Here is a 288,358-nt window from a genome sequence, read left to right on the forward strand (position 1 = left end):
TAGATTCCTGAATAAAACACAGGGTTTCAAAATGACCAGGCCAGACCCTAGATATCCCCAAAGACATCACCCAGGGATAATTACAACCTACAGTGTGGGCAAATTATGCCTTCAATGGCTACAAACTTCCACACTGCCTGAAATTAAGCAACACCTAACTTTACTTACTGATGGTGCTGACTTGCGTGATTTCATACTGGGACCACGCAAACAGCGTCAAAAGCGTTTCATAGCAGCCTCTGTATATGCAGCATACAATGAGGCCTGGAAGGTTACTCAAATTGAAACAGCAGAAAGAATACGGGAAATTGACCGTATTAATTTGGAAAAATCTCTTTCTGTAGTGGACAATGGGTTAATGACTCTGTCCTCCAGAATTTTTTCATTGGACAGCATTGTGTCTTCAGCAATCGATATATTATCGCAAGACTTACTGTTATTACAACATGGTCAGTCACAACTGCGTTCCATTGTACAGCTTGGCTGGACGTTACAAAATCTGCGTTCAGGCTATGTGCCTTGGCGTTTAATCAACACATCGTCACTATTCCAAATCTTTAATCTTACTGATAGACAAATCGGTATGGCGCAAAAGGGTGCTGATTATACAATCTTGAGCATTGAAAAACTAGAAAGATTACCGTTGACAATGTCAGAACGACCTGTCAGTGAATGGATAATCCACGGAATCATAAATATTCCAATCTCAACCTTCAGGTTTCAATACTGCCAGAAATATATACAGGCTGGCATGTACGAGAAATTGGGAAAGGGGTACCTTAAAACAACTTGGAACCTGCCCTATTCACATGCATGTGTCAGTAATAAAGGACAGAAAGTGTTTCTTAGTGGCAACAATTGTGCTATGTCACTAAGCGGCACGCTTCTGTGTAACGGTATTAGTTTGCACGGAGCCTGTGAAGGGAATTCATACAACCTTTCATGTCACCAGCAAGGCGCACCTGCAACTGAAATAGAACCATTCTTTCAAAGACTCTATAATGGGAGTTACATTCTTATTGTAGACCGCAGATGTTGCAGTCTTATGCCCGGGACTCCTTATCTAGTAACTACAACAGCGAAGGTCAAGTGCTGTGGACGTTCTTTGTTCCCCAGCTCCTTTCCAGACAGGGAGGCAAGGGCATGGCCCAGTTTGAAAATTACTTCTATTCGAATAGACACTTTAAGCAGAATGAAAACAGTGCTTCTTCAGACGCCTACAAGGCTCACGTCATCAAAAGAAACGTATGATCTACAAGTCGCAAGGACGACTGCAGAGATACATACATTATTATCAACTAATTCCCCCGTACATTTCGCGGAAATCCTGAGCGAAATCTTAAATATTTCTGATACCACTGGGGTCTCAAAGGTATTTAAGACAGTATTTTCGATGGCATTAACACCATTCAAAGCCATACTGGGTATTTTTCCAGATTTCGTCCATTCGATTTTTGGCGGACTTCCCCTGATCCTGGGACTAATTGCAGGAATCCTATTCCTAGTCCTTATTTTTCGTTATGGCAACCCATGTCACAGATCAAACTCTCGCGACAATGGAAGATACGATCCTAGCCATTGGATACCGGGACCGGATATCAAAAATCCTGGGACTCTCCCGGCTTAGAGACCTAAACATGACTTGGTTTCTATCATTTCGACCAATGTGGCAAAGGTGTGTTTTACCTGTACTAAGGTGTCTGCTATGCGGAGAAGAATGCGTGTTAGACACCTGTCTGACGCTACAATCGGATGCGCCGGTGGATGCAGATACACTGTTGGTTCCTACCAAGGTTCACGCTTTGTGCTGCCCTCAAAGGCTGCCAATCCTGATGACGGCATTCCTGGAATCTTCACCACTACGATTGAAGGGTAGTGAAGTTCAAGATGAAAGCAGCATCGAACAGGTACGACCTTCTGTCAGCAATGCGAATCAGAATGTCAATGGAGACAATCATGCGCACGAATGCATGGTTACCCCTATATCCGACTTAGTGGAACTTTCCCATGAAGCTGTTGACAGTTTTTTCGAAAGCCTGAATGATATGATGTGCTCTCCGGAACAGAAATAGAGACTTTTGAGTAAACTCGCACACGGCGTTCCCTGAATTCGGCCTTCAACTTTAAAAATAAAGTCACATGAACAATTTCACTCCAGTTCACGGACAGCAATTTTTTTCAGCAAGCCCCTTAAAATATTTTTCTACATATTTTTTACCGGGACACTGATCTTCTGCTTAAAGTAAGAAACTATTCCTAGAGAACTAAGATTTCTATTTTTAGATACTTTATATAGACTTTAGCTGCCCGCTGGTATGTTCACAAATATTTTATTATGTGATGAAATGGTCTCGAACTTCCTTTCTGTATAGCCATATTAAGAGCCATTTCATGTGTATTTCTCATATACCAATAAGCAATAATGCATAAAAATGCGTGTTTACTTTTGCATTTAATTCATAGCTTAAGTGCATACAATATATATGACTGCAATTTTTCAGTATATTTGAAAATTTCAAAGTACATTTATGTATTTTGGGGTGGTAAGGTATACACTATACTCTATAGTATGTTGTACTATGTTATACTATGCATAGATTAGTAGATATGACCATAGTTAGCGTGGAGTGGGTGTCGTGTATTTCTATAGGTTCTGAATCGATCCCCCTATTCCTGACCCTATTCTGGTTAAACTAACTAGCTGGTTAACTAACAGTCAGCCCATGAGGCAAGAACAGCCCCCATGATGCAGATACCGTTATCTGACGCAGTCACACTACGGCACAGGAACGTGTTATCTGATTAGGTCATAACGCTTGAGATCTAATTAGACAAGCGACATTCCTCCAGCCCCTGATAAGGCATACGACGTTCTCATAACAAATCAAACCTATGACAACCTGGAAAATCCGTGCGGCCATTGTTTTGATTTCACAGAGAACTTTAGTAAAGAATGTGCTAACGAGCAAGTCGTATGACATCTTTATTGACGTACCTATGTCCATCCTTACGTCAATCCCGGCACCTTTAAGGTATAAATATTGCCGACCTTGCCCTATGCAAACACACGCGTGGTGACAAGACGGAGCAGCCATACTTGCCGAAGCCGAGAGCAGAAGCAGACCCCGCTGGCAGCAGCCCCGCCTTCCTGACGCGCTGAGAGACGCGCTGCTATCTCAAGCCGAGAGACCCAGCACCGGCGTTTCTGGGCAGCCCTCGCAGGCAGCCTGGAATATCGAGAGCAGAGAAAGAGATACCATTCCTCATTCATCCTAAATTCCAGGTACAGAACTGAATAACCCCTCATAGAGAATTCTTTAGTTATTCACTTGGCAAAAACAAACTTAACTTAAACTGTAACTTTCTATTCCCGCCCACGCATTAGACTTAGGTCAGGTACACGGGGTAGGCGTATTTAGAAACACCAGTTGAGTACGTTTAGTCAAATGTATATGTGTATGTAAATATATTTTAATCATTTTAAACATCATATGGCTCAGAAACCATATCAATGTTTTTACAGTATTATTTTATACTATTGCTTTTAATGTATGCACTTTACTTAACTATAAGTATTGCAATAATATCGATCCATTTCTCTTGTACGAGAAAAGAGACTGATCAATAAATAACATCTTTTATTGAACACGCCCGTCTCTTCCATTTCTCTACATACTGATGAGACTAAGAATGCACGTACTGACTGAGTAAAATAATTGCCTTGTGCTCACACGACTCTTGAGATTGACTCTTGATTAGGGGAGAGAAAAGTTGTCATGTTCTATGGTTGTCAGAAACTAAATCCCTTCTTGTCTAATCAGGGGAGTTAATCCCTTCCTTGAACATTCGAGAAAGTTTCTAGCGAACTCTGAGCTTAGCTGGCAAACCCAAAAATTAAGTCTAGTATCGACAGTAGTAGACCTAGTTAACGTCTGGCCTAGGCCTTTACTGCTGTAGGTACTATTCCAATGCGCAGAGCCTATTGGGAAAATAGGAGCTACACTACAACCGTGTGCCTCATGGGAACAGTCCAGCCCGAACTGCCAAGCCATGCCTTCCCTGGACCGGAAACAAGCTTCCGAGGACCGGTTTCTGGCATTACAGCCGTCTTCAGCCCGGCTTGCTTGAATCCAGTGGCAAAGTGAGCAAGGGACTCACGTCTGAGCATACCCTGCGACACTTATGGCGGCCAAAGCGGTACAAAAGGGGGTGGTGATGGACGGAGCATCTGAAAAATCAAACACTCACACCCAGTCAAAAGATCTGGGTTTGATCCATCATCGTTCTTTAGCCCACTCTGCCACCCCAGTTCAGACATGGCTATATGCAAATCGGTCTGACCCTGTGCCTCATGGGAACAGTCCAGCCCCAACTGCCAAGCCATGCCTTCCCTGGACCGGAAACAAGCTTCCGAGGACCTGTTCTTGGCATTACAGCCGTCTTCAGCCCGGCTTGCTTGAATCCAGTGGCAAAGTGAGCAAGGGACTCACGTCTGAGCATACCCTGCCACACTTATGGCGGCCAAAGTGGTACAAAAGGGGGTGGTGATGGACGGAGCAACTGAACCAATCAAACACTCACACCCAGTCAAAAGATCTGGGTTTGATCCATCACCGTTCTTTAGCCCACTCTGCCACCCCAGGTCAGACAAGGCTATATGCAAATCAGTCTGACCCTGTGCCTCATGGGAACAGTCCAGCCCGAACTGCCAAGCCATGCCTTCCCTGGACCGCAAACAAACTTCCGAGGTCCAGTTTCTGGCATTACAGCCGTCTTCAGCCCGGCTTGCTTGAATCCAGTGGCAAAGTGAGCAAGGGACTCACATCTGAGCATACCCTGCCACACTTATGGCGGCCAAAGCGGTACAAAAGGGGGTGGTCATGGACGGAGCATCTGAACCAATCAAACACTCACATCCAGTCAAAAGATCTGGGTTTGATCCATCACCGTTCTTTAGCCGACCCTGCCACCCCAGTTTAGACATGGCTATATGCAAATCAGTCTGACCCTGTGCCTCATGGGAACAGTCCAACCCGAACTGCCAAGCCATGCCTTCCCTGGACCGGAAACAAGCTTCCGAGGACCGGTTTCTGCCATTACAGCTCTCTTCAGCCCGGCTTGCTTGAATCCAGTGGCAAAGTGAGCAAGGGATTCACGTCTTAGCATACCCTGCCACACTTATGGCGGCCAAAGCGGTACAAAAGGGGGTGGTGATGGACGGAGCATCTGAACCAATCAAACACTCACATCCAGTCAAAAGATCTGGGTTTGATCCATCACCGTTCTTTAGCCCACCCTGCCACCCCAGTTCAGACATGGCTATATGCAAATCAGTCTGACCCTGTGCCTCATGGGAACAGTCCAACCCGAACTGCCAAGCCATGCCTTCCCTGGACCGGAAACAAGCTTCCGAGGACCGGTTTCTGCCATTACAGCCGTCTTCAGCCCGGCTTGCTTGAATCCAGTGGCAAAGGGAGCAAGGGATTCACGTCTGAGCATACCCTGTCACACTTATGGCGGCCAAAGCGGTACAAAAGGGGGTGGTGATGGACGGAGCATCTGAACCAATCAAACACTCACACCCAGTCAAAAGATCTGGGTTTGATCCATCACCGTTCTTTAGCCCACTATGTCACCCCAGTTCAGACATGGCTATATGCAAATCAGTCTGACCCTGTGCCTCATGGGAACAGTGCAGCCCGAACTGCCAAGCCATGCCTTCCCTGGACCGGAAACAAGCTTCCGAGAACCGGTTTCTGGCATTACAGCCATCTTCAGCCCGGCTTGCTTGAATCCAGTGGCAAAGTGAGCAAGGGACTCACGTCTGACCATACCCTGCCACACTTATGGCGGCCAAAGCGGTACACAAGGGGGTGGTGATGGACGGAGCATCTGAACCAATCAAACACTCACACCCAGTCAAAAGATCTGGGTTTGATCCATCACCGTTCTTTAGCCCACTCTGCCACCCCAGTTCAGACATGGCTATATGCAAATCAGTCTGACCCTGTGCCTCATGGGAACAGTCCAGCCCAAACTGGCAGAAACTTTGCATTTATTTACAAACTGCAGGCTTTTAATTCATAAACTATTTTTTCTTAGTGACATTCTGGGCTAAGTGCATCAAATACAAGCTCATTATATCTTTATTTCAAGTTCACGATAAATGAACCCATATTAGCACTTATCTAAATATAAAAGGCACCAGTGACAAAAGGTGAATGAGCAAGTCACATTAAAGGCGATTGAATAAGTAATCTGACCAAGAGGGTGTTAATCAATGAGTGGAACGAAGAACAGTTTGTGGTGCTGTTGAGGTAGCTGTGGAGGAGTAGAGATTTGAGATCACATTTGAATGAGGGGAAGGAGGAGTTACAGCAGAGATCTTTAGGTAGCGAGTTCGAGCTATTCGGAGCATTACCTGAGAAGGAGCAAGACTGAGATGATTTCTTCTAGCAGTTTGGAGGAATGAGAAGAGAATCGGAGCTTCTCAGTGTTTGGGCTCTTCCAGCTCTTGGGGTATTGGTGTCTAACTATTGTTTTTTTTTTATGAAGCAATTTGTGGGTGATGCAAGCTGTCTTGAAAAAGCATTGTCCTTCGATGGGAAGCCATTTAAGACTACTGAGGGTATGAGAGATGTGGTCAAATTCTTTGGTACCTGTGAGGAGTCTGGCCGCGGCGTTAAGAGCTGCTTCATTGGGTGTCAGGTGGCATTTATGGGTTACAGTAAAGACAGAATTGATGTAATCGAGATTTGAGATGACAAACGATTACACTACCGTCTTATGATCCTATTGGGGGATAAACGGATTTACTTTTTTGAGGTATCTGAGTGTGCATAGCGCTCCTTTGGCAGACTTGTTGATATGCTCCACCATGGACTTGTTTATGTCCAAGGTGATGCTGAGTGACTTAACAGAGCTAGAGAGAGATAAGGTACAATTAAGAGCATCCAGACCCTTGATCCATTCTAGGATGGGCAAAGGATTTGTTCTGGGGGAGAAGGGAAGCAGTTCTGTCTTCATGGGTTCATTTAAGATAGTTGGTTTGGAGCCTTGATTGTATAGTAATAGGTGTGTTGATCAGTTGTCTAAAGTCACTGGGTGAATTGGTTTTGCTGTAGAGTTGTATGTCATTGGCATGTAGGTGGTATTTGACCCCTGCTGGGTTCAAGATGCCGTTGAGGGGTTCAATGAAGAGATTAAATAGGGCTGGGGAGAGGATAAAGCCTTGGGGTTTGCCCTGCGCCACAGGAGTTGAGTTAGAGACAGCTGTGGATTTTTATTTGCTGTCGGCAATGTTGCAGATAGGACATAAACCATTTCAGGACTGTGTAGAGCTGTGGATTTACTGTATTGAATGCCACAGATAAGTCAAATTGGAACAGGAGGCAGGCATCACCTTCATCCAGGCTACTGTGAATGCCGTATGAAATATTGAGCATAGTGGTTTTGGTGCTACAACCTTTCCTGATCCTGATTGGAAAGTGTTGTGGAGGTTGAATTTCTCAATGTGTTGGTTTAGTTGAAGGAGGACACATTTCCCCAGCGTTTCGGCTAGGAAGGGGTAGTTTCATGATGGGACTGAGGTTGTTAAAATCATTGGGATCCATTCCTGGTTTATTGGGGATAGGGGTGTCTTGACCTAGTTGGAATGAGTCGGGGACACAACCTGAGGAGAGAGGTGAATTACTATTTTTGGTCCAGAGCATGGAGATGATATGGTTGAGGTTCTATACTAAGCTGGAGGGCAGTGGGTCAGAAAAGTGGGCTGTAGGCTTTAAGTGTGCTATTATTTTGAAGACTTCATTTTCAGTCATAGGTTTGAAGTCTGACCACTTAACATTGTTTTTGAGCTGATGGTGATCCTGATTAAATACAGGTGTTGTTGGGATGTGTTGGTTGTTGGTTGAGCCCAGGAAGGGGGTTAGAGTGACGACAGAGGAGTCAATGACACAGTTGGACAGGGATGACAGACTGATATCATGGATAAGAGTCTGCAGAATGTTTGAAACTTTGTCAGTGAGGAAGTTAGCGATGTTTTCGCAGTGTTCAATGGTGACTGCTGTACCTGGGTTTGAGGTAGTAGTCGCTTTATTATGTTGAAGAGCTCCCTGGGTCTGCTCTTCGCGCAATCCAGTTGGTTGTGAAAGAAGGTGGCTTTTCTCTGAAGATGTATTTCTTGTATGCCAGCCGTTTAGATCTTAAGAGTGAGAGGTGAGCCAAAGAGAGGTTTTGTCTCCAGAATCTTTCCATTTGTCTTAATTGTCTGCTTGCTATGTTGATGTTAGAGTTGAACCAGGATCTAGAATGAATTTTCCTGTATCGCTTAAGCTTACTTAAGTGGTTTGATTTTAAAGACTCTCCTGGATTTACCAAACCTTGTGAATCTGGGAATGCGTCAGAATCCATGGGTGTTGTGTGGGAACAACCACAGCAACAGCCTTGGAAAGCCCTTTTCACCCAGAGTAAAATGTGAAAAGGTGCCATATTTACAAGGCCATTATAAGCCATGCATGGGGGCTTTGCTGGCCTTGTAAATATGGCTCAGCATTGTGTGCCACTGAAGGATAAAAAAAAGTGATGCTCCTATGGCGCAGGAGTCTTGTAGATATGCCCCTACTGTAGTCTCTCTTTGAAGTCAGAATGTTCTTGAAAATGTTTGTACAACATATTCATAGAAAGCTAATGGACACATTTTAGCATAGAATACCTTACACTTAACAGTAATTTATCATTAATCTCAAATAAGTTAAACATTTTAATAATGAAATTCACCAATTTTGTCTTTTCCACGTGCATTATGGAGCACACAGATTGGTCGTCTAAGTTTCACTCCATCCTTCATAAGTTAAATATTGGATATATTTGGTAAACAAAATTAAATTGTTTAAAACCTTATATGTTTAGCTTTCAACCTAGCTCAGCTATCCCTGGGAGAGTGTTTATACATTTAAAAATAGCAAAATAAAAGCAACATTCTGTCAAAATGATGGTGTTTTATAGTTTTACATCTTTGTGCAAAAAATCCAGCACATTTTTACTGATGAGTTGTGGACTCTGACACCACCGTCACCAAGACACCAGGTAATGGATTGATATGAATGGTTTGTAGCATCATTATCTTGACTGTTAGTGTTTTGTTTTCATATTCAGCAGTAAAAGGCAATTGAGAAGCTGATATTGACCAAATCATGATCTCAAAGTAGAAAGACTTCTCGGGTTCTGTAAGACACACATGAAAAAAGAATACCTGCTTCTTATTTAATAAAATTCTTGTTTTGGCTTTGTGTTTACACATTTACTCCTACATTCATGAAAAATGTACTTGTAAGAGCACTGGTGCTGACACCACAATATCCTGGTAATGTCATCAAAGAGTTTTCCTTATTAGACATATGGACCTATGTTGGCTGGCATGAAGCTATTGAAAGGGAGAAGATATCCCAAATACATTTTTAACTTGTGAAGCCAATATGACTCTACCATAAGGACTAGGAATTGCCAAATATGGTTAAAACAATTTTATTTTGGATTACCAATCAATCCAGTATATAAACAAACCAATTATAAGTTCAATAAGTATAGCAATACAGCAGATAAGCTGAAATATCACAGTAAGTTGAGCCGTAGTAAAATGAGGTACAGAATTGTGATAGGCACACAATAAAAAAAAAGTTAAAAGCAAACAGGTGTTCCATAAAGATTCTTCTCTATCACTTCTAAAACATAGGTCAAATATAGGATTATTTATCAAGGCTCTCTGTTTAGGAAGCATTGAAGGTGTCAGCATGATCAGACTTCAGTAGAAGTTTTTGGAAAAGAATACGTTTTTTGCATAAAGCTTCACACTGGCAAGAATAAGGTAAGCAGAGAGGTCTGACATCTCGAAGTCTAAAGGGAATCTGCCTTCTCTAACTGTGATGATGGATTAAACCCAGATCAGTTGACTGGGGGTGAGTGCTTGCAATGTTCAACACTCCGTCCATCATCCCCTTTCGTTTTGCTTCTCTAACTGTGAGAACACCAATTAAAGTAACAGGAGATTCAGAAACATCCAAGCTCCTTTCACACCACCAGGAACCAACCAAAGTGTTACTTGTGGGCATCAGCAGTTTCCCTTCAGTTTCCCATGGCATCAAAACTTGGAATGTAGTTCTCAGCCATGAACATCTCTCTGTCCTGGTACATGATGACCATAAGTCCTATTTCTACCATTATTTCTCCACGTTCACTGCCAAGTTCTTCCCTCCAGGCCTCACCATCAGCAGTCTAATACAAACAATAATCCTTTCTCTTCCTAACGAGAATCATGATAATGCACCTGTAAAGAAAGAAACAATATGCTGGCAAGGCAAAATGCATTTATATTGAGGCCTGTAGTCAGGCTAAGTTAATTTAGTAGTTAACATGAACTTCGAATACATGGATATACATACAAATTTGTAACTTCAAGAATAAGTGAAAAACATGAGTAAAAGAGTAAATGTTTACATGTTTCAGTTAAACATTAGTATACATGTTTACCAAAATCTTATCCCTGCAAGAATTACATTTCATTAATGCATTTACATGATTCACACACGTTAATGAAGTTAAGACACACAGTGAATATAATGTCAGGTATGAGTATATAATTGCATAATTGTGACATATAAGGGTAGAGCCTAAATTGTACTGCTCTTAATCTCATTTAAAAATGGATTTTATGAAAATGGCAACGTCTTAATCAATCAGTAGGCAGAGAGTAGAATTTGGGAACTGCATTTCTTCAAAATAATATGAATTCAGATTCTTTATAAATGCCTTTACTTTGTTTTTTGATTTACACTAATCTGATTCATTTATTGGTATTTGCCTTGTATAATGTGTTATACAGTCATTTGGACTTATTGTTCTCTTGAAAAATTCCATGAAAGAGGAATATTCTGCTGCAATGGCTCAGGATCACACACGTTTGGTAAAAAGATTCTACCTGCAAACTCTAAGTCATTTTAGGGTATGTTTCATTGTCAAGAATTAAAGACGGGTTTTTACATTTGAAGCTTCATTAAAATCTGATCGTAATAATGTCATGCGATCTCTACTCTGATGATTGATGGGCAATAAAAACACTTAAATCAATTACAGTAACTAGGGCGCTCATATGGATTCCTTCTCCAGCACTCCTAGTTGGCTCATAAGAGTAGTAATAAGGTTGACAGTAACAGTGCACTCTCGGTGGTTACTCCTCTATAACTTGTGGTTGTACGTTTGAAGAGTATTTACCATGGCTTACTGTATCCAGTGCATGCTTGTGGATTGCTCCGCTTTCACTTCTGGATGGACACACAAAAGGCATTTACTATTCCTACCTGTAACAATTTTAGTCTTTTGGGTATCTCTTTCTCTTTGATGGATATAATGTAATACTTTCTCTAACAACCTTAACCAATGCTTTCCTACAGGTCACTATGCTATCCCTCCTGGGGGTAGTCTATAAAGCCTTCACCGCTCTGCGTAAAAGTATACATTTCCTCGATGCGACTAATCATCAGCGATTATGGCTGAATGTGAACCACAGGAGCTGGTGTTTTGGCCATAGCCTCCTTGGAATATGTTCTTGTATTTTTCAACCTACATTTGCAGGTTGTTTAGGTTTAATTGTTTTGTGAGTCTGCATGCCTGATCATAAACTTAGGGCTCTATTATCAGTGTATGCATGGGGCATGACCCAATATTTTGTAACCGTGACTGTCTGAAACAAATGGTTATCTGTTCCTCATTGGATGATTGTAATGAGCATTTCTCCTGCTGCTTGCAAGCAGAGCATGTTTGTGTGCGGCTTTTCTAATGCTCGAACACTCCCAAGAACCAGATCAAAAGTGGTGTACAAGAAAATAAGGTAAGATTCCAAGAGCCATCTGTATGAAGCAAATTCACATTCGCAAACGCCGAAATTCGCAGAATTTCGGCGTTTACGAATGCGAATTTGCCAAATGGTATGTATAAAGGAAAATCTGGTGCAAAACAAGCAATCGCAAAATTAGCGATTCCTTATTTTGCAATTGCATTTAGGGAATCGCAAATTTTGCTATTCCTTAAATGCAATGTATGAAGTAAAAAAAATGCAAATTGTCCTTAAGGAATCGCAAATTACCACCAACTTCAAGTTGGTGGTAATTTGCGAATTCCTTGAAAAATGCACATTTTTGCATTTTTCAAAGTGCCATGTGATGCACATACATGCCCTTAGGGCATGTATGTGCGCCACATGTGCACCCATGCCTATTTCAGGGGTGCAACAGGGTGTCCTTTGGACACCCCTGCACCCTTGAAATTATTCTCAATTTGCGATTCTCAAATTGCGAATCGCAAATTGAGAATAGCTTCCCATTCATTCCTATGGGCCTCCTGGCCCATAGAAATGAATGGGAAAGTATTCCTTAATTGTGATTCGCAATTTGCTCATCGCAATTAAGGAATACTAAGAATTCGCAAAAAAATTGCGCATTTGTACATACATCCCAATTTGCGATTCTGAAATAGCGATTTCTAAAAAATCGCTATTTCAGAATCGCAAATCAGGTTGATGATACATATGGCCCCAAATGTCTAATCTCTTTGTAAAAAAATATTTATATACCTGTCTGTATCTTCATATATAATGTTGTCTAACAAGACAACTTTAATGTCATTATTAATCTTGTGGTAAATAAATTAGTTTTTTTAGATCTGGTCAGAATCAACCCTGGAAACCCCTGCAGTCCGCTAAGATCCCATCTCTGTGTGGTCATGAGTTTTGGGATGGCCTCTACAAGGGTCAAAATACCAGAAGAGTATTTGAAGAAGAAAAAAAAGTGGAAAAAAAACGATACGATAAAAAAATACATTACTTATGCAGAAATTCATGCTGTGAAAAAGAATATATATATTTTTTAGTTTTATGTAGCGCGAACTAGACCCAAAGGTATCAGAGTGCTTTACATGTGCACCAGTTGCGTTACAGATGGATACATTCATTATTTTGTTAGGCACGGGGAAAGAAGGTGATTTGCCCAGAATCACAGGGTGTTGAGTGCCCCTGCTGAGACTCAAACCCATTTCCCTATCTCTGAGGTCACCCACTCTAGCTGTTAGGCCACATCTTCTTCACATCTTCTCCACATCATTATGATTTGACATAGGAGAATTATTTATAAACATTCCGAATCGAAAGGAATATTTTAGATAATTTGTGGTGAAACCTATTAAATGGCTAACTGTTAGTTCACGGTATTTATGGACTGAATTATGTTTTCATCATCTCCCATTGAAACCCCTATAAAAACGTAAACCATAGAAGGTCGATTCATTTTGAACTGATAATTAAATGTGGAGAGCTCAGTTGAAGACAATGGTATAGATTAGGATCAATAATAGATTTAGGAATGCTGCCAGTCACATCCGGTTGGTAAAAGTTAACTGGAAGTAGAGCGGCCTATAATTTTGATATGCAAAGACTGCTATACTTAACATAAGCACTGTGGGCCTGATTGTGAGATTGGTGGATGGGTTACTCCATCACACACGTGGCAGATATCCCTTCCGCAGTATCACAGGTTCCATAGGATATAATGGAGTAACCCATCCACCAAACTCGTAATCACGCCTTCTATCTCTTTTTGTCCATACTTATGTATAGTGGCTTTAACTACATAGTGAATTCCAATTAATTTTCGCATAAGTGGATACGTAAATTCTAAATGTCAGTTAAAATGAGATATATATAAGATAAATGGTGCTCTCCTGGCTTTAATATACTATTTATTACCATTTCAGAGAGTGGCTAGGGCCAATGGCTCACTGAATATGATCACTCACAGGGACCACAATGTCCTTTGCCTCCTTCAACAATGGTTGGAAATTGTATATTAAATTCTATGCCTCTGCACATGTGATTTATGGTATTGTGTCTTTTCATACACATTTTCTTTAAAAAATCATTTAACCAATACCAAGATGCAATGGATTAAATTTGTGCTGTGAAGTAAAATAACAGAAAATAACAGAGGCCTCATGACTATTAGCTGATTTCTTTCTGTTTAAAGTCATTTTAACATGCAATGAGTGAAACACTAAGCACTTTAATCACCATGTTAGTTTTACTGCACTTTGGTCAAAGCATGCAAGGTAGGCATTACTCTACAGTAAACAATGTCTGGATATGCACTGATTAGAACACTGTTTTACATGTAATTGGACCACATTTATCTTCACTGGCATGACAAATAACGGCATATTTAGATACATTAGTGATACGTTTTTTCTAAGGCCCTATGGATTCAGTTATTGTTTTCTACTGTTACTATTTCATGCTATCTATTTTATAGTTTGTGTTTGTCTGCAGGTGATTTACTAGAAACTCAGAATAAGGTATTTATTAGACATAATATATTAACGATTTGACTTTTGTTCTCCAAATGTAATCCAGAATATGGGTTATGACATGATGACAAATCAATGATTTTAAAATTCACAAATAATGGATTCGGTGTCGCTGCATGATGCATCGTTCCATTTGCCATTGGAAAGCAAGTGCACACAGTCCTCCAATCCTTTGTCATTATTAGGTTCACCGTGATGCCATTTTGTGTATGTGATCTGTCCTCCACCTGAGTACTGGAATGTGCCTTCTTTCTGCAAGTCATCCATCCCAAGGAATATCCGTTTATTAGTGTTGACAAGGATTTCATGAAGTGCTTGATTCTCTGCCTCATTTCTTGGCGTGGCAAGAATACCTCCTGCTTTCCAACATATCGCCTTTCCATTCTCATAATTGGCTCGATGGTCACTTGACACAAATGTTTTGCTACCCACTGTTTTCGTACCAGACTGGAAAGCTGAAACTGCAAAGGGGAATATACAGGTAAATACAGTTCTTCTAAGAAACAGATTGCATGGCCATCACCCTTCCTGTCCCGTTTAGTTTTCCTTTCACACCCCGATTCAGTTCTCAGTGTAGAGAAATCCAATGATTATACTCATGATTAAACACACCTATGTGACAAAGGAATAATTGAGACTCAATGACATGGGGAATGAGATAATCCCACAGCAGCCTGTGAGTGACAACTTCCGGGTCATCAACCTTGCTGCTATCACCACTGGCTGAGCCAGATTGGCATGGTCCTTGATGCCCTCTATCACCTGTTCCAGTAGTCAAACAACAGTCACAATTGTTTTGAAATGGGCCTCTCACGCCTTGTACGTCGGTGTCAATTCACCTGCCCCACCATTGATAGCTACACCCTTGGTTTTGTCAATTTCTGCATCTAAACTGATTTAGACTTGTATGCCTGTGAGCTCAAAAAATGAGTTCCCTTTACATGGACTTCCCATCTGTTACTGATGGCAAACAAGATAATTTGTTAGAATGTACAAGAGAGCTGTGTGAATCAGGGAATTCGGTTTGGGAGGTGCTGTCCCTTGAATTGAATTAAGTGATGTAAGTGTCATTTGCTACATGTCATGTTAATGTCTGAAAATATGAGTGGGGTGTGTAATCAGGGGTGGAACCCAGGCCTCTGCAGTCCCTGTGCCACAGGGGATCCCCATCCCTTCAGGGGGCCCTAACCCTTTAAAGGGCCTTCATCCATACAAGGCCAATGATTAACTGTGAGACATGGGAGACTCGGGGGCCACTCTTCACAATATGAGGGGGCTCCATCATTTTGCATTAGCCATTTCATGCATTTTGCACCACAAGAAAAATAACTTGAGAATAGACAGAACTAAAACAAAGGTTAGTTATTACTTTGTTTGGAAAATCTATAAGACAAGATGGCATCTAGGTGCTACCAAGATGCAGGTAGAAAAAACGTATAGTTATTTCAGAGTGTGGTCTGACAGTATGAAATGAGCTGGAGCCAAAGGCGAGTGAGTTGAGATATAGAGGAATAACAATATGCCAGAAGTTTCCTAATTATCCTGCTAATGGAAAGTATGGCCCCAGTGCATCATACCTAGGTCACAAAGCAGTCACTGTTTATGTGCAGTGAGAGGTATGTAACCCTCCAATAATATTTCCTCTTCAATTGTTGTACTAATCTATCTTGGCGCTAATAGACTACTCAATAAGAGTCGCTGAGTTCTGCTCCATAAATATGAACGAGGTAGGATTCTCTTTGCTAACCCTAATGAAGGGGTTGTAGATGGATGATTGCCTGCAACTGCAGCAGACACCAACCATGCTTTCGTATTTATAGGGTGAAGAGGATTATCTAGACTCAATCAATCATGGACACATAGGAGCCCTAGAAATAGAAAATGAATGGGAAACTGTAAACTTTCTTTACCTAGATTTCAAACACAATGTAAAAGGACGTTTAAAAACACCTCACACAAAAAGGATACTGCCTCCCTGAAAGCTAAAAGACCTGCTTAACGTGTGCCGGCATCAGGGCCAGACTGGGAATTCAAAGCAGCATTCGCAATTTTCTTTTACCAGCCCCTATGGAGGTACTGCCTTGGCCCAGGAGGCTGGAAGAGGAGATTGGGGGGCAGCTGACCAAAGGGCGATCTGCCCCCGCACAGATTAGGAGGGTGGTGCAGTCCAACAACTCCCATTTTGCGTTGGTCTATATAATAGCCCAAAGATATCCCAACACCTATATAGGAGTACAATTTTGTCTACCAGCCACCATTTTAGGTTCAGGTGACCTGGTGGCTGGTAACCCTTATCAGTGGTTGTTTCTTTGTAGGTCTTTAGGCTTTCTGGCTAATGTGCATGGAAATCCTCTTACCGTGCCTAGCAGGAAGATTCTGGTGGCAGAGGCGACGCGTCTCCTGAAGGAAGCTGGCATGATGGATCTGGTGGTTGGGGAGGCTCCACCCTACCCAGCTTGCGTACCTTGCCGGGATCTATGGGGGTGGCAGCGGCAGTGCTCGCGTGTGCGCCACCACAGGCTGGGTGGGCATTGAGGGCTGTGCCCCATTAGGTGAGTTTTCATGGCCGCTCGGTCCTCAGGAGAGCGGCCGGATTGATGGCGGTGTCTGGGCCTGCAGTGCCTCGCCCTTCTGCTAGGTCAGGGTCAGAGTGGGGGAGGAAGGGGAGGTTTGCAGATGGTTTACCTGATCCTGTTGGGCTGGTGGACGGCCGGTGGGTAGAGAAGACGGAGGACACGGCCAGACCCAGGAGGGCACGGAAGAGGGAGGCGGACTGTCAAGCATGAGGTGCGTAGACAGGGCCAAGGGTATGAGCAAGGGGAATAAGTGGGTTACATCTAAGGAGCCCCCACCTTCCCCAGATATGAAAAGGTGAAGGACACGAGAAGACGTGTGGCCAAAGTGGCCCCATTGGAAACAAGCATTGATGACGGGAGAGAGGAGGAGGGTGGGGCCGGGTGGGGGGAGGTGCCTGAGGGTGCGGGCCAGTTGGGGGGGAAGGGAGTACACAAGATGCTGGTGTAGAGGCCATGACATGGAGCTGGATTGGGAGAGGTTGGGGCAGGAGGGGGAGTGCCAGCCTAGATTCAGCTGGCCTGGACATTTGTGGCCACTGGGAGGGGGTACAGGTAGGGATGGGGGGTTTTGGTGTCCTGCCTAGATGGCTATTTAGGCATGGTTGTGTCCCTGAAAGTGGGGAGTCCAGGTCAGGCAAAGGAGGGGGAGAAGACCCCACGGGTGTGAGATGGGGGCCAGGAGGGGCCCAGCTTCTGCCTTAGTGGTGGCTATGTCAGATTGAAGTGATGAGGGCAAGGACCTGGGGGAAGAGGACCTGGGGAGCGAGGATTTGGGGAACAAGGATTTTGGCATGTTCAAGGGAGGCTGGTCTCTTGGGTGAGGGTTAGGGTCGGGATTCCCTCTGGCGGTATTCATGGGGAGAATACATCCTGGGTCTCAGGGAGCAGAGAGGAGCAGGTTTCAGTGTGCCAGCACATCAGTCCTATATTCTTTATTTCAGGAGTTGGCCTTGGCTGGCTTAAAAAGAACAATTAATTTAGGAAAATTATTGATATGAGGGTTGCCGGAAGGGTCAACCACTGGCAATTAATACAGTTCAGCTGTGAATGTACATCCTGAAAGACAATTACTCAGACAATACAAAGTATGTATACAAACTACACCCACAAGTCTTTTAATTAAGAAAATTAATTATTCAAAGTTGAGTACATACATGAATCAACAAGTAAAGATATTACCACACGAAAGTAATGAAAGGTTGCTCAAAGAAAAGGGGAAGGTTGTCCTCGTGCTAGAGAAAGAAGGAGTGAGATCAGAAGGTTTAAAGTTACACACTGTTCCTTATTTCAGAAAGATGCTGGTCTATGAAGAAACCAGTATTATAAAGCCAGTCCACGACATTTATTCAGCATATATTTGCAATATTAGTGAGTGCATAAATCAAACATCCGATTGTGAGGGACAACTGGTGGTACAGGCCCTTGCTGAGAGGGATGCGTTCACGTTTTGACTCGTCTTATGGTTAGAGTGCGACTTGTAACCTCCGCTTGCGGATCTTCTGGTAATGAATGGGAGTGTTTGGGTTACCCGTTGGGTGGGGTTATGTTGAATAATGATGTAGACAGTTTGGAAGAGGAAAAGCTCCAGGAAGAGGCGCTGGAAGATAGTGCGGGTAGGGCCTTCTAACAAGTTGTTTAGTGTATTGCAGGTGCCTAAGGCTGACACAGGAGGACAAGTAGGGAAGGGCTGGCAAGGCAGATGGCATCAGCACTGGCACTGACCTTGGTGCCAGGTAAGGCCATGTGCATGGGTCAAAGAAAGCAAAAGGCTGCGCTGCAGCAAATACGTGACTGATGTGGAAGTGGGCACGGATAAGTCGGCGGGTAATGGGTGCACGGGGGAGCTCCTGCAAAACGGAAGACTTGGGGGTGGCTGCAGGGGGCGAAGAAAGAAGGATGGGCCGACCAGTAAGTAGTTGAAGTTTGAGAAATTACAGTATAGGGGGTTGACAAAACCGTTGGGTGCCAATTTGATGTTGGTTACAAAGGAGCACATTTGGAAAGGAGAGTACATAGAAATGTTAAAACTCCTGCATAGAGAAGTGAGGTCGAAGGAAGGTTCAAAGGAGGAAGAATATGAATTGGCCAAGCGACCAAAACTTCCCCTTACGATAGAGAATTGGATGGTGGCGTTCTATATGCCAGCATATATTGCGGGAAATATCCACTTCACTGTGTGGCTCTGTTTAAGTACATAGACGTGATTCGGCAAGCCCACAACATGGGGGGAGGTGGGCATGCTTGGCCTCTGTACGGAGTGGAGTTTTGAGCGCATTTAGCATGGGACCCGGAAGTCAGGGGCAGTGAATTGATTCTGGTTTGTGGTAGCACTCTATAGGGGCTGTAAAGGGGGGAAAGACTATATTCAATTCAAGTGGTCTGCCTTGTATATCGTTTCTTTCAAGGGCATCCCACCCAGGGAGAGGTGGGTGGAACCTTAAAATCCTTGCCACGGACAGGAGGGTCTTGTTGGGATTTCAACAAAGGGGGTTGTGCACACTGCAGTATTGCAAATTCCGCCTCAAACATTCAAGATCTTCTGCTAGACACCCCCTGGGCAACTGCTATGGGGCAGGGGGTGTGTACAACAGCAAGGGCGGAAGTCAGTGGCAGCATTATGGGGGGGACATGGAGGACATCAGTAGCCAGCTACGGGCCCAAGAGGGGGCAGAGGGGTGCAAGGACCTGGTGCAAAGGGCTCATACTCCGATTAACCTCAAGAGGTTGGAGTACTGGTTGGGATTTTACGGGCGAACAGAGGAAACAGAGTTACTGTAGACGGTGTTTTGTTGGGGATTCAGGCTGGGATATGAGGGTTGAGGATTCGTCAAAGGGCAGATCATTTGCGTTCGGCTGTGGAGCACAAGCAGGGGGTGATTGACATGTTGGAAAAGGAGGTTCGGGAAGGCAGAATGGCGAGTCCCTTTAGTGATTGGCCTACGGAGAACCTTATTATGTCTCCAATTGGTGTTGTTCCCAAGAAGGAGGAAGGGCAATTTAGTTTGATCCAGCAATTTTCGTGGCTGGCGGGTCAGTCAGTAAATGACTTTATCGCGGAGGAGGGGACATCAGTGTCCTATTCTTCAGTGGATGAGGTCATGTCAGTGGTAGTGGAAGCAGGCCCAGGTGCATTTATGGCAAAATGCAACATGAAGTCAGCTTTTTGGCTACTTCTAGTACAACCAAAGGGTTTTCAGCTACTGGGTATGTATTTTGAAGGCTAATGGTACGTGGATATAGTGCTGTAGATGGCCTGCTTCATATCCTGTGCATAGTTTGAGTGCTTTAGCACATTTTTGCAATGGGTATTCTAATGGCAGATAGCCCATCAGCTGGTGACGCATCACTTGGATGCTTTCCTTTTGGTGGGGATACCCATTTCAGAGGACTGCTAGAGGTTGCGGGCTAGCTTCCAGGAGCCCATGGGTGACCTGAGGGTGCTGTCGGCACCGGAAAGGACAGTGGGCCAAGACAAGGTGCTGTTGTTCTTGGGCATCAAAATTGATTCTTTGCAAATAGAAGCCAGACTACCAGAGGATAAAAGGGAAATGAAGATGTCTTTAATAAGATGCATGCTGAGGAGGGAGATGGCCAAAGTGAAGGAAGTTCAGGTTCTGCTGAGTCATCTCCATTTCGCGTGCTGAGTCCTAGAGGCAAGAAGCTCTTTTTGTAGGAGACTGGGGAGGCCTTTGTCAGGGAATGCTCTTCTTCACATCATATATGTATTGCAGTGGGAGTTAAAAAGGATATGAGGATGTGGTGAATGTTCTTTTGTGATTTCAATGGGATTTCTTTCGCGAGACGGGGGATTTTGAGTGGGACGTGCAAATTTTCTCTGATACGGACGGGGGCCTGGGTTTTGGAATGTATTGACAGTGTAGATGGTACGCCGAGCAGTGGCTGGCGGCATGGGCTCACCGAGGGAGGTTCATCACCTTCCTGGAACTATTCCCTTTGCTGATAGCAGTGACTCTTTTGGGTGTATATTTGGCATTCAGACAGGCGTTATTCCGGGTGGACAACATGGCGGTGGTACAAGTAGTAACCAGACAGTCAACCAGGGACATGCAGGTGCTGAAACTGTTGCGGTCGTTCATGCTGTGTTGTTTGTGCCATGACATAACTTTCAGAGCACACCACGTTCCAGGGGTTGACGCGGACATTGCAGTTGCTTTGTCTCATTCACAGTGGGGGAGATTTGTTGGGTTAGCCAGAGAAGTAGACAGAGACCCGACACCCATGCTGGAGAAGTTTTAGTCCGTCGCAACGCCGGATGGTGCAACTGGTGGTAGAGTCCTTAGCAGACTCAACGTGCAGGGCATACTTTCAGGCTTGGATAGAGCTTTTGGTGTTGGGTGTGGCACAGGGCATCGGGATGGGTGAGCTGCAAAGACTTGGTAGTGCAATACATTTTAGGGTTGATCGACAAAGGTTTGTCTCAGGTGACTATTGCTGGGAAATTTGCTGGTTTAGCCTTCATGGCAAAATTGTTGTAGGGTTACCCTGCATCAGTAGGGGAGTTGGGCGGCCGGATTTTGGAGGGATGGGCAAGGGAACAGGGCCAGGGGCAGAGGGTTAGAAAATATCTGTCATAGAATTTGTTGCTGAGGGTGCTTGACCAATTGCCAGGAGTTTCTTCAGATCCGGGGGAGGTATGTCTGTTTTTTACAGTAATGGTCTGGATGTTTATTTATTGAGTTTTATATGGCACTGGCTAGACCCGGAGGCATCAGAGCGCTTTACATAAGGACCAACATAGCGAGTTACAATGTACAGTAATTTAAACATTTTTCACAGCAATTTACAAAGAAAAGACAAGTAATAAGAGGCAGAATATGGAAAAGGGGGAAAAGAATAGCAGTCAGGGAAAAGCTGGGAGGAGAGAAAGGCAGCTGAGGGGGTATGGGGTAAGGGCGCTCAGCAAAAGAGAAAAACATTTGCGGGTCATCAGAAGGAGTCAGGAGGGCAGAAGGAAGGGAGGGACAGGGGTCATACAAGATGGCGGGTCCGGATCATGGAAACCAATGGAGACCAGCTTCATGAAGAAATGGAGGGATGTAAATAAGTCACAAGAGTCAGGGTTATAGGTACGAGTCATAGGTACGATAAATTAAACAATTAGTTGCAAAAACATAACAGTGAGTGGGAAAGTCATGGGGGGAGGAAGAGGGGGACTAGAGTATTAGTGTGAGGGAGGGTGAGGAGACCAGGAAGAAGGAGAACAATGATAGAGGATCAACAGGGGAAGACTGGAGGGAAGGGGGAAAGTATGGGGTCCTGCAAGATGGCGGGTCAGAGTCAAGGGTATCAACTGAGTCCAACAGCAAAACGGCGGGATGTCCAAAACCCAAAATTCCATAAGGAAGAACCAGAGTGCAGTATTTAAGTACCAAGAGTAAAAGGAGGAGGCAGGAACGAAACCAAATGTGGACGGCAGGCTGTAGAAGGCTGGTAGAGGCTCTGGACCACAGGGGCACCGATGATGAAAAGACCCCAGGACGTAGCTCCCGCACCCCCTACCTGGAAGGCACACACCAGAGCAGACAGCCAGTATGGTGTAGGTAGCGGCAGCAAAGCAGCAGCGGGGGCTGGGCAAGTGAGCCGTTCTTAGAATGATTGAATTGCAGGCGGGAAATTCGGGTCCAACAGCGCCGCGGCACCCACCCTCAATTACATTTCATCGCTGCAGATGATCTGGCGTCAGGGCAGTCAGCTGGCTCGGCGGGCAATGGGACGTTCGGGAAGAGAGGAATCAGGCCTCTGATCAATCCGCCGCCATCTAGCGTTTTCCGATTGAAAAGGAGCTGCATCAAGGTAGGCCCAATTTAAAGCGTTCCGTGGCGAGTCGTTCCGAAGGAGGCAGTAGAGTTTGAAAGCAGGAGCAGCTGAGCAAGGAGTGCCATATCCCGATGTCCGGCTGGGTAGGTGACGGCCGCGGGAGAAACCCGGGTCAGACTCCTCTATTGCCAAACCAAGTGGCTCCACTGGGAATCGGCACATGTCGTCAAAGTGTTCGCAGTCAAGATCCAGGCAGAATTGCAGGGAAAAAAGGGGGATTTAAGCCAAAACGGCAATCGAGTCGTTCCGAATGAGGCAGTAGAGGGAGAAAGCAGGAGCAGCTGGACGAGGAGTGCCATGCTCCGAAGTCCGGCTGGGTAGGTGACGGCCGTGGGAGAAACCCGGGTCAGACTCCTCTATAGCCAAACCAAGTGGCTCCACCGGGCATTGGCACATGTCGTCATAGTGTCCGCAGTCAAGATCCAGGCAGAATTGCGGGGAAAAAAGGGGGATTTAAGCCATACGGCAATCCCTGTCAGGGAGCCCCCGGCCAAGGCGGGGGCTCTTGGGGGCAGGGGTAGGAGATGGCTTTTCTGAGAGGTAGTGATTGAAGAACCAGGGAGATGGGAGGTACTGATTCGGCAATCCTATACTGACCAGAGGGCCCAAGGGAAGCGGGTTGTTTTGAGTGACTTGGTGCTTCGGTGCGCTGCCCGGTGCCATGGAGCAAGTGGTGGGTGGAAGGTTCCGGCAGGGATAGGGGGTGGTTTTCCTACATATGCAAGGTGGAAGGGTGACAGCATATCAGCTACTGGCAATGCTTCGGGCTGCACTGAGAATGTTTGGGGTACGGGATGCTGAGTATGGAAGCATTTTTTCCGAATTATGGCGGCATCAGAAGCAGCATCCCGGGGTAGGTCACAAGAAGATATGCGCTTGAGACGTTGGACGGAGGCAGTAGTGATCTGGATAGTTGGCCATTCGTTCGTTAAATAGGCAGCGATCCAAGTAGGACAGAAGGGGGTGGGAGCCAATTTGGATTTTGATGAACTCTTATTTCAGGTTACATGGAAAGGGAAAGGGGATATGTTATGTAAAGATATGTTACACACATTAAACTGGATGATGTTAGGGTCTCAGTGCCCGGATGTTTTGATCAGACAATGCCTTGGTCAGTGAAAAAGCAGTAGTCTTGACGAGAACCTTGAAGAGGGATCTGATAGAAATTAAGGCACAGTGGTCCAGTGTGTTTGTGTTATGGATGGAATTCATTCTGCTGCGTTCCTAGAGAGGGGCTTCCAAACCGGCAGTGATAGACAGGGCAAGGAAGAAACTGAACATGAGATGGTGCATTTCTTTAGAGAAATCGGGTTCGGCAGGATTTGTCACTTGGACACTAAGGGGCATATTTACAATAGAACTGGCAGAGCGTGGCGTTAGCCTCCTTGGCTCAAAGCCGCGCTCCACCACATCTGAAACGCAGGGCTGCACCATATTTACAACAATCGGATGCAGCCCTATTTTTCCCCCTGTGAAGGCGCTAAATGTAGCTGCCTAGCAACAATACAGACACCCTTGCACCATAATGCAACGGTGTCTGCCTTACAGGGGAAGATTGTTTATGTGCGGGAAAGTGTGCAAATAAGCGATCTTTAAATGGTGTTTTGTAACTTCCATACGTGCTGCTTAATGCAGCACACATAGAAGTTGCAAAACGTAATTTTTTTATTGATTGTTTATGTGCAGATAGGGACACCTTCCCGCACATAAACAATCAATGCCATTTTTCTGTTTCCATGTGTGCTCCACTTCGGAGCATACATGGAAACAGCAAAAACGAGGCTAAATTAAACATTCCTCCTCTATGCACCAGGGTAAGACCAGTTTTCCCTGGTCTTAATTCTGGCACTGCCCCATATTTATGCCACCCTTGTAAATATGGGTCAGCATCAACATGGATATGTTATTTTCCTGTAATCCTAGTTCTCTTCCAGGGGTATCCTCATCAAAGTCATAAGCATTGAATATTCCCGCCACGTGCGGGGACCCCGGAAATAATATAAAAATATGTATGTAAATCATATATAAATAGCTCCACATATATGTATGCACATATATCATTTTTTCTCACACCAATGCAGCCCCAAAACTGAGGCTAAACAATGTAAATACTCATACATGCACTGAATTAGCAATGAAATAAAAAAACATTAGGTCAAATAGCCCTTGAACTCTGTGTTTTAAGGAGCAAAACACTCAAAAATTGCTAATAAATAGACATTGTTAGCCCATAGGCTGCATTGTAAAGCAATAGCCTAGAAAATTAAACCATTTTCAACAAATAAAACTGGCACCGTGCCTTTAAGGCAGCCATGACCCCTGGCTTCCCATCATGCCTCAGGGGTGACAGTTAGGTCAGTTGTTCACTGCATAACCCTGAAGACAGGGCTCTCCAAGAAACTAGGAACACATTGATCACATCTCATTTGCCTGGGGAGGAGGGTGGGGTGCTTATGACTTTGATGAGGATATCCCTGGAAGAGAAATAGGATTACAGGTAAGTAATGTATCCTTCTCTTCCAGGGGATCCTCATCAATAGTCATAAGCACTGAATAGAATAGCAAGCCCAACCAACCACCTGCAGGCAAATGAGCAGAAAACATGACCCAAACAAGATAATTGGAACAGCCGCACTCAGCTGTTAAACAGATTCCGCAAGGAGGCCTGGCCTCCTTGCGTTTCTGCAGTAGTGTCTGAATCTAGACAGTAATGCCTGGTAAATATATGGACGGACCTCCAGGTCGCTGCCTTACAAATCTCAGACATAGGCACATTATTAAGAAAAGCCGTAGTAGCCGCTTTCCCTCTGGTGGAATGCGCCTTGGGAGAAAACCCTAGGGTCTTCTGTGCCAACTGATAAGCAAGCTTAATACAAGAAACTATCCATCTTGAGATAGAACGTTTTGAGGCTGCATAACCTGGTCTGATCGATCCATAGTTGACAAATAACTGATCAGACTTACGTATAGTTTTGGACTTATCAAGATAACATTTCAGAACTCTTTTCAGGTCCAAAGAATGCAATGCCCTCTCAGCTGGTGTGGATGGATTGGGAAAGAAGGTGGGCAAAGAGATGGTCTGGTGTACATGAAAATCTGATATCACCTTAGGAAGAAAAGAAAGGATGTGTTCTCAACACTACCCTATTCAGATGGAACACCGTGTAAGGCAGAGAGCTTGAATTTCGCTTACCCTGCGAGCTGACTTGATCGCTACCAAGAAAGCAGCCTTCCACGAAATATGCTGCAAAGGTGCTTTATGAATGGGTTCAAAAGGTGGACCCATCAATTTTGATAGCACCAGGTTCTACTCCCAGGGGGGTGACGGAGGTCGTACTGGGGGACAAACCTTTTTCAGCCCCTGTAGAAAATCATTCACAGCCTGTAACTGGAAAAAAGAAGGTTGGGAAGGTGAACGCCTATAAGCTGTTATAGCACCCAAATGCACCTTAATAGAATTAAACTTCAACCCTGCTTTCGCCAGATACAATAAATAAGGTAGAATAACCTCTTCCTGACCCCTGACAGGGTGACAATTGTTCTGCATACACCACATATAGAAGCGTTTCCACTTGCATGCATGTCTCGTGGAAGGACATCTTGCCTCTTTTAAGATGGACATGCAGTCTTGCGGTAGTCCTAGGTGGCCGTATTGTATGACCTCAGGAGCCATGCTGCCAAGTTCAGTGATGGAAGGTTGGGATGATGAATCCTCCCATTAATCTTGGATAACAGGTCCGGCCTGCATGGCAGCTTCCTGTGTGGGATCACTTACAGATGGAGAAGGTCTGTGTACCACCATTGTCTCGGCCAATCGGGTGCAATGAGGATCATCGTTGTGCACGAGTTCGTCAGCTTGCTCACCACCTTCGGGATCAGCGTAAGCGGTGGAAAGGCGTACACAAATTCCCCTGACCATTCTATCAAAAGGGCATTCCCTTTCGATCCTGGGCGATAGAATCTTGAGGCAAAGTCTCGGCATTTGGTGTTTTTGTCGTCTGCAAAGAGGTCTATGGTGGGACGACCACAATACTGGAAGATGTCTTTGACTACCTCGTCGTTGAGAACCCAGTCTTCTCTGTCTTCGAAATCCCGGCTTAGAGCTTCCGCCATCACATTCTGTTCTCCTGGAAGGTGAACTGCTGTGACTGACAGATTGCGAGCCAGAAGCCAATGCCAGATGTTTTGGGCCTCCAGCGAAAGAGTCTGTGAGCGTGTTCCTCCCTGCTTGTTCAGGTAGTACATTGTGGTGGTGTTGTCCATCTGTACTAACACTGACGAGTCCTGAATCGAGGGAAGGAAAGCTTTGAGAGCAAGGTGGACTGCCCTCAACTCCAACATCTTGATATGGTAAGTACGCTCTTTGGGGGACCACAGCCCTTGCATCTGGAGATGACCCATGTGTGCTCCCCATCCTTGCAAGGAGGCATCTGTGATTAACGTCTGGGCAAGAGGAGGTTGATGGAACAGAATTCCGACCTGCATATTTTTCTTTTTCGTCCACCAAGAAATGGATGCTCGTGCTGCGTCTGACAGTGTGATTTTGTCGTCCCAGCATGCTGACTGCTGGTCCCACTTGTCCTCCAGATCCTGCTGAAGAGAACGCATTCGCAGTCTGGCATTCGGGACCAGGAAAATGCAGGATGCCATCGACTCAAGCAGGGAGGCAATCTTTTGCACCTTTAGGTCCTTGCTGAGAAGCACCAGTTGACACTTCTGAGCTATGGAACACTGTCTCTCCTCTGAAGGAAACACTTTTCCTACTTCGGAGTCTAGCAGAGCTCCTAGGAAATGTATCTTCTGCGTAGGCTGTGAGATTGACTTGTTGAAGTTCACATGCAGCCCCAACCGGTGACAGAGGTGGATGCAGCTCTGAAATTGATTTCTTACCCTGTCTGGGGAAGGACCTTTCAACAGCCAGTCGTCCAGGTATAGATACACGAAGACACCCCTGCCGCATAGAGCGGCCGCTACCACTGTGACACACTTCGTGAACACTCGGGTGCTGACTTCAACCCGAACGGGAGGACTTTGAACTGGTAGTGAGAGGTCCCCACCCAGAACCAAAGGAATCTTTTGTGATTGTGAGCTATTGGTACATGAAAGTATGCGTCTTGTAGGTCCAGCGAACACATCCAATCTCCTCTCCTGAGATGTGGATATATTTGATGAAGCGCCAACATGCGAAACCTTTCTTTTTTGACGTATAGATTGAGTGTTCTCAAGCCCAGAATGGATCTGTATTCTGCCTTCTGGCCCTTTTTGCTTACTAAAAAATACCGAGAGTACACTCCTTTCCCCCTTTGGGAGATTGGCACCCTCTCGATGGCCGACTTCTCGAGGAGGATTGCCACTTCTTTTTTCAGATGGTTCAGCTGATGACTTGATGTTGGCATTGGAGGAACGGGTGGAGGCAGATGTTGGAAACGAAGACAGTATCCTTTCTGAAGTGTAGCTTTCACCCAGTGATCTTTTGTAATGGTATGCCACTCTTCCATATGATGCGCGATGCTTCCCCCCACTGGAGTGGTTAACGGCGCTGGGGGAAGGAAGAGCTCATTGCTTCGATTGGGCTTTGTTGGAATTGTTGCCCTGGCGCTGATTTCCACCACCTCTGGAATTATGCCTGCCTCTAAATTGAGACTTCTGCTGCCCCTGTTGGTCCTGATCCTTCTGCCACTGAGGGGTTTGAACCCTCTTCTTGGAATAGCCTTTATTCTAGGTGCGAAACCTCTTTCGAAACTCTTTCTTCTTTTCGAGCCCCACGGCTTTAAGAGTGTCTAACTCTGCTTTCATCCACTGCATCTCTTCACCAGTACTTGCCCCAAACAGCAATTTTCCTGAAAAAGGCAAATTCAAGATCTGGGACTGAGCTTCTGGTTTCAATGCCGTTAGACGTAACCAGGAAGACCTTCTTGCGCACACTCGTGAGCATAGCCATACGCTGAGAGGGTTGCTCCATCCGCTGCAGCGCTGATGATTTGGTTGGAGACTTGGCTGCCCTCGAAGAGATTCTCCTCAAAGTCCTTTCGATCCTCTTGCGGAAGTTTCTCGATGAGCCGTTGCAGAGAATCCCACAGGGACCTATCATAGCGGCCCAGAAGCGCTTCCACGTTGGACACTTTCAGGAGTGAGGCTGAGGTGTTGCAGACTCTTCTTCCCCATGAATCCTGGGATCTGCTCTCCTTATCAGGAGGTACTGTGGAGGATGAAGCTACAGCATGGGATTTTCTCACAGCTGCGATGATGACCGAGTCTGATGGCGGATCGGCCCTGAGGAAGAGTGGATCCTCCTCTGGCGAGCGGTACTTCTTAAGGATCCTCGCTGGGGCAGCTTTTATTGTCGCTGGTGTGAGGAAGATCTCCATAACCGGTTCTATAATCAACGGAACCTAGGGCAGCAGAGGTTTGGGCCCAGACCTGTGATGCAAAGTCTCGAAAATGACTGAGGTTTTGGTCTGGTGAGTTGTCATGGGAACTCCCAGCTTAAGAGCCCCTCTGCCCAAAATGTCTTGGAAGGTAAAGATATCATCCACTGGAAACATTCTCGATGGAGGACTGTCAGTCAAGGTCGGAGAATAATCCCTATGAGACCGAGTAGGGGAAGAGGAAGAAGTCGGAGATCTACATTCCATTCTTCAGCTTCTAGACTTTGACCTCCTTCTGCTGGAGGGCATCGGATTGCGCAATCGTTCTCTGGGCCTGGACACTGGCCTGTCTTGATCTGCTGCCAGCCTGGCCTCTGTCTCCTTATATGGCGCCCAGTGATGAAGAGGCCTGTACCATCTTGGTGACAACCTTACAGAGGGTGACTTCTTAGTATCTCTCCTCACAGGCGGACTTGTTGGCGGAAGTGATCTCCTTCGTTCATGTGGTGAATGGGCAGGAGAATGTCTGGACCTTTCACTGTCCGAGGAATATATCACTACCTCTGGTGACCTTTTCCGGTGAAAAGAGCGAGAGCCTGAAGAGGATGATGAAAGGCTCACTGGAGGATAAATGTCTCTGGAAGGGCCCCTAAAGGGGGATCTTGAGCGACCCTGTGATGCCTGATCTGCCCTCTTCCTTTTAGCCGGAAGGCTCCTGCTCCCATGAGAGTGCTCACTAGAACTGGAGGGTTTCTCTGAGGTCCTCTCTCCTTCTGCCGCCGACACCAACTGTGGGGATCCCTGCAGCGACGGCGGTCTGTGAACTGACGACGGAGATGGTAGACTCAACGTCGTAGTTTTCTGGGTCGACGTGGAACTGGGCAGTACCGGCCTCACCACCGTTAATGGGAGCTGCTCCGAGGTTAGTTGAACCTTCCCTTGCGGAGATCTATGGCTCGACGTCAAACGCCTTTGGGATTTTGATGGAGAAACTTGCCTCGACGTCAGACTTCGGTGTTGAGAAGTCGACGGCATTTGACTTGACACAGAGAGTCGATGCTTCGACGTTGACGGAGGATGCTTCGACATCGAGTGCCGGTGGTGGGGCGTCGACGGAGACTGCCTCGACGTCGAGCGCCGATGATGAGGCGACGACGGAGCGCCGGTGGTGCGACGCTGACGGAGTGTGCCTTGACGTCGAATGCTGTTGACTAGGCGTTGACGGAGGAAGCCTCGCTGTTGAAAGCCTGTGATGTGGCGTTGACGACGGCTGTCTAGACATTGAGCTCCTATGCGTCAACGGAGACCTCTCCCTCGACGCCGAACGTCGCCCGGTTGAAGCCGGCGGAGGTACCTTGGATCTCGACACTGAAGTCTTCGTCGTTGAAGGAAGATGACTCACCCTCGACATAGTCTTCGTCGACGCTGGACGCTTCGACTCCGATCCCGATGCTGAAGGTGAACAAGGCAGGACTTCTCTTGACTTCGATCGCGTCCTTCAATTTTTCTGCCTCTTAGGAGACCTACCTCTTTCAGAGGCCATAAATCCTTATCCTCTCTCTGTCCTTGAGGGTTCTCCTAGAAAGACTCTTGCAATGTTCACAAGAGTCTGCAGAATGTGTCTCAGGGAGACAGAGGATGCACACAGGATGTGTATCTGTCCTTGCCTTCTTCTTCCCACAGAAAGGGCAGGTGTCAAAAAGAGAAGGCATTTTGACAAAAATATTCCTTTTTTGAAGGTCAAAAAAAGCCAGCATTAACACTCTAAGCCTAAAAGACTTCATGTGAAAGTAAAAATTGAGGTAAATCACAAAGTATTTTTGAAAGAAAGTCAAAAAAGGTAGGAGCAGTTAAACCAGGGTTCTGACTGAAGGAGCCGGAAGGACCACCTGACCTAACTGTCACCCCTGAGGCATGATGGGAAGCCAGGGGTCATGGCTGCCTTAACACCTTAACGGCGGCCGCGATTTTACGGAAGTGCGTCACTACCGCAAAACGGGCGGGTTGCGTCAGCCATTGGCTGACAGCAGCATTGGGGAGGTAGTGCTGCCGTTGACCAATGGCCGACGTCAGTACGGAAGGGGTTAAAGGCATGGTGCCAGTTTTATTTGTTGAAAATTGTTTCATTTTCTATGCTATTGCTTTATAATGCAGCCTATGGGCTAACAATGTCTATTTGTTAGCAATTTTAAGAATTTGTGAGTGTTTTGCTCATTAAAACACAGAGTTCAAGGTCTATTTGACCGAATGTGTTTTTTATTTCATTGCTAATTCAGTGCATGTATGAGTATTTACATTGTTTAGCCTCAGTTTTGGGGCTGCATTGGTGTGAGAAAAAATGATATATGTGCATACATATATGTGAAGCTATTTATATATGATTTACATACGCACGTGGGCGAGAATATTCAGTGCTTATGACTATTGATGAGGATCCCCTGGAAGAGAACAATGGGTGTTGCAGTGGAACGCCCACCGCGACACCCATTGCCCTCACCTTTCACGCTGTGTCTTATTCACAAGGCAGCGTTAAGCCATGTTAAGTGGCTTAACGCTGCCTTGTAAATAAGGTGAAGCCCATATCGCCACCACAAAGTCATGAAAAGTGACGCTGTGGGGGTGATAGGGGTTTGTCAATATGGCCCTTAAGTTTGAGGCTGAGGGGTTTTTAAGAGGGAACGGGGTTTATCTGTCTTGCATAGGCATGGGTTTGTACATACTGGAGATCAGGGAGGTGTCAGGGATGTTTTTGACCTCTAAATGCTAGAGGCCGGACCACACGAAGGAACGGATACCTAGTGGGGCAGAAAATAGGGGTTTGTTTCCCAACCCCCCCTTATCTGGGTGTCGGGGAGCATGAAAAGTTTGACAGGAGTTTGCAGAAGTTGCTTGGCATTGCCAGTTGAGTATCGATGTGCAAGGGGGGTAGGCAGGTAATTAAAGGTTCACTTAGGACAGTTGGTTACTTACAGGTTCATATAGATACGCATAGCATGTAGGGGGAATTCAATTTGGAAACGTTGAAATGCAATACAGTTAAGGAGTTATTTGCAGGGTGGGCATGTTTGGGTGGGATCGCAGGGGTAGGTATAGGATACGTGCTAGTTCTCTGGATGTGTAGCAAGGTTTTAGTTTTGTGAGGTGGTTGGCCAGGATATTTTGTGATGTGCACCTGTATCAATAAAGCAGCCTTTTTCACACACAAAGTGGTCAGTGTTTGCCTGTACCCCTCCCTCCCAAATGCTTACTTGCTGCTTTTGTTACTTGGCAGCCAATATTTCAGCACCGGTGCACAACCGGCCCCTAGTAACAAAACCAGTCCCTGCTGCTGCAAAACTACACCCCACCCTTCCAGCCTCCCAGGAAGCGCCAGATGCCCGGTATGGTTAGTTCGGCCCTGAACTGCGTGTTAGTTTTATCTTCCGCATCTCTCGGTTGTATATGAAATTAGTTCTATCAAAAAGCGTACACTTTTCTTACTTTTACATTTATCCCAAATAAGATGAGGGAGATGCTTCTGAGCTGTGCTTTGAGTCGAACTCGGTATGAGGATTGTACGCTTGTTATCCCCCTGCAAGCCACTTTATGAATTTAGAGTGAAGCTGTTGTGAATGCTGTTTCATAAGCAAGGTCTTTGGTTAATGGAGGGAGCAGTGGAATAATGCCTTAGTGGAAGAAATTGCTAGATACACACCTGCTCAGTCAAATTCATAAAGAAATTGTGAAGAATCTTATGTGTGTCTGCTGACATACATTTGTCAGCTATTGACACTAGGTTAAATAATGTTTTTATTTTCTCGTTGGAGGGCCAGTAAACAACAGGTAATTTAATACACAGAATGTATTAAAGAGTGTGAAGATGAATTGTAGAATTAGGTTTAAGAGTTGAAAAGTCAGCCATGAGGTTCACACAGCAGTTCTGATCCATCTGTGCAAAGTCGACCACAGGGAACCTCTGATGTTCAAAATTTAATTATTTCATGGCAGCGTCATACCGCCATTTTTTCATGAAAGAAACCCCTAATCATTGACCCCTGAAAATAAGTCATTTATTTATTTAATACGCTTGCATACATTGCAGACAGAGGCTACAGATTACTTTACAATTAAGAAGAAATAAAGTGAAAACAAGAGGAAGGAAAGGAACTGTACTGTAAAATAGAAAGTCGAGAAAGAGACATCCATTGTGTAAATGAGAGGTGAGGAAGATGGTAGAGGTAGAATAATTGAGACATCATTACAGGCTTAAATATAAGTTTTAACAATAAGGCATTTATTTTTTGTGTGAAAAGGCAGACAATCATTCAATCTGATATCTTCAGACAGTTTGTTACAGAATGTAGGTGCATTTCAGGAACAGTCTTGTTCAGTGCTTTGTTTTTCCATACTTTTAGGATCTTCAGTGTCTGTCGTGATTTGTTTCTGGCTATTTTTTCTCCTCTCCTGAGCAACAGTCTGTCTTTTAAGTAGGTGGGATGGTCTAGGGGAAGAGATTTATAGGTTAAGAAATATATTTTAAATTGCATTCTGGCATCCAGAAGTGAGCCAGTAGAGTGCTCTCAGGTTAGGGGGTTCTTATGGCCAAAATTCTCTGACACTCTCACAAGCTATGCAGAAGTGTGTATGATAGCTCTGAGTGGTGCAATGAAGTTTTGGGTGGGCATATGAGAAAGGCATTAAACCTGCTTGCCCTGGCAGAAGAGCTGAGTGTGAAAATCATGACATATGCTGATGACACACAGCTACTATTTACTTGGAAAGGCTCCGAATTGAGCACAGAGGTGCCTATCAGCCGTGTTTACTTTGCTGGCCCGGGCCCAACTCAAGTGCAACAAAGAGAAATCGGAGATATTGTTGTATGGCCAATTTCCTCCGCTTTTTAGAGAAGCCTTGTGGCCGCCGGACTTTCCATGCCCACGGTCGGAGGGTAGCCCGGCAAAGAACTTAGGGGTATGGTTCAGTGAAGATCTTCGGTTCTTCTGAACATATCAAAAAACGTACTGGTGCCTGTTTTGGCACACTTAAGACTTTGAGAAAGTTTTTACTATGCTACCGCAACCAGCAAAGGAAATGGTGGCCCGGGCACTTATCCTTTCCAGGCTCGACCATGCTAACGCTTTATTTATTGGCTTCCCTAGCTAACTGATGAATAAACTTCAACTGATTCAAAATGCAGTGGCCAGACTTCTATTTAACATCTCTAAGAGATCTAGTGCAAGGCTACACCTGCGTGACCTACACTGGCTTCCAGTGGCTCAGCGGGTGCAGTTCAAGGCCCTGACCGTGGCCCATAGAGCCCTGCACGACCTGGGACCATCCTATATCAAAAAGTGTGTGGCCTTTTATAATCCTGGCCACTCGCTGCACTCTGCTTCTCTTCGATTGCTGTTTACCCCCCAGTTCCGTCGCTCTAGGATGGACGGCCAGTCGTGGTCGGTAAAGGTGGACACTTTACGGAACAGCCTTCCAGATATACTGTGGCATACACAGAATCTCCACATCTTCAAGAAATTACTCAAAACTCATCTTTTTAATCAATCGATTTAATTAATTTGGCTCTCTTGGTCTCAGTCTGTCCGCTACAAATCATATATAACATAACATAACATAACCTATCAAGTTGTGAGAGGACCAGCAATTGTTTGATGGTACTGAAATCTTCATGAGGAAAGGATAGTTTCAATTTCATTAGAAGATGGAGCTGGAATTGAGAGTTTGTCCAGTTTTGAAACATGCAAATTCATGGTGATGTTCTGATCAATAGTGTACCCCAGAGACTTTGCTCGGGTGACCAGCGATGGATTGGAGATTATGTCTTCTCAGGTTAGAAGCCAAGTCTGAACAGGTGGAGTGAGTGTAGAGTAAAGTTGGCTTTGTCTCATTAGTACATTTTTATTATATGTGTATGTAGTATTAGGACCAAGGGACTAAATGTATAAGTTCAAAAGAAGGAGAGACAGAATCAAACTTGAGGTACCTGGCAGCAGAGCTGGTAAATTTGGGATCTCAAATTGTCCATTTTCAGAAACTTGCAGTATGACTTGAAGGAGAACTGAAACAATTTAAAAACTACACTATTCACTCTCAATCTGGTGGAGCAAATGTCCAGAAGTGTGTCATGGTCAATAGTATAATATGCTGCTAAGTCTAATAGTACCAGAAAACAAGAATCTCTACATTATAACAACCTTAAGATATCATTAAGGACTTGGATAGTGGCTCCTTACTGCAAGCCATGACTTCAGGAGAATGATGATTATCAAATGGTAAACATCAAATGAACAGGGGCAAATAGGTTAGTGAATTGAAAGGCACACAACGTGTATTGAAGTAAGCAGCTCTGAAGCAGAATTAAAATCGTATTTGCTACCTTTTCTATATAAATAATTCTTGTTTCCTGATCTTTGTCATTAATACCGTGAGGTGCAGAAAAAGAAGTCTGGTGGGTAGTAAGTTTAGGTTTCGTGTCTTGCATTCTCTCTGAGTAGGCAGTACTAGTCCAGGTCCAAGCGTGAATGTATGTAATAATCTCACTGTTGCAGGATTTGATTATTTCTAAAATTGGTGGTGGAATTTCCTTTTTGTTAACTTACCTAAAGAAACCCATTGACCCCGGATGTCTTCAGGTTTCTTGTGCAGGGTTTCATTAAATCAGCTGTCCAAAGAGGTTAATCATAGCCAGCCTTAGCTTTGTTTCTTAAAGTGCATGATAGTTTAATTCACAGCAAAATCGCTCTTCTCCTCACAATAGGATATAGAATATTATGGTGATGAAAAGGACTGAAACTTTTGTCCATACCCTGGACACGTTGACATAATGTTTGCTCCCTGCAGTCCTTTAGAGACAACATACAAGCAGAATAATCCATACTATGGAATGAGAAATGCTACAAAACACCTTATAGAGGTTTGACAAGCAAAACACACTAATATGAACCTATTAGTAAATATATCTATCAAATAAGATGCATAGTCGCACTTTGACTATTAAGACATCTTTAATCGTCTAAATAGAGCAAGACTCATACTGCACTCTAAATAGAACGAAACTATCAACAACTGTCTGTTCTGCCAAAACAATAGCGAGCGTCATACAAAAGAACATACAAAATTGATAACGCATCACTGCGAAACACAATGTTTACGGTCCCCAAGACAACGCCAATAGACCAATAGGAAAGTGGCGAGGATGTAAGCACCGCCCCACAGTAAGATCCTCAAAAGTAACCCGGAAAAAACACGAACCACTTCCGGTTCGGTACGAGCAGAGCAGCGCGCACACAAGCAAGCTGAGGACGAGGCGCAATAGCCCGCTCCAAAATCTCTACCGACTGAAGGAAGTGTGCAAAAATAATGCGCGAGGTACCATAAGACCTCCAAGACATAGGAACAGGTCAATAACCTCTTTCCTTTCACTTCTTGACACTATATTTAACAATTTTTTGCACGTTACTTCACGGTCCTGATGAATGCCCTAGAACACAGGCTATTGAGGCAGAAACATGTCGACCAATTTTTAACTTCCTGTCACCAGTTTTTATTTTTATTATTCGATACTCAAAGTGCAACTACAACTCATTATCCAGTTAACAAGATGCACTATAATTGAGCTTACCAGACCCGAAACCAGACCTAATAAAAATTTTGACTCCCTGGTTTTCGGTTTTTTAACGAATTCTTTATTTCTGGCTCACTACTGCACCAACCTTGGGTAACAACCTCCTGGTGGAGGCTGCATAACCTAATAGACCTAATGATTATGCACACACGTGAATTATAAGCGGAGAATCAAGATATACCGCTTAAGACACCACCACACCCATCACGTGCCTGAGGGTCTTAATATTGGGACTTCAACCCCCCCCCATCCTGTATACCTAAGGTTGATCAGGACAGGTGATCCTTTCTCCTGTGATTAGACTATATCTTTTGGAAAGTGAATGGATCAATATTCCATCTCCCCTACTTCTGATTAGAAGGTCCTTTAGAGATACTCATAAAGCCTAGAGTCTTACAAGGTACATGGATCAGTAGCCTAGAGCTTATCCAATGTTCATGGCTGAAGAAAGTACAGATAAGGATGACTGAAAAACATATTGAAAATACGAGATAGATATCCAAAAAGAAAAGCGTACTGTTGCTTCTTCTCCAGAGCAGTTCGTACCTGCAAAATAGAAGCTGCCTTGTGAGAAACTTTCCCCTGCTCTTTCTCCTACATGACACTACCCCTACAGTTCAATCCAGTGTACTAGTCCTTTTTAACTCCACCTCTCATGCCACACCCCCACAGTTCTAGCCCTATGAGATTCCAATCCTTCGCCCCACCCCAGTGCTGTAGCACCATTAAACCTTTCTTCCCCTTCCCTGGGTTACACTGAGACCCTCCACATCATGAATTATGCCTGCTCAATTGATAATACCTCTGCAGATATGGATTAGTTGGGGGATTAAAAAAAGTCAATGTATTGCTAAGTCCTGTGTTCTGAGCTGCCAGGGGTCTGGAATATCCTGAAAGAATGTTTCCAATAGTACTTGGTGGGAATATTCGGCTAGTTTGTACCGGAGGATGTAGTCTAACTGCAGAATGGGTATGAAACTCAGTACATTACTGAGAACTTTGACTTAATTCTCAAACAGAGCAGTGGAGCTAAGATTGACCACTACATTGTTATTGATTGTGTTGGGTTGGCCCTTGCCCCGCATTACCATGTGTGGTCTTCTATCCACTCTACCCTGGTGTTGTCTTTTTGTTTTTCTCTGCTTCATTCTTTGCCCCATCCTAAAAAATGTCTTGGTGCCAGAAAAGGAAACAGGGTGGAAATTGCTGGGAATGATTTGGCCGGATTCCATTAGGGTAACTTAGTTGTGGTATCATGGGTGGTACAAATGTATTATATTTGCCCCTCCTCAACTTCATCGCTACTGCTGCTCCTGATATTTGATATGAATGACTAATTCTGAGATGTTGGTCAACTCTTCCCACTTTGTCTTTGATCCTGGGGAGGTCTTGTATTAGTAGTGTTCATCATTTGTGTTGGGAAAGGTGGTTTTGTTGCTAAACTTATGGATACCCTTATGTAGTTTGTCAATTTTGGACTGTGTCAAAAACTCCATATGTTGTCCCATATGTTTATTAATTTATCCCAATTTTATTAAAAATAATAAAGAGGAAAACATGATCCAGTCCTTATTTAGGGCAATGTGTCTTAACATATGGAGTTAGAAACAAGCGGGGTGCTTAGCCTACATTTCACAGTGTTCCACTCGCTCAATGATATCATCACACAGCATGCACCATTCTCAGAACAAAGAACAAGAGATGCTTAGTAGTGTCCTCATATGAAGGACTCATTAACATTGGAGGAGGTCACAACAGCATAAAGGTAATCCTTAGAGAAACGCATTTAATGAAGCTAAGTGTACGGGGCACCCCGAGCAAGGACGTGGGGGACAGAAAAATGTAGGTTCTAATTGACCATATATTTTACTAAACACTCATTCTCATATATGTTCATTTGTTTAAAGTGTGACTACAATGGTTTCCCTATGAACCCTTCTGTAGGGCCCTCAATAATTTAACTTAGGGTAAGATATTCTTTAAATACATTTGAGTGTATACAGCATGTTTTTGGTCTTCTGCATGGATTTGCAGTGCTTTGCAGTTTGTGCTTATCACATATGCTGCAACGCAGTTACACAAATAGTCTTCATTAGCATGGAAAGGAAACAAGCTACCATCTGTGCTTTTGAAATTGTATCATTTTTTTCGTTCCTGTTGTGTATTCAATTTTGCATATTGTTCTATTTTAATTATCATTTTTATTTTTAGTTTTACACAATTCACCGGGTCATCATAAATCGCAGACTCAGCGAACAAGTGTGGATGCATGCTGATGGATGAATGAACACTACTATAAAATGGAGATGGGAACATTATAATAGAGGTCCTAAGAAAGCCTGGGTTCCCGAGTGGGGCCATTCTAAAGGCTTAAACATGTCGACCTATTCGGATTCAGGGATAATGGTCAGTCCCGTGCATCACCATTGTTGTGCACAATCCCTTAAGCTCATCCTTAACAAAGGAAATACTTTTATTTAAGGTGTATGGATTTTCAAGTGTCTAGCTCCTGGTTCCAAAGATATCTGCCACCAAAATTACTCCCTATAGCCACAGGAGCCAAATCACCACTAGAATGTTCTCTGGTGAATGTTGTATGGTCAATGATGAAGCATGAAACCCAAGGGGGAGTGTGAGGCAACACCTGTCATTTTTTGTGTGAATTCGGTTGGTCCTTCACATATTGTGAGACATGACACAGAGAATTCTGTACAGTGGGCAATTCCCTATGAGTGCGTTCTTACTTTCTTTCAAGTTCGCTCCTCTTCGCCTTTGTTTTTGTTGTGCTTAAATAGGGTAGAAGCATATGTTGGAAAGTGTTGGACTTTAGAGATGTTAGATTTACTACTCTCACTCCAATCTGAGCAACAATAGGGAAATGCTGGAGTTTGGAGGGGTGTGATTTACTATTCCTGCTCCAATTTGAACAAAAATAGCCAAAGTGTTGAACTTTAGAGAGGGGTATAATTTACAATTCCCATTCGAACACAAGCAAAAGCAGGGAAGCTGTTGGACTTTACGGTAAATACAGTTAGTGTTCCTTTTCCAATGTAAGCAACAGTAAGGACGGTGTTGGATTTTTCAAGGGTTAGATATACCATTCCCAATCCAAACTGAACAAAAAAAACATTTAAGCACTCAACAAAGTAAAAATATTTCCTCATATTTAAAATAAAAAAATATATTCATTATAGGTGAAAACAATTAAATTAAAAGGAAGAAAATAAAAATTTCACATTTCAAAATTAATTTAAAATATATAGAAGAAATTACAAATATTTAGACCCACCCTACAACCCCCAAAACAATAAACCAATACAAACAATTTAAAAATAAAAATTAAACATTATTGATATTAGACTAATTATAAAAACAATAAAAAAATAATAAACACAAAATAAATATAACACATTTTTATATTTACATAAACTGATCAATTAATTAACACTTAGATAAAACAACAAATAACTGAATTACCAAGTATTCAAGTAAATAATTTGCAGTTAATTATCAATTAATAATTTAATTAACACATACATTAACAAACAATAAAAAAACAATAATTTGCTTTCAAAATAACTTCCCACCCTACTGAACTAAACCCGCAGCAACCCACTACTGAATTAAACATGACTAATTAAATGAAAAAAAAGATTTAACATAAAAAATTACAAACTACACTAGGAAACATATAATAATACTAATACCTGATAATCATATAATAAGTAATATATATAAAAATTAATAAAACATGATATTTCATACAACTCTGTTACAGAAAATTATATTAAACTCAATGTTATTTAGAAATCAATATTATATACCTAAAGCAATATTCTTGTCTTCTGTATTCTATCCTATATTATTTTTGAGGTGATAATCTTTTTTATACTATATTCTTGTTTCACAATATATTTTCTCCAGTAATTTAGCAGAATACCATAGTGGAAGAATACTGATGCTGGCATATGGCACTCTAACATTTTTGGCAGATGCATCATTATCATAATCTTTAGCAATAACATAGGAGGAACTGAAGAGCAAAGACTCTTTGATGAGTCGTGAATTAGCTTTAGCACCCAGATGTTTATTAAACTTGCTCCATAAAGCAGCACGCCTTGGAGGTACCTCGAGTGGTCTACAGCAAACAAGTCATGAGTGTTTGTAGTCAAATTCACACAAAATACATGGAGGGGAGGGTCTGGTTATAGTGCCATGCAAAGCACTGCTCAGAAGTTGCATTATGTCATTGAAATACTTAGCACTGCATTCTGTGATCCATTCTGGGATGGATTGCCCAGGAAAACATGCGTACAAACTGTAGGGAGATACAGACAGTAAACATTATAGAGATAGTTGTGAATTCGGTCTAGTGACCATTTTGCTGGATGCAACTAGTCAGTGTGCAGCAACCCCAACAGAAAGAACCATAACAGTGTCTGTAGTAATATGAAATAATCTTCCAGCAATTAGGATGCGAATGAACACTGCTCGGTTGCACTCCTATTCTTTACAATGGGAGAATGCATTCCGACTGGAATGCATGTTCTCATTGTAAAGAGCTGTGCTGAGGTTCATCCCAGCACCCCGTGGCAGGCACATCAAGATGCCTGCCATGGGGTGCAGGGAGCAACAGGGGAGCACCATAGTTGCCACCTCGGCTGCCATCCGGAGGCCTTGCACCCGTGGGGGCCTTGCTGGGAGCCCCCAAAGTCGACTTCCCATAGCCTTTCTGTGACGGAAAGGCCGGCACAGAAAGGCTGTCTGAATCCGACATTGTAATCCCTCGGGCGGAAAGAGCCGCCCTTGGGATTACAGCAGGCTTTTCGAATGGCAGACAGGCTCTCCGAGCCCATCGTAAGCCATTCAGAAATCCTGTTTGGATTAAGTTCCCACCGACTCCATCAAAAATGGGTTGGTCGGAAATTAATCCAAACAGGATATATTACGATGCCATAGGAATGGCTCCAACCGAGGGTCGGAGCCATTTCCCACTGCATCGTAATCATCTAGTGCCACAGATCTCTAGTGCCACAGCTCTTCTATCTTTTCTGCACTGAGATCTTCACCCTGGTGGAGGAAGTATCCTCACAGTTAATTTTAGGAGGTAGTTTATTGTGTTTTTTTATTTCAGTAGACCATGGGTTAATAATATTTTCCTAAATGTATTTTACATTTTAATTTAACATTAAATTAATTATATTTATGTATTTCTTTTTAAATAAGGAAGTTTAGCAAATTGCCCTGAATTTCTTTGAGTCTCCACCCCCTCATTTGAGTAGGTGGAAATGCCTATTTTTACATTTAGGCGTGGATCTACACTTGGAAATGGTGTACGCAAAATTAAAGTTGCGATGTACACTTAGGTATAAGATTCGATCTACACCTGAGTTGATCTGGAATGCCAATTTATATTTATGAATTGGGCCCTACATTAGAAAGTACAGTCCTGTAGTTGTAATTATCCTATCAATCCTTTTATCACATAATCGTAATTCGTGAATTTAAAATGTGTCTAAAATTCAGAAGTATGGAACATTGACAACATACTCTGTAAAAAACAATAAATGTATAACCGTAGGACCCCATTCACAAAAATAAGTTTGCATTTTTAATACATTTTAAACTTTCAATATTTTTAGATTTTTAAACATAGTACAAAATTGTATTAATTCATTTTAGCTGTGAGCATATTATTAAGTAAAAGAATCAATTTGGCATAAATTTCACTTAATTTGTAACTTAAAAATGTATTCTTCTTTTTACTATTTTAGGAATAATTTATTTATTTTAGTTTATTGCCTATGGGGTGTTAGTGTTATAGACTGTCTCTATATTTTTCGGTTAGATTGAGATGCAGTACTAGTGGCTGGCCGTGTCTACTGCTTGACTGCTCCAAGACAGTGATGTATTACATTTAAGTCTCTTTTGTCACTGTTAGGGCTGAAGTAGAATTAGAAGTATATTTTGTCACCTGTAATTGTCTTAGTCTTATGTGGGTGTGCTTTTTGTGTTAGCATGTTCCTCCCTAAACCCCAACTTAAATTTACCTTAAGCACACCCATTTTGTAGTAATGATTTCCCATTTTCCCAGCACTCTGCCTTGTCACTCCCATATTTACTAGTAAAATCTATTCTCATGTGTGGAAAGATCATCGTCACCGAGGTGGAGATCCCCTTAATGAAAAGACAGGAGCTGCAGAGTGGAGAGTTATGGCCTTGGGTTTGTAAACTGCATTTTGTAGAACATGAGGTATTTGTTACTGAATTACTACTTTACACAATCTAAAATGCATTTTGCGAATAGGGCCCGAGGTTCAAAGCAAGGTGAATAGTTGGCTGAGAGAAAAAAACAAGTTTACTTATACAGCTTTTAAAGATATGTAGCCACAATGTATTGATGTATATATATACATCATTTATGTCCAATTTATGTGTGTTTTAGGTGGATGTAAAGCTTTGTGTAAACAAAAGGAAAACAATACCAAGTACAAACATGATTGCAGCGTACATTTTACCTTTCCTTAGTCTGTCAGTGGCTGCCTGCAGAGATCTCACTTGTGCATCCAGGTCAGTTAACTGTTGCTTAAGATGGTCCAGTTCTGTGGCGAGAAAGACAGATTTAAGACTATCGGATTACCTTTGCGATCACTTCATAACAACTACCACGGAGTGGTTGAGTGTGATTGTCGCACTCGACGGCAGGTATTCCAAAACCACTTCAATGTACTGTTTGTATGGTAATTTCAATCATGGAATATGTTCAGAGTAGCATCTCGTGAGCTCTCTACATCAAAGATGGCATAGTTATACTTTATGTCGTTAAATGCATAATAATATAATGAAGCCAGTGCTTTGCGCTGGGGGCTGGAAGTGGCTATCATCGTTGCCTATTTTTATCATCAGACTTTCACCCAGAGCAGAAGAGAGAGGCAGAAAAATAGAACGAAGGAGGAAGTTAAAGAAAATCAATGACAGAAAGAGAAGGTAGATGGGAAAGAAAAGCTGCAAAAGTAAGATGAAGAGACGGGTGGTGGAAGGAAGAGGCACAAGGTGGAATCAAACTAGTGAGCCTTGATATTCGGCAACCCCACCATTTGGCAGCACCTGTGTGGGACTCCTAATAAAGATTTAGGGTGAGCATTTTTTTCTTTTAAAAATGAATCACTGATGTGAAACTTTGTCAGGAAAGGCCTTAATTGATAAAAAAAAGTGAATCAATCATGTTCTCTTGTAAAGACAGCTAACTAACTGTCAGCCTATGGTGAGCGCTCACTCACACATACAGGTTTTAAAGGAGCTGTCATCTAACTGAGCTCACTCACATGATCTCCTTACATTCCATAATGGAAACCCAACTTATAAAGTGAGATTACTGACTAGATTGGCTTCTAAATGTAGCAGAATCAGGAGGCTGAATCGTAAATTCGGTTATTACCTTTCAATCCTTGTTCCTCATCCCAATTCCTACTTTACTAGGTGGTCCCACACTCAAAACAGACCCTCTCACAAGCTTTTTCATTTAAAAAGTGTATTAGGCCTCTTTCTATTTCAGTCAATCAACACATTTAAAAACCCCTTCTCCGAAACTCCCACAGAGTAGCACACTGATTCTTCACTCACTAAGAAAGGCTTCTCCTGAAGCATTAAACTGAGTGATTGTTAAATGTTTATTACTCATTTTAATGGGACATCTGTGCTAGTGCAGAAGCAGCAAGTGTTTTTTTCTTTTTTGGGCTGAGTAGGGTTGGGCCTTCCTAGGTTTGCCACATGGATGCTAGTTTAAGATGGCAGACCTTGTTACAGCACTGTATGGTGGTTGGTATACACTTGAAACTAGGCAAGCACACAGATCCTTAGCCCGAATCCTCATTTGTGAGATCCAAATTAGTTCCTAACAAATATACGTAAACAACCACTGCGGTCCTGTGGTAATACAAAGCCGCTATGGAGTCTTCAAAACACTATAATAATCATATTGGCAAATTGTCTCCCCAACCTTATTTGTTATTTCATCTAAAACCTCTGATTAAGAATAAATTCATGTTATTGAGGCTCGGGAGATATCCTACTAAAGACGGAATTCCAAAATGGGAGAACAAATGGCCGTCGAGTATTTGTAGGCTATGTGGGCTGTGTGATGAAACCTTACAGCACATTGTAACTCTATGTCCAAACTTGGTAGAAGAGCGGAAGATTGTTTTGAAGCCTATTTTTAAGGAATTGGGAGTTAGAACCTGTAGGACTGCAATTATTGTATGTCTAAGAGGTGTTAAGATTCATATTATTCACCAATTTGTTAAGTTTATCTTTATAGCTGAAAAGAATTTCCGTAAAAAGACATTTTAAGTAAATGATATATCCGTTATGAAAGTTAACTAAAAAATGGTAATGATATAATGATCTTAAATGTTTTTAGAGAGTATGTGGGCAGTTTTAATATGTTTTAAATTTATTATGTATTGAATATGTGTAATTTGTGCTGCTTGCACAAGTCATTTTAATTTATGTTGTAGTTTACCCCCTGAAATGCTGTTTTTTAAATGTAATTTCATAATGGCCGGATGGCACTTTATGTATATAGTTTTTAAGTCTAAATCCTATTTGATGATCTTAGATTGTTAGCACAAGGCACTTTAATTACTGTTGGTGCGTTGTATATTATGTAGCATTATTAACTCATAGTTATTTGTAACTTTTTGCTGCTAGCATAAGGCACTTTAGTTTTGGTGTTGAAATCACAATGCATTTTATCTTCTGCTGCTAACTGTTATTGGTAAATTGTTAAAATTGTTAATATTTGCTGCTAGCATAAGGCACTTTAGTTTTGGTGCTGTAAGCACAATGCACTTTATCTTCTGCTGCTAACGGTTATTGTCAAATTGTCAAATTACTGTTGATCTATTTATGTTAGGGCTTGGCTGCGGATCTCACTTTGGTTATAAAAATTCACTGTATCTGTATATGTATATGTTTAATCAGATTTTGCTCTGGATATGTACTTTTTTCTTTTTTTTCTTCTCGTTTGTAATGATTTTAATTAATCAACAAATAAACTTTTCCATATATACTATAATAATCAAAGACTTTCTAATAAAGAGGTGGTGGAGGTTATTACTTTGTCCAGAAGTGATTTGGAGGCCCTTATTAAGGATGCAGTGAATTCTGGTTTAAATGAACTCCAGAGAAGCGGCAGAAAGTGAATTAGGTCATTGATGTGGACCCGGTGGAAGGTTCTAAAGGAAAAGATTTCCAGAGGCAATCATTTCTAAACCTTCAGTTTAAGCCCCAGCAAGAAGTAGATAGGTTGTTTTCTTAATACACTTCAGGAAATACAAATGATCTCCCTCTACATGACATCATAAGATAATTTATTGTTAACAATGTATATAACCTAATTCACAGATTTGTTTCTTCAAAATGATATCCATTAAGGTGCTCTGATTATCGGTTTCTTCAAAGTGAGCTCAATATTATCAAGAATAGAGTCCTCCGCCTCCACATCTTTGACTTCAGAAGTGTCGCAGGGTTTCTGTTCTCACACAGAACTGTGCACAGAGGAGTGGAACCTCGGCGAATTAGGGTGACCCAAAACACACCTTAGCACTCAACTCACCCCTTACCGAGCTAGCTACAGTGTCTCATTGGACATATCAAACTCCCAATGTTTAGACCAACCAGAACATGAACTTACAGTACCTCAGGGTACGTGGAACTCATGAACACTCTTTCGTTATATTGTCATTACAAACCAGAACATGGAGTAAAGAAGACACATGTGCATTTGAAATGTTTATTTACTAATGCCGTCTTCTCAGGCGCAGTATCTTAGATAATACAAGTATACTTATTATCAGTAGCAAAATTACCAGCATAGTTACTAAGACATAAAAAGCGAATGGTGACAGCATGTTAACATACTGTAATGAATAAGAGTTAACAACACTTATATCTCACCCTCCCTAACCCATATATTATATTATTAGCTAAGAAGGTCTCTTTGGGTTGTTTTAGGGCGGGCCCATACCTTAGTGTCCTAGCATGAAGGAATCACATCAGCATACACCAGCTCTCTCTGCATGTGCACCGCATCAAGTGTGTTCTATGTGCCTCATGCAAAGCAATATCAATCCCGCCTGAAGCCAGAGTTGGCAAAGGCTGCACTTGTGTTATGACTATGAAGGCGTGGAGATCAAACCTCATAACAATTCCATATCGTGTTGTTCCTGAAACTTCAGCACTCTTCGTGCAGACATAGTTTATTAAGCAAAGCTGATATCAGAGCAATAACATATTATTCTCACATAAACCACGGCAAACTACTAGGTTGAAAGCTAAGTCAACAATTAAGTGTCGTGTGCAGAAGTTGCAAGAATGAAAAATGGCGTTTAAACCTCAAATGTACCTATGCTAACTTAACACGATATAAGGATATTCAGGAGCTACATGACACCCCCCCTTGATCCTAGAACGGACTAAATATGATAACAGAAGTGCCATTACATGAGAGCAGAACCCAACAGTAAACGAGCATGATCCCAAACTAAACATTAAAAATAAATGCTAAAAAATAGCCCAAAAATATAACGTGGCTCAAGCCAATAGGCAAGGAAATAATAAAAAATGTGACAAATAAGTCAATAAAATCAATGAAATGCTATTGATCAGCACGTCAATCCAAGACAGTGTCTATGACAAAACTGTATATGCAAAGTAAGTAGCCACAGCCTCCAATAGGAAATCATTGTCCTCATCCGAAAACAGATCAGCCATCCAATTCAAAAGTTGAAAAGAACATACGTGTTCTCCCATCACCGGATCCTCTATAACCATCAGAGGACAGCTCGGTGGGTTTTCAAGAAAACTTAGTTCCAAGAAATTCCGTGCTGCCGACGATATATCCCAGGGACCAATTAGTCCATGTGCCACTGCTAAGGCCATAATCCTCTCGTCAGAACAAACCAACTCGTGAGCAATGATAGGACTCATCAGCTGATTAAAATCGACGTCAGGAGAAACCGGTCCGCAGAGACACAAATCAATGGCCCAATGGAAATCACAGGTCAGGCAGTGAAATACAGGCTGGACACAGGTGAAATAGGAGAATCGAAAAGATAATCCATATGCCGTGCTCAATGTCGCCAACGGCAGTGTGCCATAATATTCAAGCATGCGGTTGCGAAACTGCGTCAGTAGCTGTTGCGCTGGGTCTTGCACAGGAAGGACATCCATATTTAAAAAGACAGAAAACCACTAGAGCGCCAGCTGCTAATGCAAGTAAAAATGGGAACCCTCCAAACAAGGATGAAAAAATAGAATGGAAGAAAGCAGGGATGACTCCAAAAATCTTTTCAAAGGAAGTCACGAGACCACTGCTAACAACTTTAAAAAAATGTGCTAGGCCTTTTGTGGAGGATGCGTTAAAGATAGTTCGAACCATCGCTCCGAAATGCAAAGGCAAATCAGTATTCAAAAGTGCCTGAACTTCTGTACGGGTGTTTGCAATGTGAAGCACGAAAGTTTCACGGGCCGAGCTCAAGGCCACCTCTTTCTGGGACAAAAGAGCCCTTATTCTTGCCATGCCGCTGAATTCTGCTCCCAAGGTTGGTATCTGTGGCCAGATGGAATACTCCCTATGTTCACGTGTGGGAGGATAAAGCACATTTCTGCAGCAAATAACCCGCTCACTTACTGTTACGATGAAAGCTATACCTTTAATTAACCCACAACAGTCCTCATTATTGAGCATTAAATAACTACCATTCTCTAATAATTTAAACGTGGGGATGATAGCAGGAACAGGCGTGCCTTGCAAAACGCAAGCCATATTCGGTCGGTCCCTGTTGCATGAACCGTGTAACTGTATGTGTCTACACATCAAAGAATGATCTGGCGTCTCAGTACACTCCTCCCCAGTCAGATAAACTTCCTGGTCATCCTTAAAACATCTGTATGTGTATGGAAGCAACCAGACTTCATGGAGGAAACCGCTACCTAAAGGCTCATAACGACCTATGGGTACATATTTCATACAATTTGAAAATTTATATAAAGCAAAAGGCAGCGTTATCAAACCATGGATAAGCCACGTTGCAGCAGTGGCTTCTGCCACAGAAAAAGGTAAAGATTCCAACCTTTCAATATGTAACATAGAAAAGGAAGCATCACGCATTGAAAGCAAGCGTTGTTTGTCAGTCTAATTAAACGGTGCAAATAAAGAAGACACGTTCATGTACCCCCAGGGAACTTTACCCATTTTTAGAGTTTGAAGGGTCCATGCAAACTGCATGATTGATCGTAATTGATTCTGACCATGGTATAATACTGACACTTCATCATGCACAATATCGACAACTGACGACACAATATTATCCAATGTGTAAATTCTAGAGGAAAGCACATTAATGCTATTGTCAACAACTGCAAGCACTTTCTCAAGATTCGCTTGATCAATAGCCCTAAGGCGTGTAGCAGCCTCTATTTGTGAAAGTTTCCAAATTTCATTGTAAACCTCATATAACCACCTTTTCGACCTGCCACTAGCCGGGCCTTTAATGAAATCATTCAAGTCCACGTCTGCATTTAGTTTAGATAGCTGATTCTTAACCGCAGGTAAAGTTGAATGTTTCAGCCAAGTTTGACACAATTTGCCTACAGAATAAGAGGTGACAGTATGACCCAAGTTAAACCGGGGATCAGATCTAACAGTTGTGAAACCGTCAGTTAAATTAAAAAATCTATGTTGGCAAGAATCAGCACTACGGTGCCAAAGCAGCCAACCCTTAGGATTCATACTGGAAATGTTAAAGGAGGAATTAAGAAGTAGAGTCTGTAATTCTCTAATGGACAACTGAGTAAAATTACTCCAACCATCATATTCCTCCAACTCCGGGATAGAAGGAGCGTTTAAGTTTTTAGAAGTAGCCAATCCAAAGCATGTGGTCTGGGAAATCGTTTCATTTAGAAACAACATATGATTCGGGATGAGACATGCACGGTGCAAAGCCTCAGTGCCTTGTACCTGCCAGGCCCTTGAACCCCAAACTGATTTAAGGTCTATTGTATCCTTCCATAACTCATAGCCTCCAGTAACTAATTGATCAAGGAAGGCCTTCGAATACAACAATTTAGTATCGGTAAGTCTAACCTTGGACATTGGCATTTTTTGAAACTTAAAATAAAAGGACTCGGGATTGGACTGATTAAAGTCAGTGAAGTAAGTATACTTTTTCAGAAATGTTTCAGAACTCCCCTGATGAGGCGCTGGGCAATGTTCCCACTGAGTAAAGTTAACAGTATCCCTTCTGGATGATGTTTTGTGTAAGAAGTGATTGCCATAATGTTGGTAACAGAATAATTCACCATAATTAGCAGATTCTAAATATAAATCCTCAGCATCAAATGCCGCATAGTACTGCAAATCAGAAAATAAACTTTCTACAGCATTGACATCACAGTCATCAGAACGAATGTTTTGTTTCACTACATCCCCCATATTCACTCTAAGTACATTAGGGACATTAACGACTTCCGTTGGGCCATGAATCTGAAACCAAACTGCATCCCACACGATTCCATCAAGGACAGGCCACGCTGTGATGTTAACCAAAGTCAAGTCTCTTTTAAATCTGTGTGTAGAATGGGACGAGGAAAGCGGGGCCAAAGTTCCATTCAGATGAGTAATGCAAGTTCTCTCCTCGACATAGTGTCCATTCATGATTCGAAAAAAATAAAACACAAAACCAATTGACATAAAAAGGTAAACTGAAAAAAGGACCAGCCAAATGTATGTCCAAGGGGGTATCAAAAAATGTTTTTTAAACAGGCTAGGATAAACTGCAAAACGAGAGGGTTTCTTTGAGGCAAGGGAAACAGAGTCAAAAGAAAATCTGGATTCCGTGGCTAAACGTGCTTGCAGGTCAGGTATGGACAAATCAGTGGGGTAGGTATAGTCTATCTCATCAATGTTAGTTCCGGGTAAATTATTTAATAAAGGACTGGAAAGAGCAGGTAATTCGATGGCCACTTCAGGTTCAATATTAGAAGCAGTGGGCTTAACTGAATTTCTCACAATGGAAGGACAGGAAACAGCCGGTGTCATGCTAAGAAGAATCGGCCACTCTGTGTATCTTGACATTGTCAATTGAAATAAACCTGTTTTCCTTACGACCAGGAAGTGGTGGTAAAATGACTGTTCTTGTGCCCTTCACCCCAAGGACAGGAACCGGAGCTCGATAGGAAGGACCAAATTCTTTCTTGTTATCGATCTTCTCTCGAACCAGTTCTCCAACTTGGGGTAGCCAGCCGACTACCGGGATCTGCAACGCATCATCCGATGTGGAGGGCAAATGTTCCTTCGCAAGACTGTCTCTGGTCTTTTGTAGATTCTGTAAAACATTGCAATGTTCATCTGCGTCAAAGGAAGTGGCGCGAACCACACAGTCTAGACCGTCAAGGTCAGGGACGTACATCTTGATGCCAAAGAGCATTTCGTATGGGGTCCGCCCACCCAGAGACCTTCTAGGGAGATTATTAAGAGCACGCTGCACGCCATAGAGGTGAGCCAGCCAGTTTCTGCCAGTGCCTATAACTCGGGCTGTCAAAGATTGCTTTAAATCACGGTTCATTCGCTCAACTACACTGTTACCCTCAGGTCTGTAGGGAGACGAAAACTTGACTTGGACCCCCAACGAAGTCATGGCATCCTTATACGCCTTAGAGGCGAAAGCCGGACCCTGATCCGAATGGAAGGTACCACAGGCAAAAATCCCTATAAAGACACGCAAATCTCTAATGACAGTCCGTGAATCAGCGCTGCGATGTGGCCATACCCACACAAAGCGTGTGCATGAGTCAACTGCTACTAAGATGTACTTATACGCAGTATCAGATGAAAAAGGACCGCCGTGATCCAAATAAACACAACCTAGCGGTTTATTAGAAATGTACAACTGAGTCTGTGGCGGACGCGTAGCAGTCGAAGGTTTAATCTGCTGGCATATGTCACAAAGAAGGACATAATCACGCGTCTGTTTGTATAGTCCCCGCCACCAGAAACGTTGTTGTAATTGAGTTACAGTGGCCGAGACGCCCGCATGCGCAGACGCCACACCTTCATGTGCCGCTGTAATCAAGTCTGCTCTGCGATCCGAGTTGGGAATCAGCCGTTCCCCAACGTCAGGAATTGTCACAAAAGGAACCTTTTCGGGACTTAAGTGGTATTTGTACTTAGAAGGGAATCCCGCAGGATGTTTACTTCCCTTCTCAGAGGCAGCAACTGCCGCCAAGATGTCGCTATCAATCTTGGTTTTGGATCTAGTAACCGCTGCAACCAAGTATGTAGATACTGCTGATTTCGCCGCTTCATCAGCAAGCGAATAGCCAACAGCGTGAACTCCCACGCGCTGATGACCGAGAGTATGAATCACATAAACGAGTGGCAACATAGCCTTAAGCTCTGCCACTCGAACCCAGATCATTTCATGTTTTATTGTGCTACCCTTGGAATCACGAAACTCATTCTGAATCCAAAAGAACAAGTTTTCATTGTAAGACTGGACACAGTAGTAAGAATCACTCACAACGAGTGTAGTAACACTTGGATCTGCGTACTCCAATGCTAGTAAAAGAGCACGAAGCTCTGCCAATTGTGCGGTGCAGTCTCCCAGGGGCAAGGTGTGCACCTCACTGGAAATAAACTCATCGTTCAACATAGCACCGACCACAATGGCGCATGCGGAAACGTAGGCATGTTTAGAGCCATGCGCAACCTGCGCCGAACCGTCAGTGTAAATGATGCAATGGAAGTCCTCCAAAGGCCGCATAGACAGAGGAGCAGGATGAACGAATTCATACTGCAAGAACTCCTGCGACCGTAATGAGGCGTCAAAAATAAACGTGACATCAGTGGACGTCAAGGACGCAGCCCATTGAATTCACCGAGGGTGCAAAGCTTTTGAATTTGGTACACTGGCTTTCGTGACTGCCTCCAAATGAGGACAGGGTGTTACCACCAGCATGCGTTTCCCCTGTGACAGTACTCATTCCTTAAGAATCGCCATCTGTACAGCAGTTAAAACCTTTTCCACAGTGGGAAATCGCAATTCAGCCGAAGTGTACAAGTGTGACTTGTAAGCAATAGGTACTGTGTCTCCTTCATTAAAAGTGAGGTACGTGAAACCCACTGTCCCAGGAATTATTCTTATTACCAGGTTGGTGTGGTTATCACGAGTCAGTAAATATTTAGAAGCGAGTAGATCAGCCTGCAAGGATTGCAAAATGGCTGAATGCTCAGGCAGCCAGCATGATTTTGAGAAAGTAGGTTGTATTAATGCATACAACGGCTTGATTCGCTGGGCATATTCCGGAATGTATGTCCTTCCGAAATTCAAAAAGCCCAGTAAAGATTGTAATTTTTTCAGTGTTGTAGGAGCGCGCAATTGTGCGCACTTCTCTAAGAAGTGAGGAGCCAAACCTCTACCTTCATTGTTGAGCTCATAGCCCAAAAACAACACTGTGTGTTCAGCAATGTGCGATTTTGCAAAGTTAAATTTGTAACCCATGTCAGCGAAGTTACAAATAACAGAATTTACACGACACAGATGCTCCCAAATATCGTCGTCTGTGAGATATATGTCATCCACATACGAAAAAGCATCAGGGTCGAGTGCCTCCAGAATAGAGACAATGCGAGCGGTAAATATACCAGGACTATTCTTATAGCCCATTGGAAGACGCCGGAATTGTTTTTGGACTCCAGCGCTCGTAAAACTGGTCCATTGGGAGCTAAAGCTGTCCAATCTGTGGGCATAAAAACCGTTGGATATGTCAAGCGTTGTCTTGAAACGCTTACGCACGAGACTATCCACAAGGGCAGAGCCGTGAGTATTCTGTACTGCACAGTTACGGCAATGCGAGTTTAAATGCCAGTAATCCAAAACCAAACGATATGATCCGTCAGGTTTGTTCACAGTAAAAAGGGGATTATTCATCGGTGACACACACGTTTCAATAACTCCCTGATATTCCAATTGTTCAAGGATTTCTGCGACGGAAGATTTTGCTTCACGCCGAATTGGATATTGAGGTTGAGGCTGCGGCTGAGACCGCAACGGAATTTCGTGGCAAGGCGACAATTTATCCCAACCACATTGGTTACGGTACAGAGCCGGCGCGAGAGCCCGAGCCCACTCTTCTGCAAAATGCTGCGCATGCTCTTTCGAGACAGTGTTCGCGAAACTGGGGAGGATCACCTCCTCCCCTCGCAGCGCCGCGAGCACAAAAGGTGGGGGCCAGTCAGCCTCCGAAAGCAAAATATCATATGTAGAAGACAGATTTTCCCAAAATACACCTTTAACGGTACGCTGTATGTCACCTTCTATTAACAGGACAATTTCATAAAGTCTTTCAGGGGGAGCAAGTCTCGTATCCGCTGTTTCTATCACAACATAGACATCAGTCGCTGTCACCCTCAGTAGTGGACGCAGCGCCTCTCTGACTATGGTTATCTCCGCCGCGCTGTCCAGCAAGGTCAGAGCCCACGTCAGATTCCGAAGCCGCGTTCTCACTATCTGTGGCATATCGATGCGCTGTTAAGGCTGCGACTTTCTTTTTCGCAAACTGCGGTCTCTTCGGCGTAGAATCCTCCTGCTTCCATGCGCCTTCTGTCTGGCGGGGCTGGCCACGTCCTTGTTGGCCACCACGTCCCCGTCCGCCTCCTCCTCCACCGGTCTTCGGGGCCGATGAGTCCTGAAAGGAACGAGGAGAGCGTTGATCAGAAACCTGAAATCGATCAGGTGATTTAATCATCGCGCGATCGCGCAAATCATAAACTTTCTCAGCCGGCGCAGGGACCTGTGACGCAGGATATGATTCCTGAGTTTGCTGCTGATGCTTCCCCTGTTTCTGTTTCTGAGGCCAATTCTGTTTTTTGGACTTTGGTTGCACATCTGCCGCAGCAGATTGCACTTGTGGTTGTTTCTTCTCCTTAACCGCGAAGTACTTCAAACCCTTACTTGTGCGACCGATAGTTTTATAAGTGGCCACTACAATCTTCGCCAACTGGCGGCGCTTTTCGGCATCGGGTAATGCTGCCAGTGCATTAAAAACCTGGAAGTTCACAGCATCTCCCTTGATGTTGGAGAGTATGAGATCACTTACAATCTCAAAAGAACCACACAGGCGCATACCCAATTCAACTGCTGCCTCTGGACCGTGATCATCCTGAACACGTTGTATGATCGTAGGCAGTACAGCCATAGATGGGGTGCCGAAACACCTCGCATAAACAGCCGCAAAAGTCTTACCCCAACTTTCACAGTCAACGAGCTCGGGAGTGATATCCTTAGGTAAAGTAATCGTCAACATTCTATGTTTATCAGCAGGAGTAGAATTGGGAAACACGGCTTCCAGTTGGTCAAATTTCTCGGCCAGCCAAAAAGGAAAATCATCTTTATTATCAGGGCGTTGACCAAAAACCGAATTTACCATAACTGGATTGAGCCGTAAACCACCACGTTCCGTTTGAACGGCCGGACCCCCCGGGGGACCACCCAGGAGATGACGACCTATGTATTGAACCAATGCACGAATCACGGAAATGGAGACTACATGTAGCCTGCGAATTTCTGCAAGGGTACAAGCCCCGTGATTCAGGTGCGGGGTAAAACCACCCAACGCAGGCCAGTTTGTACCTGGAATTGAGAGTGGACCTAACCTCGCAGCGGACAAAGAGTGGGGGAGGGCGCCATCAAACCAAACGCGATGCTGCCAATGATCAATAGGTATTTCCAGTGCCCTGTACGGTGTATACTCAGCCGGTACAGGGGAGGCCGTGTAGGAGTGGAACAAACCAGAAGTTGCGTCCACAGCCGGAAACGTAACCCAAGAGTAAAACAATTCAAAAGGGAACGCCGGATCAGCACACACCACTAAAATCACAGCCATCCCATCCACCGGGACTTGGTACGTCTGTAGATGTGTGCGCACCGCTACTCGACTATGTTGCGCAATTGCCACCGCCGCCGCCATGATAACACTGGAATTACGGAAAAACAAAGAATACTTTGTAGCACAACTGGGTAGTAATTCAAAGAAACCGTTTTAGAAAGAATCAAGCTTGAAAAAGACCTATTACCATAAATAGGTAGGTTTCACCGACACCCCGTTTTCCGGAAACGGATGTGAAGGGGTTAAGGTTCGAACGATATACTACTCGAGTGTCATGATATAAGACCACCGAAACCGTTGGGCGCCATGTCGCAGGGTTTCTGTTCTCACACAGAACTGTGCACAGAGGAGTGGAACCTCGGCGAATTAGGGTGACCCAAAACACACCTTAGTACCCAACTCACCCCTTACCGAGCTAGCTACAGTGTCTCATTGGACATATCAAACTCCCAATGTTTAGACCAACCAGAACATGAACTTACAGTACCTCAGGGTACGTGGAACTCATGAACACTCTTTCGTTATATTGTCATTACAAACCAGAACATGGAGTAAAGAAGACACATGTGCATTTGAAATGTTTATTTACTAATGCCGTCTTCTCAGGCGCAGTATCTTAGATAATACAAGTATACTTATTATCAGTAGCAAAATTACCAGCATAGTTACTAAGACATAAAAAGCGAATGGTGACAGCATGTTAACATACTGTAATGAATAAGAGTTAACAACACTTATATCTCACCCTCCCTAACACATATATTATATTATTAGCTAAGAAGGTCTCTTTGGGTTGTTTTAGGGCGGGCCCATACCTTAGTGTCCTAGCATGAAGGAATCACATCAGCATACACCAGCTCTCTCTGCATGTGCACCGCATCAAGTGTGTTCTATGTGCCTCATGCAAAGCAATATCAATCCCGCCTGAAGCCAGAGTTGGCAAAGGCTGCACTTGTGTTATGACTATGAAGGCGTGGAGATCAGACCTCATAACAATTCCATATCGTGTTGTTCCTGAAACTTCAGCACTCTTCGTGCAGACATAGTTTATTAAGCAAAGCTGATATCAGAGCAATAACATATTATTCTCACATAAACCACGGCAAACTACTAGGTTGAAAGCTAAGTCAACAATTAAGTGTCGGGTGCAGAAGTTGCAAGAATGAAAAATGGCGTTTAAACCTCAAATGTACCTATGCTAACTTAACACGATATAAGGATATTCAGGAGCTACATGACAGAAGTAGCATCAATTCCTGATGCTGCAGATAGGAGAGCAAGAGCATCCTTTAAAAGACAGTATGCTTAAGCAAATTTATCATTAAGAAAGACCTATGCAGCTTATGCCTAAAGGAGGTAAACATTTCTTTTTAATTAAATGCTTCACACAAATATCAACAGTAACATGCAGATGAACTGAAAGTGTATTTTTCCATGTTTAAACTGATCATAGCCTGTATTTTAAAATGATTCATGTTAGTTGTCACTTTGATTTGTGAAATGTGAGCATTTATTTATATGCACAAAATAATATATATTAAAAAAGATAACACTTACCTCGCCGCTGGCCGCGTCTCTCCTCCTCTTCTCTGGAACCAGGAAGCACCCACGCTCCCCATAGCTATTCACAACGCTGCAATGCTGTGTTGTGATTGGGGACCTAGGCATGCTCCCCAATAGGCTGTGTAATGCACCCTGATGGGGGACATGCAAAGTGCACATGACTGTTTGGCCGGGCCAGGATGGCGGGCCAAACAGCCATGGCCACTTGTAGTTTGAAAACCACTCCTCCCCCTGTGCCTCCAGCCCCCCCTGCCATGCCCTAACCCAACTTCACATCTGCGAAAAATACAATGATAATAACTACATTATTATCATTCTATTTTTCCTGCTCAAAGAGCAGTGGGACGACATTCCCCCACCTTAGCAGAGGAGCCGCCCCAGGCCATACAGGAGAACTTAACAAGCTGGAATGAAGACTACGGGGTACCCTTACCAGTGCAACGGGTCCTTCATGCAGTTTGTGTGCACAGGCATGTATCCCCCAAAAGAGGTCTCAGGTGCAGGGATGAACATCGTGAGAGGAGACCCCCACACACAGCTTCTGCACAGCAGCCCATCTCCCACAACAAGGTGACCTCTGAAGGCTTCTCACCGACACTGAGACAGGAGATTCCTCAAAATGCACCAAGGTGCCTTGAATGGGTCTGCCCTCCTGCACTAAAGATAACTGCAGGAACCATCTCAGAGTGCACCGAAGCATCATGCACGAGTGTCTTGTTCACACTAAGGTCCCCTGGTGCAACCCTAGGAAGGTTAACTCCCTGCAGGAGGTTCCTCGGTATGAGGAACATGCCTTCTGGACCTAGTTCCTCAGCCATGGAAGGTGCCCTGGTTCATCTCTGCCTGAAAAAATCTTGCACCGGAGCTGATGTTGCACCGTGTGCACATCTCTCGTGCATGCTGCTATTGCCAGAATCCTTTCTTCAGCCCCATTTGTAGAATTTTTTAAAAGTTGGTGTAGCACCACTAGGCAAGTAGGAGCCTGGCACTGCCAGGTTTGATATTCCATGCCCTTCTATGCCCATGTTACTGTACCTGATTCATACAAGGTCCTCTGTGGGTTCTTGCTTTCAGTACATAGATCCATACGGACAGTAAGCGCTGAAGGTATCTTAGGCCCTTAAAGAACCCTTTATCGGTGATATTACCACATTGAATAAAGAGCACTATTGAGATTCTTCTAGCTGTGAAGAATTGAAACACATGTATAACTAATACAGGGCCATATTATCAAGAACCATGATAACATTATCGCCGCTTTAGCGGCTTAGCAGCAGAAAACTGCTGCTAAAGTGGCAATAAGGGACTTGATAGTATGCCCTTGTGAATTCCCATTGAAGCCCAGGTTCACACCAGAACATGGGCTTCTATGGGAATTCACAAGGGCATATTATCAAGCCCTTTATCGCCGCTTTAGCAACAGTTTCCTGCTGCTAAAGCGGCGATAATGTTATCGCGGTTCTTGATAATATGGGCAACAACATCCTCTTATCCTGCGCTGCATCTAGGCGCCTTTGATAGCAGTGTTTACAGAGACTTATAAACAACAGCATTATTCACAATGATCCGGTCTTTTTCAGTGCCTTCCAGCACAGCTTTTGCTGCTTCGTAAAAGCATTCCCCAGCGAGGCCCCATCCAAAAAAAAAGGGAAAATAGTTTATTTGGAAAGAACTGAGTTAACATGCTAGGTTTTGAAGCATGTTATTTCTTGAAATTGGTGAGCCCTATTTGATCACGCTGCATTGACACATTGTAAAAATACAATTATAGACGTGTTTTCTTTTATTATGGTTAGCTACCTGAAACATGTATAATGTTACTGGTGTTCTGCATGTGTATTTGAGCAGACATAATGGAGAAGGCCCCTATCAAAAAACACCATACAGACCCCCAAAGGGGAGGGCATCAATGTCAGTATTGCTGAAATAAAGACTCCCTTTGTGAAACCCACCACCCACATTTATCTGTTTCATTTATCATAAAAGAGTACAGTTGTATCTAGTGAGATCTGTTTTCAGTCCTGATGGCAGCTGTGGTGAGTATGTGTGGGTAAACAACCTTTACAACGCAACTTTTACATCGCAGAGCCTTTACAACGCAACCATTACAACGCAAACTATTACAACGCATTGCTCTGGGGGCGCTCTAGGATAGGGAATAGGTTAATTTACTATCCAATAACCTTCCCTAGTGTCCACGGGGACTGGAGTTGGAATAGTAAATTAAACTATTCACTATCCAGCACCCCAAAGCACTATGCGTTGTAATGGACTGCGTTGTAATACTTGCGTTGTAAAGGCATGCGATGTAAAAGTATGCGTTGTAATGTATTACATCCGTATGTGTGCACTGCAGCGGGCTGTCAGCACCTGTGGAACCCACCTACTCTGCATCTTCATAAGGGTGTTCTTTTCCTAACAATAGCATGGAAGGTGGAGCGATGTCTCTAAAAGATGGGCGGCGAGTGCCTGAGGATTCATGCTCTCTTTCTAGGCATCAGACGAGTAGACTTCCACCAGCTCCAATGACTTCCTTCCCTCGTTGTAAGTCATGAGAGGGTTGTGCAATCTCCTGGTTCAGGCACCTGCACATCAATAGAGTACCACTAGGGTCGACAAATGAGGAGGGTCTCATAGGCGGTTCTAGCTCAGCCAAAGCAGATGTGGTGTCGCAGCAGAGCAATACACTTCTTTTCTGGCCAGCATGTATGTTGCTAAATAATACTGATAACTGGCAAGAACTAAAGTCTATAGAGTAGGAAGCCTTGGGATGAGGTTTAGGTTTCTACAGATGAGAGACCAGCCCTACTGGATGCTCTGTTGTCACCCAAGGCAAGAAACGTCCACGATCCCACTCATATGGGGAGAGACGCTATGTTTTGTCTCTTCAAGACCTGCTGGTTTAACCCTCATTTCCGTATCAATGCAGAAAACGTGTGCCACAGATGTGTTATTTGCCAGCAGTTAAACACAGACAAGACAGTTGTAACCAAGAGTATGAGAATACAGTGCTTTTTCCAGAAGTCCCCCCATTTTTGGCCCTCTATTTGAACTATTAGAGGCTGGTTTTCGACTCTAACAGTGCTCCAGTGCCTGCTAACCAGGCTCCAGTGCCAGTGCTCTTTCCCTACAATGTTATGTGTGAATTGGCAATCCCAATTGATCTAGACTTTACCCCCTTATAAGTCCTTAGTATATGGTACCAGGTGGGCCCAGGATATAGGTGGTAATGGGGTCCCCAGGACTGCAGCACGGTTTCATGCCACCCTGATGACCCTCGCACACTACTGACAGAAGGCCGCCCTTGCAGACTGCAGTGTAAAAAGGCAGGGCCGAATTCGACCAAGAACCCTTCCGTATTTGCCCGGCGTTAGCCGCCTCTCATACCATTCAATATTACCAAACAAAGAGGCAGGCGCTGGAGACTGGAAGGCAGGAAACAGGAGTTTATTCCGACGGAGCAGAACACGTCAAATCAGACAACAGGGTATCTTTTCGAGGTGCTCTAACCGCATCTTTGAGGCCTGGCCTCTTATACACAAGTTTATGGCTTTATTACATTTATGACATCCGTGGTATTGCTTTGAAGTACGAAAAAGGCATCTTTGGAATCCCCGGTTCAGGCCCGTTCTCACACATATCTACAGTAGGGGTCCTCACCCAAATCTCAGCATGATGGCTATCGCGCAGCTGGACATTCCGCTGGGAACAGGAATGCGGGCGATCGGTCGGATCTAGGGGTGTGAAGGCATTGATTAATCCCCGCTCCTTTGATGTGAGGCGAGGTCCTACTGTAGGGGGCAATAAACTGCATCTGTTGGGCTAGGTGATGGCCTGGGATCAGGCGGACAATCGGGCAGGGAGGAAGAGGTTATCAAAGGGCCTGTTCTATGAATGAGATGAAAGAGTGAGGGGGTTCAGCACGAGATGTGGCTCGGAGACAGGATCGCGCTGGAGGTGCGTTTATGGCCCAAGCAGGAGAGACCGGGGGCTGTCGGGGCGCGGGGGGGTGCTTGCGAGGCCGGGGAGTGAGGGGGAGGGACGCGCAGGCTATTGGCAGTGGGCAGAGAGGCCATGGCACACAAAATGGCTGCCACTTACGTGCATGAAGGGGCCTAAAAAGGGACAAGATGGCGTGGCCACTGTTTCACGATTTTCACTTTACTTTCAACAGTGGCTGTGGTGAACATAAATGAACGCCGCTTATGTATACCTAATTTAGTCATTTTCCACAGCAGGAACAGTGCAAACAGCTCTAACTCGAATGTGCCTTCACCATGTGTGACAGTTAAATGCACTGCTTTTAGTATAAGTCAGTCACCCCTAGAGAAGGCCTCCTGTGCCTAAGAGGCAGGGTGCAGTACATTAAGAGTGTAGACATATAAGTGTGAGCTCATATGTCTCTACAGTGTCTTAAACATTAAAGTACACTATAAGTGATAGGCGTTCCATAGGATAAGATGGGACTTGCACCCGAGCAGCCCCAGGTTACTATCTCTATTATGGTACCTCTTATATATGTTGAGTTTGTTGTCAAAGAATGTGCTTTCTCTCCCCAGACATGGGTATGGTGTCCATGGAAATGTGGCATGCACCCAACTGGCACCTTAGACGTTGCCCAAGCTTCACTATGCTCTGACTGACCAGCTTGTGCTTTCCTGCGCCTGCTGGCACAAAGACAAGATTCTGATCTCCAGCCAGGCAGTGTGATCACTCTCAGGAGTCAAGGACAAAGGCTGGGCTGGAAGGAGATCACACCTCCCTCCTCCCTAGTAGGCTAGTGAAGTGACACATCAGAGCATTGAACTTCAAAGGCTGTGTCGCTTCTGAAATGCATCTGGGCTGTCCCCCTGAGGAGAAAACAGCCTTCCCCTTGCCCCAGGTGTGCTTGCACCCGGGCACGGCCAGAAATTAGGTATGCAGGAGGTGTACACCTCCATGAAGGCTAGCAACACTTCCCGGGTGAGCAGCCTGATCTCTGCACATAAAAGAGAATTCTGCCATTTTTAGGGTAGAAAAGGTGATCTACACCACAGGATGTGGTCACCTTAGGGGCGGACTAGCTGCAGGGACTAGCTGCCCATTGGCTACTAGCACCCACACCCTAATTCCCCTAAATCTAGGATTTAAGGGACTCCACTGGCACCAGAATCTGAGATCTGAACACTAACTTCAAAGAAGGACCAAGAGAGACCCATGTATCCGATAACAGGACTCTGCCCACCAGCACAAACCAAAAGAGGGATGACTTGGAACTGAGTAAGGACCCTCATCTGTGGCCAAAACTCAACACTCCCAAAGAGAAGGATCCTTTTGGAAGCCAGAAGCACCCTCAGACTCCCCTGGACCAGTGGCACTAGTCCGATGAAAACTGCAGGTGAAAACACTTACCAGATCCAAAGAATCACTGGCCATCGGGCCCTCCAAGGGATCACCCAAATCTAGGTTGTCCAGTGCATTATGGGAGTTGTAGTCTTACCTGCCCCAAAGTTTTAGACAGCTATGTTACTCCCCTGAACCCAGTGAAGTTCCAGCAGCTGTTTGTTATGCTTGTTGGGCACCAGTCTGGTAACCGTCTCCCACACACGACGCAGCATCTACAGAGAATATTGTGCAACCATTATCAGCAGCAGTGTAAGTATTGTGTTTTTGCATTTTGTTTCTTGCAGCACCGTATAAGTGGTAAAAACAGCACCACCTGCAACTCCCTTACAACACCAAGGACAGCCAGAACAGCACTCCACGGGCTAGGTAAAATTTATCTGACTGTTGTGGCCTGGTTCATGGGGCCAGCATGACCTTAAACCTATAAGGGTTCCAAGTAACTGAACATGCAAGTGACCGATTGTCACCAGTGGACTTTGCAATTGGCCGAAGTGTTATTATGTCTATGTATTTTTCGGCACTGATTTAATATTGCTTACAAAATCTATAACCCTTGTTATATATATGCTATTCTGTTAATTTTGGTATCTAAATCAAGATAAAAATACACCCTATTCTTATAAATTGGTGTTGGATTTCTCTAAAGTCATGTTAATTACTTATCGTACATGTTGGTACTCTGAAATGGATCACTAACATAATATCGAATACCAAAATATCCCCATACACAAATATTGACACAAAAATATTGATAGCCGAAATATCGACATCCTATCTTCATAATGTAAATGACAAAAATATTGAGAAAAAAATATTGATGTTAAAAATATCGCTATACGAAATATCTGCTTTTTTACATTTTAACAAAAGTTTTTAAAGTTAAAGCTCTTTATTTTGCGTGTTGTGGCGAATGCAGCATTTCTGGCTTGGATGTTAGCCGTCATCAGCGCCCGAAGCTTCCCACGAGTTCCAGCAGCACTCTGCTAGTCAATCCCACCCCTCTCGGCCTGGCAGTAAATAGGCCCGCTCCGCCCCCTGGTTAATGTTCGCATTCGCCACAACACGCAAAATAAAGAGCTTCCACTACTGCCCCGGGGTTCCTGCTTTTTCTTGTGAGGAAGAAGGTTCTTGCCACAATTTGCGCGTCGGTCAGTGACGCCTTACAGAGAACCCCCGCCTCAACTTGGGCTCGGACTGCGCTGACACGAACTCTTGCAGTTTCTCTACGCCAATGTTAATTGGAAGGTTCAGAGCCCGCTGTGAAGTCTGGAGGAATGGTGGCAGGAGTGCGGTCATGGTACCGTATGCAGGGCGGTGTGCACAGTCATGCAGCCCCTGTTGTATGCATCGCCGGATTTCTACAGCGGAGGCGGAGAGAGGGGACCAGAAGAAGAACTTTGTTTGCGTTCTGCAAAGCTGGAGCAATTCCATTCACCCTGCAATCCACACCCCCGCAAATCCACCACGGGTGTTGATTTTCCCCCGAGCGATACCTCCGAGAATCCGGACATTGGGGATTCTGGGACCAGTAGTTTCCCAAGACTGAAGAGAAACTTACACAGGTGTGCGAACATTAACCAGGGGGCGGAGCAGGCCTATATACTGCCAGGCCGAGAGGGGTGGGATTGACTAGCAGAGTGCTGCTGGAACTCGTGGAAAGCTTCGGGCGCTGATGACGACTAACATCCAAGCCAGAAATGTTGTATTCGCCACAACATGCAAAATAAAGAGCTTCCACTACTGCCCCGGGGTTCCTGCTTTTTCTTGTGAGGAAGAAGGTTCTTGCCATAATTTGCACGTCGGTCAGTGACGCCTTACAGAGAACCCCCGCCTCAACTTGGGCTCGGACTGCGCTTGCACGAACTCTTGCAGTTTCTCTACGCCAATGTTAATTGGAAGGTTCAGAGCCCGCTGTGAAGTCTGGAGGAATGGTGGCAGGAGTGCGGTCATGGTACCTTACGCAGGGCGGTGTGCACAGTCATGCAGCCCCTGTTGTATGCATCGCCGGATTTCTACAGCGGAGGCGGAGAGAGGGGACCAGAGGAAGAACTTTGTTTGCGTTCTGCGAAGCTGGAGCAATTCCATTCACCCTGCAATCCACACCCCCGCAAATCCACCACGGGTGTTGATTTTCCCCCGAGCGATACCTCCGAGAATCCGGACATTGTGGATTCTGGGACCAGTAGTTTCCCAAGACTGAAGGGAAACTTACACAGGTGTGCGAACATTAAACAGGGGGCGGAGCGGGCCTATTTACTGCCAGGCCGAGAGGGGTGGGATTGACTAGCAGAGTGCTGCTGGAACTCGTGGGAAGCTTCGGGCGCTGATGACGGCTAACATCCAAGCCAGAAATGCTGCATTCGCCACAACACGCAAAATAAAGAGCTTCCACTACTGCCCCGGGGTTCCTGCTTTTGCTTGTGAGGAAGAGGGTTCTTGCCATAATTTGCGCGTCGGTCAGTGACGCCTTACAGAGAACCCCCGCCTCAACTTGGGCTCGGACTGCGCTGACACGAACTCTTGCAGTTTCTCTACGCCAATGTTAATTGGAAGGTTCAGAGCCCGCTGTGAAGTCTGGAGGAATGGTGGCAGGAGTGCGGTCATGGTACCGTACGCAGGGCGGTGTGCACAGTCATGCGGCCCCTGTTGTATGCATTGCCGGATTTCTACAGCGGAGGCAGAGAGAGGGGACCAGAGGAAGAACTTTGTTTGCGTTCTGCGAAGCTGGAGCAATTCCATTCACCCTGCAATCCACACCCCCGCAAATCCACCACGGGTGTTGATTTTCCCCCGAGCGATACCTCCGAGAATCCGGACATTGGGGATTCTGGGACCAGTAGTTTCCCAAGACTGAAGGGAAACTTACACAGATGGGCGAACATTAACCAGGGGGCGGAGCGGGCCTATTTACTGCCAGGCCGAGAGGGGTGGGATTGACTAGCAGAGTGCTGCTGGAACTCGTGGGAAGCTTCGGGCGCTGATGACGGCTAACATCAAAGCCAGAAATGCTGCATTCGCCACAACACGCAAAATAAAGAGCTTCCACTACTGCCCCGGGGTTCCTGCTTTTTCTTGGGGGATATATATATATATATATATATATATATATACATACACTGATAACATAAAATCTAATTAAATAAATCATATTATAAATTTTTAAACCTACATTTTGCACTCCATTGACTGCAAAATTAGGGAAAATGTTGGATAGTGTAGGAGTAAAAATGACAATTCCCACTCCAGGGAGTGCAACAGTAGGGAAAGGGTTGGATAGCGGAGGGGAAAAAAATTACCATCTCCTCTCCAGTGAGTGCAACATTAGGGAAAGTGTTCGATAGCGCAAATGTAAAAATTACTATTCCCACTCCAGTCAGTGCAACAGTAGGGAAAGTGTTGGATAGCGTAGGGGTAAAAGTTACTTTTCCAACTCCAGTGAATGCAACAGTAGGGAAAGTATTGGATAGCGGAGGGGAAAAATTGACTATTCCCACTCCAGTGAGCGCAAAAGTAGGGAAAATGTTGGCTAGCGGAGGGGCAAAAATTACTATTCCCACGCCATTGAGTGCAACAGTAGGGAAAGTGTTGGATAGCAGATGGGAAAAATTTACTAATCCGACTCCAGTGAGTGCAACAGTAGGAAAAGTGTTGGATTGTGGAGGGGTAAACATTACTATTCCCACACCAGTGAGTACAACAGTAGGGAAAGTGTTGGATAGCGCAAATGTAAAAATTACTATTTCCACTCTAGTGAGTGTAACAGTAGGGAAAGTGTTGGATAGCGGAGGGGTACACATTACTATTCCCACTTCAGTGAGTGCAACATTAGGAAAAGTGTTCGATAGCGTAAATGTAAAAATTACTATTCCCACTCCAGAGAGTGCAACAGTAGGGAAAGTGTTGGATAGCGGAGGGGTACAAATTACTATTCCCACTCCACAGAGTGCAACAGTAGGGAAAGTGCTGGATAGCACAGGGCTAACAATTAATATTTCCACTAAAGTAAATACAGAATTAAAAAGAAACAAAATATAAACTACACTACAAAAAATTTTAAAAACAAAAAAAAGAAAATATATATAAAAATAATAAACATTACAAAAGATAGAAACATATTATGATGCTAAAAACATCTAAAAGATTACCTGCAAACATTATTTTATAAAAATGTACAAAAATACTTTTCAGAAAAATAACTATATTTAGTAGAAATTAATTATAATCAAAAACATTAATTGTTACCTAAATTTTTTTTTTTTTATATCCTACACTATAACACCACACAATTCACAACAAACATTTAAATTAAAAAAAATGTACCTCCATAATTAACATAATTAATTACCAAATAAAAAATGTTATTATTTAAAAACAAATTAAAACAGTTAAAAATTAATTTACTAACCAAACATTACCCCTATAAAACCAAAATTCATATACAAAATAAAAGTAAACAATTACCATGAATATTTATCAAGTAACGAGTGAATAATAATGAGCAACTAATTATAAATTAATAAAACCTAAAATACTTTCCACTCTCTACCCCGATAAATACCACAACACACACCTAAAAAACATTACACAATTTCCATAACAAATTTTACAATATTAAATTATTATTAATTAACAACTTATTAATTAATTAAAAATAATTTACTTCCCACCCTTTACCACTATAAACCGCACAACTCACATCTCAAATTAATTGCCGATTGCCATATTTAATTTTCTAATGAATAATTTACCATTATTTAACAATTAATTATTAATTAATTTTAAATAAATTTCTTCCGACCCTATTCCCCTATGAAGCCCACCACCCATTCCTAAAAAAATTACCCAATTAACATAATTTATTACCAATTGATGAATTAATTATTATTAACAAAAAACTGATACATAATTATTAATAAAATAATTCCCACAATTAACATTAGAAATCATAAATTAAATAAATATGAATATTTAAAAAATATTATTAAATATATTAAAATTAAATTACTTCCAACCCTATTCCCCTATAAACCCACAACCCTCTGCTACAGAAAATGATACAATTAACAATTAATTAATAATGATTAACAACAAAATAATAGTTAATTACTAATGAAATAATTCCCACAAGTAATACTATCAAATCTAAATTAAATAAATACTAATATATAAAAACGATTACATAATGTATTGCAATTAAATTAATTCCCACCCTATTTCCTTATAAACCCACAGCCAGCTCCTAAAAACAAATAACACAATTAACATAATTACCAAATAATGAACTAATAAAAATCCACAACCAATTAATTATTGATTAATAATAAAATAATTCCCACTGTTGACACTATAAAATCTAAATTAAATCAATACTAATAAATAATAAAACACTCTGTATGGTTAAGTTCTGATTCAGAAGGTAACTGAACTGATACATCGAACGTTTTGCTGAATTTGCACAGAAGTAACAAGTAGAGTTTTGCTTATTGATTATGACTTATCGTTTTTTTCAAAATCTGATTTGAGTGAAACCATAATGTGCCTAAGACACCAAAAAGATGTAGAGTGTTTCTAATAATACTGGTAATTGCATTAGTTACATTAGTTATTGTCCTGTTAGTGGGTCTCAATTCTTCTGTTGAGCATGCGTCTACTGAACCTAAGTCTGACTTAGCTCATATAGTAGAGCAAAAGAGCAACATCAAATTAACATGATGACATTAAATTAGAGATGGCTTTGAGGGAAACTCTTCTGAGAATATGTTCTGTTGACTACTTCAACAGAACATATTACCTACTGGCGATCGCCAGTAGGTAGTTATAGTTAGGATTGTTTTCCATAAGAAATCCGCAACATTCTATTGAGAATAACTTTGGCGCCGAATGAGGGATCTGCCTGTAATTTTCTTTAACTTTGCCTCGCTGCGCTCCGCTTCTTCCCTGAAAGTTTCGGGGGGATCCGTCAAGCGGGGGCCGAGATAAAAGGGGGGTCCCAAAACATGTTTTCCCCATGTTTATTTCCATAGGGCGGTTGGACTCACTTTTAGCCTGAACGGCTGAATGGATTTCCACCAAACTTGGCAAAATTTGTCGGGACTGGTACCCCGATGTGCTTTTGCTATGTCTCAAGATATATGCTCCAGTGGTTTTTACGAAAATTAACTTTGAAAAAATATATATTGGGCTACATTGGGCTATATATATGTTAGAGCCCAAATGTAGCCCAATGTAGCCCAATGTAGCCCAATGTAGCCCAAAGATGGCAACCAGAGACAAAAAAAACCAAATGTAGCCCAAATATCAGCCAGATGTAGCTCAACTATAGCCCAATGACAGAATGTCCCAGAGTGTTCTAAAGATCAACTAGAGCGCTAACAGTCTTACTTATGACAAAAGTATGGCACACCTGAAGTCATCTTGATTGGAATAAAGTGTTAACACTTAAAACATTTAATTTGCAAAGGAACAAAATGAGGGGGTTCGTTTTGCCATAGAAATGTTATATATATATATATATATATATATATATATATATATATATACAAACACAATCTTCAAATCAGCAAACTCCTGCAATGAAGACACGGACCCAAGGCTGCAGTAAGGGAGATTTATTTCAACCTCTCAGGCGACGCGTTTCGAGCAACTAGTGCTCTTGATCACACTTTTAGCCTGAACGGCTGAATGGATTTCCACCAAACTTGGCAAAATTGTCGGGACTGGTACCCCGATGTGCCTTTGCTATGTCTCAAGATATATGCTCCAGTGGTTTTTACGAAAAATTAACTTTGAAAAAATATATATTGGGCTACATTGGGCTATATATATGTCATTTGAGATGTCATCAGTGATGTCATGAGTGATGTCACTGACCATGTCATGAGTGATGTAATATGTGACGTCATCAGCAGTGCATTGCACGCGCAAGTTATAGTGAGTCCAACTAACTATAACGTGGGAATTTTAATGGTTTTATGCGAGTAAAATTTCCACCTAACTATAACTGCTGTGAAACCTATGGTTTTTTCAGTGAATATATATATATTCAAATGTGAATTACATTTGAATATATATATATATATATATATATATATATATATATATATATATATATATATATATATATATATATATATATATATATATATATATATATATATATTACCTACTGGCGGTCGCCAGTAAGTATATATAGTTAGGATTTTTTCTCTATGGGATTTTTGAAAATTCTATGTCTAATAACTTTGGCGTTTGTGGACGGAATTGGCTGAAATTTTCAGGAAAATGGAACATTTTGTTTCTGAGCAGCCCCTGAAAATTTGGGGGGGGGGGGGTTCGTCAAGGGGGGGCCGAGAAAAAAGGGGGGTCCCAAAACGCGTTTTTCCCTTGTTAATTTCCATAGGGCGGTTGGCCTCACTTTTAGCCCGAACGGCTGAATGGATTTGCACGAAAATTGGCAAAATTGTAGGGACTGGTAGCCCGATGTGCCTTTGCTAGGTCTCAATATATGTGCTCCAGTGGATTTTGAGAAATTAACGTTCAAAAAAATATATATATCTGTAAGCGCGCTCCGGGCAGCGCCCCGGTTCGCGTACCTGACGCGTAACGGAACTTCGCGAAGCGAAGCTGATTGGCTCTCCGGTGTCTGTCAACATTCTAAACAGTCCGGAGTGGCCGCCATCTTGTCTCTCGGTAGGATCGAGAGACAAGAGGAGGCCAAAACAAAGGGGGAAATGACCATAAGGGGGCATAGTAGATCCTTCCTGACCCCCTAGGTTTGATGTGGAGGCTTTAAAAGGGCCCCGCGGGGCAAAAAAATAAATTTTTTTTTTGTTTTTTTTGCGTGGGTAGCGCCCGGTACGCGCACCGGGAAGCGGTCCGGGGAGCGTACTATAAGGAAAAAAGAATGATAGACTATGATATTTTGAAATATTGTATGGTTATTGATTGTTCTTTTTGTTGTTTTTTTTTATTTAAGTAGCAGTATTAATGATTATTAAATATAAATGTATTTTTGAAATTGTGCACAGTATACTATAAGTCTGACTTTACATTATAATCAATTTGGTACTAGTTTATGAATTACATATAAAAATGATTAAAGACTCAAACAATTTTTAAATATTAAATATAATTTTATTTTTCTGATTCTTTTTCAAAATTTAATAGAACGTCTAACATTTGACTGTCCGATATGTCCTCTTGTTGAGTGAACATAACTTCCCACATTTGACCGTCATCATAATGAAGTAAATAATCCACAGATTCTACACATTGTAGAAGTTCATGGTCTCGTGATTCATCCATGAATTCCAAGTCAATGGGTTCAATTATTTCCTCATTATTCATGTCTAGGACAATTTCAAAGGAAACGTTCTGTTCTCCTTGCATTTTTGTGCTGAAATTTGAATAAAAAATAAATATATCAGTAGAGATAGGGCACTGTTGGGTTTAAGTTCAGACAGGTACTTTTGAGGCATGAAGTAGTACTATTAAAAAGTGCCTGTGAGAAAGCCTATGTAAATTCATATTAATACCACAGAAACCTAAATCAATCCATAATTATAATAAACAAGCCTTTCTCAATGTCTAACTCTTACAGAGGGATAGTATATAACTATCTGAAAATGTTTTCAAATTTATAAAATAATATCTTACCTTTTAAAAAACAAGTTTAAGTTGTGAGTGAAAATGATCTTGCAATGTAGTTCAGGAAGTAGTAGTCAAAATGGCTGTGTTTCTCTCACTTTTTTATATATATTCAGGTACATAACCAATCAAATGTCAGGTAAAAAAAGTAGAAAATGAAAGTAACATTTTAATTGGTTGTCAATTCTAACACTTCAGATGTGTTTTGTGAAGTAATTTACCTCAGGGTATTTAGAGAGGCCTACAGGCTAAATGGCTAAATGGAATTCCAACCAAATTTGTGAAACTGGTAGGGATTGGTATGTAGTATGAGCTAATCTATATTTGGTGAAAGTGTCTCCAGGGTTTCTTCTGTAAATTACTTTCCCACCTTTTTTAATGGAGTGCTTCCCGGTGAGCGCCCCGGTACGCGAACCGGCAGCGTTACGGGAGTCCACCATTTTGTGTTTCGGTCGAATAAAGATACAGGGCAAATAATGTTCAGAATGGGTAGAAGGGGGCACGGTAGACGTATCCTGACCCCCTAGGTTTTCTGAGGGTGGCTGAGGAGGTCCATATGTGCGAAAAAAAACCATTTTTTTTCCAATTTTCGCGGGTTAGCGTCCGGTGCGCGTACCGGGTAGCGCTCCGGGGAGCGTACTTTGTTGAAAATTAGTGAAAAAAGTTAGAGAAAAATATTAATTGTGAGTGATCAGATGTAGGGTAGCTCTGAAAAGAGCTTTTGGGTTTATGGTACATTTAGGTACTTATAAGTAGGTACCAATGCACAGTTTTAAATTCAGAATGAAAACTCTGTTCCCTTCATCTGAGAAGTGAACTCCATCTCCTCTGTAGATATCTTGCATGTAGTAACGTAAGTTATTGTTGTAGATGGAGCCCATTCCATGGTCTCTCATGTAAGCTGAAACAGATTTGTTTACATGCTTCCTCGATTTCTCAATTTGTGGACAAAATTGGTTTGACCACCTCCATTTCTGTCTTTGGCATATATTTGAATATACCAAGGCGGTTTGAGGAAAAAGTGCCATCAATTGCTCAAAGGTGTCCTTTAAAAGCATTTCCAGACCTACCCCAGTCAAAGTGCCCAAGTCATTTCCTCCACAGTGCACAATTAACAGGTCAGGTTTAGGCAAATGCATAAAGGTTTTCACCAATGGTATCAATTGGTGACATTTTAATCCTCTGTGGCCAAACCACTTAATTTCCACATCTTGTAAATTGAGGTTAGGTAAATTTCTGTTATCAGCATACCTCTGAGCCCAGTAGATGTAACTATGTCCAACAATCCAGACAGAAAACATGGTGAGAGAAGGTTCTGCTGCAGTCAGATGAAGTGTGACAATGAAATGGCAGTTGAAAAAATAAGAGTTTAAAATGAAAAAAACTGTGGAGTTTCTGTGTTAATGAAGCAGTAGCAGTGATTGGTGGATTTTGATTGCTGAAAACAGAAAGTTAGGGTGCATGGATGAGTTCTTTGAAAGATGTAATTTGAATGGTCAAGAAAAAATCATTTTATGAAAGATTGCACTGGATACGCAGGTGTACTGAGAGTTCAGAGTTCAATTGAAACATTGTTGTGTGAACTTGCAAACATGAGAGGTCTTTCAGGAGCTGGTTGCTATGCAAAAAAGGCAGAAAGGGCAGAGGGGGGAAGGGTGTTGATTTGAAAAAAGTGAGGGAAGAGTTTTGATTGGGTGACATGAGAGATATGTGTGATGAATTACAGCTTTTCTGTGCTTTTTATGGCTGCAGACTCTGGAGTGCATACCTTTTGCTCTGCTAAAGACAATTTGGTGTGTTTCTGAGACTGTTTTGAAACTCATAAAGTATTTGCTAAGGTGAGAAAAGATTCATTTAATTTAGATAGAGAATAGTATGGTTTAGGGAGAACATTATGAAGAAAGTTGTGTATTTAAAATGTTGCTTTGTGTCAAGTGTTTTACAAATAGATTTTGTTTCTTTGTGTTACATAGCCATGTTAAAAGTGATGCAAAAAAAGTGCAAGGGTCTTACAAAAATGCTTTCATGTGTCTTAGGGTATTTTAACTCACTTCCCCATAAATGTATGAATATAATTGCTTTACAAGTTGTGTTTAAAAACGTTTTTTGAAATCAATTAGGTTTCTTGATATGTACTGCTAGAGCTTCATAGGTTGCTTGGGGCATATTTATAAGGCCTTTGTGTCTCTCTGATGTTACTTTTCCCATTTTAATTTAAGACCTTTCCCTGTGGTGCAAGGTCCTTGTAAATACGCCCCCATCTGTGCTTGGCAAATTTAGATCTTGATTATTTGACTTACATAGCCATGTTAAAAGTGATCTAAAAATGGAGCAAGGGCTTAAACAAACGCTTTCATGTGTCTTAGGCCATTTTAAGTAATTTCCCCTTGAATGTAGGTATATAATTGATTTAGATGATGTGTTTAAAAACGATTTATGAAAACAATTAGGTTTCTTGATATGTACTGCTAGAGCTTCATAGGTTGCTTGGGGCATATGTATAAGGCCTTTGTGTCTCTCTGATGTTATTTTTCCCATTTTAATTTAAGACCTTTCCCTGTGGTGCAAGGTCCTTGTAAATACGCCCCCATCTGTGCTTGGCAAATTTAGATCTTGAATATTTGACTTACATAGCCATGTTAAAAGTGATCTAAAAATGGAGCAAGGGCTTAAAAAAACGATTTCATGTGTCTTAGGGCATTTTAAGTCACTTCCCCTTGAATGTAGGTATATAATTTATTTAGATGATGTGTTTAAAAACGATTTTTGAAATCAATTAGGTTTCTTGATATGTACTGCTAGAGCTTCATAGGTTGCTTGGGGCATATTTATAAGGCCTTTGTGTCTCTCTGATGTTATTTTTCCCATTTTAATTTAAGACCTTTCCCTGTGGTGCAAGGTCCTTGTAAATACGCCCCCATCTGTGCTTGGCAAATTTAGATCTTGATTATTTGACTTACATAGCCATGTTAAAAGTGATCTAAAAATGGAGCAAGGGCTTAAAAAAAACGCTTTCATGTATCTTAGGGTATTTTAACTAACTTCCCCATGAATGTATGAATATAACTGCTTTACAAGTTGTGTTTAAAAACGTTTTTTGAAATCAATTAGGTTTCTTGATATGTAATGCTAGAGGTTCATAGGTTGCTTGGGGCATATTTATAAGGCCTTTGAGTCTCTCTGATGTTATTTTTCCCATTTTAATGTAAGACCTTTCCCTGTGGTGCAAGGTCCTTGTAAATACGCCCCCATCTGTGCTTGGCAAATTTAGATCTTGATTATTTGACTTACATAGCCATGTTAAAAGTGATCTAAAAATGGAGCAAGGGCTTAAAAAAAACGCTTTCATGTGTCTTAGGGCATTTTAAGTCACTTCCCGATGAATGTAGGTATATAATTTATTTAGATGATGTGTTTAAAAACGATTTTTGAAATCAATTAGGTTTCTTGATATGTAATGCTAGAGCTTCATAGGTTGCTTGGGGCATATTTATAAGGCCTTTGAGTCTCTCTGATGTTATTTTTCCCATTTTAATTTAAGACCTTTCCCTGTGGTGCAAGGTCCTTGTAAATACGCCCCCATGTGTGCTTGGCAAATTTAGATTTTGATTATTTGACTTACATAGCCATGTTCCATACAGTTCTAACCTTCTGCGTAGTCTTTGATATGCTAGACTCCATCTGCACTATGAGATACCTAAGCAAAGGAAACACAGGTGCTGTGATTGTGAAATGAGGAAAAGAAACTACACATTTTTCAATTACATCACATGTGTTTCCTAAGTTTATGAATGACATTGTGCAGATGAGGTTTAGGTCTGTCCACGGACACAGAAAAGGTCTGGCCTTTGTTCAAGAGTGAAGTGGACATGACTAACTTCATTGGTAGGCCTTCACATGTATTATCTCCTCTGTACTCTTCAAAAGCGTAAATTTCATCTGCAACCCTGAGTAGGCCTCACCTCAAACAAACCTCTGGATAGGCCACACTTTATCGTCATCCTGAATCAATCATTTAAAATGTTAGGGACAGATTTATGATAGGTGTAAGCTTATTTTGCGTCACTGTGCGTGACTTTTGTGACGCAGCGGCGGTGCAAAAGATTTGCCATGTGGCGACATATTTACAACTTGATGCATCTAGGCAGATGTGTCATGCTGTAAAGTCCTGTGCCACATGAAACCGATGCAGCAGTGATGCAAAACATGCACCATGTTGCAAGACAGGCCTCATTTCATCTCCAACAAGATAAGAAGCTGAATCTTCTGTAAATGTGAAAATTGTTGTATACACTGCTCAACTTATGTGTACTCTTTGATATGCTAGAGTCCATCTGCACTATGAGATACCTAAGCAAAGGAAACACAGGTGATGTGATTGTGAAATGAGGAAAAGAAACTCCACATTTTTCAATTACATCACCTGTGTTTCCTAAGTTTACGAATGACATTGTGCAGATGAGGTTTAGGCCTGTCCACGGACACAGAAGAGGTCTGGCCTTTGTTCAAGAGTGAAGTGGACATGACTTACTTCATTGGTAGGCTTTCACATGTATTATCTCCTCTGTACTCTTCAACAAGCGTAAATTTCATCTGCAACCCTAAGTAGGCCTCACCTTAAACAAACCTCTGGATAGGCCACACCTTATCGTCATCCTGAATCAATCATTTAAAATGTTAGGGACAGATTTATGATAGGTGTATGCCTCTTTTGTGTCACTGTGCGTCACTTTTGTGACGCAGCGGCGGTGCAAAAGATTTGCTATGTGGCGACATATTTACAACTTGATGCATCTAGGCAGATGTGTCATGCTGTAAAGTCCCATGCCACATGAAACCGATGCAGCAGTGATGCAAAACATGCACCATGTTGCAAGACAGGCCTCATTTCATCTCCAACAAGATAAGAAGCTGAATCTTCTGTAAATGTCAAAATTGTTGTATACACTGCTCAACTTATGTGTACTCTTTGATATGCTAGAGTCCATCTGCACTGTGAGATACCTAAGCAAAGGAAACATAGGTGATGTGATTGTGAAATGAGGAAAAGAAACTCCACATTTTTCAATTACATCACCTGTGTTTCCTAAGTTTACGAATGACATTGTGCAGATGAGGTTTAGGTCTGTCCACGGACACAGAAGAGGTCTGGCCTTTGTTCAAGAGTGAAGTGGACATGACTTACTTCATTGGTAGGCTTTCACATGTATTATCTCCTCTGTACTCTTCAACAAGCGTAAATTTCATCTGCAACCCTGAGTAGGCCTCACCTTAAACAAACCTCTGGATAGGCCACACCTTATCGTCATCCTGAATCAATCATTTAAAATGTTAGGGACAGATTTATGATAGGTGTATGCCTCTTTTGCGTCACTGTGCGTCACTTTTGTGACGCAGCGGCGGTGCAAAAGATTTGCTATGTGGTGACATATTTACAACTTGATGCATCTAGGCAGATGTGTCATGCTGTAAAGTCCCGTGCCACATGAAACCGATGCAGCAGTGATGCAAAAGATGCATCATGTTGCAAGACAGGCCTCATTTCATCTCCAACAAGATAAGAAGCTGAATCTTCTGTAAATGTCAAAATTGTTGTATACACTGCTCAACTTATGTGTACTCTTTGATATGCTAGAGTCCATCTGCACTATGAGATACCTAAGCAAAGGAAACACAGGTGATGTGATTGTGAAATGAGGAAAAGAAACTCCACATTTTTCAATTACATCACCTGTGTTTCCTAAGTTTACGAATGACATTGTGCAGATGAAGTTTAGGCCTGTCCACGGACACAGAAGAGGTCTGGCCTTTGTTCAAGAGTGAAGTGGACATGACTTACTTCATTGGTAGGCTTTCACATGTATTATCTCCTCTGTACTCTTCAACAAGCGTAAATTTCATCTGCAACCCTGAGTAGGCCTCACCTTAAACAAACCTCTGGATAGGCCACACCTTATCGTCATCCTGAATCAATCATTTAAAATGTTAGGGACAGATTTATGATAGGTGTATGCCTCTTTTGTGTCACTGTGCGTCACTTTTGTGACGCAGCGGCGGTGCAAAAGATTTGCTATGTGGCGACATATTTACAACTTGATGCATCTAGGCAGATGTGTCATGCTGTAAAGTCCCGTGCCACATGAAACCGATGCAGCAGTGATGCAAAACATGCACCATGTTGCAAGACAGGCCTCATTTCATCTCCAACAAGATAAGAAGCTGAATCTTCTGTAAATGTCAAAATTGTTGTATACACTGCTCAACTTATGTGTACTCTTTGATATGCTAGAGTCCATCTGCACTGTGAGATACCTAAGCAAAGGAAACATAGGTGATGTGATTGTGAAATGAGGAAAAGAAACTCCACATTTTTCAATTACATCACCTGTGTTTCCTAAGTTTACGAATGACATTGTGCAGATGAGGTTTAGGTCTGTACACGGACACAGAAGAGGTCTGGCCTTTGTTCAAGAGTGAAGTGGACATGACTTACTTCATTGGTAGGCTTTCACATGTATTATCTCCTCTGTACTCTTCAACAAGCGTAAATTTCATCTGCAACCCTGAGTAGGCCTCACCTTAAACAAACCTCTGGATGGGCCACACCTTATCGTCATCCTGAATCAATCATTTAAAATGTTAGGGACAGATTTATGATAGGTGTATGCCTCTTTTGCGTCACTGTGCGTCACTTTTGTGACGCAGCGGCGGTGCAAAAGATTTGCTATGTGGTGACATATTTACAACTTGATGCATCTAGGTAGATGTGTCATGCTGTAAAGTCCCGTGCCACATGAAACCGATGCAGCAGTGATGCAAAAGATGCATCATGTTGCAAGACAGGCCTCATTTCATCTCCAACAAGATAAGAAGCTGAATCTTCTGTAAATGTCAAAATTGTTGTATACACTGCTCAACTTATGTGTACTCTTTGATATGCTAGAGTCCATCTGCACTTTGAGATACCTAAGCAAAGGAAACACAGGTGATGTGATTGTGAAATGAGGAAAAGAAACTCCACATTTTTCAATTACATCACCTGTGTTTCCTAAGTTTATGAATGACATTGTGTAGATGAAGTTTAGGCCTGTCCACGGACACAGAAGAGGTCTGGCCTTTGTTCAAGAGTGAAGTGGACATGACTTACTTCATTGGTAGGTTTTCACATGTATTATCTCCTCTGTACTCTTCAACAAGCGTAAATTTCATCTGCAACCCTGAGTAGGCCTCACCTTAAACAAACCTCTGGATAGGCCACACCTTATCGTCATCCTGAATCAATCATTTAAAATGTTAGGGGCAGATTTATGATAGGTGTATGCCTCTTTTGTGTCACTGTGCGTCCCTTTTGTGACGCAGCGGCGGTGCAAAAGATTTGCTATGTGGCGACATATTTACAACTTGATGCATCTAGGCAGATGTGTCATGCTGTAAAGTCCCGTGCCACATGAAACCGATGCAGCAGTGATGCAAAACATGCACCATGTTGCAAGACAGGCCTCATTTCATCTCCAACAAGATAAGAAGCTGAATCTTCTGTAAATGTCAAAATTGTTGTATACACTGCTCAACTTATGTGTACTCTTTGATATGCTAGAGTCCATCTGCACTGTGAGATACCTAAGCAAAGGAAACATAGGTGATGTGATTGTGAAATGAGGAAAAGAAACTCCACATTTTTCAATTACATCACCTGTGTTTCCTAAGTTTACGAATGACATTGTGCAGATGAGGTTTAGGTCTGTCCACGGACACAGAAGAGGTCTGGCCTTTGTTCAAGAGTGAAGTGGACATGACTTACTTCATTGGTAGGCTTTCACATGTATTATCTCCTCTGTACTCTTCAACAAGCGTAAATTTCATCTGCAACCCTGAGTAGGCCTCACCTTAAACAAACCTCTGGATAGGCCACACCTTATCGTCATCCTGAATCAATCATTTAAAATGTTAGGGACAGATTTATGATAGGTGTATGCCTCTTTTGCGTCACTGTGCGTCACTTTTGTGACGCAGCGGCGGTGCAAAAGATTTGCTATGTGGTGACATATTTACAACTTGATGCATCTAGGCAGATGTGTCATGCTGTAAAGTCCCGTGCCACATGAAACCGATGCAGCAGTGATGCAAAAGATGCATCATGTTGCAAGACAGGCCTCATTTCATCTCCAACAAGATAAGAAGCTGAATCTTCTGTAAATGTCAAAATTGTTGTATACACTGGTCAACTTATGTGTACTCTTTGATATGCTAGAGTCCATCTGCACTATGAGATACCTAAGCAAAGGAAACACAGGTGATGTGATTGTGAAATGAGGAAAAGAAACTCCACATTTTTCAATTACATCACCTGTGTTTCCTAAGTTTACGAATGACATTGTGCAGATGAAGTTTAGATCTGTCCACGGACACAGAAAAGGTCTGGCCTTTGTTCAAGAGTGAAGTGGATATTACTTACTTCATTGGTAGGCCTTCACATGTATTATCTCCTCTGTACTCTTCAACAAGCGTAAATTTCATCTGCAACCCTGAGTAGGCCTCACCTAAAACAAACCTCTGGATAGGCCACACTTTATCGTAATCTTGAATCAATCATTTAAAATGTTAGGGACAGATTTATGATAGGTGTATGTCTCTTTTGCGTCACTGTGCGTCACTTTTGTGACGCAGCGGCGGTGCAAAAGATTTGCTATGTGGCGACATATTTACAACTTGATCCATCTAGGCAGATGTGTCATGCTGTAAAGTCCTGTGCCACATGAAACCTGCGTCAGTTTTCATATAGGTGTTTTGTTGCAAGGTATGCATTAATTTGCATGAAAGCCCTGTAAAACTAACACAGTGAAATTTAGAAGATTTCACTGAGTCAGCTTTATAGCATTGCTGAATCAAATCCTTACGCCTGTTTGAAACAGGCATAAGAAGTGATGCACCATGCAATGTGAGGCTTCCTCCTGTGCATTGCAGTAGACATGTCGTGCTTATGACGTGATTCCTGCAATGTGCTGCTTTTGCGGCACAGATGCGTGACGCATCTGTGCTGTTTTTGCTCAATGGTGCTCCACATTGTAAATGCGGCACACTATGGGTGGCAGAGCAGCGGTGCACATTAACTGGTGCATCCGTGGGGATGCGCCACTTAGCATAAATCTGCCCCTGTACATTTAAGTATGAGCAGGGGACACAGAGTCGGTGAGGCTTATCCAAGGTTAAGAAGAGATGAGTCCTGTTCACTGAAAACTTGGACATAGGCCTCACCTCCTCAGCATCGCTGGACATGGCTAAATAATAGCTGCAAAATGTTACTCTTGTTAAACAATTTTACTATTATAATCTCTGAGATTTGTCTCTTACTCTGCAACATCTCATTGTTGTTCTCTTTCTTTAAAGATAACGACAACATCAACCATGAGTGACAATCAGCAATCAGTTGATCTCGACCTTATCATTGAACTTGTAATTGAAACGTCAGTGGAAGTAGATCCCTTGGATGATTTAAATCCTGAGGATGATGAAGAACATGATGAGGATGCCGATTTGTCAGAATTGTATGACATAGGGTGGGAAGCTGACCTGCTTGAGCCTATGGAACTATAACATTTATTTTTAAAATTTACAATAAATGAAAAGTAAAAATGTAAACCGTTTCATTTAAAATTTATTTATTTATTTATTTTATTTTAATTTCTTCTATAGCGCTGGAATCAATCCCGTAAGGGTATCTCCGCGCTGTACCAGCTATAGGATTATCAGGCAGTACTTCTTAGAGAGATTAAGTGGACAGAAATGCTTCTTGATAAAGGAGGGTTTTTAATGTTTTCCTGAAGGATAGATAATTGATAGTTGTTCTGACATCGGGGGAAGTTTGTTCCACAAGGCAGGTCCAACTGAGGAGAAGGCCCGGTCTCCTTGTCTGGATTTCTTTGTGGCCGGGGGTTTTAGAAGGGCTTGGTTGCTTGAACGAAGAGACCTACTGGGCTGATATAGCTCCAGGGATTGAGACAAGTATTTAGGACTTGCTCCATAAATGCATTTATGAACCGTGCAGCAGATCTTAAAGTTGATGCGCTGCCGTATAGGGAGCCAATGCAATTCCTTCAGCAAGGGTTTAGAAGGAGTCCTAGCTGGTGCACCCATGACCAGTCTTGCTGCCGTGTTCTGGACCACCTGCAAACGACCTACCGCATCAGTATTTGCTAATGTCAGCAGGCCGTTGCAGTAGTCCAGACGACTGGTCACTAATGCCTGCACAAGTGTCTTTCTGTAGGTGGCAGGGAGATATGGAAAGACACGTCTAAGTAGGCCAATAGTGTGGAAGCACAGTCCTGCGATGTAATTGGTGTGTTCCTTCAGGGTCAGCTTTTGGTCCAACTTCACCCCAAGATTCTTTACATGATGTTTAGATGTAGGTGCTGGGCCGAGATCTATTGGCCACCAGTCAGGGGACCAAAGGATACTTGCTTTGCCAAAGAGCATGACCTCCGTTTTTGTTACATTACATTGGAGGCAGTTCATCACCATCCAACGTGACACCGCCCTCATACCCTCAGCAAAGTTCTCCTTGACTTTAGAGTCAAGGGAGCTGAAAGGGTAGAGGAGCTGGGTGTCATCAGCGTAGGAAATCGGTGTGAACCCATACTTCCGCACAATCTCAGCAAGGGGGGCCACATATACATTAAACAATGTAGGGCTAAGGCATGAGCCCTGTGGCACCCCCTTCGTGAGCCCCCTGGAGATGGAGCGAAAGGGGCCCAAGCTGATAGATTGTGATCTCCCGGAAAGGAAACTCTCCAACCATGATAATGCTAGGCCTCCAATTCCTACTCCCTGCAAACGGCTGAGAAGGATGTTATGAGACACGGTATCAAAGGCTGCAGACAGGTCCAACAGCACTAGAATCATGGAGCCACCTCTATCCTGTGACATTTTGATCTTATCCGTCACAGAAAGAAGGGCTGATTCAGTGCTGTGGTTGGGCCTGAACCCAGATTGTGATTGGTCCAGGCCCCCTGTCGCCTCGATAAAGCTGGAAAGAGTGGTATTAATGTGTTTCTCTGCCAGTTTGCTGATGTAAGGTAGGAGAGAAATCGGGCGAAGGTTGGAGAGTTCTGACCAGGGCAAGGTGGAGTTTTTGCGTATGGGATTCACTACCGCTTCCTTCCAGGCTGATGGGAGCAGACCCTCAGCATAGGAGAGATTGAGCAATTTCTGGATGGGAAGTCCTACTATCTCAATTAAAGGGGAGATAAATTTGGCGGGTATCAGGTCAGTAGGAGAGCCAGTCTTTATTTGGTTAGTAAGTGTAATCAGACCCTTAATAGTTATTTCTGGGATTGTCTGAAGAGTTTTTCCAGAGGTCAGCTTAGGGGACATTTCAAGAACCTCAATTTCCAGAGGATCTGAGACTGCAGTGATTTTTTTGTATATCCCTTCTATTTTGTCCTCAAAGAACTGAGATATATCATCGCATAGAACTTGGGAAAAAGTGTCCGGGCTCTCGCACACTTCAGGGTTGGTAAAGGTCTGAATAATTTTGAAAAGCTCTCTTGTGGAGTTACCTGCCTCTTCAATTTGGGTTGTAAGACTTATTTTTCTAGCTTTTTTTATGTTTTTGTAATAGGAAGTCATTACTTCTAGGTAACGATTCTTATCTTCCTCCTTACCTGTCCGTCTCCAAAGTTTCTCTAATTTTCTGCATCCCTGCTTTTCTATTTTTAGGGCCTCGGTATACCATGCTTCCCTTTTGGCCATGGTAGATTTTTTTACATTTTTCTGAGGGGCAAGAGTGTCAATAGCTGTCGTCAGTGTAGAGTTAAACTTGGAGAGAGCAGTGTCGATATTATCCGAGTTGGAAAGAATCGGCTGTTCCCATGTTTGCATGAGCTTAGCAGAAGTAATTTTGTGCCATGGTCTACGTTTGATGGACTGAGTAGCCAGGCGATTCATGAGGTTGGTTATATGTAAAAAAGAGAAATTTATCAATTTATGGTCAGACCAAAAAATATGCTTAGGGGAATAGCAATGGACGTTGGGATGGGAAGTAAGAATCAAGTCCAAGGTGTGACCACCTGAATGAGTAGGTTCACTATTTCTTGGATGTAGACCTAAAAGAGCAAGGTCCATCAGAAATACATTGGTATCTGGATGATCATCAATATCAGTATGAAAATTAAAATCTCCCAATAAGATAAAATCTCCATTAGCTTTCATATGGGGGGCTAACAATTCAGTGAGGGCAAGAGAGAACCCAGCATTAGGCCCAGGCGGGCGATAAACTAATGCTCCTCTCCAGTATACCTTGGGACTGATTTTTAGGTGAAAAATTAGCACACCTTCAAAAACAGGTTATGTGTAGTGTCTTCAATAAAATATTAAAATATGCTCATAAAATTAGATCAGATTCACATATAAAACAGGACAGGTAAAATGAAGAAGAATTCCATTTCTTTTCTGCTATTTGTGTATTCTAAATTTGCCAAAGCACTAAAAAATATTCTATGTAAAAATGTCAAGTAGTGTGTTAAGTTTTTGATGACTGTTATTGATTTACTGTTTGGTAATAGTGGTTAATATAATTTTTTATTATATTTTACCACAGATTCAACTGCAGATCATTTCAAATTTTGAGAATGCCGTCTAAGGATAGAATCAGAAAGGCTACAAAACGTCAAAGACAGCAGGTTCATCAATTAATGCAGCAGTCCTCTACAATAAAAAATCGTCAAGTCACCAAGAAAGCACAGGGTAAGACCACGAAATTATTCATAAGAAACATTTGTAAAAAAAAAAGTAGTACTACAGAAAATGTTTTAGTCCAGAAAAAGAGAAGCAATTTAAACGGAAAGGAAAGGCCAATCAAAAATGTTACTGCTAGAGCAAGAGATAACTCTGTGCATGATAGTAGAAGGAAACAACAGTTTAGGGACATTCGTAAACGAATGTTCCGCAACAGGATAATTGGCAATTTGTTAAAAAATATTAAGAAAGGTCAACAGAAAGTGGTTTTTTATAAGAGAAAAAAAAAGTTGAGAAAGTTATTGATCAGGCATTTGAAATTAAACGAAAGTTATTTATTTTGATAATCAATAGAATTAGGAAGCTAAACAAGGCAATTTATGATTTCAAAAGAAATAGTAGATGGAAGAGAATAGTTAATCGTAGTAATTTTTGTGAAGTTTTTTCCGGAGAATGGATGCATAGTTCAAGTTGTGAGGCATTTTTTAATGAGGAGAGTTATTTCCAGGATAATGATTTGGTGCAGGCAGTTGACACCAATGGTCGAGCTTATGAGGTGAAAGATGGTTGTCCAGTTGAAAAAGAAAAACTTGTGACAACAGAGACAGAAGAGGTGTTAGGTAATGAGGTTTTAGGAAGACGTCCTAAGGGTCCTGTGTACACCTGGAAGTGTAGTAGTACTTGCAGTGTACGACAGGATTCCATCAATTTGCTTTGTGATTTTGTACGGACATTTAATAAGAAAAGTTTGAAGCAGAAAATGATGTTGTTGCAAGAATTAGATCCTTGCAGAGTGAGAGAAGTGACAGGTTTGCATGGTCATTCACTGGCTTGTCTTTCCAGGAGAGTATGCCAGAGTGTTTTTCATCATTTCAGGATGCTAGCAGTGCATCATAATAAAGTGAGGAAATTAGTTAGAATGTTGTATTATGCTAAGAGTCCAGCAATTATGCTTAAACAATTATGCGCTGCTCTTTTGCATGGTTCTGAAATAGATGTGAAAAATATTTGTGAAGAAATTGAGTTTTGTTACTTTGGAAGTAAAGAGGAGAATGTTGAAATTGACCCAGAAGAAGAGGGTAATGTGGAAGATAGTGTACAGGTTTCCAGTACAGATAATTTTCAGAAGGAAATTGCCACGTTTCAGGTGAAATCAAGTGAGTGGCCTAATTTCACTTGTGTGTGTTGTCGACGCACTTATTATAAGAATCAGACTAAGTTAGTCGATTTATATGCAAAAAGTGAAAGGGAAAATAATAGTGAATGGAAGGATTCCGCAACATACTTGATGGTAGAAAATTGTTTTGATTTGGGATCGGATCAACGTGTGTGTACTTATTGTTGTAATAAATTAAATCAAAACCAGATGCCTGCTAGAGCGGTTCATAATAATCTGGAATTGGTTGAGATTCCTTCTGAATTGAAGGATTTAAATACTTATGAATCTATTTTGATTTAAAGTATCCATCCCTTTCAGGCTATTGTAAGAATGGAGCCAAAGACAGGGAAATTGCCTCCATCAGATTTACAGAGAGGATTAAAGGGAAGAGTTGTTTATTTGCCTCTAGATTTGAAGAAAAACATTAACACAATTGGAGTAGAGAAAGTGGAAGAGGAACCTCTGGTTATCTTAGTTAATGGGGTTCCGACAAAGAATAAGAAAATATGGCAAGATTTAGTGGATGTTAGGAAAGTCAAAAAGGCAACATTGTATTTGAAAAAAAATAATAAGTACTATAAGAATGTATATGTTGCAGAAGAGGAAGTAAGTGAGGAAGAGGATAGCGATTTGTGTGCTGGTCAAATTGAGAAAGTAGAACCCTCTAAAAGTGAAGAAATATATGAACATTATAGTGTTCATCCTTTGCATTCCAAGGAAGTCATGGGGAATGCTATTGAGTTGTTTCAAATGAAACAAGCCAAAGGGAGTCCCATTAGTGTTTGGGAGGAAAGTTTGGAAGCTCGGTGTTTCCCACAGCTATTTCCAACAGGTCAAGGAGGAAGATATGATGAGCGACCTCATCAAATTCCTGCTTCTGAATACCGGACTTTACGATTGTATGCAGAAGATGCTAGGTTTCGACAATGCATTCCCTATTTGTTTCATCTCCTGTTTGAAAGCGATCTGTCTGGACTGTCATATGCTGTGAACCACATCTTGAAAAGTGGTATACAGATGCAAAACATCTCTGCAAGTGACTTTATGGATAAAGTCAATGTGCAAAACAGTATTTTGGATTGTCACCTGATTAATCTCATGGCGTGTCAGCGTGGTACTAATGAGTACTGGTACCGTCGTCATGGTGATTTAAAATGTATGCTGAGGAACTTTGGAACTCCCACATGGTTCCTCACTCTGAGCTGTGCCGAGTATGGCTGGGAAGACTTACTTGAATTTCTACGAGAGGCAAATGGAAACATTGAAAATATCGAATTCAAGACACCCGGAGAACTGTGCTCTTTGGATCCAGTGAATGTATGCAGGTACTTCAATCATAGATTTGAAGCTATGATGTCTTTCATCATGAACAAGAGAAATCCACCTCTTGGAGAGGTGTTGGATTTCTTCTGGAGAAAGGAGTACCAAGCAAGAGGTGCTCCTCATATACATATGCTGCTGTGGATCAAGGATGCACCTAAATTTGGAACGGATCCAGAAGACTTAGTGATGAGTTTCATAGAACAGTATTCTACATGTGCTGTTCCAAATGCAAAGGAGGACAAAAGCCTAAGAGAACAAGTTCTACGCTTCCAAAGCCATCGTTGCGGAAAGTACTGTCGTCGTAAATTCAGAAACAAGGACAAGTTCTACACCAAATCTCGTTTCGCCTTTCCACGACAGGTGATTTCTAAAGGAAGAGTGAACAGTTTGATGTCTTCGCTGCGACATAATGTGATGAAGAAATCACCTAAAAACACATACAATTTGAAAAGGAACGAAGAGTCCAAGTACATCAACGACTACAACCCAGTAATTTTGTCCATGTGGAATGCTAACATGGATATACAGTTTGTGGCTGATAACTGTATGGCTGTGGCTCGGTATGTGACATCTTACATCACCAAAAAAGAAAAGACAGAATTGAAGGATATGTGGGAGGACATTTCCCATGAAAAGAGCCTCAGTAAGAAGTTGTACAGTTTCAGTCTGAAGATGTTGTCGCATCGAGAAATCGGAGCTTACGAATGTTCTGACCGGTTGTCTTCAGCAAGTCTCTATGCCAAATCTAGGAGTATCGTTTGGGCGAGTCTTGGTCTTGCTGCAACGCGTAATCGAGTTCTGAAACCTGTGCGGGAAATTGAGTATTTGGCGGAAAAGGAGCCAAACAGTACCGATATTTTGAAGACCAACATGTTGGATACATATTATCCAAATCGAAGCAGTCACCTCGAGAATGTTTGTCTGTATGAGGTTCTACAAAATTACATATTCAAGAGGAACATCAACGAAGATATTGATAAAGGAGTGTATGCTGTAATTGGAAGTGAGGGATGTCTGGTCAAGCAAAGAAAATGCCACTTGGTAAACCATCAAAAATTGAGTGGCGAATCTCCTGAAAAAAAGGAGTTTTTTTATTTAGCACTTTTGCAACTTTTCAAGCCTTGGCGTGCAGAAGAGGAACTGCTTGGAGATTTCCTCTGTTACGAAGACTCTTTCACTGCCGCCAAGGAGACCATAGAATGTCCTGCTTTTCCCAAATATCTTGAAATGTTGAATGCGGAAATCGAGCAGGAAGCAACGATTGCAGCCGAGATTGCCAGAGACAGTTCTCAGGACAGTCAGAGTTCTGTTTCCTTGAGTCAGGATCCACTAGGAGGACCTGTTAGCGAAAATGAAGCTGCCACTGCCATGAATGAAGTGGAAAGAGCCATGGCACATGCTCAGGAGGATGTGGTTAACTTAGAAGACTTGGAAAGACAACTCAACGTTGAGCAGAGGAAAATATATGACGAAGTTACCAAGCAAATTGATCATGGATTAAGTCATGAGAAGAAAGAGTGCTCATGTACGTCGTTGAAGCCTGTCCGACTGTACGTGAGTGGAGAAGCGGGAACTGGAAAAAGTTTCCTCATTAAAGCAATTTCATGTTATTTGCAGGAAAGGACTAAGTCATCGCTATCTTGTGTTGTCACCGCTCCAACTGGACTGGCAGCACATAACATTAAAGGTATTACTTTGCATCGTCTACTGATGCTGCCAGTGGAGCATGATAACAAATTACAATACCACAAGTTATCTGGAGATGCTTGTTGTGAAGTTTCAAGAGTCTTGAGGAAAATGAAACTTCTTATCATTGACGAAGTAAGCATGGTTTCCAATGTCATGCTTGCCTTTGTGCATTTGAGAATGCAAGAAGTTCTTAAAACAGAGTATGATGTGTTATTTGGTGGCAAACACATCATTGTTTTCGGAGATCTTCTGCAGCTGACACCAGTGAAAGGACAACCTGTGTTCAAAATGCTCACGCATGAAGATACCAGGAAGTGCCTAGGGAGCATTGGCAACGTCAATATATGGTTAAACTTCAATTATGCTGAACTGCATGAAAATATGCGTCAGGCGAAGGATGAAGATTACAAGAATATTCTACAAGATGTTAGAATTGGAAAAGTGACCGAGCATGGGAAAGAAGCTTTACATGCACGATTACTGTCAAATTTATATCCAGAACAAGACGTTGTGCCTGAGAATATTTTTCAGAAAATTACTGAGAAGAAATCTGGAATATGTTTGATGCCAACTCTTGCAGAATGTGCCATCTTCAACAACAAAATGTTGCATTTAGAAAACCAAGAGATTGTGAAACTGGAAGCTATTGACAGAGTAGAGCATATGGGATCAACAATTATGTTGTCTGAGAATTTGAAAACAAAATTGGATTCATTAGAGAAGACTATATCTAAAACAGCGGGGTTTGAAAAGACTCTGAATGTGTGCTTAAACTGCCGTATAATTTTAAGAAGGAATTTCATGTTGAAAGAGGTCTGGTAAATGGATCAATGGGTAATGTTGTTGATTTTGTGAAATACAGAAATAGAGATGGAATTGAATTTTTAAAAATTAAATTTGATGGCATTGAGGAAGTACAGCTAATTGGTCATTGTTCTGCTAGATTTTTGCTTGTAAAAGACTTATATGTTCGCCGTAAGCAGTTTCCTGTTTGCTTGGCATATGCGGTGACAATCCATAAATCGCAAGGTTTAAGTGTAGACAGCGCATTGGTGAATATTGGCAGTTCTGTGTTCAAGGAGGGTATGGCATATGTGGCATTGTCAGGAGTTTTTAATGTATATGCTTGATGTATTGCATGCTGAAGGTGTAGATGTAGATCACCTGTTTGGGCTTTCTTATCAATGGCAGCATGACTGCGAGAACTGTAGGGTATCAAGTACTACTAGTGTAGACTCAGAAAGATTTATATATTTAACTTTGCCAGACAGTAAATCAGTGTCTTTTAATAAGCTAGTAAAAGCAGCTGATCACAACATGGAGTGTAGCCAATGTAAGTCTGAAATGTTGTCAACATTATTTATACAAACATATGGCCAGTATGTCATTTTAATGTTCCAACGATGTAGGCCTGATGGAACAAAATTGACAACTTTAATAAAAAAAATTGTGGCTTCACAGTTGTCAATATCAGGAAGGACTTTTGTAACTGCAGCAATTATATATCATGACGGTCCTTCAATAACATCAGGACATTACACAGCTTATTTAAAGTCTAGAAATGGCTGGTCATTCTGCAATGATTCTGTTTTAACTTAAAAAAAAAATTGCCTTTTGACCTTAAAAATTCTTACCTGGTGTTTTTAAAACCAAAATTTTAGGGAAGGAATCTCAGGATTTGCTCTGAGGAATTTCAAGAGGTTCTAATGGCTCCTACACGATTTGGCCTTGAGGATAAGTGTAGTACAGAGTCAAAAGTTATTTTTGAGTTTTAAATAGTTCCTGGAAAAAAAGAAGATTTTCTTACAGAAAGTGGTGGGCAGAGATTAGTTGAAGGACAACAGAGTATTTCCCAAAGCAAACGGTGTTCTTACCATAACACTTGACGTCATGGAAAAATAACTGCACTTTGTATGAGTTCAGAAAAACTGTTTCTTTTTATAAGCTAATTCAAGCAGCCAATCAAAACATGGAGTAGAGGGAATGTAAGTCTGCAATGCTGTCTAGATTATTGGTCCAAACTTTTGATTATAATGTCATTTTAAAAATCCAACTATATAAACCTGATCAAAGTAAGTCTTCAACTTTAATTACAAATGTTGTGGCTACACAGTCGTTGATTTTAGGAAGAACATTTGTAACTGCAGCTATTATATGGCATGATGGTCATTTGACAAGATCCGCTTATTACACAGCTTATTGAAAATGTAAAAAAATGTGCTGTTTCGGAAATTATTCCCATTTGACTACGATACAATGTTGCCTTTTTATTTAAAAATATTCTTACTTTCTGTTTTCAGAAAAGAGAATTTAGGGTAGGTAACTGGCGTATAATGATTCTAGGGGTTGGTATAATTTTATCTACTGTTTTATATTGCTTTGTGATTAAAAGTGATGTAGAGAATTAAATAATTGTAGTAGTCATAGAGGTAGTGTAAGTCTGCTTCATAGTAAGCAGTATCAGTGTCATAGGAAATGTAGAACTTGAGTGAGCAAGAAGGGTAAGATATTACTAGTCCAGGATTGTGAAAGTGATCTTGAACGTTTTCTTTCTGAAAGTTGCGGAAATACAAAATGACGGGATTTGCTTACAAGAATTCCAAGAGTTATAAATGGCTCTTACATGATTTGGCCTTGTGGAAACATGTGGTAGAGAGCGAGAAGTCATTTATTGTATGTAACATATTTTTCAAAACGATGGAGGTTTTCTTTCAGAAAGTGGCGGGCTGAAAATAAAAACAGCACAACCGAGTGTAAGCTGTTCATAGGACATCCTTCGACGTCATGGAAAGTAAGTTACTTTTGAGGAGTTCTGATTTCTGATTGGTTATGTTATATGGGTTTTTTAAACACAATCATTTTGATTGTGTTTTTCTTTCCCCGCTGTTATATGATGAATACCTTCAAGTCACTGTTTTTAGTGAAATTTGATAAATTCTGAGAACAGCAAAAATAAACCATTTAACATGTATAATTAATTCTGTACTTTTTGTACTTATGATCTACATTTAGAAATGTGTAGTAGACATGGAGAAGCTGAGGCTTCTGTAAGTGTCAAAGTTGTTGCATACAGTGCTCACATTCTACATAGTCTTTCATATGATAGACTACATTTCCACAATGAGATACCTAAGCTAAGGAAACACAGGTGATGTGATTGTGGAATGAGCAAAAAAAATTGCACGTTTTTCAATTATATTACCTGTGTTTCCTAACATTACACATCACATTGTGTAGATGAGGTTTAGGCCTGTTCCAGGAGACAGAGGAGGTCTGACATTTGTTCAAGAGTGCAGTGGACATGACTCACTTCGTTATTAGGCCTGCACATGTATTATCTCCTCTATACTCTTCAACAAGCCTAAATTTCATCTGCAACCCTGAGTTGGCCTCACCTGAAACCAACGTCTGGATAGGACACACCTTATTGGCATCCTGAAACAATCATTTAAAATGTTAGGAACAGTTTTATGATGATTGTGCACCTCTTTTGCGCTGCCATTGCGTCACTTTTGTGAGACAACAGCAGTGCAAAAGATGCACCATGTTCCAAGATAGGCCTCACTTCATCTGCATCAAGATACTGTTAGTTTAAAATGTATATCTTTAGGACTGTGTAGGGGGCCTGGAGAAGCAGAAGCTTCTGTAAGTGTCAAAGTTGTTGAAAAACTGTTTGTCCTTCAATCTTTTCCCTTGTCTTTTCTAAATTTTAAATACATGTTTTAATATTTTTCAAATGTTTGTTCTCTCTTTCACAGATTGAAAGTATAAAAATAACAAGTGACTAAGTTAACGACAATTATAAGGTAAATGTTTTGTACTCTTTTTGTTACATTTCTATCACATTTAACAACTATTAGTTCCACTGCTTCATTTCTTTAACCATCACTTTCCTGCCTTTGCTACTTCCCTCATTCCTTTCTCTATTACTTACTTACTCTACTACTTCCACTCCTTTTCTCAGTCCCTCTCTTCTCATAGTTCCTCACTCTTGTTCACTCACTCCGTCTCTATTACTCTTAGTGTCTCTGACTGATCACTCTTTCACTACTTGTTCATTATGCTTTCTCTGTGTAGTTGAAGAACAATAAGGGGCATATTATGAACACAGCCAATAAAATTATTGCTGTTTTTATCGGCAGAAAACTGCTGCAAAAGCGGTTTTAGCGGCAGTTTTCTGCCGCAAAAGCGGCTTTAGCGACACATTTCTGCCGATAAAAGCTTCAAAACTTTTATTGCCTATGTTGATAATATGCCCCTATGTTATTTAGATTTCTTTGCTGTTTCAATTATTCTTTTTCTGCTTTCTGTTTTTTCTCTCTGTTATTCCACATGTTTTAATCTTATTTTGAACATTCACTCACATTCTCTAAGAAACTCTTCTTTGTTATTCTTCTACTCTCCTTTTTTTCTTTCACTTCCTTATCTATTTTGTTTTTCACAATTATATCCTCTTCCATCTTTTCTTCGGTAAATAAATCTATTAAACAGTATCTCTGGTTTAGTCCCTATAGCTGTCTTTCTTTTAACATTACTCTCTGTTTACTTCCCTTATACTTACTCTTCTTTTTAAAAAAAAAAATTGTTTTGGTTCGCTCCCGGTTCGCGTACCGGGGAGCAAACCGGGAAGCGAACCAAAAGAAATAGATGTTGGCAGATTGCTAAATATTCTACCAATTTTTTTATAAAGGGGAGGTAGTTCTGACAAGAACTTTTTTTTATTGTTTTTGTTGTTTTATATTTTTTTTATTATTTTTCTGAATTTTTTTTACTTTTTTTGTATTTTTTGAACGGTTTTATATATTTTTTGGTTTTTTTGGGGGGGGGAAACGAAAACGATTCATTGTAAAGGGCTCAACAGGAGCAACAAAAAAAAAAAGAATTTATTCTCTGGGGCGTTTTGGACAATCATGATTGTCGATAGCTCTGTTGATCAGAGTGATGCTACTTTCTCTGTAGCAAATTAATTGGTTACAACGCACGCACACTTGTTTCACTTCCCCGAACCTCATCTGTATATTTGGGACCGTCTCCCTCGCCTCTGGTCCCGTCACTTCCTGTACAACTGATCTTCTGGCCATAGAAGGGGGATTATCTTGCTGGTCACGTAACTGTGCAGCACTGTAGTTGATAGGATGCCACCTCTCCATATGGCGATGCATAGTATAATTCCCGTAACTGTACTTCTTATCTGTCCCTCTGGACAAATCCTTCTTACAGATCAGGCAAGTTACGTACCGTGCATTGACTTTTTTTTGGCCCCGAGGATATTTAAAAAATTGCCAAATAAAGTTTTCTTTCAGATGAGACCTCCTGGGCTCCTCAGGCAAAAAATGCCTCTCTTCCTGCTGTTCCTCTTCTTCTTCTTCTTCCTCCTCTTGCTGAATGATAACTTCAGCAGGTGGTCCTCTCTTCCTTGAAGGTGGTGGAGGTGGTGGGGGTGCACCAGCTGAAGCTACTAATGAAGCCATTGCTCAGTGATCACAAAGGGTCTTCCTCTCACAAAGATGAAAGTCAGAGTGAGGAAAGAAGGAGGGGTTTTCATCATTTGGGAAAAACAATACTTCTAAACCAATGAAAAGTGTTACTTTTAGGTCACATGACCTAGTCTTACATCATTAGGAAACCAAAAGTGAAATGAACCAATGAAAAGTGTTATTAACAAGTCACATGACCTATTGTGTTTACGTTACGCGCTTTGCGCCGCGTCCTGGATCGCTTCCGGGAAGCTGTGCTTCGCGCCTCGTTCGCGTACCGGTTCACTTCCGGGTACGCTAACGCGGCGCGTCATATGACGTTTCACGCGACAACGCGATACGTCACGCTGACGCGACGCGTCACGATGTTGTTTTCTAACGCGGCAGTTGCGCAAACGGAACGTTTACCGGTTCGCGGACCGGGTCGCGGCACCATTTTGAGCTAACGGGAAGCGACCCGGTTCGCGGACCGGGAGCGAAACAAAAAAAAATAATTAAAAAAATTATTAATAAACATATAAAATATATTTTTTGATTTAAAGAAGAATACATTTTACAGCTATAGATATTAGCTTTTAAAAAACCAATGAAATTCACTGAAAAAACCATAGGTTATAGACCATATATAGTTAGGAATTAGCATTTACAAAACCTTGAAAATTCACTGAAAAAACCATAGGTTATAGACCATATATAGTTAGGAATTAGCATTTACAAAACCTTATTTTACTCACACAAAACCATTGAAATTCCATATATAGTTAGTTGTACTAACTATATATTGCGCACCCGCAATCCACTGCTGATCATGTCACATATTACATCATTCATGACATGGTCAGTGACATCACTGATGACATCTCAAATGACATCACTGATGACATCACTGTTGACATCTCAAATGACATCACTGATGACATCACTGATGACAACATCCAGTGACTGTATGTTTCTGTAAAGTTAAAATATGTCTTACATATTGAAGAATGAGTGGATGTATAAGTGTCTGGATGAAGGATTTAGTAGGTGCATGACTGACTGTATGAGTGAGTGAATAAATGTGTGTCACTGAGTGCATGGGTTAGTGACTAAACTGTCTTAATTTGTGCATCATTATGTCTGTTGTTCTGTAAACTGCTGCATGTGTTGATCAGTAGCTATATGAGTAAGTATATGGGTTATTGTTTGGTTGCCCAAGTATTTGTATGGGAGACTGAGTGTGTGTGTGTGGGTGCCTGGGAGGTGTATGACTCTGTGCATAGATGTGTGAGCAGTTGATTCACTAGATGTATGGGTTCAAAAGTGCATGTAGAAACACCTGTATGGGCGGTTGACTGAGTGCATTGGTGAGTGAATGGATATCTCAGTGCTACATGTCAAAGTAAGTACATATGTAAAACACAGTACATGTGACAGTTGACATATATAAATAACTGTGCATAAGAGCCAGTGAATGTGTGAGTGGCTGTATGGATCATTGTGAACTTGTATCAGGCATTGTAAAAGAGAGTAAATATGTGTTAGTATATGTTTGAATAAGTAAGGTGTGTATAACTGTATAGTTGAGGAAATGGAGGTGTGATTGATTCTTTGCATGACTGACTAGGTGTGTGAGTAACTCCATGGATGAGTGACAGTCTGTGAGTGTCTGTTTACACTGAGTATATCTAAAGTTATATTAGAGTCTGAAGAGGTTCATCGTATTATCACATGAATGATGTCATCAGTGATGTGATCAGTAATGTCAAATGAGATGTCATCAGTGATGTCATCAGTGATGTCATTTGAGATGTCATCAGTGATGTCATCAGTGATGTCACTGACCATGTCATGAATGATGTAATATGTGACATGATCAGCAGTGGATTGCGGGTGCGCGATATATAGTTAGTACAACTAACTATATATGGAATTTCAATGGTTTTGTGTGAGTAAAATAAGGTTTTGTAAATGCTAATTCCTAACTATATATGGTCTATAACCTATGGTTTTTTCAGTGAATTTTCAAGGTTTTGTAAATGCTAATTCCTAACTATATATGGTCTATAACCTATGGTTTTTTCAGTGAATATATATATATATATATATATTCAAATGTGATTAATACAAAGGGATGCTATATTTGCACATATTTACACTCCTCAACTGCAGCTGGTGTGATTTATCTTCATCTGTCATTGACCTATGCTTTCACCTACACCATATTTACGAAATCTGTTTATAGATAATATATCTATGATTAGGGCTTTGAATTTTCAAAAAGAAGCTGAGTCTATGCTTTGAATGTTGCCTTACTTGAGACCTTTCACACTAATTAAGCCTACTAACTTGTGTAGTTCTAATGCTTCATGTCAATTATGCAGGGATGAGAAGGATGTTATAGAAGAATTAAATGAGAGAAGATGTAAACTTAAGAAGGAGAAAGGAATGGGGAAAGAAAAAGTTTGGGAAAGGAGAACGAAGTGGTGAAGGACTTAGAGGTACATTCAAAATAGAGTTTGGACTGGAAGAAAAAAGGAACCTTTAGTATTGTGAGGAAGACACATAGTTTAAAATTCAATATGTGTGGAATGCAGTGATTGTGATTGGGCATTGAAGCCTAGGGGAGTTTAAGTTTTTGACAGTAAAGGAACCTATCATTAGGGAAGTTAATTATGGATGTGGTCGGATTGCTTATTTCCACCTTCCAGCGAGTTTGATTGGTAGCTGTTATTGAGTTTTAGTATAATATAATATAGATGAAAGTAAAGATAAATGGATAGCGATTTTTGGAGGAGCTGCATAGAATCGTTCATTAGTAGTAGGTGATATTTGTGCCATTATGATTCCTTCATAAGGTGACTTGAAGATTAGAAAGCTGTCAGAATTGGTTAACTGCCTCGCTACTAACCCAGCTAATATTTTAACTGCTATTCACTCAAAGCTTGTAACAATAAGACTGATGGTTTTGCAGAATTGGTTTGCTTTAGATATGTTGCTTATGAAGGAGTGTTGAGTCAGTCACATGTTACATGTTCAGCAGTGCTGGCTGTACATCCCAGGCACCAGTAACAAGATTTGTATGAATATTTACATCATGACCCATGTTTCTAGTAAGTTGAAGGTTTGGAGGAGACAGGTGCCTGGGAAGTAATAAGGTAAGGATTTTCTGAGGTTAGTAAATGGCTTAGTGGGATTCGTAGTGAATTACCTGGAAAATTATAACCCCTATACTAATCATTGCAATTTGAATGATATGTCTATTTCTACTTTTTCTGGCGGTGAAATTTCTTGCTGCAAAGAGTGGGTCAAAGTGCAATGAAGGAAAGCAGCTGTCTGAATTGATAGGAGGAAAAGGAAACAGGCTCAGATTGAGTTGGAGGAGTTGCGACGCAAGCTGAGAAAGTCGACAACTCTTGTGTGAAGGGTGGGTATTAGAATATGTGGTGTAATGTGTGGTGACAGCCTGAGTCGCCAGAGGGAGGATTTGGTAAAGGTTTTTTATAATTAAAAGTTGTGCACATATATCAAAATGTCAACATGAAACATACATTGAAAGTATTGAAAGTGTATTTTTCCATGTTTAAACAGATCATATTTAATGTAGGCCGGTATTTTCTCATTGAAAAGCTGAAGAAACATTGAAATCAAGTATTGCTTATTTTTCTTGTTTCTGATGTAGAATGAATGTCTTGTTCTTAGAGATTGTGGTGAAATGTCTTAATTGAATGGAGGCTTTTAAGCTGTACCATTGGGTGAAAGCAGCCGTATGTCTTATCTGCTATTTTGGTGGTCACAGTCGAAGATTGCATGTGAGAAAGTTTTGTATAAGTTTAATGAGACTGAAACTGTATCCGGTCTGTCTTCACTAGGTTGGTTGGCTGTTTGAAAATTAGGAGTTACTGATAATGTTAGAATTCTGTCATTTTAAGAATGTGTTTGCAGCAGATGCTTGCTACAGCCATTCACAGGCTTTGTGGCAGATTCCCCCTATTCAGGCTTCTCTTCAGGTTTCTAAGATTTCTCCTAGTTTAGCAGTGTAGCATGTTCCGCTTTATAGGAGAATGAATTTGCTCCATTCAATTTGATCCAACATTATAATAGATTCTCTTCGCTCTATATATAGAATAATGCATTATGTATTGGCTAGTGAATCATAATTAACCCTGATTCTTTGAACTGTAACTTTGCAAATCTTCCAATAAACCTTCAAGGTTTTGAACTTAAACATTCTCTCCCATCCTTGTGAGGTAAATGTGCTTTACATTATTGAAGTGTTTTGAGTTTGAAATAAGCATCAGTCGGAACTAAAGATTGATTAGTGGGCACTTATTGAACCACAATTTGCACCAGAATTTCCACAGACCAAAGTGCCCCAACAAAGGCATTGCTGAAGAACGCCCAGGCTCTAAATGATTGTTTTCTGAAAGGAATAGATTCTGCAAAGATTCTGGCAAACACGGAACAACTTTTCCAGTTTCTTATGAACACCAACTTTAATGTGGCGTAGTCCTCTGCTACAACAGCAGGAGCTTCAGTGGCAGGAGGAAAAATATTGTGGCTCAAATTATGGAAAATTTATCGGAGCGAAATGTAATTAATTCATTGTCAGCCCCATTTGGGATACATGCTATTTGGTCTGGAATTGAACAACGTGTTCCAAAATTCAGCAGGGAAAGAAAACATGCTTCAAATCTTCAGGGCTTCAGTAGAGAGATGATCTTTCTTCAAAGAAAACCAACAGCTTTGCAAAAGTCTCTTTTGTGGCCAGGACTGTTGTGAGGTGGCCACAATGCCCAAATGCCTAGTCACAGTCAGATAATACACAGCAGCATAACTCGAAAGCCTGACTATATGGACAGAGCCGTTGGGGGGAAGGATCATGAATTTCTATCCCCAGTAGGAACGTTTGATAAAGACAAGTGGGTATTAAACACTGTATGAAATGGCTACAGGATAGCTTTGCAGGGTAACTTATTTACCAAATTCAAACTTCGAGAAGCAAGCCATGTTGAAAGATGTGAAGACAGTGACCCAGAAAGTAATGATAATCCAACACCATAGTCACAAGGAAGACATGGAATACATACTATAATATTCTTGGTTCCAGTACACGATGGGAGGTTAAGAAGGGTGCTAGGCTTAAAGCCTGTGAATAAGTTTGACCCTTGCACAGCAATCAAAATTGGTACCCATAAGAAATTGGGTTACTAGTAGGGGTATGGGGGTGAAATCCTAATCAGGCAGAAACCGCATTTCATGTCAGGTGAAATACAAGCAAACCCCTAAATTAACTTGTGCTCACTCATCTGGTAGCTTGGCACAAGAGCAGCCAGGGTAAGGTAGAGGCAATGTGTAAAGTATATATGCAGCATTTTGAGCAACTATATTTATGGCTGAAGTTAATAAATTCAGATCTACTAAAAATATTAGTACTGCCAGTGCATATTACCAAGGGCCAGCGATACAATTATCGCCGCTTTAGCGCCTGTTTTTCGGGACCAAAGTGGCGATAATTATATTGCATTATTTACAAGGACACGCTGCTGAGGGTTTCCTTGACTTAGCTTCCGCATTTCACACGCCTCGACTCACATCGATAAGGAGATGCAAAGTAGGCATGGCTGTCAAAACAACATGGGAAAATATAGCGAAGGCAGCTTCGCGATATTTTTTTATATAGATTTATTGTTCAGTTCATAGAATATAGCAATTGTAAATCGAACATAATCACAGTACTGTAGAAATATTACAAAATACAAGAGAGGAAAAAAAAACAAGAGAATAAATCAATACATGGATATCATATAAAGCATAATTTCACATCGACATCTCCATATGTTGTAACGTGGGCTGCCAAATTCTTATCCCTAATTGTTTTATTTTCAGCGCTTTAATACCATACAAACTAAACTCAAGATTAAACACATTATAAAACTTAGCTCGCCACATTTCATATGATGGAGCCTCTGGTTGCCGCCACATCGAAGCAATACACAATCTCGCAATGGACATAGCCATAAAGATAAAGTATAGAAATGGATAGCAAGTCTGCGTGGGTTCCCTGTCCACCCCCACCCCTAGTAGCATCATCTCTCTTAAGATAGAGATATCAACCCTCGTCGTTTACGACAAAAATTGTGCAATAGATAGTAGAAATTGTCTTAGCACAATACTATCAAAGAATATATGTACAATGTCTGCTTCATCTGTCTGACACCTAAAACATTTCCCATCATAAACTCCGCCCCACTTCTTCATTTTAGCAGATGTATGATATAAATTAAACAAAGTTTTGTAGCGTTAGGTGCGTAAATTTGCCGTCAATATGACTTTGTTAGCCATATCTATTGATTCTTGCACAATTGAACCAGAATTACCCAATCTATCCCTCCACTTCTCTCCTTGGGTCTCGATATCATCCCACTGAGTTGCCAGTAATATATCATAAAGTGTCCCAATCTTAACCCTTTTAATCAAAGCTTCCAAGAGTTCGTTAGTTAAAATAGACAAATGTCTGCAGTGTTTATGAATAAAGTCATGTATTTGTAAGTATTTAAAGAATTCATTCTTGGATATCATAAATTGTTCGGCTAATTCCGCAAAAGAAACAATTCCCCCAGCACTAGAAATGTCTCCTAGACAATATATCCCCTTATCCCTCCAAATCATCATCGTTGTATCCCAAAATATTGAAGGGAATATTTCTGTAGAGTCGAGAGGTGTATAATAACAGATCCGATTTATCTATATAGTTTTAGGCGTCCACTTCCAGACTTTATATGCAGCAATTATAGTTTTAAATCGGGTTCTTTTAAAATACCTTGCACGCCTGGGCCCCTAATAACATCTGGTAAATATTAGGGGATTCAAACAACCTTGTTTCATCCCCAATAATCAAATATTGCATATTTTGCAAAAAACAAACCAAATGGTAAAAAGCAAAATTCGGCACTCCCCATCCACCATGTACCAATGGTAGCATCATATATTTTGAAGCACGTTGAGCTTTCTTCCAGCCCCAAATAAACCTGTCCACAACAGATTGCAACTGCATTAGTTGTGCTCGTGTCAGCTCTAATGGTACTGTCCGAAAATAGTATATTGCCTTAGGAAGTATACACATCTTTAAGACATTGCGTCGACCTACCTTTGATAGATGAAGACACTCCACTTTTTCCAGTTGTCTTCTAACTGACTCTAGTATATCAGCCCAGTTCACACCAACTATCTCTTGGAGTGACAGCCTAATTTTTATCCCCAAATACCTTACTTCTTTTGTCACAGATACCTCACCAGGGCATAACCCCTCAGAGCAAACAACCTGAGTTTTCGAAATGTTTAACTTGTATCCAGCAACCTCCTCAAACTGCTGAGTCAGATATTCAATCTCCCTAATGCTTGCTCTGGGTCCGATGTTACGACCGCTATATCATCAGCTTAGGCAAGAACATACGCTTGATGCTGACCCACTACCATTGACTGCATACCATTAGTAGTCTTTAGCTTTTGCAGCAATGTATTGATATAAATGGCAAAGAGTAAAGGCGAACATGGGCATCCTTGCCGTGTGCCCATGGTGATATATACAAAATATGACTCCTGCCACATTGTACAGATCTTAGCATGTGGACGTTTATACATTATCTGTAATGCTAACAAAAATTTGGGGCAAAACCCCATCTTGCACATTGTACCCCATAAAAACGCCCATGACACACGGTCAAATGCTTTTTCAGCATCTAGAAAAATTATACCTATATTTTTTTGCAATGTAGTGGCATAATCCAGCAATGCTATAACCCTATGTAAGTGATTAACCGTACTCCTGCCAGGCAAGAAACCATGCTGATGCCGGGATACCAGCGAAGGAATGATTTGCTCTAGTCGAGTAGCCAATATTTTTGAATACACTTTAGTGTCCGCATTTATTAATGATGTAGGTCTATATGACCTGGGAAGTCTAGGGGGCTTATCCTTCTTCTTAAAAACCACATCTTCCCAAGATGGAGGGGAATTCCCACATTGAGCTTCTACGAAAGTGGCAAGCATATCTTCCTTTATAATAGGAAAAAGCATACGATAGACCTCCAAGGGAAGTTTATCCGGTCAAGCTGCTTTTCCTAGTGCTAAGCCATCTACTGCTATCTGCAATTCTTGCTTAGAAATAGGAGCTTCCAACTCTTCCATTTCAACAGGTCCAAGCTTAGATAGGTCAAATTTGCAAAGGTATTGCTCAATCTGGCCCTGAACAATAGGGGTCTTCAAGATACAATTCTTTATAGTACAAATGATATACCTCCATTATATCGTCCATAGTCTCGGCTATGCCACCTCTACCATCCTCCAGGATTTCGATTCATCGGGATGCCTGCCTGCCTCGCAATCTTTGAGCTAAACATCTGCCAGTTGTCTCTCCATACTTGTATCTTCCTGCTTTGTGTATTTTAAACAGTGTAGCTATTTCTTGACTCCAGACCCCATTAATCCTAGCCTTGCTACAGGCTACCTTGGTTTGTGCTGCTTGACTATCCAAATTTGCACTAACCACTGAAATAAGCTCACACTCAGCCTTCCTTAAATCCTCAAGTAAATTTGCCATTATTATTTTCTGTTGCTTCTGTTTAGCCCAACCATAACTAAGTGTTTCACCCCTTAATCCCGCTTTAAAAGAGTCCCAAATTATTGGTAGGGCAGCATATCCTCTATTATTTTCCAAGAACTGTGTAGCCCAAAGTTGAATATGGGATATATATTCCTCATCAGTTACAAGTATTTTGCTAAATGTAAAGTACAGCTGTTCCCTCAAAATATTAAAGCGAGCCAAATCCATAACCACAGGTCCATGATCGGACATAATACGGGGCATTACCTGCATCTTTGCACTCACAGTTAAAAATCGAGGTAGAAAAATATAATCTAACCTCGTATACCCTGGATCCCCATGATTCAATACCATCCATCCGTCTACAAGACCATGATTCTGTAACAAATTATGTAAAGCCCTGAATACTTTCAGCTTACGACCTTTATACTCAGCAAAGTGGGCTTCCCATGTCTGTTAGTTCCCATGTATATAAAAATACCTAACAATATCAAAGGGGTCCCCCACAATGCTAGCTCTACATTAAAAAACTCCAGAATCTCAGCTTCATCTAAATTTAACCCGTACACTGTGCAAATTGTAGTCTTGGTGCCCCCTAAAATACCCTCGGTGATAGCCCATCTCCTATCCACCATTAAAGTATATATATCGCTGGCCATTAACATACAGAAAGTAGTTCAAATATACACATAGTTCCTTCAGCATGTGCTATGAACTGACATTTTACCCTTTGTACCCTTAAACAAATGCCCACCCAACCCCTTACTCCCCAAGTGCCCCTCAACACCCCCCTTCTCCCACCCAACAGCTCCCCCTCCCACCCTGCATGTGACCCTCCCTCTTCAATGAGACAGCTTCACGATATTAACAACGAGACCTAGCGATAATTTAAATCGCGCTAACTCTGCCCTAACTCAGGAATTTAACGTCTGTTAAATTCCTGACTAAGGCATGCCTAACATGGGAGGTGGATTGTGAGGCTAAGGCCCCAGGCCGTATCATCAAGCTTAGCGCTTGCTAATACAGCGCTAGCTTGGCGATATATTCCAGTGATACCTGGCAATATTTAAATGTAGATCAGCGGTTCTCTCTGCATTTATCTATGTAACTTAGCAGATAGATCTGCCATCTTTGGAACACAAAAACCAGGTTTAAATCAAAATTTGGCTCAACATCCTGTGATTCTGGGAAAATCACTTAATTTCCCTGTAGCTAAAAAACTAAAAAGTCACTAGCCTGGTTCTCTTCTGAAGTTCTATAATGTACTTGGGTCACGTTTGTGCTATATAAAACTGCAGAAATATAACTATCGACACCATCTAGACCTAGACCTCCTTCTTCTACCTGAAAATTAGCAAACTAAAATATCACAACCTTTCATGGATTTCATTCTAACTATTTTTTCCACTTTCATCACCCAAATAGACTTTACAGTTGAGCAGTCTTAATCCAAGAAAAACATTATCGGCCTTGTTTCTTTCACACAAATGTTGCTATGACACATTACAACCTGTTCATGGACTTTTTTAACGTGTTTGATTTGTTTTTAAGATTTAAGCAAATTAAAAACATAGCACAAAGAATTAATAATCTGCAATGTCTTTTGAAGTTATCCTACCAATAAAGCAGTGATTTCACAGACAACAGTGATCGGAATTCTAATTCAGATCCTCCACCTACACTTGACTCTCCTATGGAACTAAAGGCCTCATTTATCAAATGGTGGATGTAGTTTGCTCTACCAAAGCAATGGAGTAGATTACTTCATCTCTTTGATAGAGTAACCACTTGCCAAATTTGAAAATGACCGCCAAGCCGGCTATCATGTCTGAAGTATCTGCATGGACCACTGTCACATCAGTTCCTCTCAATGCTTTTTTAAGATTTACACATCACTCCATTAACATGACGGAGCTGTCCATCAAACTTATTTTTTTAAGCATAATACATTAAAAAAAGAATCCCTCCGAGTTATCTCCCATGTCGAGGAGTAATTAGACAGTTTTCACTGCCAATTAACTCCAGGGTTTTCCAGGTGGTGAAGGATAGTTGAAACTGCCCTTTATATCTGCCCATGTTGGCGGACATAGAGGTCAACTTCTGACAGCACCTAATTCATCGGTCCGTCAAAGGAGTGCTACCATGGCGGTCACAGAGTAGTCTCAGTTGTAGTTACACCTAAGGTCCACCCACATTTAAATCAGGCAGGAGAACCATTATAGGGTAAGGATACTCCGTTAAAGAATAGAGCCGCTCGCCGAGGAGCTTTCTACTTGTGAGGACGCCTGGGATCTTCGTGCCGCTTTGCCTGTCTGCCAGGAGCCCCGTAGGGCATAGAAGCTGCGTGGGTGTTTAGGCACTGGAGGACGGGACTGCGAGGCCCAACAGGCTGTGCGTGTCCCACCAAGCACACCTGTTGCCTCTTCCCGTGTCTCCGCCCCCCTGCCTGCGCCTCTTTACTCCTCGCGGCCCCCGCTCCGCGGGTGCCGCTTGCCGAGGAGCTTTCTACTTGTGAGGACGCCTGGGATCTTTGTGCCGCTTTGCCTGTCTGCCAGGAGCCCCGTAGGGCATAGAAGCTGCGTGGGTGTTTAGGCGCTGGAGGACGGGACTGCGAGGCCCAACAGGCTGTGCGTGTCCCACCAAGCACACCTGTTGCCTCTTCCCGTGTCTCCGCCCCCCTGCCTGCGCCTCTTTACTCCTCGCGGCCCCCGCTCCGCGGGGGCCGCTCGCCGAGGAGCTTTCTACTTGTGAGGACGCCTGGGATCTTCGTGCCGCTTTGCCTGTCTGCCAGGAGCCCCGTAGGGCATAGAAGCTGCGTGGCTGTTTAGGCGCTGGAGGACGGGACTGCGAGGCCCAACAGGCTGTGCGTGTCCCACCAAGCACACCTGTTGCCTCTTCCCGTGTCTCCGCCCCCTACGCCAGGATTTGTATTTCAGTCGAACTAACCATGAGTTAGCGGGACGCGTGTGCGGGACCAATCCCGGGACGAAGCCCGGACTAAGGGCGGACCCTCTGAGACCCTCCGAGAACCGAGGAGCCCGGCCCGGGCATATCCCCTTGCCCAAACAGGTACTGGATGTTCTACAATTGCCCCGTACCGTCCTGAACCCTTGCACTGCCTTCTGTTTGTAAAATATCTACTGTGATTATAGACCAGCCCATGTCCGACAAAGCGGGTGTGTTGTTGAATGGTACTCTGGATAAGTACTTTTCCAAGTCGTCCCCTGACATCGCAAGGGAAAACATTTTGGCAGAGAAGCGAGCGGACTGTCGCCGCTCTGTGGAAAGTATGAAGAATGGGTCCATTCTCCTGCCATTATCCCCTGCTCTAGGGCCGATTGATATTGTTACCGAAATGCCACCCAGCGAGTCGATAAGTCTATTAGATAATCACCCCTTGGAAACAAATGTGGTTGTGCTCACACCCAACATGACAACTATGATAGATGTGAATAGGCCAACCTCAACTCCCGAAGCAAATAGTCTTTGTATGCCACAGGGAAATGCGCTGCCATTGGTAACAATACCCCGTAACAGGGTTACAAAACAAATACCCCCTGAGAAAAGTTATGGCCCACCGCCTATTAAGAAACAGCGGAAAAGGAGGGATCCGTTACAACCTAAGCTGAGTTGTCGAGACTTTGGCAAAAAGGCAAATACTGTCATGAAGGGACCCCACACTCTACTAGGGGAACATGAGGGGATCTCCATAATGCCTTCATTACCATCCCAGCCAAATTCACTGATGGAAAAAGAGGATAGCATGGACACCAGTGGGGTTGTGAATTTATCAATAGAGCCCAAGGGCACTGTGACACTTCTGGACATAGAGGGTTTGATTAAATCATATTCTGTTAGTATTCTAGAGAGGCTGATGGAAATGGAAAGTAGGCTGTGTAAGATCGAGTATGTTTTAGGCAGTAAGGACGCCGTAATTGACCCTGGTCGAAATAATGAAGGTAAAAATAATCAGAACATTATATCAAAAAATATACCGACCGTTGTGCAAGCGCCCAAACAGATTCCTAATCATACCACAATTCCTCCTTCAATTGTTCCGTCAGTAAAATCTAAGGGGAATACGATAACAGCAATGGTCCATCACCATCCTCCTCCTAAGCCCCCTCAAGTAAAAACTGTTGATCAATCCACCTTAAATGTCACAAATAAAACCAATGATACCAACAATCCTAATACATCTCTGGGAAAACCAACGAGGGTGGTGGGAGAAAACAGACATACCTGGGGGAAGCCCAGAAGGACTCCCTTGCCCGAACTCCCACCTGAGGCTGTACCCTATGTGGTAATTTTAACAGGGGTGCCTGTGCTCGGCCACAATAAGCGGGAGGGCTTTGCCCAATTAAAAACCAAAATCATGCATTGGCTGAGCATTTATAGGCCAATCGCAAATCACATTAACGGGGAAATTACTCATGTTCGTCGTCTCCAATGGTTAGGGGGTAAACCCAAAGACATTGAAGGTGACATTGTGGTTGTGAATTTTCGAGATCCGATTGCGGTACAATTTATTTTGAATTGGCAGATGGGAAACTCTAATAATTCAATAATTCCCAAACCCCTAACTTACTTCTACCCTAGGGCATTGGTGTTTTCATCTCAACACCACCCGTCCCAGTATTACCCTCCACAACGTACACAGCAACCACAGCCAAATAACCATTTTAGTACTCGGGATACTGTGGGTAACCAGCATGCTCTGCACCCCTCTTCTTTCCAAAATGCAAATAACATGTATCAAGCACCGTACCCTGTGGAATCACTAGATCCTAGGGTTTGGAATTACGTAATGCCCAAAACATACAATCCCCAGAATGGAAGGATGGATCACCTAAAACCCTTCACCCCTTTAGAAACCTTTAATAGGTTCGACATCTTTAGTGGTCTTGATGACTGTGATTGATGCCATTCGACCCGGGGGGATGAGGGTACAGATAAAATGGCTTTGGGTGATGTGGGCATTTCAGATAAGCTTGTTGTACTTGATAACACCGTGCTTCCCTGTTTGGATAAAAATGTATACCATGACAGGAATGTATTTGGAGATGTAAATGCTATGGAAGAACAGGTATTAGCCACGACCATCTCGGGGAGTACCCTAACCGCAGAAGTAACACCTTTGGTACCCCTACCTGTGTCTTTCACTAATCTTGATGAGATGTTTGGGAGTGTTGTTGAGAGGCCATCTAATCCCATTAAGTCGATAAAAATGGTTTGTTGGAATATAGCTGGAGTTGTAAAAAATCTGAGGGATCCCGAGTGGACAAATTTGATAGAATCCTTTGATTTTTGCTTCCTCCAGGAAACCTGGGCTGTGGAGGCGCCTCATAGGGTGGGTTACAAGACATATGGAATTGGTGCGACTCCCTCTAGAAGTGGAAGGGCATCTGGGGGTCTTTTGATATGGGTGAAAATAAATTTAAAGGTAAAGATTGAGGTTATACCCACTAATTGTGTAGACATATTGGCGCTAAAAGCTACTGTATCCAACGGGAAGAACCTATTTCTTGTAAATATTTACAACAGGCCCTCGCCTTCCTCTGGAGAATCGCCAACTATTGCAAAATTAGATTGCTTTTTGAGTAAACTGGATTCCAGGAATGATCTTGTTATTTTGGCCGGAGATTTAAATTGCAATTTCGAGCCAGTTCAGGGTCTAAGTGAAATTTTTGAGGAGGAAGACCAAGCAAACAAAATCCCCACTCTGGAGAATGTTAATCCAGTTAGATGCTCAACTTTGGGTCTTCAACTGATGAGTTTATGTGTAGAACATTCTCTTAGGGCTTGCAATGGAAGGTTACCATCTGACATCTCTAAGAAACCAACATTCACCAGAAACACCTATAAAAGTAACTTAGATTTCGTCATTGTTTCCATTCCTCTTTGGCCAAACCTCCTGGACTTTGAAGTAATGGAACGGTTCGAAAGTGATCACTTTCCCCTAACTTTAACTGTAGATGTCTTACTCTTTATTAATATGGTCGAACAAAGTACAATTGATGAAAGGGCCAACACTAATCTCGAGATCCATATTAGTAATAATAGAAGATCTCTGAAATGGCCACTCATACTGGACCATAGCGACATTCTCAGTGAAATATATTCACTTCTGGCCGGGACATTTGGCCCTATCTGGCGACAATGGATGAAGATGTAATAAAAACTACATTTCTACCAATACATCAGAAATTTTTTGATGAAATAAAACTATTAGTCACCAAGATGCCCAAAAAATCCCAACAGAAAATTCAGAATCTGTCCCACAGCAAACCTTGGTATGACAGATCCTGTAGAGAGTCAAAGAGGGAATTATTAACTGCAATCAAGGCTAAATCTCCCTTAGAGGTAAAACAAGCAAGGAATAAATACAAATCTGTCCAAAGAACAGCAAAAATGGCATGGGAGGAAGACAAATGGGCCGATTTGCTGTTAGCCGCCAGGGCGCGTGATAATGTCACTTTCTGGAGGCTGGTGGCAAATGGGAATAACGTGGGCAGGGTGGTCAAGGATGTTTTTCTGGATGAACAAACCTGGGTCACCCATTTTACGAACTTATACAAAAAATATGATGACCCAGATTTGGATATGCATGGAATAAACTGTGAATCCCCGGTAGACCAGTTGTCTTTTACTTTAGGCGAAACAGAGCTGGCAATATCCCAGATTAAACCAGGGAAAGCTCCAGGCTTGGACAAAATTCCGGGGGACCTTTACAAGCATGATTTAGCAGTATGGGCACCCTATATTAACTTCTTGTGTAATGTATTATCCAGCACTTTGGATTTTCCTGAGAGCTGGAAGGGAGCTGAAATCGTTTTAATTTTCAAAAAGGGTGTCAGGATGGACCCTTGTAACTATCGGCCAATAAGTTTAATGGATATTTTACAAAAAATGTATTCACGCCATATCTTATTACGAGTGACCAACTGGCTAGATGAAAATGCAACACTCACCAAATTCCAAGCAGGGTTTAGATCTAAAATCAGTACAATAGATCAGATTTTTAGATTCTGCTGCCTCTATTGGAAGTACGTGGTGATTAAAAGGTGCCATTTATATGTTGCCTTTGTCGATCTAAGGGCAGCATTCGACTTGGTGCCTCGCAATCTCCTATGGAAAACATTGAGTGCAGCAGGTATGCCAAATAATCTTGTCACTCAGATTAAGGAGCTACATGCAGTGAACTTTGCGAAATCAGATGGGGTCCAAATGGTGAATTAACCCAGAAGATACCCATTGAGCGTGGAGTTCGCCAGGGCTGTGTCCTGGCCCCCACGCTATTCTCTCTTTTCGTAAACGACATTCCCTTATTTTTGGAGAGATGTAAGAACGATTCTCCTAAACTGAATGGCGAGAAGGTGTCATCGCTACTTTTTGCTGATGATACCATCCTGATTTCCCAAACGAAAAACGGCTTGCAGACAATAATAGATACTTTTAATGATTACTGCAGCCAGAAGGGGTTGGAAATCAACGTGAAGAAGACCAAATACATGGCCTTAAATCCTATAAAACCAGACAGAGGCTGTCTAACACTAAACGGTGAAAAGCTGGAATCCGTCCCTCATTTGTCATACTTGGGGGTGACTTTGGATTCAAATTTTACTTGGAAAGCCCAAATGGATAAAAGCAAATTAATTTTTGCACAGAATGTCAAACCTATTCTTAGGGAGCAAAGTTTAAGTACAAGTAAAGCAGCCTCTCCCGTGATGGAATTATTTAAGGCCAAGGTCCAATCAGCGGTCCTTTATGGGGCAGAAATATGGGGCCCCGGCTCAAAGGAAACCTTTAGTCTGCTAGACAATAATTTTATGCGAAGTTTGACAAGGGTTCCCAGAGGTACTCCACTAGTGCCCCTGGAACTTGATCTAAACTTCAAAAGAACCGACCACCAAGTTTTGATCCGACCACTGATGTTGTGGGTCAGACTATGGCATGTCCCTGAACTTCAAGACTATAGAGATGGGATAAAAGAAGTTATGTTACTTGATAGTCAGGCTGACATCCCATGGTTAAGACATATCAAGATTTGGTTGAGTAAAATTGGGCTGAAACATTTTTGGGAGAACCCTGAACAATTACCCACTAACCCCAAAATAATACTGAAAAGGGCCTTTTGGAGCTTCATACTAAATAGGACCATAAGTAATAGAAGCAATGGGACCCTGGTAACAAGGTTCTTAAACTTCAAGGACGAACCTCTGTATGAGACCTTCATGGATGAAATAGAGCCCCCGCTTGCCAAAACTTTATTTTTAAAGTTTAGATATGGAAACTTACAAATAAAAACTACTTTGGCCCGCTGGGATAGGAACCGTGATGCAGGAACCTCGTCTACGGATGTAAATTGCCCTATGTGTAACTGTAATCAGATTGAAAATGAGCAACATATCCTCCTTTTCTGCCCCTGTTACATTCGGGCAAGAAAGAGATGGATTAAACCCATTTGCCTTCTTTTAGGCGTGAGGTCAAGTTCACAGGTTCTGAGAATCCTAACAACTAATACATCCCAACAAATTATATTTAGTGTTAGTAGATTCTTACTTTCCATATTCTATTTAAGGAAAAAAATGGGACATCGATTGTAATGGCATTGATTTGATTGGAATTGATAAGATGTTGCTTAACTTGATTTACGAATGAAACGTTTCTGCTCCATACATTTCATAAATTGCTTGTATTTTTGTTTTAAAAACGAATGTTTTATCTATTGTAACGTTTTAACATAATGAAATGTAATATGATATATGCATTGCTCTTTTATGGCATTTGTGCCGAAATAAAGATTTAATGAATAAATGAATAGAGCCCTTTCCACCAACATATAAAATAAGCCACATGTCTGTTACCTGCATATTACATGCCAGAAACTGTGATCCTCCACAGCATCTGGACTGAGACGAGTCTGTCATCCATTAAATAAATTACTTTTTTATGATCTGTTATGATGTAATTATGCCAGTGTTCCGCATTATAGAAACACTCCATGATCTGCAAAATCCTACAAAATAAGTCCAACATGATGTCAACAACTGTAATTGGTGCTACTCTGCTACAGATGTTTAGAAAGTGATACATTATTAATTCATGTCAGGAACACTCCCTGGAGGAGCTCTGTGCGCTAAAGATTGCTATCATCATCATCATCAATGTGTTTGCCCCTGTATGTAGGTGCATGCAAAGTAAACATCCCACTGCCTAATATATAGACTAAACTGTACAAGGAGCAATAGGACTTTTTAAGTTAAGCACATACAAACAGTGGTTACTCACTGGATAAAGAGATTTTATAGTTGGACTCTGCATCCTGTGAGCAGATGATAGCATCTCTCTGCTCTTTATGCGCAGCATCCAATGAGGCAGCATATCTCTGGTCTTCAGGTTCAGCGCATGGGCAGGCATTTTCCCCATGCTGCTCGATCAGTGACAGCATATCCATGGTGGTAGTCAGCTAGAGAAGTGTTCCTTGGCTTGCATAGAGCATGAGCCAGGGAAGGTGGTGGTAAAGGAAAGAGGGCTTGAATGATGTCAAACATGGAGTTCTTTGTCTCGGATCTCAAATCCACGATATTCCTCAAGTTGTCGTTTGTGGCTAGATTTACATATAATGCTATGCAAAGTGGTTATTTTTTACAAGTGACTGTTGACTGATTTTCCCATCCCAAGATAGGACTAAATTTCTCAATACAAGATCCATTGTTTCTGTGATGTAATTTCCAATGAAATCATGTATAAGGAGACCTTCCTTGGTAATGGATGTATCACAACACATATGTTCCCTTATTTTTGCCATGTTTTTTGCCACTCAGCAGTCTTTTTATTCTTGTTTTTGTCTTTACTTTTTCTACAGCTGAATTCCTTTTGAATGTCATTGTCTCTAGGAGATCTGTGCTTGGTTCTGACGCAACTCTAAATTAGGGTGTTTTTGGTGCAAGCTTTTCAACTCCTACCATCCTTCATCTCCAATTAATAATTTGGACTTTTGCCAGGGAGTGTTGTCCCTGCCTTTTGTGTTCTTTTTCTCAAAACTGGAGCACTACTAAGGAGACAGTTGACACCATTCACCATTCACATATGTTACTTTGAAAGGTACAGGAAAGAGCCACCTTTTTCTTGGGCAATCAAGAAGGAAATTAGGAAGACCTTCACTGCATTCAGACTATAACTTGTCACAGTGTTTGGGCTAGGAATACTACAATGGTAGAACATTTCACATCACTTAAATTGTGTGCTCTAGAGACAGCTTCAATACTTTTATATACAGAAGATGTTCCTGGACTAACTGACCTTGGTGAAGGGCAGAGGTTTATTTAGCCACTCGCACCGCTGGGCTCAGTGAACCTTTGAATCCACGTGGAGCTAAATGGGGATTCAAACCATCATAAATGGTGGAATGAAGCATCAGATTATGAGGACCTGCCATTTTTGTATTTGCTCCCCAAAACCAAATGATAATGGTAGCCTCTCTGACCCTCTGTAGATGTATCCAGTGCCATATGAACTTCACAATATCAGGACTTCCTTTATGCACAAATAAACAACACGATTGCAGACGAAACCAACATCACTAAAGCCATTATTCAGAGTTTCATGGTGCTAGTGGGGTGCAATCTCCGCTCCTGCACCTACCAGTACCATGTGGTAATATCCTGTCATGACTGTGGAATTACAAGTTGAACCCAATGGAATGGGGAATAACCATGTGGATCCTATTTTACCAGGTGCAAACCAACATGGAACTATCAGCCTGATTCATGTACCTAAAAGCGCTCGCAAAAGGGCCAGATTCTGAGAATCTGGCCCTTTGCGAGTGCGATTTTTGCATTTGGTATTCATCATCCCAAATGCAAAAAACGCTATTAAAGAATTAGCAAATATGCGAGGATTAGCATTTAAGGAATCTCTATTAGAGATTCCTCAAATGCTATTCATGACACATTAAAAAATTCCGATTTTGCACTTTTGGGCCGCTATTTACCGAGAGGTCAGACCTCTCGGTAAATAGCAAAAAGTTCGAAAAATGCTTTTAAAAGCATTTTTCTAAGTTGCATGTTGCACACACACATGTCCTTTGGACATGTGTGTGCGCATCACCTGTTACAATTTGCATTTAAGGGGTGCTACAGGGTGTCCTTTGGACACCCCTGGCACCCTTTAAATCGCTATCTTATTTGCGAGTAGCAAATTGCTACTCGCAATTAAGGGATACTCCCCATTCATTCCTATGGGCCTTTTGGCCCATAGGAATGAATGGGGAGTTATTCATTATTTGCGAGTAGCAACTTGTTACTCGCAAATAAGGAATGTGTAGGAATCGCTATTAATTTAGCAATTCCCTCATGAATACCGTTTTGCGAGTCCTCAATAGCGATTCGCTATGAATCGCTATTAGGGGCTCGCAAAACGGCCCGTACATGAATCAGGCTGTATGTTCCTTAGGTGTTAACAGGAAATGGTATATGTGAACTGCGGGGATAATGATGGGCAGGGGTGGAGGGAGGGGCTCTGAAAGTGTAGGTGGAATGGAAAGAAAGTGATCTTGCAGGTGGACCTGGTTACTCCCCATGCTTGCCAAAAAAAAACTTGGCAGGGATGGAAACAGAGGCGTTGCTGCTGTTTCAGTGAAAGCCTCAAGTGATCTTATCAAACAGTTTTTCTGGTTGTAAAAGCAGGCCCCGGGAAAACTGGATGTGGAAACGCCAGCCCACTCGTGATCAGGCATAGCGCAATTCCACACGGTAATTTGCTCTACCTGACCTGTAGTGAGTACCATAGTAGACATATTGTCAATCAGTGTGAGGATTAATAAAAATACTCATAGTTGGAATTGGATAAGGATGCCTTTAACATAGCATAGTCAAGATAGGCCACAAAATCAGCAGACCCCGAAAATCGTATCTCATTTTGAACCTGGGCAATTGTCTGAATGACAGCATTCAAATATATTCTGAATGGGGCATGGACCAGGGAATTGGGATGGTACTGAATGAGCATCAATGTGTATAGGGCAGTCTTTATGAGGTATGGTTAGTGCAGTGGACACTTTCGAGGTTGATCAACCTTTGATGAACCCTCGTTACTTGCTTTTCATCATTCATTACAACTAAGCCTACTCTGTACAAATGCATGTCTAATCACACAATTCTATGGCAGGACCGGAGGCTTCGGATTATGCCTTCTTCCTTTGCTTTATTCCTACACAGCAGCAAGAAACAAACAGTAACAAAAACTACATTTCCCATGAACACTTGGGAAAGCAAAAAGTCTGTGTCCGCACTCTGGCCAGCTCCCATCATGCACTGCTGCTGTTTCCTCTTCCTCTTTCTTCGCTGCTCAGCAGCTAGATAAGTGTTTTTTCTCTCCTCTCCTGGGTTTTGGGGGTTATTAATGTAGTGTTTTTATTTAATGGTTAAGCGCTTGCATATTTCTGTATTTCAGATTCCCCCTGTTAATGGCGGGACGCTTTGGCGCTCCTAACACGATTTTGAGCCCAGTTGACAGTGCGGTGTGATCCTCCTACCGCTAGGGGGCGAGCGCTCCTCTCTGTGGTCAGCGCGAGTGTGAGGCATTTCTCACAGCGTTTTTCACGTGCTGCCTACAGAGAGCCTGTCCCTCCGCCTGCCATCCGGTCAGACACCCTGAGAGGTCGTTTTTTTCCCATTTTTCATTGACCTGAACACCCTGGTGGGTCTGTACATTGTGTATTTGGACACCCTGCGGGGTCGCAATTTGTGCCTGTCTTTGTGGTGCGGTGGGGCGCTTTCCCATGTGGTGCCCTGTGATAGTGAGGGCTGAAGCGTCCCCAGGGCTAGTCCCTTCAATTGTGTGTCTGCACGCCACCCACATTTGTCTGGGTCCCCTCCCAGCTTGAATTGGTGCCCGTGAGGGTTCCCTTCATTTCTGCTGCCCACAGCTCCTTTGTGCCTGCGGGGCCTAACTTACCTCGTAATGCAGGGGGAGCAGGGCCAGTACCCAGAGGAGGACCCTCTTAACTACATCCCCTGGGATGATGACTTTTATCAGGCAGTGGATGACTCTGTTTACAAGACCGTGGATCAGCCCATGATTCCCCTAGAGCAGCGTCTTTCTGCATGGTTGGATGAAGCCTATGTGAAGCTGTCAGCGCTTATTCCCACACATGCCCCGGCCCCTGCGCCCTCTCCCTCCCCCCCAGTAAGAAGCCTTGCACTGAGGGGGTAGACACGGAGGCTTTTGTGCACTTTAAATCGCATTTCTGGCGCATGAGGTTCCCCAACCAGTCCCATTGCCCCCGGCTGATAGCTTTCCACCAACCTCGCGGACCATGTCCCCGGAGCCACGGGATGATGGGTATTCCCCGAAAACAGATGAGGAAGTATGCTCCTCTAGGTCCTGGCTTCCTACCCAGACTCCTGCCTCAGCGGGGCCATCTGACATGTTGGACCCGGATGATATCGTCCACCCTCAGTCTTCGGACTGGGTGCCTGGGGATAAAGTGGCTCAGTATGTGGTGAGCCGAATGCGTAAACCGGTGGATAAGGACGCTCGCAGCCGCCTTAGGGTGGAGTGCCCTCGACCTACCTTAGAAGGGAAGGTGGCGTTGACTCCTGAGGATTCTTAAAAATGTAATTAACTGTTTTTGATATTTATTTAATGTTTGAAACCTTTGCTGTGAATCACTGTTTTAATAATCCAAATTTATATATAGCATGCTTAATAAAGTAGTTTCTGACTGACTGACGACCTCGCACCACTGAAGAACCCCCCCAGCAAACCCAGAAGCAAGACGGCCCCCTGGTTCACCGACGAACTCAAGGACTCCAAGAAGACCTGCCGCACCCTCGAGAAAGCCTGGCTCCTCGACCGGACCACTGACAACATGACCGCCCTCAATCACGCTACCCGCAAGCACCACCAGCTCATCCGCACCACCAAGAAGAAATCACTGAAGGATCGACTGGACAACAACGCCCACGACAGCAAGGAACTCTTCAGCATCATCAAGGAGTTCTCCAACCCCAGAACCGGCAACAACGACATCACCCCTTCACAAGATCTCTGCGACTCCCTCGCCTCGTTCTTCCACCGCAAGATTGCCGACATCCACAACAGCTTCGGCACACCATTCTCGCACCCAACCGTCGAACCAACGCACCCCACCGCCACCCTCCACACCTGGACCGCAGTGACCACCGAAGACACAGCCCGCACGATGAACACCATCCACTCCGGATCTCCGACTGACCCCTACCCCCACCACATCTTCAACAAGGCCGTCTCCACCATCGCACCCCAACTCCGAGACGTCATCAACACCTCCTTCGACACCGCCACCTTCCCGGAGAGCTGGAAGCATGCCGAGCTCAGCGCCCTACTGAAGAAACCAACAGCGGACCCCACCGACCTCAAGAACTTCCGCCCCATCTCGCTCCTCCCTTTTCCTGCCAAAGTAAACGAGAAGACCGTCAACAGACAGCTGGCCGCCTTCCTTGAGACGAATGGATCCCTCGACCCCTCGCAGTCCGGTTTCAGAGCCAACCACAGCACCGAGACCGCCCTCATCGCAGCCACCGACGACATCCGAGCCCTGCTCGACAATGGGGAAACAGCGGCACTCATCCTCCTGGACCTCTCTGCAGCGTTCGACATTGTCTGCCACGCACCCTAGTCCAGCGCCTCAGCAACAGCGGCATCCAAGAGAAGGCACTGAAGTGGATCATCTCGTTCCTAGCTGGAAGAACACAGAGAGTCCGCCTCCCCCCGTTCCGTTCCGAGGCCACCGAAGTCATCTGCGGCGTCCCGCAAGGATCATCACTCAGCCCCACCCTCTTCAACGTCTACATGAGACCCCTCGCAGCCATCGCACGCCGACACAACCTCAACATCATCTCCTACGCCGACGACACCCAGCTGATCCTCCCCCTCACCAGAGACCCCGACACCGCCAGAACCAGCCTCCACGAAGGGATGAAAGACGTCGCCGAGTGGATGAAGAACAGCCGCTTGAAACTGAACTCAGACAAGATGGAAGTCCTCATCCTTGGACCATCACCCTCCGCCTGGAACGACTCCTGGTGGCCCCCTTCCCTGGGCACCGCCCCCAAGTCGACAGACCACGCACGCAACCTGGGCTTCATCCTGGACTCCTCCCTCTCCATGACCAGACAAGTCAACTCCGTCTCCTCTTCATGCTTTCACATCCTCCGCATGCTCCGCAAGATCTTCCGATGGATCCCGATCGAAACCAGGAAGACGGTCACCCAGGCCCTCGTCACCAGCCGGCTGGACTACGGAAACACCCTCTACACCGGAACCACAGCCAAGCTACAGAAAAGACTACAACGCATCCAGAACGCCTCCGCCCGACTCATCCTAGACATCCCTCGACGCAGCCACATCTCTGGCCACCTGAGGAACCTGCACTGGCTCCCCGTCAACAAGAGGATCACGTTCAGGCTCCTCACCCACGCACAGAAGTCTCTCCACGACCTGGGCCCCAAGTACCTCAACGACCGCCTGACCTTCCACACGCCCACCCGCCAGCTACGATCCGCTAGCCTTGCCCTCGCCGCCGTACCACGCATCCGAAGAGCCACCGCCGGAGGCAGATCCTTCTCCTACCTGGCGGCCAAGACATGGAACTCCCTCCCCATCCACCTTCGGCTGACCCAGGACCACCTCGCCTTCAGGAGACAACTAAAGACCTGGCTGTTCGAGCAGTAGCGGCCCCCTTCCCCCAAGCGCCTTGAGACCCTTCCGGGTGAGTAGCCCGCTATACAAGTGATATGATTGATTGATTGATTGATTGATATTGACCAGAAAATGGCAACATTCTTAGCAAAAATTTGTGAGGGACCCTAGGAAGGGTATTGACCGCTCGTGGCATAACTGCCAAGACAAGCTGCTGGATGCTGTAGGGCCTATGACCAAAATTCTGGATATGGCCGAAGAGGCCAAGGTGTCCGGGGACCTTATCTCCCCAGAGGTTCTCTCCAATTGGGCGCAGCAGGCCATTGTGTTCCTCGGGAATGCCAACTGCGCCCTCTCAACGGAGAGGCGGAGGTCGCTCCTTATTAAGATCGACCCTAAGCTGGGTGACCTTGCCTCTTCAGAGGCCGGTGCAGTGGCGCAAGGGGGCCTCTTCGGGGACACTTTCGTCAAGGAATTAGGCAAGTTTGTAGCAACATTTACTTCCCTGGACAGGGCACAGTCCAACACTAAAAAGATCTTTGCCCCACGGGTTTTTGAAAGGGCCGGACGTGGCCGGGGCCGCGTGTTTGGCCGTGGCTACAGCTCCGATCGGGGCAAGGCTGTGGCCACGGGCAGTTCTAGGACAACGCCCGCTTCAATAATTTCTACCAGACAAGAGGACAAAGGTTCGGTGGCCGAGGAGGCCAAAGAGGACAGCAGCAGGGTGCTGGAAGAGGTGAGTGCGCTTCCCTCAGCAGGCTTGTGGGTAGGGGGGCACTTGGCGCAGTTCTTCCCGGCTTGGGTTACCCTTACAAGCGATGCTTGGGTGCTACAGACGGTCCAGGGCTTCCAGCTCAAGTTTCATGGCCGTCCCTGTCAGCTGTATCGCCTCCGCCCCATTACTTTCTCGCAGCGAGATGCAGACTTGGTGCGCGATGAGGTTTTCGCCCTCCTCCAAAAAGGGGTGGTTTGTTGCGCTCGAGAACACCCTGGGGGTTTTCTCAGCAATCTCTTTTTGGTCGACAAGGTCGACGGTGGCCAGCGGCCAGTCATCAACTTGAAAGAATTCAATGAGTGGCTGGTATACCACCATTTCAAAATGGAGGGTATTCACCTCCTGCGAGATGTGTTGCGTCCATCCGATTGAATGGTCAGACTCGACCTCAAGGACGCGTACCTGACCGTGACGGTTTTCCCACCTCATCGGCGTTTCCTCCAATTCAGGTAGGACAGTCAGGTATACAAATTCACTACACTCCCTTTCGGGCTCTCCTCTGCTCCGTGGTGCTTCACAAAGTTTCTTCGGCTGGTAGTGGAGTTCTTGCGAGCGCGGGGTATTAGGATGATCATGTACTTGGACGATATGCTGTTCATGGACCAGTGTCCTAAGCGGCTGTCGTCCCAGTTGCACATTGCAGTCAACCTCCTTCAGGGGCTGGGTTTTATTATCAACGACAAGAAGTCCCTTATGGTTCCCGTCCAACGTGCAACCTTTTTAGGGTTCAGCATAGACTCAGTGTCTTCCACCCTGAGTCTTCCCGCCAGTAAGATGGCAAAGATCAGGCACAAACTACGCTAGACGTTAGTGAAACCTCAGATATCTCTACGCCAGTTGGCGCGATTGGTAGGTCTCCTTTCATCCTCAATTCAAGCCATATTCCCAGGTCCTCTTCATTATCGGGCCATGCAGCGTCTGAAGGCTTATCACCTCAGGAAGGGCCTAAAGTATTCTCAACTGATTCCGTTGTCAGAGGAGGTAAGAGACTAAATGCAGTGGTGGCTCACACACATGGAGGCCTGGAATGGCCATGCAATTTTCAGTTCAGTCCCGGACATAGTTATGGAGTCGGACACCAGTCGCTCCAGCTGGGGGGCCAGGTGCGGGGATTTTTCCACAGGCGGTGCCAGGTCCACACACGAGCAGTCGCTACACATCAACTGCTTGTTGAGTTGCTAGCAGGGTCCTTTGCTGTTCAGTGCTGGACGAAGGACAGGGTGCAGTCGTGTGTCCTCCTCAGGAAGGACAACGTCTCGGCGGTCCGATATATCAACCATCTGGGGGGTACCAGATCAAAGATGCTGGCGGACCTTGCGAGGGATTTCTGGCACTTTTGCCTGGACCGTCAGGTATCGGTCACAGCGGAGTATCTGCCGGGTCGGTAGAACGAGGTGGCCGATTGGCACTACCGGCACCTTCTGGATGCCAGTTTGTGGAAGCTGGACCCTCAGGTGTTCTCCTTGCTGTCGGAGACATGGGGTCCCTTCTCAGTGGATCTGTTCACGTCGCGCCTAGACCATCAACTCTCGAGGTTCTTCAGTTGGTGCCCAAATCCATTGGAGGAAGCGACGGATGCTTTCCTCCAGGATTGGTCAAGCGAGCAGGGGTATGCGTTTCCCCCGTTCTCCATGATAACGCGAGTATCGGCGTTACTGCGGCGTCAGTTGGCGGAGGTAGTGTTGATCACGCCATGGTATATGTCTCAAGTATGGTTTCTACTGGAACTTTCTTAGGATTTTCCAATCCTACTCCCCCACTCTCCTCACATTCTGCTCAATCCAGACCTGGTTCCCCACCAGTTGGTCAAGGAGGGTTCGCTGAGGCTGATGGCCTGGAGGATCTCCGGCGTCGTTGGTTGCTCCCAGGCCTTTTGGGAAAATCTGAAGACCTGCTCTCTAAGGCATGAGCAGATAGCACGACGAGCAGATACAGGTCAGCCTAGCATAGATGACATTGTTGGTGTATGCGACGGGGTTTTGATCCTGTGCAGGCAGATGTAGTCCACGTACTTAATTTCTTGGTGAGTTTGGGGGAGGAGGGACTGGCCTATCGGTCAATCAACACCTTCCGTTCAGCAATCTCAGCTGGTCATGTGGTAGTGCTGGGTTCTCCGATGGGGGAGCACCCCTTGGTGTGTAGGCTCCTTAGAGGGATCCGCCTTTCGCTGCCCTCTGGGATGTGAACAGAGTTTTGAACCTCTTCCTTTCTTGGCAGCCGAATAGGTCTCTTACGCATAAGGAAGTGACTGCCAAATTGGCAATGCTGTTATGCCTGGTTCCTGCAGGGGGGTTTCGGATGTACGAGCAGTAGACATTTCTGCCAGAGTTTTTTTGACGGACGGAGTGTCCTTCACAGTGAGTAGGCGGACTAAGTCCAACATAAGGGTTATTTCATAACCGGCTTTTCCAGATTCCCCTAAACTGTGTGTAGTGCAGTGCCTCCGTGCTTACGAAGACATGACTGATGATACCCACCCTCCGGGTGAAAGACAGCTTCTCATTGCCTTACGTAAACTGTACTAGGCTGTTTCATCCCCAACAATTGCCAGGTGGGTGCGTTGGTTAATGCAGGAGGCGGGGATTGATACTAAACAATTTGATGCTCATTCAGCGAGAGAGGCGAAGGCCTCTAAAGCTTTCGCCCTAGGGGCAAGATTGGAGGATCTGATGCGAGCGGCCGATTGGTCCTCAGATTCCACCTTTAAGAGGTTTTCTTTTAAACCTGTGTTGGAGGTGGCAAGTCTAGTTGTCGACAACCTTTGAACTGGCATAATCCGAAGCCTCCGGTCCTGCCATAGAATGAAAATTTGACTAGCCTTCGTGCTGGTAAGTTTAAATTCTAGTAAGGACTTGGAGGCAAGGATTATCCCTCCCAATGACTTCCAAGAAGTGGACACTCCCCGTAAGGAATGCTAGTAAATCATTCATGGTTTTTTCTACTTTTATGAGGGTTGATGTTTTGGACTGTTTTCTCTCCATGCGACATATTCTGATGAGTGAGGTGCTGCCTCTGACACTGCCTCTTTCACAGGAAACAACGATCCCAAATAGGATGCGTGAGAATGTAACTACATGTGCTTCACGCGAAGAAAGAGGAAGAGGAAACAGCAGCAGTGCATGATGGGAGCTGGTCAGAGTGCGGACACAGACAAAGGACTCCCCATACGACTTTTTGCTTTCCCAAGTGTTCATGGGAAATGTAGTTTTTGTTACTGTTTGTTTCTTGCTGCTGTGTAGGAATAAAGCGAAGGAAGAAGGCATAATCCTTGCCTCCGAGTCCTTAATAGAATTGAAACTTACCAGCACGAAGGCTAGGCACATTTTTATTATTGCACACTAGCTTTTATTCTCACCTCTGATGACCTCTGATGTTGTCCAGCTTTCAAATTACAACAATGGACTCTTCTGATTAGCCTTCATTTTATAACTACATAACTTTGCGTAATTGAGACAGAGCACCCAATGTTCTTGATCTTAAGCACATCCAAACCCATTCTATTCTGTTTAACTCCACAAACCTTTATGATCAAAAACATAATTACCACTAGTGTGCATCTAGGTGAATCTCACAAATTTCAATAGCATGATTCCTTACAATCACACTCATTTATCAACCTTATATTTAACATAGGGTGAGGCAGCCCCATCTGTTTGATCTTGCAGAAAGGGAAATAATCTGCACAGCTACCTCTTCCTGGGGTAAGTACACTGGTAAAGCTTACTTTACAAATGTAACTGGTATCCTTCAATGTGCAGTTCCAGTGCCTATCAAAACACAAAGATTCACTTACCTTGTGTTGAGCTGTCTCCCTTTTGTCCCTTTTGGCCATGGTACCCGTGTGATCCTTTTGAGCCTGCTGATCCATTGATGCCCTGTGGACCGGCCTTTCCTGGTGGCCCCTGAATCCCTCTCGGTCCTGGCAATCCTGAAATTGTGTCAATAGACAGAAGATACAACCATTAAATTTTACAATTTGAAAATGTAGGAGCAATGTATATTCATTTATTTACTTTATGTGCCAACATTTCACCATGGCTACTTCAAAGCACAGTGGATAAGGAAGGATAAAGTGGAGAACACCATCTTGCATATGGGAAGGGTGGGCCGAGGAGGTACTTTCCCATAAGAGGTGGGATCCCCAGCAGAAAGTTGTAATTTTCATAGCTTCTTTGAAAACTTTTGTTTTCAGCGCTCTTTTGAAGGCTGGTAGCAGAAACGTTTTAAGGTATGGGAAAGTGGGCACTGGCCAGGGCCCCAGTCTTTCAGGGGCCCCCGTGATTGAGCCAGCTATGTTCTGCAGAGAGTCTTGCCCTGATGACCTTGAATAACAGATTGTTGTAAAATCGTTTTTTTATCATTTATTTTTTAATGTGTGAGAGTTTATGACAGATATTTTGCAAAATGTGTTTGTTTCATGCAACATTCATTTAAAAAGTTTTATTTAGATCAACACAGGAACTCACAGATGAGAAATGGGAGGGTGTGAGTGACAGAGATTATTTTCAGTAATATTGGTGAGCTGCTGCTGTGTTACAGTACTGAAAATACACATCACTATCGCTGAATATCAGATGTACACACATTTAGAATTTGACCAAAGAGGGCATGAAAGAGCTGAAACTGGATCAAAAAAATCAAAGCTGTTCCGAACAGGGGCCCCCTAAATACCTTTTTCCCAGGGTCCCCAAAATCCTTAAAACGTCCCTGGTTGGTAGATTTTGCATGCTTCCGATGTGTGGGGTCCAAAATGTTTCAAATTCCGAATCCTATACAGTCCTGTCAGTGTCAATCATCAAGGGTATAGTAACTCAAATGTGTTATTTTTGTTATGGCCGCACTCCCCTAGAGCATCAGAGTTAACTTTTCTGTGCTGAATTCCTATTAGGTCTTAGTTGCTGCTAGTGCCACAGCTCCAGGCATGGGAACCAAGTTAGAGAGTTTCCCATTTTCATGGCTTACCTGGCCCCCTCCTCTCTGTTGCTGGTTCTGTTATCAGAGTCAATAATAACTTGCGGTGTCCAAATCTGCGCAATAAGCGTTCAGGCCAAGCAGTCATTCTCCAGTTTAATTCAACCACCCACACATATTCCTAATTGTCTTACCACATTCGCATAGCTGCCTGGACTCGATTGCTTGAATGAAACCCTACACCACCCAGTGCCAGTCCCCCTAGCTCCCTTGTGTCATGTGGTCACATTTGGCCTGGGTATGGAACACCACCATTTTACATGCTCATGTTCTAAAGTTGCCATTTTTTCCTGAACGCTGGTATTTGACACACATTTCCTTGCGTGCCTGCACAGGAAATATTCACTAAAATAGCTCTGCTTACATTTGCATGTCTTCGTAGGCATATTATCAAGTGTCTTGAACATTCTGCACAAGGGCTAAGTTGACTGTGCAAAATACTGTTATGATTGTCCATTCAGCGACAGAGCATTCAGACAGGATTCAACAATAGCGCCCTGATTGGGAGAGGAGCACTTTGCTGACAAAAGATTGAGGTTGCCCTATGCCAGAATTCCAGCCCAGCGGATTCCTGTTTACCTCCTGAGAAGGATGGTGCCCGGAGCTGGAGCAATGCGGGCCCCCAGATGCCACAGGTAATAGTTAATTTAGATCACCCCATTGCCATTTTGGCAGATTTACCCACCCCAGGTACACTAGGATATGCAGCGCTAGGTAGGAGCACAAAATATAACAAGTACTTATATGCAAGCATATATCTTATGTAACAGCACAATGGTTGAATTGTTTATTTTCTTCACCATTCTTGTAATGTTAATCACGCTTTTCTGTTTCCTTCTATTGATTATTGCAGCACAAGTATTTTACACTAGAGTCATAATGCTTTAATAAATATTGAAAGCCCTCTTGTGTATTTCTTGTGTATCACTCTGGGTATGCATAAGTAACCAAACAAAAAGGGCTCTAGATCTTTTTCATCGATTTCCTTGGGGAGTTAGGGTTTTCATGTTCAGAAGTCCCATAGTCCACCTGTTACCTTTCCCGGTTATGGGTACAGGTAGTGTATTGTGAGCTAGCAAGACTAGGACCAACATACCCTGATGGTGTGCATAGAATCAGTCTTGAACAGTTTTTACATTTATGTTGCCCAACAAATGCACAGTTTCACTGATAAAGTATGAACCATATGGCACTTGTTCCCAGCAATATCAAGATTGCACCGATCATGCAGTTATAAAAAAACACAAGATCCCTATGCCCTTGCAGATTAGCACTTTGAAACGACTCTGAAGGTAAAATGTAGTACTTTTTTATTACGTAAAAGGCAGTCCACTTTGTTCACTGCATCAAACACATGACCATGAGCGAGAAGCTGGTGACATGAAATGAGCTTCTGTATGTGGCTATACTGGTCCAAGGAGACTTAGCAACTGCCTCTCCAGCACCCACAACCAGGCGAGGGCCATCCTCTGTGGCATTATGTGCTACTCAGGCAAGGACAGTACCAAAAGCAAGAATACTGCCAGCAGTAAGACAAAATGCTGATCAGAGCATCAGGACTGGCGTTGTGTTTGCTAGGCTGCTCCGCAGTGACCCCAACAAGAAATTAATTTCATGCAATTAGTATTAGTCAGTTTTCATAAAAATGTATACTTCCTAATTGTGGAAAATTATAAATAGGTGATTAGACCCTGCTGCAAATGTGTGACAGGCTGTCTTTGTATCTTGTTTGCTGGCTCTGTACCCCTAAATTTCACCATTGTTTATTCTGTTATTACTTATGATGAAATATGTATAAAAACTTTCAACAGGTTGTCCTTTTCTAGCCAACAGCCCAAATAGAAAATCAAAACAACAAGTCCCACAATGCAATGTGCTTTTGTTCGAAAAAGCTAGCACTGGTTTAAAGTAGCTCAGAAAAAGAGGGGGCAAGGTCTAAACAGATTGATCCCGCCTTGTCATGACATAATACTTCTGCACAGTGTTCAAGAAAGCTCAGCTGAGCTTTCTCGAATCTTGTATTTATTTTGGTCAGGTTCCCAGCTCTTGCACTACCATTGTTTGCTCATATTATCTAGAACAATCATATATACCAGTGCAGGTCTAGTGTGCCTTGACCTTTTATCTTGTGGACTTCTGCACAGTGAAAACCAACATTTTCAGACTGGCTTCACACTGTTTTAATGTAATTTCTTTTGGCTTACTTCTGCTTTCTTTAAGAAGTTATTGTTGGCAAATCGTATTACATGGATATAACTGCTTCATTGTACCCATGATAAAGTGTCTTCTCAAGAGTCATGCATAAGGTATTGAAATGTCACCCATAAAGCACAATGATATACTGAAATGTCATGCATGGATGCTCAATTTAAGCTTCACCCCTATTACTTACGTATTGATTTTGACACTGCCCCCTATTTACAAGGGTGGCGTAAATAGAAGTCAGCGCCAAAATTAGGACTAGGGAAAACCTGGTCTTACCCTGGCGAAACGAGAGATATTTTGCATTTCCCCTCATTTTTGCTGTTTCCATATGTGCTGAGTTGTGCAGCACACATAGAAATAGCAGAAGGCCATTGAATGTTTATGTGCAGGATGGTGTCCCTTCCTGCACATAAACAATCATTTTAAAAACAATGACGTTTTGCAACTTCTATGTGTGCTGCATCAAACAGCACACATATAAGTTACAAAACTCAATTTAAAGATTGTTTCTGTACAGGAAGGGACACCTTCCTGTACATAAACAATCTTCCCCTTTAACGCTGACACCCTTGCACTATGGTGGTGCCTGCGTTGGCGCTAAGCAGCTAAATTTAGTGCCAGTGCAGGGGGGAACGAAGGGCTGCATCATATCATTGTGAATATGATGCAGCCTGCCATTCTGAAGTGGCGGAGCGCGGCGCTAAGCCAAGAAGGCTGACGCCACACTCCGTCACTTCTCTAACTATGACCCTGGGTTTAAGAGACTCTTAACAATAGAGAAAAATTCCGCAGAAGAGTTGCCTGAGTGCATTTTTTTAATGTAATAGTCAAAGCAAGCCTCGAGGGCTAAATGCTGGTCGTTTTTTTAGAGGTTCATGACTGTTTTTAGCTTCGAGGGAGTTGGAGGCTTCCGTGATTATTTTTGATGATTTGCACAACACCGAGTAAAGTGTCTTAAATTGTTTTGATTCTGTTTTGAAATGTCTGTTTCGACCACACTTCAGAATTACAAATAAACGTGCTTCATTCGTACTTACCTAACTGCTGTGAGTTTCGAATATTTGTACAGTTCAAGTTTTGTTGTGTTTAGAAACATTTAACATGCTACAGACTTTCCTTTCACACTTGGCAAGAAAGATTGTCACTTAGCATGGTTATTTTGTGGGGGTTCTGTGGCGCCCCTCCCCCCTATTTCCAGCGCCTTTGGGTAAAACAGCAATTTATAAAAGCAATGCGTAACAATCTGTCTAAGTAACGACCAAGGGCTGGGCAGCAAGGGTGGCCAAAAGGTTCGAGAAAAAGGGATCACGTAAGTGACCTTCTTGATGGGTAGGTGTAAGTCAGTCAGTAAATGCATACTTTAACCATTTTTCATTCTTCATACAGGGATACAAGAGGCATTGAACATTCTAAATGAAGACAATGTTTTGTTGTTTTTTTTTATCAGAGGCTGTTGCTAGTGGAACTGATACATTTCCCTTTTTAGTTTCCTGAAATTATGGCCTCCTTTCAATGGGCCTCATTTATGAAAAGTGATGCATCGCTGCCTGAAAACAGCGATGCGTCACTTTTCCCTGCGCCCTCCTTGCGACACCAATGATGAGTCATATTTACAGTATGATGCATCATTGCGCAAGGAGTTACAGATACGTCAATATTTCTGACGTATCTGTATGGCGCAAAAGTGACGCATTGCTGGAGTGTGTCACAAAAGTGACGCAACTCCAGCAATGTATCCTTTCACATGGGGCAAGCCCCATGTGAAAGGGCCTGCGTCAGTCTTACGCCTGCTGTGAGGCAGGCGTAAGAAATTGACGCATTTGTCCTAGAAGTGGCGCCGTGAAATCTCATAGATTTCACTGCATCACTTCTACGACCCTTTCTTGCATCATTACGCCCCCCTTGCATACATTATACCTGGTGCAGGTATAATGTGGCACAGGGGTTTACAAAGTGATGCATCTACCTAGATGCGTCACTTTGTAAATATGGCGCAACAAGGCGCATTTTTTACGTCACTGGTGCATCACAAAATGTGACACACCGTCGGCGTAAAAGTGACGCACAGCCTCATAAATGAGGCCCCACAACTTGTGCCATTCGTATTAGAAAGGTGTAGAGGAGCACCTTAAAATGGAAGCAAAATTGGCGTTGCAAATATATTCCACTGGGAAAATAAGATGGTCTGTAAATTAACCGTACCTGGGTCCCCTTTCTCTCCTTTGGGTCCTTCTTTGCCATCTCTGCCATCTCTGCCAGGCAGCCCATTGTTCCCAGGTGTTCCACAAGCAATCAACGAGCAGGTGTTGGGGCTTTCCGAGTCCTTCATCACTTCAACACTTACAGCTATGACCAGTGATGCTCCCAGCAGCAAGAATGTGGTAGACTGGAGAAGAGGCATGATGCCTTCAACCTGTCAGACCTGCAAAGAAGATCAGTTCCGGGGTCATAAGGCACATAGCTTTGCACAGTGCATTTGTTCACTTCTAGCCAGAGATGTTCAATAATTCCTACAAACACTGGTATAAGTTGTAATAAATCTAGCAATCACATCTCTTCAAACAGCTTGTTTGCACCATGCCAGCCAGTGAACGTTTTATGAAGCATGAAATAAGTCTGCAGATGGACATCTGGGATTTGCATTGAATGTACATGAAGACAAAACTCGTAAATGAAAGATGAAATAGCAAACTGCACTGAAGAATGCATGGCCTTTGAATTAAATGGTGCATGTAAGATTTAGTGATGATGAAGGAACTTAACAGCGAACAAAACAAATTTGTGCCGGAAATTGAATGAGTGAATATGTTAAAAGAACAAGTGATAACTGTATGAGAAACATCCTTTACGACGCAACTTTTACCACGCAGTGCCTTTACAACGCAGGTTTTCCAACGCAAGTCATTACAATGAATTGTGCTGGGGGCGCTCTAGGATAGGTAATAGATTAATTTACTATCCAACACCTTCCCTACAATCCACGGGCACTGGAGTTGGAATAGTAAATTAAACTATTCACTATCCAGCACCCCCCAACGCAAGTCGTTGTAACGATTTGAGTTGAAAAACCTGCGTTGTAAAGGCATGCTTAGTAAAAGCATGCGTTGTAACAACGTACATCCTGGACATGTAAAGTCAATGCTGAAAATGATGCGGGTGTATTCGTATATACATGCTACTGTATAAGGTTTTACAAATGCAATACTTTTATTTAAAAACAGATTGCACGTCCTTATGAAACAGTAGAGTGGATATAAGGAGGCACTGAATAAAAACATCAGAGTCCAGAGGAGAAAGCCCCAAGATTTGAATATCATTCTGACTGTTAATGGTGCAACCAAGTGGTTTATTATTTGTAGCAAAATACATTTACAATTGGCAAATGTAACCATCGTTTGAATATTTGCTTTACGTAGAGGCCAAAGCCCGAATTATTGTTCAGCGTTCTTGCTAGGATGGCAAGAATGAAAAAGCGACAATGAGCTTCCTGTACAAGCTCCTCAAGACAAGATCGGATCTTTACCTTTCCATGGGAAACAAGCAAGGATTCCATTTAAGTTGGTGTAAGAGGAAAATGTACTTCCAGTTCGCATACATCCTAAGACAGAGCTTCTGGAGATATATATGTGTGTTGATCGTGTACTCTTGTATGGAGATTCGCAGTTGGTCAAGTCTGTCTCCAGAGAGGCTCCATTTGCAGACTGAGTAGCCATGGTTGTCAATTCTCTAATACCCAAATTGATAGCGAAAGTTATATCCCAGGTCCTTTGACAACATCACTGGAAGTGATGTCACATGATGTCTGATCCAGGTAGCATAACAAGAGGTGACCCCACTACTGGGCCTCATTTATGAGGCTATGCGTCACTTTTAAGCCGCTGGTGCGTCACTTTTTGTGATGCACCAGTGGTGTAAAAAATGCGCCATATTTACAAAGTGACGCATCTAGGTAGATGCGTCACTTTGTAAACCCCTGTGCCACATTATACCTGCGCCAGGTATAATGTATGCAAGGGGGGGGTATTGACGCAAGAAAGGGTCATAGAAGTGACACAGTGAAATCTATGTGATTTCCCTGCGCCACTTCTAGGACACAAATGTGTCATTTTCTTACGCCTGCCTCATGGCAGGTGTAAGACTGACGCAGGCCCTTTCACATGGGGCTTGCCCCATGTGAAAGGACACATTGCTGGAGTTGCGTCACCTTTGTGACACACTCCAGCAATGCGTCACTGACGTCTCTGTAACTTCTTGCGCAATGATGCGCCATACTGTAAATATGACGCACCATTGGTGTTGCAAGGAGGGCGCAGTGAAAAGTGACGCATCGCTGTTTTCACGCAGCGATGCGTCACTTTTCATGAATGAGGCCCACTGTTTTTATTTTTTAAAAAGCCTTCAGTGAGAGCGACATTAATAACATATCAAGAAAGTTACTAAAGTTACTAAAGAAGATATAACTCTAGCTTCCTTACCACATATACCATTTGATATTATCTGTGACTATTTCTCAGCTCTTTTCCTCCATGTGGCAATTTGAAGTGGAAGCACCATAGGTAGTATCCTTTGGTGCCTTCCTTTGCTGAGCGGCACTCATTAACCCACTGAACTGTAGTGTAGCCATGCAGCTCCATAAAATAATGCAGTTGGAAAAGGGTGAATCTTGCCTAGCATGCAGAAGAACTTAAGGTGAGACTACCTCTGCCCTTCCTCCTCCGCTGCGGCCTTCTTTGTGCTGTATTAAATCTAAGCCTTCCTCTCCACTCATTCTTCCCTAACATCCCTTTTACCAATGTTAGAACCGGGGGTCTTTAGTTGGCAGAGGTAAGTACCTTAGACCAAGTAGGGACCCCTGCTTCTAGCCAGGGTGAAGGAATAACACTCTGAGATAACCCCTGCTCACCCTCTAGGTAGCATGGCACGAGCAGTCTAGGCTAAACAGAGGCAATGTGGATAACATTTGCACTTAACATAACAGTAATCCCCAATCCACCACAAACTGAGACCACACAGGTAAGTATATGTTATAAAAATATATAACTTTATCTTTATCTAGTTTCAGCAAGGTAAATCAAGCAGTTGCACGATAATTACTTCATTATCAAAATGTTGCACTTCTTCTTAATGGTTGCAGTTAAACTGTTAGGAAGTTCTTAGGAAAAATGTCTCAAGTCCCTTTAATCAGTAATTAAAAATAATGCCACTGATTTATATTCAATTAGCTCTAAAAACGAGCATAGGGCGCAATGCCAGAATTATTCCCAGCCCGCAAAGCAATGGGCCTCAAGCGCTGTGAAAACAATGCCAGCTTCTTAAAGTCAACAAAAGAATCAGCCCCTAGCGCCAGGGACCCTATGCGCTACAAGCATGCCTCACCGGAATGCTGGGGGGGTTTCCCTTCCCCTCGTCCGGCACTTCGTCAGGCCTCAGACGCTTCCCGCCTTCCAGCGCTCACTCGCGCTCTGGCCCGGCCGGTCTCAGGAAGCTCTCCGCCCGCTCTCAGTCCTTCAGGGTGCAGCGGGGAGCAGAGACGGCAGGCCGGGGCTGGGAGCACTTGCTGGATTCCCTCGGCGAGGTCGGGTCAGTCTTCCCCGGTCCCGGCGGTGATCAGACGGCACTCGAAGAGGTCCCGAGGACGGGGACCAATCCTGTCGCGGCAAATGGGGCGAGCCTCCAGCAGCACCCGGCAGTGCGGCTCCCGGGACAGGCAAGCAATGACGCTCCGCTCCTCCGGCCAATCACGGCCCAACAACACTGATGACGCTGCGCCGCACGGGCCTATCCCGTCGCGGCGTTGGTGAGGGGGCTCGGCTCCTCCAACCAATGGGGGCGCGGCAGCTTCGTTCTTCGGCCCCCGCAGCTCCGATCAGGACGGCACTTCGGCAAGAGGTTTTTCTGGCCCCGGGCAGCGGCGGTGATCAGGCGGCAGATGATTTTAGAGGGCGCGGATCAGGGGCAGACCGCCCTCTTAGCCTCACAACCGCCCTTGAGTGAATTCCGCGAGGGGAGGCACCACAGACCTCCGACCCTCGCCGGGAATGTGCCGATGAGCACAACGATCCCTTCTTACACTCAGCAGTTGAGCACCACACGCTCCAGGTCCAAAACAACACGATCTTGCAGTAATTCTTGGTAAAGCTTTAGGAACCTTTAACCATGGGTTCCCAACAGGAGGCCAGCTCTTCTCAGGCCCTTGGAGATTCCAGTTGCAGACACAGCACACAGCAAAGTCTTGGCAGTTTCAAGCAGGCAGGGTCCCAGCACACAGCAAAGTCCCTTTCTCCTCCTCAGCTTCCAGTTAGACAGCAGAACAGGTCAGCCCTTAGAGCACACAGCAAGGCAATCTTCCTTTAGTTCTCCAGCAGTCCTTCTTCCAGCAGAGGTTCCTTCTTGCTTGTAGGATCTTAGAATCTAATCTTCTGTAGTCAGGGGTCCTTCCCTTATACCCCTCAAAGTCTTTGAAGTCCTTTGAAGTCTTTGTGCAAGCAGCCCTGAGCCCGGTCTAAACCAGTTCTGGGGGTTGCCGAAGCACAGGTGTTTCTGGTTTTCTTCTTCCTGTCAGCTTCAGGGTCAGAGGTGTCAGTTGGCCGGCAGGAGAGGGAGCCAGCAGGGTGGGCAGGCAGGCACAGCCCGGCACTATCAGGCGCTTCTTCCTCCCACCTCCCTGGCAGCAGATGCGGCCTTTCACCCACGGCCTGACTCCGACCCCCTCCTCCGGGGCCTCTGCAGCCCCCTGTCACACCCAGACCAGACAGGCATTCCACAAACCCAGGCACACAGAAAGGTTTAGACAAGAGAACAGCCACTTTCTAAAAGTGCTATTCTCCATCACAGGATTTAAAAACACCCTTCACTAAAAGATGTGTTATTAAATTCTGAGTTCAGGGATATCTTTCACTTAGGTCCCATCTTGTTCCTATGGGAAGATAGGCTGGTATCCCATGGGACCAGCCTCCTCCATGTTACTCTATGGAGCAAGATAGCCTTACAGCAGTGAGCACATAAAATGGATGCTGCCCACTACCAGAGCATGTGACCTGCACTAGTACATGCTCTACCTTATCCATACACTGCACCCTGCCCAGGGGGGTACCTTGAGCCTTCCATAGGGGTGACTGATGTGCACAGACAGGGAAGGGTTAGTCCCAGATAGTGGAGACACTGGCCAGGGGAACAGGCAGTCACTGACTGCACACAGGCCCTGCGCTGGCAGGCCTGAGTCACCTTTTTAGGGCTACTCATGTGAGTGGCGCAATCTGCGCTGCAGGCCCACTAGTAGCATCTGTCATCACCAGCCCTGGCACACACAGTGCACTTTACTAGGGACTTCATGGTGATACAAATATGCCAATCAGGGATATTCAATCAACATGACAATTTACAGAGGGAGCACTTACACTCTGACACTGATCAGCAGTGGCAGAGTATCCAAAGCATCTAAACCAGCAAAAACGAAATCCAGCACAGCATCAAAAATACATGAGTCGGAGGCAAAAAGATGGGGGAAAAACCACGCCAAAGGTGTCAGGTCTAACAAGTGTCCCCTCCAGCTGAAAGTGGGGAGAACTACCCAACCTCTTGGGAGTCCTCATCACTAAGGCGGAAGAATCTGGACAGACCGTCAGCATTGGCGTGTTCTGTACAAGGGCGGTGCTCCACCGTAAAGTCCATCCCCTGTAGGGAAATGGACCACCTCAACAATTTTGGATTCTCACCCCTCATCTGCATTAACCATCTGAGGGGCCTGTGGTCGGTCTGAACACGGAAGTGAGTCCCAAACAGGTAGGGCCTCAGCTTCTTCAGAGCCCAGACCACAGCGAAAGCTTCTCTTTCAATGGCACTCCATTTCTGTTCCCTGGGGATTAGCCTCCTGCTAATGAAAGCCACTGGTTGGTCTCCGCCCTCATCATTGATCTGTGAGAGTACTGCTCCCACGCCTTGCTCTGAAGCGTCAGTTTGCACAATGAACTCACTGGAAAAGTCAGGTGCCTTAAGCACCGGTGCTGTGCACATGGCAGCTTTGAGGGTGTCAAAGCAGTTTGACAGGCCTCAGTCCAATTCACTTTCCTGGGCTGATTTCTAGATGTCAGCTCTGTCAAAGGGGCTACAATGGTGCCATAACCTTTGACAAACCGTCTGTAATACCCGGTGAGACCTAAAAAGGCTCTCACCTCAGTCTGGGTCTTGGGGGGCTCCCAAGCCAGAATGGTATCAATCTTTGCCTGTAGGGGCGCCACCTGGCCGCTCCCCACCTGGTGTCCCAAGTACACCACAGATCCCTGCCCTATCTGGCATTTACTGGCCTTGATAGTGAGGCCTGCCTTCTGCAGAGCCTTCAACACTTCAGTGAGGTGTTGCAGGTGTTCCTCCCAAGTGGAGCTGAACACAGCAATGTCATCCAGGTAGGCTGCGCTGAATTGCTCCAGCCCCGCCAGTACCTGGTTGACCAATCTCTGAAATGTGGCGGGAGCATTTTTCAACCCAAAGGGCATGACACGGAACTGGAAGTGCCCCTCTGGCATAGAAAATGCTGACCTCTCCTTGGCCCCCTCGGTGAAGGCAATCTGACAGTAACCTGAAGTCAAATCAAAAGTGCTCAGGTACTGGGCAGCTCCCAACCGATCCACCAGCTCATCAGCTCTGAGGATGGGGTGCGCGTCAGTCTTGGTGACCGCATTGAGGCCCCGGTAGTCCACGCAGAACCGGAGTTCTGGGGTGCCACCTGGGGTAGCAGCTTTCTTAGGCACTAAGACCACTGGGCTAGCCCAGGGGCTGCTGGAGGGCTCAACAACCCCTAGCGCCAACATCTTGGAAACTTCTTCCTTGATGCTAGCTCTGACCTTGTCTGCCACACTGTAAAACTTCTGTTTCACAGGAATCAATCAATCAATCAATCAATCAAAGACATTTATAGAGCGCACTACTCACCCGGAGGGTCTCAAGGCGCTAGGGGGGGGGGGAGCTGCTACTGCTCGAACAGCCAGGTCTTGAGCTTCTTCCTGAAGGAGAGGTGGTCCTGGGTCAGGCGGAGGTGGGTCGGAAGGGAGTTCCAGGTCTTGGCGGCCAGGTAGGAGAAGGACCTTCCTCCTGTTGTCGCTCTTCGGATGCGGGGGACGGCAGCGAGGGCGTGGTTGGTCGATCGGAGGTGGCGTTTGGGAGCGTAGAAGTTGAGGCGGCTGTTGAGGTATCCTGGGCCTTTGGTTGTGTAGGGCTTTGTGTGCGTGGGTGAGGAGCCGGAAGGTGATTCTTTTGTTGATCGGGAGCCAGTGCAGGTCTCTCAGGTGTCTGGAGATGTGGCTTCGTCTGGGGACGTCGAGGATGAGTCTCGCCGAGGCGTTCTGGATACGCTGGAGTCTCTTATGGAGCTTGGCGGTGGTTCCGGCGTAGAGGGCGTTGCTGTAGTCCAGACGGCTGGTGACGAGGGCCTGGGTGACCGTCTTCCTGGTCTCGGTGGGGATCCACCGGAAGATCTTACGTAGCATGCGCAGGATGTTGAAACAGGACGAGGAGACGGCGTTGACTTGTCTGGTCATGGAGAGGGAGGAGTCCAGGATGAAGCCCAGGTTGCGTGCGTGGTCTGTCGGTTTGGGTGCGGTGCCCAGGGTGGGGGGCGAGGAGCCCAGGATGAGGACTTCCGTCTTGTCTGAGTTCAGTTTCAGGCGGCTGGTTGTCATCCACTCGGCTACGTCTTTCATCCCTTCATGAAGGTTGGCTCTGGCGGTGGCGGGGTCGTTGGTGAGGGAGAGAATCAGCTGGGTGTCGTCGGCGTAGGAGATGATGTTGAGGTTGTGTTGGCGTGCGATGGCCGCGAGGGGGCTCATGTAGACGTTGAAGAGGGTGGGGCTCAGCGAGGATCCTTGAGGGACGCCGCAGATGACTCCGGTGGCCTCTGACTTGTACGGTGGTAGACGGATTCTCTGTGTTCTTCCGTCGAGGAAGGAGATGATCCATTCCAGTGCCTTCTCATGGATTCCGACGTTGCTGAGGCGCTGCACTAGGGTGCGGTGGCAGACAGTGTCGAAAGCCGCGGAGAGGTCTAGGAGGATGAGGGCCGCTGTTTCTCCGTTGTCCATCAGGGCTCGGATGTCATCAGTGGCAGCGATGAGGGCGGTCTCGGTGCTGTGGTTGGCTCGGAAGCCAGACTGTGAGGGGTCGAGGGATCCATTCGTCTCGAGGAAGGTGGCCAGCTGTTTGTTGACGATCTTCTCGATGACTTTGGCTGGAAACGGGAGGAGCAAGATGGGGCGGTAATTCTTGAGTTCGGTGGGGTCCGCTGTAGGTTTCTTGAGTAGGGCGCTGAGTTCGGCTTGCTTCCAGCGTCCACGTCGTGGACGCACCACTTGCTGACACCTAGGGTCAGGGAGAACAGGGGGGCGAACTGACCCAAGACTTGGCGACAGTCCTCCTGCTGCTCTGGGGTGAGGGTGGGGGAGAGGACCACACCATCCACTGACCCATCTTGCTCCTTGACTGCCAGGAGGTCAGGGACAGGATCACTATCCTCCTCCCCTCCAGCATCTGTAGCCATGAGCATAGTCACTTCAGACCTCTCAAAGTGGGGCTTGAGGCGGTTCACATGTAGCACTCTCAGGGGATGCCTGGGAGTCTTCAGGTTAACCAAATAGGTAACCTCGCTCTTGCGCTCCACTACCTCATATGGCCCAGACCACTTGTCACGGAGCGCACAAGGCTCCACTGGCGCCATCACCCACACTTTCTGACCAGGGTGGAACTCAACCAGAGAAGTGTTCTGGTCATACCATCTCTTCAGTTCCTCCTGGCTAGCCTCCAGGTTCTCTTGAGCGATCTTCCTGAAGCGCTTGGTCTGGTTGCGAATGGCCAGCACATAGCTGAACACATCCTGAGGGGTTTTCCCACGGGATTTCTCCCACCCCTCCTTCACCAGAGTAAGAGGCCCTCTTACAGGGTGGCCATACAGCAACTCAAAGGGACTGAACCCTAAGGATTTCTGAGGCACCTCCCTGTAGGCAAACAACAGGCATGGTAACAAGACGTCCCATTTCCGCCTCATGGGCTCTTCCAGGCCCATAATCATGCCCTTCAATGTGGGGTTGAATCTCTCAACCAACCCATTTCCTTGAGGGTGGTAAGGAGTGGTGGATTTGTATGTCACCCCACACTCACTCCACAGGGACTTCATATACCTAGAAATGAAGTTTGTCCCTCTGTCTGAGACCACCTCCCTGGGAAATCCCACACGGGAAAAGATCCCCATCAGGGCACGGCCCACCACTGGGGCTGTGACTGTCCTGAGCGGGATGGCTTCCGGGTACCGAGTGGCATGGTCCACCAAGACCAGGATAAACCTGTTGCCTAGGGCTGTCTTGGGGTCCAGGGGCCCCACGATGTCAATTCCCACCCGCTCAAAAGGGGTGCTCACCACAGGAAAGGGTTGGAGGGGTGCCACGCACTTCCCCCCGCTCTTGCCACTGGCCTGACAAGTTTGGCAAGACTTACAAAAGGCAGAGACGTGCTTCTTCATCTGGGGCCAGTAGAAATGGGTGACAAGCCTGTGATAGGTCTTGTCTTGCCCCAGATGTCCTGCGAGAGGCACGTCATGAGCCAGACCCAGTAGGAAGTTCCTGAAGCGCTCGGGTACTACCAGCACACGGGCTGCACCGGGCTCAGTGAACTTAGGCTCACTATAAAGTAAGTCATCCTCCCAGTAAATCAAATGCTCTCTGGACCCCAGGCCTGTGGCCTGGTCGGCAGCCTGCTGCCGCACACCAATGAGAGAAGGGCACTCCTTCTGAGCCTGGCAGAATTCCTCCCTGGAGGGACCACCCTCTTGCTGCCACTGGGACAGCTCAGGCAATTTCCCCAGTTCGGCCACCTGCTCCCCCGTAGGTTCCAGGGCATCCCCTTCCGGGTCTGCTTCCTCCTAGACCGTGGGAACAGTGGGGGCCGGTTTCCCGCGCCCTCTACCCCTTCCTCTCTTGGCAGGTCCCTGGGCCATTGTTCCAGGCTCCAGTTCTGCTAGACCGCCCTCTCTGGCTGTCATTGCACGGGTGGACACACAGATCCACGCAGGCAAACCCAACATCTCCAAGTGAGTCCTGTGCTCCACCTCTTTCCATGGGGAGCTCTCCAGGTCATTGCCTAATAGACAATCTACAGGCAAGGCATCACTTACAACAATTTCCAAAATACCAGAGACTCCTCCCCATTCAAATTGAACTTTTGCCAACTTGCAGTAGCGCACTGCACTGTCAGCTGCCACCACAGGCCGGAGTACCTTGGGAACCATTTGCTCTTCAGACACCCACCGACACCTGACAGATGTCACGCTGGCCCCTGTGTCTCTCAGAGCCTCTATTTCCTGTCCATTGATGGTCACCTTCTGCCCGTATTTCTTAGTGTTTTGGGGCAGCAAAATTTCCTGGGCCATCTCTTGGTCTCCTAGAGAGACAAGGGTCATCAATGCTAACCCCTTCTCCCCACTAGAAATCAAATCCCCTCCCAAAGCTACACTGGCTAACGCCGGAGCTGGAGCTGGAGCTGGAGCACCAGTGGGTGCTGATTTCTTCTTTGGACATTTGGGGGCAATGTGCCCCACCTCCCTACATGAATAGCAAGTAAGGGGGGTCCTTTTGTCCTGCGTGCCCTTATGGGGCCAGGACTTCTTAGGCTTGGGGGGTTGAGACACCTTCTCCTGGGAACCATTTTGGGGCCCTTTAGAAGACTCATTTTGATTACCCGTGTCCCCCCCACTCTTCTGCTGGGGACCCTGTCCACCTTTGGCTGGGGTACTTACCACCCCCTTGTGGACCCTGGTGCTAGTCCAGCGGTCCGCCTCTTTAGCAAGCTCACTGGGGTCAGTTAACTTGCTATCCAAAAGATGCTGGCGCAGCTCTGGAACACATAAAATACTTAAGTGCTCCCAACTAATCAAGTGACACAACCCCACATAATCAGTAACTTTGCTGCCCTTTATCCAACCTTCCAGTGCACGCTTGTACATACTCACACACTCCACCCAAGTACTTGAATCAAGCTTCTTGAAGTTCCTAAACTTCTGGCGGTACTGTTCTGAAGTGAGCCCATACCTGAGGCACAAAGCCTCCTTCATAGCGGGGTAGGATAAAGCATCTGCTGCTTCTAAGGGTGCCAAAACATCCCTCCAAGAGGCCTCAAAATGCTTCCACAATCCTGCCCCCCAATTCTTCTCAGGCACTTCATTCATCCTTAAGGCAAGTTCATACGCTCTGGACCACGCATAAATATCCTCACCCCTCTGATAATTCTGTACCAGATCCTTTGGTATGTATACCTTACCCGCCTGTACTGGTTGTGCGCTGCCACCATTAGAACTGGACTCCACCTTTTTGAATTTAATGTCCAGCTCCTTCATGCTCAACTCATGAGCCAATTGGAGTTTCCTCGCCTCCAAAGCGAGATCGGTTCTTCTCTCCTCCGCCTCTGCTTGTGCTTTGAGCTTAAAAAGCTCAATCTCATGGGCCCTAGCTCTCTGATTCTCCTCCACCTCCTCTGGGGAAATAATCCTACCGGAGTGGTTGCTGCCGGTCCTAGACCCTGGCTTCCTCACTGGCAATTCACTGGTCAGAAAAACCATTCTCCTGTGTGCCTCCCTCTCCAATAGTAGCTTCTGGATCACCATGCTTGGCCTCCCACCAGGCCCTCAGAGCTTTCCTTAGCTCTTCCTTGTTTGCGCTGCCCCTCACTGGGCATTCAAGCCGTTTGCAGAATTTTCTCAGTTGCTCCTTGCTATAGATGAACAACTCCTGGATTTCAAATTCCACTTCCACTTCTCCATTCACGCTTATCGCTTTCTGAGACATGATACTTCCTAACCTTTTCAACTAAAAAGGTTTCACCAAAAAAGAAAAAATCTTGGTCAACCTGTTCTGCTAAACTAGACTAGTGATGTACAAGAAATCACTGCAGGTCAAGTGCAATTATTAGTTCAAAATCCGCACCGCTGCCCAACAATGTTAGAACCGGGGGTCTTTAGTTGGCAGAGGTAAGTACCTTAGACCAAGTAGGGACCCCTGCTTCTAGTCAGGGTGAAGGAATAACCCTCTGAGATAACCCCTGCTCACCCTCTAGGTAGCATGGCACGAGCAGTCTCTAGGCTAAACAGAGGCAATGTGGATAACATTTGCACTTAACACAACAGTAATCCCCAATCCACCACAAACTGAGACCACACAGGTAAGTATATGTTATAAAATGATATAACTTTATCTTTATCTAGTTTCAGCAAGGTAAACCAAGCAGTTGCACGATAATTACTTCATTATCAAAATGTTGCACTTCTTCTTAATGGTTGCAGTTAAATTGTTAGGAAGTTCTTAGGAAAAATGTCTCAAGTCTCTTTAATCAGTAATTAAAAATAATGCCACTGATTTATATTCAATTAGCTCTAAAAACGAGCATAGGGTGCAATGCCAGAATTATTCAAGCGCGCCTCACCGGAATGCTGGGGGGGGTTTCCCTTCCCCTCGTCCGGCACTTCGTCAGGCCTCAGACGCTCCCTGCCTTCCAGCGCTCACTCGCGCTCTGGCCCGGCCGGTCTCAGGAAGCTCTCCGCCCGCTCTCAGTCCTTCAGGGAGCAGCGGGGAGCAGAGACGGCAGGCCGGGGCTGGGAGCACTCGCTGGATTCCCTCGGCGAGGTCGGGTCAGTCTTCCCCGGTCCCGGCGGTGATCAGACGGCACTCGAAGAGGTCCTGAGGACGGGGACCAATCCTGTCGCGGCAAATGGGGCGAGGCTCCAGCAGCACCCAGGAGTCAGCCAATGGTAGTGCGGCTCCCGGGACAGGCAAGCAATGACGCTCCGCTCCTCCGGCCAATCACGGCCCAACAACACTGATGACGCTGTGCCGCACGGGCCTATCCCGTCGCGGCGTTGGTGAGGAGGCTCGGCTCCTCCAACCAATGGGGGCGCGGCGGCTTCGTTCTTCGGCCCCGCAGCTCTGATCAGGACGGCGCTTCGGGAAGAGGTTTTTCTGGCCCCGGGCAGCGGCGGTGATCAGGCGGCAGATGATTTTAGAGGACGCGAGTCACGGACAGACCGCCCTCTTAGCCTCACAACCGCCCTTGAGTGAATTCCGCGAGGGGAGGCACCACAGACCTCCGACCCTCGCCGGGAATGTGCCGATGAGCACAACGATCCCTTCTTACACTCAGCAGTTGAGCACCACACGCTCCAGGTCCAAAACAACACGATCTTGCTGTAATTCTTGGCAAAGCTTTAGGAACCTTTAACCCTGGGTTCCCAACAGGAGGCCAGCTCTTCTCAGGCCCTTGGAGATTCCAGTTGCAGACACAGCACACAGCAAAGTCTTGGCAGTTTCAAGCAGGCAGGGTCCCAGCACACAGCAAAGTCCCTTTCTCCTCCTCTGCTTCCAGTTAGACAGCAGAACAGGTCAGCCCTTAGAGCACACAGCAAGGCAATCTTCCTTTAGTTCTCCAGCAATCCTTTTTCCAGCAGAGGTTCCTTCTTGCTTGTAGGATCTTAGAATCTAATCTTCTGTAGTCAGGGGTCCTTCCCTTATACCCCTCAAAGTTTTTGAAGTCCTTTGAAGTCTTTGTGCAAGCAGCCCTGAGCCCGGTCTAAACCAGTTCTGGGGGTTGCCGAAGCACTGAGGTGTTTCTGGTTTTCTTCTTCCTGTCAGCTTCAGGGTCAGAGGTGTCAGTTGGCCGGCAGGAGAGGGAGCCAGCAGGGTGGGCAGGCAGGCACAGCCCGGCACTATCAGGCGCTTCTTCCTCCCACCTCCCTGGCAGCAGATGCGGCCTTTCACCCATGGGCTGACTCCGACCCCCTCCTCCGGGGCCTCTGCAGCCCCCTGTCACACCCAGACCAGACAGGCATTCCACAAACCCAGGCACACAGAAAGGTTTAGACAAGAGAACAGCCACTTTCTAAAAGTGCTATTCTCCATCAGAGGATTTAAAAACACCCTTCACTAAAAGATGTGTTATTAAATTCTGAGTTCAGGGATATCTTTCACTTAGGTCCCATCTTGTTCCTATGGGAAGATAGGCTGGTATCCCATGGGACCAGCCTCCTCCATGTTACTCTATGGAGCAAGATAGCCTTACAGCAGTGAGCACATAAAATGGCTGCTGCCCACTACCAGAGCATGTGACCTGCACTAGTACATGCTCTACCTTATCCATACACTGCACCTTGCCCAGGGGGGTACCTTGAGCCTTCCATAGGGGTGACTGATGTGCACAGACAGGGAAGGGTTAGGCCCAGCCAGTGGAGACACTGGCCAGGGGAACAGGCAGTCACTGACTGCACACAGGCCCTGCGCTGGCAGGCCTGAGTCACCTTTTTAGGGCTACTCATGTGGGTGGCGCAATCTGCGCTGCAGGCCCACTAGTAGCATCTGTCATCACCAGCCCTGGCACACACAGTGCACTTTACTAGGGACTTCATGGTGATACAAATATGCCAATCAGGGATATTCAATCAACATGACAATTTACAGAGGGAGCACTTACACTCTGACACTGATCAGCAGTGGCAGAGTGTCCAAAGCATCTAAACCAGCAAAAACGAAATCCAGCACAGCATCAAAAATACATGAGTCAGAGGCAAAAAGATGGGGGAAAAACCACGCCAAAGGTGTCAGGTCTAACAACCACCTTAAATTAACCCGTTCACTCTCAGTTTATCTTTGGGTCTTGAAGCTCTCATTTACTTTGTAGCTTGGATTGCCCCATATAAAACCTCATATATACAGCCTGAAACTGCTAAATGCACGTCCTGGCATGGCTAATTTAGCCCCTCAATAACCTGATATTGATGATTGAGAACCATTAATATGAGGACAGCTACATTTATTATTTAGAGTGCTTGAACCAGCAGGCATGCTATAAAATCAAGTTATTTTTATCATCCTCATTTTCTTTCCATGCTCCCATACCTTTGTCTACTTTACCCTTCTTGTTCCATCCATCCTATCTTGTTCTTTCCCTGACCTATGACATGTTCTGTCTTTAATTTCTCTCATCAGTTATTCTTGTCCACACAGCTGTTAACCTCCTTTTGCATGTTTTCTCAATTGGCTTGCTTAACACTCCCTTCCCTCTGCAAACTCGTTTTCCTGTTTCTCTCCTCTATGCTATTCTCCCTCGTTTTCTTCCCCTTTGGTTCTCCCATTGCCTTTTAAATCCTCGGGACTTCTCTTTTAATGTCTTCCTCTTAGATCTATTTTCTCCTTTTACTCACCTCTGTCTTTCACCTCTTCTACCTAACCTTTCAAACAGTACACGTCCTGCTCCTTCCACCTACAGGTGGGAATAATTTTTTACTCGGGCCTTACTTTTGCATGCCAAGCTGCTGTTGTACAATGCATATATGAAAGAGACCTTTTTTACGGAAAATTTAACAAAATGTGTAGACATGGACTGAAGAGACGTAAATTCATACATTCATTGTATGCACCTACCTTTCGATATGTTGTCCCTCGAATTTTGTCTATGATATTATGATTCCATAACATTCCTCTGCTCGATAGTTCGTGGCACAAGCATGCCATGCCAAGATATTAAGCAAATAACGGTCTTCCTATATCTTTTCCCCCTACTTGCCTTTATATGTGAACTTTAAAACAGGTTCAGTACAAAAAATAACCACCAAGGACATACAGCCTGATTCATGTACAATCCGTTTTGCGTGGCCCTAATAGCGAATCATAGCGATTCGCTATTGAGGACACGCAAAATGGCATTCATGTAGGAATTGCTACTTAAATAGCGATTCCTACATGTTCTTTATTTGCGAGTAGCAATTTGCTACTCGCAAATACTCCCCATTCATTCCTATGGGCCAAGAGGCCCATGGGAATGAATGGGGAGTATCCCTCATTTGCGAGTAGCAATTTGCTACTCGCAAATGAGATAGCGATTTTAAGGGTGCCAGGGGTGTCCAAAGGACGCCCTGTAGCACCCCTAAAATGCACATTTGAACAGGTGTTGCGCGCACACATGTCCAAAGGACATGTGTGTGTGCAACATGCAACTTAGAAAAATGCTTTTAAAAGCATTTTTCTGAGTTTCTGCTATTTACCGACAGGTCTGACCTCTCGGTAAATAGCGGCCCCAAAAGTCCAAAATCGCTATTTTGTTTTGTGTCATGAATAGCATTTGAGGAATCTGTGTTAGAGATTCCTTAAATGCCATTCCACGCAAATATGCGAATTCTTACATAGCGATTTTTGCATTTGGTATCATGAATACCAAATGCAAAAATCGCACTCGCAAAGGGCCAGATTCTCAGAATCTGGCCCTTTGCGAGTGCAATTTACCTACATGAATCAGGCTGATATTCCCAAGAAAAGCTTCCCTACAATTTTTTTTACCCTGGGTGGTTATAATTTCATCACATTCTTATGGCTAAATCAGGGAGAGTTGACATGTAACAAGCACCTAAACTGCCTCTTCTCCTGATTTATAAAACACCACAATATATTGTTCAATCTTTTGAGTCTCCATTGTGATTAGAGTTCAAGTGGTTTTGGAGTGTGATCTCATTGGACTCATTGGAGCTGAGCACAGTTTTGGAAGAATGAGGAAAGTATTCATGGTTGGTGACCCTGCTGAAGTCTAAATCAGGCATTTTGCTTGCTTCAAGAGTGAAGCTAAGCCCAGGGATTATGATACTCTCCAAATGAGTGTGCGTTAAGAGATATGTAATAATACTCTATTTAGTCTAAAGTGCCGTCTCTGTTCTTACATTATGATTACAAAAACGATGTCTGAAAATATCAAACTACCAACACATCTCAGATTGATTGATAATAGATTGCAATATTTCTGAAGTGTCTGAGCTATATACTTTTTCTTTTCTATTTACACTACGTTGGTCAAGCCCATTAGGCTGCTGAACCCCCACACATTGCACCCTCCAACAGTGCGAGAAACTATCCTGACATTTCACCCCACTCTAGCACAAAAGGGTAGGAGGGAACAGACATTTTAAAGTGAAGGACAATCCTGTGAATCACAAAAGTCACTAATTAAACCTGTGCCTAACAGAGCAGATGAGCTTAACTTAGAGTCAATATGTAAAGCATTAATGTAGTACTCAAACAGTAATAAAGTGCAAACACCTCTCAAGAAAACTCCCAAACCAATCTAGCAAAAATAGAGGATATTTAAATTAATAAAATTACACCAAAAGACAAAAATCCAACAAGTAAACAGTTGAGATGAGTTTTTCAAATGTGTGTTAAAAATAGTGGCAAAAGCAAAAAGCACCAACTGCAGGATCTGGACGTGCAAGACTGGGTCAAAGTCATAAGTTAAGGCTAATTGGATACATATGGCCATGTCTGACCTAGGGTGGTGTGGAGTGCAAAAAGAACCGATGGATTTAGGCCCAGATCTCTGTACTGGGGTGAATGTGTGACATTGTTCTGCATTCTGTCCATCAAGTGTTGTTTTTGTAATTGGATACAGTGACCAGGTTTCTCCGGGTGTGAAGTTTACCTTCGGGAGAAAAAGTGGTGGTCGACGAGCCATATGCGGGGCAAGCTGCAAACTGAATCTGAAACAGAGCTCGATGATGGCAGGGTGCTGGAGAGAGAGGTCTCGGTGGTTGTTGACCAAGATTGGGAAACCTCTGAGCGGGTGGAGTGAGAAGTCCTTAGCTCTGATCTCCAGCGTGAAGTTCCTTCCCTGTATGGAGATGGACCACCTCAACTGTTTGGTATTCTCACCGTGCATATTCACAGCCGTCTAAGGAGTCCGTGGTCTGTCTCAACCTGTAAATGAGTCTGAAACAATAAGTATGGCCTCAACTTCTCCAGTGTGTAGACCACTGCGAATGCGTCCCTCTCAATTGCACTCCATCTCTGTTCCTAGGACGTAGCCTGCTACAGTTTAGTTTAAGCACTCCTCATTTAACTGTGACAAGACAGCCCCAATACCATGCTTTGAAGCATTCATCTGTACTTGGAACTCTTTAGAGAGGTCAGGTTCTTGAGCACTGGTGCAGTGCACATGGCTTTCTTCAGACTATCCAAATCTTTCTGGCACACTTCTGTTGTTTATTTGGGTTGCTTCTTGCAAGTCAGCTTTGTTAAGAATGCATGAATGGTACCATACCCCTTAACGAATCTCCTGCAGTACCCAGTGAGTTTTAAGAAAGCTCTCACCTGGGTCTGGAGCTTGGGAGGTGTCCAAGCCATGATGGTCTAAATCTTAGGGTGAACCTTGGCTCCACCGATTGGTGGCCCAAGTACATCATAGATCCCTATCCTATCTGACACTTGCTGGCCTTGATAGTCATGCCTGTCTGTTGCAGGGCCTGAGGTACTTCCTGGAAGTGGTTCAAGTGTTAGTTCCAGATGGAGCTGGAAACCTTACTGACATTTTCTATCCCAGCCAGTACCTGGTTGACCAATCTCTGGATGGGGACAGGGGCAATCTTCGGTATAAAGGGCATACCTCTGTAACAAAAGTGGCCCTTTGGGGTGGAGGTTACCAACCTCTCATTGGCTCTCTCAGTTAAGGCAATCTGCCAATACCCTGACGTCAAGTCAAATGTACTGAGGCGACCAGCAGTCTTTGTGATTTAATTGACGCCCCTGTTTTTCACAGCAAACCTGAGTTCTAGGGTGGTGCACATAGGGCAGCCTTAGATACCAGTACCACTGGACTAAACCAGGGACGACAGAAGGGCTCAATCACCCTCAACTCCAGCATCTTGGATACCATATCTTTCTCACTGTGTCAGAAAGACTGTAGATTGTATTCTTGCTTTCATGCCAGCCCCCGTGTTTGTGTCATGGGTACACAAATCAGTGAGCCCTGGAGTAATCAAGAGTAAAAAAATTATCTGCCCCAACAAGTGGTGACAGTCCCTGTGTTGCTCTAAGGTCAGGTTAGTGGAGAGATACCTCCTTCCAGGGACCCATCGTGCTCCTTGGAAGACAGGAGGTCTGAGAGGGGTTCACTCTCCAACTCCTCCTCATCATCTGTCACAAAGAACATTGTGACTTTAGACCTCTCAAACTTTAAAGGGGTCCTACATGTCTTGAGGTCCACCAAGTAGGTGACATTCTCTCTCCTACACCTCATCAGGCCTGGTCCAAATTTTTTCAAGGTACTCGGCGTCACAGGCTCCATCACCCACACGTTTTGGGCAGTGTGAAAACGTGGCTTACTGTTTTCACCAGTGTGTCATCTCCTTACTGGCCTTTTAGATTCTCAGTGGCCATTTACCAGAAGGTCTTTTTCTGAGTCCTGGCATGTAGCTAATTACAATCTGGGGGTTTCTTGGGAGTTTTACCCCACCTCTTAACAAGAGTGAGAAGTCCTTGCACAAGATGGCCAAACAGAAGTTTGAAAGGACTTAACCTCACTCCCCTACGAGGCTCCTACCTTTATGAAAACACTAGGCATGGTAAGAGGAGGTTCCACATACACCTCAACATGTAATTCCGATGAACAAGGTGTTAAATGCCAAAAGTGAGAAGAGACTCTGGTAATTGACGTCCCAGGGCTCTGGGCAGTCACAATATGTCCCTTGGTAGACACCATTTGATAAGGTTCTGCATCAAATGAAGCATAAGATTTTCTTTTTTGCATCTGGCATGCAAGCACTCGACCCCCTCTCCAAAAGACGATGTTTTTCATTTGTCATCTTTTTTTCAGCATATGTTTTCATCTTTTGTTTCTGAACAAAGTCATTCTCATGGGTTGTGCTCTTGTTTCTGTCTATCTGATTGGATCACTGAGGTATCTTGGTTGTCATTGATCTCCTGAACATCAGTGTTGCATGACTTTTACCTGTGGTCAAGGGAGATGTTGACCGATAAGCTCGTAAGGTAGAAATTAACACAGTTTTTTAAGTGAGCTTCTCAAGAGTAGCATGCTGCACTGCTTTCTTTAGCATACTCATAAAGCGCTCAATAAGTCCATTGGTCTGCGGCCACAGAGCTGTGCTCTTCTGATGCTTTATATTCAGATGCCCTAAGATATATTTAAACTCACAATTGTTTAATGGCAGGCCAGTATCAGATTTCACCACTGCTGGAACATCCCATGTCACAAAGATGCCATCTAGTGTCTCAATGATTCGGTCTTGAGTGGTAGATGAGAGATCCTCAATTGCAGGAAATAGTTAGTATTCGCCCACAATCACCATCAGGTGATGTCCATTATCAAGTGTACCGAAAAAGTGAATGGCCACTCTCTCCCAGGCATACTTCGGGAGGACTGACATGTTTAAGGTGTGTTGATTAAGTTTACTAGAAAGACAGCTGCACAAATGAACGGCCTTTAAGTCCTTCTCAACCAACTCATCGAGAAACGGAAGCCAGACTCAGTCTTGGAGAGATAGTTTTATGGCAACAATTCTATGATGTCCTTCATGGGTCACTTCAATCATTCAGCCGTCTCACGTGGAGTATCATGACCTTCTACAGGCACACTGTAAAAATAGTCAGACGTGTTCTGATCTTCCTTGGATGTTGCACAATGTTATAAATGCACTCTTGTAGTTGTAGTCCCCATCGTTCAATGCGAGAAGGCATCTTGGCCTTTGGATTGCCAAATATAGTTATCAAAGCTTGATGATCAGTTACCAGTAAAAAAGACTTTGCTTACAGGAATACATCGAAATATTCTCAAGTCCATACCACGGCTAAACTTTCTTTTTCAATGAAATAAAACATTATTTTTGTGTCAACTCCCTCAAGCACTTATGGTGGCAAAGTCTTATATATATCTGGAACAGTAGCTGACTATGCCAATAAATGAACACATCTTAGACCCATCTTGTGGGGGATTAGCATTTGAGAGCACATGTACTTTAACAGGACCAGGTGACATACCCCCATTCGAAAAGATGTGAAAAATGAATTTTAACTTTGTGTTGTGGAATTCACATTTATCCGCATTCAAAGTCAAACCTGCATCAACACACTTGTATGATAGCTTTGTCATGCTCTTTTTGTTTAGCTCCGAAAATCAGTCTGTCACATAATTAAGCACATTCTTGGCAGGCTGTATGATACATCAAATGATGCCTTGTAAAAGTTCTACAGCTGATGACAGACCAAAATGTAGTCTTGTGTATTGAAACAGACCAACATTGTAGAAAAGGCTGTAATGTACCTGCAACTTTCTTCGTGTTCCAACTGATGATATCCTTTTCTTCAAATCAATGTGAAAGAAGACCTTTGCAGCATTTAATTGCACTATCATATCAGCAATATGTGGACCTGGATGTGGCCCAATCATCTTCTTCACTTTCAGTTGATACTGATATAGAAGTACTGTTTGATGATGATTTAGAAGACAATCAAATTCGTTCAGTGTTGATTTGCCTCAGCTCATGTCACTTCTTGGCCTTGAAGGTGCACGTAGAGCGTTGCTTCTGGAGCAATTGTGTACTCATTTCCACAGCCTTTACATATCTGTCCAGTGGTGGGACATTTACCTTCATGTGGAAATGAAAATTCACATCTAAAGCACAATTTCTTTTTAAGTATAGACATCACCTTTTGTCCTTCAGACTTTGGTTTACTTTTCACACTCATGACTGATTCATTCTGGACACCTTTGGCCTTCATGTCAACAGCTTGTGTATCGGCAAGCTCTTCAGCCATTAACACTCGCTCCAGACTACGAGTTTCTCTCAGCATTCTTCGTCTGAATAAATATGACAAGCATCCATCAATAACTCTAAGACGTATTGCTTTTTCTTCATTAACTTAATTGAACTGACATTGTTTGATGAGTATGTTGTCTCTCCACAAATTCATCGATGGTTTCACAAATTTTATGTAATTCTTGACTGAAAATATATCTTTCATAATCTACATTGGGCATTGGATTGAACTTGCAATTCAAAGTTTGTTTAATCTGACAGTATGTGATTTCTTCGTCCGTTTGTGGGCTCTTCCTTATGACTTCTTTTACCCCATCAAATAAACAAAAAGGGACACCCTGCATTGATTCAGTTCCTAGGGCAGGTAAACAGACTATAAATAGCAAAGAAATACCCATGCAACCTCAAAACTTAAACATCAGTTAATACATATATATTGTTTATACATAGAAATGCATGGCCCAGAGAATATGTCTCATTATTCACATACATCTTTTTATTGTGCATCAGTAAAAGTTCAAGGTAATGTCATTCCTTCTAATTGAACAGGCAAAATGTCCCAAACATCATTATTACAGGTCTCAAAGCACTGAAATCTTTAAGTTAAAATATCATTCGTATTTCCGTACATACCAACATTCATACTCTAACACACCTACATTCAAGTCATAAAACCATTCTTATACACCAACATTAATCTCCTACTAGGTCTTGTCTATTGTCATGTGTCACATAATTTCTTTCATACTGAAATAATCTTCAATGTTTTGATCCTGAATTGAAAAACAATTCTAACAATATTTACCAATCATTCTTTTTCATTTTCATTTCTCACAGTAGATATGGCTTGAATTAGCTATCTTCGCATAATTCCCACAACAACCAATCTTTGCTTTTTGTTTTTCACCAATAATGTAGCTTGTATTTGGAATCTTCTCAACACGTGTTTCAGTGTGAAATGCCTTCTTCAGGAATGACACATTATCATCATCAAGACACCAATTATTTAAATTTGACTTATACTAATATCTGCATGCATCTTCCCTTCAGCATTCATGGGGAAGCCAAAGTCACAATGGATATATAAAATGAGATATGCATGTAGGGGAAATACACCCCTGGCTTAGGGTCCAAAATCCTGGACTGGATGAATATCTGAATGCTTTAATGCAAGTGACAATCTTTCCTTCTTAATGTTGATCCTTTTCACTCAAATCGGGGCATTTGTTGATGGCCTAATGGTCTGCATAACTAAATGTCTCCCTAGCATATGGGAGAGGGGAGAGAGAGTTTTTGTCTGGCTTCTCTTCTCACTTCCCCACTATACCAAGCATTTGCCATGCCACTTTATTCTTGCCACCATATGTTGCCTGCGATTCAGGTGTAATCGTATCAAGATCCGGATGAACTCCTGTGTGATGGCATCTCGGAATGACCATCTCTCCAGCAAACAGCTTAAATATCCAGCAAGATTTTTGAGGTATTTGATAATCTTTTTTTATCAGTCTCTTTAAATGCATCCCTGAAATCTTCAAATGTCTTTATCCAGACGATCCATCTATCTCCAATTATTGTTTTTTGGTGGTATCAAACTTTGGTGGTGGTTTCAGGAATGCAGCAGCATTGTAGACCAGTGCATAACTTAATGTCACCGATGGTCGATCACTGTGACTTGATTTAGGTAACTCATCGGTGAGGCCTTTAAACCTGTTGGCCTCTGGTCATCTTTAATAATAGCTTGAAACAAGACTTTCTTTGCTGTCATCTGAAACATTTCACTATTCCAAGAGTCGCTCCTGACTCTTCATTCTTCAAAGACAAGTTAAGTTGTGCTGAGACCCACTTGGCAGTTTATTGAGGCTGGCTCCTTCAAATTTGGACGACTCGGTAAGGACAACCTAGGGCACACCTCTTTGAGCCACTTCACTGAGTGTAGCAGTACGATGATTTTCTTTAATGGTTTCGGTGACTTAGTTGTTCTTCTTTCTAAACGTTAATTTGCACTTTATGACAGCAAGTTTATCTACGCCTTGAAATGCTTCTGTTTTCAGCGTTATTTTGTAATTACTGATTATCAATGACTGCTTTCTTAAACACCTGGTTGCCTCCACTATCAGCATTGCCATCCCTTAAAATGTATAACTTTATCTTGCATGGTAGCATGGTACCTTTATGTATGGCCTGACCAGCAGGTTCTCGACCAGCGACGTGTAGATTCCTTGTGATGCTTTTGTTATCTTCAACTGCATCACAGCATCTGCTTTGACTCCACATGAATTAAGTTTTGATTCTGTACTTTAACTATATCCCTTGTGTCATACACTAGCAGGTTGCTTGCACCATGGCAAACTCTCTGTGAGAGCATGGTCGCGCCGCTGGTTACTTATTCCCTATCTCGTTGCCATTTGTAGCATCTACCCCAGCCTGGATACCCGCAAATGACTAAGCCACACACGGAGCTTAGTATTACATGTCTTTATTCTACTGCGTGTAACTACAAACTCAACATTCTAAATCACCCTTCATTGCATTTCCCTCTAACACTTACGTCACACCTCTGTGGAGTCCATCAGGAATGAGGAGCCAAAGGATTCTGTCATTACTAGCTTGCAAGACACTACAAAACTAATGGCAAGGAGTGGACACATGCAGGAGAAAGTATATGTATTGTGAAGTATTACTTATGTCAACTAGGCAGTTACCCACTTACCCTGTCACCAAACAAATGCACAATAACAACTTTGCAAAACCAAATGTGCAAAAGGACCGCCATATATGCAAAAATAAATGTGCAACTACATTCCCAAGGCAATCATACAGAATAAGAGTTACTATGCAAACTCACAAAAATTTGATCTCACTCTTGATGAATAAGTCTGTAATAACTGTTAAAAAGCTGAAAAACATGCCTTTATTTCTATGTTAACATCAATTTGTAGCAGAAACATTACCTAATCTCTCTACAATTATAAACCACTATGAAAGCAAAAGTGGTAAGGCACATAAATGGAATACCTAAGCATCTGAAAAAATTTCTCTGTGTACTGACAACTTTCTTTTTGAACATGTTCCTGTGTCACAGTCAAATGCTTGCTGCTTGGCTGTAATGTGCTCACTCTAAGGGCATAGTCTTTCAAAAATCACATTGAATTGCCCCACGGCACTCAAATTAAAGACCCTGGGACTTAAGGAATAAAAAGACAGTGTAAGTTGCCCAGGATCCCACAATTTGTTCAAATGGGACAACATGGATTCAAAACAGTCTTCTGATTAAAAGCCTGCAACGTGGATAATACATCATTGAGTGCTAGCTACTAAGGCTGTCTGAAACCTGTGTGGCTAAGCTCAGCCCAACGCAGCCCAGCCAGCTTCAGGCCTGCTGGTCAACCACTAAATCAGAACCCATCCTCAAACATAATCACACAGTTATAGTCAAATACAAAAAAAGCACTCTCATATTTTTTTAAAAAGGATGTGAGGCAAATCTAGCAACACTGACCTCAGTCTGCACGCCTCATGTGTCCTGGAAATCTTTCCTCTGGTCACAGCCTCCAGTTTTCTGACAGGATTCTTCATATATAACACATATTTGCTGATTGCCCTTACTTGTGTGCCTCTCCTCTCCAACTCCTCCAGACTGGAGGCAAAAACTTAAATCATGGCCTTGCCATGCCAGAATGTTCAGACTCAGAAAAAAATACATGGAATGTACTTTTATCTCTGACAGGTCTGCAGGCACAGACTGGCTGAAGGCCTGGAGATGCTGAATTGTCTTGAGCAGCCAATAATGAGTGTGTGCAATATTAGCCTTGTATCTCTTGGTTTGGCATCACTTTATGTCTGGGAACTGAGGGCCTCATTTACAACATTTTGATGTGCGGCAGCGCAGCAACCTTTCCTGCTGTGCTATGATCCAGCGGCCTATAGAAAATATATCATAAACAACGCTACCCAACTTCATAACCTATAAACAAAATTCTATACTAAATATGGACCCATTTATAAACCTGACATATTTTGGGCCTACTGAATCAGGTGGTCAAATTAAACCTATATACACATTATCTACAAACTATATACATATTTATACATCTGCGAAAGGAATATTATCATTAGAATAAAACTTGACCATTTAAATGACCACCATTGGCGACGTGATCTAGCTAATAGTAACCTACACTTCTGAATAACCAAGACCAGCTTGTTTGTCAAAAGTAAGATTTTATTTACTAAATTATGGTATATAAGTTGATAGTTTTATAAATGAATTTTATTTGCAATAAAGCAAGCATGATTGTAAAGAAATGTGAGAAAAATACAATTTAAGCAAGTGAATCAAAATCAAAATGAATATTTAAAGTTTAGCATTTCTAAAACCTAATTCCCTAACTGAGCTAAATAGATAGAAATTAAAGAAAAGTTCTTTGAGGATTCTTACGTGCTCCACGCAAAGTCCGTCAGCACTTCGCCCTCATCGGAAAGTCAGAAAGCAGCAGTCAGCCCATCCCTAGGGGCATGACTTTTTATACCTTTCTACGCTAACTAAACACGCAAAGGAAAGTTTTCAGAAATCTTCGACGTCCCATTGGCTGAGAGTGACAAGTGACATGTCACCCACTTTTCAAAAAGTTCCATTAAATCATGTTTCATAAAGACCATTGTCTCTTCCACGTGAAACCAGGAGCTTCCTGAGTTTGCAACAAATGTATAAAGTCATTCTCGCAGCGTCCATTGACTTTCAATTGACTTCCGCGGATGCCAAGTTAAGGACTGACAAAATGTTCTTTTTCGACCTTGGCCATGTCCGACAGAATGATGACAGCACATTAGTTTTTGCTTTGTGAACGCAGCTTTGATAAACGCTTTAATTCAGAATGGGCGTCTCGTGACTTTTGCAGAATTACAAGTCAGCTCTTTTCTGCGACTCAAGTGACTAGGCCCAAAAGCAGGCAACTTATGATTTCTAGTATAAAACAAACACAAGAAAAGTATTAATGTAAGAAATAATGTAGATTCTGTATCCACCCCAAGATTTACTAATTAATTAACCCACCCGATTAATCAAAATGTTACCTAGCCATTGCAAATAAATAAAGCAGCGTTTATATCTACCAGTCTCCGTTATTCCATGAGACTCATATGCACCTAGAATAGTAGAAATGACATCACACAGACAAGGAAAAGCAAAACAAGCACATACTTCTTTTAAGTTTGCAGCAGTTAGTAATGACAAAAACGAAAACAATAAATTATTTTATTATTTTGCACGAACAAAAAGATGCAACAATTATGCACGTTTATGAGCACACATTTTAGTCCCCCCATGTGTAAAGTTTAATCTAAGTTGTATTAGCACGACATATCACAAATCATTAATATTATTATTCATGTTATGGAAATGTGACTTCGCGAGTTTAAACAAAATTTTGTTTTCTATCTCGCTCCATCAACTCCCTCATCTGGTGATTAACAAATCACCACACCAGCACTCAAAATTTTGATAATTTAAATTTCTAAGAAATCGATTCAAATTCATTTGTATCAGTAAACCTAAAAGTCTGTTTCTGCATAATCTTTGGAATTAGCATAACGCTCTCTATGTAACTCCTGTAATTCGATCTCTCTTTCTTCTTCTTTTCTGAGTTTATAGATTCTTTTCTTTTCTTTCAACTGTTTCTTTCTTTTATGTAACAAACAACCTATTTTGGTCAAAATAAAAATGAATACTATTATAATCAAAGGTGCCAGAATCTTGCCAAGAATTGAACTTCCGATATTATGAAACCAGTTTTTAATTGCTTGAAACCTTTTTGAAAGTTTCCCTGTAAAATCATCTTCTTCTAAAGGAATTATCTCTGAATGCATTTGTGTAATATTCTTAATATACATTTCAATATTCTTACTTTCATCAGGTATATATGTACAACAATGTTGTACATGTAAAATGCCACAGACTCCTCCCTCTTTTGCTAGGATTATGTCTAAAGCAAGGCGGTCTTGAATTACCATAGATCTAATTGCAATAACTTCAACATTCACTAATTGAAATCCATCAGCTGTGTCAGTTGATAATCTATCAACTATAGTGGACAATTTTCTGATTCTCCCTGCATTTAGGGTTATACCAACAAAAGGTATTACAGCTTGAAAAATATCTCCCAGAACTTCAGTAAAAGTTTCTCTTTTAACTCTATTTACATAATTATGAATTTTAAACAATCCTTCTGAATCTCTGTCAACATGAAACACTTTAGGAAAAACAATTCCCACATAACAAGTTCCATACCAGTGGTCTGGAAGGTTGTAGTAGGCTTTGTCACCACAAACAAAATAAATCCCAGGAAAGATAGGATCTTTTCCACCTTTGAATCCCCAACCTCCCATAATCTGATAAGTATCTTCACAGTTACTTGCACCTACAAAGTAATTATCAAAAAGTGTATTATCTCTTCTAATGCAAAGTTTTCCATTAACTGGTTTGTCTATGTGAATTGCAATATTTTCAAGCATTTTGCCATTTAATTTCTCATCTTCTCTCTGCCAGAAGCCTGACTTAGTCTGCTTGACTAATTCATTTCTCTTATAAATTGCTCTTCTCTCCTCAACCATGTTCAAAAATTTCTTTCCTTCAGCACTTAATTTACATGTTAGATTATTCTTGTAAGCATACTCGTAAGTGAGTTCATTAGTAACAAGGAAAAATTCTCTCATTTGTTTTGCTTTCTTATGCTTATTTAAAGCATTATCAATCTTAATATTTGCAAAAATTTCATCATAATTTGAATAGTAATATTCTAAACGTCCAGTTTGATAAAATAAACTAGTTAATACACTACATGTTACAGCATAAGTGAGAGGAAGCATATTATATGTTACTCCCTCAGAAACAGAAGCAGGTAACTTAACACAGACATAGCAGTCTTTTGCATCCATTACCTTAACATATTCACTCAATAGCTTTGTGAATGTATTACTTGAAAAATCACCAATTGATTTATCTTGATGAATGTTAGGCTGATGATCAATAACTTTTGCAGACGCACTATGTTTAGTTTGGCTAACCAGAGCTTTGCTTGTTATGTTAACTTTGTGTAATTCTCTATTCATTTCTAAAGGGATAATTACAGCTAGAACCAACCAGAGCAGAACTAAAATGAGCAGCCACACCAGAGTCATCTTACAGCATCTTTTAAAAACAGAACACTTTGAAGTGCTCTCCTTAACATAAGGCATTCTTGGTTAATTTTAGCCTAAAAAAATAAAAATAAATTTTAAAATTCTAAATTTATATTTACACCCCCCTTTTAAAATATTTTTTTTTTTTTTTTTTTTTTTTTAAAACCCTAAACAAGATTTCTTCGACCTTATGTCATACATAAGTTTTCTTCAACTAAACAGTTTTTCTTCGACCTTGTGTCAACTAACAAATTTTCTTCAGCCTTTTGCCAATTTAATATTTCTGTACTTCAATCATTGTCACTAATTTCTTGGATTTCGTTTTCTTCTTCACTACTATCATATATGTCAATAACAGGTGGAATTACTAAGTAAGTCCACTCAGGAGACTTGTATTTTTGATTTGGTCTTATTATTCTCTTCCCTTTTCTCGATATCACTTCAATTTTTCTTCCAACTCCAACTTCTTTTCCAGGACTCTTTTGACTACTAATTTCTTCAACTTGTTCTTTTGGCTTTTTGATCAATCTGACTCTCAATCTTCCACCTGGCCAGTAGTCTGCTTTTCTCACGTACTTCTTCTTTGGTTCAGAATTATTTGATTCTGACTTCCAAGTCCTTTTCTTTCTGTTTTCACTTTCACCTTCCACGTCACTTTCTTCAGTTTCGTAGTCTGAAATTTCAATTGACTCAGGAACTTCTCTATTCGGCAATTTCACTCCTTCAGGAACTTCACTTTGTCTTCCATCACTGGTACTTGGTAATTCGTTCTCCTCTTCTTCCTCAATTACCTCCAACTTCCCAGATTTCGGATTTCTGTTCCTTACTTCAGAGTTTGTTCTCTGCCTTTCGATACTCTCCTGGTCTGAAACTTCTTTTTGTTCAGCTTCTTTGTCTTCAATGGAGACAACCGAATCTTCAGTTATCTTTCCTTTTAACAGATTCTCTTCACCTTCAGAATCTATTTCAATTATTTCCAAGTCTTTTCTTGTCAAATTTCCATTCACTGGCACAGTTTCCAGATGTCGACTTTCTTGTCGATCTTCAGAATCTGGAATTATTTCACCTTTTGTTTCGCCTTCTGCTTCAGAATCAGAATCGTCTGTGGTATCACTTTCAACATCAGAACTCTCAGGAGTTGGTACTGGAATAGTATGACTAGGATGAATCCAACGTTTCAATCCTCTGCACTTTACAGCATTAGTAGTGATCAAAATTATCTGCCTAGGTTTCTGCCATCTAGGAGCTAGACAATTCCTTCTCCGATGTACTTTCGTTCTGACCCAATCGCCAGGTCTCAGATCATGTGTCAAAACCTTTTCATCTGATTGAGCTTCAGTTCCCACCTGATTAGACACAGAAGTTACCATATCAGATAACCTTTTACAGTAATCCAAAATTGCACTGTCATTTATGCTCAAAAGTTTACCTACAGGTACAAAAGCTTGCCTCATAACTCTTCCCATTAAAATTTCATGAGGACTCAAACCTGTCTTTTTATCTGGTGTACTTCTTAATGACATCAAAACAAGTGGAAGAGCATCAGTCCACTTTATACCTGTTTCAAGACACATTTTTCCAATTCTGTTTTTAATTGTTCCATTTATTTGTTCAACTACTCCTGATGCCTCTGGTCTGTATGCACAGTGTATTTTCTGCTCAATGCTCAAAGCTTCGCAAATTAACTTCATCAGTTTGTTATCAAAATGGCTTCCTCCATCACTCTCAATAGTGACTGGAAAACCGTACCTTGGGATGATTTCTCTGAGCATTAGTTTTGCCACTGTAATTGAATCACAATGTCGTGTAGGGAAAGCCTCTACCCATCTTGAAAATAAGCATACAATTACAAGCACATATTTCAAACAATTGTGTAATGGCATTTCAATGAAATCCATTTGTAACCTGGTAAAGGGACCACCTTCTCGACCAATTATTCCTGTCCCCACCACTGATTTTCTGTTTGGATTCATTTGTTGGCATGACAAACACCTTTGACAAAAAGATTCAGCAATTGTTCTAAACTTGGTATTGAACCATGTTTCTCTGAAAAGTCTAACCATAGAATCTCTTCCGAGATGTGCTGGACCATGATATAATCTGGCCATGTCAGCAATCAAACAATTTGGTAAGACTACTCTGCCATCTTTGTAAACCCACACTCCATCTTCTTCACGTGGTCTACAATCTGATCTTAACCACAAGTCTTTTTCATCATCTTCTGCTTCGTTTTGTAAATCTCTAATCTCATGCCATGTTTCTACAACAGTTGTTAGCATTAATGAATTTGAATCAGTTTCTTTACTCCTCTCCCGATTGTATGAATAATTTTTCCTTGCGCAGTATTTAGCTGTTTCATCTGCGAAGGCATTTCCCTTGGAAATATAATCAGTTCTTCTAGTGTGCGCTGCACACTTAACAATGGCGATTTCTTTTGGCAATTGTATTGCTTCAAATAATCTCCTAATGAAAACTGCATTTTTAATTGGTGATCCTGCTGATGTCATGTATCCTCTCTGCGACCAGAGTTGTCCATAATCATGCACAACTCCGTACCCATACTGACTATCAGTAATGATGGTAACTCTTATATCCTTTGATATTTCACATGCACGAATTAAAGCAATTAATTCAGCCACTTGTGCTGAACGAACTCCTTCAAGACATGATGCTTCTTCAACATCTACGACTGTACAAACTGAATATGAAGCTTTTAAGACACCTCCTTCGGATCTTAAGCATGACCCATCTACAAAGTAGACAAAATCCGATTCAGACAAAGGTCTGTCTTTGATGTCTTTTCTTGGTTTAGTGCAGAATTCCATGACATCTAAACATTCATGTTCTGTTTCAATGTCATCAACAATTTCAGAATCAGGCAGTAATGTAGAAGGATTCAGATTTAAACATCTTGAAATCGAAACATTATCTGCTCCTAGTATGATTTTCTCATACTTTGTCAATCTACTACTTGTTAGATGTTGAGTCTTACCTCTTGTCAGTAATATTTCAACTGAATGAGGCACAAAAACTTTCACAGGAAATCCCATAATGATCCCCTCACTTTGTTCGAGGCTGATACTTGTAGCTGCAACTGCTTTCAAACAACCTGGTAATGCTTTTGCAATTGGATCAAGAACTGCAGAGAAGTATGCAATAGGTTTCTTTAAATTTCCGTGTCTCTGAATTAACACAGATAATGCACATCCTTCTCTCTCACTGCAATACAGTTCGAAATCTTTCTCATAATTTGGCATGCCTAAAGCAGGAGCTTGGCATAAGCTCTTTTTCAGGTTCTCAAAAGAGTCCATCTCAACATCATTGAGAATAATTGGATCTTTTACATCTGACTTCGTCAGTCTTTGTAGTGGTTTTGCAATTACTGAAAATCCACTTATCCATTGTCGACAGTAACCAACCATTCCCAAGAACATTCTGACCTGTCTTTGTGTTCTTGGTGGTAACATTGCTTGAATCATTTTTATTCTCTCTATTGTTACTTGTCTTTTTCCCTTTGCAATTCTGTGACCAAGATATTTTACTTCTTGTTTGCAAAACTGTAGTTTTGCTGGGGACACTTTATGTCCTTCTTCTGCAAGGCGATTTAACAGAATTATTGTGTCTGTTACACAATTTTCTCTTGTCTTTGCAGCTATTAACAAATCATCAATATACTGCACCAGCGTAGACCTACCAGGTAAGTCTAGGTCTTCTAATGATCTTTTTAACAGTTCGTTAAAAATTGAAGGACTTTCTGTATAGCCCTGAGGGATTCTTGACCATCCGAGGGTCTTACCTTGGAATCTGAAAGCAAAGATTTCATAACTGTCTGGATGTAAGGGAACAGTAAAGAATGCATTGCAAAGGTCAATGACTGTATACCATTCAGCATCATGTGGAATCTGAAATGGAATTACTGCTGGATTTGGAACCACAGGACAACATGGAATGACAATTTGATTAACCTTTCTCAAATCTTGTACGATTCTAAATGTTCCGTTAGACTTTTTAACTCCCATAATTGGTGAATTACAAGAGCTACTCTCCATTTCCTTTAATACACCTTGCTTGATTAATTTTTCAATTATAGGTGTAATACCTTCAATTGTTTCTGTTTTCATTTTATATTGTGGAGTGTTTGGAAATTCTATTCCCTGTTTCAATGTAATTTTTACTGGATCTACGTTTTTCATCAGACCCATCTCATTTCCAGTAAAATCCCATATTTCAGATTTCACTGTTTCTTTGAGTTCTTCAGGTAAATCTTTTTCTTCAAATGCAGGAAACAATTTTGTTTCTTCTGCTTCCATCATCATCATTGTCATTCTGTATAAACCATCTTCCTCCATTGTTTGTAACTCAACTCCATCAGGAGAACAATATATTCTACAATTCATTTTACATAGGATGTCTCTTCCCAATAGATTTACTGGACTACTATTACAAACTACAAATCTGTGTTTGTCTCTGTAATTTCCAATTTCAACTGGTACTGGATCAGTTAAGTCAGTTTTAATTTGCTGATTACTTACTCCGACAACTTGGATGGTATCCCCAGAGAGAGGTAGGTTTTCAATTTCCACTGATCTAACAGTAGAACGGGTAGCACCAGTGTCCACTAGAAAAGTGATGTCTACATCATTAACTTTCCCGTTTACAAAAGGACCAGACTGGTCAACCTCAAGAGTGGCTCCAACAACACACTCTTCCTCCTCTCTCGGGCACCGTCAACAATAATCATCAGAATCACTGTCTTGACTTTCTGCTAATAAAAATTGTTGTAAAGCATTTTGCATTTGAACCCTTTGCTGCTTTTGCTGTTTTTGTGGTTTTATTACCTGTTCACTTCCCTGAAATCCCACGTTTGGATTATATTTTTGAACTCCCCCACAATTCGGAAAAGGTGGTTGTGGGAATTGGTCTTGACGATTATTCACCTGTTGTTGTTGTTGTTGCTGTAACTGTCGCTGAATATTAAATTCGTTTAACCCCTGTTGTATCTGTAGCTGTCGCTGCAGGTCAACACCATTCTGCATCTGTGGATTCAATAAGGGATTCTTTAAGTTTTTAGGAGGATGAGGACACTCGTCTCTCCAATGTCCAATTTCGCCACAATTAAAACAAGGTAATCTTTGTTTCAACTCCTCAATCTTTGGGCTAAATTTCTTTGGGAAATTATTACCTTTAAACTTTCCTTGTATCTGGTTTGTATTTCCAGTTTGAACAAAATTAGTGTTCTTATTACCCATGCTGGCAATTTGTTGCTCAGCCACCTTTACCTGAGCCCACATGGCTTTCTCCTTCAGCTTCTTCTGTTTTACTTCTATTTCATCGCTACAATACTTTGCTTTTCTTAGAATATCATCTACAGATAGTGATTGCCATCCGACAATACTATTTCTGATCATTTCTCCAATTTCAGGTTTTAGTCCATAAACAAATCTATAGACAAAATGGCTCATGTCTTTTTCATCTAATTTTTCATAACCACTGTATTGTTTAAAGATTAACAGTAGTCTTTCATAAAAAGAATGAACTGATTCTTTTGTTTCCTGTTCTGTCCTTTCTATTTTAACCCAATCGACTTCTTTGGGTGGAATTTTGTTTTTCATCCAAACAATTACTTTTTCATAGAAATCCATTACAAGTGGATTTGGAGCACCTGCTTCTTTGATTCGCTCAGGTTCTGTTTTTGGCCAACTAATCGATATTTTGCATTCTGTCCAAAGATCTGATGGAACGACAATGTCAAAAAATCCATCTAAATCAATCCACAGAACTTTTGACACTTTGATAAATCTATCGACTTGCCTGTACCACTCAACTGGTTTTTCCCTCAATTTTGGAAAGTCATTTGTAAATAACAGAATGTCCTGTCTCGACCAAGGGACATGAACATATCCTCCACCTGCAATTTCTCTCATTGGAAATTGTTTTGACAATTTTTCCAATCTTTCATCTTCCTTCTTTTTCGTCCATTTTACTCTCCATTTGTTCAGTTCTCCTAGCTTTTTGATATAGACAATCAAATCTTTAATATGAACTATTCTTCCCATTGAGTTTAAACTCTCAATGTCACTTTCTGAAAAGTCTAATCTGTAATGCTTTGCAAAATTCTTTTGTTTACTCACATCGATTTCAAGTTCTGCTGCTAGATCCTCTAGTTGATCATATTTGTTTTTCGTTTTCCACTGAATGCTTTTGCAAATGAACAGTAGTTCATCATCTCGATAGTAATTTAAACTATCTGGACCAATTGTTCCAATTATTAATTCTTCGATATTCGCTTTTAATTTGGCCACATCAAGTTTTGGTGTGGTTACCCTGACTTCAGGACTCCCTATATCTGATATAGCACCCATTGGTGTTTTTGGAGATAAATCCTCATTAAAGGTTAAATCAGGCATTCTCGATTTAGAAGAGTTTATTTCAGACAAGTCTGAATAAAATTTTTCAGCAGCCTTTTGAATTTCTGTATTTAAAGGAATAGTTAATCCAGTTTTGTTTGTTTCCTTTTGATCAAATACGGGCTGAACAGGACCAATTGTTACTGGAACTGTCACAGCTTCCATGCCTTTTGTCATTCTTTTTATTAATTCTTCTTTTGATCTTAAATATTCATTATAATCAACGTCTTCAACATTTCTTGCCTCTCTTGAATAATCTTTTGGAGGTTCTCTTGCTCTTGGAGCCATTGTAAAATGTCTACCTTCATTTCGAGCATTCTCGAATTCTGGTCTTTTAGGAGTTTCAATGATTTCACAATTATTTGGATAAAGTTTAGGAGCTTCATTAATTGGAGGTGCACTCGGTGAAGTTTCAGTAGAAACTACCGGAGTAGACCATGATCTAGGAGGTCTCAAAGGCTGATTCTTTCTAGCAGTTGTATATATTTCTTCCATAACTGCATCCTCAGATTCACTTTCCATAGATTTCCCTGTAGGAGTACCCATTACCATTTCATGAATTAAATACAATCCTTCACTCATGTTTCCCTGTCTCCACATTCGCAATCTATCTTCATGAGTTTCTCTTCTCCAAGGTGGATTTTTAGAAGGTCTTTTAATTCCACTAGCTTCTCTTTGTAACTGATACATCTCGTCTTCCCACTCAACTAAAGCTTCAAATTGAGTTGGTCTCGGTTTTGGAACAAGAGCATTCATTTTCTCTCGTAAATTTCTTAAGACTTTTACATTAAATGAACCATCATCAGGCCAAGTTAAAACACCGTCGTTCTTAGTATAGCGTTTCCAACTATCGAACCATAAGACAGTATGATATCCATATTCACCTTCCATATACGCTGCAGGTGTTTTATACTTATGAAGTAGTTTACCACCTCGCGTTTCGATTTTCTTGTCAGGTGAAAATAAATTCTTAAACTTCTGAAATAATGTTGACTTTTTCTCAACATGTTTAAAATGATAACTCATTTTTAAGAGTTAAATCTAATTCACAAAACCGTTCGTAAAATATTTCCGGGATGTTCCGTAAAACAACCAATCCGTGCGCGAAACACACCAACAAGCCAATGACAGTTGAGCTACGTCACTTTTCTGCTCAACCAATAAATTTGGAGTTTTTCCGAAGGACCAATCAGCTCACAGGCCGTCAGAGACTCAAGAGCCAATCAGAATATAGCTTGTGACGTAGGTCACCCAATCCCAGCGCGGCTCTGTGACGTACACAGCAGCTGCGGTTTCTCGTTTCTCACTACTGGCGCTTACCCCTCCTTCACAAAATCTTTTCACAGCGCCATTTTAAGAACACTTTTCAGTGTAAATTAATTCTTAACAATGACTATAAAGACAACATCTGTTCGTTTCACTATTTAGGATAGTTTACATACATTCAAGTATCCACACTTCGGAATAGACGGCGCTATTCACACTAAGGATAATATTCAATTGTCAGTAGAGTAACTTTACCCCACCCTTCTAACACGTATAATTATGAACTCGCTTTGCTCTGAACCCATCGCGAAGTGAAAGTTCTAAGAGTTCCACTTGAACATAAAATACAATTCAAACTCGCACTTTCACACTGAAATTTCCCTAATTTCAAACACACATGAAATCCGTACAGGACTCTCACCTGTTTATAGAAATCATGCACCGTTAGCAAAATAACGACGTTATCCGTACAGGGCTCTCACCTGTTTATAGATATGAAACATGTACCCGTACAGGACTCTAACCTGTTTATAGATAATCATGTACCGACGCTAATTTACCCTTCACTCAAGCTCGGATATAACTAATACTCTCATCACAGTGAGTTTTATGGAAGGCGCTTTGTCCCTATTCTCATGCTGCTCTAATTTCTTAGAAAACCCTCACTTTACAAGATTCACACCTAGCCCTAAAACTGTGCTGCTCGGCGACAACACTATGGTACACGGCGATACCTCTTGTGATACTCGGCGATATCACTACAAACAGAACAGATGGTTTGCGTGACTAATTTCTCGCCACACAATCTATACCGGTATAGCTTACAGATAGCACGAAAAACGAACTCAACATGTGTTAAAACATCGATCCTATTTCCATACCATAACACTTTAGTAACCCTTAGCAACCAACATATTACCTTGGTTACCCTTAGCAACCATCAATTTCTGCTACCAGAGAATTGATCCAGCGGCCTATAGAAAATATATCATAAACAACGCTATCCAACTTCATAACCTATAAACAAAATTCTATACTAAATATGGACCCATTTATAAACCTGACATATTTTGGGCCTACTGAATCAGGTGGTCAAATTAAACCTATATACACATTATCTACAAACTATATACATATTTATACATCTGCGAAAGGAATATTATCATTAGAATAAAACTTGACCATTTAAATGACCACCATTGGCGACGTGATCTAGCTAATAGTAACCTACACTTCTGAATAACCAAGACCAGCTTGTTTGTCAAAAGTAAGATTTTATTTACTAAATTATGGTATATAAGTTGATAGTTTTATAAATGAATTTTATTTGCAATAAAGCAAGCATGATTGTAAAGAAATGTGAGAAAAATAAAATTTAAGCAAGTGAATCAAAATCAAAATGAATATTTAAAGTTTAGCATTTCTAAAACCTAATTCCCTAACTGAGCTAAATAGATAGAAATTAAAGAAAAGTTCTTTGAGGATTCTTACGTGCTCCACGCAAAGTCCGTCAGCACTTCGCCCTCATCGGAAAGTCAGAAAGCAGCAGTCAGCCCATCCCTAGGGGCATGACTTTTTATACCTTTCTACGCTAACTAAACACGCAAAGGAAAGTTTTCAGAAATCTTCGACGTCCCATTGGCTGAGAGTGACAAGTGACATGTCACCCACTTTTCAAAAAGTTCCATTAAATCATGTTTCATAAAGACCATTGTCTCTTCCACGTGAAACCAGGAGCTTCCTGAGTTTGCAACAAATGTATAAAGTCATTCTCGCAGCGTCCATTGACTTTCAATTGACTTCCGCGGATGCCAAGTTAAGGACTGACAAAATGTTCTTTTTCGACCTTGGCCATGTCCGACAGAATGATGACAGCACATTAGTTTTTGCTTTGTGAACGCAGCTTTGATAAACGCTTTAATTCAGAATGGGCGTCTCGTGACTTTTGCAGAATTACAAGTCAGCTCTTTTCTGCGACTCAAGTGACTAGGCCCAAAAGCAGGCAACTTATGATTTCTAGTATAAAACAAACACAAGAAAAGTATTAATGTAAGAAATAATGTAGATTCTGTATCCACCCCAAGATTTACTAATTAATTAACCCACCCGATTAATCAAAATGTTACCTAGCCATTGCAAATAAATAAAGCAGCGTTTATATCTACCAGTCTCCGTTATTCCATGAGACTCATATGCACCTAGAATAGTAGAAATGACATCACACAGACAAGGAAAAGCAAAACAAGCACATGCTTCTTTTAAGTTTGCAGCAGTTAGTAATGACAAAAACGAAAACAATAAATTATTTTATTATTTTGCACGAACAAAAAGATGCAACAATTATGCACGTTTATGAGCACACATTTTAGTCCCCCCATGTGTAAAGTTTAATCTAAGTTGTATTAGCACGACATATCACAAATCATTAATATTATTATTCATGTTATGGAAATGTGACTTCGCGAGTTTAAACAAAATTTTGTTTTCTATCTCGCTCCATCAGCTACCATCCATCAAAAGAAAAGGGCTGGAATGTGCCGTATCTACTAGATACGGCGCAATCCTACCCTTTTCCCCTGCGCTGTTGCACAATAGGCTGCCATGCGCCAACGCAGGCACCCGTGCGCCATGGTGCAAAGGTGTCTGTGTTGTAGGGGTGATTGTTTTTGTTCAGGAAGGGACACCTCCCTGCACAAAAAACGATCACAAGAGGTGTTTTCCTCTTTCTGTGTGTGCGGTAGAATTCAGCACACATAGAAAGAGGAAAAACTAGGAGAAATAAAGGTATTTCTCCCATTGCACCTCCCTTACACCTCCCCTGTGGAGGTGCAGGAATCTGACACATTCTCATGTTTACAAAACTTGTAAAACTTGGAATGCGGCAGGAACCATGGATGTTGTGTGGGAACACCCCCAGCAACACCCATGGAAGACCCTTTTCACTTAGAGCAATGTGTGAAAGGAGGCCATATTTACAAGGGCATGAAAAGCCACTCAGGGTGACTTTACGTGGCCATGTAAATATGGGCAGGCACACTGCGCCGCCGGTGAGTCAAAAAAAGTGACGCACCAGCGGCGCAATGGGCTAGTAAATAAGCCCCTAAATTTCTTTAACTCTAGTAAAAGTAGCACCAATTTGTGGGTAAAATGCAAAATAATCATCCTGCTGCTCTCTGTGGGAGCAATAGAGGCCCTTGTGTGTGGTGTGTCAGTACCAAGTGTGTGGGGGCTCAGTATTTACTTACTGGTATGTTCTTCATCCTTCCCCTATTCTCTATTGAGTTATGCACGACGATCAGAGCATTTTAACACAATGAAACCTAAACCAGAGATTGCATAAACAAAAGTTTGACATAACAAATAATTTTGGTGGACTTTGAAGAAACCTTTTTAATGCGAGAACATTGTGAACAACAGGATTTCCTTAGCAATCAAAAGGCGCTTTACACAAAGCTTAGCGAGGCAATTTTCATGTATCTTTGACATCTGGTGCAGTGGCCCAGCAGGAGCTTAACTCGCTGGAACTATTTTCTTGCGACCAACCTCTTCAGTGTTCAGAACTTCTGTAGCTCTACCTATTATTCCTACGTCCCTAGGGCCTCATTTATGAGAAATGACGCATCGCTGCATGAAAGCAGCGATGCGTCACTTCTCAGTGCGCACTCCTTGCGAAAGGGCCTGCATCAGTCTTACGCCTGCTGTGAGGCAGGTGCAAGATTTTGACGCAACAGCGTCCTAAAAGTGACACAGTGAAATCTCATAGATTTCACTGAGTCACTTCTACGACCCTTCCTTGCGTCAATAAACCCCCCTTGCATACATTATACCTGGCAAGGGGTTTACAAAGTGACGCATCTACCTAGATGCGTCACTTTGTAAATATGGCGCAACAAGGCGCATTTTTTACGCCACTGGTGCGTCACAAAAAGTGACGCACCGGCGGTCATGAGGCCCCAAGTTCTCATTCCAGTCTTCACTTTTGAGGTGATCACCACCACAAACCCGAGAAAGAACAGGAAGTAAAACTAAAGCTCCACCTCCCTATGGGTGCTACAAATGAAGGTAAATCCATACTGTTTCCTGATTTTTCTCATGTCTCACGACTGAGATAACAATAGAAGTAGGGATCATTGACAGGTTCATATCCATAATGTCATGACACGATCCTTCTGTGCTTGGCACAGGGGTAAAGTTCTGCCAAGAGTCAGTATTAAACACATGAGAGAAGAATTATGTCCCTATCTCTGAGGATGACTTGCTGCAACGGTGAAAATGTCCATCTGTGTGTCGTCAAGGGAGAGCTATGTCATTGACGCAAGAGGACAATGAATCTCTCTCCGACATTTAGGATATATGGTTAGATATTGTGACACACATGGTTAGGGGTAGGAATATTTTTCCACTTTTGATGGTTCTGAAACAACATGTCACATGGGCTCAAATTGGGGCTCATGTGCCCCTGCATGGAGTCAGTTCAGGCGTATTGGATTGGGCTTGCTTTTCAATTGAAGTTTCTGAGCATGCGCGCAGACAACTGGAGAATGCAAGTAATTTAGTTTACAATTGTGCGCTTTTTGGCAAAAAAACTGCCATGTTCTACAGGCATCTGGTTACTTTGTTGCAGCGCTCTGCTGAGTGATTGTTGTTTTGTTTCTGATTAATTTTATTGTGCTGGCTTCTAGTATAGGGACACTATGTGGAAGATGTCTGCCTCCAGTTCATACTCCACCCCTAGAAAGATCATTAAGAGAGACATTTTGACTCCAGGGATGATTTTTAAGGTAGAATCAGGAGAATTGGGTTGGAAATCATGGCTATAGTACTCAATCTCCTGCAGATATAAATTCTCAGATAACACTTTATGATGTTACTTCCTCTAGGTCCGAACTGAGAAGGAAGAAATAAAGTACTCCCTTCAGATCAGAGGGATAAATATTAGGTCTCAGGTCTTTCTCTTCCATGCAGGAGCTCAACATTGAATTTGTAAAATATGCTCTACTCTAGCTTACCAGAAGGTCTCCATAACAACAATTCGAATATTTCAAGAAACAGAGAAACAAGAACTACTGGAATCATTCTGAGCAGAAGCAAAACCTCCTTCACCTACAAAAAACACAGTGCTCTTGACTATGCCGAGGATATGAATTTTCCTTGGGGGGCTGGTTACAGTATTCATAATAGCCTGGGAAATGTCTGCTTCCAATACATGGGTCTCGAGGACAATCCTAGAAGGTATCGAATAGACTTGTTCTCAATACCTGTGGAGACCAGGACCTTGAATACTTATTGCCCCAAGAATCCAGTCATGAAGAATGCAATGTTGGCTGTGATCTATGCACTGATTTCGAAGAAAGCAGTAGCTCCAGTACTCCAGGAGTAGGAGAGGAAGGGATTCTGGAAGTTCTATAGAATTAATAATCTTAAGAAGGAGAACAAATGGATACCTTTCAAGATGGGTCTTCTCCAAAATATCATTCCCTTTATGTATGAATATGCACTCCTGATCACAGTAGATTTGAAAGAAGCTTGCTTTCATGGGCTAGTAGGTGAGGATCATCAGACGTTTTCGGAATTTTGCCAGGTTTGCTAGGTCTGGGCCAGTTGTACACATTATGACATGCAGACACAGTTCTCATGAGTAAAACACCTATTGTCCTCCATAGACTTCCGTGTTTATTGTCTATATATGTGCTAAAAACAAGCTGGAAATAAATCAAGACTAAACAAAGATATTGAAAATTGGCAGGAAAATTCAAAAGCATGATTCCTGGCACATAATCAAAGGAAAAATCAGAGTTGTAAATTCCTATAAGCATCTGAGTATCATCTTTGATCTTAGTGGCTCCATTCAGGACCACAAGTATTCAGAAATCAAGAATAACTCTCTGGGCCGTGCTTTTACGACAGACCAAAATGCAGGGCTCTTCTTTTAAGCCTTAATTAAGAGTAAGTAAAAGCAAATTGCAACCAGTGGAAGCCCTCCCTCCATCCCTTGCCTTATTTGTGAACATGATCGTCTGCAAATTACAAATATATTTTTTGCCTTCCAACAAACGCCTCCCAATCACAGAACAGGCCGGAGCAGATCTGTGCCAGCAGAAGACAGAAAGGCACTTGGCATTTGTTAAACTTTTTAACAAAATAAAGAACTCAAGAGCTCATTTACTGAGTCATCAAATTTAGATAGAAACAACTAGAAAGAACTATACTATTAACAAGCATTGGCATAGCCAATTGATTTCGCTTTTGGGACCTTATAAGTATTTAGTTATGCAGCACAATATCTTTGGTGCTACAACATCAACGGTTAAACACTTATAAGGCCCCAAATACAAGACCTATTGGCTATGCCAATGCTTGTTTTCTCTTACAACTGGTCAGCAGCAGGTAATGACAGCGTGTAGGTGAAAAGATTGTAATTTACAGTATATTCTGGGGTGAAGAGGGGCACATTTTGGTCTGTGGTATTTATGGACAGAAACCTCACTGCCACTGTCCGAAGTACCTCACAGGGTTGAGCTGTTCCGTCGAAGTCACCTTCCTGCTCCACGCAAAAATGTTCGGTGATATTGATAGAGCAAGGCTTGTCCATTGTCCACACCAAAAGTTTTTGCTCTCCACTTGTTCGGTAAAGCTCCCTGACTCCGAGACTCCAGCGTTCTCTTTCCCCAGCCCATCCAAAGGCACTGCTGGCCACAGGTGCACAGCGCACCGCACAAGAGCCTGAAGCAGGTCTCCATCCTCGGGTCTCCTCCTCCTGACCTCGGACCGCTCAGTAGGGACCGACAACCACCGTCTCCACCTCCTTGGACGGCTGCCCGTCCTTCACCGGTAAGTTTATCATTCCCTCAGACTTGATGAGGACTTTCTTGTTGCCTGCCAGAATCGCAGATTTTTTTAGGGTGGCTGAGGCGGCAATTGCGGCTGCTCTGGCTGTTGGCGTGCAGAGGGTCTGCAGAGTGTCGTCGCTCGCCTTGCTTCTGGCAGCGTGATGGGGATATGTCGCCGCTGGTGGTGCCGGGTGGTTTGCGGCTCGAAGTTGCACCAAGGGAGAGATGCAGCCGAAAACAAGCCCCTCAGCTCGGGCCAGGAACTGCAAGCTCAATGTTACAGCTGACACACCGGCATCCCCTAGCGAAACACACTCACGCAGCAGCAGGGAGAGGCACGCGGCAGCAGGGGGGAGGAAGGGGGGCCTGCGCGATTCACTTGCGAGAGCGATAATTGCTATCATTAAGGTGGCTCTCGCTCCCGCAAGTGGATCTCCACACGTTCGCGCTCTGCATTGAAGGCAATAGGACGTGTGCATGGTTGTGGGTGAAAAATTGGACCGATGGCTAAAGGTCTCCTCCTATTCAGCGCATGTGTGCTACGTAGGCGAGACCTAAAAACCCATGGTATGATCCCCTCCTAAACTCTGAAATTAGAAGTTCGGTGGGAGAAAAGAATAAGTCACTGTCTTTTAACAAAAGGGGAAATAAAAGCGCAAGAAACATTTCCTTTAATTAACGTCTGATGTCAGATAAGATACCAGTATAGTGGCTGAATGCACAGTGTGAAATAGGAAAATCTGGGCTCAATCCTCGCTTCACAAAATGTGATCCTACGCAAATAGTTATTTCACCATGCCTTTTTTTGTTCTTTACCACATATGGGATGCACTTAGGAATAGTCAATTCACTGTGGGCTGTACAAAAACGTCTTGTGTTTGCTTTACAGGCCTACAATGTTGCCCCATCTATAATAAGAATCTAGTCTCCAAATTGGTATTCTTGACCTTTGACTTGCTTTTTTAGTGCAGTAATAGGATTGGCATAAGGGAGGGGGCAGGAATGCTCTCAGTTCATGTTTAAAAAAGCTCACTTTTTATATATAGTTCTCAAATAATCTAATGTCATTAGGTGTTACAGAAAAGAACTTTTTGGAATTTTAAAAACTCCATTTCATAATGTAACCTGTTATTTGTTGCAAGATTTACATGCCAAATATTTTCAAGCCTTGGTGTATGTGCACGGCTCACCCCCCCCCCCTCCCCCACCACTACCAAATACACGAGTGCATTCGGTAATTCAGCAATGAGTATGTAAATTGTAACTAATAATTCTATGAATTTTAAGTAAGCGATACTAAAAAAAAGGGCTCCTTTTTTCATAAACTGATTCAGTCCAGATTATGTGTGTATTACTTTATCTCCAAAACTCTGCAAACTCTATTGTCTCAGTGCACTTAAATAACAGTAATTATATTACTCATTGCAACACTTATGGAATAGCTCACAAACGAAAGAGGGTGGCATTCAAACCTTCACAGCCTGTTACACATACATTTCTGTTGCAACACCTAAACTACTGCGCTATGTCAATCAAAGGCATATTCTATAATCCTTCAGAAAATCACTTGTACAAGGAGAGGTTCACAGTTTTCACAAGACACATCCTTAAGTGGAAATTTAGATATGCCAGATTTATTCCAAAAGAAGATAATCCAAGATGTTCTCAGGTCTTTCTCTTCCATGCAGGAGCTCAACATTGAATTTTGAAAATATGCTCTTATAGCTCATCAAAAGCTCGTGCAGATGGAATTGCATTAAGTGCAGCCATAATATCTCCGATGAAGTAAAAGTGAATGTGTAAATGACCTCCAAGTGCATGGTGCTTTACAGTCGTGGGGCAATATGGCACCAAGGAACAAGTCACCGAGGGCCATATAATCAAGAAAGGGCGATACACTATCGCCGTTTTTATCGGCAGGAAACTGCCGCTAAAGCGGCGATAATGGACTTGATAATATGGCCTTGTGAATTCGCATAGAAGCTCAGGTTAACGCAAGAACTTGGGCTTCTATGGGTATTCACAAGGCCATATTATCAAGCCCATTATCGCCGCTTTAGCGGCAGTTTCGTGCCGATAAAAGCGGCGATAATGTATCGCCCTTTCTTGATAATATGGCCCCAAATCATTTCCAGCTCAAATAAAAGTCAGCCAAGAATGTCTCCAGTTGCTCCCCTCACCCCACCCCATGCTATTATTGTTTTTTTAATAACCTTTATCACCATTTTCGAAGATGAAACCCTCTAATTGCGCGATCGGAGATGACATGATACGAGTTACAGAAACAGAAAGCACATTGCATAACTGTCTTTCTGCCTTCTCAGGCTATTCTCACATGGACAAAAGTGGAATGAAATTATAAATATATTTCAGTGTCTGGGTTAACTATGTACAAGTTTCTGCAGTGCATGTTTGGACCAGGTCAGTACAGACCCACCACCCCCTTCCTCCAGCTAGTCTGCATGGACCTGGAGTAGCCTTTCTGACCCTGAGGCATGACGCCCAAAAGGGCTGCTGGTGCCCAAAGGCCTATGCAACTATCCAGCCTTGCTATGACTCCAGAGGCCTGTTCTGGCTAGTCCCCAGTGGCCTCCCCCTTCCTGACTTGACCAAGAGTGGGCACCAGTCCCCGAAGTCAGGTCATCATTAGGAGTGCTGTAAAAGTCCCCATTTGGATCCCATTTAGGCATTTCCTTCTTCCTGCGGGGCATTAATACTTTGGCAGCATACTTACCTGACGAGTGGCTCACCTACGGGGCAATCTGTCGCTGATCTCCCCTGCCGCCGCTGCTTCCCACATCTCCACGGCCGCCAAGGGGGGAGACTTCAGCTACCAGGCCTCCCTGCGCCCACATGCAGCACACGCCCACTTCCACGCCCGGAGGCGCATAAAAGAAAGGCTGCGCTTCCGCGTCACGGGACACGTGCGGGAGAAGCCCGGGACAAGGGTGGGGCCGTCAGAGGCCAGAAGAGACCGGACAGGGCTCACTCTCTTGGTTTTTGCTTAACTTAAGGTACTTTGAAACATAACCAGGTCACTCAAAGCAATCCAGATACTGTTTTTATTGTTACTAAGTAGTAACTCTACCAAATACAGGGCATCTGACTATTGAAAATTATAAAGAAAGGCTTACCTTTTTTTTATCGTTGTTGCTTTAGTTGCTTATACCCCCTTTTTTCTGATTTTGTATGATACTTGACCATGTATAATTTGACAATGAGTAAAAGAAAGGGAACGGCGGGGACACTAGATGATTTTATTACACGAGCAGAACTTGTTTTATCCCATGAGATAGAAATTGCACAAAGGAGACTTTCGTTAGACCCCTCTAAACTTCCTACATATACAGTAACTAGAGGGCAGTCCCCAGTAAATACTCTGATTCTAAACTCGGGCACAGATATGCAACATGATAACGGTAATAAGCAATCAACCGTGAACAATCCAATAACAGATATAATAGAATCTCTTGATACAAATGGTCAGACAAGCCCAGGGATTGCAAGTAGACTACGAGTACAAAAAACAGCGGGGACAGCGGGGACGTCTACTGAGGAAATAAGTGAAAAATCACAGAAGGGGAAAAGAGCTAATAAAAAAAAAGGAAAAGTAGGGGAGAAAGGGAATTTTTACAATGGTAACCCAAATGTACCAGAACAAAAGGGTAGTAAGTTGAGAACAATTGGGATACAAACAGATGCTACTGATTATACTGGACCAGGTAGGGATAATGAGGTAATAGGAGCCCTGGAACAAACAGTGGCAGATATTTTTAAAACGGCATTAACATCAATCCAGATACAAATAACTGATTGTATGGATAGTAAATTGAGGGCCATGGACAATAACATCGTCCAATTAAACGATGCAGTCCACTACTTAGGCAAAAACATAACAGAAGGAAGTTGGATAATTGCAGAAGGGTCAAAATAATAGCTGATTTAAAATCGCTTATTAAAACAGATTGTAATGTTGTAGAAAGACCTCCTTGTCAAGTAGGTGTTGGATGTCCTGATAGAGTTCAGCTAAGGAACAGTGCTGAGGTCAAAGGGGTGCCTGATCAAAGGAAAAGGGCCCCTGTTTGCTCTGATAATACTATATCCAATCCGGAGCTTTGTAATGGTAGGGAAATGATGCATAGTCCGAAGGGGACAGATTTCATTCCGAACCCAGATATCTTGAACTTACCCCCTGCGACATGCCCATATGTTTTAGTCTTAGCTGGAGTCCCTGTATTGAAGAGGGACCAAAAAGAGTCCTGGCAAAATCTGAGGAACAAAGCTGTAGACTGGTTATCTAGATATAAAAAATGTAACCCAAATAAAATAGGTGAAATCTTGATGGTACGTAGGGTAGGGTGGGTGGGGAGCTCCCAGAAAGACATACAGGGAGATTGTATTGTTGTAAATTTCAGACATTCTCACGTAGTCCGTTCACTTTTGAGAGCACACTAGGAAACATCACTTTGGAAAACAAATATCCACGCGCTACCACTGGGATATTTCTATAAACCTTTAGAAAATAGAGCAAACAAAATCTCAAACTACTCCCTAGCCACAGGAACTCCTAATAGATTTCAGGAATTATCCTTACTGGAAGATGTAGATTGACTGCAACAGTCAGATGCATCTAATACATTAGATATGGAAGTAGAGAGGAAAAGTAGTAATTAACTCATTGTGACTCTGGGTGATGTGGGTGGAGGGGATGTCAAAAGTTATGAGAACAAAGATGAACTACAATTATTGAACGATATTGATTCAATTCTAAATGAAGAACCTATGAGAGATATAAACCATAGAGCCCGTGTAGACTTGAAAATCATTTCATGGAACATCGCGGGAGTAAAAAAGAATACCAGGGACCCTGAGTGGAACAGATTCATTGAGACAAATGATATTTGTATACTACAGGAAACGTGATCAACTAAGATCTTACATAGGGTAGGTTATAAAAGTTTCTATGTGGCAGCCGTTCCGTCTGCGAGAGGAAGACCCTCTGGTGGTCTATTAATCTGGATAAAAATTAGTCTTAATGTCAGTGTAAAACAATTAGTGACGGATTCTCATAATATACTTGGTATTAAAATAGTGACCAAGGAAAAGAGGGTGCTGCACATATATAATGTTTACAACCGACCGGGGTTGGGATCAAAGGAGTCAATTACAATTGATCAATTGGACTCCATTTTAAATATGGTAGAACCGGTTGTAGGCGTAGTAATATGTGGAGACCTTAATTGTAATTATGATCCCATCAAAGGGCTTGAAACGTTTCGAGAAGATGAAGATTTGGCCACTGAGATCCCTGTTATATCTAGCCATAAATAAGTCCCGTGTGCAGCCCTAGCACTCCAAATAATGAGACTAACAGTGTCCCATGGCCTAAGGGCATGTAATGGCCGCTTTTCATCGGATTCAGGAAAGCATCCAACATTCTGTAGAGGCACTAGCCAAAGTAAAATAGATTATATAATATTATCCTTTGACATATGGCAATATGCTGTAGATTTCAAAGTTAAACCTAGGGTGGAGAGTGACCATCGTCCGCTCAAACTTGTCCTAAAAAGTAAGTTGATGCCCAGTTCATTGGACAATAGTAGTGCTTCTTCTAATCATATTGATAATGTGACAGTTAGCAACAATCGTCGCTCGGGAAAATGGGCACACATGCTGGATCATGGAGAGAAGCTGGCAAATATTTTTGATATTTTTGCAAATACTTTTGGTAACTATGCTACTGACCGAGTGGATAGGGATATATTCCTAGAACTACATAAGGGCTTTTTACAGGCAATTGCCCCACTGTTAACAAAAAAAGTTAAAACAGGCGATTGAAATGGAAGCGGAAAATCGATTGGGAAACCCTGGTATAACAAAGATTGCCGTAGTGCAAAAGCTGAACTAGTACATGCAATAAAAAACAATAAAGGGCTGATAGTCAGGGAAGCAAGGTCAAAATACAAGCGAGCACTAGAGAATGCTAAAGCATCATGGGACGATGAAAAATGGTTGGATCTGCTGGTAGCAGAAAAGAACAGGGACCATACGGCATTCTGGAATATCGTTCCATTACTTGGATAGACCGTTTTACAAGGTTATATACAGCTCCGGAGCTTGGAAGCTCTGAAAATGATGGGCCATTATCTAATCCGAGTGAAGGGAACATAGAATTCAATTTACAAGAAACGATTATGGCCATCAATTCAGTTAAAGCTAGCAAAGCCCCTGGACTGGATAAGATCCCTGGAGATATATATAAACATGATACCTGTGTCTGGGGCCCCTACATTATTTACTTGTGTAATTATGTAATTATGTAGCAGCCGGAGCTGATATACCGGAGACATGGAGGGGAGCCGAAATCATTTGCATTTTTAAAAAGGGCGATAGGAAAGATCCTGCAAACTATCGCTCAATTAGTTTATTAGATATTTTACAAAAAATTTACGCAAGGCACATTTTAAATCGTATTAATTTTTGGATTGACGAAATTACGTTTTAACTAAGTTCCAGGCAGGATTTAGAATTAAAATTAATACTATTGACCAGGTGTTTAGGTTCTGCTGCATGTGTTGCAAATATATAAACTTGAGGAAGGGACATTTATATGTGGCGTTTGTTGATTTAAGAGCTGCGTTTGATCTCATCCCCTGACATTTGTTATGGAAATCGCTTAATAGTCAGGGACTACCGGCCAACCTCTTAGAACAAATTATCAGATTGCACCAAAACAACTATGCAAAGGTGAGGTGGGGTCCGGCAGGCGAACAAACTAGGTCAATAACCATAAAGAGGGAAGTTCGCCAAGGATGTGTCCTAGCACTAACCTTGTTTTCGCTATTTGTCAATGATATTCCCTCTTTTTTATAAGATTGTAGTAAAGATGCACCGAAATTAGGGGGAGAGACAATACCAGCACGATACTATTCTTGTATCTCAAACACCACAGGGTCTACAATGTTTACTTAACACTTTTCAAACTTATTGCAGTAAAAAAAGCCTAGAGATTAACACCGATAAGACAAAGTACATGGTAATACATCCTCATAGGTCATTTAGAGGAAATATGGTTTTAAATGGGCAAACATTAGAATATTTCACCTACCCGGGTGTTTCACTTGATTCTAAAATGATGTGGAAAACCCAAATCGAAAAGAGCAAGTTATTATTAACCCAAAATACATTACCGATTTTAAAAAGACATGGAAACAGCCTTAATAAAGCAGTGTTTCAAGCACTTGAGGTATTCCGGTTTAAAGCACAATCAGCAGCTCTATACCATGCTGAATTGTGGGGCTCCTCATGCAAAAAGGTGTTTGAGGTAAATGAGAACAAATTTCTTAGAGCGTTGCTAAAGTTACCAGTAGGCACTCCTCTAATACCGTTGATGTTAGATCTCAACATGAAGCGTACTGATCACCATGTAATTATTAGACCTTTGATGTTTTGGGTCAGGATCTGGACGACACCTGAGCTGCTGGACTATAGGGCGACTCTAATTGAGATAAAGGATCTAGATGTTAATAATTGTATTACATGGTTTAAACACGTTAAGGTATGGTTAACCCCTTCGGGGCTGATGACGAGCTCAGCTCGTCATGAGTGTAACCTGCCGTGCACTGATGACGAGCTGAGCTCGTCATGTAAGGTGGCTTTTTGCAAAACGCAGCGCGCAGCGGGAAAACCGCTAGCGCGCATGCGGTTAAAGAAGATTGGTTTAGCACACTTTTGGAATAACCCACTGGCATTGAACTCAAACTCAAGCAAGATCCTAAAAGTATCCTTTTGGGCCTTTATGGACCACAACAGGTTAAATGACAGAGCTAATGGATCTTTGACCAGTGAATTCCTCTTGTTCAAAGAAAGTGCTTGTTTTGAATCCTTTTTAAATTAGGTAAATCCACCATTGGCATAAACACCATACTTGAAATACAGATATGGAGTACTAATGACAACATCAAGTGTAGCAAGGTGGACTAATGATAGCAATGAATTATGTATAATGTGTTCAAGGAAAGTTAGGGAAGACATTGCACATGTTCTCTTTTTTTGCCCAGTCTATACGATCCCAAGAAAAAGATGGATAAAACCACTGTGTTCAAATATAGGTGTGAGATCATATAGAGAGGCAGAAAGGATTTTAAAAACAGACTCTTGCCAGGTTATTGTCTTTTGTATCAGTAGGTTTCCGCTGGCAGTTAATTTTCTTAGGCTAAAAGCCGGTGAGAAATTTTAGGATCTACTAGAGAACTGATTCTTACAGACATGAATTATTCAGGAAATATAGCTAAATGCTAACATTCAATAAGTGTGATGGAGTAGTTTTGTGGAATAATGTTTGCAGATTAAAATAATTTTATCTTTGACATGTGCCCTTTTAAGCTATTTATGGTTTTACGTGAATGATTGACCACCCTCCCTTCCTTCTATCAAATAGTCATTTTTGGAATTGTATGCATCCATTGTATAATTGTATCATTGTGATAATTTGTCTATGAACTGCACTTTTTATGTAACTTTTATGATACAGTCGTATCGAAATAAAGATGAATGAATGAATTTAAAGTAAGTGTATGTTAGAAAATCTACCATTGGAATAACATATTTTCTAGAAGTTTCCTGTAGGTAAAACACCCCCCCCCCGCCACCCAACACCCACCTTTTCAGTTTAGGTTCACTTGCTTCTCTCACTCACACATCAAATTCAGGCGTACAAATTAGGCCACCACTTTTAAAATTTGCTAGCCGCCGCTGTGATAAAAACCAAAGCAATCAATTGCATCATAGGCACAGGCAGATACACAGACAACAGCAACCAACCTTAAACACCAGCTGAATTAGACCGATGACCCTGTGGATAAGTGGTGTAAAACCACACCAGCTGTCGAAATGCCCCCCAATGGAAATTCATGCTTCATGTGTGGCAAAGCAAATGACTTTGCACAGATATGTTGAGGAGACACCCCAGAGAGCGGAACAAACACCTTGCAAGAAGAAGGAATGCAAGGCTGGCCAAGCACATCAACAGCAACGAACTGCTATGTTTGAAGAAAATCTTGGGCTACGTTGACCATCATTTATCCTGAAAGACACAGGGCCAGATATACGAAGAAGTGACACACCGCAACGCAGCAAGACAAAATGCTGCGCAGGGTCATATTGGGAGAGGTCCAGAATGTGCCATATGTACTAAGATATGACGAATTTCTGCTCTCTCCTGTGTTGGCACATACAGTGCATCCTAGCGTTAATACAGATGCCCTTTCACCAATTGTGCAATGGTGCTTGCAATGCAGACATGATCGTTTTTGGGTAGAAAGGGACACCTTCCTGCAGAAAAACAATCCTTAGAGGTTTTTTCCTCTTTCTATGTGTGCTGAACAAAGCAGCACACACGAAAAGAGGAAAAAGAAGGCAAAATAAAGTTATATCTCCTTGTTTCACTTCCACTGGGCTGGCATTTCTTTTTGACACATTCCAAGGTGTACTACTGGTCGTAAATCTGGGTATTCGCTAAATTCCATTGGTGGATCTGTGGCAACATTCACCCTCCACCCATGGAAGCCTTTACAGAGCAGAGTAACGCAAGGCTGTGACTTGCTCTGCTTTGTGTTGCTGTAGATTTAGTATACTACGCAGAACCATGCAAGGAGGGACAGTAAATCTCTCTTAAGGCTTGTGATGCCCTTGCATCACCTTGCACACAGACAGCACAATTCTTTCGTAAATCAGGCCCACAGTTCTCAAGCTCAGTAGTGTATGTCTTTATGATGTATACCTTCTAAGACACATTATGCCTTTTAAGGATTCCCACCCCACATGTAAATGTCCTTATTCAATCGTTCTTAGATCATAATACTAGTGTTTACCAGGAGGTTGCAACAACATTGAACCAATGGAGATAATTCAGAACACAACAGCCAGACTATTAACAGGCCAGCACAAAAGTTATCATTTTTCACCCAAGCCATCTGAGTCACGTTGATTGCCTGTGTGCACAAAAATCCGCTCGAAGCTGTGGTGATCATTCTTAGAGCAATCTCCAAAAAAGTCTCCCAGCTTACTAGCCACCAAGTTTAAGTGGTATGAGCAAGGACGTGCCCTTAGATGGGCAAATGTATCTTCAGCTGCTATTCCTAAGATTTAAATTAAAAATGCCCAGAGCTGGCAGCTGAACTTTATCTGTGGCTGCAGCTGCATCCTGGAATACACTCTATTGAAACCAGGAAAAGGTTAAAGAATGTTGGCCTGATTTAGAGTTTGGCGGACATGTTATTCTGTGACAAACTTGATGGATATCCCGTCTGCCTTATTACAAATGGCATAGGAAGTATTGAACTTATAATGAGGCAAGCAGGATATCCATTCCATTTGTGTTGGAATAACCCATCTGCCAAACTCTAAATCAGGCCTTTGTTATTCATATTAGTGTAACTTTAGTTCTCCACTCATGGGCCCATATCCTACTCTCTTTCTGTGCCCACACAAAGAAACTTCAGCGATTGTTACGCTCTATCAAATGAAATAACATAGCATCACAATATAGTTACAATAGATTTTGTTTCTAAATTCCATGTTGCATTAATGCTTTTCATTTCAAACAATGTTCACTCGAAATCTAGGACTAAAGAATTGGGACCTGGAGTTTCCGTAGCATGGACACAGTCCTTTTTCTATTTTGTGAACCATTACGGAGGTTTACGCTCTAGCCTTTTGCTTGCCTCTTGGAAACTATAAGTTTGACTTCCGGGGCGCGTTGTGGTTACTTCCGGGTCGGGGACGCCTGTTACAACGAGGGTGATTGTACCAAGGTAATTACGCCAGACCTTCTAACTTTTCAAGCTTTATATGTAAACGAGCTGACTTTAGACAATATCATGGATTTCCTTCGAGCAACGGGATACTTATGCCTAATTTTATTTCCATATTTCTTGTCTTGTAGAATCTGGAAACCACACGTACCCATGTGGTGTTCCGTCACGAATTTTATCTGAATACATATTTTGGACCCATATACAATTATTCTTTGGATGGCACTGACGTGCATTACCTGGGCGTCCTCTATATAAAGGGCGATTGGATACTTACGGGTAAGAGACTGCCTTCGTGGGTGAAGGTGTGACTGAATTTACTGTTTGTGGTCGCTTAAAACTGATCACTATATTTGTATATATTGGGCTGTGAGAGTCATATTTATCGTTTTCATGGACACTTGGTTGTGTTAAATTTATGGACTTCGAATACATTGTGGGACTGTTTATTTGACTTTTGATAATTTGAAGTTGAAATGCTCATACTTCACTGTGAGTTCTAGTGAGATTTAGTGTTTGGTGAAATTGTTTACTCTGCCATTAGGTTTTATCTGTGTCTACATCCTTAAATGTGGATTACTAAATTATATCTTTACAGCATCAATTTGTCGTCTTCGTCATAATATTGGTTACCCTGCCGGGTTGGAATTATCACCGGACTTGGGGTGAGCAGCTTTTGTTAAATTATATACGGACATCCACAATGAGGGTTACGTGTTTTTCTTGACAATCTTTACCAACCAAAATTTGCGCTTTCCTTTCTCTTTCTCTTTTACCTACCTTTACCTAAACAGCCCTTAAAAGATAAAGATTCAGCCATTGAGGTATCGTTGTAAATACTTTGTATTACGCATCACACTGATGGGAGTTGCATGCGGTTGTTTGATATCACGCCTTCATTTACAATGAGAGCAATATATATATATTTTTTTTTTTTTGGATCTCATAATTTGTATTTATTCGGAACGCACTCATACATGTTTTCTAACCATACTGTGAATCCTGCTGACAGACTTGGACGTAACCATTACGAATATTAGTATGCTTTTCATTTCTTGTTTGAATTGTTTCACGGGTGTCTGTCCACTTTATAAATATATATATAATAATATATACTTTTTTTGAGTAATTGACTTGCAAGATTATCCTTTTCCATAACAAGCTTCAATGCTTCTAACCGCGGACTAAGGAGTTTAATGGTACTCTTTCTGTTTGTATTAACCTTATACAACCACTTTCTTTTGGGTTCCTTATGACGGGGTTTATTCTTTGGAATGTAGAGAAATGGCACATTCACTTTTGGTATTTTGTAACATATTATTGTTGTTGCAGACTCACTATAGGTCATTCATTTTTTGTATTTTTCCAGCCCTGAAGAGTTATAGTGTCTATGATTGTATTGACCTATAACGAAACACGTGTCGGCTGGCTGTCAATTTCTATTGGTGTGACCATCTAATAAAAGGAGTGACACATCAAAAAATTTAAAGAATCGACGTTGGATTATTGTTTTCGTAAAATACATATATGAGTACTATACTTGTTGAAACTTAAATCTGTGTGCGCGGGACTTTGTTGCATGAATCTTAAGTGTAAAAACCTTTTTACATTTAAAATTGAGGGGTTTTGTGTAGGGTCTCCCCTCCCTGCTTGCACCAGTGACTACTGTTTGTTTTCCAATTTTGATATGTACGCAAATTCTGTTTGAGCGCCATTACTTCCCGCATACTTAATACCCTCTTGCTGTTGTTCACTCGAAATCTACTGTGTAAACAAAAAAATGGGGTGGTTCAAAAAAACTTTTTTTTCCAACATGGATGTGAACCTATTGGCATAAAAAAAGGGGTGTGCATGTTTCTATTCATAAACAAAGGTAGTGTGTGAGAAAATGTATCTACTTGTCAGGTGCTGCTGGCACTGATCGGAGGTAGGGGGCGGGGGCGGGAGGATGCAGGAGGAGGGAGGATGCAGCAGAAGCGGCTAAGAAGAAATGAAAATAAAAACATACCTTTTTGCAGCTTCCTCGCCTGCCTCTCCTCCATAGTCCTCCTTCGCTCAGAGTCGGCCACAGGAAGCACACATAGGGTCCCAGTCAGCCAATTACAACACTGCCTTAGCAGGCTGTGATTGGTCTGAGCGCTGTTTTTCAGGGCTCAAACGCTGACTGGAGGCCTGGGTATGTTCTCCACATAGGCTGCGATGCAGCCTGCATGCAGAATATGCAAAGTGCGCAAACCTGTTTTGGGCGACCCGAGAGTGCCGTCCAAGCAGTCGTTGCACAATTTAGGAGGCTGCAACCACTCCTCCCCTGCCCCCTCACGCAAAGCTGTGGGCGGAATAAAATAAAATAAAATGATAATAACAAGAGTTATTATAATTTTATTTTATCTGTCTTTCACTGCAAAAAAGCAGTGGGGCAATGCTCCTCAGCCTTAGCGGAGAAGCCGCCACTGCTACTTGTGCACAAATTTCTGTGTTGGAAAAGAACTAGAAATTTGCAGAATAGAGCATGATACACCCTACCCCTTCATAGAGAAATGTGTATGATGAGGCTCTATGAACTCGCAATGCCTCATTCCCCCGCACAACCCTGCCCTGTTGCATGCCTCATGCTGGAAATGGCACAAAGCATACCAGTGTCACATGTGATCTATGCCTTTTTGGCAGGGCCAGACTGAAATCCCAAAATCAACCTTGCCAAAATGTTCAAATCAGCTCCCACAGCAGGGTGCCACAACAAGAATGGAGCCAAAGGGCTTTTGTGTAGACTGACAAACTCCCTCCAGGTCATTCTTAATAGTGTTTCTGGTCCTGTCCTTTTATGGGATTGCTTAATGTATTCAGGGAGTTGCAGTCTTTTCTTCCATTAAACTAATTAGAGTCCCACACCTGAAAACAGTGATTTCCCACTTTTCTAACTAATAGAAGGTTCTCTCGTTGATTGTGATGTCACTCACACGCTGTTTCCACACTCTATTCCCTCATGAAGAGGAGCTTGCCTATCTCGCTGTGGATTTTACTGCTCTGAATTGATGAGAAAAGACCGGGCGCCATCATAACTTGGGGTTCGCGGGTGTGGGGAAGAAGTTCTTATTCCCCTTTGTGTGCACCTGGGCGTACTGTTGCTGCATAGCACTGTAGCTCTACCACCAGTGATATTGCTAGTATTTCTGTAGGGTTACAAGGACAAAACAACTAGCCCAGGGAGCTCCAGCCTTTTCTGTAATAAGATCTACTTATGTTCAATGAAAATCATCCCAAGCTACTAATGTTATCAGTGTTGTAATGGTGATGGCATCAGGGCAAGATTATATATTTGGTCACCATATGCAGGATTACGAGCTGTGATCACCTGATTTCATCAAGCAGGGTTGCCAGCAATAAAGTGTAAAAAACGTTGTCCATGTGGTAATCCTCTACATATTAATAATAATAATAATAATACTGAGCTTATAAAGTGCCTGGTTACACTTGCCAGTGTGTGCCCGCGCTATACGTGGTCAAGCATCATTCAAACAGTAGCCCTAGGCAGGCAGCAGTTAAAACTTTGGGAACAGAAAAGTTTTAAGTTCCCTCCGGAACACCATCTCAGAGGTCTCCATGCGGAGTCTGACTGGAAGAGTGTTCCATCTGCGGGCAGCCAGGGAGCGGGAAGATCTTCCCCCATTCTAGCCCTGCTAAACCTGGGGACATACATCAGGCCCGCACCCTGAGACCGCAGAGGCCGAGTAGGTCTATACGGTGTAAGCAGGTTGCGCAGAAAGCCAAGGCCCTTCCCCTGAACGATCCTATGGCTAACACAGAGAGCTTTAAACTGGATACGTTCCTTAATGGGGGGTCAATGCAGTGCCTCCAAGGCCCTTTTAGAGGAAGCTCTCCTAGGCAACCGCAGCACCAGACGTGCAGCAGCATTCTGGATATGCTGCAGTCTCTGGAGACACCTAGTATTTGCTCCCAGGTAGAGGACATTCCCATAGTCCAGCCTGGAGGTAACCAGGGAATGGACCAGGGCCCTCCTAGCAGATATGGGGAGCAAATCAAGTGTCTTCCTCAGGCAGCGAAGAATACCAAAACACACCCCAGCAACACGCTGGGTGTGATAGTCAAAAGAGATTTTAGAATCAATCCATATGCCGAGGTTCTTAACCTGATCCTTAGGAGTAGGTAGGGGGCCCAACGTGTGAGGCCACCACGCCGAGGTCCAAACTGACGGGGACTTACCAACAATTAACACCTCAGTTTTGTCCCCATTCAGTCTGAGACAGTTGTTGGCCATCCATCCTGCCAGATCCTGAAGGCAAGATGCATACAATACAGTAATACATAACAGCCATAGCTGCAGGGCCCTTGGTATCAAAGCAATTGTATTAGTAATAAGTCTCCACAGTGCTGCATGATTGATCTGTCAGTATCAGCTTTAAATGCATTTTGGAAATTAAACTATTTTTCTCCAAACATCAGCTAATGAGTTCTGAAAATGCATACATTTTATCTCAAATACATGCTTTCTATTTTTGGCACACATATATTAACTCAAACCAAGAAAAGCTTCTGATTTACTAGACTGGGCTGCACACAGGAGAGCTACTCAAAGCTAGGTGACAAGCAAAACCTGATCTAGCTCCACATGATTCTGTTGCCAGTGCCGCCTGGGAGACTAATACCCCAAGTCACGTTAGGAAATTTGTTCATGAGAATCTTTGCGTTTATGTTGGCACCTTATGATGCTGGAAAATAAATTGAAAATTAGACCTGTTAAATCTATCACTGCTATTCCAGGCTTTTTCTAATTTCCCAACAATTAAAACTTTCTCCACAAATTATTAAAATAGGTGGAGGTTGCATTATTAAATTGGAGGGAGAATTTACTAAGATCCTCCTTATCTCCGAGGTAGTGAAGAGAACCCTTCTAATGGCGAAGGATGAAATCCTCACCAAGAGATCAGATTTATACAATGCAATGAAATTGCCCAGTCAGTCCCTGTTGTGAATACATTTTTGAAAAATCATGCAGGACTGGGAATAAGCCAAGATACGATTTTTTCACACATACAGTCAAATTACCAGATCTTTTGAAAAGTTTATCATATAAATATAGGCATGCTAAAGATGACTATGCTAAAAGATGGGTATAAATGATGGAAAACCAGCATTGCAGAAGATAAATATTAATGTTTTTAAATCAGTTAGTTAATTGGAGGGAGAACTTAGTATTTTGTGTAAAGTAGAACAGGATTTAAGAACTTCGCACAGATTACTAGTACTCTCATGGAACATATATGTTGTTTTTTGCAAGTTCATTAATACACTTCTACAGATAGTACAGCCTGACCTTCAGGTGGTCTGAAGACTTTTTATTTCCAACTAGGGTGGATTGCAATTTCTCAGAGATACATTCTAACCGCAATTGGATCTTGGCAAGCCTGATTAAATTATAGAAAAAATGATTCAAATGATGACTCTTTAATTCCAATAATTATTTATGTAAGTGTATTACATTTGTGTGAATATATTTGGTCCAATAAAGGTCTCTTCTTTGAAGCTTTCACTTGGTTATTTTCAAAATATTCATCAAGTATTGTAATACTGTTTAGTGTGAATGGCAAATCTCCTCTGATGGCATAGCCAAATAAACTTTTATTAATAGAAATCAGCACTGTATGGTAGACTATTTATTTGTTCATTCTTGGTATTTCACCCTTACAGAGGGAGAGGGAGTGACCATAGTCTGCTTCATTTGTCTCTGAAGCTAGAGAGTTGATATCCAAGGGGACCGGTACTCCCTTTAAAAAATGATTTTTCTAAAAGACTTACGACCTAGATTACTGAAAAGCATTTACTGCTAGTGACAAATTTTCAACAAAATCAATAAATTATTCAATGATCTGAAGTAAAGGTTAATTTTCTAAATTCGCAAGTATATAAAGTTAGGCAGTTGGTGGAATGCTTAGAAGTAAAAATAAAGACTGTAATGCTCCAAGTAAAAAATAATGACCTCCAATTTAAATGAGAGGAGAACCTGGTTCGATGGAGATTGTAGGCATTTAAAATATCAAAGAAGATTAATGAAGAACCCAAATTATTAAAAGGCTGGATATCTCCTCAAAACTCTAACAGCAGAATATAAGGGCATAATAAACAAGAAAAAGGGACTATATTATGATAATTGCTGGAATTGAGTGATTAATGTGATTGAATCAGTAAATGTTGGCAATTAGTAAATTAAGGTACAGGAAGTAAATCAAACAGGATGGTTTGCATGGTTGCTGAGGAATTCTTGGTAAAACATTTAGAGAAGATATATTCAAATGGTTATGTACTGACTGGTCAAGAATGCTTTATGGTCAAGATGGAGATGTTTTTCTCTGCTTTGTGTTGTAATTATAAAAGAAACAATTGCATCCTCAAAATTTACAAGAGCTGGAGGCCCAGATAACCAGGCAACAATCATAATTTGTAAAAAATGCACATTCGTTGGCTATGTGTAAAAAAATGGGGTTGTTGATTGACATTGACTGGGGTGTGAGCCCTGGTCAAGCAGCAGCCACAATCCGTGTCAGGGTGAGGCGCAAGCCAATGCTAAAATAACCTGTGCTCAACCCTCTTGTAGTGTGGCATAGAGCAGTCAGGCTTAACTTAGAGGCAATGTGTAAAGCATTTGTGCAACACATCAAACAGTTACAAAAATAAAGTCATTTTTTAATAAATAAAGCAAGACTAAAATGACAAAAAACCAATAGGTAGAACCGGAGATATGCAGGTTTAAAGATTACAGTGACAATATCGTCAAAAAGCACAGAGCACAAAAGCGCCAATGGTTGATATCTGGTAGTGCTGGACCAGGACAAATTAACAAGTTCAGACCAACTGCGATAGAGCGGGGGCAGCTACAGCGACCCAGTTTGACCCATTAGTCTGCTAAACAAAGTACTTGAATCCTTTTAACTGTCTGCGGGGCATTGCTTTGCGAGACTTTGTGCCGCCTGCGTATTGATTCAGATGAGCTGGCAGCTGTGCAGCAAGGCTTTGAGTCACTCTCTGTCAATTCTGATAAGGCTGGCAGCTGTGCTACAAGGCTTTGCCTCACTCGGTTTCAATTCTGATGAGGCTGGCAGCTGTGCAGCGAGGCTTTGCTGACTTTGCATCACTTTACGTTAATTCACTTCAGGTCCGATGGGGACCATAGCTGGGCTTGGCAGATCACCTTCAGGCCCACCTCGGAGGGTCCAGGCAAAGGTGGGAGGGCAGGACTTACAGACAGTCGCGGCTCACACAGGTAAATGCTGTGGGGGGGTGAGGTCCGGTGGGGGCAGGGTGAGGTGGGGGGTAATGGAGGCTGACATACAACGGCACTTTGAAAACTAACTAACTGAATAAATTAATAAAAACAGTTTCCTAGCGCTCGCCACATCGCAGACTTCAGAGATGCAATGAGCATAAGGAAAGTGCTTTTATTTATTTATATAGTTAGTTTTCAAAGTGCCGTCGTATGTCAGACTCCACTACCCCCCACCCCGCCCTGACTCACCGCCCCACAGCATTTACCTGTGCGACACGAGGCTGCTTACTGATGGCATAGTCTGTGGTGCTGGATTCTAGGTTGTTGAAATCCTGCTGTGTCCCTGAGGCTTCTGATCAGGAGGGCAGCAAACTAGCACTTGGAGTCAATTAGGGTTCCTTGGTTCACTGTTTTGTGTTCAGTCCTTCTCACAAAGGCAAGAGGGCAGCAGGCAGCAAGTCAGCACAGCAGGGCAGCAGTCCTTAAGAGCAGTAGTGCTTTAGAGTGGCAGTCCTTACAGCAGCATCACAGTCCTTTTTCCCGGCAGAGTATCCACAGGTCCAGAAGTGTAGTGAAGAGTTGGTATTTGAGGTCCAATATTTATACCCAGTTGTGCCTTTGAAGTATGGAGAATCTTCTAGAGGCATGTTCGTGAACAGTCCACTCCGAACTGCCAAGCCAGGCCCTTCCTGAACTGGAAAAAAGCATCCTGTGACCGGTTTTGGGGCTTCACCCATCATCAGCCAGCCTAGCTTGAATCAAGTCGGACTAACAGAAAGTGAATGAGAAGAAAGTTGCAGCGTGAGTTTGGTGCTGGTAGTCGAAGGCCTTCTCTTGGCGGAGACTTGTGCTCTGCAAAGAGCCCTTACCTTTTGTATTATTGGATTGATCGGAGTCAGGCACTACTGAAGGCACGAGCTGAGCAGTGAATTCAAAGGAACATGAGATGGATTGTAAGCACTTGCTTTTATGAAACTGGCACTTCAAGCAGTTTTCTACAGCGAAAATAAGGTGAGAGCTGCTGTGGGATATTTTAAATATGAGAAAATCTTTCCAAAGTTGCGTGATTGAAGATCACACTTATAGCTGGCAGCAGGCAGTTTTGAAAGACGGGTACTTACCTGGACATTTGTAAAACTGAGAAAAACTGAAAAAAATACATCTTGAAAGGCTGCCAGCTATTTGAGAATGCTACATAAAACAAACTGTGATGTTATCAAAGGAATCCCAAGAAAATGCAGTGCTCACGTTACCAACATATAACAATGGCTGGCTTTACATTGCAAGAACTGTAGAGAAAGAACTGACGGTTTTAGCTTTAATTTTGCTTCCCTAAACGCTGTTGCCAAATGATATTAGTGAGACATTTTATTGAAAAATTACGAGAACGAAAGTAACTTGTTCACGTCTATGCAAAAATGTGGAACACCTGTGGAAAGCATTTAAATGTGAAACTTAGTGTTACACTTCTGGTTGTTAAGGCTGTGAGAACAGCTTAAACACGTTCCTGTTTACAAGTGCAATAACATGGAAATGTCCAAAAGAATTGAGCATGGGCTTTCTCTTCAAATGTGTGTATTTTATGAGGCATTTGTGGTATCGCCTCTTTTACTGCACCACAGACGATTAGGATGCACGCCAACCAATCCACAAACCCAGACTGAAGTTGTTGGCGGTGAGCCCTCGAGCTCTACATCCCACTAACAGAAAGTGGACGGGAAGAAAGTAGCAGCATGAGTTTGGCTCTGGGAGTCAAAAGGCTACCCTTGGCGGAGACTTGTGCTCTGCAGAATGCCCTTACAATGTAATTATTGGAGTGATCGCAGTCGGGCAATAGTGAAGTCTCGAGTCGAGCAGTGAATTCAAGGGAACATGAGTTGGATCGTAAGCACCTGTTTTAGGAAACCGGCAGTCCAAATAGTTTTCAACAGAGTAAATAAGGTGAGAGCTGCTTTGGGACATTTTAAACATGGGAAAATGTATTTGAAAGTTGCATGATTAAAGGTTACACATATGGCTGGCAGCAGACCGTTTTGAAAGAGTGGTAATTGCGTGGACATTTGTGAAACTGGGAACAACTGGAAAAATACATCTTGAAAGGTTGCCAGCTAATTGAGAATGCTACATAAAATGAGCTTTGATGTTATCAAAGGAATCTCAAGGAAAATGCCGCGCACATTACCAACATATTACAATTGGGGACAATGGCTGATTTTACATTGCATGAACAGTAGAGAAAGAACTGATGGTTTTAAGTCTAATTTTCCTTCCCTAAACGATTTTGCCAACCGAAAAGCGTGTGATAATTAGGGCCCGATTATGATGACGTGTGGACCGCAACCGATCGTTTGGGGTTCGCTCGACATATGACATTGCGGTCTGCCTGCTGCATTATGATGCGACGGGTGGAGCAACCGTTCACTGCATTTTCCAACGGGGTCAAGGTGCCCGTCTGTGCATCAGAAGCCATCCATAATCCCCTAATGACAGCAGAGCAAGGCTCGGCTCTGGAAGCCGGGGTTATGATGACAGTTTGTGACAGCCCTTTCATGTCGGCCTTTCTGACATGGAAAGGCTGTTGGAAAGTGTTTTTGGGGGCCCATAGCAGGGCCCCCTCCCCCCCCAGCCCCCCACTTTTGGGCCTGGGGGCACCTATAGTGCCTCCCTAAACATCCCTGCACTGTGCCACACGGTGCAGGAATTTACAGAAAAAACTCAATTTTACAATGGAAGCTTGTACTAGGGGCATTTCCCGCCCAACCCACAAGCTTCCTTCATAGAATGGATGTTTCAGACCGCCCTATAGGCAGTCACATCCTAGTGCATAGGTCTGAAATGCCGACCTATGGTCAGGTGGTTCTAGACCGATACAGTGTCAGGCGGTCTCAAGTCTGCCCGACATCATAATCAGGAAATAACGAGAACAAAAGTAACTTTTTTATGTTTATGCAAGTGGCAACACCTGTGGAGAGCATTTAAATGTGAAACATAGATGTGCACTTCAGGTTGATAAAGGCTGTGAGAACAGCCAAAACACGTGCCTGTTTACTAGTACTTTAAATTGGAAATGTCCCATAGAACTCGGGCTTTCTCTTCAAATGGAGAAACAAGTTTCAGAAAAAAAGGCAGGAGTCCTGCTAAATCCCTGGTGGTGCTCTGAAAACAGCACCACCACTGGTGCTAAATGTATCCACATACCTCTCCAAACTCCATTTTGAGAAAGGAAGCCGGCACTCGAAGTCAGGGGAACATAACCTGTTTAATGGATCAGGTCACCATGGACATTAGAACACAAAAGATGCGTTTCGGCAGTGCCACTGCCTTTGTCAATCTAAAGTGCGCCATGTTGGTGCTCCATTTAAATATCAAAAGCAATAGACATAGACAACATACTTCTGTTCGCAGAAAAATGATAAACATGTGTGAAGACGTAAAACATTTAAACATTACCATAGCTTCTTAGTATCAATAACAACACAATTGATACTCTTAAATGAGTTTACTGTGAAATAACGTCCAACCAGTGCCACTGAGCACCATTCAGAAGGGTCCACTTATGTTGCAAAATACCACTTTGCATCTTACTGGCACACATAAAAAAACTGGACTGGAATATAATTCAAGTCCTCAACCATACTGAAATAGTCTGAAAAGTCCTAAAATAAACGCAGGCCAAAAATTGCAGGACTTGGTACATTTACTTAGATTGAACACTCAAGGCCACTTATAAAACTGCTTAAAACAACAGTGCCACCTTACATACATATCCATAGACTCCTATGAAATAAATCATGTATTGATCCTCGAGGGACCCTCTGTCCTTGTCATTCCAATGGAATACCGAGCACGGCTCACAGAGTCTCATAGTTTTATCTCCAATTGGAATACTTACGGAAACGACAGCATTGGAGTTTACTTTAATTCATGTGTATGGTGTGATTCAATACGGCACTCACTGTTAAGGTCCCATGACCCCACCGCTCAGCCAGTGCCTTTATCGTGAGGCCCAGCTCCAAATAAGGGTGGCATTCCCAGGATGAGGACAGGACTTGTCGTGGAGGATCAAAGTCTCCACCATCAGGGAGGAGCCAAGCCGGCGTCTAAGATGGCCGCCCAGCCCCTCGGCTCCGAGTACCATCTCCTCCCGGGTGTACATTCTGCTTGATATCCTGATCCACAATGGTACACACGGGTACATGAACAGTTCCGGCTACTTATGGCGCAATCCCGAGGTTCGTGCCTGCTTCCTACGGGGAGAAACAGCCAACGGCGTTTGCGGCCCGCGGCAGCCCAAAGACTGGGGACTCGACTAGATTGAAGGGCCGGTCACCGAGCGAACAACAGCGGCCACCTGTGGCAGGGAAGGGCCGGTCGGCTCCGGCGCGAAAAGAGACGGCCGATTCTTGGCACACTCACTCGGATCGATTGGGGGCAGGGATCGGGGACAAGCCTGTCTTTGTGCCCCTGAGTAACGTGTATATTTGCTGGAACTTTGCTCGCTTGCTGCCGGGGAGTGTTAGGAGACCCCGTCCCGCTCACGGCGGGAGAATCCCGAATTTTTGCCGAGCCGCGACCAAACAGTGCTGATTCCACCGGTGGCTGCGGTCTGGTTGCACTTTAACGGTTTCGGCGGCCCTGATGTTGGTTCCATGACGCCCGATGCCCCACTGCGTGTGTCTCGGCCCCGACCCAGGATGGTGCTGCCCCGGAGCATAGCGAGGGGAGCGGAGTGCAGCTTCTGGAAGACTGAGACCCGATCTAATGCGCACCATATGGAGACAGAGAACATGACAAAAGGGGGGCACGGAACAGAGCTACACCTTGGCGATCTTCTGGCGGCCTTAGCTGACCTTCGCGACTCTCTGGAGCAGGATGCCCGATCACTGGGGAGTAAAATGGATGATGTGCTTTCTGCGGCGGAGCGAATGAGACCGGATGGTTCGTGGACGCAAATCGAGCTGCCTTGTTTAGTACCCAGATGCAACACTATGGCGTCGGACACTGATACCGCTGAGTCCGAGACACATACTCTCGAACCATTTCCAGTTAGTGATGTCGGAGACCTGGGACTATCTGTGGGCCTTAGCCTGGAACCGAGCGATGGAACTTCTCTCCATGTCATGCTGTTAGTATCTCTGGTCCTGCTCCAGCCGTGCTTGGACATTGAGACATTCTCCCCCCGCTCTGTTTTGCCGATCGAAGTGTGGCAGTCATGTTTTTGTGCCAGGTTGGGACCATCGTACTGGCAGGGAATGGGCTTGGCTGGGGTCCGGTCACATCGACGCACTGCAGACTTGCTGCTTTTTGGGTTTGCTTTGGTATTCCGATTCCCTGTGACTATGGATTTAGAGTGCGATAAGTTGGTGGGCCATCGCGGTATGAGCAAGACTGGACAAGGATAAATGCTGTTTCCTCCGTGTTGATATTTGCTGATTATGGGTTCGTGAGGGATGGGCGACATAGTGTTTTACTTAATGACAAAGTGGGCTGATTCTGTACCTAGTGAATTGTTCTATTGTACTGACTTGAGCAAATGTAGTTTACATCCTGTGCACACACAATTCTTGCATGAGGGAGTGGCCGGGGGTTTGCTAGGGGGCTCCTCTCCGTTTTTCACTTCTTTCCTAGTAGTTGTAGATTAGAACCCCCTGTTCTTCTCTTTCTCTTCCTCTCCCTTTCATAGACTTCGGGGTTCATCCTCTCTTTCTTCCCTCTCTTGGGTTCTTCTTTTAGTTTAGGTGGGTGGTAGTTCTCTTTCTCTTTCTTCTAAATTTCGGGTTCCATACAATGGGCGACAGGCACGCTGCTGAGGGGGAGGCCGTAGCTGGAGGCAGGGGTGCAGGGTGGGGGGTTAGGGGAGGGGTATTCTCTGTTTTCTTTCCCTAATTCAGTCTCTAGGGCCCCTTTTTCTCTCTTGTTCTGTTTGGCCTTTTCCTTTCTTTTTCTCTTATTCCTATCCTTTGGGATTCCGAGTGGTAGGCACCTGCTGTATGTTCTTATGGTTCAAAGTACAAGGATGGATGTCATCATAAAGTTCCCAGCTACAGCGGGCGTGTGCTGCATTGGGGGGCGTAATGTACTATTTACTGTCTATCCTGTTTAATGTGCGTTAGTGCCAACGCCCTGCCTGCAATGGTCCCGATTGTGAATATCCTGCTTACTGATATCCCCTTGTTTCGGCATTGTTGGATCGTACGACATCGGATCCTGCTCTCCCTTAAAAACTCTTAAAAGAAACCTCTTATATCCTGGCACCAATGTGGTGCGGACATTATCCTGGACTTCGATAGGGCAGTGAGGGGGCGGAATGTTGCATATGTTTGGTTTCATTGATTTGCACTGACCGTCTCTGTACTAATTACTGTCTGGGGTTATTCTGGATCTGATATTGTATTTGCCTTAAGTGAAAATAAAGGTTTACAAAAAAAAAAAAAAAAAAGTCTCCACCATGAGAGTCTCTGCTGCCAGCACTGAACCTTCACCTCCACATATGCCATCTCCTCGTCTCCTTCGTCTCACTCCTTTCTTGGGGACATGCCAGCTTAAACACAATTTTCCATAGGGATTATGAACATGAGTACAACCCAAGCTGCTTAAAGGAATTACACCAAATTTGGCAAAAAGCTAGATCTTGGTCCAGAAAGATCTCTTTTTGTAATTTGGATTCAATCCATTTAATAGTTTTGCAGTTATTAAAAAAATAGAATTATAGATATCTAAGGAGGATTATCCTCTGTGGCTATGACAAAACTCACATGGAGATCTGATTGGCTGACAGCACTTCAACCAGTTTTGGCATTCATCTTGGGACTCGGATTCTACAGCCTATGTATACAAAGTGAAGGGGGCAGCACAGCCAATTTCTGTTCCTGGGACTGCCACCTCCCAGGGCCCGGCTGTGCACAGAAAAAGGGAAGGGGGCCACATAGCCCTCCTCACTGAGTCATTAGAGATTCTGAAGACCCAATTGCTCAGAGCCGGCTTTAGCTATCTTCGTAGGGGTGCCCACCCCGGTACACAGCAGTTTTCCTGCCCACACTGGTGCTGGCATGGAAACCTGTGTTTGCTCTCACTTGACAGGAACATTTTCAAAAGTCCTGCCAAGTGAGAGCAAACACTTAGGGGTCCATTAGGATGGCGGGCGGACTTTGTCTGCCCGCCATCCTATCGGTCCTTGGGACCGCCTGCCATAAAGGCTGGGGTCCCGTGGGGGGTAATAGGATGCACCCGCCACTGTGGCGGGCGCATCCTGAATTGTTGGCATTGTGGCGGGCGGTGCTCTCAGCACCGCCCGCCACAATGCTAACAATGCACAAATGCATTTGCATTAACAAAGAGGCAGGTACCGCGCGGTGCCCGCCGCTTTGTTAATGCAAATGCAGGGGGGTACCACAGGTACCCCCCCCGTGTGCATCCCCCACAGCTCCTTCACTCCGGGGGCCCGCAGGGGGCCCCCAAAGTAAAGACCGCATGCCTTTCCGTGGCGGCATCGCTGCCACGGAAAGGCATCTGTTCTGGCCCATCCTAATATGGCTGGTGGTGTCTAATGGACACCGCCACCATGTTAGTCCTTTTCCGCACCGGTCGCAAGGCGACCGGGGCGGAAAAGCGGCGGACGGTCTTTCCGTCCGCCACGGTCCCCCCGCCATACTAATATGGTCAGGGGGTATTTAGGTGAGGATGGCGGGCGGATTTCCCCCTCCAGGACGGCGGTGGTTACCGCTAGCCTGGCAGGGGGCAATCTGCCCGCCATCCTAATGGGCCCCTAAGTTTGCTTGCAGCAGACTTTTCATCTGTTTCCCTGCCCGCTTTGAAGCGGGCAGGGAAACAGATGAAAAAACTGCTCCTGCCCGAATGGAACAGCACTTTCAGCTGCTCCCTGCAGGTGGAAGAAATGTTGCCTCTCGCAGGAGATGGGGAGCTGAATGGGGCTGTGGGGGGTATTTGGGGCCCCCCTGCGGTCCCCAACAATTATGTAGTGGGTGCCTGTGTAGGCTCCAGAGCACCTACACTCTATTGGCCAGGCCCCGAGGTCTGGGGTCCCCAGGGTTGAAATCGGCCCAGGACGGGGGCCTTGTGGCACCCCTCCCCCTTATTTAGTTAGCCTGACCATGAGGGATGGGGTCCCCGGGGACAATATTGACCCTGGGAGGGGGCTGTGTGCACCCCTGGCCCATAATATATTTGGTGGGCCCTGGAGGATGGGGTCCCTAGGGCCAAATGCAGCCCGGAGAGTATAGCCACATACCCCAACTCTTCTAAATATATGTGGCAGGCCCTGGGAGATGGGTTCCCCGGGACCAAAATCAGCCTGAGGAGGGGGACTGCATACTACCTTTGGGGTGTAGGACACAGAGCCTGTTCGCAGGCTAGGCCCTGCGGCCAACTCAACGCCACTCCCACACTGACCTGCATGGCCAATGGCCATACCCAGTGTGTGGGTGGTGGGAGGTTGGTTGCAGGTGGGGATTGCCCACAGGACCTGGCCACTGGCCAGAGGTAAAAGGCTGTGTGTTGGTTTAACGTATGGTAATTAAATATTACTTTACGTAGAAAAAACGTAGAAATTCATTGGAAGAAAACAAAGGTTACAGGGACATTATAGTTAGGAAGTAGAATTAATAAAACCTTAGAAATTAAAAAAAAAGGTTACAGGGATGTTATAGTTAGGTTCACATTTTACACACACAAAACCAAAGAAACTCAGCAGTTATAGTTAGAGTTATCTCAAGTAACTGTAACTCCTGCCCTCGCTATGCACTGCTAATGTCTCCACCTATTACATCACTCATGACATCTTTAATGACGTCATTGATAATATCACTGCAACATTTTCTGTAAAATTATTGATGAGAAAACTGCATGGCGGGTTGTGAGTCATTGTTACCTTTGGAGACAAGTTATAGTTACTTGAGATAGCTTTAAGAGGTAAGTTTCTGTGGATTTTAGAGTTTAAAATCTTGCGCTGTTACTGAACATTTCACTCAATTATAACATTAGTTTGGGGGCGCTAGAGGGCGCACACACGGAATGGCTGCCTGACGGTGAAGCTCCTGAGCCCTGGCGAACTAATCCTTAATTTATCCTACCTTCCTGGAGAGTGAGAGTTCCCAAGTACCGCTATTTGGGGGCAGCATACGTCCATCTGCACCCGGTTCAAATCCTGGACTTCTCGGAGACACAGGGGCCGAGAAATCGAACTTGCTGGCACTCCCCGGAGGCGACGCTGGAGCCGGAGAGACGAGAGGATCGGGCAGAGGTCACTACGTGAGGCCGGTGACTGCCACGAGTCGGGAGGCCCCCGCTCATAGGCCTCGGTCGCGGAGCCTGTGGTAGCCGCGGCTGTCGGCGGTGCGACCCGCCATCTCGACTGCCCAGTGGAAGACCCCCCCGGAGTCCCGACACCTGCAAGTGTGTATACACAGCCCTAGCATACTGGTCTCTCCTCTGTGTGCGGAGGCGGGAATGCCGCGGAGGAGCGGGCGCTGGATGAAAGGAGCGCTGTGAGGCCTCGTATCTGTGACTGAGGCTGCCGTCGGATTCCTTCCCTGTCTCGGTCCCGCTGCTGACAAGAAGGTACTGTGCGCTGCCGTGAGGCGAGGGCCTGCAGGTGTGGTGAAGGTCGTCCGGACCTGGCGTTACTTCCCCCGCCCTGTTGATCCTGGCCTTGGGTACCATCTGGGCTTACTAACACCGGCGGAATTGTCATACCCCTGCACCCACGGAGGCCTTTATGATACCGCCCTGAGCAACGTTGGTAGGAGTACACAGTGGGCTGCAGCGAAGATTGCAACCCGCCGCGGGGCTGTGCTGCGGCCTGCTCCCTTCCCCCGAGACAGCGCGGCAGTGCGGAGCTGCGGGAGAGATAACACTGGCTGGATATCACTGTCTGCATGGCGCCTGCTGTTGATACCTCACACACGTGTGCAGGCCCAAAAGGAATACAGTACACACTTATATCCCCCTCTGCATACATCACTAAGGAACGTTTTGACAGGATAACCTGGCCCTCACTAGCTATTGGTGGTGGCCGGTGAGATATCCCTGGTCTATATGCTCCTCATAGTGCTGGCACCTAGATTGGATTACGCATTGGGTGGCCACTGCATTGCTGATAGTTCACGACCACGTGAAGTCGCAGTATACTGATCTGGTGTGAAACCCTGCGCATCATCGCGCTAACGGGGGCCGCAATCCCACTCTAGGACGGAAGAGGGGTGTGGTGACACCACTGGGCTCCACGGTGGCGGGCAGCGAGAAACGCAAAAGCACGATGGTGCGTCCGGATAATCGCCAACCGAAACTACATTTTGACAACGCGAAAAAAGGGTCGAAGACGGTGCAGGAGGAACCAAGACTCACTGTGGCAGATCGTACTGACACAGGCTCGCCCTCTAAAGATTTAGACATGCACCGGCTCCTGCAGGAGATGAGACAGGGTTTTGCCACGGTGGTGGAGAAAGTGGACAGCATGTCCTCTAGACTGGATGTCCTGGTGCATAAAGTGGACAAACATGAGGAAAGAATTGTGGCGGCGGAACAACGTATATCAGATAATGACGACATCACTGCCTCACATTCGACCCAACTGGCCCGCATGGACAACCTGCTGCGGGTTATAGCGGCAAAGAACGAGGATTTGGAAGCCCGCAGCAGGCGCAATAACATTCGCGTCACAGGTATTCCAGACTCCACAGATACGGGCAGGATGGAGTTGTATGTGGAGAAACTCCTAAGGGCGTCGGTGGGTGAAGATGCCTTCTCTCCGCAATTCATAGTCGAAAGGGCGCATAGATCACTGGCCCCTGTGCCTAAGCCCGGAACGCCACCAAGACCTACAATTGCTCGCTTATTGAACTACCGCGATCGCGATGCCGCATTGAGAGCTGCCCGCACCAAACAAACCCTGAACTATAATGGCTTCACCTTTTCCATCTATCCTGATTTCACTCCTATAGTACAGGAAGAGGGAAGGAAATTCCTGAACGTCAAAAAGAAATTGCGAGACGCCCAGATAGACTATGCATTGCTATACCCTGCAAAGCTAAGAGTGACACACCAAGGCAAGCAACGCTTTTTCACGAACCCGCAAAAAGTTGAAGATTTCTTGAAGGCACTCAGGAAGGCACAGAAAGAGGGTCGACGTCGAGATGATGACCGCGAGGAAGACTCATCGGCAGCGGATGAAGCAGATTGATGTAGAGTGCTTCCCTTTGCATAGACAACTGGGATCATATCGTGGCTCGTTGAGACTGGAGAAAATGGTGACCGGACACTAAGACACCATACTGAAGTTGGGGACTCTTGAATTCTTCCGGTGGTAAAGTATTCCAGGGACCTCTATCTCGCCTAAGCCTCCACCAAGGGTGGTACAGAGCAGGAGGCCAACGGAGAGGGAAGTGGCTGTGCGCTCTCGATGTTGTTTCCCTACGGGTGCACCCCAAACAAGGGAACCAGTTATGGAAGTTGGGGGGGGTGGGAGGGAGGGGAAGGGTGGGAATCGGTGGCTGCTGGCATGATTGGGATGCAGTAGTGGGTGGGGGGAAGAGTATTGAAGGGGGGGAGTTTTTGCCTTACAAGGCAAGACAGTGGTTGTTGGGAATTGATGGTATGGTACATCGCCTGGGAAGAGATGGCTTTATAGACTCTGCTATGGCATGCTGCAATAATATGATGTTTTTCAACTTATGGCGGGGACAGGGCCTGATACGAGACTGAATTGTATGTCATGGAATGTATGGGGTCTAAATAATGCCAAGAAATGTCGAAATGTGATTGCGTACTTGGATCGCCACCAAATTCAGATTGCTATGTTACAAGAAACACAAATCTCACCACAGGCACGCACCGCCTTCGCAGGCAAATGGGCAGCCGCCCGAGTATTTACGTCTTACTCCACTTATGCAAGAGGGGTGGCTATCCTGATTAGGCGCACGGTGCCATTTCATGTGTGTGGTGAACTGACAGATGTGGAGGGCCGCTTTGCTCTGATGTGGGGGCGCCTGGGCCATGACACCGTTACATTAGTGAACTGTTATGCACCCAATGTAGATATGCCGAATTTTTTTAATACACTATGGGGACACATTCTGGATGTGGGGTCCTGTCATGTTATCTGGGGGGGCGACTTTAATTTAGCACTTGCTCCCCAACTGGATAGAGCGGACGGAGTGACACATCACAAGCCTAGGTCCAGGGAGGCCTTGTTAGGTGTGATCACGGAGGGTAACTTGGTGGATAGCTGGCGCTACTTGCATCCTTCCTGTAAAGAGGGCACACACTTTACATCACTGACTGGCACATGGGTGAGCCTGGACTACTTCTTTCTGTCTAGAGAACTTAGTGTGGGAGTGACTAGGGTAGCGCACCTTCCGAGAACATACTCCGACCATAGTCCTGTCCTGATACACCTACAGGTGCCTGGATGGGACAATCCCCGTCCACACTGGAGGCTACGGCCAGCGGCCCTATTAGACACAGTGTTTCGTACTGAACTTGGCAAGGAAATTGCTGCTTTCTTCCCCCGAAATAAGGGCTCTGTAGACTCGATTGAACACATTTGGGAGGCCTTCAATGTCACGATCAGGGGACATTGCATATTGAAAAGTTTTGGCGTGTTACGTGACATACAACGCACAATCCACACACTTGATAGAGAACTGAAGGTCTTGGAAGCGCGGATGGTAGCAGGAGACAATGTGGATAGGCATGCGGAGTTTAGGGACAAGCTGACGAAATATGAGGAGGAGGCGGCCAGGGAAGTAAAGTTTAAAGGGAAATATTGGCAGGTGAGAGAATACTGCGAAGGGGACAGACATGGCAAAGCCCTGGCGGTGTTAACACGTACCCCGCACACTCCAAATACAATATTAGAACTTGTGGTTGACCAGGGACGGACGATCAGAGATGCAGACGGTATATTAAATGCATTCCTGTCACACTATCATATGTTGTATACCACAGCCACAACCACTTAGGTCTCGTATAATGACTTTCTTGGAGACGTGGCGCTATGTTGGCTCAGTGATGGTGATAGAGCCTTCCTGGCTGCTCCGTTCAAATTGGACGAAATCAGAGATGCTATTATGTCGCTTAAAAATGGAAAGGCACCCGGCGTGGTGTGGCTCACTGGTTAGAGGCGGCAGACCTGTAAGCAGAGAACGGCCCAGGACCAGGGTTCAATTCCCGACGCGGCAGGATCTTGGACCAGGGTCAACGGACTCGATAATTCTCACCTCAGTGCCTACTCTAACCAGGGAACACACTCTGCAACTCTGGGCATTAAGCTTGCCTCATCTCTACAATGGCCCCAGACGCCGGGGATGCCTGGTTTCACCCTGGAGATACCCAGAAAGGGACCATCTCACAGGGAAAACCAGGACGGGTTCCCCAGAGGTCTACAGCGCCAGGACACTCGGTTAGAGTAACAGTGCACTTTACAAGTATCCCACATTTACATTTACATTTACATTTGATGGGCTCCCAGCCGAGTTCTATAAAACAAATATAGACATTATGGCCCCTGTCCTTCGAGAGGTCTTCGAAGAATCGTTAGCTGACGGAGTCCTTCCCTGCTCAATGCGTGAGGTCGTTATTACCTCACTACTGAAACCTGGCAAGAGCCCCTCCGCCTGTTATTCCTATCGGCCACTATCGCTCTTGAATTGTGATGTTAAGATACTGGTGAAAGTGCTAGCCACCAGGCTGTCCCTTCTTATGACCCGGATTGTACTACCTGATCAGTCTGGGTTCGTCCCGGGTCGTTCCACCTCCCATAACCTGCGCACATTGTTCTCCTTACTCTGCACGGTGCACCCTGATACTCCTGTTGCGGCGGTTTTCTTGGATGCCACTAAGGCATTTGATTCTGTTGAATGGCCGTACTTATTCACTGTCCTACAGCGTATGGGATTCCCTAACTTATTTATCTCCTGGGTCCAACTGCTTTATACGAAACCAACAGCGAAAGTCTTGATCAACGGACGTCTGTCCCCCTCCATTGAGATAACAACGGGCACCAGGCAGGGATGCCCACTATCCCCCCTTCTTTTTGCAATAGCCATTGAACCTCTAGCTTGCAGGCTCCGTCAGTTACACCGCGAGAGTGCAGTTCACTGTCTCCAGCGCCAGATCGATGTGTCGTTATATGCGGACGACATGACGCTATTTGTCAAAGATCCGGTACATTACTTGAACCCACTGCTTCGGGAATTTGTGGTATTCGGCAGGCTATCCGGAGTGCGCATCAATTGGGCTAAGTCCCAATTTTTCCCTCTCACAGATGCGGTCCCTGATTTCCCACTCGACTTCCCTTTAGAATGGTGTCGCTTGGACCTGCGATAACTTGGGGTCCAAATATCTTGTGACAAAGACGAGACGTTGCGATTGAACTATGGTGTGGCGGTCATGAATCTTACCGCGTCGGTTGATCGCTGGTTATCCCTCCCACTTTCCATGGCGGGAAGAGAGTCGCTGATCAAAATGGTGGTACTGCCTCGATTCCTATATTTTTTCTCACTATCCCTTACTACCCGGGTGCGTTTTTCTTCAAAACACTAAAGACGGAACTCTGTCGATTATTCTGGGGGGTAAACAACCGCGGCTACGATGGGCGATGCTGACACAACCATATGATAGGGGAGGCTTCGATGTGCCTGATTTCGAGGCATATTATTTATGTGCTCAAGCACATCACGCATATCATTGGATGGTTCCCACTCCATATATGCCGCAACTTGCGGTCGAGGATTGGATTGCGAACCCTCTCCCTCTCAATGGGCTACTATATTGCCCAGTGTCGTCCATTGAAACACCGGGCACCTCTGTCACCTGCACCATAGATGCCTGGAATCGCATAACTGATAGGCTGGAATGCGCCTTTCCGTATTCTCCTCGGCTACCACTGGCATATCACCCAAAGCTTGCACTTCTACGGGAACGCGGCTTCCAACTACTCTGTCAGCGACTACAGATTACCTGTTGGGGCAACCTTTTCTCCAATGGCCAGTTCAACTCTGCAGTCCAGTTCTTTGCAGCTTACAACCCCACTCCATTATATTACATGCGGTTGCGCCAGGGGATGAAGGAGATTCTCCCTGACTTTGTAGTAAATAAATAATTAATTACCGGTACTATTTTTGAATACAGTGAATAAATCAGATAGCTCAATAAATAAGAGACAGGATTCGAGGTATCTTGAGTCTTCAGGCTTTAATCGGGCATAAGGGAAGGGACAGAACAGCCTGGAAGCACGGGACGGCAGCTGCACGCCGAAATGGGAATCGGGATAAGGGTAAGGGGTAACTTTTAGTAACAGTGCACAGTATATATACTTAAACAAATACATTACATTCAATACAGTAGGCGTAGCAGTAGGCGTATCTCGTAGCAGTCGCGAAAGATAAAGGCAAAATGATGTAACAAGAAGGCGTGTACAGGGCGTATACATAGACATGTGATGCAAACGTCACAGAAGTGTCATAAATGGGGCGGAAACATGGAGGGGGCTACCTGAGTAGCTGGGACCTTTAACCTAGTGGTGCGCGCAGACGGGCAATGACGTGTTACCAGGAAGAACTGGGGGCTATGACTTCTGTGCTAGAAGAGGAGACTACAGTCTGCAGTGTCAGAACGACATGTACCTATATCATATCTGGTATCTGATGTTTGGAGTACATATTGATGGAATCCAAAAGTTATCAGGGCAAAGGCTACTAGACACTAAGACTAGTGCGTGCATAATTCTATATGTATTGCGTGTGCTAGGAATATTCTATGAATATTAATACAGTATTTCTCTTACATGGAGTCAGGAAGGCTAGACCATGGCTGAAACTGTTGATGCGATTCAGTAGCTTAGGAATGCAGAGAAGGAGGGCTGGACTGATAACTAGAAGCATAACATACTCTTGGCAGACTGGCAGGCAGAGCCAGGCCGGGCCGGGCACTGCGAGGCAGGAAGTAAGTGAAGGGTCAGGGATACAGGTGGGGGCTGTATCGCTCCTCGGAGAGGGTTCAGAAGTCTGGAGCTGAATCTGATGTCCGGGCCCTTTTGAGGCCTAGAAACGGGGACAATTCAATGAATTAACGTGCACACTGTAAAACGTGGCAACATAGGCCTAATACTCGTTGTTTTCACGAGAACTGGAAACTGGCATACTAGAGTTGGACACAACTGTAATTGCGTCTTTAATCGATCAAAGTGGGATACATGCATATCGATCATGCACATATAACATAATATGGGGAACACGTAGGCACATATAACATGGCAAAATTTACTTTTCCACATTCCCTCCTTGTGCCCTACGTTTCCAACAGGAAACATCAATATTCATGATACCATCTATCATTTCATATAGCATCATTTGCTCGTCTCGAATTGTCTTGGAACGGGATTTAGGACTAGGAATACAAGAGGTAGCACACATGCCGCAAATCGCAGGGCCACATTGTAAACAGAGGTAGCAACTGAATATGATCATTACTGTTATACCTAGGAATGACAATACTTTCCATCCCCAGGCAGATATGATACTCCAGAGCCAACCGGACCATGTCCAGGTGCCTGGATTCTGGTGTAACTGATGGGCAATTTTATGAAGTCTGGTTATAGCTGAATAAACAGACGGCGCGTTATTAGGAATGAAAATGCAGCAACTAGATCCGATGACTCTACATGCTCCTCCTCTATCGGCCAGTATGACGTCAAGAACGAGACGATTTTGGAGCACGTCAAATCTCATAGCAGATTGCTCTTCAGTTAAGTTACCTAGAGCGGAAGTAGTCTCATTCACTACTGCTTCAAGGGTTCTGGTTAACCTACGTATTAGCTTACTATTCTGGATAGGTCCTATAAAGAAAAAGAAACCTTTATTGAAGTCTTGATATTGTTCTAGAGTAGTTTCAGTTTGATCGACAATCGGGGACTCGATCTCCCTTCTATGTCTGACGTGTACTAGATGTGTGTTTCTGTGATAATCGGATGGGGCTAGGAAAACTGGTGGCAGTAGGAAAGCAATGTAACATGTTCCATCCCAATCGAGGGGCAGACGAACATATGCGGTCTGACCACAAACAAAATAAGAATGACGTGAGGCTTTGAAAATAGATTTCCCACTGTCACTATACTCGACAATAGTAGTACAATCACTATGTCCTACATGTGCGGAACCATTCTTTCTGACACATAATTCGCCTTTGACTGGTAGTACTGAAATAGCAGGCAAATCTGGAGTAGTATCGGACTCAACATTCAGGACCATGAAATTCGAAGAATAATTACCTAAATCATATACTTCATTTTCTAGATCTAACCCTGTTCTATGGGAAAGACCTTGCTTGTCTGGAAAACATGTTTGATTCAGAAAGGACATATCTGTGGAGGATAACGTTAACATTGACCATGCTCCACACGAACCATTATGTGAAAATGGATAAGGAAAGAGTGGCAGAACTCCCTTCGGTGTCTGGAAAGGGGGGAGTCGACCACACACCCAACAATTAGTGGCATTGCTGGTCTGGTGTGAATAGTGCAACATTCGGATGAATGTATTGTTACGCATAGCAAGACGATAGGATAGCTCGTGAGGAGGCAGATCACTAAAGGTGTGCTCTACTGTAGCATTGGAAAACATAAATGTAAAGCATAACTTGTGCAGGTAATCATAAGACTCAAAAATAACAAGAAGAATAGAACGATAATACATCTTTTAGAGTTTTGACTAACTCTCTCACTGTGTGGGTCTATCTCATACATGTCAGGAACCTGTCTAACCGTTTCACCCGAGAGGGACTTAGACAATTAAACTGGCTGACTTATTTTACTAGACCGGAGTTTCTTTTTATACTCCTGCTGCGGAGTTTTCTCTAACAGGGGAATTTTGAACTCAGAGTCTGTTTTTAGGCAGTCTTTAGGAATAAGGCAGTCCTTAATAAATGTCTTTTGTCGTAATCCATGGAATTTCTTGATATGACTGATGTGGACCCATCCTCGGCGTCCCTCAAGCTTGACCGCGGTCCTTGTAGTTAATAACACCATTCGGGGCTCCTTCCAACGGGGCTCCAGCGGACTTGAACGATCAAAATTGCGGACCAAGACATGGTCTCCAGGAACGACTTCATGCGGTTTCACCTCAGTGTTGTCTGGAAATGCAGCGGCAACCTGTGAACGACAAGAGTGTAGGGAAGACATCAAGGAAGCTAGGTAATCTGTCAGCATATTACTGGAAACATCTGTAATACTACGGGGTCTAGGTGTACCCCACATGTTTGGAGGACGGCCGAATACGACCTCATACGGGGACAGACCTGATCTGGAATGTGCAACCATCCTCATATAGAATAGAGCGACTGGCAGGGCTACTAACCAATCTACACCTTTTTCTCTACATACTTTAGCAATGCGGATTTTCAGAGTCTGATTATGTCTCTCTACGAGGCCGGCTGCTTCAGGATGGCGCACACAATGGAACTTCCACTGGTACCCTAACAGAAGGGAAACATGTTTCATGAGCTCGGATGAGAATGGCTGGCCGTTATCTGAATACACGACCCTAGGCAGTCCATAGCGGGGAAAGAACTCACGAACCAACTGCCTGGCAGTGGTCGCGGCTGTGTAATCTGGAACTGGATATGCTTCTGTCCACCTGGACAAAGCGCATACAACTACGAGAACATACTTGAAACCTCGACATCGCTCCATCTGAATATAATCCATCTGGAGGACTTCAAAAGGGTGGTCAGGAGGTTGGAATCCACCTTGTTCCACCGGGACACTTTTACCTGGATTGAACTGACAACATATCATACAGGTACGGACTTTCTGCTTGGCTGCAGCTCGTAAATGCTTGTTGAACCAAAGGTTCTGAATACTGTCTAACATAGCTTTTTCTCCTAGATGTGCTGGACTATGTGCGGTATTAATAATGACTTGAACCATAGATTCGGGGAGAAACCATGTGGCTTTTCCCTTCGTCAACCATCCTTGATCTGTCTGGACCCCTCCTTGTTCGGACCATTTCTTGATTTCTTCGGGAGTAGCATGTAACTGTATGTCTATGACATCTTGCGTAGGGTCCTTAACTGTCATACAAGTAGTCTGATCTGGAGTGAGTGTCTGTGTCGTGTTAACTGGAATGTCTGGAGTCTGAGCTGTAAGCTTGGCTGTTCGATCTGCTAGATCGTTACCCTGGGAAATGATGTCAGTGACTTTCGTATGTGCCTTGCACTTCATGATAGCGATAGCTGTCGGTAAATGTATTGCATCTAACAGAGCTTGAATGAGAAGACCATGCTGGATCTTGGTTCCATGAGAAGTCATAAAACCTCTTTCTTGCCAGAGCACTCCAAAGTCGTGTACGACTCCGAATGCATAACGTGAATCTGTGTATATGTTTACTTTCTGGTTCTTGGCACGTATGCAGGCTTGGGTCAGAGCGACTAGCTCTGCTGCTTGAGCAGACAGGGTGTCAATACGACGTGTTTCTATAACTTCGGTTTCAGTAGTCACTGCATACGCGGCTACTAGTTCTCCTGTACTTGTTCTCATACATGAACCATCCACATAAAGTGTCAGGTCGGGATCAGGTTATGCAATGTCTGTCAGATCTTGTCTTGGCTTTGTCATGGTGTTAACAACTTCCACACAGTCATGTGTGGCAGGATTGGAAGTAACTGACGGTAACAGTGTAGCAGGATTTAAAATGTTGCAGCGTCTGATTTCTATGTGTGGCTGGAACAGTGTCAATTCATAACCTGTTAAACGTGCAATTGTCAAGTGCTGAGTCTGTGTTCGGTTTAAAAGAACTTCCACAGAGTGTGGAACTTGTACTGTCAGGGAGTGTCCCAACACTATGGAATCACTTTGTCTGATAGCTAGAGCTGTGGCTGCAACTGACTTGAGGCACGCAGGCAGAGCCTGGGCCACTGGATCTAATGTGCTCGAAAAATAAGCACAGGGCTTGTATTGTCCTGCTTGATCTTGTGTGAGAACAGATAATGCAGTACCATCACGTTCTGTGACAAAAAGTGTAAAAGACTTACTGTAGTTCGGTATTGCTATAACAGGTGCTTGGCATAAGGCTTTCTTTAACTCATTAAAAACAAGTGTATGTTCCTGGGTCCAAGAGAGGACAGTCGATACGGCTGCCTCCTGTGTCGTTAACTGTATCAGTGGCTTGGCTAGAAATGCATACTGAGGAATCCATTGTCTGCAGTAAGAAGTAAGGCCGATAAAGGCTCGTACCTCCTTCTGTGTCTTGGGCTGTGGAAGACTCGCTATTAACTGGATACGGTCAGGTGTCAACTGCCTACCCCACTTGGACAGTAAGTGTCCCAAGTATACCACTTGCTGGACACAGAATTGCAATTTCGAAGGGGACACCTTGTGCCCCTGCTCGGCCAGAAAATACAGAACTGTAAGTGACGCACGCTCGCAGTCACGTCCAGAACGGGCTGTGATCAGTAGATCGTCGACATACTGGAGCAGGGCAGTGTCAGTTGGCATGTGAATATTGTCTAGTTGTCTCTTAAGTGCTTGACTGTAAATGCTAGGACTTTCTGTAAAACCTTGAGGAGCTCGTGTGAATTTATAGCTTCTTCCATTTAAACAGAAACCGTAAAGGTACTGGCTGTCTGGATGAATGGGGACACTGAAAAATGCGTTCTTGAGATCGATAACTGTGAAGAACGTGGCTTCAGAATCAATGGCTGTCAAAAGTGACGAAATATCTGGGACTACTGGATACTGAGGTATGATACATTTATTAAGTTCTCGAAGGTCAATCACTAATCGATATACTGGAGGTGCATTTGGATCAGTACGTTTCAGGACTGGGATGATAGGAGAATTACATACATTGGAGTCAGTTTCTACAACCACTCCTTGGGCAATAAGCTCGTCAATAATTTTGGATAAGGCTGCTACAGCCTCAGGTGGCAATTTGTACTGTCTGATTCGTGGCAAAACTACACCTTGCTTCAGAGTCACACGATGGGGTGTGATATGCATACAACCTACATCAGTTGGACCTTGCGCCCATAAATGCTGTGGTACATTCAACAATCTTGGATCAAAATCACGTAATACATAATGACCTTTAAAGTCTCTCAAAAACAAGCGGACCCCCTCTGGGGAACAGCAAATTATTGCTCCTAATTCTTTTAATGTCTTAATGCCTAACAAATTTTCTGGACAAGATTTCGTGAGTAACAAATCAGTAGTTCGGGACAATGGACCAACTTCTAGAGTAACTGGTTTCGATATTTCATTAACAATCGGCTTTCCTGAAAATCCAAGGGAAACATTTCTAGAGCCTGAGAGCGGAGCCCCTGGAACCTCGTCATGACTGATGGTAGTCCTACTTGCCCCTGTATCAATCAAAAACTTTCTGTCTTTCCCTAATACTTGACTGTGTACATAGGGACCCTCTTGATCTACAGGTATCTCGATGAGAGGCAAGCCTACCTCCCTCTCTAGGCTGTTTCATGAATACGGCTGATAATCTGGATACTCTGACTGGGCATACTGGTACATCTGCTGTGTAACATGCTGTGTTGCAGCGATAGGCTGCGGTGCTGTAACTGTCTGTTGTGCATTCTGTGGTGGCTGAGAAGTCTGTGAAACTTGTTCTTGTCTAGGCGGACGTGGTCTCTCTTTAGTTTTACCAGTAGCTATGTTGTGTTTCAGAACTGCACACTCGTTTATAAAATGACCTGGCTGTTTACAGTAATTGCAGGTCCCTTTAACGGGAGCTGCAGGATGACTGGCTTGATTCGGACCCCTCTTCTGACTGTCTTGTGGAACAGACTGGGCAACTAATACTTTCATTTTCGTGTCTTTCATACGTCTCCTTTCGTGTTCTTGCTCTTCCCTGATTCTGTTCTGGTGGTACTGGAGCATTTGTAACATTTGTGACGGAGTATTAGCTTGCCAGGTACTTTCGACTTTCAATACTCGATTTTTAACTTGTGGACTTGAATTCTCGACTAGTTTGGTAACAAAAAGATGAGGGTACGATTCACTACTTGTCTTCAGACCACTATTAATAATAAAACATTTTTCAAATCTAGAATAAAAATCACTAGTATCTTCGTCTTGTTTCTGTTTACAAGCTGAGATTGCATCCCAATCTTCCTTTTTCGTGGCTAGTAATCTTGGCAAAACTTGTATCAATAACTCGGGCAAATCTTTACATTTCTCCCCAAGAACGGTACCTGGTACTCGTAAATTATCTTCAGCTTCTAGAGCTGTCCAATCAATCTTTTTCTCTCCCACCTCCCATTCTTTTTCCTTGAGTTTTTCATATACCCCTGCGGGCAACAGGACCTTTAACATTTTAATAATATCAGGATAAGTGTATTCTCCCATACGGAGCATGTCTTTTAATTCTCGATGGAACCCTGCTGGATCTTTGTCGTGACAGGGAATTAACTTTTTCATCTCTAAGAGTTCCATCTTTGTAATAGGGGTGTAAACAAATACTCGTTCTAGGTCACCACCCGCTGTCCTAACTGGGTGTACTTCTCGTAACGGATTCTGTCTATCTATGTAAAATGACTTACTTTCTGGAGGTGGGACGTGAACAAAATGAGGATTCAGAAACGTTCGATATTTGTGGCGCTGTTCTAGAATGACACTAATTAAATCAGTACCTAGACCTTTTCATCTGTACTGGAGTAACTCGTTCAAAACATCATGTAGTGGACCTGGATCAGAATGCTGTCCCTCATACAGTGTAATGAGGTGCTGAATCATATACATACCCACCAGTCGCTGCTCGGCTGGGGTCAGTTTCAGAAACATTTGTGCCACTATTTCGTCTGGAAAAGTGGTAGAATCAGTAGTCCATCGGACTGCTGATCTGTGGAAAAGTAAATTATGCCATGTTCTGTGTCCCTACGCGTCCCCCATGTTAAATTGTATGTGCATGATTAAAATGCATATGTTATTCCCCATGACCGATTAAAGACGCAATTACAGTTGTGTCCATCTCTAGTATGTCAGTTACCAGTCTTCGTGAATACAACGAATATTAGGCCTATGTAAAGTTATGTTGCCACGTTTCACAGTGTGCACGTTAATGCATTGAAAAGTCCCCGTTTCTAGGCCTCAAAAGGGCCCGGACATCAGATTCAGCTCCTGTCTCCTGAGCCTCGCTGAGGAGCGATACAGCCCCCACCTGTGTTCCTGACCCTTCACTTACTTCCTGCCTCACAGTGCCCGGCGCAGCCTGGCTCTGCCTCTGAGTCTGCCAAGAGTATGTTATGATTCGAGTTATCTGTTCAGCTCTCCTCCCCTGCATTCCTTAAGCTACTGAATCGCATCAATAGTTTCCGTCATTGTCTAGCCTTTACGGCTCCATGTAAGAGAAATACTGTATTTTATGGTCATTTAATATTCTTCAACACGCTCTACATGTAGAATAATGCATGCTCCAGTCTTAGAGTCTGTTAGCCTTTCCCCTCCTGATTCTTAGTTTATATCAACATGTTCTCTAAACATCAGATACTAGATACTGCTTAGGTACATGTCGCCCTGACTCTCCAGACTTCAGTCTCTGCTCCTAGCACAGAGTTCATAGCCCCCAGCTTAACACGTCATTGTCAGCTTGCGCGCACCACCAGGTTAGAGGTCCCGGCTCCTTAGGTAGCCCCCCCATGTTTCCGCCCCATTCATGACATATTCTGTTACGTTTGCATCACATGTCTATGTATACGCCCTGTTACACCCACTTTCACCCTTATCTTTCGCGACTGCTACGCGTCACACCCTTTGCTCCACCCACTGCTCCGCCTGTCATATGTACTGTAATGCAACTGTTTTACTATATATGCTTGTGTATTGTTATTAAATACCAGCGCGCTCATCCCAGATCCTGCCCCGGCAGCTGCCGGGCCCTGCCATCCTATTCCTGTGCAGGTTGTCCTGTTCTTGTCCTTTATGCTGTAATAAACCTGCAAACTCCTGCTACCTCGAATCTTGACTCTTATTTATTGAGCTATCTGTTATTACTATGCCTAGTCAAACCTAGATCCGGTATTATTTATTTATATACCACATAATGGCGCCCGAATAGGGACTTGCCCTTTCCCCACGCGTCGGTGAAGCCACGGCGACCCCCTGACCCTCTGCAGTCGTGACGGAACTCTTCTGTGCACCGGCAGATATTTCTGCTTTAAGTATCCCTCAGGCCCACGGAGGAGACGGAGGAGGCGGTCCAGCATCCAGACGAGACGGTGGAGGAACGCGGCGAGTCCCGACCAGAGCCCAAGCCGAGAGTCCAAGGTCCGAGGTATCCGGAGGCCCACCTGTAACAGAAGTCCGAAGTTCGTCCGTCCGGCGTCGAAGCAGTCTAGTCCAGTCCGAGGCCTTCCGTTCTTGCTGCCCGGTGAGTACCGTTGCTGGGGTAGTATCTAGACAGGGTCAATCTAAATTGTCTCTGGTCCGATGGGTCTGGGTACGCAGATCTGAAACGAAGTGTTCACCCAGGTGGATACGGGTCTTGATGCGTCCCTTTATGGGACCGGTATGTTCCGTACTGTTTCAGCAGTGCATCCAGTAACTCTAGTCTGTTCCGTTCTCGAGAAATTCATGTGTTTCTGTTCTCAGTATTCCAGGTAATATTCTGTCCGAACTGTTATGTTATAATGTCGTTCAATGTATTTCCAATGTCGTGGTATGCCTGAATTGTTCTCCCAATTGTTATTGTTCCTCGTATATTGTATTGTGTTCCGATTCAAGTTTACAATGTCTCTCTTTTCGAGATTACGTCAGTTAAAAACTAGAAAGGGTCTGTTAGAAGAAGCAGTTCCTGTCCCGCCTAGGGACAGTCCAGGTCATTTTATGTACCAGAAGCATGGCATAAGTGCCATATTATATCTAGGTTTATGGGTAGAGTATACCAAAGAATTAGAAGAAAGGTATAGATGGCCCGTATCAGGTACGTGGGATGCCGAGTGCATCATGAGAGTAGAAGAAGCATTATGGAAAAAGAAAGCCAGACAGTCACAGAAAGATGCCATCGAGTTATGGCGCAAAGAATCTCATAAAAGAACCGAAAAAGAAATCAGAAAGTCAGAACTAAGTAGAGAATCCTTAGAACGAGCCCAAGAAAAGGAATTAATCGAGATAGGTGAACGAGTTAAAACCGAACAGTCAGACAGACAGAGGAACGCTCTCATTAAGGGTATGTATCCTCTTCTTGCCGAGGGCTTGCCAAAAGCGACCCCAGAGGCATCCAGTAATTATCCGCCTCACTTAGTTCCGACCAAGCTACGTCACAAACCGACCGCAGCTGATATATTCATCTCGTCCTATTTGGACGACACAGTCCCAGAATATGCGAATCCTGTCCCGCCAGTCCCTGTAAATAATGTAAATCCAGCTCCTCCAGACACCGGGGCACCTCTTGCAGTACCTGTTACGGTACCCCCGGTCCAGCCTACATTACAACTTCCCGCCACTCTGCCAATACGAAGAATGTCAGTCGACGATTCCAGTTTAGGGGCCGCAGGAGGAGGTCCTCCTGGTACCCCGCCGCCACACCAACGTAAAACGTTGGCCGAGTTACACGAATGTGCGTTACAGCGTACGCCCAAATATAAGTCCGTTGCAGAAATCCGACGAGCTCTCACTGAATGCCGCTATGATCCAGTTGCAGGTGATGATAGTACAGTAATATATTCCATCCGTGTAAGACGGGTGACCGGGTATTTAGACACCCTACCGGATATGAAAGGAGATCTAGACAGAATATATCGTTTCATCCGTACAGGGGATGATCCAGAAAGTATTAGCGAAGCCATGTCTCAAAGAAAAGCTGAAATCCAGCTTATGTTATTAAAGTTTCTGATTAATTGTCTAATAAGAGAACAAGATTACCCGACTAAAGATCCGGTCGAAATGAGAACTCTGACAAGGTGGAGTGATAATATAGCCGAGGGTAAGCACAGAACTATCAGTAGTATAGAGAGTATGTACAAGAAAATTCGTAAGGAAATAATAAGGTTACACGAACAACGTAAGGCAGCGCAAGGAAGCGAGAAAGAAAATGACTCTACGGAAGAAGTAGAGGACGAGAATCCCGCCAGAATAGCGTATGTAGGAAAATCTAGATTTCCAGATCGCCATTTACGTCAGGAACACAAGTCAACTTTTCATCATCCAGCACTAGAACAAGGTTCTCTAGAACAAGTATTCCAAGCTACCGATCACATTCTGAAATCACGAATCGGTTATAGTGAATTAAGTACCATGCATGAACAAGAACTAGCCCGATCAGCAGTCCGATGGGCTACTGATTCTACCACTTTTCCAGACGAAATAGTGGCACATATGTTTCTGAAATTGCCCCCAGCCGAGCAGCGACTGGTGGGTATGTATATGATCCAGCACCTCATTACATTGTATGAGGGTCAACATTCTGATCCAGGTCCGTTACACGATGTCCTGAACGAGTTACTCCAGTATAAATGGAAAGGTCTAGGTACCGATTTAATTAGTGTCATTCTAGAACAGCGCCACAAATATAGTATGTTTTTGAACCCGCATTTTGTTCATGTCTCACCCCCAGAAAGTAAACCCTTTTACATAGACAGACAGAATCCGTTACGAGAAGTACATCCAGCCAGGACAACAGCGGGTGAAATGCAACGAGTGTTTGTTTACACCCCGATCACAAAGATGGAACTCTTAGAGATGAAAAAATTAATTCCCTGTCATGATAAAGACCCAGCAGGGTTCCACCGAGAATTAAAAGACATGCTCCGCATGGGAGAATACACGTATCCAGATATTATTAAGATGCTAAAAGTCTTGTTGCCCGCAGGGGTATATGAGAAACTCAAGGAAAAAGAATGGGAGGTGGGAGAGAAAAAGATCGATTGGGCAGTTCTAGAAGCTGAAGATAAGGCACGAGTACCAGGTACCGGGCTTGGAGATAAATGTAAAGAATTACCAGAATTGTTAATACAAGTTTTGCCAAGATTATTAGCCACTAAAAAGGAAGACTGGGATGCAATCTCAGCCTGTAAACAGAAACAAGATGAAGATACTAGTGATTTTTATTCTAGATTCGAGAAATGTTTCACTATAAACAGTGGTCTCAAGACAAGTAGCGAGTCATACCCTCATCTTTTTGTTACTAAATTAGTCGAGAACTCAAGTCCACAAGTTAAGAATCGAGTTTTGAAAGTCGAAAGTACCTGGCAAGCTAATACCCCGTCCCAGATGTTGCAGATGCTTCAGTATCACCAGAATAGAATCAGAGAAGAGCAAGATCACGAGAGAAAACGTATGAAAGACACGAAAATGAAAGTACTAGTTGCGCAATCTGTTCCTCAAGACAGTCAGAAGAGGGGTCCGAATCAAGCCAGTCATCCTGCAGCTCCCGTTAAAGGAAACTGCAACTATTGTAAACAGCCAGGTCATTATATAAACGAGTGTGCAGTTCTGAAACACAACATAGCTACCGGTAAGACTAAAGAAAGACCACGTCCGCCTAGACAAGAACAAGTTTCACAGACTCCTCAGCCACAGAATGCACCACAGACAGTTACAGTACCGCAGCCTATTGCTGCAACACAGCATGTTACACAACAGATGTACCAGTATGCACAGTCAGAGTATCCAGAGTATCAACCGTATTCATGAAACAGCCTAGAGAGGGAGGTAGGCTTGCCTCTCATCGAGATACCTGTAGATCAAGAAGGTCCCTACGTTCATAGTCAAGTATTAGGGAAAGATAGAAAGTTTCTGATTGATACAGGGGCAAGTAGGACCACTATTAGTCACGCCGAAGTTCCAGGGGCTCCGCTCTCAGGCTCAAGAAATGTTTCCCTTGGATTTTCAGGAAAACCCATAGTTAATGAGATATCTAAACCAGTTACTCTAGAAGTAGGTCCATTGTCCCGTACTACTGATCTGTTACTTACGAAGTCATGTCCAGAAAACCTGTTAGGCATTAAAACATTGAAAGAATTAGGTGCAGTCATTTGCTGTTCCCCCGAGGGAATACGATTGTTTTTACGTGACTTCAAGGGTCACTATGTTTTACGTGATTTTGATCCCAGACTGTTAAATGTACCACAGCATTTATGGGCGCAAGGTCCAACTGATGTTGGCTATATGCAAATCACACCCCATCGTGTGACTCTCAAGCCAGGTGTAGTGTTGCCACGAATCAGACAGTACAGATTGCCACCTGAGGCTATAGCAGCCTTATCCAAAATTATTGACGAGCTCATGGCTCAAGGAGTGGTTGTAGAAACTGACTCCAATGTATGTAATTCTCCGATCATTCCAGTCATGAAACGTACTGATCCAAATGCACCCCCAGTATATCGATTAGTGATTGACCTACGAGAACTTAATAAATGTATCATTCCTCAGTACCCAGTTGTCCCAGACATTTCGTCACTATTGACAGCCATTGATTCTGAAGCCACATTTTTTACAGTCATAGACCTCAAGAACGCGTTTTTTAGTGTTCCCATTCATCCAGACAGCCAGTTTCTTTTCGGATTTTGTTTAAATGGAAGGAGCTATATGTTCACACGCGCTCCTCAAGGTTTCACAGAAAGTCCTAGTATTTACAGTCAAGCACTTAAGAGACAACTAGACAATATTCACATGCCAACTGACACTGCCCTACTCCAGTATGTCGATGATCTACTAGTCACAGCCCGTTCTGAACGTGACTGCGAGCGTGCGTCACTTACAGTTCTGTATTTCCTAGCCGAGATGGGGCACAAGGTGTCCCCTTCAAAGCTTCAATTCTGTGTCCAGCAAGTGGTCTACTTAGGACACTTACTGTCCAAGAGGGGTAGGCAGTTGACACCAGACCGTATCCAGTTAATAGCGAGTCTTCCTCAGCCCAAGACCCAGAAGGAGGTGCGTGCTTTTATCGGCCTTACTTCTTATTGCAGACAATGGATTCCTCAGTATGCATTTCTAGCCAAGCCACTGATACAGTTAACGACACAGGAGGCAGCCGTACCGACTGTTCTCCCTTGGACATCTGAACATACACTTAGTTTCAATGAGTTAAAGAAAGCTCTATGCCAAGCTCCAGTTCTAGCTACACCGAACTACAGTAAGCCTTTTACACTTTTCGTCACAGAACGTGAAGGTACAGCATTATCTGTTCTCACACAAGATCAAGCAGGACAATACAAGCCATGTGCTTATTTTTCGAGCACATTAGATCCAGTCGCCCAGGCTCTGCCTGCGTGCCTCAAGTCAGTTGCAGCCACAGCACTAGCTATCAGACAAAGTGATTCCATAGTATTAGGACACTCCCTGACAGTACAAGTTCCACACTCCGTGGAAGTTCTCTTAAACCGAACACAGACTCAGCACTTGACAATTGCACGTTTAACAGGTTATGAATTGACACTGTTTCAGCCACACATAGAAATCAGACGCTGCAACATCCTAAATCCTGCTACACTGTTACCATCAGCTAATCCAAATCCTGCCACACACGATTGTGTGGAAGTAGTTAACATCACGACTAAACCAAGACAAGATCTGACAGATATTCCATTACCAGATCCCGACCTGACACTTTATGTGGATGGTTCATGTATGAGAACAAGTACAGGAGAACTAGTCGCCGCGTATGCAGTGACTACTGACACCGAAGTTATAGAGACACACCGCATTGACACTCTGTCCGCTCAAGCAGCAGAGCTAGTTGCTCTGACTCAAGCCTGCATACACGCTAAGAACCTGAAAGTTAATATTTACACAGACTCACGCTACGCATTTGGAGTCGTACACGACTTTGGAGTGCTCTGGCAGGAGAGAGGTTTCATGACTTCTCATGGAACCAAGATTCAGCATGGTCTCCTTATTCAGGCTCTGTTAGATGCCATACACTTACCGACATCCATTGCTATCATGAAATGCAAAGCACATACGAAAGTTACTGATATCATTTCTCAAGGTAATGATCTAGCGGATCGCACAGCCAAGCTTACAGCTCAGACTCCAGACATTCCAGTTAATCCGACACAGACACATACTCCAGATCCGATTACATGCATGACAGTTAAGGACCCTACTCAAGATGTCATAGATATCCAGTTACATGCTACTCCCGATGAAATCAAGAAATGGTCCGAACAAGGAGGGGTCCAGACAGATCAGGGATGGTTGACGAAGGGTAGAGCCACATGGTTTCTCCCCGACTCTATGGTTCAAGTCATTATTAATACCGCACATAGTCCAGCACATCTAGGAGAAAAAGCTATGTTAGACAGTATTCAGAATATTTGGTTCAACAAGCATTTACGAGCTGCAGCCAAGCAGAAAGTCCGTACCTGTATGATATGTTGTCAGTTTAATCCAGGTAAAAGTGTCCCGGTGGAACAAGGTGGATTCCAGCCCCCTGACCACCCTTTTGAAGTCCTCCAGATGGATTATATTCAGATGGAGCGATGTCGAGGTTTCAAGTATGTCCTCGTAGTTGTATGTGCTTTGTCCAGATGGACAGAAGCATATCCAGTTCCAGATTACACAGCCACGACCACTGCCAAGCAGTTGGTTCGTGAGTTCTTCCCCCGTTATGGACTCCCTAGAGTCGTATATTCTGATAACGGCCAGCCATTCTCATCTGAGTTGATGAAACACGTGTCCCTTTTGTTAGGGTACCAGTGGAAGTTCCATTGTGTACGCCATCCTGAAGCAGCCGGTCTCGTAGAGAGACATAATCAGACTCTGAAAATTCGCATCGCCAAAGTATGTAAAGAGAAAGGTGTGGACTGGCTAGTAGCTCTGCCAGTTGCCCTGTTCTATATGCGCATGGTCGCACATTCCAGATCAGGTCTGTCCCCGTACGAGGTCGTATTCGGCCGCCCCCCTAACATGTGGGGTACTCCTAGACCTCGAAGTATTACCGATGTTTCAAGTAATATGCTGACAGATTACCTAGCTTCCTTGATGTCTGCCCTCAACTCTTGTCGTTCACAGGTTGCCGCCGCATTTCCAGACAATACCGAGGTGGCACCGCATGAAATCGTTCCCAGATCCATGGTCTTAGTGAGAAATTTCGATCGTTCAAGTCCGCTGGAGCCCCGCTGGAAGGAGCCCCGACAGGTCCTCCTGGCCACCCGTACAGCCGTGAAGTTGGAGGGACGCAAAGGCTGGGTGCATCTATCGCATATCAAAACATTTTATGGATTGAAGCCCGTTTCAAAGAACATTTCAGATCATTTGAAAGACTGCCAAAGTACTATTCTTAAGGACTGTCCCGCAAAAGACACTGTTACTGAACCCTCCCTGTTAGAGAAAACTCCGCAACAGGAGTATAAGAAAAAGTTAAGGTCTAGTAAAATAAGTCAGCCAGTTTGATTGTCTAAGTCCTCCCCTAGGTGAAACGGTTAGACCGGTTTCTGACATGTATAAAATAGACCCCCATAGTGAGAGAGTTAGTCAAAACTCAATCCGATGTATCGTTTTTCTAAGTTTCATATTATTTCTCAGCATTATGATTTCCTGCACCAGTTATGCATTTTACCTGTATTTTCCAGTTTCTCATGTGAATCAGTCTCCTAATGCTACAGTAGAGCACACGTTTAGTGATCTGCCTCCTCATGAACTCTCTTACCGCCTCGCTATGCGTAACAATTCTTTTATCCGCATGCTACATTATTCACACCAGACCAGCAATGCCACTAATTGTTGGGTGTGTGGTCGACTTCCCCCTTTCCAGACACCGAAGGGAGTTCTGCCACTCTTTCCTTATCCATTTTCACATAATGGTTCGTGTGGAGCATGGTCCACGTTAACGTCATCCTCAACAGATATGTCTTTTCTTAACAGTACATGTTTTCCAGACAAGCAAGGTCTTCCCCACAGAACAGGGTTAGATCTAGAAAATGAAGTCTACAATTTAGGTAATTATTCTTCGAATTTCATGGTCCTGAATGTTCAGTCTGATACTACTCCAGACTTACCTGCTATTTCAGTACTACCAGTCAAAGGCGAATTATGTGTCCGAAATAATGGTTCCGTACATGTAGGACATAGTGATTGTACTACTATTGCCAAGTATAGTGACAGTAGGAAATCTATTTTCAAAGCTTCACGTCATTCTTATTTTATTTGTGGTCAGACTGCATATGTTCGTCTGCCCCTCGATTGGGAGGGAACCTGTTACATTGCCTTCCTACTGCCACCAGTTTTCCTAGCCCCATCTGATTATCATAGAAACACACATCTAGTACACATTAGACATAGAAGGGAGATCGAGTCCCCGATTGTCGATTATACTGAAACTGCTCTAGAACAATATACAGATTTCAATAGAGGTTTCTTCTTCTTTATAGGACCTATCCAGAATAGTAAACTAATCCGTAGATTAACCAGAACCCTTGAAGCAGTAGTGAATGAGACTGCCTCTGCTCTAGGTAACTTAACCGAAGAGCAATCTGCTATGAGATTTGTCGTTTTGCAGAATCGTCTCGTCCTTGACGTCATATTGGCCGATAGGGGCGGGGCCTGTAGAGTCATCGGATCTAGTTGCTGTATTTTCATTCCAAATAACGCGCCGTCTGTTTATTCAGCTATAACCAGACTCCATAAAATTGCCCATCTGTTACACCAAAATCCAGGCACCTGGACATGGTCCGGTTGGTTCTGGAGTATAGTTTCCGCCTGGGGATGGAAAGAATTGTCATTTCTAGGTATTGCAGTAGCGATCATATTCAGCTGCTGCCTCTGTATACAATGTGGCCCTGCGATTTGCGGCATTTGTGCTACCTCTTGTATTCCTAGTCCCAAGCCTCATTCTAAATCCCGTTCCAGGAAAATTCGAGACGAACAATTGATGCTGTCTGAAATGATAGATGGTATTATGAATATTGATGTTTCCTGATGGAAACGTAGTGACAAGGAGGGAATGTGGAAAAGTAAATTATGCCATGTTCTGTGTCCCTACGCGTCCCCCATGTTAAATTGTATGTGCATGATTAAAATGCATATGTTATTCCCCATGACCGATTAAAGACGCAATTACAGTTGTGTCCATCTCTAGTATGTCAGTTACCAGTCTTCGTGAATACAACGAATATTAGGCCTATGTAAAGTTATGTTGCCACGTTTCACAGTGTGCACGTTAATGCATTGAAAAGTCCCCGTTTCTAGGCCTCAAAAGGGCCCGGACATCAGATTCAGCTCCTGTCTCCTGAGCCTCGCTGAGGAGCGATACAGCCCCCACCTGTGTTCCTGACCCTTCACTTACTTCCTGCCTCACAGTGCCCGGCGCAGCCTGGCTCTGCCTCTGAGTCTGCCAAGAGTATGTTATGATTCGAGTTATCTGTTCAGCTCTCCTCCCCTGCATTCCTTAAGCTACTGAATCGCATCAATAGTTTCCGTCATTGTCTAGCCTTTACGGCTCCATGTAAGAGAAATACTGTATTTTATGGTCATTTAATATTCTTCAACACGCACTACATGTAGAATAATGCATGCTCCAGTCTTAGAGTCTGTTAGCCTTTCCCCTCCTGATTCTTAGTTTATATCAACATGTTCTCTAAACATCAGATACTAGATACTGCTTAGGTACATGTCGCCCTGACTCTCCAGACTTCAGTCTCTGCTCCTAGCACAGAGTTCATAGCCCCCAGCTTAACACGTCATTGTCAGCTTGCGCGCACCACCAGGTTAGAGGTCCCGGCTCCTTAGGTAGCCCCCCCATGTTTCCGCCCCATTCATGACATATTCTGTTACGTTTGCATCACATGTCTATGTATACGCCCTGTTACACCCACTTTCACCCTTATCTTTCGCGACTGCTACGCGTCACACCCTTTGCTCCACCCACTGCTCCGCCTGTCATATGTACTGTAATGCAACTGTTTTACTATATATGCTTGTGTATTGTTATTAAATACCAGCGCGCTCATCCCAGATCCTGCCCCGGCAGCTGCCGGGCCCTGCCATCCTATTCCTGTGCAGGTTGTCCTGTTCTTGTCCTTTATGCTGTAATAAACCTGCAAACTCCTGCTACCTCGAATCTTGACTCTTATTTATTGAGCTATCTGTTATTACTATGCCTAGTCAAACCTAGATCCGGTATTATTTATTTATATACCACAGATCGGACTAGTTCTTGTTCATGCATTGTACTAAGCTCACTATAGCCTATTTGTGATTTCAGAATGTGATCGGTAGCTTGGAATACTTGCTCAAGAGAACCCTGTTCTGGTGCTGGAGGAGGAAAAGTTTCTTGTGATCTAGGCGTAAATGTCGGTCGGGAAGTCTAGTTCTACCTACATACGCTATTCTGGAGGGATTCTCGTCGTCTACCTCTTCGGTAGGAGAGTCGTCTTCTTTCTCGGTTACTTGTGCTGCTTCTCGTTTCTCGTGTAACTTTATTATTTCCCTACGAATTTTCTTGTACATACTCTCTATACAGTTCTGTGTCTTGTGTCTTCCCTCGGTTATATGGTCACTCCACCTGGTCAAGACTTTCATTTCTTCTGGATCTTTATCCGGATAATCTTGTTCCCTTATTAAACAATTAATTAAAAACTTTAAAAGCATGAGCTGGATCTCGACTTTTCTTTGAATCATGGCGTCGCGAACACTTTCTGGATCCACTCCTGTACGGATAAAACGATATATTCTGTCTAAATATTCTTTCATATTGGGCAGGGTGTCCAAATAGTCGGTCACCCGTCTTAAACGTAATGAATATATGACCATAGTACCATCGCCTGGAACTGGATCATAACGACATTCGGTAAGTGCCCGCTTGATATCTGTAAATGTTTGAATTTTTGGCGTACGCTGTAACGCTCGTTCATGTAGCTCAAGCAGCGTCATACGTCTGTGTTGAGGCGGGGTTCCAGGAGGACTTCCCCCCGCGGCTCCTAAACTAGAATCGTCGACGGGTACTGTACGTGCTGGTAGAGTGACTGATGTAACGGGTACATGTACTGTAGGCTGGACCGGGGGTGCCGTAACAGATGCTGCAACGGGTGCCCCGGTGGCTGGAGGAACAGGAATTACATTATTTACGGGAGCAGGCGGAACAGGAGTTGCATAGTCTGGGACTGTGTCGTCCAAATAGGACGAGAGAAAAATATCAGCTGCGGTCGGTTTGTGACGTAGCTTAATCGGGACTAATGGCGGCGGAAAATTACATGGTGCTTCCGGGGTTGCTTTTGGCAAGCCCTCGGCAAGAAGAGGATACATACCCTTAATAAGGGCATTTCTCTGTCTGTCTGACTGTTCGGCTTTAACTCGTTCACCTATTTCGATTAATTCCCTTTCTTGGGCTCTTTCTGAGGATTCCCTACTTAATTCTGTTTTTCTGATTTCTTTTTCGGTTCTTTTATGAGATTCTTTGCGCCATAACTCGATGGCATCTTTCTGGGACTGTCTGGCTTTCTTTTTCCATAATGCTTCTTCTACTCGCATGATGCACTCGGCATCCCATGTACCTGACATGGGCCATCTATATTTCTCTTCTAACTCCTTGGTATAATCCACCCATAAGTCTAGATATAATATGGCACTTAAGCCATGCTTATGATACATAAAATGACCTGGACTGTCCCTAGGCGGGACAGGAACTGCTTCCTCGAGCAACCCTTTTCGGGTTTTTAACTGACTTAACTTGGAGAATAGAGGCATTCTCTAGACTGGAATCCAAACACAATATAATACACGATAAACACAGTAATGACTGGAAAAACAAATCACTCATACCACGACATTGAAAACACATTAAACGACATTTAAAATAACAGTTCGGACAGAATATTACCCGGTATACTGAGAACAGAACACATGAATTTCTCAAGAACGAAACTTACTAGAATGACTAGATGTACTGCTAAAACAGTACGAAACATACCGGTCCCATAAAGAGACACGTCGGACCCGCGTCCACCTAGGTGAACACTTCGGATTGGATCTGCGTACCCAAACCCACGGACCAGAGACAAATTAATTGACCCTGTCTAGATACTACCCCAGCAACGGTACTCACCGGGCAGCAAGAACGGAAGGCCTCGGACTGGACTGGACTGCTACGACGTCGGACTACGAAACTTCGGACTTCAGTTACAGGTGGGCCTCCGGATACCTTGGACCTTGGACTCTCGGCTTGGGCTCTGGTCGGGACTCGCCGCGTTCCTCACCGCCTCGTCTGGATGCTGGACCGCAACCTCCGTCTCCTCCGTGGGCCTGAGGGATACTTGAAGCAGAAATATCTGCACGTGCACGGTATGGTTCCGTCACGGCTGCAGAGGATCAGGGGGCCTGCGTGGCTTCACCGGCGCGTGGGGAAAGGGCAAGTCCCTATTCGGGCGCCATTATGTGGTAAATAAATAATTAATTACCGGTACTATTTTTGAATACAGTGAATAAAACAGATAGCTCAATAAATAAGAGACAGGATTCGATGTATCTTGAGTCTTCAGGCTTTAATCGGGCATAAGGGAAGGGACAGAACAGCCTGGAAGCACGGGACGGCAGCTGCACGCCGAAATGGGAATCGGGATAGGGGTAAGGGGTAACTTTTAGTAACAGTGCACAGTATATATACTTAAACAAATACATTACATTCAATACAGTAGGCGTAGCAGTAGGCGTATCTCGTAGCAGTCGCGAAAGATAAAGGCAAAATGATGTAACAAGAAGGCGTGTACAGGGCGTATACATAGACATGTGATGCAAACGTCACAGAAGTGTCATAAATGGGGCGGAAACATGGAGGGGGCTACCTGAGTAGCTGGGACCTTTAACCTAGTGGTGCGCGCAGACGGGCAATGACGTGTTACCAGGAAGAACTGGGGGCTATGACTTCTGTGCTAGAAGAGGAGACTACAGTCTGCAGTGTCAGAACGACATGTACCTATATCATATCTGGTATCTGATGTTTGGAGTACATATTGATGGAATCCAAAAGTTATCAGGGCAAAGGCTACTAGACACTAAGACTAGTGCGTGCATAATTCTATATGTATTGCGTGTGCTAGGAATATTCTATGAATATTAATACAGTATTTCTCTTACATGGAGACAGGAAGGCTAGACCATGGCTGAAACTGTTGATGCGATTCAGTAGCTTAGGAATGCAGAGAAGGAGGGCTGGACTGATAACTAGAAGCATAACATACTCTTGGCAGACTGGCAGGCAGAGCCAGGCCGGGCCGGGCACTGCGAGGCAGGAAGTAAGTGAAGGGTCAGGGATACAGGTGGGGGCTGTATCGCTCCTCGGAGAGGGTTCAGAAGTCTGGAGCTGAATCTGATGTCCGGGCCCTTTTGAGGCCTAGAAACGGGGACAATTCAATGAATTAACGTGCACACTGTAAAACGTGGCAACATAGGCCTAATACTCGTTGTTTTCACGAGAACTGGAAACTGGCATACTAGAGTTGGACACAACTGTAATTGCGTCTTTAATCGATCAAAGGGGGATACATGCATATCGATCATGCACATATAACATAATATGGGGAACACGTAGGCACATATAACATGGCAAAATTTACTTTTCCACAACTTTCCCACTGAACCTGAGATCCTACCTCCGCTACACTTCATGTTGAGCTCACAAGATGACGCGCATCTGGGTTCGGCCATGTACCGCCACATGCGGTTGGCCGGCCCGGACCGGTGAACAGGGCACGCCTGCATTGGACAGCTGATCTGGCGGTGGAGGTCACGGATGAACAGTGACTGTACTGTTGTGCCCTAACTGCCCGGATATCGGCCAGCAGCAGGCTCAAGATGATACATTACAAGTTCCTGCAGCGATTGTACTATACGCCGGTCAAAAAATACAAGTTTCGCTTATCTAGCACTGACAGATGCGACCGCTGCCGTGCAGAACATGCTGGTTTTCTACACCTAGCCTGGGAGTGCACCCTTGTATGCGTCTACTGGCAGCAAGTTCACTGTGCCCTCGAAATTATGACTGAAGTAACTATAAATCTCGATCCTTTATTAATGCTCCTAGGGTACACACCACATATCCCCAAGACTTGTAGGAAATTCTTAGATGTCGCTCTGCTTCTTGCAAAGAGACGCGTTGCGTGTAGATGGGGTCGTGGCAGGGCCCCCAAGTTCAAAGACTGGCCCGCAGACATGACTCACTATCAAGAACAATTTGCAATTTTTGCTGAAACACTCCCGATTCTCAGTAGGCCTAAATACATCTGGGGTCCTCTGGTCAAGTATATGCTAACACAGGGGGATGGGATTGATGATTTGGATGGGGACCAGACTAGGACCCATGGTGTTGATACTGTGTGATGTGATGGACATACCGTGTGACATTACCTATAGGAGGCTTATAGTTCTGAATACCCACTGCAAAAGCGACTACATGCCCATACGTCTAAAAATAGTTACCACTGTTTAGTATAACTATACATGCAAGTCTGGAAGAAGCCTTCTAGGTATCTTCACAATATGTTTGATGCTTGGTGACCCCATACTATACTGTGCTTAAGAGATTCTATCCTCGATTGACATACACTGTTTGCGGCCTGTTACCCTCATCCCCAATATGGGATACCATCCAATTTGCCATGCACTGTTTCTGTTGTACAACCAGGTGTAACCACTTAATACCACAATGCCAACCTTTGTAATGTTTCATACTAAAAATCCAATAAATAAAGTTTCAAAAAAAAATTATAACATTAGTTTAATCTTTGGTTTTTTCAACGAATATATAGATAGATAGATGTATGGATGGATGGATGTATCATTGGATTGGGGGATATCTTGGAGACAGTTTCCTTAAGGAAGAATGTGGCACTCCATCACTGGTTAACATATTTATTAGTGCAAAAAGGAACAATGTGTTTCGGCCTCCAGCAAAGCCTTTGTCGCCTTGAGAAGAATGGCTCTTATGTGTAGTTGCCCCAGTAAGACTCGTTGCGTAAAGCTGTGCTGGTTCTTGATGCTATTGCAGACAAGAAAATACATGATAACAGCATATGGAAGCTAATGCCTGGTAACATCCCAAAATGCTGCCCCGGCACTGCATAGCTATCAGGTGACTCCATACCATCTAGAATAACATGCTTTGTGCGGATTGAGCTTCTAAAATACAATGGCCGTGGACGGAAAAGTGGACTGAAACATGATGGCATAGATCATAAGGACTCACAAAGTGACATTACTTCACTTAAGTGTTCATTACGATTTGCCTGGAAACTGTATGGGAAGATACCCAGTGACATCTGATGGGTAAAGATGGCCCTCGGCCATATATATGTTAGGGCTCTCTCTGAGGAGCAACTTATTTGTCTTATTACCCCTTTTTGGCTCTTTCAAGCCCCAGTGATGCTAGAAAACACTGAGTAATATGATAAACCTACAGAAACATGGACACTCAAAAACTGTTGAAAGATCAAGCTGCTGCCTGCTTTCCACCTGCCCAACAGTACCAAAAGAAAGCTTGAACAAGCATAAAGCCATTTCTTTTCCAGTTTGGATCTAGATTTTCTTTTCTTGCAATAGAAACATTTTATGTGACAATCAGTGTCTAACCAGCTTGTTACACCAATTGTAGGAAAACATGCTAATGTTGAACTGTTTAGTGCACCAGTGCCTATGTGAGTTAAGAAGAGAAGAAACTTAAATAGTGAAATATGAGGTAGCCAGAAAGAAGGATAAAGAGAGGTAGAAAGAACAAGATGTAGGTAGAGAGATTGAGATGTGTAGAAATATCTATGGTGTAGAGTATGGTACAAATGGAGAGAAAATAGATATAGGGAGAATAGAATGTGGATAAAGGCAAAGGAATATAATACGTCATGTAATGAGGCAGAGGGGGAGGTAATGTAGAAAAAGAAATGAATTAGAAAAAGGCAACAGCAGTAAGAGGTAAAAATAGAATGAGAGACATCAGGAAATACAGAGATATTAAATTTCAAGTGAGAACAAAAATGGAAGAGGTAAATAAAAGCAGGTTACTTAGAGAGTATACAGAGAGTGGTGGGGAAAAGAGAAAGGTAGAAAGAGGTGTGGAGGGTAGAATGGGAAATGAGGTGTAGATGAAAACAGTACTCTAAGAGACATCTGTGACAGACAGTAAAAAGATGAGGGTTATTCAGTGGTAGAGAGCTGTGAGATAGAAAAAGAGAAAGAGATGTTGAGGTACAAAGATCATAAAGAAAGAAATGTAGCACGATATTTGAGGTGGAGGGGTGAACCGAAATGGAGAAGAAGTTTCAGAGAGTGATATGTGTTTGTGTGAGAGAGCAAGAGAAAGATATAGAGAGAGAGGCAGAGAAGTTCAGAAAGTTGGTCAGACGTACCTGAAACAATGGTAGCCAGAAAGTAGTAAGATAATTAGAGAGGCAAAGGAAAGGGCACATTGGCAGAGCTAGAGAAAGAGGTGAGATAGTGAACTATTGGTGAGCTAAATTAGGAGTTTTAAAAAAACTTTTCGTTTAATTGTCAGATATCTCAGCCATTACAATTATGACACCTCGCATAATACATGTATAGTGGCCACATTACAGCATTATCCACACCATGTCTCACATTGTGTCTCTCCACTTTATTCCTCATATATATTAGAGCACAATGTGGCAAGTATGTCTACATCTTTATTAAGCATATATATTCTATATGATTCCCAAAAGTCTCGGGGGCATGCCTTCAAGTGTTGTAATTTAGTAAATAGAGAGGTTAGGTAGCGAGAGAGAGAGTGAGAGAGAGAGAGAGAGAGAGAGAGAGAACGAGAGAGAGAGAGAGAGAGAGAGAGAGAGTAGTGAGGTATAGATAGTTGTTTTTTTAAACTTTATTTACCATTTCCAATAATAACATTCTACAGATGCAGGAACACGTAGCAACAATTCGATGCAAGAAATAAAAAATCCACATAGCATACAATTGACACTTTACCACAGTCCAAGTTGAACGGCAACTCCATACTCAACAAGACCTCTGTTACATTGGAATGCTAGTACTGCTCACTGGGGGGACTATTCCAGATAGAGTTTGTGATAAAAAAAAAGAAAAAAAAAAGAAGACTGAGCAATTTCTAGCAGATGGGCTTTCAGTGGCCCCCATATGTCTTCGGGCTAGACTGTTCCCATGAGGAACAGGGGCAAGACTGATTTGCATATGGCCATGTCTGAACTGGGGTGGTATGGTGAGCAAAATAACGATGGATTAAACCCAGATCTGTGAATGGGGTGAATGTTTTGCCATTGTGCAACATTCCGTCCATCAATTGTTGATTTTGTATTTGTCACCCCAAGTGGGACGGGTATGCTCAGAAGTGAGTTCCGTGCTCTCCATGCCACTGGAATCAAGCTATCCTGGCTGATGAAGGCTGATAGCCAGAAACTGGACCTAGGATGCTTGATTCCGGTCCCGGGAAGACATGGCTTGGCAGTTTGGGCTGGACTGTTCCCATGAGGAACAGGGTCAAGACTGATTTGCATATGACCATGTCTGAACTGGGGTGGTGTGGTGAGCAACATAACGATGGATTAAACCCAGATCTGTGACTGGGGGTGAATGTTTTGCCATTGTGCAACATTCCGTCCATCAATTGTTGATTTTGCCCCTATGTCTTTGGGTCTGGAGGTCACCGGCAATGTAGAAGAAAACAAATCACTGTTAGTGTTGCAATAAATCAGGCTGCTTAACCGTGCCTTGACAGTGGGGATGTGCTTCCTCCCCAGGCCACAGCTATTTCCCTTTTCACTACTAATAAAGCTATTGAGGTGTATTGATGTAGCTGTTTAGGGATGTTCAGAACATATCCTAGAAGGCAACTTGTGGTGTGGGAAGCAGATCTAGGTCAGTCATCTTACACAATGCGTCATATACCCCCCTCCAGTGGTCAGCAATTTTTATGCAATTCCAGGTCATGTGGGCGAAGTCTGCATGTTGTGCCCCGCACTTGGGGCATTTGTGTAGTCTGGAATGGTCCATAGTATGTAGTTTTGCTGGAGACATGTAAGCTCTCCACAAAAACTTGAAATGCAACAACTTATGTCTGCTATTCAATGAGCCTTCCTTGATTTGTGAGCAGCAGAAACCCCATTGTGTGTCACCTATAGGGTGTCCTAGATCTAATTCCCAAATTTCTCTGATTCTAGTGTCTCTAGCAGGTAATAGTAACTTAGAGGTTTTGCACAATTTGGAAAATAAATGGCCCCCATGTGCGCTGGTGATCAATGTTGCCAGTGGCAGAAAGGACTCTGGTTCCAGTGGAAATTCAGGCAATAGTGTACAAAGTGCTCAGCGCAGTCTATTGAGTGTAAATGAATCCATAAAGGAAGCGTCAAGGAACCTGTCATCCTCTGCGTTATGAAATACCTGCCCACTTGGGAAAAGGTCCAAAAATGTTTGTAATGCGTGTCTGACCAGTGTTCTTTGGACGATCTTTTCTTCAGTGATCGGCACCCATGGATTATTTATGAGTAGAATAGCCGATGAGTATAACTTACATACCCCGGTAACTGTCGCTAGCTTACCCCAGGCCCAGCTGGTCGTGGGGACCGTTTGTATGTCAAGAGGGTCTCTGGGGAACCCCTTGGGTAGGATAGTGTTTAGTGGGGCCGGGCTAACCAGGTCTGCTTCAAGCTTAGAGTAGGGGATTCGTGCATCCGGGTGGTACCATGAATATGCAAAGCAACACTGCGCGGCCAAGTAATACATATGAAAATTCGGGACCCCTAAGCAACTTCTCGCGTATGGAAGGGTCAAAATGTCCCAGGTGACTCCAGCATGTTTCCCGCCCCATGCAAGTTTAATGAGATGTGAGAGCAGTGTGAGAAATAATTTGTTAGGGAGTGGGATGGGTATATTTTGAAATAAATACAAGAATCTAGGGAGTACTATAATTTTTATTAGCGCCACCCTGCCAGCTAATGAAAGAGGTAGCTGAATCCAACGTTCCACTTGTTGCTCCAGGGTGTAAACAGCCGGTCCGTTATTTAGTCGAATCACCTGTTCAGCATCCGTGTGCAAATGGATCCCTAGATATTTTGTGGTGTCCTCGCACCATGTCAGAGGGAATTCACACTCCCATTTAGTTGTAATTACTGTCAGCGGGAAAATCTCGGACTTAATCCAGTTGATGGCCAAACCAGAGAAGCCGCCAAAACGTATAATTTCTCTAATTAAATGTTCTAGATTTTCTTGTGGTCTGCACACGTACTGGACAACATCCTCTGCATATAAAGATTTTAATAAAGGCACCTTTGTGAAATGCAGGCTGCGATGCAAATGTTTCTCCTGCAGGTGTCTGACCAGAGGGTCCAAAGCAATTATGAACAGCAATGGCGACAGAGGGCAGTCCTGCCTGGTGCCCCGCGCCAATTTAAATTGGAGGGAGAATGGTCCATTCAATCTAAGTCGTGCCGTGGGAGAGATGTAAAGTAGGGCCGTGAGTGCAATAAAGCCCCTTGGCATGCCCATCTTCCCCCTAACGGTATACAGTCATAATATCGAATAAAAAATATCGAAAGGGCAAAATATCAAGTCAAAAATATAGAATGGACACAATATCGAATGGACACAATATAGACTACAAAAATATCGAATAGAATAGCAAAATATCGAATAGAATAGCATTAATATCGAATCCAAAATATAGAATGGACAAAATATCGAATGGATAGAATATAGACAACAAAAATATCGAATTTGAGGTAAGGTAATATCAATTTTTTAAAGTGTTTTTTATGTTACTATATGTGTGAAAAGTGTATATTTATTTTATAATTCATTTTAATTAATTAATTTAATTGTATTTAATTTTTGCGTAATATAATTCTGTAGCGGGTTGTGGGTTTATAAGGGAATAGGGTGGGAAGTAATTTAAATATAATTAATTAAATATGTTAATTTATTTATTGGTATTTATTTTGAATTAATTGGTAATTAATTATTAATTGGTAATTCATTAAAATATAATTGGTCATTAGTTTTAATTAATTGATTAATTGATAATTATGTTAATTGTATTAATTTATTTTCAGTAGTGGGTTGTGCGTTTATAGGGGAATAGTGTGGGAAGTAATTAAATTATAAATAATTACATTTTTAAATGAATTTATTGCTTATTTTTGTTGTAATATTTAATTATTTATTCATTGTTAATTAATTTAGTCTTAATCGGTAAATATTTTGTATTAGTAGGTAATTTTTTAAAATATTTAAATTGCATTTGTAATTTTGATTGATGAATTAATATATTATATAAAATTGTTAATTATTTTATATTATTTGTAATTGGTATTAATATTTAATTTAATTTTATTCATATATGGAGTATTTACTTTCCCTACTGTTGCACTCACTGGAGTGGGAATAGTAATTTTTACCCGTAAGCTATCCAACGCTTTCCCTACTGTTGCACTCTCTGGAGTGGGAATAGTAATTTTTACCCCTACACTATCCAACGCTTTCCCTACTGTTGCACTCACTGGAGTGGGAATAGTAATTAGTACTTCTACGCTATCCAACGCTTTCCCTACTGTTGCACTCTCTGGAGTGGGAATAGTAATTTTTACTCTCCCGCTATCCAACGCTTTCCCTACTGTTGCACTCACTGGAGTGGGAATAGTAATTTTTACCCGTACGCTATCCAACGCTTTCCCTACTGTTGCACTCTCTGGAGTGGGAATAGTAATTTTTACCCCTACACTATCCAACGCTTTCCCTACTGTTGCACTCACTGGAGTGGGAATAGTAATTAGTACTTCTACGCTATCCAACGCTTTCCCTACTGTTGCACTCTCTGGAGTGGGAATAGTAATTTTTACTCTCCCACTATCCAACGCTTTCCCTACTGTTGCACTCACTGGAGTGGGAATAGTAATTTGTACCTCTACGCTATCCAACACTTTCCCTACTGTTGCACTCTCTGGAGTGGGAATAGCAATTTTTACCCTCCCGCTATCCAACGCTTTCCCTACTGTTGCACTCTCTGGAGTGGGAATAGTAATTTTTACCCCTACGCAATCCAACGCTTTCCCTACTGTTGCACTCTCTGGAGTGGGAATAGTAATTTTTACCTCTACGCTATCCAATGCTTTCCCTACTGTTGCACTCTCTGGAGTGGGAATAGTAATTTTTACCCTCCCGCTATCCAATGCTTTCCCTACTGTTGCACTCACTGGAGTGGGAATAGTAAATGTTATGCCTACGCTATCCAACGCTTTCCCTATTGTTGCACTCTCTGGAGTGGGAATAGTAATTTTTATCCCTACGCTATCCAATGCTTTCCCTACTGTTGCACTCACTGGAGTGGGAATAGTAATTTTTAATCTCCCGCTATCCAACGCTTTCCCTACTGTTGCACTCACTGGAGTGGGAATAGTAATTTTTACCCCTACGCTATCTAATGCTTTCCCTACTGTTGCACTCTCTGGAGTGGGAATAGTAATTTTTACCCCTACGCTATCCAATGTTTTCTCTACTGTTGCACTCACTGGAGTGGTAATAGTAAATGTAACCCTCTCGCTATCCTATATATGTTTTGTTAATAATATGTGTATATATATATATATATATATATATATATATATATATATATATATATATATATATATATATATATATTATATGTATTGCAAATATTATTATTATTATTTTTTAAGTTACATTAATTATTTATAAATTTTAAGTTTATTTAAGTATTTTAAGTATGTTTAAATTAATTACATTTATTATTATATTAATTTTAAATTACTTTTAAGACATTTAAAAAATTCGATATTTTGACTGTCTATATTTTTTACAACGATATTTTGGATTCGATATTTTTGTACTTACCTGTTTGTAGATAGGAATTCGATATTCAGGCATTCTATATTTTCTCCACAATATTTTGACAGGTCGATATTTTGCTCCTCGATATTTTGTCAGTGATCCCCCCCTAACAGCTAAAAAAAAAAGGACCATTCCAAGGAGTGAAACGCCTTTTCGGTGTCTAAAAGCACAGCTGCAGCAGGGGTTTGTGGGTCAATCCTGTTGATGGTGGCAAAGACAGTTCTAAGTTTTAATGCTGTGGATCTGTGGGGCATGAAGCCGGACTGTACAGGCGATATTATCCGGTCAAGTAACAAGGCTAGGCGTAGTGCTATCATTTTGGAGAAGATTTTGTAATGTAGATTCAACAAACGAAAGGGCCTGTAGGAGCCACACAAGGACCGATCTTTGCCTGGTTTTGTCAACAGTATAATCACAGCCTCACGCCAAGTGGGAGGAAGGATCTGGCTTTCAGGAGCTTAATAGTAGACTTCCAATAAGTGTGGGGCATGTATTTCTTTGCATGCTTTGTAAAAATCGCCAGTGAACCTGTCTAGTCCAGGAGCAGTGGGGCCGTTAATGGCTTCTATAGCACTAATAATCTCATCCTTAGAAAAAGTTTCTGCAAGAAATTGTTGCATTGCTTTTTCTAACCACACTACGGCTACTTCAGCAAGATATTTATCCTGATCAACATTGTCGAGCGTTAATCGCGAAGCGTATAAGTGTGTGTAGTACCTCAGGAACTCGTGAGTTATAGATAGTTAAGGTAATGAGGGAGATGTATAGTAGAAAGAGAAGTGAGTTATAGGTTTGAGAAGGATTTGTGAGACAGATATTAAACATAAAACACAAAACATATGGAAGTTAAGGTTCAACTTAAGTTTTGATGAATAATAGCAAGCAGCATATCAAAAAGAATTAAAGACAATTGTCACTTCACCTAATCAAGTCTCTAATGAGAAAAGGTTCCTTAAAGCATACAGCTAAAATACATAGAATTTTACACCAGTATAGATATACTTCTACTCAATATATGTCAACAAAGTGTAACCAAATGACATAAACTTGTTACTTTCAGCAAAACCATATCTAAGAAGCAGGTGGTAGAATCTTCTCCCTGAGAAAGTGGGGTGTCGTTGACAGGAAGATATAATTCATAAATACAATACTATGCTTATTATTGTTTTGAAGTCCCATTTTCACTTACCAGGTTTGAAAGGAAAGTTACACTGTTAGGAAATGTGTAAATGTACACCAATCAAAAACATGGCTCCTGGATCTACTTAAATTATTAAAAAATTAGCATGCATATTCAAAGCTACTGAAAGCTCCAAACCACTGTGAAACAACTCCACATTTAATTATAAAACATTGGCATATTATTACATTTTTCATTTTAAAAGAAGTTCAATTTCCTTTAAGGGAACTGGTTCCATTTTAAAAATGCTTGCTTTATTAAACATAAATCATAGACATTTTGGGCTGATGACCCCAGTAGACCACCATTTCTTTGATAGCCTTTGATAACATTAAGGGGCCGTGATGTCGGCTGGAAACTTTCCGCCCGACAATTCTCAGATTCTGAACTGACCGATTCGCGGTCGGCGGTTCTGCCCGACTGAATATGATGGGACCAAACACTGGGCCCGATTCACAGAACTAACTTAAGACAAAATCCTAAACTTAATACCATTTTGGTATTCACAGAAGGCCTTTACTCATTTTGGTATTCACAGAAGGCACTTACTCATTTCGGTATTCACAGAAGTTAGGAGTCCTAACTTTAGGACTCCTAAATGCCTTCTGTGAATACCGAAAGTCTTAAAGTTAAGATTTTTCCCAATTTAGTAGTAGTAAAGTTAGAACTCCTAACTTTAGGACTCCTAAATGCCTTCTATGAATACCGAAAGTCTTAAAATTAGGATTTTTCTCAACTTTACTACTACTAAACTGAGAAAAAATGGAAGTAAGTTTAGGATTTTGTCTTAAGTTAGTTCTGTGAGTCGGGCCCACTGTTCGGTCGGCGTCCCATTGTTCCCTATGGGAGCCCAGGTTACACCTGACAATATAGGTTTCTATGTGGAAATGCTGTGTGTGTGTAAAACACTGCACCCTGTCGCAGGCACCCCATTCTGCCTGCCACACAGTGCAGGGTTTTACAGGGGGGTCCCTTAGGTACCCCATTGTCCCTCAACCAGAGGCCACAGGATGAAGGGGGCCCCAATGTCACTTTCCAACAGCCTTTTCATGTCTGGCAGGTTGACTTGGAAAGGCTGTTGCAAATCGAAATTCTAATCGTCGGTGTGAAACGCTGTCCATAGAGGTGCACAATACGGTTCCGACCGACACGGATACTCCGAGAGCCAGTCGGAACCGATTATAGAATGAACCCGTTGTTTACTTTCCGACTGCGAACATCATAATCGATTGGGCGAATTGTAAACTGACCGAGTCGGTCGGCAGGGTTCTGGCGCAGTCGACCACATTCCAACTGTTGGGGGGAGGCTTTCCTCCTGACATCGTAATCGCCCCCTAAATTGCAAATTGCAAACTACTTCATTAATATTCATAAGGTGGATCATATTCCAACCCACTATGATTCAGAATTTTAAGTATGTGTACTACTGTAATGCATGAGAGTATATTAACATTCTACAAACAAGATTTAGGTTTTCAAATAAAGCGAAGCATGAGGGGTAAGATAGTACAAATGGAGAGAGAGTTAGGGCCAGATATATCAAGCATTTTTCCAGTAGTAAATGGCCTGTTTAGCAGCATCGGGCCATTTGTGACAGGAAAAATGCATTTTGGTATGTATCATTCCCAAATTGTGATTCGATAACATGTTAACGAAATGCAATTTGGATTTGAGAATACATACCTATTCGGTATTAGGAAGGGGCATGTTTAGGGTGTCTTTTCCTAATACCAAATTGCAGTGGAATGTGAATATTTAGTGTCCAGCATGTGATTGCTAAATATTCACATTTTACTGCCTACTTCAAGTAGGTGGTAACCCATTCACAAATGGGAAGGGATCCCCAAGGAACTCCTTCCCCTTTGTGAATGTTTACGGAAACGTTTTTTAAGAGCAGGCAGTGGTCCCACTGACCACTGCCTACTCTTAACAAATGTACACTTTTCTTTTTTCTTTTTTAAACGCATCCCATTTTCCCTTAAGGAACACGAGCTGCATTTTAAAAAATCATTGCTTTATTTCAAAGCAATTACCGACATGATGGGTTGCTGAACCCAGCAGGCCGCCGTCTGTGTGATTTTAGCGATTCCTAATGTGTCGCAAATTGCGACCTACCTCATTAATATTCATGAGGAAGGTAGATTTTCAACTCACTACGAATCACTAAATGAAACTCTATGAGTTTCATACATTATGAGTAGCGATTTCCTAATTGCGATAAGCAGATAATCACAATTAGGTCATCGATATTCCTGGTATTCATCCATCTGGCCTATAGAGTGGTGAGATACAGATAGAAATGAGGTTTTGGATGTACTATGCATTTTGAATGTAACAAACACTGTTACAAAAACACCTTCCCCTTTGTGAATGTAAACAAGTGTTTTTCCAATGAATTAAGATCCTTAATTCAGTTACATAACCATCAAAGGTACACAAAATCCAAGTAATGAATGTATGATGTTTCAACGCATACATTTACAACAAATGCCTTTACAATGCAGTTTTTACACCGCAACATCCCTTACAACGCATGCATTTACATTGCATGCCATTACGATTTTTTTTAAACTACATTTACAACGCATTCCATTACATCGCATTATACCTTTACAAAACATACTATTACAGCGAATAGCACTACATTTTTTTTTGTGTCCTCATTACGCAACAAGTTAAAATTAGGAGATTATCAGGGTCCCTTCTCTTACTCCACGCTTTCTTTATTTTTCCAAGAATCTAGACCACATCTTTCCGACATTTCAGAGAAAGGGAACCCCTTACTTCCATATACTTGTAAGGAGAAGGATTCTTATTTCGGTCGGGGGTGAGCTAGCCATTATGGCTACTCTTGCAAGCCTTCCTCCATTAATGTTACGATAGCGTAATCATTGGACAATTGGTGGGCTATAAACCAAACAAATAGCTACCGCAATAAAGAAACACCCATGCCTTCAATCAACCCTTATGAAACTCTTCCCATATGTCCCAAAATTTATATTCCTTAGAAGCTAGCCTCTTTTTTTAATCTAAGTTATACACTCTAAGAACTGACGCAAGCCATTCATTGTGAGTGGGGGGGGGCTGGGCTTATCCATTTTATACATACCTCCCTCCTTGCTAGGAGGATCAGCACGCAAGTTAGATTTTCCTGGGCTTTAGAAAAATGTCTTACTACATTAATGCCCGACACCCCAAAAATGACTAGATCCATACTCACGGTTAGCTGTCTTCCCATTACCCCTTCTAAGGTAGTACCTACGTCCTTCCAGAAGCCATCGAGACTGGGGCACTGCCAGAACATGTGCAAGTCGTCTGCCATCTGTAGTCCACATTTTGGACAGCTCCTCACTGTAGACCCGTTTAGTTTGGACAGCTTCTTTGGGGTCCAATAAGCTCTATGAATAGTGAGTAAGTGATTTATTTTGAGGGCAGCAGAAGTTACAATCGACCAGCATTTGCTCATAGATACTTGCCATGTATTACTTGTATCCAGCGTCGGCAGGTCTTTCCCCCAGATACTCTCTGGAATCCGGAAGTCCTCTTCCCCCGCTGATATAAGAGCCCAGTACCAGTAGGATATTTCTTTTGTGAATGGCTTTTTCACCTGCATCTTTGATTCTAGGGAGATGTTACCTTTTCTGGTTTCTTTGAGTGACTTAGTCCAGCTCAACAATTGGTAATATTTAAATTAAGATAATGTGAAATTTGTAGATTGCGATAGTATTTCCCAATCAAGAAGCTGGTTCTGAAACAGGAGTTGCCCCCATTCTACTATTCCTGCCGATTTTAGGGGGGTCGCTAAACTGTCCTTAAGGCAGCCTGGTGTAGTCTGGGAATCCCAAATCGGGGCCTTCTCACTGTAAAGAGGGATATCCAATGTAGATCTGACACAGTACCATAACCTCGCGGCTGATTTCAAGGTCTTCAATTTGATTTTTTTTTAAACTTCGGGTGACCAAATTTGTACAAAAAGTGGCTGGTATTGTTTGTTAGTTTCTGTAGATATAATGGGTAGGTTTCATAAAGGCCCAACAACATCCTGATGTTTTTAAATTGAAAGGCCCTGCAATATTCGAGGAGGTCTGGACAAGCTATACCTCCCTGCTCCTTCCTTCTCCTTATTTTATGCCAAGCGATTCTTGGTCTTTTTGCGGACCAGATGAAGCTGGATAGTTCTCCCTGGATCTTTTTTATGGTTTCTCTTTTAAACTCAAGCGGGATAGCACTGAAAATAAAAATGAACTTTGGCAAGACTGCCATTTTTATGATGTTTAACTTACCCAGGAATGTTAGAGGAAGACTACTCCATACTTTCAGAAGTTTTTTTACCTCAGTTTCTACTCTATGAATGTTGGTATGTGTGATTTTGTCGAGATCTTTTACGAGATCTATACCCAGATATCTTATTTTCTCCTTGCGAAAAGGGGATATAAACTCCTCATTCCAACTCATGGTTTCAGTTTTAGTTTGGTTTATCTGGTAACCAGATAACTTCCCAAAATCTATCAGGGTCTCCTCTGTTGTTTTAAGAGCCTCTTTTAAGTCTGAGGTGAAAATCATGAGGTCATCTGCATAAAGAGCCACTTTCTTATGCCACCCTTGATAGTGAAAGGGGAGGATTGAAGGGAGGTCCCTAAGGCACTCTGCAACCGGCTCGATATAAAAGTTGAAGAGCAGGGGAGAGAGGGGGCACCCTTGGCGGGTTCCTCTACCTATCTGAATATTGTTAGTTAGGTTGCCATTGATTAGAATTTTAGCTTTAGGAGAGTTATAGATGTTTTCTACCATTTTTAAAATGTTTTCCCCCAAATTAAACTTCTTTAGGACCTCACTTAGATACCTCTAGTTAACTCTATCAAACGCTTTAGCAGCGTCTATTGTAATTATTGATAGAGGAATTTTCTCCGTAATGGCGATATCTATTGTTCCAATCAACTCGTGTGTAAGGTCTTGAAGGTGTCTTCCTGCCACAAAGCCCTTCTGATTAGAGTTTATTAGTGTCCCCGCGATTTTCCCCAGTCTTTTAGCCATGATTTGAGTGAAGATCTTGTAGTCGCAATTTAAGATAGATATTGGGCGGTAAGACTCACATTGTTTCATTTTTTTTTCCTGGTTTCAGGAGAATGGGGATGGTTGCATCATTCCATGTCTCTGGGATTCTTTCGTTATTTAAAAATATCTTATTGAAGAGCGCTGTTAAATGGGGAACCAGTATGTCTTTTAGTTTCAAGTAAAAATCATTTGGGAGGGCATCAGGACCTGCTACCTTACCTCTTTTTAAAGTTCTTATTGCTACGTCTACCTCTTCTGTTGATATTTCACTATTTAGAATTTCTTTTTCTTCAGAGGATAGAACAGGGATATTTTGCTCATCTAGAAAATTGTTTATCTCTTCAGTTTTTGGGTTGCAGTCCACCGTATAAAGGTTAGAGAAGGCTGAGAATTCCTCCTTTATCACTTCTTCTTCAGACCCGTTTTGGGAACTGTCTGTTGGATCTATACTGCTGATTTTGTTTCTAGCTTGGTTAGTTTTAATCTTCCAAGCAAGCATTTTCCCACAGCCTTCTCCATATTCATAATGGGCGAGTTTACTACCTTCCCATCTCTCTCTGATTTTGCCCTCTAATATAGTTGTTAGACTTTCTTATAGTTTAAGCCTTTCCTTACCAAGATCTTGACTTCTTGAGGATGAAATATCTGAGGATATCTGACGATCCAGTATTTTTATACTTTCTTCTATTCTCTGGATCTCTTTCTTAACCTCCCTTGATTTATAAATAGTTAGGCCACACATCTTGCCCCTAATTACTGCTTTATATGCCTCCCATACTGTTTGAGGTGTGGCGCTCCCGTTGTTATCCTGAAAATATGACTCAGTCTCCTTTTTAAGTTGATCAATAATTACAGGGTCTAAGAGAACTGAGCGATCCAGTGTCCATCTTGTAGTCGTTATGTTGTTGTATATTCTTAACGTAATTTGGACAGCAGAGTAGTCTGAGAGATGGGCGGGGAGATGGATTACCTTAGAGGTATTCTCAACTAACCCCTGATCTATTAAAAAAAAATCGATTCTTGACTGTATACTGAGCTTTTTATTAATAAAGGTAAATTTGTCTTGTTTAACGCCTTTCTCTTTCCATACATCGATAAGGCTTAGATCCCTTCTATACACTCCCAACCATTCCCTCATTTTTGGCAAACTTGCCTGGTTACCTCTAGGCTGCCGATCTATTTTTGGGTCTAGGATGATGTTAAAATCTCCGCCCAAGATCACCGGGGAAGTAGCTGCAATCAGTTGGGAGTACAGTGACTGGAGTGGAGTAGGGTCATCTATATTTGGTCCATAGTACGCAGCCACAGTAAACGTGTTGCTAAGTATGCTGACATTAGCTATCGCCCATTTCCCATTAGGATCTACCTCAGATGATGAGATTCTAGCTTTCAAAGATTTTTTTCAAAGAATGGCAACACCTTTTATAACACACTCCTGGTCATTGCATTTATAAAAATCGACCCAATGGAGGGTTTTCATTACCTCTTCCCACTCTTTTTTAATTAGGTGTGTTTCTTGTAAGATTATAATTTCACTGTCCAAAGAATTCAGATATTCAAAAAATTTGCGACGCCTGCTCTTAGTCCTTAACCCATTAACATTCCAGGAAGTTATTTTTATATTTCTCAGATTTTTTCCCATCTCTTCCATTTGGATAGCTGAATTGCTACTGATTCAAGTTGGGCCCTGATTACCCCTTTTCCTTTAGAATTAACAACATGCTGAGGACTTTTTATTTTTATTTTTCCCTACTTTGTTCCCAACTCCCGGGTGCCCACCCCCTCCTCCCTTCTAGTGTGTACATAGAACCAACTGTGATTGTGCAAAATAAACAGAAAAGGAAGAAAGAAAAAGGTACGGGGAGACACACTACCTCCCTGGGAAAGCATCCCTTTCCTTTTGGGCTTTATTAATAGCCCACTTCGAGCCCCGTGCCTAAATACATAAACATCTATGAGGGTGCTACTGCTACCACTACTAGCCAATTCTACGTCACTCTACGTCACTAATGAAACCAATAAAGCTAAGAGTGTGTTTGTATTTGAATCTGGATGCGCATTTGTTCTAAGAGGGAATCAACTTCCTCTGGATCTCTTAAGTTGTGCATCTTATTCCTCCACATAATCCTTAGTGAGGCTGGGAACTTCAGTTGGACCGTTGCTCCAAGTGCTTTTAATTCGGGCATTTTTTGACCCAACTCCCATTGCCTGTTTTGTGTCACCTTCGCAATATCGGATCGGATCCTAAAGGACCAGTCATCTCTGTTATATGCCCCACTTTTCAGAGCCTCACTCAGGATTCTTTCTTTGAGATTGTAGGTTTTAAAGTTCACTAGGATTTTCCTTGGGTTCTTCCTCTCTTTGGGCTTCCCAAAAGGATCACGATGCACCCGCTGGATATCATCTTCCAGATCAAGGGTCTTATTCCATGAGAAGTGCTCCTCTATAAGTGATATTATAAATTTCTTTATGTCGGACCCTTCTCGCCCTTCCAGAACATTAAGAAATCTCAAGTTGCACCTTCTGAATTGATTCTCTAAAGCCTCCAGCTTTTCCTCTATGCTTTTGTCCTTTGACTTCAGATATCTAATATTCTTCTCCGTTAGTTCTACCCTCCTAGCCAGGCCCTCAGCTTCTGCTTCCACTGTGGAGACTCTATCATTTAGAGCTAATAGTTTGGAGTCCAGAGATTCAAATCTTTCATGCAGTTTATTCTGATTTTCTTCTGATACTTTGAACCTGGACCTCATCTCATCAAGCATTATTTCCAACAAAGCCTCCGTACTGTTTCGTGAGCCACTCTGAGAATTCTTGGGATTAGTATTAGTGGAGTTGGAGGGAAGACTTATAGAGGGACAATTGGGTTCGGATCCGGTAGGGTCCAAGAGTGCGCTTTGAGCCCGACTCGAGCTCTGACAAAGGGATAAACTCTGGATTGAACCCTGGGCTAGAGCCGGAGTCAATGACCCTGTCTGCAACTGTACATCTGGCTCCCTCGTGAGGACCTCTGCCTCTACCTCTGCCGGTGTGCCAGATGGATCTGGCGTTAGGGTTTCTACTAGTACTAAGGAGGGAGAGGTTTCCATGGTAAGCTTATTCTGAGCCTTATCTTGCACCTTGAAATAAGACCTTAATGACGGAGTGATTTTTATCTTAGCGTTTTTTCCCCCTTCGTCTGGTTCCAGCTTGCCTTCTGCCAACCCCCTCTTATTCGAAGATTTGCCTACTTGTATTTTCAAAGGTTTCCGTGAAACTCTCTTTGTGATTCGCGGAATTACAGGCTGTTTAGGAGCGGGGGGAACAGTTGTCTTAAGAAATTGCCTGTTCCTTAGACAATATGAGGACTTTCCTCGTGGCTCAGGATCTACCGTAATTTCTTTTTCCACTTTAGCAGCAATTTTCCTGACTTCCTGGTTACAAGTTATGTCCAAAGTCAGGTCTCCTGATTCGGGATATGTAGAGTGGGTTATGCTGTCTAGGCTTCCCTTCCTTCCCTCCACTTTTACCACAACAAGCCTGCCTGAAATGTTATGCTGTTGATGCGAGGGGGACAAATGGCAGCAAGGTGTTTTAACTACTGGGACTTCTATAAAGTTATTTACAGGGTTAATTACCAAGTTAAGTTTATTCTGGTCACTTAAACTGCTCAGAAGTCTTATACTGGAAGGAGAATCAGCAATTTGCAGTCCGTTTTGAGGCTGGGACCGATGCAGCTCTGTCCTGCTCTCCCGGCGAGAAAAAAGTACCCCAGACCAGTCACCTTGACAAGCCTTTAAGTTTCCACAGCCCTCAGGAAGTCGGGGATGCCGAGCAAATCTATCCTGGACCTCGCCCCCCTCGCCTTACCTCTAAAGAATAGTCTGGCTTACTGCTCTCCTGCAATTTTGCTGAGCCCGCAATGCCGCCTCCCACCACCCGGCATCTGTATGGATCGCCGAATCACCGATGCGGGAACCCCGCTTCAGAGATCGAAGATGGTGCCGCTATGGTGCCGGGTGCTTTAGTGAAGTCGTTGTCGGAAACCACCATTACCCTGCCCTACCAGGATAGACAACAAAAACAGGTAAATGGCGTCTTCAGGCGGCTTTAGGTTCGTAGTTTGGTATGAGTGCAATCGCCACGCACGGTGCGGGTGTACGGCAAAGAAACCATTCAGCTTCCAATTAGGGGGTTCCTGAATCACACATTCAGTAACAAAATTACGCCGATAGCCATCAGCACATCAGCGCGGTAGCCTCCTCCTCTACAAACGCCACATTACAGAGCTCAGGCACGGAGCTCCCGACCGGACTCAAAGACCGGCCGCCATCTTTCCCCCTGCGCATACCACTACATTGCATTTAAGGTAAGTGTTGGATAGGGTAGGGGTAAAAATTACTATTCTAACTCCAGGGGGTGCAACAGTAGGGTAAGTGTTGGATAGTGTAGGGGTAAAAATTACTATTCTAACTCCAGGGGATGCAACAGTAGGGTAAGTGTTGGATAGTGTAGGGGTACTATGCGTTGTAATGGTATGTGTTGTAATGACGTGATGTAATGCCTGCGTTGTAGTGACATGCGGTGTAGTGTCATGCGTTGTAGTGACATGCAATGTAATGGTTGCGTTGTAGTGACATGTGTTGTAAAGGATGTTGTGATGTAAAGACTGCACTGTAAATGTAGTTCGATGTGATGACTGCGTTGTAAAGGTAGTTTCCCCCATGGAATACATGCTACAGTTTTACTTCAATATCCTTAATACATAAATATGCTCTCATAGAACATTAAAATATCATCATAAAACTTAACCCAAACAGACAAGTGCAGTGCCTTTCAATTACAGCTGTTTCTGTCAAGGTATCAAGGTAGTACCGCAAATTAATAGTCCTATCTCTACATGTCAAAAATTTAATCATTAAAACTAATCCTAGTTTTCAAAAATATATACAACATTCATGATCATTTATAAAATACAATATTGTAAAAAGTGCTTTAAATTTGGACTAGCCAACTGGTTATAACTATGTAAAACACAATTTACCTAGGACATATATGATTAAAATGGTTTCCACAGGGCAACCCATGCACTAAAATTCTCAATATACAATAATTTCAGAAGCTTCTTCCGCTTCAACCAGATATTTAACAAAAACTGGCTCACGTAAAAGACAACCAGGCCAGATGTGTCAGTCGTCAAAATTAGTTTTGCCTCTCTAAGGTGTGGTACCTCCAAGGCCAGGCAGATCGGGCGCAACCATTTTCCACACACACCACTGTATTCAGGAAACACAAACAGAATATGGTTAAGAGTCTCAGAATTCATATCACAAGCTGAACATGAGTTCGGCGAAAAAATATCATTCCGGTTTTTGATGAACCATCGAAGGGGAAAACAGCCTGTTATAAATCTGATAAACAAGTTATTGGCCAATGGTGTTGCTATATTGTCCATGTAACTTTCAAAAACAGGAGTAGGTTTAAATTCCAGAAACGACTCTGTAAGATGGCCTGTAGTGCCCCTGGTGGTTTTACTTGCCACACTAGTGACCAATCAGATGATTTTAAGACCTGCTTGTCCGTTTTACACAGTTATTCAGGTGAGTCGGTTAGTCCCACACTCTGTCAGACCCAATTGTTTTACATCAGTTGCTTACAAACGTTAACCAGGGTAGTTCCAAAGAATGATCCATATTCTTTACATCACTCAAGCAACCTCTGCAAACAACTAATTCTGGCTTAGTCCTAATCCAGAACCAGAATAGTAGTGGCTTTAAATGCGTCACTTCTGATACTGTTTTCATCCCTGTATGAAAATAAAGTGCGATCAAAGGGCAACTTACGGGGACCGAGAGCAATGATCAAGCGAAAGTGTTCTCCATTGCTTCAAGCCTTGTGATGTCACTCTAGCCCCAGGCTTCTGCGGCATACAATGCAGCGCTTTGAGGCTTCTCTCGATAGGCTTCCAAAGCCGTGGAAATGTAACACAGTATTAATTCTTCTGGAAACGTAATGACCTATGAGATATCATAAGAGCTTCTTTAGTTACTTGGTGAACCCACCTAAATGTGTCCCACATGGTCACCCCCAAAGAATCAAAACTAAAGACCCTTCCCAAACGGTCCTTCGCACCCATTACTGAATAGCTCTTCTTGACACTATTACCAAGGACCATAAATTTGTTTTTTGCAGCATTCAATTCGAAAACCCTCTGATCGCAGACTCAAAAAAAAAAATCATGCAGATTGTGAAACCCTATTGAGGACTTGGAGATTACTAATGAATCATCTGCAAACAGGAGCATTGGTGTTTTAACCCTATTGAGAGTAGGAGAATCAGTAATACACTTTGTCAGTTCCTTAGCCACATCATTTATATAGAAGGTGAAAAAGGTGGGAGCCAGAACGCAACCCTGTCAAACCACTTATGCGACAAGGATGCGCTTTTTCAACCCAACTCTGTCACCCCACCTGACTTGTGCGTAATTCTTTTCATGCAACCTGGCTGGTAATCCAATTAACACCCCCTGGAACTACCATGTCTGCTAGTCTTCTCCAAAGACTCTCCCTGTGTATCAAATAGAATGCAGCATGCAAGTCCACAACTGCCACATAGAGTTTCTGGTTACCCAGCAGGATATTTTCAGTAAAGGAGGGCAAATTTGAAAACCTGATCTAAAGTGCTAACTTTAGCACGAAATTCTTTCTACAAGGGAGTTAAAATTCTCTGATCATCCATCCACTCTTGTAATCTATTTAAAATCTGTCTGCCGAATATTTTTGAAGGTTATCTACTTGACTAATTGGCCTATAGTTAGATGGACAGTTGGCATCTTCCTTTTTGAATATCGGCAATATTTCTGCCCCCTCCTGGTATCCAGGAGCTCCCCACCACTTGCTATTACATTAGAAAGGATATTTCCATCAGTAGCCCACAATCCAGGTTCTGATTTATATAGGTTACAAGGAATGCTGTCAGGACTGGAGGCCTTTAGCGCCTTAAGACTATTAATAGCAGAGAGGGTATCTTCTATACTGAAAGATATGTCACTGGTCCTACCATTTCCCAGCTTGATGACATTGCCGTCAATACACTCCTCAACCACATTAGGGATCTGTTTTATTGATGGAGCCTGAGAGTATAGTTTTGCAAATTATTCTTCCCATCTTTCTAGTGGGATATTATTCCTCCTGCATTTAAAGCTTCGAGGTTGTCCCATTTGCAATAATATGCCAAAATACCCAGCCATCATTCAATTTAAGGGCATGGAGCATGTCCCGACAATTAGCATCCACCCACTTCCTTTTGCAAGATCGATTGCACACATGATATCACGTTGGCCTGTGCTAATCTCGAGTCGATTACGGTCCCTAACAAATCTTCTCAGCAATTTCCTGACCTGCTCATAGTCTGGCAAATACCATCTTGAGTCTTTTGGAGTGGCTTATATGTTAGCACTAGATTTTTTTTATAAATATTTTTTTGTACTTTGTTAAAAAAGACTACTGTGAATATCTAGGATTGGTATGGATCCTCGGAGGAATTCTCATATTTAGATAAAAAATATATGAACCACTGATATATCTCGGCATGAATGTTCTCATTAGCCATAACCATAAGCCAAGAAACTCTTCTGTAGTTATTGGCCACAACAGGTTCAGGAACCACAGTAATCAAAGTGGATAGCGATCTCGAAAGGTTCATTCCCTCAAGTGTAATAATCAGGGGATTATAATCTCTATCTGTCTACTGTAAAACCACAATGCCATAAAGAGACTGACCTCCAGAAAAAAACTGTAGTCAGTCAGGCTAGTAGAGGCTCCCCCCTTGCTCCCTGTGCAGATGGATTCAAGCTAGCCTGGCTGAAGAAGGGTGGCATACCCTGAAACCGGTCTCAAGATGCTTGTTTCCGGTCCAGGGAGGACCTGGCCTGGCAGTTCGGTCTGGACTGCTCCCATGAAGCACAGGGTCAAGACTGATTTGCACATGGCTGGGTTCAAACTGGGGTGGCGTACTGGGCAAAAGAACGATGGAGTTAACCCAGATCTTTTGACTGGGGTTGAATGTTTGCATGTCAGCATTCCGTCCATCATTTGTTTGCTATAACACCCCTCTTGAATGTAGCTGTTCTCATTTGGTCAGAGCGGGTTCTCCCATTACATGCTCTCAGACTTCACCTAACTGCCACTGATGCAATTTATAGAGTGACATTGGAGAGACAGTGATAAAATGTACCCTCAAGGCAAGGAATACCCCATTGCGCATCCTTCTTTTCTGTTATCATACTGAAAGAATGAGAGGGTTCAAATGAACAATTAAAATCACCAGCTACAATCACTTTAGCATTCTGCTGGAACTATACAATCAAATTGTCTAAAAGAGATATAATCGGTGGTTCAGTAGTTGAAAGCATAGACCTAGCATATATATTTAATAACACTGATGTTAGACCTGTTGGTAAATCCAGCATAACCCCCATTAAATCAGGTGAGTCTACTTTCAGCAATTCATGGGTACACAAAATGTCGGTCTTTACCAATATCAGTAGGCCCTGCACCGCCCTCCCTGAATTTCTTGGTAATAAAGCTTCCACACCGTATGAAACAAATCCATTCATGGAAATTTTGTCCATTGCCTTGGTATCCTGAAATAAACAAACATCATAATTTCTAACATAGGAGTACCATTCTTGCTCTATGAGTTTTGATTTAACTCCAGCCAGTTTCCAAGAAATCAAGGAGAGACCTTCCTCGCAAACAACATTCTGGTGTGACCCCATATTTTCTGTGCCTTCCACGCCCATCAAGATCATGTTAACTGAAATGGGTGTAGGTGCATTAGGCATATTTATGGAGTATAAGTTAAGAAGCGGGGGGGGGAAGTGCACTTGCAATATGGAACAGGCTGCACTTTTTAAAAGTTTGCATATTTAAAAATCAATCACAGGCATAGTGGGCTGCTGACCTCAGTAGACCACTATCTCTGTGATGGTCTCCAATCATGGTGAGTTACACATTGTGACCTACTTCATTAGTATTTATGAGGTAGGTCAGATTCCAACCTGCTATGATTAGGACATTCAAGAACCGACCTATTAGTACATCAGTCAGTTCTTAAAATTCCTTACTGGACGCAAAAATACTGGCTGCACAATTGCCAGCATTGTGCTGCCAGTAAATAGTACACCTGGACTGAAGTTATGTAAGAACTGAAGACTATAGGTGACATACGGAGACTTCACATGGAAAGAGAGCACTGAAGAACATAACGAGGGATGAGGTAGAGAGTGAGTTGAGGGGATGTACGTTGTTACAGCGCATGCTTTTACCACGCATGCTGTTACTACGCAAGTTTTACAACGCAAGCCTTTACAACGCATTGCTTTGGGGGGTGCTGGATAGTGAATAGTTTAATTTACTATTCCAACTCCAGTCCCCGTTTATAGTAGGGAAGGTGTTGGATAGTAAATTAAAACTATTCCCTATCCTAGAGCGCCCCCCAGTGCAATGCGTTGTAATGGTTTTCTTTGTAAAACCTGCGTTGTAAAGGCACTGCGTGATAAAAGTTGTGTGGTAAAGGATGTTTCCCGAGTTGAGGTAGAGAGAGGGGATCAAGAGTGATAGATAGATATGTAGTCACACACAGTGATAGAGAGAGTGGCAAGGCCATGATAGAGTGGTAGAGAGAGATGAAATGGAGTGATGGGTATATTGAAAGAGAGATGAGCTAGACAAAGGTGAGGGAGAAAGATCTGAGAGAAAATACGAATATATATAGAGAGAAGTAGATAGAGAGAGGTTAAAAGAGAGGGTTAAGGTAGAAGAATTGATGAAAAGAATGGCGAAATTAATTACATAGAAAGATTATTTTTTAATGTAATTACCACCGACCATTTGAGGGAGAGGGTTGAGGCTGGCCCGGCAAAGAATGGGCAGTAAGTCACCGATTTCTTTTTTGCCACAAAGCAGCATAGCAAGTTGTTTCACTAATTTGCGCAACAGAGATGAACCGTTGCAGAACCATATTTATTCAGGAAAACTGACCACTACCCCTGTACTGGAACACAAACAGGATTGCTAGCACCTCGCACAACCTTTGCACCATGTTGCAGAGGCGTGCTGTCTGGCATGTGCTTTGGACTAGAATCTCACCCTGCCAGTGAAAAATGCTACTTCTAGACAAATGCTTCCAGACATTGGAAATGTGCTGAACTGTGTAGCACACATGCAATGTGTAAAATGTTTGCAGAAATTAGAAGAATGTTTCAATTTTAGCGCCTTCTTCAAGGGAGCATTATTTTTTTACTCAAAGGACGGATTGGCTATTTTTAGTAGATCCGGATGAGCTTCAAAAGCGATGGGTGTTTGCGCTCATCTGTCCATGTTACGCCCAAATAAGGTTCCCATGATAAATAGTGGCACAAAGCAGTGTACAGCAAATAACGTTTGTGAAGAAATGCACATAACCTCGCTCTGTGACACTTTGCCCCATCGCAAACCCTTAGTAAATGCGGTTCTACGTTTCTCTAAATTCTCAATTTTTTTTAAAAGCTGTTTTTTTTTATAAACGAGGCTCTTATAGTAGAAATTTCGACTGCTTCTCTCACTTTAACAGGGTGCCTCGAGGAAGGTGGGGGCCCTGAGCCATCCCTGAGTTTATCCATGCCTCAAGGAGTGTCTGTATAAAGAAACAGGAACATGCAGGCTGGGAACAACCAGCAGGGCACAGAATGACCAGGTCAAACACCCCAGATTCAGTGAAGGAACATAGGGCCACGCAGTATTTCCGGAGTTGCATTTTCCAATTTTGAAAAGCATAAAAGGCAATCGTAAATCTCAAAATTTCAAAAATCGGCATGGTATGCTTTAATTCGGAGATACTTGCAATTGTCGTATTAGCGTCAGTCTTCACACAGCTGTAACCCTGGAGCGACGACCTCAGAGGTGGCACAGCGTTTTCTTCATGCCTTGACCAACGACTGCCACAGTGACTGCAGGCACACAAATGTGGCAAGCGAAAGATGGCGGTGTGCCAAAAAGGAAATTGTCATCCTTCTGAATCCCCTGATTGTACTAATTGCTGTCTAAAGATAGAAATCTCACAAATGAAACAATGACAGAACTTGGAAAAAGTACACGCAACTGTGGGAATTCAGGAAGTGCGTGCTTGACTTAATTCCTGGACATTACATATAGAGATAGCTATAGAGATAGCTCTAATCACTAGTATATGCTGTAGACCGTTGTGCTCTCCACCATTCCTATGTGACTCTTAGAGTTTATCCAGTCATATCCCTTCCCTATGTATATAGAGATAACTCTAACGACTAGTCCCCCATATGACTGTCAGAGTATATCCATGTGTATCCCCTCCCTATGTTGATAGAGATATTACTAGTATAGGCCTAGAATATATCCATTTGTGTATCTTCCTTGTGTACGCATGTAATCCTAAGTCCGTATGTTTTCAACTGGTTCTTATGTAAGTCAAAAATATGCAAATCTGTTCTTCCGAATGTAACCATCAGTTCTTATGGTTAAAACTGGGTCCTATGTAAAGCGCTCTGACACCTTCGGGTAAAGTTCGCGCTATATAAAATCGCATAAATAAATAAATAAATAAATTAATTAATTACACTTGACTGAAATAATTGGCCAATGCATAATTTCAAAGACTTCTGAAACAAGCATTTGCAATGCAATTGGTCTTGTATTTGCGAGAGTTTAAGCTATTGATGTTGTAAATGACAACCAATGCCTTTTATCTGGTTTGATAATTAACACATGAATAAATGGCATTGGGGGATATTCACAAGGACTCAATTCCGAATTATCCCCACCGTATTGCATCAAAAGCTGGTGCAAACTGCAGACATCGCCTTTATTCCTGCGAAAAAGGTGGGAGCCAGAACGCTCCCCTGTCAAACCCCTTTTGCGACAAGGATGCACTTTTTCAACCCAACTCTGTCACCCCACCTGACTTGTGCGTAATTTTTTTCATGCAACCTGGCTGGTAATCCAATTAACCCCCCCTGGAACTCCCATGTCTGCTAGTCTTCTCCAAAGACTCTCCCCGCGTATCAAATCGAATGCAGCATGCAAGTCCACAAATGCCACATAAAGTTTCTGGTTACCCAGCAGGATATATTTCCAGTAAAGGAGGGCAAATTTGAAAACCTAATCTAAAGTGCTAACTTTAGCACGAAATTCTGTCTACAAGGGAGTTAAAATACTCTGATCATCCATCCACTCTTGTAATCTATTTAAAATCTGTCTGCCGAATATTTTTGAAGGTTATCTACTTGACTAATTGGCCTATAGTTAGATGGACAGTTGGCATCTTCCTTTTTGAATATCGGGATTATTTCTGCCCCCTCCAGGTATCCAGGCGCTCCCCACCACTTGCTATTACTTTAGAAAGAATATTTTCATCAGTAGCCCACAGCCAGGTTCTGGTTTATATAGGTTACCAGGAATGCTGTCAGGACTGGAGGTCTTTAGCGCTGTAAGACTATTAAATGCAGAGAGGGTATCTTCTATACTGAAAGATATCTCACTGGTCTTACCATTTCCCAGCTTGATGACATTGCCCTCAATACACTCCTCAACCACATTAGGGATCTGTTTTATAGATGGAGCCTGAGAGTATAGTTTTGCAAAATATTCCTCCCATCTTTCTGGTGGGATATTATTACCCCTGCATTGAAAGCTTCGAGGTTGTCCCATTTGCAATAATATGCCAAAATACCCAGCCATCATTCAATTTAAGGGCCTGTAGCATGTCCTGACAATTAGCATCCACCCACTTCATTTTGCAAGATCGATTGCACACATGTAATCACGTTGGCCTGTGCTAATCTCGAGTCGATTACGGTCCCTAACAAATCTTCTCAGCAATTGCCTGACCTGCTCATAGTCTGGCAAATACCATCTTGGGTCTTTTGGAGTGGCTTATATGTTACCACTAGATTTTGTTATAAATAATTGTCTGTACTTTGTTAAAAAGACTACTGTGAATATCTAGGATTGGTATGGATCCTCGGAGGAATTCTCATATTTAGATAAAAAATATATGAACCACTGATATATCTCGGCATGAATGTTCTCATTAGCCATAACCATAGGCCAAGAAACTCTTCTGTAGTTATTGGCCACAACAGGTTCAGGAACCACAGTAATCAAAGTGGATAGCGATCTCGAAAGGTTCATTCCCTCAAGTGTAATAATCAGGGGAATATAATCTCTATCTGTCTACTGTAAAACCACAATGCCATAAAGCAGTGGCCAGAGACTGACCTCCAGAAAAAAACTGTAGTCAGTCAGGGTAGTAGAGGTTCCCCCCTTGCTCCCTGTGCAGATGGATTCAAGCTAGTCTGGCTGAAGAAGGGTGGCATACCCTGAAACCTGTCTCAAGATGCTTGTTTCCGGTCCAGGGAGGACTTGGCCTGGCAGTTCGGTCTGGACTGCTCCCATGAAGCACAGGGTCAAGACTGATTTGCACATGGCTGGGTCCAAACTGGGGTGGCGTACTGGGCAAAAGAACGATGGAGTTAACCCAGATCTTTTGACTGGGGTTGAATGTTTGCATGTCAGCATTCCGTCCATCATTTGTTTGCTGTAACACCCCTCTTGAATGTAGCTGTTCTCATTTGGTCAGAGCGGGTTCTCCCATTACATGCTCTCAGACTTCACCTAACTGCCACTGATGCAATTTATAGAGTGACATTGGAGAGACAGTGATAAAATGTACCCTCAAGGCAAGGAATACCCCATTGCGCATCCTTCTTTTCTGTTATCATACTGAAAGAATGAGAGGGTTCAAATGAACAATTAAAATCACCAGCTACGATCACTTTAGCATTCTGCTGGAACTATACAATCAAATTGTCTAAAAGAGATATAATCGGTGGTTCAGTAGTTGAAAGCATAGACCTAGCATATATATTTAATAACACTGATGTTAGACCTGTTGGTAAATCCAGCATAACCCCCATTAAATCAGGTGAGTCTACTTTCAGCAATTCATGGGTACACAAAATGTCGGTCTTTGCCAATATCAGTAGGCCCTGCACCGCCCGCCCTGAATTTCTTGGTAATAAAGCTTCCACACCGTATGAAACAAATCCATTCATGGAAATTTTGTCCAGTGCCCTGGTATCCTGAAATAAACAAACATCATAATTTCTAACATAGGAGTACCATTCTTGCTCTATGAGTTTTGATTTAACTACAGCCAGTTTCCAAGAAATCAAGGAGAGACCTTCCTCGCAAACAACATTCTGGTGTGACCCCATGTTTTCTGTGCCTTCCGCGCCCATCAAGATCATGTTAACTGAAATGGGTGTAGGGGCATTAGGCATATTTATGGAGTATAAATTAAGAAGCGGGGGAAGTGCACTTGCAATAGGGAACAGGCTGCACTTTTTAAAAGTTTGCATATTTAAAAATCAATCACAGGCATAGTGGGCTAATGACCTCAGTAGACCACTATCTCTGTGATGGTCTCCAAACATGGTGAGTTACACATTGTGACCTACTTCATTAGTATTTATGAGGTAGGTCAGATTCCAACCTGCTATGATTAGGACATTCAAGAACCTACCTATTAGTACATCAGTTAGTTCTTAAAATTCCTTACTGCACGCAAAAATACTGGCTGCACAATTGCCAGCATTGTGCTGCCAGTAAATAGTACACCTGGACTGAAGTTATGTAAGAACTGAAGACTATAGGAGACATACGGAGACTTCCCATGGAAAGAGAGCACTGAAGAACATAACGAGGGATGAGGTAGAGAGTGAGTTGAGGGGATGTACGTTGTTACAGCGCATGCTTTTACCACGCATGCTGTTACTACGCAAGTTTTACAACGCAAGCCTTTACAACGCATTGCTTTGGGGGGTGCTGGATAGTGAATAGTTTAATTTACTATTCCAACTCCAGTCCCCGTGGATAGTAGGGAAGGTGTTGGATAGTAAATTAAAACTATTCCCTATCCTAGAGCGCCCCCCAGTGCAATGCGTTGTAATGGTTTTCTTTGTAAAACCTGCGTTGTAAAGTCACTGCGTGGTAAAAGTTGCGTGGTAAAGGATGTTTCCCGAGTTGAGGTAGAGAGAGGGTATCAAGAGTGATAGATAGATATGTAGTCACACACAGTGATAGAGAGAGTGGCAAGGCCATGATAGAGTGGTAGAGAGAGATGAAATGGAGTGAGGTATAATGGGTATATTGAAAGAGAGATGAGCTAGACAAAGGTGAGGAAGAAAGATCTGAGAGAAAATACGAATATATATAGAGAGAAGTAGATAGAGAGAGGTTAAAAGAGAGGGTTAAGGTAGAAGAATTGATGAAAAGTATGGCGAAATTAATTACATAGAAAGATTATTTTTTAATGTAATTACCACCGACCATTTGAGGGAGAGGGTTGAGGCTGGCCCGGCAAAGAATGGGCAGTAAGTCACCGATTTCTTTTTTGCCACAAAGCAGCATAGCAAGTTGTTTCACTAATTTGCGCAACAGGGATAAACCGTTGCAGAACCATATTTCTTCAGGAAAACTGACCACTACCCCTGTACCGTCTGGAACACAAACAGGATCGCTAGCACCTCGCACAACCTTTGCACCATGTTGCAGAGGCGTGCTGTCTGGCATATGCTTTGTACTAGAACCTCACCCTGCCATTAAAAGATCCTACTCCTAGACAAATGCTTCCAGACATTATAATTGTGCTGTACTGTGTAGCACAGATGCAATGTGTAAAATGCTTGACGAAATTAGAATAATGTCTCCATTTTAGAGCCTTCTTCAAGGGAGCATTGGGCCATATTACCAAGATGTGCGTTAAAAAACACACATCGCACATTTCCCTATCGCCGGCTATTGCCGGATTTTATCGCCTTGTTAGTGCATCATTATCAACGCGCAACACGTAGGCGATATTGAATCCGGCGATAGCCTGCGATAGGGAACATTAGCGCGTGAAAACAAGCGTTGTTGTCACGCGCTAATGTGTGCCTTGATAATATGGGGCGGTGGATTCAGCTTTATGATCCACACCGCCATGTTATCAATGCCTAACACCTGATCAGAGCATGCTTTGGGAGACCTGCGATAAACGAGTTTATCGCAGGTCTCCTTCTCCCAACGCCTGCCTTGGTAATAGGGTGTTACCACCTCCAACCACATTTTACATGTGGTTGACGTGGGAACGCCCACTTTGCATGTCATTAGCGATGTTTCTCGCTGACATGAAAAGTGGGCTTGAGGCAGGCGTTAGCATGCCCTTGTTAATAGGGTGCTAGAAGTATCGCCGCTTAATCGGCACAATTCGACGAAAAAGCGGCGATACTTCACCTTGGTAATATGGCCCATTATTTTTTTACTCAAAGGCCGGATTGGCTATTTTAGTAGATCGGGATGAGCTTCAAAAGCATGGGTGTTTGCGCTCATCTGTCCATGTTACGCCCAAATAAGGTTCCCTTGATTCATTGTGGCACAAAGAAGTGTACATCAAAAAACGTGTGTGAAGAAATGTAGATCACCTCGCTCTGTGACACTCTGCCCCATCGCAAACCCTTAGTAAATGTGGTTCTACGTTTCTCTAAAGCATGCCAGGTTCTCAATTTTGTATAAAAGCACTTATATCAGAAATTTCGACTGCTTCTCTCACTTTACCACGGTGCTTCGAGGAAGGTGGGGGCCTTGAGGCGTTCCTCAGTTTACCCATGCCTCAAGGAGTGTCTGTATAAATAAACAGGAGCATGCAGGCTGGGAACAACCAGCAGGGCACAGACAGAATGACCAGGTCAAAGACCCCAGATTCAGTGCAGGAACATAGGACCACGCAGAATAACCGGAGCTGCATTATCCATTTTTAGAAAGCATAAAAGGCATAAATCGGCATGGTATGCTTTAGTTCAGAGATACTTGCAATTTTTTTGTCGTATTGGCGTCAGTCTTCACACAGCAGTAACCCTGGAGCGACGACCTCAGAGGTGGCACAGCGTTTTCTTCATGCCTTGACCAACGACTGCCACAATGACTGCAGGCACACAAATGTGGCAAGCGAAAGATGGAGGTGTGCCAAAAAGGAAATTGTCATCCTTCTGAATCCCCTGATTGTACTATTTGCTGTCTAAAGATAGAAATCTAAAAAATGAAACAATGACAGAACTTGGAAAAATTACACGCAACTGTGGGAATTCAGGAAATGCGTGCTTGGCTTAATTCCTGGACATTAAATTGACTGAAATAATTGGCCAATGCATAATTTTGAAGACTTCTGATGCAAGCATTTGCAATGCAATTGGTCTTGCATTTGTGAGAGTTTAAGCTATTGATGTTGTAAATGACAATCAATGCCTTTTATCTGGTTTGATAATTAACACATGAATAAAAGGCATTGGGGGATATTCACAAGGACTCAACTCCAAATTATCCCCACCGTAATGCATCAAAAGCTGGTGCAAACTGCAGAAATCGCCTGTATTCCTGCGATAAGTGCCCCTAAATTTATCTCCACTGTGGACAACACCAACTAACCCTAATGAGATGCAGAGTGGCCGTTCCCGTGCAAAAACACTTGAAAAAACCACAACACCACATTCACAACGAAATGCCAAACCTGCGATGCGAACCAAAAACAGGCGATAAGCCGCGGTAGCAGCAGGGAATTAACACCTGCCTTTTGCTGGTGTCAAGCAGGATGACTACCGGCAGCATGAAAGGGAGCCCAGCCAAGAGCCACACCTGAAGACTCACAGATGCCATGGAGACAATGATCATGCAACGCCGATACCCATGAGGGCAACAACACCCACCGCAATGACCCCAGTCCCCCCCCAACATGTTAACGAATTGCAATTTGGATTTGTGAATAGATACCGGTTCGGTATTAGGAAGGGGCATGTTTAGGGCATCTCTCCCTAATACTGAATTACAGTGGAATGTAAGAATATTTAGCGTCCATCATGCGATCGCTAAATATTCACATTTTACTGCCTACTTCAAGTAGGTGGTAACCCATTCACAAATGGGAAGGGATCCCCAAGAGCCCCTTCCCCTTTGTGAATGGTTGCCGAAACATTTTTTAGGAGCATGCAGTGGTCCCACCTACTCTTAAAAAATTAAAAGAAAACGTTTATTTGTTTTGTTTTTTAAACGCATCTCATTTTCCTTTAAGGAAAACGAGCTGTCTTTAAAAAAAAGATTGCTTTATTTCAAAGCAATTACCAACATGAGGGTCTGCTAACTCCAGCAGGCCACCGTCCGTGCGACATACCTCATTATTATTCATGCGGTAGGTAGATTTGCGACTCAATATGAATCACTAAATGAAACTCTATGAGTTTCATACATTATGAATAGTGATTTCCTAATTGCAATTCCCAGATAATCACAATTAGATAATCAATATTCCTAATATTCATCCATCTGGCCAATAGAGTGGTGAGGTACAGATAGAAACGAGGTGTTGGATGTACTATGCATTTTAAACTGTTACAAACACTGTCACAAAAACATCTTCCGCTTTGTGAATGTAAACAAGTGTTTTCCAATGAATTAAGATCCTTTATTCGGTTACATAACCATCAAAGGTACACAACATCCATGTAATACATGCTACAGTTTCACTTCATTCAATATCCTTAATACATAAATATACTCTCATAGAACATTGAAATATAATCATATAACTTAACTCAAGTGCAATGCCAATTACAGCTGTTTCTGTCACAATATCAAGATAGTACTACAAAGTAATAGTCCTATCTCTAAGTGCCTAAATTTAATTAATTAAACCTAATCCTAGTTTTCAAAAATATATAAAACATTCATGATATTTTATTAAATACAGTATTGTAAAAAGTGCTTTAAATTTAGACTGCCCAACTGGCTATCACTATATAAAACACAATTTACCTAGGACATATATGATTAAAATGGTTTCCACAGGGCAACCCCTGCACTAAAATACTCAATTTACAAGAATTTCAGAAGCTTCTCCCACTTTATCCAGATATTTAACAAAAACCGGCTCACGGAAAAGACAACCAGGCCAGATGTGTCAGTCATCAAAATTAGTTTCACCTCTCTAAGGTGTAGTACCTCCAAGGTCAGGCAGATCAGATGCAACCATTTTCTGCACACACCACTGTATTCAGGGCACACAAACATAATATGGTAAAGAATCTCAGAATTCATGCTACAAGCTGAACATGAGTCAGGTGAGGAAATATTATTCCGGTGTTTAATGAATGATAGAAGGGGAAAACAGCCTGTTATAAATCTGATAAACAAGCTCTTGGCCCGATGGTGGTGTTAAATTGTCCATGTAAATTTGAAAAACAGGAGAAGGTTTAAATTCCGGGGACAACTCGGTAAGATGGCCCATAGTGCCCCTGGTGGTCCTTTATTGCCACACTAGTGACCAGTCAGATGAATTTAAGACCTGCTTGTCCATCTTACACAGTAATTTGGGCGAGTTCCACACTCTGTCAGACCCAATTTTTTACATCAGTTGCTTACAAACCTTTACCACAATATCTCCAAGGCATGACCCATATTCTTTACATCACTCAAGCAATCCCTATAATCAGCTAACTCTGGGTTAGTCCAGATCCAGAATAGTAGTGGCTTTAAATGCGCCACATCTGATACTCTTTTCACCCCTGTGTGAAAATAAAGTGGGATCAAAGGGGTAATTAAGGGGACCGACAGCAATGATCTAACAAACGTGTTCTCCATTGCTGCAAGCCTCGTCATGTCACTGTAGCCCCAGACTTCTGCGGCATACAATGCATCGATTTGAGCCTTTTCTCTGTAGCCTTTCAAAGCCGGGGAAATGGAACGCAAGAATTAATTCTTCTAGAACCGTAAAATGGCTTTAGACCTATGAGATATCATAAGAGCTCCTTTATTTACTTGGTGAACCCACCTAAATTTGTCCGACATGGTCACCCCCAAATAATCAAAACTAAAGACCCTTTCCAAACGATCCTTTCAACCCATTAATGAACAGCTCTTTCTGACACTATTAGAAAGGACCATATATTTGTTTTTTGCAACATTTAATTCGAAACCCATCTGATCGCAGAACTCAAAAAATGTATTTAGCAGATATTGAAACCCTATCTGGGACTTGGAGATTAATAATGAATCATCTGCAAACAGGATTATTGGTGTTTTAACCCTGTTGAGAGTAGGAGAATCAGTAACACACTTTGTCAATTCCTCAGCTGCATCATTTATTTAGAAGGTGAACAAGGTGGGAGCCAGAACGCACCCTTATCAAACCCCTTTTGCGACTGGGATGCTCTTTTTCCACCCATCTCTGTCACCCCACCTGACTTGTGCGTAATTTTTTTTATGCAACCTGGCTAGTAATCCAATTAACCCCCCTGGAACTCCCATGTCTGCTAGTCTTCTCCAAAGACTCTCCCTGTGTATCAAATAGAATGCAGCACGCAAGTACACAAATGCCACATAGATTTTCTGGTTACCCAGCTGGACATATTTCCAGTGAAGGAGGGCAAATTTGAAAAACTGATCTAAAGTGCTAACTTTAGCATGAAATTCTACTTTAAGGGGAGTTAAAATTCTCCGATCATCCATCCACTCTTGTAATCTATTTAATATCTGCCTGCCGAATATTTTTTGAAGGTTATCTACTTGGCTAATTGGCCTATAGTTAGATGGACAGTTGGCATTTCCTTTTTTGAATATCGAGATTATTTCTTTCCCCCCTCCAGGTATCCAGGATCTCCCCACCACTTGCTATTACATTCGAAAGGATATTCACATAAGTAGCCCACAGCCAGGTTCTCATTTATATAGGTTACCAGGAATGCCGTCAGGACTGGAGGTCTTTAGCACCTTAAGACTATTAATAGCAGAGAGCGCATCTTCTATACTGAAAGATATCTCACTGGTCTTTCCATTTCCCAGCTTGATGACATTGCCCCAGAGACACTCCTCAACTACATTTGGGGGCTGTTTTATAGATGGAGTCTGAGAGATTAGTTTTGCTAAATGTTCTTGGTGGGATATTATTCCTCCTGCGTTCAAAGCTTCGAGTTGTCCCATTTGCAATAATATGCCAAAATGTCCAGCCATTATTCAATTTAAGGGCCTGGGGCATATCTTGCCAATTAGCATCCACCCACTTCCTTTTTACAAGATCGATTGCACACTTGTAATCCCGTCGGCCTGTGCTAATCTTGAATCAACTACAGTCCCCAACAACTCTTCTCAGCGCTTCCCTGACCTGCTCATAGTCTGGCGAATACCATCTTGGGTCTTTGGGAGGGGCTTATATGTTACCACTAGAATTTTTTCATAAAAAATTGTCTGTAATTTGTTTAAAAGACTACTGTGAATATCTAGGATTGGTGTGGCCTTCTCAGAGGAATTCTCATAATTAGATAAAAAATGTATGAACTGCTGATATATCTCGGCATTAATGTTCTTATTAGCCATAATGCTAGGCCAAGAAACTCTTCTATAGTTGTTGGCCACAACAGGTTCAGGAACCACAGTAATCAGGGTGGGTAGCGATCTTGAAAGGTCATTCCCTACAAGTGTAACAATCAGGGGATTATAGTCACTATCTGAACACGTTAAAACCACCATGCCATAAAGCAGTGGCCAGAGACTGACCTCCAGAAAAATGTAGTCAATCAGGCTACTAGAGGCTCCCCTCTTGAATGTAGCTGCTCTCATTTGGTCAGAGCGGGTTCTTCCATTACATGCTCTCAGACTTAGCTCCACTGCCACTGATGCAATTGATAGAGCAAAATTGGAGAAACTCTGATAAAATGTACCCTCAAGGCAAGGAATACCCCATTGCTCATCCTTCTTTTCTGTTATCATACCGAAAGAATGAGAGGGTTCAAATGAACAGTTAAAATCACCAGCTACAATCACTTTAGCATTCTGCTGGAACTATACAATAAAATTGTCTAAAAGAGATATAATCGGTGATTCAGTAGTTGAAAGCATAGACCTAGCATATATATTTAATAAGAAAAATTTCAGACCAGTTGGGAAATCAAGCATAACCCCCATTAAATCAGGTGATTCTCCTTTCAGCAATTTAAGGGTACACAAAATGTAGGTGTTTACCAATATCAGTAGGCCCCTCACCGCCCGCCCTGAATCTCTTGGTGGTAAACAGCCACGGCCTGTATAGGGTGTGCCACCGGGCGGTGACGTGAGGTGGAGGAGGGGCAGGGTGGGGGGTTGTAAAAAGCAGCAAACGGACGATTTCAGGTAAGTAACAAAAAAAAAGAAAACGCATATTGTTGCGCCGCTGCATCGCATTTGGCGTTTTTTTTTTGTTACTTACCTGAAATCTTCCGTTTGTCACTTTTTACAATCCCCCACCCCACGTCATCGCCCAGTGTCACGCCATATACGGGCCGTGGGCGGGGGGTAAAGCTTCCACACTGTATGAAACAAATCCCTTCACGGACATTTTGTCCAGTGCCCAGGTATCCTGAAATAAACAAACATCATCATTTCTAATATAGGAGTACCTTCTTTCTCTATGAGTTTTGATTTAACTCCAGCCAGTTTCCAAGAAATCAATGAGAGTCCTTCCTTGCAAACAGCATTCTGGTGTGACACCATATTTTCTGTGCCTTCCGCCCCCATCAAAAAAGTGTTAACTGAAATGGGCGGAAAGTGCATTAGGCATATTTATGGAGTGTGAATTAATAAGCGGGTCTGACTCTGCACCAACCCCTCCTGGGGGAAGTGCACCTGCACTGGGTGACAATAAATGGGTCTCCTGTAGGTTGCCCTGGGGTGCTTCTCCAAGTCAATCTGTGATACTGAGAGGTGAAGCAGGGCCATTGGTGCAAACAGGTCTCGAGGTCTAGTATATTTGAACTGTATGTTGCAGTTGCCTTGGTGGGTTAGTTCTATGATCAAGGGCGACTAGATTGCCACCTAGAGCAGAAGAACCCAAAACTAAGTCAAGGGCAACAAGACAAGAAAAATGACAGCTAGCTCTTTTGAACACTAACTATGTCATCTTGTACAACAGTGTTGTTAAATAGTAGGCAGAGGTCCATGGAACCACTGTCAACTCTTAAACAAACAAAAGAGTAAACTTTTTTTTTTCAATTCAGTCCCATTTCCTTAAAGGGAACAGGCTGCACTTTTTAAAAGTTTGCATATTTAAAAATCAATCACAGGCATAGTGGGCTGCTGACTTCAGTAGAACACTATCCCTGTGATGGTCTCCAATCATAGTGAGTTACAAATTGTGACCTACTTCATTAGTATTTATGAGGTAGGTCAGATTCCAACCTGCTATGATTAGGACATTTAAGAACCGACCTATTAGTACATCAGTCAGTTCTTAAAGTTCCTTACTGGACGCAAAAATGCTGGTTGGGGATTGCCAGCATTTTGCAGCCAGTAAATAGTACATCTGGACTGAAGTTATGTAAGAAGTGAAGACTAAGGAGGAGAGATACAGAGACTTCAGATGGAAAGAGAGCACTGAAGTACATAACGAGGGATGAGGTAGAGAGTGAGTTGAGGTAGAGAGAGGGGATCAAAAGTGATAGATAGATATGTAGTCACGCACAGTGATAGAGAGAGTGGCAAGACCATGATAGAGAGGTAGAGAGAGAGGAAATGGAGTGAGGTATAATGGGTATATATTTAAAGAGAGATGAGATAGACAAAGGTGAGGAAGAAAGAGCTGAGAGAAAATAGGAATATATAGAGAGAGTAGTAGATAGAGAGAGGTTAAAAGAGAGGGTTAAGGTAGAAGAATAGATGAAAAGTATGGCGAAATTAATTACATAGAAAGATTCTTTTTCAATGTAATTACCACCGACCATTTGAGGGAGAGGGTTGAGGCTGGCCCGGCAAAGAATGGGCAGTAAGGCACCGATTTCTCTTTTGCCACAAAGCAGCATAGCAAGTTGTTTCACTAATTTGCGCAACAGGGATAAACCGTTGCAGAACCATATTTCTACAGGAAAACTGACCACTACCCCTGCACCGTCTGGAACACAAACAGGATTGCTAGCAACACGCACGACCTTTGCACCATGTTGCAGAGGCGTGCTGTCTGGCATATGCTTTCTACTAGAACCTCACCCTGCAAGTAAAACATCCTATTCCTAGACAAATGCTTCCAACATTGTAATTGTGCTGTACTGTGTAGCACACCTGAAATGTGTAAAATGTTAAAAGAAATTAAAAGAATGTCTCCGTTTTAGCGCCTTCTTCAAGGGAGCATTATTTTTTTGTACTCAAAGGCCGGACTGGCTATTTTAGTAGATCGGGATGAGCTTCAAAAGCGATGGGTGTTTGCGCTCCTCTGTCCATGTTACGCCCAAAATAATGTGCCCTTGATACACAGTGGCACAAAGTAGTGTAAAGCAGTGTAAAGCAAATAACGTTTGTGCAGAAATGTAGATAACCTCGCTCTGTGACACTTTGCCCCAGCGCAAACCCTTAGTAAATGTGGTTCTTTCGTTTCTCTGAGGCATGCTAGGTTGTCAATTTTTTTTCAAAGCTGTTTTCTTTACAAGCGATGCTATTATAGCAGAAATTTCGACTGCTTCTCTCACTTTATTAGGGTGCCTCGAGGAAGGTGGGGGCCCTGAGCCATCCCTCAGTTTACCCATGCCTCAAGGAGTGTCTGTATAAAGAAACAGGAGCATGCAGGCTGGGAACAACCAGCAGGGCACAGACAGAATGACCAGGTCAAACACCCCAGATTCAGTGCAGGAACATAGGGCCACGCAGAATAACCGGAGCGGCATTATCCATTTTTAGAAAGCATAAAAGGCAATCGTAAGATCTCAAAATTTCCAAAATCGGCATGGTATTTGTTCAGAGATACTTGCAATTTTTGTTGTCGTATTAGCGTCAGTCTTCACACAGCTGTAACCATGGAGCGACGACCTCAGAGGTGGCACAGCGTTTTCTTCATGCCTTGACCCACGACTGCCACAGTGACTGCAGGCACAAAAATGTGGCAAGCGAAAGATGGAGGTGTGCCAAAAAGGAAATCGTCATCCTTCTGAATCCCCTGATTGTACTAATTGCTGTCTAAAGATAGAAATCTCAAAAATGAAACAATGACAGAACTTGGAAAAAGTACACGCAACTGTGGGAATTCAGGAAATGCGTGCTTGGCTTAATTCCTAGACATTGCACTTGACTGAAATAATTAGCCAATGCATAATTTCGAAGACTTCTGAAACAAGCATTTGCAATGCAATTGGTCTTGTATTTGCGAGAGGTTAAGCTATTGATGTTGTAAATGACAATCAATGCCTTTTATCTGGTTTGATAATTAACACATGAATAAAAGGCATTGGGGGATATTCACAAGGACTCAACTCCGAATTATCCCCACCGTAACGCATCAAAAGCTGGAGCAAACTGCAGACATCGCCTGTATTCCTGCGATAACTGCTCCTAAATTTATCTCCACCGTGGACAACACCAACTTACCCTAATGAGATGCAGAGTGGGCGTTCCCGTGTAAATACACATGAAAAAACCACATCACCACATTCCCAACGACATGCCAAACCTGCGATGCGAAACAAAAACAGGCGATTAGCCGCTGTAGCAGCAGGGAATTAACACCTGCCTTTTGCTGGTGTTAAGCAGGACGACAACCGGCAGCATGAAAGGGAGCCCAGCCAAGAGCCACACCTGAAGACTCACAGATGCCATGGAGACAATGATCATGCAACGCCGATACCCATGAGGGCAACAACACCCACCGCAACGACACCAGCCCCCCCCACCCCCTCACTCCCACCGGACCCCCTCCGGACATTGATATACCGCACACAACAAACGCACAATGAAGCACAGTGCCAAAATGAATACACACATGTGTGGCCAGAGGATCGAGAAACAGTCGCACAGCACTGAAGTAACAACCAAAAACTTTATTGAAACACAACACAAAACAGTAATGTGGAAGACTCCTGTTGGGTCTGCCAGGGACAATCTCAATGACACAGCCTGGAAATGAAAGCACAAAATCAGGACGTGTGCCATACACACATCAAAGGAGCGAGACACAGAGAAACAGAGAAGGAAGGTGAGCAAGAGAGGGAAAGAAAGGAAGGAAGGGAGAGAGAGTGAGAGAGATAGAGAGATGGAAGGGAGAGAGAGTGAGAGAGAGAGAGAGGGAAGGGAGAGAGAGAGAGATAGAGGGAAGGAAGAGAGAGAGAGAGATGGAATGGAGAGAGAGAGAGACACTGTCGCCCCTGCGCATACAGGCCCCACTGCTCACCTGCTGCAACCGGTGTGCCCATCAGTAGGCACACCGCGTGCCCCTGCGAGCTCCAGGGCCCGGTCATGCCACCATCATGTGGGCCCGCCCGCAGCCCAGCAGGTCCCACACATGACGCTGAGTCCTGAGTCATCAATGGCGGAGACCACATCAGTGCACACATCATCATCGCAGGCTGCACACCTGCTCAGCAATTATGTCTGCCACTAACCCTGTGCACCGCCAGTCAGCGCCACGTGGTGTAGGCCAGTGACGGCCGCAAGGCCTCGGGTGCCACTAACCCTGTGGGACACCAGTCAGCGCCACGTGGTGGTAGGCCCATGCTGGCTGCAAGGCCCTGGGTGCCACCAACCCTGTGTCCAGCAAATCATGGGCCCTTTATGATTGAGCACCGTGGAGCGTCTGTCATCCAGTCCCCATCGGCAGAGGGGAATGTGACGTTGTCGGCCCCTTATATTTGCTGGGTCACATGGCCTGTGACGCCTGTGCCGGATGGGTGTGGTGTGTGTGCAGACCTGCCCTCAGGGAGTGGCCGTGACATGCTGACAACTAGACCAGTGACCTGCACCCCACCCGCGAGGACGCCTGTGACAGGTAGCTATGTGGGCCCCCCCTCAGAGCGTCAGCGGAGTGGTCTGGCCTGGCGTATGCCAGACCAGGGCAGGGCTTGCAACAATGACTCGGGGGCTCTGGGTGTGGTTCAGTCCATGTCCGGACCAGGAAGTGACTCATGCGTATGTCCCCGTTGTAGTGTCCACGGCACCTGGGACACAATAGGCAATGTGACTGGCATCCCACTAGATGAGCGTCATTGACGTAAGGGAAATCACTGTCCCTACTTCCATCCACACATACATGCAGGAATGATGAAAGACACGACACAGCAGTGCGTTACTGGATGTTTCTTGCACATCCAGTGGAGTTTGCAGCTGGAGCGGTACAGGGCCATGCCAAGGACACCACACAATATGAGCCAGTTGGGGGCCAGCCAGAGTCCATCCGAGGATGACAGGTAGTGCGGAAGAGGAAGGGTACAGACTGCAGTCTGGTCGCCGTGTCATTGGTCATAAAACAGGATATGGCAGTCCATGTTGCGGTCCAAGGTGAGTGCATCAGAGTGTTTTGGGGGTCAGTGGGAGGTCATGAGGCCATGTGCGGCACTAAGCAAAAACAGGACAGGTGGCTGAAACGAATGCTAGTGCCTCCTTCTGACGACAATCTCATCCACGTCTTTGTTGTCGTATGTGTGCTCTGCCTCACCTGGGGTTGTTGCAGTACAGGCTGCAGCGCTGTGTTCCTCTGACACATCAGGGGCCAGAGGAGGATTGTCGGCCACACTGTGTGGCAGTGGCATATCAGGTGCCGGAATGGATATGCCTGCCGCACTGTGAGGCACTGACACACCAGGGGGCGGAGATGTGGATGGTGTGGGAGCAGCAGCATTCATCAGCGACACGCCTCGTGGCAGCAATGCCATGATGAGGATCTGCAGGGCTTGGTAGATCCCAGCTACATTTCACTGATGTGCAGCGGTGGCTGCCATTCTTTCCGCCTCCATCCACACATGTCCTCCATGAGTCTCTGCATGTGTGCCAGCTCACGGCTGGAATTGCTGGAGCCAGTCTGAGCGGACAGGTGTCCTTCTCTCCGCATCATGACTCCAGTGATGTTAGTCAGGGCTCATTGGAGACCATGGAGTGGGCCGTGGGTGTCCATTAGGGACTTGCGCTGGTCCCTGATGGGACCTAGACACCCATGGATGACATCCAGTTTGGTAGCCATGAGTTCGAACCTCACCCGCACCTGCTCAGCTGTCTCCCTCTGGCCCTCCAGCACATGGCATTGGAAGGTCATGTGTAGTTCCAGGGCGTATTGGGAGACTGCCGGGGCTGTGGATGCCTCCTGCTGGGTGCTTTGAGTAGTCGATGCAGCTGGTCTGCGGATGATGTCCATGATGTGTTGGAGGGCTTGGCTGTCGATGCTGGCGTTATCCTCCTCGTCATCAGTGAAGAGTGGCTGGGACTGCTCTGCAGGGGATGTTGACGGGGCCCCTGCAATGTGATGGGGAGATGGTGTATTATAATGTGTCCACATGTATGTAGCCGCATGGTACATGTTGACATTCAGACAACATGGCATTGTACATTGTGACAGTGTGTAGATCAGGGGCATGACCCAGAGTCATTGTGGGTGTGCACTGCTGGATTGTGCATGTGTGCCATTGTGGCCCTCTAAACCCGTCCCCCCAGTACCTGGTGGTCACTCACCTTGTTGTGGTTGTGTTGTGTCCTGTCAAGCAGTGTCTGTTCCCTCAACTCCAGCCACAGTCTCCACCCTGTTGACTGTTGACACCAGCTCCTCCATGTCATCCAGCACGAGCTGTGGCGCTGGGCTCCCACCTCCAGTCTGCATTGCTGCCTTCTGGTTAGCTGCAAGTTTCTCCTTGGTCTTTCGCTTTCTGGATCGGTGCTAGCCCTAGGGCTGTCACCTATCAGAGTGAACAGAAGAATTTTGAAAATATGGAATGCATTATGCATATTGAACAGTTTGCGCCGTGATTTAAGCGACTGTGGGATCTCGATCAAAGTGGAAGATTAATTGAAAGTGCTTTCCTTGTGGTTATTTGTATTAATGGAATAACGCCATACGAATTTAGAGTATTTTGATAAAGTGATCGTGGGACTTCGGTGACCATTATAGGATTGGAGCGTTCTGCCAATTGCCCTGAGGAAGCCCCATGTAAGGCAAAACTTGTTGGCTGTATTGCTCCATCATCTCACGCACAAGTGGTCCACGAATCCATTAAAGCAGTGTTTCCCAAACTGTGGTCCGCGGACCCCCAGGGGTCTGTGACACATTCCCAGATTCCCCATAGGCAACAGTTTTAAAAGCACAGAAATGTTTCTTGTATACTTAGCAGCCTTCCAGCAACAATAAAAGTGTCAAGAGAATGCCAGTGATTAATGTACCTGCTGGAGCTGAGGAGAGTTTTGTTCAGTGGCAGCTTTGATCGAACTAATGTAGCACAGAGGGTTAATGTGCCTACTGCAAAGAACCCCTGTATCATGCATCTTAAAAAGCAGTATTTTATGTGCATAGGCTCGTGGTTACTGCTTTTGTCACAAACATTATTTTGTTACTGTGCACTTCATAAGTGACAAACCTAATCTAGCATAGGGACCTATAAACTGTCATCAAAGAGCTGCTTGCAAACTGCATGGTACCAGTTATTAACTTATATTTTTCCCAGTTATTCATTATCCTGATGCTGCTAAAAAGATTTATTTGGGTGGAAATGCATTTTTAATGTTAAAGTCAGTGCTAGCCACTGTGTTATGTTCTGAATCGTGAGTTTGTGCTTTTCCAGACTAAGCGCTCTTTAAACATTTTATATACACACTTATTTACATGCATGATTCAATGTCTCTATATGTGTGTGATGTAAAGTGCTCTGACATCCTACAATGGAATGAGCGATGCTCTAAAACAAATGAAATACATGTGACAGAGGGGCTATTACTTCAATATAAAATACTAAGTGCCAGATGTACGATCTGTTTTTATATGCGCGAACGGGTTCGCGAACCCGTTTATGCATGCAAAAACCTATTGAGCCATGTACATAGGCTATTTCGTGAGTCGCAATTTGTTTGCGACTCGCTAAATAGGGTTTGCAACTTGCTGTTTGGAAGGGACATTCCCTTCCAAATAGGGAGTCTACAAACCATGTACAAATGTTTTGCGGTCGCAAAACAGTCGCAATTACCACCTACTTCAAGTGGATGGTAATGTATTCGCAAATGGGAAGGGGTCGGACCCCTCCCCCTTTGCAAATGCATGCAAAATAATTTTTTAAGAGCAGGCAGTGGTCCCAGGGACCTCTGCCTGCCCTTAGAAAAGGAAACGAAAACGTTTCATTTTCTTTTTTATTTTAAATGCATGGTAAACAGGCTGCATTTTTTTTTAAACTGCTTTATGTAAAAGCAGTCCGAGACATGGTGGCCTGCAGAGCCCAGCAGGTCACTATCCCTGGGAGGGCTGGCATTCCCAAGGGGCTCGCAAATTGCAAGAGGCTCATTAATATTAATGAACCTCGCAATTTGCGACCCCATTGGGAATCCCAAACAGTGTTAAACACACTGTTGTACATTTCATTTATCGACTCGCAATTTGCCACTTGCAATGTGTCGTCAATTGCGAGGCGCTAAATGAAATGGTTGTTCATCTGGCCCCAAAATCCTTAGTACCTTGAGTATTTGTTTTGTGTGCACACATGTGTTTTTTTTTCGAATTATTGTTTTAATTTTGAAATTTAACTCATACAAATTGCTTGGGGGTCCCCGTCTTCCAGTAGTGACTCAATGGGGGTCCTCAGGAGTCAAAAGTTTGGGAACCACTGCATTAAAGGATCACTTTTGTTATCATTGAAGAGTCAGGATTGATTTATGTTCTGTGCATTTGTGCTTTGAAATTTATATGTTGCCTCTCAGTGCTTTTTCTAATGTGTGTGTTGCAGGCCTAGTGCTGCTTATCGCTGATTTCCTCATCGCGCTTTCGCCCATCGCATGTTTTTTCGAGTTGAGGTTTGTGTTTTTATCACCGTCGAGGGGGTTATATCGCAGACATTGGCCGCGGTTTCGGTAGACTATCGCATTCTACCGCCTTGTTGTGAATACTCCGTTACCACAGGGATATATTCCAGTGATCGGCTGAGATGTGTAAAGGTGCGTTAGCATTTTTTAATGGTGTTTAGCACACGTTCTTGTGAATATGCCCCTTTGTCATTTACAACGCCAATAGCTCAAACTCTTGTTAATGTGCGACCTATTTCATTTCAAGTAAGCGGCCGCCATTGACCCGGGCTGTTTGGAAAGTTAAAGCACGCATGGCACGCTGAATGTCGCAGGAAAGCATGTCGTGTCTGCAGTAGGAGAAACTCATTAAATAAAATAGTACTTACAGACTAAATAAGACATACCATGCAACAACAGAAGTAAAAGGGCCAGTCCTCATGGGAGGTTACAAATGAAGACAAGGCGTTACTAAGGAGGGACGAATAAGTCTATTGATTAATAATAAGCCAGCATTTATGAAGGGCACTGACACAAGCCAATGGCAAATATGGGTGGAAAGTGGGTGGGGCTTCAATTCTATACTCGAATACAGCATGCTTCGCAGAGTAGCACCCGTTGCCCTGGCTCGACCCAGGGCTGGACTGGCCGAGCGGGCACAGGGCAATCCTCGGGTGCGCCGCATGGGTGGGGGGCCGGTTTGGGGCCCCTTTGGGCCGTTTTTGTTACAGAGCCGTTTTTGCAGCATAGCTCCAAAATCGGCCCTGTAACAAAATGGGCCGAAAACCGGCCCTGGCAAAGAGCTCGGCAGCACCCCCAATGCCCCAGGGGGAGGGAGGGGTGGCCGGTCGAGCACTTTGCCAGGGCCGGTTTTGGTTCCCAGTCCGGCCCTGGCCTGACCTAAAAATCTCCCAACTGAGACCGGAGACTCGGTTGTGAAATGTTTAATGCAACTACAAAGTAACACTTGGTGTTGAGCAGTGATATTCTTGCTTAGCTTCCCAAAGAAACTGATAATAGATATCTATAAGGTTTATGCAAGAGGGCTTCCTGGCGGCAAGAAATCTGATGTTATTGCAGAGTTAGATATATTGTTGCAGGCAACTCCCCCTAATATATTGCCACTGATTGCGGGGCATTTTAATACTAAGTTTGAACCTCTTGGGCTGGATGATATGCACCTAACAGAGGAGGAGGATGACAGGTGGGGAATCCCTCAACTAATTACTAATCCTATAAAAAAGTGGACAGAGGCTGCGATTCAGATGAAGGGCCTCTGTATGGGGAACCAGTTGAGGGCTGCTAATGGGCGCACACCCTCGGATAAAATGGGAAAGGAAACTTTTCAACAATGGTGTGTGAACAAGTAATATTGATTATCTGCTTGTCCCGCTTAAGTTGTGGTCTTCTCTCTTAGATATGGAGGTGGTTGCCCATGTTGAGAGTGACCATAATCCCCTATCCGCGTCATTTAATCTGGGGATATACAAAGTAGATGATACCATGGGTGGACTAATTCAGCCTGATATGGTTCTGTCAAACGATGAGCGCCACCTTAAGTGGTGCCAGGTTGTGGGTCATCAGAAAATAATCTTTGACATCAGGGCAGATTTGGAAGAGACATTAGCTGCCATGGAGGATGCCACCTTGTGTGGGCCTTCCATCAAATTTTGATAGAGGCTCACAATAGGCTGTTTACCAAGCTGAAAACATACTTCTGCAAACTTTGCTCGGGCAATGGACCCCAGATTAAAAAAGAGGAAAGTTGGTACAATGGTTTCTGCCGTCAAGCTAGGGCAGAGCTAGGCCAGGCACTTAAGGCTAAAGATCTAAACAAAATAAAGGTGGCCCGTGCAAACTATAGACATAAGCAACATTCAGCTAAAAGGGAATGGGAAGAGAGTAGGTGGCAAGATCTTAAAATGGCATGTAAGTCTAAAAACCCAAATCTTTTTTGGAACATTTTTAAATGGGACAGGGGAGGGCATCGAGAATGCCCTCAAAATAATGTTGATAAGAACTCATGGGTCGAGTTTTTTAGGCCCCATTATGCAAATAGTGTAGCTAGTAATAGGGAGGAGGGCTTTGTGTATACGTTTTATGGGGAGCCCGCCTTCACTCTAGGAGAAGTGGATAGGGCACTAGACCTAGTTAGTGTGGGTCGCGCCACCGGCATGGACTGTGTACCAGCGGATTTATTTCTGAATAACAGAGTACGCTGGAGGATTTATATTCTGTGCGTGGCTAATGCCATAGCGCAAGGGATGGAGGTACTGATATCATGGAAAGGTGCTGAAATAGTGCCGGTTTACAAAAAAGGGGACAAGTCGTCAGCCGGTAATTATAGACCAATAAGTCTGATCGACTCCATTCAGAAAATAGTGGGACGTCTTGTATTGGGAAAAATCCAGTCCTGGATGGGGGATGATAACATTCTGAGTCACCTCCAGGCTGGTTTTCGCCCGAAAACAAGCACTATAGACCAGGTTTTCCGGTTCATTATGCTATATTGGCGGACGGTGGTACTGGAAAAAGGCACCTTGTATGCCGTCTTTGTAGATCTAAGGGCGCATTCGACCTTGTTCCACGCAACATCTTGTGGCAAGTCCTTGCAGGGCTAGGGATGGCACCCGAGCTGTTGAGCCTAATTGTCCGCTTGCACGAGGATACGTTTGCCCGGGTTCGGTGGGGACGTCAGGGTGAGGTTACAGAAACCTTCCCGGTTGAGCGGGGAGTGAGGCAAGGTTGCGTCATGGCGCCTACCTTGTTCTCGCTCTTCGTGAACGGGGTGGCGGAGTTCCTTTCCCTGACCCCGACCCTGACTGATGCTCCGGCGATGTGTGGTGAGCGGGTCTCGATCCTCATGTTCGCGTACAAAACATTGATAATGTCAAAAACGCCAAGTGGGCTCCAGCGTGCCCTAAGGTGCTTTGAAGACTTTTGTCTGGAGAGGGGTCTTGAAATAAATACGGCAAAAACAAAGTTTATGGTTCTTAACGGCCGTACATCGTGTGGGATAGCTAAACCTTTTAGAGGGATGATATATATGAACGGAGCCCCGTTGGAGCGGGTTGACGTCTTTACCTATCTGGGGGTCACACTCCAGAGAGATATGGGGTGGACCAGCCAAGTAGACATTGCGGTGTTAAAACATTTCCAGCAGGCTGGCATTCTTCTAAAAAGGTTCAGCTCGCCTCTAACAAAGCCCATTAGCCCACTACTGGAAGTCTACGGAATGAAGGTGTTGAGTTCGACACTATATGGTGCCAACCTTTGGGGATTTCAGAACTTAAGAAATCTGATGCTAGCAGAAAACGAATTTCTGCAAAAGGTAACTAGCGTCCCTATAAATACTCCTCTTACACCTCTCATGTGGGACCTGGGAAAAAAGACGGTTCAAGACCTTGCATCTTTGCGGCCCTTGTTATATTGGCGCCGCCTGTGGACTACAGATGAGCTTCAGCACTATGCCCAGGGAGCAAGGGAGATAATGAGTAAGGATGGTTGCCAAAAAATACACTGGCTGAGGTCCATTCCGTCACTACTATTTAAGATGGGACTGAGGGAACTATGGGATGACCCAGGAAATGCTGCATTCCCCTCCAAGAAAAACTTGAATGAAAATTATTGGAAGATGGTAAATGCAGATGTCTGTACAAATGGTCTCTCCTCACACTTAACAGGTCGCTTTCTGGAGTTCAAGGCCCAACCGAAACTGGAAATATATTGGGATGCCATAGAGAAACAGCAGGATAGAAAACTTTATTTTCAACTTAGAGTAGGCTCCCTTCCAGAAAGGTCTTTTACATCTAAATGGGCAGGCGAAAATGGCATGGATAAATGTCCTAAGTGTGGGAGGAACGAGAGACAATAAGTCATCTCCTCTTTTTCTGTCCCTTGTATACTGCCCCTAGAGCCAAGTGGGTTAAGCCAATTTGCAAATTGCTTGGCACACGTAGGCATGCAGAGGCCCTAAGAATCCTATGTACTGACCCTAGCCCTCCAATTGCAATTGGTATGGCTAAATTTTTTAAATGGGCTTGGGTCATCCGTATGCGATCAATGGTGGAAGGGTTCAGATTATTAGGTATACACCAGCATTAACTATGTGTAAATACGTGGTACTTTTTTTTGTTACTTGAGCTATGTGCAATATTCCCTGTTCTGTATAAAAATGATGGATTTCCTTTTGATTTTAGAATTTTATGAAATCGTTAAGATTGAGATTCGGCAATAGTCTATAGTAGTTTAATCTAATTTTAAATATTTAAATATTTATTGCATTGTTTGTATTGGTTTTTTCATATTGAAAAATGTTTTATGTATGCTTTTATGACTTAATTGTCGAATAAAGTTTATGACTGGAACACTTGGTGTTGTTATCATTTTTTAAGACAAAAACAAAAAACATATTTATTGCTTCTTTAACTAGCAGTAAGCAAAACACTGGCTATTTGATACAGCATTTCCAAGCCTTTTTCTCAGTGCGAGATTGAACTAATTGTAGCTTGTAAGCGCTATACTTTTAGAAGAAGTTACTTATATTTGCATATTTTTCCTGCTGCAGCAAAATGAATGTATGCTTACTTTATTAAAGCTCTGCAGTTCTACAAACAGCCTATAAAAAGGATATCGCTATAAATAATAAGCTTACTATAACAGCTACAATAACCACATCGAGCATTGTGCATTTACTCAGAAGTTACAGGAATGTGACGCAGTTATGCAGCAAGAGGTCGGTTTTGCTGACAGCAACATTAAAATAAGTTGCATTTTTTTGCTAACTGTCGTAAGCTAACTGCCGTAGGAGCAAAATGAAGATATGTGTAATTTTGTATAGCGCTCTAGTAATACAAGCAGCATGTAAACGGTAGGGGCTGTTTTTTGCTACAAGGAGGCAGTTTTATAGAAGTAGTTCATTTTTTTAAAAAGTACGCAAGTTAATGTAAAGGCACGCAGTAAGTGAAACACATAATAGTTTAAAATATAAAAACACACACACACACAAACAAATATAAGTAAATAAATAAACGGGTGCTTTTACTTACACTTACACGGCGATAAACACCGTGACAAAATAAAAGGAAAGGCAGGTACGAAGCCACTTAAAACAATCCGAATCCACAAAAAAAAGTTGAGTACCAAGTTCAGTAGATCTATAATATAAAACTAATCAATTGTTTTTTGGGATGGACTGCGTTTTTAAGATCGCAACATTGCAAATACATATATATAGATAATATCTGTTGCTGTTAGCAACATGAATATACTGGAGAGCGTTTTTTTAGTATAAGGAGGTTTATGAAAAGTACTTTATTTTCAGACAACTATAAAATTGCCACAATGCTTTTAGAGTTTTGTGGTTTAGTAATATTCTCTCATCTACCACTAACCACACACTGCACTGTGCATTTTTCAGGATGCTGACAGGGTAAAGACTGCTTTTGGGGCAAAACATAATCCATATTATAAAAGCGTACCCTGGACAGACAAGTGATTTAAATACATATTGGACGGCAGCAGGGGAGGGGGTGGCGGGGATGATTATGCAGCCGGTGGTACGTTTTGCTGATAGCAACATCTAAGGTACAGCATAGAGTTACAATACTTGGTACTAATATTTCTTTATTCAATGATCCTATGAGTTAAAAGAGATATATTCTAATCTAATGGGCAATCATAAGAAAGAAAGAAAGACAAAGAGCTACTAACCGTATATTTCAGTGATGTCCCTAAGATTGTAGGGGTAATTTAGTCACGACCGTTTTGGCGTACCCTGCCTGCCAAAATCTAAATAAGGACCTTATTGATTATTTTGGGAATGTAGAAGGAAAGACATCTTCCACAGACACTAAATGAAATGTTCCATCAGCAGATGTCTGCACCTGTAATCTGTGCATTCAATCAATCAAAAAAAATGATGGACTTCATTCACAAAGAACGAGTGTGTGTACGTGTGTGTGTTTTTCAGTGATTCCTTTGGATTGTATATACCTTTACATCCATTAAGTGAATCTGCAAAAAAATTATCTATATATTTACACATGTACACACACACAAATATATATGTGCACGGCACGTGTTAGTGTGGATGTACAGGTATGTGAATATGTCAAAGATGTGTGCACAAATGAAAACAGAAAAATAATAGAAATTTGCAAGTTATGATTAGTTCTGTGATCCATAATTCTCATACCAGCTACAGAAACCATAACTTGCACACCAAATCGAATGCTCCTATGACAGATACAATTACAAAAGATATAATGAATAGTAAAGGTGAGATTACTTATCACATTCGCCGCAACACTGCGATTGAGAGAACAATAACAAAGTGTATTTGCACTATTATGTATTGCTGTTGTACTTTTATGAGGTGTTAGTTATTGGTTTTATATTTGTACGGTCACAAGCATTGTATTTGGTGTGCGAGTTATGATTTCCATGGCTGTTGAGAAAATTATGAATTGTGACACTAAGAATAACTTGTTAATTTCTGTCTTTTTTTCTGGGCTGTTTTTTTAAGTAAAATTCATTGTGTTTTTTTAAACATACATAAGGTTTTATAAATAAAACTAATTATAAATTGACTTTACTCTTGGTTCTTCTCAGTGAATTTCATACAATTGAGCACAGGGCCTAAGCTATGGATAGTGATGTGCAAAACGTGCGTTGGGCATCCAACTCTCGTCAGAGTCTTAGGACAAATTTCACTTTAACCTCCGAAATTTAGGTTTATTCATCACTAGCAGCCCATCCCGACGTTGTCCGGGTATGAAATACAATGTGTGTAATATGTGTATTTGGCAAGGGCAATTTATTTTAAAATCTCGCGGTAGATAACATTTTTTGTTTCATTAGAATAGGGACGGAGAAGGGCCAGCTGCAGCCCTGGTTGATGTTAGCAGGCGCATGTAATTGGTGTAGTGATCCGCCGCCTGAGCCCGGCTACAACCCTGGTTGATGTTAGCAGGCGTGTGTAATGTCGTTGAATGAGAGAGTTATCAGCCACAGGTAAATCCGTTTAATGAGAGAGTTGAGTGACAGCGAGTAGGAGAGGCTGCAGTAATTGTCCCCGCAGACACGCTCATTTGCGTGTTCCCCCGCTTGAGGCCCAGATGCAGGCCTGTTTGATGTTAGCAGGCGCGTGTTCCCCGCTTGAGGCCCAGTGGCAGCCCTGGTTGATGTTATCAGGCGCGTGTAATTAGTGTACTGATCCGCCGCCTGAGCCCGGCTAGAGCCATGGTTGATGGTAGCAGGCGCGTGTAATTTCGCTGAATGAGAGAGTTCAGTAACAGCACGCAGGAGAGGCTGCAGTAACGTTACTTATCAGGTCTCCAGATGAACGCGTTTGTCATGCCCCCAGCACACGGCCACAGCAGACGATCTTCTGATTAATGTACGACCCACATGGCATGAAGGGCGGAACGTAGCACAAGCCCCCAGCTTTTCTCACGCCCCCAGCGTGCCCCTTGATGCGGCGCAATTGCGTTCACATGGCATGAAGGCCGGACACACGCCCCCAGCATTTCAATCACCCCCAGCGTGTCATGCCCCCAGCGTGCCCCTTGAGGCTGCGCAGCAACGTAATTGGCGCTTGTATGTACGACTCACATGGCATGAAGGGCGGACACACGCCTCCTGCATTTGTCACGCCCCCCAGCACACGCCCACAGGCCACGATGTGATGGCCGTACCACATGCCCCCAGCGTTAGTCACGCCCCCAGCCCACGCCCACAGCACAACACAGACACGCCCACAAGGGACTACTTTGCTGGCACAGTTCTTTTACCTTTTAAATGCATAGAGGAGTTAGCCTAACGGCTAAGGCGCTCGACCTCGGACCTGGTGATCTGGGTTTGAGTCTTGGTAACGACGCCAAACATCCTGTCATTCTGGGCAAATCACTTAATCTCCCCGTGCCTAACAAAAATGAACGTGTGTCCTCATGTAACGTAACTGGTGCTATGTAAAGCGCTCTGATACCTGAATCAGTTGGGGTCAAGTTTGCGCTATATAAAACTCTGCAAAAAAAATATATATATGGTGGCCGTCTGCATAGCCTATGTCCTTCTGCTGCAACTGCCCTTTCCAACACTGTATTGGGTGTTGTGATTGGTGCTCTGGTTACTGAGATTACCCGCCTCAAAGGTTTGGGCTCTCTCTTTATAATATTAGTATGGATAATGACAGCCCCAAACCACTCTGCAGACCTTTCCATTGTTAGGGTTACTAGGATTACTATGCTCGGAGAACCAAATTATACAGCAAAGTGTTGTAAATTATGGTGTAAATACATGTTTTTATGTTACAGCGGTGATCCTAAAATTAGACTTTAATATTTAAAATAGTAGGGATAAAACTCAAACACAGCCCATAGCCGCCCTTCGACATTATACATTTTCTTAAAAAGCCAGAAGGGTGGAGTTGCTTTGGCCATGGAATGGACCCATTTATATGCGCACAAAGCTATTAAAAGCACGCTCGCATACAAAGCAACTAAATACATGGAAACAAAAGAACAAAGAAATAAAAAACTAAATGGATGCTCTCACATACATGACAATATACAATGTAACAAACACATGCAGTGAGCAAAGCAGAAAGTTTAAAACACACATATGAAAACAAATATTTAAAAAAACGGTGCTCTAACTTACACGACGATGAACAGTGAAACAAAATAAAGGACGCATGAAGCCACTGAACGCAAAGGTATGCAATAAATAAAACATGAAGTTTAAAACACACGCGCTAATCAAAACAACTAAAAAACACAAAAACACACACACAAACAAATATAAACAGATGCTTTCACTTACAAAGCAAAAAAGACTGTAACACAAAAAAAGAGAACAGCACATACGAAGCCACTGAAAACAAACACATGCGCAAAGCCTTTGAGAACAAGATCGCAACCTGAAAACATGGTTGCATGTGTAAGAACTGTTCAAATGTACCAAAAAAGTCCCTAAACAGTATGTATTAAAGAACAACCAAGTATAGGGGCCAGTAGCCATCGGCAGATGCAAATAACGACATGGCCCTACCAAGGAGGGACTAATAAACCTCATAATGAATCAGAAACCAGCATTTACAAAGGACAAACACACAAGCCAATGAAAAATAAGGGTGGGGAGTGGGCGAAGCTTCTCTCAGTACTGAACTACCACAGCTCTTCACAGTGCAGCGCTTTGTGCTGGCTCATGCTCAACCTTACAAAGATTAAAGGAAGTGAGCCTTGCTCACTCTTAACCGTTATTCTGTGTAAAAACGTCTTTACATGTTTCAAAAAATTTCCTCTGCGTGGCATTTTGAAGCCGGACCGCCGACACCCATGCGAGCCCACTGAACGATTTCCCTTTAAGTTTACACATAGAAAAGATGGGAGAAGTGTGCAGACAATTCTACAGAGATTTATACACGACTGTACTCATCACAGCAGTTAAATCAGGGCTATACAATTTGACATTAACCTCCTCTGATGCGCTCCTGCCATCTAAGCTGAGGCGATAATAACCATGATCCATCAATGTGGCAAGGACCCTAGACACTGGGCATCATATCGGCCTATATCATTGTTCAACATTGATGCAAAGATCTTTACAGGTATTCTAGCAGGGAAACAGCGTTTACAGCACAACTTTTACCACGCACTACCTTTACCACGCAACTTTTACAACGCAAGTCGTTACAACGACTTGCGCTGGGGGGCGCTGTAGGATAGGGAATAGTTTAATTTACTATCCAAAACCTTCCCTACTATCCACGGGGATGGAGTTGGAATAGTAAATTAAACTATTTACTATCCAGCGCCCCCCAACGCAAGTCATTGTAACGACTTGCGTTGTAAAAGTTGCGTGGTAAAGGCATGCGTTGTAAAAGCATGCATAGTAACGACATACATCCATTCTAGCAAGACGACAGGGGCCTTAGGAACTAATGGACCCGGACCAAACAATCTTCATCCTCGAGGGGGTGCAGTGATAACACTAAGAAAATAATACACATAATTGATAGAACTAAACTGTAGAGACAAAAATAACCACATGAGTTCTTTCCGTCAACATCGAGGAGGACTTTGACAAGGTCCATTGGCCCTTTTTGTTAGTAGTCCTGAATAAATTTGGCCTCAACCTAAATTTAAAACTTGAGTGTTGAATGCTTTTTCTGACCCTGTAGCAAATGTCAGAATCAATGTAGAGCTCCTTTGGGGTACACTAAGGTACAAGGCAGAGATGCCATTTGCATCTACTACTTTTCACTTTTCACCTTATACATGAAGCTACCAACGGTGAGTATTTGAGTGAGCACCCATTTTAAGGAAATACAAATGTGGAATCAAGAGCATACACTGGCTTTATATGCAGATATTGTGTATGGTATACTGTCTGACTCACTGAACTCAATCAGTTTTAGCTCTACTACAAACATTAAATATATTTGGCCAAAATTCTGGGTTTAAGATGAACATGAAAAAGTCAAAATTCATGAATATTAACATTCCAGAGGATATGTGCGACACACTATATGAGGAACACACTACAAAACCACTTCCCCCTAGCTTGGACACATCACTAAAGTCACTAGCTTGGTATTATGCTTTGTTCCACCATGCAGAAAACTGCCTCTCAGAACCTCAGAATAATGCTGTGAGAAGTTGGCCTGATATATGATGCTCACTAGTTCTAGTGATCACCTTGTATCAGTCCAAACAACCCTTATGGTGATTGGTTGTAAGTCAACCTTATAGACCAGCTATCCTAATGGTAGCATGGACAAAGCAGTCTTAGGCTAAACTCTTTTGGCATGTGAAGCCAGCTGTTTTACCACAATATAACCCCTTGAATACCCGATGAAAGGACACCACACAGGTTGTTATGAAAATAAACAATATATTTATTAATAACAAACACCTCTGAATTCTTTATGAGGTCAGAGGGCTAAGCACATGACAATCTCTTAGGAAAAATACGTTCAAGTTGCACAAATTACAATGGTGCCCTAGGGGCACGCAAACCATATACTAAGTAAGTGGAATGTGAAAGTCGATAATAAGAATGGAGCTCTCCAGAGGCTGGAGGTTCGCTCGGACTACGCTATCTTCACCCTAGGTAAGTAATAGGAGGCCCACGGGACGCGTGTGCAGAGTGTGTACTCACACGCGAGATGCCTAACAACGTCTATGGACAGTACAAGTTCAAGTAAAAGGTAAGTACGGACAATCCTGACTAGTTAGGACTAAAACGACTGTGGAACGGGACACTAGGACAGTTAAACTACCCTTGAGCACCGGAATGCTCTCGTTACCTCACCCATGGGCTGCGGGTGCATAGGTGTCAAAGTGCGTCGGGTTCTCGCGTTGAAGTCAATGGAGCCTGAAAGAAAAGATGCTGCAGGCGACCAGGAGGAAGATGTCCGGTGCGATCCAAGGTTGGATCGGTGAAGTAGAAGACCTGAAAGCAGAGGGGACAATGTTCAAAGTCACTAGCCAGTGACTGGAGTGGAACCAGGAAGGAACCAGATTTCGTCGTCGCGATCAGGTGAAGAGTGGACGCTTGTCTCTGCAGCCACGTGGACCAGGAGGTGTCTTCGACAACCAGGATGGAGGCATGAGCTGTCCCACGCAGGCTCTCGCTGTCAGCGGTGTTGGATCCGGAATCGGCGTCAACAGGCCTTGGCAAAGGCAACCCACGCGGTGAGTGGAAACGGCGTCTGGAGTGGACCAGGAGGGTCCGGGGTGCTCCTCTTTTGGAAGAGAGCAAGGGCCAGTCTGGGGCAACCAGACCAGCAGCAAAGATTTCAAGCTTCGTCGTCTAGGAGGTCACTAGCCAGCCGGCAAGTGACCAGACAACGCGTCGAGCAGCAAACAAGCAGAAGGGCCCCACGCAGATCTCGTGGATGCTGGAGGGCTGATCTTCAGTGCAGGGGCTGCTCGGGGCTGGGGCTTCTCAATCCCCAAAGCACTTGGTTGAGTTTACCTCGGGAGTTGTGCTGGAAGTGAAGTGCAGTTTCTTCCAAGATGGCCGGTCCCACGTGTCTCGTCGCACCCACTGGTCTCAGCTGTGCTGCAGATGTGAGTTGAGGTCGGAGAGATCTGGGAGTCCGGGTCTCGTTGGGCTCTGAAGTCTGGATCCTGGAAGGAAGACAACAAAGGGAAGCCGCTGGACGCTTGATGGTGCCTGCAGTTGCAGGGTGGACACTCCTTGCCCACAAGGGAGATTCTTCAGTCTTCTGTGGAGCAGAACGTCGAAGTCCAGAGTTTCTTCTTGCGAAAGTTGTTCAGGATAATCTAATTTGGAATGGAACCAGCTCCTACCTTTATCCTGCTAAAGGGGGCTGTACTACAACTAGGTCCCTCCCATGGGTGGGACCAGGAAGGGGGGTGGTTACACCCCCTATCCTTTGTCCGGTTTCGCACCAGAGCCGGGGCAGGGATGCCCCAGCAACTGGTTTGAGCCGGTGTATGCACAGGGCACCTTGTGTGCCCCAGGCATGTCTCATTCCTTTCAGGCCTGTCCTACCCAATACACAAAATCCTGTCTGGGGTGGTGCTAAAACCTCCCAAGGCAGGAAACCCTTTGTCCAAGCCTCCCTCGCTGGAAGGACTCCCAGCAGCAGGAGGTCAGACTTGTGTCTGTGGTGGCAGCATCCATTTTGTGATGCCAAGGCTCGAGTTAACTTTAACCGGGGTTCTCAGTTACATACATGTCGTGTCCCTCTAGAAGGGTGGAATGCTACCCCCATCGCCAGAATTGGCGAGGGGGTAGTATTCCAATTCATTTGACACCTTACTCGACATGTTTTGATAATGTTATACCAGAGTTAGCATTTAACCGCGAGGTTGATAATGCACTTAAGAGTATATGGTATAGCGTTATCATGGAACAGCTATTAGGACTTGGTTCCGCAAGCTGCAGACGGGCTCAGCTCATGCCAGAGAACCATCTCACATAATTCCAAGCACTCTGCCTTCAGGATTGTTAAGGCCTGCCATAGGAGTGACTGATAGGAGGATATGTGTCCATTTTAGGGTTAGACATAGGTATACTATATCTACAGCAATGGGTGATTACACCACCTTGCCCCAGCTGTCATGCAGCCAGTTGTGTCAGTTTTAGGTGGCCAGCCAGGGGTGGCATAATACATGCTTCCGCCCCTGGTAGGCCCTGGGTACACCTATGCCCTGGATACCTAAGGTACACTGTACAGGAACTGATAAGGTGGCCCAGTACCAATTGGTAAATGCACCTAAAGTACATCGTTGTCAATTTAGAGAGAGAACGGCTAGGCTGTGGGTCTGATTAGCAGGCCCACAGCCAGGGAAAGTCGTAAACCAGTGAAGCAAAAAGCAAAAATCTGGGGTGACCATAGGATTTCAGACCCCACTCTCCTACAAATGCCCTCCTGGAAACCACACATAGAGACCTACTGAGCTGGCAAATGAGGGTGATTTCTTTGTTGGGCTGCATGGAAGCAATCAAGATCACATTGTGACCAAAAATCTTGCATGTGATGCACACTGTGCTCTGGCAGCCTCCTCCACGCAAAATAGATAAAATACAGAGACACATAGAGCATTTAATCTGGAATGGTAAGATTCCACAAACTGATATAAAAGAGTGCACATCTTGCTTTGGATAGAGATCACATTATTACATTTCATGATCCTAACACTACATGTTAGCACGACAAAAGATTATCCCCTAGATTAATCAAAGTCCCCTTTTGCGAGTCTGTAATAGCGATTATTAAGGAATCGCCATTACAGAATTGCAAAACGGGATTCATGTACTGATCTCAGTTTTTTTTTGCGAGTCCTAGAGCTTCCTTATTTGCGATTAGCTAATTGTTAATCGCAAATAAGGAATAACGCCCCATTCATCCCTATGGGCCTAAAGGCCCATAGGAATGAATGGGAAGACATATCAATGTGCGAATCGCTATTAGCGATTCGCATTTTGAGTTTGCGATTTCAAGGCTGCAGGGGTGTCCAAAGGACACCCTGTTGCACCCCTGAAATGACATTGGGCGCTGGTGTTACGCACACACATGTCCCAAGGACATGTGTGTGTGTAACATACAACTTAGAAAAATGCACTTAAGTGCATTTTTCTAAGTTTCCGCTATTTACCACGAGGTTTGAATTCGCGGTAAATAGCGGCCCAAATTTGCGAATTCGCAATTTTTATAGGTTTCATGAATTGCATTTAAGGAATCTCAAATAGAGATTCCTTAAATGCAATTCCTCGCACAATTGCGAATTCTATAATAGCGATTATTGCATTTGGGATGATGAATCCCAAATGCAATAATTACGCTCGCAAAGAATCTGGCCCTTTGCGAGCCGATGTCGGCTTCATGAACCTACCTGTTTATGCTGATACGCTCTACATGTGTGATTATAATGTGCCCCTACAATTAAAATGCGGTTTCCACTACATTAATCTCATTTTAAAGATACAAATATTTCCTATTTTTATAAATTGGTGTTGGATTTTTATTTTGTGATGTGTCTTAGTTATGTACAGAATTAGTGTTTGTAATGTTTTACATACCTGTCTTTGAAGTTAAGTTTATTGGAAAATAACAAGGACCCCCTGTCAGATTGATATCACAATTCCTAGGGCAGGGAACTAATCAAGTAAAGTGTATATTCCTAGGCAATTTCCAGATTCATATAAGTCATAGATCTTTGTCTAAGAAAGTGCTTTTCGAATTGCAATATACTGAAAAACAACTGAAGTGTAACAATCAATACTAGGTTAGTTGTATGAATTTAAAAACATATTTTATTAAAGTACAAACAAGATTAAAAATTCCTGGCACATATCAGTCTTTTCATATCATGTACACATTTGTATGATTTGTACAATTCTAAAAAACAATTCTAAATCATAGCAAATTTCTTTATGGCAGAGAAAAAGACAATTTTCAATTTGTTTAAAAAAATACAGTTCTGATTAATAACAACATTCCTTGTGGCAAGGAGAATAAAAAATGTTTATGATTTAGAATTGTTTTTTAGAATTGTATATTGCAATTCGAAAAGCACTTTCTTAGACAAAGATCTATGACTTGTATGAATCTGGATATTGCCTAGGGATATACACTTTATTTGAAGTTAAGCTTGCCTGCTAGCAGCCAAGCTACCAAGGGTTAAACATGGGAATCATTTTCTAAGACCTCCAGACCACTGGAAGGCTGAATGTGGGCTTTCAGAAAAGAAAGTCTTTTAACTTCATGTTTGTACATTTTAGGATAAATTCAACAACAGCATATTGTTGGAATTATCAATACCATTCTAGTAAGTTCCTAAATGATATTTTAATAATTCTTCTGGTGGGAATTATTAGTTAATAACTTCTTGCCATGTTAACCTATGTGGCTAAGTTCTGCAAAGGGTAAAATTAGCTGGGCAATTTCTCTAACACCAGGGCTTATAAAACATTTTTTGTAAGGATCCTGACTATATCTAAAGGACCCCCCACCCCTGAAACACCTAGGGGATACCTGAAGGGTTCCAAATATGTAAACATATTGCAGCTCCTCACTTTAAAGTGATCCTAGCACAAAATTCGATTTTGGGAAGCACTTTACTGCAATGTGGGAGGAGAAATGTGTAATTTCACTTACGCCAGGGCATATAAAAACTGTTTTATATGGATCCTCCTTACAAATACCTGACCCCTCACCCTTGGAACACTTAGGGGAGAGCCTGATAGTACCTAATATGTCACAACATTGCAGTTTATGAATGTTTAAGTGCCCCTAAATAGTGATCACTCCTGGCTTGTGTTCCCCTCCTCACTTTGACATGTTGCAGTGAGCATCCAGTTATCAATCTGGGGTTTGTGTCTGCCTTGGGTGAGCAACAAGTTAGTTTGTGAATATCATGGTGGGGGAAGAGAGACACACCTGTGACCAGATCATTTGTGGCACAAAATTCCAACAGTCTTTCTCCATTGTCATTCATTGTACACTGGACAATGGTAGTGTCGATGTGTTTACCTTTTAACCTGGCTGTCATGAGTCTGCTTTTGATTAGCTTCCACTCAATTAGGTGTTTCTCTGTCGCCTTACTCAAGAAGATGGCTACTCCTTTGTGATGTTGATCAATGTCTATTCCTCTGTACAGAACTGTCTTTCCTGTAGTGATTTTCATTCTGCTCAATCCAGTCTACCTA

At 43.3% G+C, this 288,358-nt stretch overlaps 1 protein-coding gene across 1 annotated transcript; it reads right to left on the reverse strand.

Moving 5' to 3' along the window:
• Window positions 1-9,509: 9,509 nt before the first annotated feature.
• Window positions 9,510-153,187, reverse strand: LOC144754750 (mannose-binding protein-like). The gene is made up of 5 exons (XM_078642938.1): window positions 153,061-153,187; window positions 128,153-128,372; window positions 122,568-122,702; window positions 43,325-43,408; window positions 9,510-14,867 (listed from the first exon to the last, which is right to left on the reverse strand). The coding sequence occupies exons 2-5, from the start codon at window positions 128,349-128,351 to the stop codon at window positions 14,488-14,490; spliced, it is 798 nt and encodes a 265-aa protein (XP_078499064.1). The 5' UTR covers window positions 128,352-128,372; window positions 153,061-153,187; the 3' UTR covers window positions 9,510-14,487.
• Window positions 153,188-288,358: the final 135,171 nt, after the last annotated feature.

The sequence above is a fragment of the Lissotriton helveticus genome, chromosome 5_1 (genome assembly GCF_964261635.1).
Source record: "Lissotriton helveticus chromosome 5_1, aLisHel1.1, whole genome shotgun sequence".
Classification (NCBI taxonomy): Eukaryota; Metazoa; Chordata; class Amphibia; order Caudata; family Salamandridae; genus Lissotriton; species Lissotriton helveticus.

Excerpts from the sequence above, each read along its gene's own strand:
- LOC144754750 (XM_078642938.1), bottom strand. The coding sequence starts at position 128,351 with ATGCCTCTTCTCCAGTCTACCACATTCTTGCTGCTGGGAGCATCACTG. Across the intron at positions 43,409-122,567 it reads GGGAGACAGCTCAACACAAG|AACTGGACCATCTTAAGCAA; the intron begins GTAAGTGAATCT and ends TTCTCGCCACAG. Across the intron at positions 14,868-43,324 it reads CACTGACAGACTAAGGAAAG|TTTCAGCTTTCCAGTCTGGT; the intron begins GTAAAATGTACG and ends TCCCCTTTGCAG.